Source organism: Schistocerca piceifrons, chromosome 6, assembly GCF_021461385.2.
Source record: "Schistocerca piceifrons isolate TAMUIC-IGC-003096 chromosome 6, iqSchPice1.1, whole genome shotgun sequence".
NCBI classification, from domain to species: Eukaryota; Metazoa; Arthropoda; class Insecta; order Orthoptera; family Acrididae; genus Schistocerca; species Schistocerca piceifrons.
Window position 1 is genome coordinate 579,788,333 of NC_060143.1, and position 288,358 is coordinate 580,076,690.

At 42.7% G+C, this 288,358-nt stretch overlaps 1 protein-coding gene across 3 annotated transcripts; it reads right to left on the minus strand.

Annotated features, from left to right (window-relative positions):
- Window positions 1-14,689: 14,689 nt before the first annotated feature.
- Window positions 14,690-132,187, minus strand: LOC124803094 (alpha,alpha-trehalose-phosphate synthase [UDP-forming]). Of its 3 annotated transcripts, none has more exons than XM_047264249.1 (15): window positions 132,111-132,187; window positions 131,325-131,452; window positions 131,079-131,235; window positions 130,868-130,993; window positions 130,453-130,593; window positions 120,564-120,681; window positions 105,315-105,508; window positions 100,338-100,460; window positions 78,572-78,788; window positions 70,962-71,118; window positions 58,380-58,574; window positions 58,106-58,295; window positions 45,141-45,278; window positions 36,395-36,688; window positions 14,690-18,714 (listed from the first exon to the last, which is right to left on the minus strand). In XM_047264249.1, the coding sequence occupies exons 2-15, from the start codon at window positions 131,426-131,428 to the stop codon at window positions 18,439-18,441; spliced, it is 2,430 nt and encodes an 809-aa protein (XP_047120205.1). In that variant the 5' UTR covers window positions 131,429-131,452; window positions 132,111-132,187; the 3' UTR covers window positions 14,690-18,438. The 3 variants fall into 3 exon arrangements, with proteins under 3 accessions (XP_047120205.1, XP_047120204.1, XP_047120203.1); XM_047264248.1 differs by lacking the exon at window positions 132,111-132,187 and adding an exon at window positions 131,563-131,965; XM_047264247.1 differs by lacking the exon at window positions 132,111-132,187 and having other exon boundaries at window positions 131,325-131,553.
- Window positions 132,188-288,358: the final 156,171 nt, after the last annotated feature.

A 288,358-nucleotide genomic window follows, 5' to 3' on the forward strand; every position in this document is an offset into this window, starting at 1 on the left:
CCCCCAACATTTTCATTGTAAAACATGTCATTGGTTCTAAATTTCGTTCTTGCAAGCTACTAGATGTTCTTTTGCATTTCAGATTCTACAAAATGGCAGAAAATATTAGTGCAGTGGTGCCAAATCAAGAAATTGGTAATATTGGCTGTAAAATGACAAATTGGTAGGATAGGTCATAAAATTAGTAAACTGGTAGGATGTCAAAAGTATAATCTTGCATACTCCACCAAGTTATTTTAGCATGCGACACACACTGCTAACTACCAGAGCCAACCATTATCGATGTTAAAACACATGCACAGATTACTGTTCTGATAACTCAGACACTGAACATGCAAACTGAGAGATTTCAATTACTGAGGGCAGTGGCTGGTAAGGTGATGAGGTGGCCATTCTACCACAATCCATCCATTCTATGTCTGAAACAGAACTCCATGCATTTGAATTCATTGCGTTGATGAATGTTCTTTCTGAGAGAAGTGTCCATATTTAGAAGGGTTAAGATGATGCTGATGCAGTCATATCCCCACCCCTACAATTGAACCCACTTCCGCATAGTCAAACGAATTGGAATGCCTTGTAACACTTCTGTATAATACTTATGATGGAGTCTGTGTAATCAATTTCCACAGCTGCTGTGTTAGTCTTCCAGAAGCAACCAGTTATAATTGTTATAGATTGCAAATACACTGTCCAGTCACATTAATTTGATCACCTGTTAAAAGCCAGACTGCTATAATATGTGAAAGAAGAGAGTCAGTGACATTCTGGAAGGTATGTGGGGCCATAACGACTCCAGTACCACCACCCACTGCACACAGTTTCTTTGTTGATGATCCAATGGCACCAACAGCCTGATCAAAGTTGCCTCGCAGATTCTCAATTGGTTTAAATCCAGGGAGTTTGGTGGACAAGGAAGTATGATAAACTCATAATTGTGCTCTTCAAGCTCATGTGAACATTGCAAGCTGTGTGACACATTGTATTTTCCTGCTGGTAGGTGAGGTGAGTGAGAGGGGGGGGGGGGGGGAGACTGTGTGCAAGGGTGGAAAGCTGAATACTTGTGTTGATCCATTGTGCCTCACCAAGGAAATGCCACAAAAACATTCCCATTCCCCTGACCTTTATGTTCCCTCTTCTGCCCTGGACACTTATGATGATTCTTAAGGGCTGTTTGCTTTCAGAAGTTTCAACCCAATTGAGCATAAAACATGATTCATCTGAAAAGGCCACCTGCTGCCACACAGTGGACATCCAGATGTGGTATAGGCATGCAAATTCCAGACTTCGTCACCCATGAACAGCAGTCAGTAAGCACGCATGAATCATGCATCTGCTGTGGGTGACCATACACAACAATATTTGATGAATGCTCATTTAGGATACACTGTCGGTAGCCCCTTGGTTCATCTGCACAGTCAGTTGCTAACAGTGGCATGTCTATTTGACCTTACACATCTGCGCAGCCAACATTCACCCTGTCATTTACGGCCTGTGGTGCACCTCATCTGCTTTGGTTCCAGTTTTGTATAATACCACTCTGCCATGCGTGGTATATTTTAACCATAGTGGAATGAAAACAGTTTACAAACTTAGCCATTTTCGAAATGCTTCCACTCTTGGTCTGAAAGTTAATGATCATACTCTTGTGAACATCAGATAAATCACTCCTTTTACATTTACAACAATGAATGCTCTGCTTTCTGCATCCTCCAGACATGCTTATATGCCCGCCAATGTTACTGTTGCTACCTGTTGTCTGTTGTCTGTGAGTGGTTATTGCAATTTGACATTGAACATCGGCAGTGATCACATTAAGGTGACTGGATAGCATAGTATTCTTGCTTACATGCAAGCATCAAACACTATTGCTCCATATATGATATTGTTGCAACAAAAAAGCAGCACATCAACACGTTATAGTGGCCCCATGCTATGGTACGTTTCTACATTAACTGATGGTTGAGAATATCTGTTTTGGCTTCAGTAGTTTCATAAAGTTGCCTGCATGCAACTTAACTCTCACTTGAGGGTGACATCTAATGTATGAAAGAGACACTTAGAGCTACTCTATTATAAATATATTACCTTTAACATCTCCCCTTAGAAAGATGTTTAGTGGTATAGAGTAGTAGTAGGCATACAAAACAGACTTACGTTTACTGAAATAATATGTCAAGATGTTTTATTACTGGTGTTAGGTTATTGGGAAGTACTTTATCATGCATCACCAACTTTATTTAAAAATTGGAGTCTATATTGCTTTTATAAGCAGAGGAATATACAGTATGGTGTAATTGCTCTATAAGTAATAAAGTGGGAATGGTGTGTCGTAGATAGTACAAAACACATGTCCATGACATCAGGTTGATTAGGTTTCTGCTTTATGTATTGCTTTACTGGGAAATGATTTAACACAGCTGTCACTTTAGTACATGGATGCAGCTAGTTTTTCTGTCAAGTAGGTATTTTAATGTGGAGAGTAATAGTATGTGCACAAAAAAGATTGGTATATTGCTTATATCAGGGATGGTAGAGTGTAGCAGATAGCAGAGAGTAATATAAATAAATAAATAAATTTGATGCACCATGGAGGAGTTATGCAAATTGGTCACAAACTGACATTCATACAGGAATCAAAGGGAACTGCAAAACGGTAAAGTTCGGTGGTTGATGCATGAATGTGTGATGCTGTAGTGCAGTTTCAGTGTGCAGGTGGCAAGGATAATAAACAGGAGACATGTCAATATCAGCCCATAAAGTCTTTGCAGATTTCATTCCATGTACTCGTTATGCAGTAATTATGTCTTGCAGACAGACACCTGAACAGTATACGCAAATGTCAGTATATGAGAGAGGACGTACTGTTGAGATCAAAGAAGCTGGTTTGAGTAATCGGTTAATCACTCAACATCTGAATGGGAGTGCTGCACAATTTGATGATATTGGCAGGTATTGGTGAACCCTGGCCGAACATAGTGTCAAGAAGGAAGTAGTCAACCTAGGGAGACAACAGAATGTGAGAACACAGCAATCAACAGAGAGGCGCTCATGGCACTGGATTCATCATTATCATCAACTGAACCTGCAACTGGTGCTTCAGTGAACACAAAGATTATCGATAAGTGGTTCACAGAAAAGGGACTGACCTCATGGTGCCGCTTTTGCCACCTACCATTGACCTCTGTACACCAACAAGCCCCTTTTTGGGTAGCGTCAGACACATTTGGCCTGGAGTCTCATCGACTGGAGTAGAGTTGTCTTCAGTGATCCCCAACGACCAGCGAAAATGTGTCTGGAGACTCGTTGGACATTCGTGGGATACCAACACGACTGTTGTCTACCATACAGTCCAACAACTGGGAGCGACGGTCAGGGGTGCCATTTCTTTTCATAGCAGGACTTCTTTGGCTGTCATCCACAGCATCATTTCAAAACAGTGGTATGTCAACGATATTCTACACCCTACTTTGTTGCTCTTCATCGTAAGCCGTCCTGACGTTACATTTCAGGAAGATAATGTCCACCCACACACTGCTCCTCTTTGTGATTGCCAACTCTACCTTGGCCAGCAGAATCACCGGGTCTCTCCCTAATTGAGAATGTTTGGAGCATTATGGGCATGGCTTTCCAATTAACTTGGGATTATGATGATCTAAAGTGCCAGTTGGACATAATTTGCCACAATGTCTCTCAGGAGAACATCTCTGTCAATCATTCAAAGCTGAATAACTGCTTGCATGAGGACCAGACACAGACTAACACATTTATTAACTTGCTTAATTTGTGAAGTTCTTTCTCTTGAATAAATTATCCAGTTTTTCTGAAACTGTAATCATCGGTTTGCCTGTACACGTACATCACCTCTATCAATTTCCATCAAATTTGAGTAATTCCTTCATGGTGCAACTCTTTTTTTTTATTTCCTCTTTTCCCCTTGGAATGTATATGTGACATAAAGTGCAACACCAGGGCAGTTTATTTGCATGGGGAAATTACTGCTTTCATTTCTTACCTTTTGTTCAACTTATTGTGGAGATCAGTCAGACTCCATTTCACAACCTGTGTGAAACTTTTTACAGATGACCTCACTAGAGACAGTAAAAATACTGTATCATTCCTAATTCACTGATTTCTGACTTACGTTTCTCGGTAGACCTTTAGACTAATTTGGAGAATGCTCTAGTGAATGGCCACACACACACACACACACACACACACACACACACACACACACACACTCTCTGATAATAATTCCCCACTGCCACTTGGTTGTGTATCTGATCAAAAGCTGTCATACATAACAACACTCATAGTATTACACTGATGGAGTGCACATTTTTTACATGCTTCCAGTGCTGATGTGAAGCTGCTGACATTTGTTGTGCACTGCTTTCTGATGCATGGTTTGTGTCTGGTGCTGATGCAGTGTCTGTGTGCTGGAGTCAGCTGGCCGAGTCAGAGTACAGGGCAGACTATTTGAGTCTCCCAACAGCCATTAAAGATACAAGTAAAGGTTAATGGAGAGATGTGATCATTCATCTATGCACTTGCAGTAGGTATAAGCAGGGTGGTATTTATAGTTAATTTTTTTTCCAATATGTCTGTTGGTGATACAGTATGGCTCACATGTAGTGGAATACAGCAGTTTTTTTCTCTGTAAAGACATTGTGTCACTCCCAACCGTGTATGAAGAAAACTGCTTGGGTATTCCCTCCAGGTTAAACTTACCAAGACGATATAACCAAACTGAAAGGATGGCAGTGATACCTCCTTAGCATTTCAAGGATACCCTGGTCTATCAACTGACAAAAACTGTCACATTTTGTGGTAAAAAATAAGCTCTATTTTTCTGTGATTTCCCTTATAATGTAAGCCTAAGCTTGTGGTTGCCAGTTGCATTACTGCAAGCCAATATGGTAATTTGTTCCTTACTTTTCTTGTACCCGGGTGCTGCAACTTCCATTTTTGAAACGCAGTTTCATTCAGAGCATCTTGTAATTTAAACCACACCCAACGCAATTGCACAACTATTCACTGGACATTCCCTCCTCATCAATTAACTTCAACAGATAGACTTTAAAGAAAGGCACAGCCTGTTTGCAGGCAAAAAAAGCCTCTCCACTTAAAGTAATCTGAGGAATGCCAAATTGTGTTTTCTACTGATCCTACCATCTATCAATGCAAATAAATTCTGAATCTTCTCCTTCTCCTTCGCTGCTGAAATTGCAATGTTTTTTCCTGCAATGTCGTGTTATTGTACATTTTTCCCTTGTCATCAAAGTGTAACTGTGCACTCTCAATGAGGAGATCATAAAAAACAGCAGAATGAGACAGTGTGGCCACATTCAACAAGGATGATATGTGGCAAAGTAATGGAATTTTTAGTGTACCTGCATGGCAGTAATACAATATAAATAAAAAATGATAATAATACAAGAAAAAGACACAAAGATGTCAATACCCAATCAATGTTTTCCTCATATGTGTAGGGCAAACACTGTAGTTACAAACTCAAGCTTAACACACAAAATAGTGTAACAAAATCAACTATATGCTACAAGATGTGGTACTGCCTCCTATACAACCATGTTTCGATTTCCTCATTAAGTAATTAAAACTATACACAGACTGATAATACTTTGCACTAGATACACCACTTCTTTTTCTTACTACCAACAAAATACCATTGCTTATAGAACTGAATCATAAATATCCTTATTTGATGGTATGTTTCTCCAGCTGCTTTAATATAACACTTGTGCAATGCCATTGGCACTGGTTTACATACGGCGTCTGAGATAGACCTCTTTTAATGTCCATCTGCAATTTCATATTTCAACATCTTAACAAGTTGGGGTCTGCAACACTACTTAGTCAGAGAGATAATACTTTCACTGCAACTGACTTGAAAACTCAGGTGTACATTTCTCAGGACATAGTGACACCTGCAAAAGTGTGAGTTCAGTTGAATATTTAATGTAAATGTGCCCAGAGGACAGTGCAAGATGTGTTTCCTCATAGCAATAGTTTCAGTCTTGCACCTAGCATGATATTTTTACTTAAAAAATCATCTATGACTATAGTTAATTACAGAAAATGTCTAATGATTTGCTGCTATTAGTGTTAATTAATATTTGATGGTATCCTTCAATTATGCCAATATTGGCCAGCATTTTTAGGTGAGACAGTGACATCACATTCATAATTTACCCAGAGGACTAACATTTTTGCAGAATTTACCAGCGAAAGCCCCTATCCCTCAAAGGCAAAGTCAGGAGAGATGCATTCACAGTGTATGTGGTGCGGTGTCCTTGCAGCATATGTGCAGTGTCATGGCATGGATGTGGTAATGTTGCAGCAAAGTTGCAGTGACATATTTGTAACTATGCATAACAGTCAGCCATTTGTGTATGGGAACTATGTACTTTGTAGGTATTTTGCGTGGAGGAGAGCTCACATCTCCCGGTTCTACCAAAACTGGACTGGCCAGAGTACACTCTGGTGCTAAGGCAATGGCAGTTACCCTCCCACACTTCAAACACCCAAAGACAGAAAAATTACTACATTCTCAATAATCATATGGTGGCTATCTTGCCTCAGGGGAGCATTAAGAGCACGCACATCAAATCAACTCTTTGGTAAGTAGTAACAGATTGTCTTTGTTTCTAGAGTACATTATAGTAGAGTCAGTGCCATTAATCATGTTAAAGGCAGTCGTGCAATTACTCAAAAGGAGGTGTGTTATCTTAATGTCAGGGAGCTAATTCTACAATATCAGCCTGCATTTTGGTCTCATCCATCATTTTCTGTGGTCAGTCACACTTCACGAGGATGACACGTGAACATGCAAGTCAATTTTGATGTACCTGCACTGCAGTAGTACATATCTAAAAAGGCTACAGGCATAAATTACCCCATTAATGTCTTCTTTATATGTGGAGGGCAAACACTGTACTTATAAATTGTAGCTTAATGCACAAAATAGTGTAATAAGATCAGCAATATGGTGCAAGACGTGATACTGCCTCGTATAGAAAAGTGTCTCCATTTCCTCACTAGATGATTAAAGCTATAGACAGACTGATAATAGTCTGCATTAGATACATCAGATCTTTTTCTTACGACCTACAAAATAACACTTCTTCTAGGACTCAATCATGATTTGGTAATATCTTTATTTGGCAGTATTTTGGCAAAAAAAGTTTCCCCTGCTGCTTTAATGCAACACTTGTGAAGTGGTGTAAGTGCTGATTTACACCCAACATCCGATTCGACAAGGAGATCCAACATTTGTCTGCAATTTCAAATCAACAAGTCATGACAAGCTGGAACTTGCAGAAGGACTTACGTCAGTGAGTCAGTACTTCCAGCTATCACCAACGGTGTATGTATTTGTTAGGACAGGCTGAGACTTGCAAAAATGCAAATTCAGGCCTTGTGCTACCTAATTGGCACGTGCATCATATTTTGCCAGACAAATACTTTACAAAATCATACTCCAACAATGGACACCAGCAGTTCAATCAGAATGTGGCAATCATTAATACACATCACTTGAATATTTAATGTAAATGTGTATCCACACTGCTCACATCTTTTTCTGCAAGAATGGATGCATTTAAACAGCAAACAAATACACATTCGCATAAAGTGTTGAATCTTTCTGGCTGGTACATCTGTATTTTGACTTATCCTACTGATATTACCGATTTCTGGATTTGGCATCCTATCAGTTTGCCCTTTTTACAGCCTGTTTCTGCATCTGGTGTCCTACCAATGAGCCAGTTGTGCAGCCAGTGCTACCAATTTCCTAATTTTGAGATTTGGTGCCACTTGAAAACATTTTCTGCCATTTTGTAGACATACTATGTTGTCATTATTTTATACTGTCAGACTATCTTATCTCCCCATTTTTAACTCATTTCTCACTACAGTGAATCATGAAATTCATGTAATTGGAATACACCCTTTACATACTCCTTCCACCTTTCAGCTTTCCCTTCTTTGCTTAGAACTGGTTTCCCAACTGAGCTCTTGGTATTCTAATGGCTGGTCTTCTTTTCTCCGAAGGCCTGTTTAATTTTCCTTTAGGCAGTATGTTACCTTTCCCCTAATGAAATATGCTTCTAAATCCTTACATCTGTCCTCTAGCCATTCTGCTTAGCCATTTTGCACTTCCTGTCAATCTGATTTTTTAAACATTTTTATTCCCTTTCGCCCGCTTCATTTGCATATTTCCATCTTTCACCAATTAAATTCAATATATCTTTTGTTATCCAAGGATTTCTACTATGTCTTGTCTTTTCACCTATTTGATCCTCGGTTGTCTTCACTATTTCATCCTTTAAAGCTACCCATTTGTCTTCAACTGTATTCCTTTCCCCTGTTCTAGTCAATCATTGCCTAAAGCTCTGTCTGAAACTATCAGCAACCTCTGGTTCTTTCAACTTATCCATGTCCCATCTCCTTAATTTCCTACCTTTTTTTCCAATTTCTTCAGTTTTAATCTACAATTCATGACCAATTAATTGTGGTCAGAGTTCACATCTGCACCTGGAAATGTTTTACATTTTAAAAGCTGGTTTCTAAATCTCTATCTTACCATTATATAAGCAGTGTGAAACCTTGTGATATCTCCATCTCTCTTCCACATATACAATCTTCTTTTATGATTCTTAAACCAAGTGTTATCAATGATTTAATTATGCTCTGGGCAAAACTCAGGCAGCTTCCTCTTTCATTTCTTCCCCCCCCCCCCCCCTCCCCAGTCCGTACTCACCTACTATTCTTCCTTCTCTCCCTCTTCCTACTATTGAATTCCAGTACCCTAGCACTATTAAGTTTTCATCTTCCTTAACTATTGAGTAATTTCTTATATCTTGTCATATATTTCTTCAATCTCATCATGATCATCATCACCATCATCACCTGTGGAGCTACTTGACATATAAACTTGTACTACTGTGGTGAGTGTGGGCTTCATGTCTATCTTGCATTCATTATGCTGTTCATAGTAACTTACCCGCATTTGTATTTTCTTATTCATTACTAAACCTACTCCTGCATTACCCATACTTGATTTTGTTTTGATAACCCGTTTTCACCAGACTAGAAAGCCTGTTCCTCCTGCCACAGAACTTCACTAATTCCTCCCATATCTAACTAACTTCAACAGATCCAATTCCTTTTTTAAATTTTCTAATCTATCTGCCCAATTAAGGGATGTAACATTCCACACTCTGATCCATACAACACTAGTTTTATTTCTCCTGATGACGATACCCTCCTGAGTAGTCCCCACCCAGAGAGCCAAATGGGGAACTATTTTATCTCCGGAATATTTTACCCAAGAGGACGTCATCATCATTTTACCATACAATAGAGCTGCATAAGTGTCTATAACTTATTAAAATTTCATTAAGATTGGACAAATATATTTCGAGCTATATACGAGGATTGTTTGAAAAGTTCTTGGAATCACCACAAAAGATCAGCGCTAGCGCAACAGGTTGTTCACATGATATTCCTTGGAGTGCTGCCTGTAACACATGTCACATCAGTGCTCTTGGAAGAGAGCTGTGGTGGTAACGTGGCTCTGTTTTGTTGTTCGCGCGTAGTGATTTGCGAAGATGGAAAAAAGTGAGATTCGAGAAGATTTATCTAAGTCTAAAGAAAGATATGGAAGCAAAGGATATTCATGCTGATTTCCAGAATACACTGGGGGACTCTGATCCTTCATATTTAACTGTTGCCAAGTGGACAAATGGATTTAAATTTGGACGGGAGAGCTTCGATGACAATCCACGCAGTGGTCAGCCAAGATGTGTCACTACTCTGGAAATCATTGCAAAACTGCACAAAATGGTCATGAAGTATCGCCGATTGAAAGTGCATGAAATTGCTCATGCGTGCCGCGACTCTTGATGTGTGGCTCTGCACACGTGTCGTCGCCATGGCAAAATTACACGAATTAAGGTATGAATCGTTGCCACACCTGCCTTATTCACCTGATATGGCTCTGTCAGACTTCCGTCTCTTCCCAAAACTGAAAATTTTTCTTGGTGGACAAAGATTCACTTCAAACAAAGAATTGATAACCAGAGTTGACAATGTGCCTCTCAACTAGAAATTTATGTCAGTACCACCAGGTGGTAGCACACTGCAGCAGACTTTTATCCCCATTCACTAAGAATAAAATGTGCTAAATGCAGATGATAGCACACTTCTCAGATATGCTAATTCACCCACTATACACTACAGTAAAATTTTATTGGATGTCAGTATATGTTAAAGTAGAACTGACAGTAAACCCATTTTGTGGGTTTCTGATTGAGCTGCAATATATTCAGTTATGAACTTTGTCATGCAGTAGTCCATTTGAGGAGCCAAGAATCAAAAGAGCCTAAAGCACATCACTGTCAATTGTGAGATTGTAGCATTTATTCAATCTATTGTGAAATCTGATGATCTTGTGGTGAGTCAGGTTTGTGTGTGCTGTTGGCCCACATTGTATGTATGAAAATTCACGAAAAGCTGCATCATAGTTTCTCCGATATTCACTTAAATGTGGGACCGATGGCTCTTATGGATCTCAGCGCCTCATTTGTTTTCTACTCAAGTGACCATGTTGGAAGACATAACTACTTGAATTTAATCATTTCCACAAATGGCACTTTGTGTTTGGAGTTGGTTGTTTACTTTGTGGGAATCAGCTTTTGTGTGTAATGTAAACATGAACTATGTTGAATTTATTTTAAATGCCAACAGAAAAGTAAAGCTGTGAGGATGGGTCGCGCGTTGTGCTTTGCTATCTCAGTCAGTAGAGCACTAGCTTGTGAAAGGTAAAGGTCCCGAGTCCGAGTCTCGGTCTGGCACACAGATTTAATCTGCCAGGAAGTTCCATATCAGCGCATACTCTGCTGCACAGTGAATACCTTTCTGGGAGCAGAGCAGTAAATTACCAGGGTAAGTTAGCCACCAGGAACTAGGGCCTCTGAGAACAGATCCTTTAATTGAGAGTGATGAAATCAAATAAGTGTGACTACAAGCGAACACTTAACTAGGATGTGTATAGTTAGCACCAGTTGATGTGTGGGTCCAGTGTAAGAATATCAGATTTTTAAGCCTGGAAGTAAATTTGTGAACAAATACATTCGTTAGGGATCTTGTACATTTGTCTTAAAAAAACAAAAAAAAGAGGACATGTGCGAAAACCCCCACTTGCACAAAAATATTAAAAATGGAGAGTTGCGAAAACTTACACATTATTTTGTTACTGCCCTAAACTGCAGTTAATTATGTACAAATCAACAAAATTCCCCAAAAAGAATTCTTCCTTTTGTCAGATGAGTTATGCCTCTTATTATTATTATTATTAAATTATATTACTAACATTGTTATTATTATTGGCAGTGGTGGTAGCTGTATAAATTTTCTGAAAGGCGTATCTGTTATGCAGCAGATGCTATTAATTTCACACTCCCAGATTTATCTAAGTCTAAAAATTTGTGAACACACAGATTGTATACTCAAAAGCCACCACTGGTAGCAACTCGTCACATAGTTGAGGTTTAGAGTTGTCAATAGGCACATAAATGATATAGAAAACATTGCTAGACTTTTACAAGAATCCTTCTATGGAACTAACGGAATACATATACAGGTTCATTGTTACAGTATCCCAACTGACTAAATTGTGTTGACAGTGCCGTTTGGCTGCGGTGAGGTATTGCACTGGGAGTAGAGGGCAAGGAGACAAAGGAAAAGGGAGAATGACAAAGGTAGTTGAGTAGCAGAGACAGCAAGCAGACTGGAAAGGAATGTGGCACCGGTGCAATCGGTCTGGTGCAGACAGAAGGAATCACATGTGGTGCACAGCGGGCTGGAGGACTAGACACAGATGGGAAGAGACAGGCTGTGGAGAGAGGGATGTTAGAGTAGAACAAGTGAAGTGGTAGGCATGGTGACATATTTGGTGGCTGTATGACAGAGACCAGGATGACAGCAGGATAGAAGGATGTGGCGTGAGGACAGTTCCCATATTTATACTTTGGTGTGGGGAGGGGGAGGGGGGGGGGGCGGCGGGGCGGGGCTCCTGATGGACTGGGTTATGAAGCAGCCACTGAAATCGAGCATTTTCTTCTCGGCAGTGTTTTCTGGCACCGTGTGGTCAACTCTGTTCCTCACCAGTTTGGCGGTGTCCACTCACTTAGGTGGACAGCTTGTTAAGAAGTCATGTCCATATAAAATTACATGCAGAAATTACAGGAGTGGTGTATATAAGATTGTCTTCAAAACACCAGTGAAAGCTATTATATTCCGTAAGATCCACCATTTGGGATCTACTGTGTAAAAACTAGCAGTAGGGTCTTACTTCTCTATTTTTTCAGAAAGTTTTATAAAATTTCAAGAGCTCTGACTCTACTGAAGATATAAAGAAAATACAGATTGATTTGCAAGTATCTGATCAAATCTAAAAATGAAAGTTATACACTTCACAGTTTTTTTGTAGAAAGGGGTAAAAGAATTTTGTTGGCAAACTACTGCAAAATACTCTGGATAAAAACCAGCACAACACATTAAAATATCAAATTTACCTCAATAATGCAGCCACTTGGAAATTTTCTTGATAATTTGACTGAAATAATTGTGAGGAACGGCAAGCCTTGCTGACTGAAGAGGCATAGAAGAAAGAGAAAATTTGGCTACGTTCCCCAGTATTGGCCAAGATGTGACACTATTTTGCCCAATAACAGAGTGAGAAGGTAGTGTAGTGCCCACCCGAGAAGATGAAAGGGGTAAGAGAACTTCTAAATGCCCCAATCCAGTGCAGTAGAGGGTTTCATTGCTCATATACACAGTTCACTGAACTTACATTTTGAGAGAAATGGGAGTTCAGGTTCCTGTCTGAATATCCAGATTAGGTTCTCTGTTCAAAATAGTTCAAATGGCTCTGAGCACTATGGGATTTAACATCTGAGGTCATCAGTCCTCTAGAACTTAGAACTACTTAAACCTAACTAACCTAAGAGAATCACACACATCCATGCCCGAGGCAGGATTCGAACCTGCAAGCGTAGTGGTCGCGTGGTTCCAGACTGAAGCACCTAGAACCGCTCAGCCGCACCGGCTGGCTTAGGTTCTCTGTTGTCTCCTCGAATAAGTTAAGACAAATGTCAGGATGGTCCACTTTCCTGCCCCGACCCCAGCTTGTACTCTGTCTCCAGTGACCTCCAGATATTCAATGCCAGACCTTCTTTTCCTTTTCAGTTTATTTAGTGACTGATGCTTATGTTGGGGTACAGAACCACTTAATCATTACAGCTCAGTCTGAGGACTTCGAAGAATTCAGCAAAACTCCATCACTGGTTTCACCTTTGTATAAATTTGCAGGTGGTTGGGGTGGGGAGAGGGAGGAATAGCAGGCTGAAGGAAAGGATGGTAAAGTGCTGTTTGTGGGAGCATACAGAGACGAGGTATGGAGACAGTAGGACAGCTAGGTGCAGTCCAAAGATCACATGGAAGGAGGGTGGATGAGTGGGTAGGGGTGAGTTGGGAGGGGGGGGGGGGGGGTGGAGGAGAGAATAGAGAAGCAAAAACGACTATGGGTGAATTGATCGAAGAGAAAGCTTTGTAGAGCTGGAGTGGGAACAGGGAAGGAGACGTGTGAGTGAATGGCATTGACTACCAGCAGGACCACCCAATTGCTGAGCATGCTACCCAACACAATGTTCTTCATTTCAATGACTGCTTCATGGTCTGTGCCATCTGGATCCTTCCTACTACTACAACCGGGTTTTCTGAACTGCACAAGTGGGAATGCTCCCTGCAATATATCCTACATTCCCATAACCCTCCTGGCCTCAGCGTTCATTAATCATTGTCCTTCACCCACCTATCCCCTTCCTGTTCCCACTCCAGAACTACACAGCTTTCTATTCCAGTCTTCTTACTTCTCTCCATTTCTGCTCCCCTGCCCCCCCACCTGACCACCCAACTACACCCAGCCACCCTATTCTCTCCATACCTCATCCCTGCATGCACCCACAAGCAGCACTTTACCGTCCCCAACCCCAGCCCTGCTAACACTCCTCCTACTTATCCCCACCACTCATACTGCTTCTCCAATCATGCGATGTTGCTCATAGCTCAACAGCCAGAGACAGTGGTCATTTGTGTGTGAGTTATGTTTGCATCAATGTTTGTGTGTATGTTGTCTCATTCAAAGGCCTTTTGGCCAATAACTTACTTTTTTAGCTGTCTTTTTGTTGTGCCTGTCTGCAACTCAATATCTCCACTATATGGTGACATAATATTGTCATTATTCCATACTGGATTTTCCATTGTTTGATTAGATACATTCAGACAGTTTTGGATTATCGTTACACACAGATAAAAATAAAAAATAACTGTTCATTATTAAATGGAAAGTACCTATTTATGAATATCAGAGTGCAAGTGAGAGAATTATCTTTTTTATAACTGTACTTTAAGAAAGACTGTGCCATTTCCAAACATTATAAGCTCAAACATAATAGCAAAACAGATCATCATTCATTTATTGATAGCAGGTATGCATTATTAAAAATTTTGATTTTCTTCTTTCCCTGACTATTTTACTAATGCCTGATTACAGAACTGGGGATTGATGGAAAGAAAATTCACATGCTCTTTGTTAAAAAAAATATCAATGTTATAGTATTTTTATTTGTTTTTCATCTTGTCCACTGACAGATACAAAAAACTGCACAGAGTATTTTCCTGAAATTTCCACGTCTCGTATATACTTGTGTTAACATTTAAATTAAACTACGACATTCACTTAACATTAGCGTCACATTTTCTTGATATGTATAACAGTCATAAAAATAAGTTCAACAAACACTTTTAGAAAGTACGTAAAGGGAATCTTTGTTTCAATACTGAGCTTACTTAACATATATAACTTTAATAAAATTACTTACACTAACAAGAGCTTTATCTTTAAATACAGTAAATGTGTACAAATTAAATCACCTTTTTTTTGTTTCTTTCCTTTCCACGAGTAATAGCACCATGGCTTGTGTTTGACCCCTGTCTGCAGGGGAATTACTTAAATGTTTATACTAGATTTCATGTCGTGTCACAGCCTTTATAAAAAGCCATACATGTGTGAAACAATGTTGCTAAGGAAAGCTGATCTGTATGGAGGGTCTTAACTTTGGGTTAATCAGTGATAGTTACAGCAGGACAATAACAAAATCAATTTTGGCTGTGGCAGAACAACTAATTAAATCACAAACATGGAAGAAAAAAAATACAGATTTTATCACAAAAATATCATTTTAACAACTCTCACTGAAATGTCTGAAACAATTTCTAACATTACCTTAAAGAAATTAACAACAAAAAGTTCATTTTGGAACTGCAACAACTCTCATGACTGTGCGTCAACTAAGTCACAATTACTTTATACAATGATAAACATCTAAAATATATCAACATTTCCTTAACACATAAAAATAGAATATATTGGATTTATAAAAAAGCCACTGGTGCCCTTGATTAGCTTCCAAACACACATTTCACAGTATCTGTATACTAAAAAAAAAAAAAGAGATTCACTTAGGCTTACACAAGACTGCCTTTCCAAACAGAAAAGCAGTTCCAAATAGGAACCTTGGAAACAGCACAAGACATTTGAAAGAACCAACACCAGAGGAAGACCAATTTTTTCCTCTCAAGAAACAGGAAATAGTGAGCTAATATTTATACTAAAGACTGCCATATAATGGATGAAACCAATACCATACGCATAAATGTTTCACAAACCTCCAGTCACAAAATGCTTGCCATTACTCATAATTCACAATGAATAGACACAATTTTAAATCACACTTCTTATGTTTTTGCATAATAAACTGGTGTAAGGCAAGTGTTTATTCTGATGAGCTTACTGTGGTCAGTAGATTGTAGCTTTTGATAGCAGTTTTAGACTAAGAATGTGAGATTTGCTGGGAAGTTAACATCATTATTCCCTACTCTTGCTGAATGTTCATCTCAAAGGTGAAATAAGACAGTTTCTGCAGTGATCAGAAATCCATAATAACAATTTATTCAATATCCTATTTATTTTTACTTCTGTGAGATGTTCTGGAATGTGCAAACATTTTGTTATAGGACGCAAACAAGATGTAGAATTCTGTGAGGCTATAAGAACTCCAAAAATGTGTATAATATTTTAAATTTAATATAATTTTCAAAACATGGAATATTCTCAATGATAATGAACAAAATAAGAAATGAGCAGTTGACTAAATGGCCACATTACTCTCAGCTGAGAATATTATGTAATTTTCAACTTGCAATTTATGACAGGCTGATACAATTGGATTCCTGTTTCAGACCATTTTGGTCTTCAACATAGTTCAACTTCACATCATTTATTAGATATAATACTCCCCACAGCTCCGTGAGGCAGAAACCTCAAGCTGTCGCAATTATCATGTGTAGGGTGACTGATGGAGTTCTGTGTAACACTGTCTGTTTGATGAAAGGCATTTTAATTCATAAATGGAATAGAAAAATTTCAGGCTGTGAGGAATGGAGGCTTGTGTAGGGTCTGTATTTATAGTTATGTGAGTGGTGGCAATTTAACTCTGCATTAATCATTAATCAGCTAAATGGTAGACACAACAGCAATTGGAAGAAATTATTGGATTTTAGGGTGAAACACCATAAAAGACGACAAGTATGATTAGATATTTTCTACTGTAAAATTCATCTGAATAAATATAACACATTGGCTCCACTTCTGTGTTTTCACCACTTACCACAGTGACACAGAAATGCAGGGTCCTCACTAAGTGAAACTGGTGACAGTCACTTTTGGCACACTTAAATACCACCCAATGTATATAAAAATATATACCTCTGTTCTATATAGATACCCAATGGACCACAGAATGTGAATATCACGAATTAAACAACTAAGCTTCTTTACTGGCCTCTGCTCACTATCTTTATCACATATAATATCTACTACAATAAAACTGTTTAGTTTCAAATTGGAAATGCGTATGCATTTTTATGCTTCAATGACTTTCTTATTGATAAGTTTCTCTGTTACTGATATTGAGATATTTATTAAAGCTTCAGATTTTAAAGCTGAAAGTTGATTTAAGGTTGTAATAAAAATAATTACATAGATCTTACTCCAACAATTATTTCTACTACAAAAAAGATAAACTTAACAACTCAATGTGTCCCATATTTTACAATGTATGTGACATCCCTTTCCATAATTACATTATACTTTTAACAACATACCACAGACAATATATCACACATGTGGCTGTTGAAATACAAAGACTAAAAAAGAAAAACACAAAAAATAGAATACAGAAACCATATTTTAAGATAGTTTCTCTGACTATTTACAAAGGTGTCAGCCCTTAATGCAAAGCACTGAACATTGGACAAATTAGTGGCTACATACTGACCCACATCTGCCCTAACATCACTCTGTCGTCTCCAATTTAAATATCTGAAAGAATCTTTCTACATGATATTGAAATTGAACTGCTGGCATCTTACAGGTATTTTCTCTCTAATGCAACAACAAAATTTCTGATTGCATGACACTGAGAAAGTGATGAAGAGCAGCACACAAAATACACATAGAAATGAAAACCTAATTTCCATACATGCAACATACAAGATTATGGGTATAAAGAGGAAGAAACAACAAAACAGTGACTGGAGTAGTTGTTGCAAAGGAAGACACTGTATAACATTAAATCTCTTGTTAAAAACATTCTTTTTCCAATATACATACAAAATCGGCCTAAAAACATATATCACTGAATTCAACAAATTACAGCTTTAATCTCATCTGTAAAATACAAAAGATAAATCTTTCCACAAAATAAAATGTAAACATTCAGGCAAAATCTCTACAAATCTGATTCCATTTAGTGTGCAACGTCAGGAACACAATAAAGAGGACAGAATCCAAGTACGAAAAGAACACTAAATAAGTATTCCATAAGAATAAAAGACACAGAAGGCATTCTCATGACATCTTTTGCTTTCCTTTTATACACACTGTTTGAAGAATTATGTATGAAAAATATTTTTGTAAACAATTAGCAAACCACTTGTATCATTTCTTACCAGATACTCTTACACGTTGTCACATATTTGTGCACCAAAATGCATAAAAACTTCCGTAGGTACAGTAGTAGACATTTGTTATCTTACAACATGTTACACTGGGAACAATCTCTCTATCCTCTAACTATGTCTTTCTCAATAAATCGTAATTAGAGACAAATAGACAAATATGGGAACATACACTACTGGTAACCCCATATTCAAACTCGAGAAAAAAAGTGACATACACAAGTGATGAACTTCCCAACATAGCAGACAGACAGGCAGAGATGGACTGACCACCTAATTAGAGACTGCTGGTGACTGAGGTTCTGGTGACACGGAATGTGGTGTATATGACATTTCACTTGTAACACTTAATCGAGATCCCTTACTTTTGGAAGGGCGCCTGTAGGGGCCACCATTTGCATCCTGTCGAGGCTCTCTCCCACTCAAGTGGCGCTCTAACCACTTGAGCATCGTGAGGACTGAATCGGTGTTTGGAAGTCGCCGTTCGGCAGCAGTCTTCACTATGTGGGATGACGTCACCCTGAAAGTAGCTGCCATTCCCTTTAGAGCCTGGAAAAGAAACAGCGCAAAAAATTAGTTATGTGGCACATAATGCTTCTTGTACTACTGTAGAGACAGACATATACTATTCGTTTTGCTGAGATGGAATTATTACCTTATAGATGCCAAACTGTTCATCACAAAAGAAACATGGTTATTTAAAACTTGACTACATTTCCAAATCCACTTTAAAATAAATAATGTGACTTTTTAATAACATAAGAATGTTTTATAAACCTTTTGAGTGCCATTTACTATTTCATAGCACTTTCTGCAAGCAGTATTCCAAATCTCTCAAAGCAACAAGAAGAGACATCTTAAATCCTCCAAAAGCTATCATAGTAACTATTTTTAATATTTATCAGTAAGTTCTGTCTTGAATCATCATTGTTGGTTTAACAAATATGATCAACATAACATGGAAGGACTGTTAAAGAAGGTACAAGCATATGGAATAAGTTCAGTGAGTGACTCGAAGTTTCCTTAAGTTATAGAAACCAGTATGTTGTCCTTGATGGTGAATGTACATCAGAGACAAGGGTATCGTCAGGAGTGCCTCAGGGAACAGTGATACACATAAATAATTTGGTGGACAGGCTGGCCAGCAATCTGCAGTTGTTTGCTGATGATGCTGTGGTGTATGATAAGGTGTTGAAGTTGAGTGACTGTAGGAAGAAACAAGCTGACTTCGACACAATTTCTAGTCGGTGTGATGAATGACACTAGCTCTAAATGTAGAAAAAAAGTAAGTTAATGAAGATGAGTAGGAAAAACAAACCTGTAGTGTTTGGATGCAGCATTAGCAGTATCCTGCTTGACAGAGCCACATCACTGAAATATCTGGGCATAATGATGCAAAGCGATATGAAATCAAATGAGCATGTGAGGTTGGTTGGTGTAAAAGAGGGGGAGAGGGACTAAACTGGTAGGTCATCGGTCCCTCATTCTGACTAAAATAATTCCACAAAGGTGGGATTAAAATAATACAGACATACAAAACACAGCTGGAAGAAAGGAGAAAAGTACAAGAATGACAGAAGGGCAACAAACACTAAAATGGACAAAATCGGATAAGAAAACAACAGATACACACAAGAAACATGTAGAAGAGATCAAAACAAGAGAGCAGACTATCATGGCTGACCATGAGAATAAAAAGGAGAAGCCAGCCACTCTGCAACACATTAAAACCTCCACCCTACATGCACTAGGACGGAGGACACAGAGGGACAAAGGACATACGCTAAAACTGAAATCAAATGAGAAAACCCACCCTCACAAATAAAAAGTAAAACTAAAGCTGCTGTTGAGGCATTGTCACCCAACACTGAAGGTAGGGTGCTGGATAAGTTAAAAGTCTGCTGCAGAGCAGATAAAAGTGGGCAGTGCAGCAAGAGATGGACGACCGTCATTTGTGAGCCACAGCGACACAGAGGTGGGTCCTCACGACGGAGGAGGTAACCCTGCATTAACCACGTATGGCCAATGTGGAGCTGGCAGAAGACAACTGATTCCCTGCGAGAGGACCACATGGAAGACTTCCACACATTCGTATTCTCCTTAATGACATGCAGTTTGTTGTGTGTACTGTTATGCCAAAGCTGAAAAACCCTGTGGCGTACGACAGAACGCAGGTCAGTTTCGGAGATACCTATCCCCAGAAGCAGTTTCCGTGTAGCATGTTTGGCCAGTCTGTCGGCAAGGTCATTGCCTGGGATTCCGAGGTGTCCTGGGGTTCACACAAACACCACTGAACGATGGGACCATTCCAGGGCATAGATGGACTCTTGAATGGACACTACCAATGGCTGGTGAGAGTGGCACAGGTCAACAGCTTACAGGCTGCTCAAGGAGTCAGTACACAGGAGAAATGACTCACCAGGGAATGAGCAGATGTGCTCAAGAGCACGAGATATAGCCGCCAGCTCTGCAGTGAAAACACTGCAGCCATCTGGCAAGGAGTGCTGTTCAATACATCCTCCATGAACACACCCAAAGCCTATATGACTATTAGCCATCGAGCCGTCAGTGCAAACCACCTCATGGCTCTGGTACATGTCAAGAATCGAGAGGAAGTGATAGTGGAGAGTCGCCAGGGTTAACAGAGTCCTTAGGGCCATGCAAAAGGTCCAGAAGAATCTGCTGCCTAGGTGTACACGATGGAGGTGTATGTGACTGGACGTCAAGGACAGGACAGGTGATAATGGGAAGGACTCCATTTCAGACAGAAGGGACTGGACGCGAACAGCAATCGTAAGGCCTGACCTGGGTCACCGATGCAGGACATGGAGGGACTCCGGCCTCCTCCAGGACACTGGTCACCGGACTCGTTCCAAAAGCTCCTGTCGTTAGCCGAACGCAACAGTGGCGCAATGGGTCGAGTAAACGCAATGCTGAGGGTGCAGCCGAACAGTAAACCAGACTCCCATAGTCAAGGCAGGATTGAACAAGGGCTCTGTAGAGCTGCAGCAGCGTAGAGCGATCTGCACCCCAGTTGGTGTTGCTCAGGCAGCGGAGGGCATTGAGGTGCTGCCAGCACTTCCGCTTAAGCTGACAAAGGTGAGGTAGCCAAGTCAATCGAGTGTTGAAAACCAGTCCTAAGAATTGACATGTCTCCATTATAGTGAGTGGATTATCATTACGATAAAGTTCTGGTTCTGGATGAACGGTGCGATTGTCGTGTCCTGACATGGTGGGAGAGGGAGAAAAGGGGTTACTGGTCAGTCCGCACTCCCAAGTGGTACAGAGCAGAAGGCAGAAGGACAATTCACAGTGACAGCATTTGATTGTTTTCTTCTATCTGAGCCAACACTGGTACAGGCATTTGCTAGAAATGCAGGTAGTGAGACTCGGTAGGGATCTCGTTGTGGAGGCTCTTGGACAAACAGGGTTTTGAATTAGGGAACTCATTGTGGAGACTCTTGGACAAACAGGGTTTTGAAATGGTTGTTTATTCCAGACAGGACTAACTAATACACTGGAGGCTAATTCTAGGGTTATAAAAAGCACGAATAACACTGTTACAAGAGAAACCAGAGCACCAGTCCCAGGAGTGGATGCTAACCACAGTAGCAAACACTAGCAGCATCTTCAGGCAACAACTTAGTTTCAAAACAAAACATACTGAATGTGAAACTGTTCACTTATGCACTACAAGTGAGAGAGCAGACTTACGCGGAGCTGGACCGAGGCTGGAGTTGACGGATGCGGATTCGGCGCCCAGATCGTCTTACTAAGAACTCTGCCAAAATGCAGAGACGCGTGTGGGCACTGTTTTTCCCACTTAAAGTCACCCAGCCAATCCTGCAGGTCTCTTGCAGGCGCCTGCCAATCATGGTTTAGTTAGGTCCCCTCTACTCCTCATAAGGCAGGGATGTTAATGCAATTGCACTAACTAAGTCCGTATTTGGTATCAACATTGTTCAGCTGAAAGCTAAACATAACTGCTCTGCCAAATAAGGCTTGCAACATTATTGTTATACGTCATTTAGCCCCGCCCCTCGGGCTCCCTGGAATAGGGACTGCTAGGTCAACAATTTTTGGTGTGTTCACTCACTTTCTAACCCTTGTGGGCCTACTGACATTGCTGTTCTCAGGGCTGGTATAAAGCTGGCTTTATACGCTAGTACGTGACTCTTGATTACAAAGTTCTACAGTGGCAACCTACCACAGCGTCTAGACGACATATGAAGCTACATATTAACTCCTTGAAGAGTAACTAAAACCCTGGAATAGCATCTGAGGGCGTCTGCATTTTCGCAAGGCTCTCCCCCTTACAGTTTACTTCATGTAACAATATCTCTCCTAGTTTCGTCTGCCCTCAGCATCGTCTCTGCTTCCGCGCCTTGGAGAGCCTGTCCTCCTTTCTCACAGCTTCAAGATAACACTACAGTAGCAAGGAATAATCAATATATTACACGATGCCGAGAGAAATGCATGACACACGACTTCGCAACTGAAAACTGGAAGTCGTGGGCTAGAGCCCATGACTGTACCTTGTGAATGGCTCTCTGTAGGCTCTGCTCAGCAACACCAGTACTGGAGGAGCGGTACAAAATGCAGAAATCATCTGCATACAGAGAAGCTGACACCGACAGACCTACAGCTGCTGCTAGACTGTTAATAGCCACTAAAAATAGAGAGACACTCAATATGGAGCCCTGCGGAATGCCATTCTCCTGTATATGGGGGAACTTGGACACGGAAAATACGGAGTGACAGGACATTTTGGATAAAAATTGGGAGTGGGCCCCGAAGACCCCACTCATACAATGTGGCAAGGATATGATGTCGCCAGGTCGTGTCATATGCTTTACGTAAGTCAAAAAAGATGGCAACCAGATGTTGACGTCTGGGAAAGGCTGTTTGGATGGCAGACTCAAGGGACACAAGGTTATCAGTGGTAGAGTGACCCTGGCAGAAGTCACCCTTACATGTAGCCAGTAGGCCACGTGACTCCAGGACCCAACCCAACCACTGACACACCATATGTTCCAGCAGCTTACAAAGAAAGATGAGGAGGCTGATGGGTCGGTAGCTATCCACACAAGCAGGTTTTGACCAGGTTTGAGCACCGGAATGATGGTGCTCTTCTGCCATTGCGATAGAAAGACTCCATCGCACCAGATCCAGTTGAAGATGATGAGGAGATGTCGCTTGTAGTCAGACGAGAGATGTTGAATCATCTGACTGTGGATCCAATCCAGCCCAGGAGCTGTGTCGGGGCAATATGCAAGGCCACTGAGGAGCTCCTACTCTGTAAATGGGGCGTTATAGGGTTCACTTGGCATGTAGTGAACAAGAGGACTTTCCTTTTCATCTGCCATTTGAGGGTGCAAGTGGCTGGGGGGTAGTTCTCCGACGCAGATGTTCAAGCATAGTGCATAGTGCTCAGCAAAGTGTTCGACAATCATGTTAGCGTTGGTAGATAACACACCATTGATGTTAATGCCAGGGACGCCTGCTGGGGTCTGGTACCCAAAAAGACATCTGATCTTTGTCCAGACTTGGGAAGGTGACGTATGACACCCAATGGTCGACATGTACCTCTCCTAACACTCCTGTTTTCGTCATTTTATAAGCTGGCAAATGCGGGCACAGAGCCGCTTAAAGGCTAATAAGTGCTCTAGGGAAGGGTGCTGCTTATGTCACTGTAGAGCTCACCAACGCTTTTTAATTGCCTCAGCAACTTCTGGCAACCACCAAGGGACTGTCTTTGCCAGAGCACCCTAAAAAACAAGGGATTGCATTTCCACCACAGAAATGATTGTTGTAGTGACCTGCTCAACGACAACATCAATGGCACCATGTGGGGGAGATTCAGAGGTGACAGCGGAGGTGAATGCTTCCCAGTCTGCCTTGTTTAAAGCCCATCTGGGTAGGCGTCCATGGGCATGATGCCAGGGGAGTGACAGGAAAATTGGGAAGTGGTCACTACCACACAGGTCATCATGTGCTCTCCAATGGATAGATGTGGGAAGGCCAGGACTGTAAACTGAGAGATCAATGGCCAAATATGTGCCATGTGCCACACTGAAATGTGTGGGGGCACCTGTATTTTAAGAGGCAGAGGTCGAGTTGTGACAGTAAATTTTCAACTTCCCTACCTCGGCCAGTAAGCATGACGCTACCCTACAAGGGGTTATGTGCATTAAAATCTCCCAAAAGTAAGAAAGGTTTAGGGAGTTGATCAATCAGTGTGGCCAATACGTTCAGAGGTACTGCACCATCAGGAGGAAGATTATCCTGACAGCCACCGCTTCAAGAGGTGTTTGAAGGGGCACCTGACACTCTATTTTAGTCACTACAGTTCCTGCAATATCCCTTGTAGCCACGGAGGGCTGGGGTCCGCATTGCCGGGAACCAGGTTTTCTGGAGGGTAATGCAGAAAGCAAGTGTAAAGCTTAACAGTTGCCATAGCTCAGCCAGGTGGTGTAAAAAAACCACCACAATTCCACTGTAGGATTACGTGATCGTGAGACTGGGAAGGCATGAAACACTCGATGAGGCATTCTACGTCTCAGGGTCACCTACTGCCACCAGATGAGTACCCGTGCGATTGACATCCATTGTGTCTGAGGGTCCAGCGAGATCTAGGTCCTCGGCGGACACCAGGATCTCCACTTCATCCTCAGACACAGAGCTGGTAGCTAGTGGTGGTGTGGGTCCCACCGCAGTGCCTTGGTTCTTGGGGGTCTTTTCCTTTTTAGGTTTCTCTTGCTGTTCCTTAGGTTTGTCCAGCTGGGAGAGCTTCACTGATTCAGTCTCAGAGACTGAGGAGGACTGCAAATCCCTACGACCAGCTTCCTGTGATTGCTTCTGCCACTGGCGGGTGTCAGCTTTGCCACTGGTAGGAACCTGGGAAGGGACTGACCCAAGGGATCCCTTCCTGGTGAGAGGAGCCAAAGAAGACTTATGCTTCTCTGGCTGTGTGGCTGCGAAGTGGGGACTGACGTCCCTGATGGGTGGCGGGGGCTTAGGTTGACGTCATATGCACTGGATGTAGCCTCTAATATTTTCTCTTAGCCTCAGTGTAGACTAGTTGGTCCAGAGTCTTGTATTCCACTATTTTTCTTTCTTTCTGGAGAATCCTGCTGTCTGCCAAGCAAGGCGAATGGTGTTCTCCATAACTGACATAGATGAGAGGTGGGGCACAGGGAGTATTGGGATGTGATGGATGTCCACAATCCCGACAGGTGGCACTGGAAGTACAGCGGGAAGACATATGGCCGAACTTCCAGCACTTAAAGCACTGCATCGGGGGAGGAATATATGGCTTTACGTCACAGCTGTAGACCATCACCCTGATCTTCTCGGGTAATGTGTCTCCCTTGTAGGCCAAGATCAAGGCATCAGTGGCAACCTGATTATCGCTCGAACCCCGGTGGTTGTGCCAGACGAAATGGACACGTTGCCACTCTAAATTGGTGTGCAGCTCATTGTCAGACTGCAAACAAAGGTCCCTGGACCATATTTAAGCTCTTATGAGGCGCGATGGAAACAGAAACATCCCCCAGCCTGTCACAGGCGAGTAGTGCTCGTGACTGGGCAGGGGATGCTGTTTTGATCAAGACCGACCCTGACCGCATTTTGGACAAGCCCTCCATCTCCCCAAACTTGTTCTCTAAATGCCCAACAAAAAACTGACAAGAAAGATTCCCCATCAACTTTTGTACATACGAGGACCAGGCTGAATAACCTTCGCTGCCATCCTTACCTGGCAATCCTCCCACAGTGTGGTCAGGGGAGGGGGTGGGGGACAATTTGGGGTCATATTTCTTAGCATTAAAGTTAGACCTTGGCCACTTAGAGACTGCTGGTGTCTGACCACCAGCAAAAGATGATGTACTATGCTTCATGGTGTGTCATCCACCCTGATGCCACATACTCCGACCAGGGGCCCTCCCCATGGGTGCCACCCAGCTGCAGCAAAGGCCACCTGGCAGGACTGCCATCGCTAGGAGTCCCAATGCTCCAGGGTGATGTGATGGGCATCTACTCCTTGGCATACGTGGGGAGTTAACAGTGCAGGCATCTGCAGAGCAATCCCTGTGTGGTCATGCATCTACAACCAAAAGGGTACATAGCGGCTTTTGTGGCGGTGTTCGTAGCGACAAGCAATTCGCTGTAGAAACGGCTTACGAAGTCACCGCCACACTTTTAATAGCGGGCCGACCGGTCCGCTGGAACAGTGAACAGAAAGATGAAAACCCAAACACTCTGATTAAGTAAAAGTCGGTACTTATCTTTATTAACGAAGATACAGAAACACAGTAGTGAACTCGGTGTCTACAGAAATCTGTCTAGTTCGAGTCGGAGCGGCTAGGTCAGCGTCGGCTGACGACAAACAACAACTCTGCTGCGATGAACACACAACTGACTAGCAAGTACACAATTCGGTGGCGAGTATACAACTGAGCGGCGAATACAGAACTGTCCTAGCGCTCGCGACTCCAGCGCTTAAGAAGCCAGAAGCCAGCGGTGGCGCGCGCGGACTTGCGGCAATTTGCTGTCTCGCTGGCGCTGCTTATGCGGGCGGCGTCCGGACTTTGATGCTGCCAACCTTTTGGCAGCGGGCTCGGGTGGCATTACTGGCTAGGATATAACAGCGGCCCCACCACAACAGACTGGTTACTGTGTTGGATATCAAAAGCACAGAAAGTGATACTGCCCAGAGGATGGAGGAAAATGCATCCAGGAGAACTAGCAGAATTGCAGATCCACATTGACGAAGGATGCGAGAGGTCTCAGTGCATGACAGACACTATGCACATTGTAAGGCACCTTTCCCATTTGGCTTGCTCTTGGGGAAAATTTTGAAAAATGGAGGTCAAACCCTACAGGAGACCATCACATAAAGGCCGAAATGTGTGAGACTCCTTTTAGTTGCCTCTTACGACAAGCAGGAACACCTCAGGCCTATTCTAACCCTGGGCCAGCAGGGGGGAACGAGCATGTGAGAATTGTGGTAGGAAAGATTAATGGTTGCCTTCGGTGTATTGGGGGAATTTTAGGAAAGTGTGGTTCGTGGTTCATCTGTAAAGGTGACCGCCTATAGGATGCTAGTGTGACCTATTCTTGACTACTACTTTAGTGTTTGGAATCTTTACCAGATCGGATTAAAGGAAGACATTATTGAAGAGATTCGCAGGCAGGGTCCTACATTTGTTATTGGTAGGTTCAAACAAAACACAAGTGTAACGGAGATGCTTTGGAACTCAAATAGGAATGCCTGGAGGGATTCTTTTTGAGGAACACTATTGAGAAAATTAAGAGAACCAGGATTTGAAGCTGACTGCAGAATGATTCCGTTGCCTCCAACATACATTGCGTGAAAGGACCACAAACATAAGATACGAGAAATTAGAAATCCTATGAAGGCATATAGACAGCTACTTTTGCGTCATTCTATTTGCAAGTGGAACAAGAACGAAAATAGCTAGTAGTGGTATGGCGCATGCGTAAGAGTATCGATATATGTGTAGATGTAGAAAGGATGATTTGTTGGCACCAAAAGCTCAGGCAGAACTCAAAAGTATTGAATATAATAGCTTTTATAAGTTTTAGGATGGCTTTTCTATCTCATGGGACCTCCAGCTCATGCGTGACATTTGTTTGAAGATAATGCTTATTAAGGTATTGTACTTCTACAAAGGGAGATGTAATTCACTTATCACTTCACTGAACTATCACAAGTTCTCAAATAACATGTATTAGTATGGACCTGAATGCATAGGAGGAGATGAATGTGTAACCGCTTCGGAACATTCTTGCTGATTTACACCTTTACTGATGAGAAGTCATGATTGTGACCTGACACCTCTTAGATCAAACTTGGCTGTCCAACGTATTCAAAATAAAGCGTAAGATTTTCGAATGTATTGTGAGCAAGATATTATAGAGGAGAACATAAAGGGTGGGTATGGGGAATTAGGTCACTTCTCCACCTTTTCTGAGGTGTATCCGCTCAAGCAATGTGTGCCACTTTTCCAATGCCACTTGACATTCAACAGCTGACTGTGAGAACGCATAAACACTGCCAGCAGATAACTGACCTGTTTTCTACAGTTTGCACACAACAGGTGATATGTGTGTAGGTAAGCTGCAACTAAGCCAAATTTTCAAGTGGCAGTTTACGTTGATTGCATCAGACTGCCAAATCTGACTGTGTAAGATTGGCAGTGCTCCTAAGAATCCCTCTTTTGATAGTAATTCATTTGTAATGAGCACTGCTACAATCTCAGGCTTGTGTCTCTTATATACTGTGTGGCAAAAAAGTCAAATGAATTACTTTTGATGTAAGCTTTACATTAAGCAAACAATCGAACACAGTATCACAGGATAACAATGCACACTTAATTTATTGTGTTTTGGAGTTTCAATTACATCAAATATGAGCGCATCAGGAAAAGAAAACAACTCCACCATGACATCACTGTTGACTGCAATAACCTCCTTTGTCAGGAATGGGTACAATGTAAACAAGGCACTAATAATACGTCACTGTATTCTTCAGAAAGAAAGAGGATAGTGAATTTTTAACAAAGTCATTTGGTCCTCGCTGAATGAACCGCTCCCTGAAACATTTCTAATATCCTCTCATGATCAGATTAATTTTTGCTCTGAATCTAACAAATGTGGTGCTGACGAATACAACACAAGTACAAGGGCTATCCCGGAAGCAGATTACGTTTTTGCATGCAATAACAATGGATGGGGCTAGCATGGGGTGGGGGGTACACTGTTGTACGAGCATTTGGCCGTTCAGTTGGCATCCGGCTGTGATAGTGTGAGGTTCATGCCTTTCAAAGTATTTCACAATAGAATTTTTAAATGTGTGCCACAACAGATATTCCTATGAGTTGTGAAGTGTGATCAGTAGTAAGGTTTTTGTTGGCAGAAAATCATAAACCAGTTGATATTTATGAGTAACTGTATGAAGTATACAGAGAGAATTTAATCACTGAAGGTGAAGTGTGCCAATGACACACCAGGTTTAAAAGTGGCCGAACTAATGTTCACAATGAAGAGTGAGGTGGATGGCCGAGTATTCTGACTGATGAAACAGTCAAAAATCAATGAGAAGATTCAAGAAGACTGCCGTTTCACTATGACAGAGCTCTTGTTTAGTTTTCCACAAATTTCCTGCACCAAACCATTGCAAAATAAGCACAAAGGAAAGTAGAGTTCAGAAATTTTGTTTTTGCATAATAACACTTGACCACACACGGAAAATCGCATTCGAGAAGTGTGAGGTGTTTCCTCATCCACTGTACAGTCCGGACTTTGCTGCCAGTGAGTACCATCTGTTTCCAACAATGAGGACACAGCTTGTTAAGACAGCACTTTGATGACGACACTCATCTGCAGAAATGTGTGACCATCTAGTTGAGGTCGTAGGTGGCAGAATTTTATTTCACTGGAATTTCAAAGCTTGTTCACCGCTTTGATAAGTACCTAAAACCTTAATTTGTGTGGAGACAATGCTGAAAAGTAGAACTTGTGTGTCGCTTTCAAAATCAATAGGACTTCATTTTTACCGATTTTTTTTTTAATACTACAATGTAATCTGTTTTTGTTTTTTGGGCAGCCCTCGTACATCAGCCACCTCAGAGAATGTCAAATCCTAATCTACAACTTACTGTTGGGCATATCACACTGTTACAGTAAGAGGTAGTGTACAGGGGTGTATGGAACTAAATAGACACTGATGTACCTTTCAGTACTGCATCCCGGACAGGCAGTCTCACTTTGCCAGTCATATTTACCTCTAGTGCAGTTATCAGGAGGCTGTGTTTCAGCATGTGAAATCTGCCTAGGTAAGTTTTTGACACAACCACACTTGGGGAACTTGAAACAAATACCTATAAAGAGAAACTAATTGTGGCGGAAGTTATCTATATTGTGGAGGCCCAGTGTCCTCAAAATAAGTGGTTGTACATTAGTAATTACATCAAAGATGGTGCTCATCAGAATTCACAGACACTGTGTAAACATCCGTGCACTGATACCAGTGGCACAAAGGCCATACAAAAAGACTTCACTCAGTTAAGAATTTATGTTTCATAAATGCCACAACACAGCTAATTTATATTGGGGAGATGCAAATAATACTTTCTGCCACATGGGACGTATCACAACTTGCCACTGCAGTTTGGAAACCTGGAAATAATTAGATATTCCCCAAGCCAGCAAATTCCACAAACTGCAAATTGTGACCAAAGGGTCATCAGAAATAACAATAGCACAACACTTGAGTGGTTAACAGCCCCGTCCAACCTACATTCGCACTCAGGAGTGCACACACCATAAGCTTTGTTCATCCACTACTTGCATCTAAGCAGTCTCTTACAAACACAGTCTTAAAGTTTGCTGCCTGTGCTACTTTCCTTGGACAACATTACTGGCACAGAATGTTCATTAGCAAAACTTATCCTGCAATCCTGATAGAGCAACAATGCTAAGTTTCGTCTCTCTAACAACGATAAATCACCCCCCCCCCCCCCCCCCTTGCTCCTCACTCTTGATAGCCGTGATGTCACACACTACAGTTTGCCAAACATTAACTTTGCTTGTAATTAATATCATTCTGTATGGTTTTCTAACATGGAGACAACTCTAAACTTCACTTTAATAAATACTGTGAATTCTTTACTGTTCACCACAGTAAAACGTAAGGTGGACCACTTTTCCCTTGAGTTAGGTCCACTGATGGACTTGTTCACAGATAGCGAAGTGAAGTGAGGTACACTCCCATCAACTACCTCTTAACTGCAACTTCGGCTTCTTTTTCAGGATCTCAGCACGTGCTCCTTCCCTTTCCAGTGCCCACTTGCTTTGCCCTTCATGCTAACTGCCACCCGGCCTGCCCCCCAGACGCACTATTTGGCCTCCTCGCACTCCGGCCACTCCTGACTAATTTCTGTTAGACTCACTGAATTAAAACTCGAATACCTCCCATATAGATACTGTGGTGTCACCGCCAGACACCACACTTGCTAGGTGGTAGTTTAAATCGGCCGCGGTCCATTTAGTACATGTCGGACCCGCGTGTCACCACTGTGTGATCGCAGACCTAGCGCCACCACAAGGCAGGTCTCGTGATACGAACAAGCACTCGCCCCAGTTGTACGGACGACCTAGCTAGCGACTAGATGTACGAAGCCTTTCTCTCTCATTAGCCGAGAGACAGAATAGCCTTCAGCTAAGTTAATGGCTACGAACTAGCAAGGCACCATTAGCCTTACAGTGATTGTAATTAAAGTCTCCTGCGTATCGTCAAGAGCGATGTACCACAATGATTGATTAAAGATAAGTATTAATCCAGCTACGTACTTTTCTTCATAGCATTAATTACGTAGCCTGTTCCAGTACTTCACGCCCGTCTGCGTTAGTCTAGCGTGCATTTTCAGCCATCTCGAACTACAAGGTGTTGGCCCAGCTGCCGACACATCAGATACTCCCATCATTACGTGGTTTCCAGCGTTCTGAGTGTAATAAATAACTGTACCAACTAACAAGTTTCCAACTAATAACTTTTCTTAATTATTATGGTTAACTGTTTAATTTGCTGATTATCAACTTGAGTGTGACGCATGCGGTGTTATGACAGCACACTTCCACATCTCACCTTCCACTCACAGAAATTGATTGACACAGCCAACATACAGCCCATACAGGTTGGGGGCTAAATGCATCTGAAAACCACTGAGTGAATACAAATTATGGGCTGGAGTATTTGCTTTTGAGCATTGCTTTCTACTGTGTTCCTTGTGGCTCTAGGCACCTACAGTGGTATATGACGGTCCTAGTTTGCGTTCACAGCATAGGTATTTCAGATGTAAGTGCTCTCTGCATTAGTGTCAGCTCACCACTATTTCAGCAATATTGACAGGAAAAAAAGAAGAAAGTACGTCTAAAATGTTGACATAAATGTGAATACATTCATTTATATCATCATCTACATCTAAATGTATACTCCACAGGCCACCAATACGGTGCATTGTGGAAGGTACTCTGTACAACTGTTAGTCATTCCTTTTCCTGTTCCACTCACAAATGGAGAAAGGGAAAAATGACTATTTATATGCTTTAGTATGAGCCCTCATTTCTCTATCTTATCTTCCATCCTTACACAAAACATATATCAGTACCTGTAGGATTGTTCTGCAGTCCATCACAAATGCTGAGTCTCTAAACTCTCACACTCACTTTCCCAGTGCAACAACATTAATAACCAAAATTGTTCGTTTTTAACAGCCTAACCCACAGAACTGACCTGGCACTTAATGTTAAGAGAAACAGAACTAATTTTACATCAGAATGGCTCAACAAGGATTTGATCTTACAAGGGGAAGGCCTCAGACACAGCCAACTGATTCGGCTCAAATTTGGCAGGTCGCTTGTGTACAACCTAAAACGAAGGACTCTAAGGTATTTTGGGTCAACACCTCTGTGTTTTTGAGAAAATCACCCCTAAAGGTTATGATGAGCAATCAACCCAAAATTGGAGGGATCGATAAATAATTGTAAATAGAGCATTTTTCATCATCGGGTATGGAGTCCGCAAACTTTTCCAGAAATCGAGGAAAGAAACTTTTACATCTGTCGCTTCTGAACTCACATGGTAAAAGCCTTTCGCCGACAGTGCCCATAGCGCAACAGCTAAGGTAACTGGCTGGGAATCGGAAAACCCGGGTCCGAATCTCGAAGAAACCTAGCGGATGTTCATATTTTCGTTTGTGTTTTTCCATATCTCAATTGATAGGGATAGGAGGGTTAATAAGATACGTAAATCAATAAGAAATGATAATAATAAGGTAGGCAAACTAATTTCCCAAACGCCGTGAGTTAGTAAAGTATTAAGCTTTTAAGCCTTGCCACATGAAAACAACTCAGAGTAAGAGTGCTGCGAATTCCTCACGAGTGATCACAGATAGCCAACTGTGCGACACTTGTTTACAGCAAGGCATGGGACAGAATTCACGTGGGGAGACTTATGTTGTCCCGGTTGCCTCTTCGTCATATCATAGTTGTGAACCTGGAAGAGCGAAGGTGTCCAGCATGAGCCTTATAGAAGTTAATCGGAAAGAGTTGTTTTCCATCATTAGGCTGCAGCGAACCTCACGGATACATGTAGTGATTTTTCCATCGTTAATGCGCCTTTTGAAATACGTTTTGCAAATGAATACAGTGTTCTTCCTTGAGTAACATACGATGATTACTGTATGTAGTTCGTAGTAATTAGATCGTTTGTTTATGCCGTTGTCACTAGTTATTGTTTGTTGTGTCATATCTTTCAGGTGCATAATCTGAATAATGGAGGATGTAAACCCTTCGACTAGTGCTGTAACATGTAATTGGGAGCCTGTCACAGACGATGGCAAGCGGGAAGTTACCGATGCCATGTTTTGGTTTGTAAAAGTGTTGCAAGAGAGATGTATTATCAATGCACTACCGGAAGCAGGCAGTTCTGTTTCTCGGCGTTCCAGATTGTAGGAGCGGCTATCGTCGAGCGATTTTTGGAGCTGACGAATGAAATGACTTTTGTTGATACTGAAGTACTATACCATGAAGATTAAGCAGAAGGTGATTGAGTGGAAGATATCCCGATTAACGAATCGCAAAATGGTGATAACACTTTGGAAATCTCCACGTCACTGGGAATAAGTGCTTCATCTGTTCCCGATGAGTATTACGAACCGGTTACTAAACGACTGAACTACGGCGCTATACCCCTTGAAGTAAAAGTAAAGGCGGTAGTGCTAGCCAGGAATCTTCCAAATTGGAACTTACAAACACTGCAAAAGAAAGGAGCAACACCAGCCCTGAAAAGGAAGGAGGACTTGAAATTGTGGGAAAGTGATATCGTTAAAGGAGGGACAAGATATGACAAATACCAGGCAATAAATAAGTGGACATACGACCAATTTGTCGAATCTCGTTGTCGTATCGAGTATGTAAGAACGAGAATACTTCAGGAGTGGGCTGCAGGTGCAGCGCTTCAATATACGGCCAACAAGGATTTTACATTTGCTGCATCATTATCTTGGGCAAGAAATTTCAAATCAGAGTATAAGATTTGTCATCGGCATGCCACTAAATATGTCTCTCATAAGGAGGTACAAAATATAGCAGATTTTCAGCACGCTAATGGCGTCACTTATGACTGGTTTTAATCGTGATTATGTGATCAACAATGATCAAATAGGATGCGAGTATCGAGTGAACATTCGACGCACGTTGTCGCATAAGGGAGAAAAACGAACCCTTGTCACAGTTGGTAGTAAAAACAAACTAACACATTCGTACACGGCGAAATATGCCATCACAGCCTCTGGAAAAGTGTTGTCTAAGGTTTTCCTGTGTCTACAAGAAACGAATGTTACATTTGGCCCTCGGGTTATAGAAGAGGTCAATCGTTTATCCGACTCGTTGAAAAATGTTTACGTTACCTGCTGACGAAAGCGATTTACAGAAGATATTTTGAGAATGTTTTAAAACCATACGTTTCTGATAACAAGTTTTGTCTAATATTGGTTTCCTGAAGTGGACAAATTAATACTAAAATATATGAGAGAATGTTTATAGATGGCGAGGGTCAGCCGACGTGCACAGTACAAGTAATACCGCCAAACTGCACACCTGTGTGCCAGCCGTGTGATGTTTATTTCTATCGCCAGGTTAAAAACTTTATTTCCAGGCCTCAGAATTACAGTGTGCTTTTGGAAACCCAGCAGGAATTGCACAAATGCAATAACTATTCACAATATAATTCATAACCAACTTTCAGCACAGATTTTTCAAGGTAATGATATCGTATGCGTGGTATGCATCAAAATTAATTCCCGAAAAAGACATATTTTTAAGTATAAACCAAGTTTGTTTTCTGCCGACTCTTCGGAAGGAACAGTGTAGCTGTTGAAAGATTGCATTCATTTGGATGTTCCTGGTGCCGTGAGTATATTTGTTTCAAATGTTTATATGACAAAAGTACCATCCATTTAGTTGTTCGAAGAAAAGTGAGGACACGTAACAGTGACTGGAAGATCCGTTGTAAAGTGACATGGAGTAACATTTTAGTTGTTGACTATCCCAAGAGGTTAGAGAAATTTATTTTCCTGCCTTATTATTATCATTATCATCATTCTTTATTGATTTACTTACCTTATTAACCCTCCTATTCCTATCAATTGAGATATGGAAAAATACAAATGAAAAGAAGAATATCCGCTAGGTTTCTTCAAGACTCGAACCTGGATTCTCCGATTCCCAGCCAGTTACTTTGGCCGTTGCGCTATCAGTGAAAAAGCTTTCACCATGTAGCTACAGAAGTGGCAGTAGTAAAAGTTTCTTACCTCGATTTCTGGGAAAGTATGCATTTTCGGACCCCTTACTTGATGATGAAAAATGCTCCATTTATAATTATCTATCGATACCGCGAATTTTGAGTCGATTGCTCGTCATAACCTTTAGGGGTAACTTCCTCAAAAACGCGGGAGTGTTGACGCAAACTATCTTACATTCCTTCATTTTAGGCTGTACACAAGCGACCTGCCAAATTTGAGCTGAATCGGTTGGCTGTGTCTGAGACCTTCCCCTTGTCAGTCCTGCTGATGTGAGTCTAGTGTTCTAAGCAAGACCAAGCTGAAGAAGTGCAATTGAGGACCGACAAACAGAGAGCAAGATACTTTACATTGCTCCATGATTAGTTTTGAAGGGTAGACTCAAAGTGATTAAGAATATTAACAAATGAAGCTGGTCCTGGGATTTTTTCTGTCACTTATCACTTCTTCCATCTCTGGCTATAATTTCTACACAAGAAAAAGGCCAAATTGCACAATAATTTGGAGTGTACCTAAACTGTACATCCTCATACAAATTGCTTGGAAAGTCAAGTCAAAGACTACACCAAGGCGAGGGTGTTCCACCTGGAATTGTTCTGTGCCTAGCAGATACCAACCTTTGCAATAAGGGTAGTTATTTTTAATGGTTCTTAAAAATGAGAAATTATTTCTTCATGATGTGTGTACTTTGACCTGGCAAGTGTAGAATGCACAACTTGCTATACAACAACAACAGATTTTCGATATGATGAAGCATTTGTGCCATTCCACACAAAAATACTCACCCTTTAGCCCCTTCTCTTAATTTGAGAAAAATCAATTGGCTCTAAATGGTAGGCACATACCTCCATGGCATCTTCATCAGTAACGTCATCACCAGCGTAAATTATACGGATTCGTTCACTCCAGTCAACTCCAAAGGCAGTTCGCAGAATATAAAGAGATGCTCGTCCTTTGTTCCACTGTACCGGAGGCTTTGCTTCGATTGCGCAGTGGGCAGATCCAGCTTTGAATCCTGCCTGCTCAATCAGAGTCTGAGCTTGCGCAACCATTTCAGACCGCAAGTGCATAGGTGTCTCACGATAGTGGAATGTTAACAGAGCCCCTTTATTTTCCACCCATGCTCCTTCTCTGCACACCTGTGAAGTAAAAAGGCACATACTCATACAAACTTTTTACCAAAACAAATACTTCTGTTATAAAGTTACTCAAAATAAAACTGCAAGCTGTTCTAAATAATAAATGAACTTAATTTAATTAACTCAAGTAATGAATAATCAAAATGAGTTACTTGTTCTCTACAAGAAAAGATAGATGTGTAACAGGGAAACGCATTTTAAATGAAGGCACAAGATGGCTGTCAATTTATCTGACAATTTGTAAAAATGGAGTATGATGAAATAAAAGTATAATAATAAGTATAGCGATACAAGTGGGAAAAGGAAGGTATCCAGAGGCAAAAATGGATTTCCAAAAAGTGAGGTATACGTAACAGGAAGCACAATGATGTTGAGACACAACTGAACATGCAAAACACAAATCTTGTGTTTTATCACTGGAACATTCATTTTCTTCCTCGAGCTCAATGATATGAATTGTTAAGCAACTAGATGTAAAGACATGCCTACAGTTTATTGGCTGTAGTAAACAGAGTAGTTTTTAAAAGAAAGTAAAAAAAGTAAAAACAGAAAGTAAATTAGAAAAAAGTGAATAATATTTAATTATTAAAATATATTTATATTACAAGGTGTAAAACTTTGCTTCCGCCATTTGCCGATAGGTGGCGACAACGGTAAGTAGCAGTCGAAAGAAACAGATCGCAGACTTCAGACAGTTAGCTTCAACCTCGGTCAATGTAACCTCATTCAAACATTAGTCGATTGTGTCTGCATCATAAAGTTGTTCTTGATTGAAAAAGTCAGTACAAGCCTAATTCTCGTCATTTGCAGGAGGTGTTACTGTTTGTTTCAATATGAAGAAAACAGTGGCTGAATGTAATCGAGTGCTCTCAAGTACGTATGGTAAGGACGCTATTAGTGAAAGAACGTGTTGTGAGTGGTTTCAACGCTTCAAGAATGGTGATTTTAATGTCATAGAACAGCACAGTGGTGGAAGAGAAAATGTTTTCAAAGATGCAGAATTGGAGACATTGCTGAGTGAAGACTCGCCTCAAACTCAAGAAGAATTGGCACGATTAGTGGGAGTGACACAGCAAGCCATTTCAAAATGTCTCAAGGTTATGGGCGTGATTCAGAAAGAAGGAACATGGGTCCCATGTGAACTGAAACCAAGAGATGTTAAATGGCATTTGTGTGTTTGTGAACAGTTGCTTCAGAGGTAAAAACAGAAGGGATTTCTGCATCGCATTGTGACTGGGGACGAAAAATGGGTTCATTATGATAACCCTAAATGCAAAAAATCATGGGGATGGGGATATCCTGGCCATGCTTCCACATCGATGGCCAAACCGAATATTCACGGCTCCAAGATCATGCTCTGCATTTTGTGGGACCAGTTTGGCATCGTGTAATATGAGGTGTTAAAAGCAAGTGAAACAATCACAGGTGCTCGTTATCAAACGCAATTAATGCATTTGAGCAGAGCATCAAAAGACAAACGGCAGCAATACAGTGAGAGGCACCATAAAGTGATTTTGCAGCACAACAGTGCTTGACCCCATGTTGCAAAAAGAGGTCAAAATGTACTTGGAAATGTTAAAATGGGAAGTCCTACCCCATCCGCTGTACTCTCCAGACATTGCTCCCTCTGACTATCACCTGTTTAGGTCAACGGCGCATGGCCTGGCTTACCAACAATTCCAATCTCATGAAGAAGTCACAAATTGGATCAATTCTTGGATCGCTTCAAAAGGTGAAAATTCGACGCAGGATTCGTACACTGCCTGAAAGATGGGAGAAAGTAGTGGCCAATGATAGAAAATACTTTGAATTATACTTGTGTTTCATTAAAGCCTCAAATGTTGGGGAAAAAAACAGCAGAAGCAAAGTTGTACACCTTGTATTAAAATTATTAAAATAATTCCTATATGTTTATCCTTACTTTTGTTGTACATTAATCCTTTATGTATTTAACATTAACTAACACTATCTGTACACGAGCTACTCATCCCAACAAGCCACCTTCCTAGATGTTGACCTCCACCTCAGAGATGGCTACATCAGTACCTCTGTCCATATCAAACCTACTAACCAGCAGCAATACCTCCACTTCAACAGCTACCACCCGTTTCATACCAAGAAGTCCCTTCCGTACAGCCTAGCTACCCGTGGTCATCGCATCTGCAGTGATGAACAGCCCCTCTCTAAATATACCGAGGGTCTCAGTGAAGCCTTCACTGACCGTAATTATCCTCCCATCCCTGTACAAAAACAGATCTCCCATGCCTTATCTTTCCAGTCTCCCACCACCTCCCAAAGTCCCACAGTCCGGCCACAGAGGAGCATTCCCCTCGTAACTCAGTACCATCCGGGACTGGAGCAACTGAATTACATTGTCTGCCAGGGTTTCGATTACCTCTCATCGTGCCCTGAAATGAGAAATGTCCTACCCACTATCTTTCCCACCCCTCCTACCGAGGTATTCCGCCATCCACAGAACCTGCACAATATACTCGTCCACCCTTATACAACCCCTGCTCCCAATCCCTTACCTCATGGCACATACCCCTGTAATAGACCTAGATGCAAGACCTGTCCCATACATTCTCCTACCACCACTTACTCCAGTACAGTCACTAACATCACCTGTCCCATCAAAGGCAGGGCTACCTGTGAAACCAGTCATCCGATTTACAAGCTAGGCTGCAACACTGTGCTGCATTCTATGTAGGTATGTACACCAACAAGCTGTCTGTCTGCATGAATGGCCACCAACAAACTGTGGCCAAAAAACAAGTGGACCACCCTGTTGCTGAACACGCTGCCAAACATAATACCCCTCATCTCAATGACTGCTGCACAGTCTGTGCCATATGGATCCTTCCCACCAACACCAGCTTTTCTGAATTCGCAGGTGGGAACTTTCCCTGCAATACATCCTACGTTCCCGTAACCCTCCAGGCCTCAACCTTCGTTAGTCACTGTCCTCACCAATCCAGCCCCCTCCCTGTTTCCATTCCAGCACTACACAGCCGTCATTTTGCCACCACACCCAGTCTTTTAATTTCTTTTATTTTTATTTCTCTCCTTTCCGCTACTTACTCCCTCCCCCCTTCGCACCTTCTCTGCCTATCGCGACTCAGCATCTCCACTATATGGTGAGTAGCAACTTCCCTTCTCTCATATTGTCACATTCCATCCTGGATTTTCCATTGTTTAATAGAAACTTTATGGGATACTTTTAAGGGTTATAGTGATGATGACGACAGAGTACAAAGGGTCATCAAGATTATTTGTGAAGAATTGCATTCCAACTAGGAACGTAGAACCAACCAACAGGCTTACAGTGAGATCAGTTACGGGAAAAGTAAACAGTGTGTAAATGAAGGACATGACATCAAGCAATCATCTGATGTAGCTCTAAGCAAAATTCAGACAAGTAAGAGAAATTGTGCAGAAAAAAAATGGTATAAACAACTTGGACTTTAGAGAGACTGAGGGTGATTTGCTGCATGAAGATGAGGAAAGCAGGAAGAAAAAAGTTTTAGGTTGCCAGTATATACGTATAAAAGTTGCAAATTATGAGGGAGTTTGCCTCTTAGATACAGGTAGTCCTGTCTGTGCCATTTCTGAAAAATTTAGAGACCAGATAAGACACAGTGCTAACTTTAAGAATATCCTGTTATTGGAATCAAAATTAAGGGAGGAACTGGCAGGCGCAGCAAAATTGTAAACAGGCAAGCCTTAATGTCTTTCACAATTAATGATGTACAGTATAACCAAGGATATTTTGTAGTACCTGACCTCAATGAAAATATTTTGTTCAGAATGAACTGGATACAAGGAATAAGTGTGGATTTTGACTGGAATAACAAAAAGTTAATGCTTACCATCCCAAAGACAGATGTAACACATGTGACTGAACTAATCATCCAAAATTGTGTAGAGAACAATTTTGCAAATTAGAAGAGTGGTTTGTGCAAATGAAAAGATTGATGTTAACGAGGAAGACAATGAAGAAGAATGCAGTGAAGACAAGTATGCTGAATTAGTGGCCACCAAACTAAAAGAAGCTGGAAGTCTAAATAACGAACAGACAGATCAATTAGGTAGTTTGCTGTGGGAATACAAAGATGTGTTTAGTGAGAAACCTGGGAAAGCGAAAAACAATGAATGTAGATTTAATCTAAAACCTCACAAACCAAATTTTGTCAAACTGTATGGAGTAAGTGTTAAACACCAAGAAAAAATGAGATGATGAAAATGCCCTCATGAGGACACACCTTTGTGTCAAGTGTGTGGCGAGCACTAGGTCTCCGAGCTATGTACCATTCTACTTTCTTCTTTTCGTTTTCGGATGCTACATCTTTTACTGATCTATAAACCTGTAGTTAAGTTATCTGTTACTGAAAATACTATCCATTCTCTGTAGTATAAGTTTTCTGTATATAATATGACTATTGAGTGACATTATTTGAGGAATAATTTGAAAATGTAAACTGTGTACTAAATTTGACTTTCCTATAATAGTGATTGACCAATTATTGTAGTTATACCCTGCAGAGCATGCATTTGATTTGTGGGTGGTTCTTTGAGAATTACAGGCATGGTAATTATTTTATGAATTTGCTAATGAGATGAACAAATGGACAACCGTAAATGTACATGTGTTACTAAATGGACAAATTGCACTGTGACAAAAGACATTTTGTAAAAAGTTTGTTATTACAAGATGGTGTGACAATCAACAGTCTGTGAATTTGTTTGATAGGATAAAGAGTTAAATGAGATCTGGTGAGTTCAAATATACTGAAATATTAATCAAAATGAATGGATACATATATAATTTAGTTTTGTTCTTTGACTTTAATCTGTACATAGCTAAATCTTTACACTTTAGAGATGCTTAATTTTGTTTGTAAATATGCTAATAGTATAGTGTAATATATGTGAATGCTTTTGATATATTCATACCTGATGTGACCTTAATTGTAACCTACACGAGTACCTTGAGTAATGAGTCCATCCCTGCTCCTACCTAGAGAACTGACATGGAAGTGAAAATTAAAAAACTGTGAAACTAATAGTGGACTGTGCTACTGCAGCATAGAGACTGCCAGAAAAAGAGGGGTTGCAGACAAACGATGGACAGTGCAAAAGAGCTGATGATTGTGAGCTGAAAGTTCCTTAAGATGTGCAATGTGAACCAGTGACTGGACTGACAGCTAAGAAAAGAAAACTTTATTGATTTTTTTCAAAGTCGTTTTTATGTATTTAGCAACCATTCATGCAAGTAATCCTTGTAAGAGTGGCTGAGGGCGAGGGGGGGGAGGGAGGGTGTATAACGATACAGCGTTCCCCAAAATTCTACTACATTTTCTCCAGATATGAAGATTTGTCACAATGGGAAATAGCGCACTCTATTGGTTTGTTTCTCATATTCACCACCAAACAGGAAATTTACTGAAGAGTTAGTAAAACAATCATCAAACTTCCCAGCATTTAGTCCTGGGGATTGCACAAGTTACACATCTGTAAAAATAAAGGCTATATTTAAACTTTCCTTAACAACTGAATGACAGAACTGCAACTGACTGAAAGGGTAGAAAAATTCAGTGGAACTATGAGGATCTATCTACCACTTGTCTAATTGATTGCAAGTGATGGGTCAGTGGTAGATTTGGGAGTCCCTATGGAGGGAAACAGGAACCAGGGAATAGTCTGGGTGTTACAGATATCCCCTAACCAAGAAGTTCAATGTGCTGAAACTGAGAAGTTGAGAGGGAGGCAACTACCAGAGACTTCAAAATTTTGTGTCACAAGCTAGTCTGTCACCTCCCAGAATAATGCAACAGGGTTAAGAACTGAAGGGCCCACAAATAGGTGCACACTACTCATTAGAGGCTGCTACCAGCATAGCTGACTCTATGGGATGCACACTAGGGTTTTCTTAGACTAGACTACTCTCCACCCAGATCAGATAATGGCAGCTGTATGATCTCCCTAATTATTTGTGCAAGATACATCAAATACACCTAAGCATACACTGAAATCACAGGCTTATGGGATATTGAGGTGGTATATTTGTCACTGTTGACAAGAAACTCAAAATTCAGTGAGATAGAAATTGAAGCTGCATGTGAGATGCTTTGTGCAAGACTTGGTATCAATGGTGGACATAAACTTGTAGTTAGATGTTTTTATCATCCTACAGACACACACCTCGATGCAGCAGAAAATTTAGAGATAACCTTAGTTCACTAGTAGGTATGTTCTCAAACATATCATCATCATTAGAGGAGATTTTAATCATCCAACAGTCAACTGAAATAACTAAAGTTTGTAAATGAGGGCATGGCAAGACAGTCTGTGAAACATTGTGTTATTTTAAAACTACCTATAAATGGTAGTTTTGGTAGAACTATAGTGGATCTAATGGCATTAAACAGACCTGTGAGGATGCATACATTGAAATTGGTACCAATGACCATGTGCAACAATAGTTATCAAAATACTTAAAAAAATAAAACAAGTAGAAACAAAATATGGAAAATCCAGGATGGAACATACCAACATAATGAAAAGAGTAGTTGCTACTAACCGTATAACGGAGAAGCTGAGTTGCAGATAGACACAACAAAAAGACTGCCACAAAATAAGGCATTTGCAGAAAAAAAAAAAAAAAAAAAAAAAAAAAAAAAAAAAAAAAAAAAAAACCCACACACACAGACAGACACTCTTCATCACTACCTTGGAGATGCTGCGCCCCATCGCTCATGTTTGTTGTCTTATGTAGGCATTGCCGACCACAGGGCCGTATTCTAGCTGTTTATATATCTCTGTCTTTGAATATGCATGCCTATGCCAGTTTCTTTGGTGCTTCAGTGCATTTTACAATTGTCTTGTGATTTTTCTGCATGGATTGTATTGTGTTGGAGCAGGTCAGAGTATTATAAATGTAAGTAAGAGTTCACATAGGCACACTAGAACTGAATGATAACTTTATAAATCAACTACAAGTCATTAAGTGCTGGAGCTATTCTTACTCAAAATGTCAGTAAATATTTGATTTACTGTGGTATCAGTTGAATAAACTGAAACAAGTTTCCACAACACTTTACCTTTGATTTCCTTGCACAAATTAATTTTCATGAATATGAATTGCAGAGGCATCCTGTAAGTGCTCATTTAGTGGGGAGAAAAATTGTACTGAAGAACAGTGCAATTACTTCAACTTCTTCTGTAACTTCCATCAAAACAGTTCTCATTTTTCCATACAAATACAAGTGCAATAATAGCAGACATACACTGAAATCAACTGACACAGAATGTCGACATAAAAAAAACTGAAAAGCAGTTGTCAAATGTACTGATAAGTTTTTTATGACTTTTTTTCCAAAACCAAGTGATTTTTTTTTCTCTACTGAATAATTAAAATACTAGAATTTGATAAATACTACTATGTTGAAACAGCAAGGTGCAATACCTGCTTGCTATAATCCTACTACTATATCAAATACTACTTATCCCCCCTTTTCTGCTCTTTTTTTACATACAAAATACATATACTATGCAACCATGCATATGATATCTGAATGATGTAGTATTCCGTGATGGCGGTCCTACACGTGTCTTAATATAGGTGATGTGCACAGAGCCATAGTCACTCTGCACCCAGCAGTAATCATCGTGCAGAGTTCAGTGTTAGTCAGCATTATATCAAGCGGGACTATGGTAAGTGACCATAGAGTAATGTTCAGGCAGGCAGTTTGTGTTTAGCATTTTGTCATGTATATTTCTATGTCAGCAGTCTGAACACAGATAGGATTGAATTATGTATACACAATCACTTATGTGGAATAGTTATTGTGTGCATATAAAGTACTATTGCCACTTGTTAAATGTCACTAGACTTCTCAAAGTCCTTGAGTATATGAATTTTTCCATACAACTGATCATCATCATGACAGACAATGATAATAAATATACACTAACTTCAAAAACTTTCTTCGGTGATGATGTGTAAAATTATTTAAAAATCACTTACAGCTCCTTGCAGTCAACAAATGGACTTTGAAAATTAGAACACTACCGAGGAACACAAATGACAGGTCAGACAACTTACAATGTGAATCACCAGCAGATGTGTCAGAATTTAGTATATCACACTCATGAGTGCACTAGTTCATATGAACTACTCCGAGAAATGAGCTGTTCACAGTGGTCTTTCTTTCATTGAACTGTAGTTCTTTTACCCATCAGTTCCAGTATCTATTGGGAGTTGGAATGCATATGAACAAATTTCCACTCCTTTTTTACGCAGTACGCTCCAATCCCGGGACCTAGGACTTCATAGTTCTGATTCTGATTCTACCTACCCTATGGTAAAGCTATTAATTATGTCAGAGTATATTAAATTATATGGAAGTAAGTAATACAAAAATCTTAATACTAAAGAGAAATAACACTTTACCTGCTCCTGAAGGGCTTTTAACAAATCAGTCACCTTGTCTTCAAATTCTATTGGCATTGGATGAACAAATTTGCTTCCATCAGGATGCAGAATTTCAAGACCATGGTTACCAGCATATGTTATGCCCTCAATGCCCACCTAAAAGACAAAAGCAAATACAGATTTACTGTCAATCTCACAATCATGAGCAGCCTTATAAAAACAAAAACTGCAATGAAAATTAATATGACCTTATAATTCTATCTACATTTATTCCCCAGTACCCTCTCTCTGAGAAAAAAGGCCGCACATAAGAATTCTCTGTGTGTATCTAAGTTGCTGCACCCAAACATACTATTGCAACAGACAGAAACAAAATTCACAGATTGTAACCCTTTAATGGGAGTGAGTGGTGGAAAACAGGGAGGGAGGGAGAATGTGAAACAATGGGGTAGTGGAGTGGCCCAGGGCTTTGCAATCATGATGTCCAAAAGTCTGGGTCTGTAACTCTGAGCTCCAAACAAGACGTGAACATACTTTACACATTTTGTGCCACCCTGTGCACAAAAGAACTGTGACACGTTTACATATGAAGTGGTACAGCAGAACCTCACTAATCCAACCTCAGATGGTCAGACTCCTCGCTCAGACCGACCATCCCATTTCCAGTGTCTGTTTAAACAGCCTTCACATAACTCCACTCAGTGGCACTGCTGACAGACCGAGGAACAGGTCACCACATATCAACAACTGGCAAGTGATGTCAGCATAGAAGCAGCGGTAGTGACAGAATCAAAGCTGCTCACTACAGTAGTTGCGCCCATTGCCAGTGAAGCCACATGAAGGCCGGAGCACAGAAGAGAAGCACTTCTCAGTTGTGTCATCAGAAGCGGCCCCCACATGCACAAGCCACTGCTACAGTCAGGTCTAGACTTGCTGAGGAACTGTCATCTGCATACCGGTCAGTAAGCTGTCAACCGCTGATTGTTGCGGTACTTTGATCAACTTTTTCCTAGCACAATCATAACTGAATTATGGCATCAACTAAATGTAAACATGTGACACCATCACTGAAAGTGCTTGAAAGATTAGATAAGGCAAATCTGTTCAAAACATTGTACATTAGGTTGGGACTGGCATAATAACTTTTAAGACTGGAGAAAAAATAGCCAAGCTCTTGAAAATAATACAGTGATGATTGATGATAAGAAAGAACAGAAAATATCCACGACTTTGAAGAACCCTAAAAGTGAAATTCTAGACAATGCCTGTGGATGGAGAAAAAAAGAAACTCCACTGTCTTGATCAATCATAAAAGAAAAGGCACTGATTTTGCAGGAAAAATTTAAGTGGGGACAATGAAAATCAGAAGTTTGCAACATGTGAAGGCCGGCTACATCGGTGGAAAAAACAACATGACATTCAAAATGTAATTTTTTCTGGCAAGAATCTGTCTGCTGTGAAAACAGCTACCAATGAATTTGTTTTGAAATTCAAAAACTCAGTTAAAGGGCTTAGCCGACCTTGATGAAGGGTATAACATTGTTGAGTCTTGCTTAAACTACAAAACGCTTCCTACAAGAACTCTCGCTGCACAAAATGAGTCTATAACAGCTACAAAATTTGCCAAAGGTAAAATAACTATCGCTCTCTGCAGTAACGTTAATGGAATGGTAGTCACAAAATGCCATTGTTTGTGATTGGAAAAGCAAAAGAACCAAGGGCTTTCAGAAACCTTGACATGGCATCACTGCCAGTATGATTTTGTAAGTAAAAGTCAACATGGATGGAATCCAGACTCTTTAAGGAATGGTTTTATGACTAGTTTGTCCCTACTATTACAAAACACATAAAAGGGAAATACTGCCTAAACACGCTATACTGATGCTTGACAATGTGAAATTTCATCCATCTGAAGATGAAACTGAAAAAGGTGAAATAGGGCTTTATCTCTTCCTAATAAAGTGACATGTCTAATCAAACCCATGGACCAAGGAGTTAGTGAGTTGCTGAAGAGGCGATATTGTAGAAAATACACTGGATCAATTTTAGAGAGGACAAAAGAAGGCAATAGCTTGTTTCAAGTGATGAAGTCAATAAATGTAAGAGATGAACTCTACACAATTGCCAATGCTTGGGAAGAAATGCCAGCAGAAATGCTTGAAAAACCTTAGCACAAACTGTGGCCAAAATTTAATGAAAATGAAGAGGAAACCTCAAAAGAATCAATGAAGATAAACGATGAAAGTCAAGATGAAGACACTCCAGTGATTTTTGATGGATTTGCAAGCTTTACAACTGAATGTTGAGCTCAATGATGTAAGTGAATGGATCAGTACAGCTGACAATGTCTGCACAATGGAAGAAGAATTAACCGATGACCAAACTACTGATGGTATAACTCGAACAGCCGATCAGAATCAGAACAATGATGAAGACAATGAACCTACAGCTTGAGTATCACATCCAGGTGGTAAAAATGCATTTGATGTAGCCCTTCAGTACACTGAACAAAGCTCAATGCCTACTCCAACACACATTTTGTGAAGGGAATGGCAGAACCTCACGGAAAAATCAGGTTGTTGTCTGCTAAGCAAAAGAAAGTTATACAATTTTTCGCCCTACATAAGAACAAAACATTTTTTACTGTGTGATTTCTCATGTTTTGAAAAATTAAGTGCAAACCTGTTGTATGTCAGTGGAGTACTGTAATAAGGTATGTAAGGTTGTTAAACTTTTACTCACTGTAACAATACCTTACTAGTGATACAGACATATTATACAGTACAGGCACTACTCCACAGTATACTTTCATGTAAGGTTTTTTGATGTGTCAACATTTTCATTTTGTTACTATTTTAATGCAGAACAAACTTTCAGACAGTATTTCCAGTTGAAAATTAGTTGTACTGTACTGTACTGTACTGTACTGTGATGATACAGATAAAAAAAAGTGTTATTCTGATACTCCATCCTTTTTTGCGTTCTGTCTATCCTCCAGGTCCTGTAGGAGATGAATTAGTGAGGTTCTGCTGTAATACAGATGTTGTTACAAATTAAATTAAAAACATAGTTATGAACAATATTAGCAACGAGAGCAAGTTAATGTAAAGGACACACATACATTTAGTGTTACATATCTCTTGTACAACTAGATGATAACTTCTGATATTAACATTGTTCAATAACTACCACAGTAATTTTAAAAAATGGCTAAACAGTATGACAGTTTCTGCGACTGCAACTGCCTGAACCTTTTATCAGACTCACAGCCTGAATTTGCATAATAATTAACCATGTCAGTCACTGTAGTGAGTAGGCTTACAAACTCAGCAGTGCTCATTTCTTTCACGTTGCTGGTTACAATGAACAGAAAAAAATGAACCTTACTTTGATATAACTATTTAGTAGAAAATAACATGCTGTACATTCTGCAAATGTGACTATGGCCTGCTAAGTAGCATACTGAGTGTGCCAGGGCAGGCTTCACTCTGATCTGCATCAATCACTCGTGTATGCTTCTTCTGGATGTGACGAAGGTGAGAGAGCATTTGCATGTCTCATTCCTTGTTCAACTTATTTGTGTTCTCTGATGTGAACTGTCACTCTCATGAAGCTATTGTATTGTTAAATATGCTGAGGACATAAAACTGAATGTGAATTACAGTAAGCAATACAAGTACAATTATTCAAAACTTTTTACCAACGTGGAATTCTGATACCGTTTCCAACATCTAGTTACTGAGAACACATTTCCTGCCAAAGAAAGGTGAAGCACACAGAAGATGTGATCAGAGGTCAAAGTCACTTCACACACATACACATCATTGGCAGATATGTAAATGATTATAGAGTTTCAATTCTCTGTTACAGGGAGAACAACCATCAGAGTGCATTAGTGCAATTAATGTTTAGTGTTGTTGCCGGGCCTCGTAGGATATATGAGGGGTTTGAACAGCATCAGATGTCAAGTGATCAATGCAGAGGACAAGGAGATATCAAGTCAGATGGCTTTATTGACACCTGATAGAGTTTGAAAGGGACATCACAATAGACCTCCATTTGGCCAGCTGGTCAAGTCACGCAATATCCAGATTGTGGAACATTAGGATGTGACAGTGGCCTGATGCTGGACTGCACAGGAACATGAGGGCAGGCACAGTTGAACATGTCTGACCACAAGAAAGGAAGATCACCGCACACAGCAGTCAGTGTCAACATGCACCACCAGTCAGTAACAATCGGAGTAAGAAACTACCATCCCACACAAAGGCGGCAGTTAACACAGCACATACGACAACATTTGGAGTAGTGCTGTGAACAGAAAGCACGGACTACTAACAAATTATGTCACATCATGTTCAGCACCTAGCAGCTGTTCTCCATTACTCTGCGAACCATCATCAGTGAGTACAGGGGCAACCTGGGGAGATGTCTCATCCTGAGAATGTTTTGAAGAGGTACAGCAGTGTTACTTTCAGCATGACAGTGTGGGTAACTTCAGGTCACCGTTGGCAGTGACTGTGCGCACAGCAGTATTTCACAGATATCCATATCCTCATATGTTATCCCTTATGTTACAATATCATGGTGCTTTTTTTCAACAGGACAATGCTTGTCCACACACAGAACATTTCTCTACAAACTGTCTACGTCATACCTTTTATCTGCACCCGATAAAACACCTGTGGGACCAGTCGGGGCGTCATCTCCGTACTAGTGCCAGTATCCAATGTATCGAGGGCCAGTCATCGGCAGTTACTGTGGGCCAGCTTGTCTCAGGATGTGGCATGAGAGCTTTGTGCCACCCTTCCCTTCACAATCAGTGCATGCATCCGTACGGAAGAGGATGCAATGTCACACCAGTAAGTGGGCTCATACTGCCAGGTTCCTTGTAAATTTGACTCTATTTTGCAGTCACTGAAACCCTCCCATCCTGTGAAGTTTCGTTTCACTTCCTCCTCCCATGCTGTATGCTTCACTACTTTTGTCAGACAGTGTAACAACGTATGATGGCATGCTGGAAAATTAATGCCTCTGAACTTTTTACACAAAAACTGTTACAGCATTTTAAATAAAACAAACGTTACTAACATTCCACATCTTTATTCTACATGTCTACACATTTATTTCTCAACATCGTTGAGTTTGCAACAAACACTTTTCTCCCAATGAGAGACCAGTTTGTTGTGTACTGTCACTGTGATGTTTGATTTTGTTTACGGAGCCATAACCTAAACTCCACTTACACCACTTCATGCCTATCAAAATGAGGTCCTCAAAGATGTTCTTCAGCTTTTGGAAACAGACGATCAGATGGGGTTAAGTCAGGACCGTACGGAGGATGATCGACGATAGTGAACTTGAGGTGTCAGAATGTTGCAGGTGCAGTCTGGTGGTATGGTGCTGAAAGAGAGTGTGCTGCATTTGTGGACAAACACTTTGATTTCAAAACTCTAATACAGCGCGCTGTTTCTCACACACATCCGTAGTTACATTACATACCACTGGGTGACACACTACAATTCAGATTTCCCTAGTGGCAGGGGGCTGCAAATATGTGAACATGAAGAATAAAGACGGAGAATGTTAATAATGTTTGCTTTATTTAAAAAGCTTTAAGAATTTTCAGGCAAAAAGAATTGAGGCATTACTTGTCAGCACACCCATGTATATACAGATAAGACCAATTCCAAATGAAATTAAAATCAAAAAGAGATGCAAAATCACTGTCTTGTGATTGTAGCAGATAAGATACACATAGAAAAAAAAATGTCAGTTTCACTCATGCTAGCCTTCTGATGTGGGGTCTCAATGGACCTTTCTGCCTTGCCACTGCAAGCTCCAATTATTTACAAAACTTTTCCTCTCTCTTTTTCCATATGAAAGAACACCACATACTGGATGCTAGTGTACCTGACACTTTCTTAATACAAACAATGTAGGAAAAGACAGATTGCTACTGTAAATCTGGTAACACGCTGCGGAATTTGAATCCCCGCCAGACGTCATGGATGCTGAAGACCCCCAAAGGTCTGGGGCTGGAATGCAACTACCACCTGGGATGCAAGCAGCAATCTGGAGGGGCTGGAGGAGGGGAAAAGGTGGTAGTGTGCAAATGAGGAGAGAAATGGATGGTGTCTGGTGGAGGGTGCAGGTACTAGATTGCCAACAGGCATAGTGTCAGGAGGTTGTGGGGCTGGGAGTTGGAGGAAAAAAAAGTAGCAAAAAGGAATGGAATGGGAAAGATGGGCAGATGCTTTGGCAGAGGGCTGCAAATAAACAGGGTGGGTGATGAGAATGGGGAGGAGATGACAGAACAGAGGGGGTGGAAACTTTTGGGTGGAGGGTGTGGGGACTGTAGGTTGAGGCCAGGATAATTACAGAAGTGGAGAATGTGTTATAAGGATTGTTGTGTTGGCAGAAGAGCCAACACCGTGTTACTAGAGGAGGCCGAAATGCACGCATTTTAGCTCACTCAGGCTGGCATGAGGAGGGAAGGACTATACTGACATGAGGTCTGGAACATGCCAAGGCATTAGAATTCAGAAAGCGGATGTAATTAGTTTGATACTTAACTTTAATCCATTAACGATGAACGTCGCTCTTGGCTGTACATGAGTCACAATATTATCTGTTCACATAGTACTTATAGTAACTGAATATGGTGCCTTGCTATGTCGTAACAAATGACATAGCTGAAGGCTATGCTAAACTGTCGTATCTGCAAATGAGAGCGTATGTAGTCAGTGAACTATTGCTAGCAAAGTCGGCTGTACAACTGGGACGAGTGCTAGGAAGTCTCTCTAGACCAGAACTGCCGTGTGGCGGTGCTCGGTCTGCAATCACTGATAGTGGCGACACATGGGTCCGACGTATACTAACGGACCGCGGCCAATTTAAAGGCTACCACCTAGCAAGTGTGGTGTCAGGCGGTGACACCACAAGGATAACACCCATCTGCGCAGTTCAGAAAACCTGGTGGTGGAGGGAAGGATTCAGATGGCTCAGGTAGCAAAGCAGCCATTGAAATAAAGTGAATTATGTTCAGCTGCATGTTGTGCCACAGGGTGGTTAATTTTGCTCTTGATCACAGTTTGACGGTGGCCATTCATCCTGGTGTACAGCTGGTTGGTAGTAATACTAATATAAAAAACTGTGCAATGATAACGGCAGAGCTGTTAAATGACATGGCTAGTTTCACAGCTGGCCCTGCCCCCGACGAGGTAATATAAACCTGTGACAAGACTGGAATAGTAAGTGCTGAGTGGGTGGGCAGGACAGGTTCTGCGTCTAAGTCTTCCACATGGATAAGATCCTCATGGCAGGAGCTGCGATTGGGACTGGCATAGGGATGGACTAGGATATTGTGGAGGATGGTGGGCAGTGGAACATCACTTTAGTATCTCGGGTAGGTGCCTACATTTCAGGACATGACGACAGGTAATCAAAGTCCTGGCAAAGGATATGGTTCAGTTGTTCCTGTCTGGGGTTGTATTTGGGTGTAGAAGGTGACACTCCTTTGCGGCTGGTTCTTGAGGTTGGTGCGAGGATTGGGGGTGTGAGGGGATCTGTTTGCAGATTACCTTTGGGGGATAGTGCCTGTCTGGAAGGCCTTGGTGACACCCTCAGGATACTGCGCAAGAGAGTTTTCGTCACAGCAGATATGCTGCCCCAGTTGGCCAAGTTGTATGGGAGGGATTTTTTGGAGTGAAAGGGATGACACCTGTCAAAATGCAGGTACTGTTGGTGGCTGGTCGGCTTAATATGGACAGAGGTGCAGATGGAGCCATCAGAGAGGGGGATGTCAACATCTAGTAAGGTGTCACTCTAGGTTGAAGAGGCCCACAGGAAGTGGATGGGAGACAAGGTGTTAAGGCTGCGAAGTAAAGAAGATAGGGTGTCTTGGTCCTGAGTCCAGATCATTAGGATATCATCAATGAACCTGAACCAGCCTAGGGGTTTAGGGTTTTGGGAGGCTAGGAAGGTCTCCTCTAGATGAATAATGAAATGGTTGGCATAGGAGGGTGCCATGCAGGTGCATATGGGTGTGCCACAGATCTATTTATATACCTTCCCTTCAAATGATAAGTGGTTCTGGGTTAGGATAAAGTTAGTAAGATGTATGTTAGTAAGATGTAAGAGATGAATGAGGTAGTGTGCTTGCAGTCTGAAGGATGTTGGGAAAGGTAGTGTTCAATAGCGATAAAACCACGTGCATGAGGGATGTTGGTCTATAGGACGGTGACGTCAACAGTGGCGAGTAGGAATCCAGGATGTAAAGAGGTGTGTGTGGTGGAGTGTCGGTGAAGGAATGGTCAGTGTCTTTGACGAGGGAGGCTAGATTATGGCCAACTGGTTGGAGGTGTTGGTTAATAAGGGCTGAAATTCTTTCAGTGGTGGCACAATAATCAGCCACAATGGGGCATCCAGGATTTTTGGGTTTCTGGATTTCGGGGACATGTAGAAGGTCAGTATGCAGGGTGTCATAGGGGCGAGGAGGGAAACTGATTCTGGTTGGTTTAGGGAGGTGGGGGGGGGGGCAGGGGGAAGGGACCAAACTGCTTGGTCATCGGTTCCAAACGAATCCAGGAGAGATGTTCTCGGAAAGGTCTAAGACTTTAAGCAGGGATTGGAGTTTGTGATGGATTTCTGGGATGATATCACTCTGGCAGGTTTTATAGATGAAAGAGTCAGATAATTGGTGGAGGCCTTCTGCCAGGTAGTCACTGAGGTTCATAATAACAGTAGTGGAATCTTTGTCTCCAGTGTTTCGAGGTTGTGTATGGCTTTTCTTTCTTCAACTGAAAGATTTATGTTCTGAGGAAGGGACCAGGGAGAAGTATGGTGAAACTAAGTGGGAGGTAAGGAATTCCTGGAGGGTGACCAGTGGGTGGATAGGTGGGAGGGAGGGAGGATCACAGTTGGATGGTGATGTAATTGGAAGGGGCAGGGTTCAGTGTTGGAATTAGGGCAGTTTGGTTGGAGGGGTTGGCAGCAAAGAAGCACTTTCATTGGAGGGATTAGGAGGAGGAGAGCAGCAGTCCAGCATTCTTATATTTGGGTGTAGGCCTAATGATGTGGCCTTTGGATAGGGCTGGAACACTTGTGGAGCTGAGGATTTTGGTGGAAAGGTTAACAACAGCATTAAGGGAATGTTTTGGCTCTGGATTTGGTAGAGAGTTGGTAGGGAGTTAGTGAGTTTTGAGGGTTGTGTCAAGCTGAAAAGGTCAGCTAGGCAGGGTTTCACTGCTATGAGGGTGGGTGAGGAGGAACACTATGGGTATGACAGGGGTTGGATAGGGGTGCCCCGAGGTGGCAGTAAGATGTTAGCAGGTTGGATAACTTATGGAGGTGTTGATGGAGGTGGTGTCTGGAATGCTCCTCCAGGTGCTGGTACTACTACTACTACTACTACTACTACTACTACTAAGTAGCAATCTGTCTTATCCTACATTGCAGATGTTTCAACCAGGAGTTTCCATTGTTTGACTTTCTTAATACGTGTTGTTTAGCAAAGTGATATTTTTTGTTTTTTATCCTTTTCTACATTTCCTTGTCCTCTTTGTTACATAGTCCACAGTAACATAATATTCCATGTTTTAAAGCTAAGTTCTTTTTATTCTGCTCCACGTGCTGTGTTACCTAGTTTCTATGTGTCTTTTATAAAGATATAATGTATGAAGTTTTCTGTGTTAATAGAGAGCTCTTGGGCCCTTCATACATTGAATTCCAGCAATGAAATGTTCAAGAACAGTTTATTATTTCTGCATTTGCATATCTGTAATGTATCTTGTGATACCAATGACTACATTTTCGGTATGTCCCAAAAAGAAATATTGTAACAGATAATCCATTGTGGTTTACCTCAGGCTTTAAGGAGCCTAAAATATAATTTTTATCCATTTTGTCAATCTCATTTGCTACATGCCTCATACAGATTTTTAGGATGTGAAAATTCCTGAAAGAATATATCACGCATAGAGGAACATCACAGTCTTTAAAACAATATCTTATTTATTTCTTAATATTTCCCCCCTTTTTCTCTTGTGAGTTAGCATATGTAGCATTGTCCAACCATGCTGAATGTCTTTCCTGTCAAATGGATTTGGGAAATAATCTGACAATAACTCAAGTAATTATGGTGTGTGGGAGGGATGAACTGGAACCTGGGGGACAAGATTTTCCCTGTATTTTACAACAAACTCCTTTGAAAGGGATAAGAGTCATTTTTTACTGATCTCACTGTTACACGACCACTTGTACAGTACATAACTATTACATTACTTTTACTGGCACCTCATTTTCAATGATACCATTACAAAAGCCAGAGGTACATGTAGCATGACCTGCAGAGTTGTCAGGTAAAATAGTGATTGAAATGGTGGAGAAATTTATGCAAACAACATCTACATTGAGAAACAGAGCCACAATCTGGTATACGAGAGTTAATTTGCAAAACTAAGATAACATAAACAGTGAATGAGTTAAATCGATATACTAGTGTGCAAAACATTAACCAAGCCAAGATAACAAAGAATAATTGCTCAAGGCATTACAAGAAGTGCTGGTGAGCAGCACATCAAAATTTTGTCACACATTAAAAAATCTTGAAAGTGCCTGCACCATAATCTCATCCACTTGTAGACTTCCCTTGCACCAATTTCTGGAAGTGTGATATTATTAGCTTCTATATGACTTACTTAACTCCTCCGGAACAGGCCATGAAGGCCCAACGGTACCAACCGGCCGCCGTGTCATCCTTAGCCCACAGGCATCACTGGATGCGGATATGGAGGGGCATGTGGTCAGCACACCACTCTCCCAGCTGTATGTCACTTTCCAAGACCAGAGCTGCTACTTCTCAATCAAGTAGCTCCTCAATTTTCCTCACAAGGGCTGACTGCACCCACTTGCCAACAGCGCTCGGCAGACCAGATGGTCACCCATCCAAGTGCTAGCACAGCCCGAAAGCACTTAACTTCGGTGGTCTGATGGGAACCGGTGTTACTACTGCGGCAAGGCCATTGCCATATGACTTACTTACCATTTGATAAATTAAATGCTGGGATTTCAGCCAAATAAACTCAGTTTCTTCCTCTTCTGATTTTTCAGCGTGATACCTTTTCATCATCTTCAGAGTGAGACAACAGACTGAAGCTACAGTACTTGTTCCATTGTTTTACACCACAGAAACACGAGTATCAGAGAAATTGATCAGCGGCAATGAGTATGCATGAACTGAGTCTGTGGCTACATGGTTGATTAATGCTGGGCATCAATATATATAATATTAACTGTATTGTAATGATGTCTTTGTGAGTTAGTTAAAGAAAGCACATAATTCCATGATTTGTGCACACTGAAACTGCAATCTCTGTTAATGACACTCTTCACAAAATAAATTTCAACTGCTTCTTTTGTCACCTAGTTGCAAAAAGATGAAGTTATGATAGAATTTTGATATTATCATGCTGCACAGTGTGATTAGTGTCGATGCAATATTTTCTGCCACAGATAAATTTTTGGGCTGTAAGACCTGCGTGTACCTAGGGTATTCCATGTGTCTTTCATGGAGTATTCCATGCAGCTTTCACGGAGTTGTCTACCTGATGAATGATACACCACACACTCGCAGCACATCTTGTTAAGTCTCAGCCTTGTAAAATGTCAAGTTGTCTTTGATGGAACCCCAAAATGCTGCTATCTTTGTGAGAGGGCAAAAAATCACTTTAACTTTATGCCTGGAGAAGATCTAACCTATTTTTGATGACAGTTTTCCCACATAAGTCAGGGAACCCACTAATTTAAATCTCTCTTGGTTTTCTTCCTGACTCCTTATGTCCATCTTTGTTAGTTGTAGCACTTAACAAACCTGTTGTGGACAACACCCATTTGCTTCAAAAATTCTCGTAGTGTAGAATCTCATCATACAGACTGTTTTCATCCGCAATGCTGTGTGCTTAGCAAACAAAAATTGTGAGGACACTTATCATCTGGGAATGGTGGTGGCAGCTATTTGCATGTAAATATAAGTCTGTATGAAGCAGTTTCCAATAATCTGTGAGACCCAACGTGCCATCATTTTCGCAACAAATCAAAATATTCAAAAATGAAAGGCAGAACTCTTCTTTGATTTATACTGCAAATTGAATTTAAATGATTTTAAAATACTTGAGATGTATTCTCAAAATCGAGCCACATTTCAAGACAGAGAGAAATTTAAATCCATGGCTTTCCTGCCACAGATGGGAAAGCTTTCGTCAAAAATAGGTTGGCTCCTCTTCAAGCACAAAGTGGTTTACCATCCATGGAAGACAGAAGCACTTTTGGGTTCTGGCAAAGATAACCTGATACACAGCAAAGCTGGAGTTTACATGATTCACTGCGAGTGTGGCCTTTCGCAAATAAGGAAAATGACTCCTATAGTACAAGAAAGATGCATGGAACACTGTAGGTACACCTGGATCTTACAGCCCAAGAGATCAGCTGTAACAGAACACTGCGTCAACACCAGTCATTATAAACAGTATGAAAAAGTCAAAATTCTAGCAATGACTTCATCTTATGGGATTCAGTGGTGAAAGAAAACGTTGAAATTAGTTCGATGAAGAATTTAATTATTAGAGAGAGTGGTTCCAACATGGACAAATCATGGAATACAGCACTATCTTTAACAAACTTGAAAAATATGTCCCTACAGTGCACCTAATAATCATATATTGACATCCTAGTATGGATTGAGCACGTATGCACACATTCAGTTAATGCATACTCTTTGCCATCGATCAAGGTCTCTAGTTTTTGTGTGTCTATGGAAACAATGGATTGAGTCCTGTAAGTTTGATCTGTTGCCTCACTCTGAAGATGGAAAAAAAGTATAAAGCCAAATTATTAGAAGAAGAAGAATAAACAGAGTTCATACGGCTGCACAGCTGAAATTTAGTTCAACAGTTATTGTGCCATGAAAACATGAAGATACTTACCATTTGTTTCACATTTACAACATTTCTTCCAGATATAATAGCAACATAAACATCAGGCATGTTTGATAATCGTTCCAAGACACTCTTGGTCTCTGGAGGCAGAATTGCCAAGTCTGGGTGAGGTGCAATAGGAGCCAGGGTTCCGTCATAATCCAGCAGCAGAGCCAGCTTGTGGTGGTTGCCTAGGTACCTGAGAGAGACCATGATCAGAAATGGATCCCAACATTTTAAACTAGCTCTTAATTACTTCACAATGAATACTCTGTGTTGTTACTTGGACAAATATTCATCAAAGTCATCCATAGTCACTGGCTGCATTGTTGTGGGTAAACCATCATCACCATCTTCCCTCAGTGAGCCCATGGCCTTGAAAAATGATTTCATCCAATAGTTTACATCATGAAGCTTTTCTCTCCGACGAAGGTAGTTCATTCGTAGTGTCCGTTCATCTTCAGGCATTGTTAATGCCCTGGCATAAAAATTCATTATCCACTTCAAGTAACACTTTTACACTCATTGCAACAACATTAACAATTAAAATAAAATACCAAGTAGAAATAAAACCAGACTGGATTAATATTAAAGAGATACACATGTTACATATGTAACTCAAAACTTAAAGTAAAATGCTGGTTAAGAACAAAAGCCATTATCTTTAAAAAGGAAGAGTCAGAGTCAGTGTCAGAGAGAGAGAGAGAGAGAGAGAGAGAGAGAGAGAGAGAGACTACACTGAATTATTAACATCCTCATTTTATAAATCAGTTCTTTTATAAGGAGACAGATTCAGAATACAGAATAGACAAATCAATAACAAATAAAAAGAAAGATCAATTTCTTTCAAGGGCAGAGGAGACCAATGAAAAAAGATGTAGTATAAATATACAAACATGAATGAAAAAGATAGAAGGATATGATATAAATCAGCACAAAATTTGAAATCTGCAAAAGTTATATGCCTATTGCAGTCATTGTTCTAGTCACCAAAAATTTTGTGTGACAGAAAGAACTCATTAGATTAAAAAGAACATTATGGGTCTGGAATGAATATTTCACTCTGCAGTGTAGTATCAGCTGATCTGAAACTTCCTGCAAGATTAAAACTGTGTGCCAGACTGGGACTTTAATAGAAGAGTTGGTAAGGTTCTGGATTTCTTCCCAAACTTCACTCAAGCTCCTCCATAAACCTTATGGGACTAGCAGTCCTGGAGGAGAGGGTATTTCAGAGAAATACTTTTGTCACAGCATTGGGGATTGTTTCCAGGGTGATGATTAGATTAGATTAGATTAGATTAGTTTTTCGTTCCATAGATCCGTGTTGAGGAGTTCCTCGTGGATGTGGAACATGTCAATTTCTTTTTTTTTTTAAGCTAAAATAACAATACTAATAGTATGAATATATATACAATACATCATTTGTTTCTATTAGAAAATTTGTCATGGAGTAGAAGGAGTTGGCCACTAATAAGTCTTTCAGCCTCCTTTTAAACTGATCTTTATTTGTAACTAAATTTTTTATGTTAGCTGGCAAATTACTGAAGATGAGTGTTCCTGAGTAGTGGACCCCTTTTTGAACTAAAGTAAGTGCTTTTAAGTCCTTGTGCAGATCATTTTTTTTCCTGGTATTGCATGTATGAACTGAGCTGTTTGTTGGAAAAATAGATATATTATTGAGGACAAATTTCATTAAGGAGTAAATATACTGAGAGGCAGTAGTTAGTATACCTAGTTCTTTCAAGAGGCTTCTACAGGACGTCTGTGAATTTACTCCACAAATAATACGTATTACACGCTTTTGGACTCTTGAAAACTTTTGTTTGACTTGAAGAGTTACCCCAAAATATTATACCATATGACATTATGGAATGAAAGTAGGCAAAGTATGCAAGCTTTTTCATTTTTATGTCGCCTATGTCTGCTAACACTCGAATTGCAAATACAGATTTGTTAAGGTGTTTCTGCAATTCTGTGGTGTGCTCCTCCCAACTGAATTTATTATCAAGTTGTAATCCCAGGAATTTAAGACTGTCAACCTCTTCTATCTGCTCTTCTTCATACTTTATGCATATTCTGGGTGGAAACCTCTTACTGAGTCTTTTCGATGTTTAACGTCAGTGAGTTGGCTTTGAACCATTTAATTAATATCCATGAAAATATCATTAGCAGATCTTTCTAGAACTACACTCGACATACTATTTATTGCAATACTAGTGTCATCTGCAAACAAAACGAACTCTGCTTCTGGCAGTGTAACTGATGAGAGATCATTAATGTACACAAGAAAAAGCAATGGCCCTAAGATGGATCCTTGTGGGACAGCACATGTAATTTCTTCCCATCCTGATGATGACTGATGACTTAATTCACTAGTCCCTTGCACTGACACCCTTTGTTTCCTGTTAGCAAGGAATGACTCGAACCATTTTGCAACACTGCCCGTGACACAATAGAATTGTAATTTATTTAAAAGGATGTTGCGGTTCACACAATCAAATGCCTTTGACAAATCACAGAAAATACCTGCTGCTTGTAACTTGATATTTAATGAATTAAGTGCATTTTCACTGTAGGTGTAAATAGCCTTCTCGATATGAGAACCATTCAGATATAGAAACTGTGTTCTTGATAATATGTTATTTGTGGTCAGATGGTTGAAAAGCTGCCTGTACATTACTTTTCTAAAATTTTTGAGAATGGTGGCAAAAGTGAAATCGGTCTGTAGTTTGATGGTATCTCTTTATCCCCTTTCTTGAATAGAGGCTTAACATCTGCATATTTTAGCCAGTCAGGAATGTCACAGTTATAATTTACTGGTTACACAAGTAACTTAGAATTGTACTAAACTCACAAGAACATGCCTTAATTATCTTTGTTGATATTTCATCGTAACCACTAGAATGCTTTGTTTTTAAAGATTTTATTATGGAAATTATTTCTTGTGGTGAAGTGAGTGACATATTCAGTACCTGAAGCTATTTGTGAAGGCTAGTTTCAGATATTCAAGGCATTATTTACTGATCCTGACAATCCCATTCTATCAGTAAGGGATATAAAGTACTTGTTAAATAGATTTGCCACACAATGCCCACCGGTTGCTAATGCTATTTGCTCCTGTTCCTTTCTGGTTCTACCAGTCTCATCTTTCACTATATCCCATATTGTTTTTATTTTGTTCCCTGGCATTGCTATCTTCTTCTCGTAGTGCATTTGTTTAGATGTCTGAATTGCTTTTTTTTAATATTTTACAGTACTCCTTATATTTAGCTGAATCATCAGCATTGGAGCTATTTTTGGTCGACAGATAAATTTTCCTTTTTGTCTTACAGGAAATCTTTATACCTTGTGTAATCCATGGTTTTATTTTAGACTTCTGTTTAATTTGAGTAACTTTTAGAGGAAAACAGTTTTCAAACATGGTACTAACATTGTTCATGAATGTGTTATATTTTTCATTCATGTCATGGGCACTTAACATTGTTCATGAATGTGTTATATTTTTCATTCGTGTCATGGGCACTATAAACATCTTTGCAGTTCATATCTTTGAGCATTTTTCTAAAACACTCAATTATTGGTTGATTGACTACTCTCCTGTACTCAGATTTAGCAGTCTTGATAATCTGCTTAGAATTTACATCTAAAACAAGGAGCTCCATGTCATGATCTGATAGTCCATTTATTACAGGTTTTATGATATGATTTTGTTCCTTTCATTTGTCTATAAAAATGTTATCAATGGCTGTCCTTGAGGATTTAGTGACCCTAGTTGGAAAGTTTACAGTGTGAGTTAGATTGAAAGACAACATTACTAACTGCAGTAAATGTTTACTGGAAGATTGCATTAGAAAATCTGTATTAAAGTCACCAGCAATCAAAATTTCTTTGTTTCTTCCTGTTAAATAACCCAAAAGAGCTTCTAGATGATTTATGATTAGATTATAATGTCCTGCAGGTGCTCGGTAAATAGTTACTATTATATAGGATCTGTTATGTAACTCTACTGCTGTTGCACATGCTTCTAGATGCTGCTCTAAACACAATTTATTAATGTCAATGTTCTTGAATTTATGGCAGTTTTTAATAAATGTGGCAACTCCTCCTCCATCCATATCTACTCTGCAGGAGTAGGAAGCTAGCTTAAATCCTGAAATGTCTAGCATATCTATACCAGTGGTCACTTGATGTTCAGAGAGGCAGATTATGTCAATTTGATTAGATGAATTCATTTCATCGATACAAATGAGTAGTTAATCAACTTTATTTCTGAGTCCTGGAATGTTCTGGTGTAATAAAGATAACTGATACTGCATACTAATGGGATTATAACTGCTTTGGCGAAGATGAACTGGCAGTTTCTGATTACTTTCTGTTAAACATTGTTTAAATGGAGGCTGTATGCTAAAATCTGACTCCTGTTCATCTGTTTTCTCATACTGTGTCTTCCAATCTCTCTTAAAACACGTTTTCTTTCCCCCTTCCCTATCCTAAAAAAGGCATCCCTCTGACACCTGTGATCACTGGTATTTTACCACTTGTGACAGTGTCCCCCCTTAAGTTTTCTGCAACCAACCCAGACAGTTTTCCCTTCCCTTTCTATTGAGGTGAAGGCCATGCCTTGTGTAGTCCCACCTATCGATAGCATCTACAGGAATCAAACCAAAGCAGCCACCCCAACTCCAAGTTCACCCTCCCGACGGAAGAGTTCAAATGAGGCCGATCATGGCGCCTCGACACAGAGACAAATCCCACACTCGTATGCTTCATTGCTTTCACTATTTTGTAGAATGTCCACTGTGAGGGTGAGTTATGAGTCAAGCCTGGATAGCAACCTGCTATATGACAGAAAGTTAAATTTCAGGGTTTTCATCCCACATCCTTCTTTATTTTTATGACCAACAGATTTTGTTATAATCTGCATTTCAAAATGTGCTGCAAGTCTTCTGAGAGGGGAGAATGCACAGTGTTGCAAAGTGCACTATGTGTATCAGGCACAGGAATGTGACTGACAGCCCAGAGGAGTACGCAAAGCTGATAGAAAGGCATGCTATGGCAAACCACTAGGGACAAAGATATGCATTCAGAAACTGGAAATCCTACTCTGATGGTATTCTCAAACAGCTAGGACAATGACATTTCAAATTAAAAAAAAAATTTAAAAAATATACAGTCAGATGTAGCAAGAACAAGAAGGTGACTTTAGTTCTAGGTGATCCCTCTTATAATACTGACATAAGTGAACCTAGCAGCCAGTGTAACACAGGAAAAAATGTCAGGAAGAACAGCTGCACTGCAGGTGTTGAAGAAAAGGGATCAAGTGAAGGCACCAAAGCTGAAGAATGATAAAAACTGGGATGCAAACAAGAATTAGCAGGTCTACAAAATTATCTTTGCTGCTTAAGTTTCTATGAAAGAAGGCTGCATAGTTGACTTTGGATACAATGACAGTTGGAGAAATTTTGATATAATGGAAGAGGATGAAGTGAATTTCATGTAAACCAGGATTTACTACATGTGAACTTGGACTTTACTACACTGCTGAGTGTTACTGGCTAACATGATAAAAAGTTTTTCTTCTCTTTCTAGGATACAAAAGAATATATTGATTTATCTGAGTTTCTTCAAAGTGAATGTTGAATAAACTCCTTCTGAAGTCATTAGGTTTAACTTCATTGTATTTTGATGTTACAGTATTGTTTAATTTTTCAACTAGTACTTGTGAACTGATATCAGTTGAACTATAGATGGATGTTAAGCTAATAGGAAATCTTTGTTAAAATTAAAATAATAATAATAATAATAAATTTTTTTAGGAAGTTTGGTATCACTATCCTTTCCAAATCCCTGACATAAAAAAGGACAGGTTTTCCAAGACAACAGACAAACAAAATGGCTAGCCATTGTCCTGAAAAACGTGCTAAATGCATTATGCAGTTGCATAACCCACTGCATGTTTGAAAAATATTTAAATAGCTGAGTACCAATCTTCATGTGATTATGGCAACTGTTAGTGCAACAGGAAGAAGACATGCTTTGTTGGTGCTGCACATTTTTGCAATTTTGACTGAGATAAACTCAGGCTGCAGTGCTCTTCTTTAGTACACCAGTGTAGAAACAGCTAAGGAAAAAATCATTGCAATTTGCATATTCATTCACAGGCAAGAGCCCACTTCGTAGTTTTCTTTTGTGCGAGACCCTGTCTGCAAGATTTGTGTGTCGATTTGAAATTCTAGATTCACATATTCGACTGTTCACAATTATCTGCATAATCTTTCATCAGTTGTATCAATATCTGTTTGTACTGTGACATGCCATGAAATATCAAACATTCATTAGTGCCATCAGGGTTGCCACAAGCTTCCCCAAGTAAAATTCCCTGATATTTCCCTGATTTACAGACAAGTTTTAGCATTTTTTAACTCAACTCATTAAAAGACAATTAGCACACTCAGTTTAAAGTTATTTGTTTGCTGTGCTGTAATACACTGCACCAGCCAAAATACAGCCCACTGTTAATGCTGTTCTTGAACACAGAATGAGTTGGCTGACATTTGTAAGTGGCTGGAAATTGCCCCGATTACTGCCAAAAGATTGGCAGCTGCTGCAAATCAGTGTGTTGGAAAAGCTCCCAGGAGTCATATCTGTGGTACTGGTACCAAATTTACTTCAAGTACTACCCTCTCCTGTGGATCCTGTCTCCTCTGAGGAAAGTAAGGAATCTGTCATTATTCATCCTCATCCACTTGCCTATGAGTGGCATTTCAGTGGTAAAGCTAGGCATCCTGTACAAGGTGGATGGGGGCCATGGAGGACTCAAGGTGTTATACTCATCCCCCAAACGACAAGTTTGTGGTGCTGTCTTTCATTGAAACTGAAATTGAGCCAGTGGGTCTCACTTCATCTGATTTGGGGAAACCTGTTTTATCCAGTGTCAAGAGGAGTCAAATGCAAAATCATTGGCAATTGAAATGTACAGTGAATGATAGTACCCCTCAGGGAAATGGCAGCAAGGGACACAACAGGACATCATGTACACTTAGTGTGTATGCCCGGGGGCTTTATTTTATTTGACATGTTGATGAGACTAGTCCAGCAGCCATTGGGGGAACAGGGTGCAGCCAACTGCAGATAGTGGTGCATATTGGATCAAATGACACCTGTCAGCTGGGCCCTGGGGTCATACTTGGATTATTCCAGCGATTAACAGAGAAAGTTGAGGAGACCAGCTTTGTGCACATAGTTTCAATGAAGCTCACAATCTACAGTATTGTTCCCAGAACCGATCACTGCCCTTTGGTTCTGAGTCGAGTGGAAGGACTGAACCTGAGATTTCAAAGGTTCTGTGACATGATAGCTACAACTTCCTGAACTTCTGACATAGGTTTGAAAACTGTGGCATTCCTTAAGTGGGTCAGGTGTGCAATACATGCCAGAGGCTGCTACCGAGGTGTTTTCGATCACTTCCAATCCAGATAAATGATATCTGTAGGAAACCCAAAAGTACCTATCTAAGATCAAAAGGAATGCCTTCTACAGGTGAAAGTATTGAAATTCTAGTGCTTAACTGCCGAAGTATTCATCAAAAAGCGCAAGAGTTCGAAGGGTTCATGAAAAGCAGTGAAGCTCACATAATGCTAGGTAGAGAAAGCTATTTAAAATGATAGCAGCGAGATGTTTTGGGAAAATTTTGACGTATATAAAAAGAATAGACTAATGGGAAATGGAGGTGGCGTATTTGTTGCAGTAGACAAGAAACTCATATTCATAAAGACAGAAATTGAAGATGCATGTGAGATTGTTTGGACAAGAATCAGTATCAGAGGTGGGCATAAAATGGCAATTTAATCGTACAATTGTCCAACAGACTTATCTCCTGATGTCATTGAAAACTTTAGAGAAAACTTCAGTTACCTTGCAAGTAAGTTTCTGAATCATACTGTAATCACTGGAGGAGACTTTAACCATCCAGCAATCAATTGGGAAAACTACACTATGCTACTGGTCGGCATGATAAGATTTCCTTTGAAGCATTACTAAATGCCTTCACTGAGAACTGTCTAGATCTTATAGTTCAAAATCCAATCATGATGGAAATATATTGGATTTAATGTCAACAAAGAGACTTGACTTCTTTGAGGGCGTCAACATCGAAACAGATATCAGTGACCATGATGTGGTTGCGGCAGCAGTGATTACCACAGCAAAAAGGACAACTAAAACAAGCAGAAGGATATATATGTTCAGTAAACTAGGTGACATCAGTAGTGTCATATCTCAATGAGGAATTTGAAACTTTTACACAGGGAGGAGCATGTAGAGGAACTATGGCTAAAATTTTGAAAGAGTAGTTGATCATCCACTGGACAGATATGTACCCAGTAGAATCCACAGTATACAGTCACTGTAGAAAAACTTCGAAAGAATAAGAGACTGCTGCATAATAGGTTTAGAACAAAGTGTAGAGCAGTAAATAGAGAGATGCTGAATGGAACGGGTTTGGCGGTCACGAAGTCTTCAATGACTACCATAGCAGGATATTATCAAATGATCTTCCACAAAACCCAAAGAAATTCTAATTGTATGCAAAGGCTGTTAGTGGCAACAAAGTTAATTGCCCAGTCCCTGGTGAATGAGACAGGAATTGAAATTGAGAGTAGCAAAGTAAAAGGTGAAATGCTCAAAACTGTTTCCAAATGTTACTTACACACACACACACACACACACACACACACACACACACACACATATGCCTACGCCCCTACGTGGTACTGCATAGATTAACAGTACCAATGTTATTTTTTGGCAGGTGGACTGGCTGTAGTGAGGGTAGTGTCGGGTGGGATAGGGCGGGTAGAGGGAGAGAAAGATGGGAGGCAGGGAGAGGGACTGGGGGTGGGTGACTAGCAGCTTGGGGAGAGACAGCCAGCTTGCAGGCTAGGGATGTAGGATTGGCACGACTATAGTGGCCACTGGGAAGAAGCACATGCTAGAGGCAACACGTTGACCTGAATTGGGAGGGTATGACAGGACGGAGGAAGGAGAGGACAAGTCCCATTTGCGTAGATGGAAGTTATCCTTCCTTGCAACACATCCTCCAATCTCACAATCATACTGGTATCAATCTCAGGTATGCCTCTGCCCACACACCCGAGCCCTTTTTTTCACTTCCTATTGTCCTGTCAGCCCCTTCTAATTCATGTCCACACGTCATCTTCAGCGTGTGCCACTTCCCACTGGCTGCTTCAATCATGCCAGCCCATATACTTGTCACCCTTCCCTCCCATAGTCTTAGCCTGCAAACCGGCTGCCTTCCTCCAAGCCACTGGCACCCACCCACCACAACCAACCCACCAGCCAAAAAATACCATTGACACTGTTAGTCTATCTGGCACCATGTAGTGGCATAGGCATGTGAATACATGTGTGTGTGTGTGTGTGTGTGTGTGTGTGTGTGTGTGTGTGTGTGTTGTGTGTGTGTATTTTTACTCTAGCTCGTTAAAGGAACTCTCCAAAAACTAGCAAGTTTTTTTCTTTTGTGTGTGCCTATCAGCTCAACGCTTCTGCTTTTCAGTGAGTGGTGTTCTTTAAAGTTTTTACATCATTTTCAAAATACTAACAGTATTCCATCCTGGATTTTCCACTGTTTGATATAAAAGTGTTAGGTTTATATGACAATGAAAGAACCCTCAAATGGACATATGATGCTGAAGAAGTGTATGTATATGTTTGTGGATTTAGGGTACTCAACGGCGCAGTATGAGTGCCATGAAGCCAATGAGATTGATATTAAAATTTTCTTAATATTAGAGGAATAAGTGTCTACTAGGATATGATGGTAGTGTTATCTTTAAGACACAACCAAAATTAAATTAGCTCATTTTAATATCGTTTCATTATGAGCAAATTACATTATCACAGGTTGTAGTTTACATTGTAAACTGGCATATGACATTTAAAAATGTGGCTGCCATAAGCCTGAAATGGGATATGTGAGGTTCCTTTAATGAGTATACCACATGTAAACAAAAAGACGAAAAAATGTTCTGTTTTGGGAACTAATTTTTGTAGACCTAAGCTACAGCATGTGTGAAGAAGACTTTTCAAAATAATACATTTCTTATGTTACATGATAAATACTGCTGCAAAGTACCAAAGTTTCTGTGGGCCAGATATTATATTACCTCACCACTCTAGAATAAAACATTGCATGTACAGATGTTAACTTTTACATGCCTCATGAGTGAATAACCTTCATTCACAATAGTGAATGAATTGAGATTGACTATAGTTTTGAATAGGGGAAAGCTATTTCTCATTTGTTTTATACCCTTATGAGAAAGCTAGCATTTTAAGAATCAGTGTGATGGAAGCTGAGTATATGAAAGAAAGTTAAATCTGTCAAATAGCATCTCTCCAATTTATATCGATGTAAAAATAATATATGGTCGGTCGGTCGGTCTCTCTCTCTCTCTCTCTCTCTCTCTCTCTCTCTCTCTCTCTCTCTCTCTCATCCTACGCCTTCAAAAAAAGTATTTCACAAACCTAATCAAGCAGTCATATTCATGTAAAAATATTCTGTTACAATCATTATTTTTAGCTGTATTAGGTATAGATGTCCTACTTATTGGTGATGTATTCAGGAAGTCTATTTCGATCTAATTTCAAATGGCTCTCGAGCATCATCAATGTAAATATTACATGAAGAGGCAGGCACTACATGATAAATTCATAAGTCTTGATGCCCCACAGTCTTTTTCTTGCTGGTGCAGGAATAAAGGGTTAAGCTGTGAGCATTCACTAATGAATCTATAAGACTGTGATACAGTGATGCATACAGTGCGATATATGGATGTTTGGGTCAGTTTGTGAAGTGTGTACAAATAATCTATTGGTAAGCAGACTACTCCCAATAAACAGGAAATCTGGTTTCAAGCCCCTGTCTTGCACAAAGTCTCACATGTCAGCAATAGACGGGACAATATTATGAAAAGCTTAGACTGTTACTCACCATATAGTGAACATGTTGAGTTGCAGACAAGCACAACTAAAAAGATTGCTAAACAAGTGAGCTTTCAATCAAAATTGTTTTTATCTTACACCATGGTGTGCTTGTCTGTGACTCCACATCTCCACTATATGGTGAGTAGCAATCTACCATTTTCATAATATAACAATATTATGAGATGGAGAGCTGCTATCCCCATATAGTGGAGATGCTGAGTCGCAGATAGAGACAACAAAAAGCCTGTCACAATTATAGCACTGTCACACGCACAAATGCAACTCACACAGATGACTACAGTGGCAGGCAACTGAAACCATACTGCAAGCAGCAGCACCAGTGCATGATGGGAGTGGTGACTGGGTGGGGGTGAAGAGGAGGCTGGAGCAGGGAGGGGAAGGGATAGTATGGTGGGGGTGGTGGACAACGAAGTGCTGCAGGTTAGACTGAGGGCAAGAGAGAGGTGGGGAGGGGGGGGAGGGGGGGGGAGTAGCAGAAAAGGAGTGAAATAAGAAGACTGGGTGTGGTGGTGGAATGAAAGATGAAAGCTGTGTAGTGCTGGAATGGGAACAAGGAAGGGGCTGAATGGGTGTTCAGCAACTAACAAAGGTTGAGGCCAGGAGGGTACTGCACGGAAACTTCCCACCTGCGCAAATTCAGAAAAGCTGGTGTTGGTGGGAAGGATCCATATGGCACAGGCAATAATATTGTCATTATTCCATCCTGAATTTCCCATTGTTCAATAGGTAGGACATCTACACGTAGCACAGCTGCTGCCAAGTTATTCGTACTCAGTGAATTTATTTTGATATAATTTAGAATGGTTGTCAATTGATATGAATGTAAACTCTACACGCTGAGGAGTGTGCAAAATGATAACTTCATAGGTCTCAATTCCCCACTGTCTCATTCTCATTGGTGCAGAGATACAACGTCAAGCTGTGAGCAGTCACTGATGAATCTAGTAGACAATGATATAGGGATGTCAACAGCATGACATACTAAAGACTGGGTTGGTCCATGAAGCATGCATGGGCAACCTAATGGTAAGGTGACTGCTATTGATAAGCAGGAAATCCAGCTTCGTGTCCCGGACCGGCACAAATTTTCACATGTCACCAATAGATAGGCTATCTGTACTTAATGCCGCTGATGTTAAGTCATTCCCATTCAGCAAATTTATTTTGACACAAATAAAAGAGTTGTTGGAGGGCTGCACTGATGTGTCAAGTTAGCATCCACTTTCGGCACTTTCTAGTTCTTTGAGAGATGGCTAGATGCACACTTCCACAAACTTTGTCATAACCAAATGTTTCATGAATTACATGAGGCACAGTTCCATTCCGAATTTTCACATCAGCAACAGTCTCCATATCGTGATCTGACAGCTGGCAAACGATACACCCACAGTTGAAACTGTCGCAGCAGAAATGACAACACAGAAATGTTCAAGCCAAAGTAAGACTTTAATGTATCACTATTTAGCACTGATATGTTGCAAAATATAAGACACTGCTTTCTGCAATGTTGTCCATTGTACAACAAATTTCTGAAGCAGGCTCACTTTTGGTGTGGGGGACATCTGGTTAACAACCCTTTGCTTTGAAACAATCCATCTGTTCCCTGCACTTGTGCAATTGGGAAAGTTCCATGTTGTTACTACCATACTGAACACAACTAGATACACTAAATCAAAAGTACAGTACTGTTTTACTCCTTATAACAATTTGTACAAGCACTTTCTACATAATGAATAATGTGTCTGCAACTGTCATTGAACTTGTTGTTATGTATAAACAAATAGAAAAAACAAACACCTAATATTTTAAAAGTAGTAGTACTGAACATCATGCTGCTCACCTGTGAATTATTTCAGCAGCCATGTGTACCTCATATGGATTACAGATCAGTGCCTCATGCATCATCTCACCTGCTCCAGCAAATGGTGAAACTATTAGAACTCCTGGAGGCTCATTAATCTGACAAGCAACAAACTCCTTGGCGACAAGGTTCATTCCTGGAATGAAATAATATTTAATTAGGTCACATTGGATGGAAATTTCAAAATGGCAGAAGCTCATTATACGTTAAACTTCTGCACTGTCACACAACCTCCCAGTTAATTGCATAACTTTTCTTCCAGTAGAATCCTTGAGTATCAAATAATAAAAGGTAAAAAATGCAAAGAATATCATAATATTGATACATAAATACGTACAACAATCATAAACCACGGAGAATATTAAAAGTTAATTTTGAGCACATCTGCAATTTGTCTAATACATTTGTTGGATTCACATCAGATTAGATTAACGGAGGGTACTGAGCCTATAAAAATGATATTATGGATGTTTACAGGCTTCTTTCACTGAAAAGAAAAAGTAACAGCAATGCTAAAATAAATGCAGGCAAACACAACTTCCTCACTCACCAGTGCAAAAAGAGTTTCTATGGCCACTGTTGGCTACAGACATTTTCCTACACCGTAACATGTTGATCCACTGGAGATTTAATTAGACTACATTATATAAGGGGCGTTCAAAAAGAAACAAGCCGGAGACATAATTACAGAAACCAGTACCTGTATTGACCCTGGGTGTTGAGACAATTGTCCCACTGTGGCTTAAGGTGGTGAATAGCTGTCTCATAAAATTCCCAGTGCTGTGATGTTAACCAGTTCTGCAGGTAGAGCTGGACATTGTCATCCACACGAGTGCATGAAAGGTTATACTGATGTTCTTCTTTGGCCAATACGGCCCCCTTCTGATTCACTTCCTGCAGCATGGGACAACAGTGAATGCCCAGCATTACTCACAAACCTTGACTACCCTTTGCCAAGCGATCAAATCAAAACGACCAGGAAGTCTCACCCATGAGGCCATTCTGCTTTACGAAATGCAAAGCGTCATACGGCCAGCACAGTCACAGCACTCCTGCAGGAATTCAAATGGCAGGTTATCAGCCACCCTCCATACAGTCCGGGCCTCTTTCCCTGTGATTGCGCCAGTTTTGGTCCCCTTAAAAAGGCCCTGAGGAGCAAGCGATTGTCCCAACAGATCTATAGTAGGGAGATCGTCCAGGATGTAGAATATGTTAATTGTTATTTGACAAGAGCTGCAACATCTGTCAGCAATACTCAGAAACCAGTAGCAACATATACACACTGACAATTTTAGCAGTAGTGGGAAACTTGCTACTTCACAAGTAGAGGACAAGAGAAAAATTCCTACAAAACAAATAAAGGTTTGTCCGTAAAGTGGTCAGAACAAATGGCTCAGCTTATATAATGATCTCTCTGATGGTGTTCACATACAGACTGGAATCAGTGATCATAATCAAGTTCTAGCAACAATAGGGAGCAAGGTATAAACACCTAGAAAAGTACACAACAAATTCCAGATGTTCAATAAAATGGAGAAGGATGAGGTTAGCCCATTTCTCAGAGAGGAGTTAGAATCATTTGGTTCAGGCTGTGAACATGCAGAGAAAGTATGGCTCTAGTTTGAACAGTTCTCCAAGCTCTAGAAAAACAAGTACATACAAGAATAATTGAAGATAGTGGAGAATGCCTTTGATATACAGACAATTTCAGAAGCTTGTTAAGGAACAAGTATCCACACTAGCCTACATACAAACAAAGAACAAATCTTTAGATTGCAGATGTTAAATGAAATGAATTGGCTACCAGCTTGAATAACTTCTGTAGCAAAATATATATAATCACAAGACCTATACCTCAACCTCAAGAGATTTTTATATATCTAAAACAAAGATGATGTGACTTACCAAACGAAAGCGCTGGCACATCGATAGACACACAAACATACACACAAAATTCAAGCTTTCGCAACAAACTGTTGCCTCATCAGGAAAGAGGGAAGGAGAGGGAAAGACGAAAGGATGTGGGTTTTAAGGGAGAGGGTAAGGAGTCATTCCATTCCCGGGAGCGGAAAGACTTACCTTAGGGGGAAAAAAAGGACGGGTATACACTCGCACACACACACACACACATATCCATCCACACATATACAGACACAAGCAGACATATTTAAAGACCAAATATGTCTTTAAATATGTCTGCCCGTGCCTGCACACGTGCGGATGGACATGCGTGCGTGTGCGAGTGCACACCCGTCCTTCCCCTCCCCCCAAGGCAAGTCCCGAACTCCGGAGATGGGAACTGGCTCTTCAATATACCCTCTCTTCCCGTTATCCACCAGGCCTCAATCTCCGCTAATTTCAAGTTGCCGCCACTCATACCTCACCTGTCATTCAACAACACCTTTGCCTCTGCACTTCCGCCTCGACTGACATCTCTGCCCAAACTCTTTGTCTTTAAATATGTCTGCTTGTGTCTGTGTGTGTGTGGATGGATATGTGTGTGTGTGTGTGTGCGAGTGTGTGCCTGTCCTTTTTTTCCCCCTAGGGTGGGTCTTTCTGCTCCCGGGATTGGGGTGGCTCCTTGCCCTCTCCCTTGGAACCCACATCCTTTCGTCTTTCCCTCTCCTTCCCTCTTTCCTGGTGGGGCGGCAGTATGTTGCGGGGGCTTGAATTTTGTGTGTGTGTTTGTGTGTCTATCGACGTGCCAGCGCTTTCGTTTGAGGGTCACATCATCTTTGTATATATATATATATATATATATATATATATATATATATATATATATATATATATATATATATATATATATATATATATATATATATATATATATATGAAGGAAACATTCCACGTGGGAAAAATTATATATAAATACAAAGATGAGGTGACTTACCGAACAAAAACGCTGGCAGGTCGATAGACACACAAACATACACACAAAATTCAAGCTTTCGCAACAAATTGTTGCCTCATCAGGAAAGAGGGAAGGAGAGGGGAAGACGAAAGGAAGTGGGTTTTAAAGGAGAGGGTAAGGAGTCATTCCAATCCCGGGAGCGGAAATATGTCTGCTTGTGTCTGTATGTGTGGATGGATATGTGCGTGTGTGCGAGTGTATACCTGTCCTTTTTTCCCCCTAAGGTAAGTCTTTCCGCTCCCGGGATTGGAATGACTCCTTACCCTCTCCTTTAAAACCCACTTCCTTTCGTCTTCCCCTTCCCTCTTTCCTGATGAGGCAACAATTTGTTGCGAAAGCTTGAATTTTGTGTGTATGTTTGTGTTTGTGTGTCTATCGACCTGCCAGCGTTTTTGTTCGGTAAGTCACCTCATCTTTGTATTTTTATATATATATATATATATATATATATATATATATATAAAAAAAGAAAGATGATGTGACTTACCATGCGGGTCGATGGAGGCACGAACGGACAGATACATGCACACAGGGTTCAAGCTTTCGCGGCGGGCTGTTGCCTCGTCGGGGGGGGAAGGGGGGGGATGTGGGTTTTGGGGGGGAGGGTGGGGAGTTGTTCCGGTCCCGGGAGCGGAGGGACTTGCCTTGGGGGTGGGGGGGGGGGGGGGGGGGGGTGCACTCGCACACGCATGCATGTCCATCCGCACGTGTGCAGGCACGGGCAGACATATTTAAAGACATATTTGGTCTTTAAATATGTCTGCTTGTGTCTGTATATGTGTGGATGGATATGTGTGTGTGTGTGTGTGCGAGTGTATACCCGTCCTTTTTTCCCCCTAAGGTAAGTCTTTCCGCTCCCGGGATTGGAATGACTCCTTACCCTCTCTCTTAAAACCCACATACTTTCGTCTTTCCCTCTCCTTCCCTCTTTCCTGATGAGGCAACAGTTTGTTGCGAAAGCTTGAGTTTTGTGTGTGTGTTTGTGTTTGTTTGTGTGTCTATCGACGTGCCAGCGCTTTCGTTTGGTAAGTCACATCATCTTTGTTTTTAGATATATTTTTCCCATGTGGAATGTTTCCCTCTATTAATTCAAGAGATTTTTAGTTTGTTTTAGGGCTGTCAGTGGCACGAAAATTGGTTCCAAGACACTCGGGTACGAAACAGGAGCTAAAATAAAAAATGGCAAAATAAAAGATGAAATGTTGAATTCTTTCTTCAAATGTATCTCAAGGATGTCTTCAGTGCCTTAAACTGGCAAAATGAAGGAGGGATATGAGTTTGTAGACCATATGTGAACTACATGACAACATAAACAATACTGTATGAATGCAAAAAATGGAATGAGTGAAGGTAACAACTCACTGTACACACTGATCAGCCGGAACATTATGATGACCAACCTACTATCAATACAAACCCATCCAGGCGATAGCAGTGTCACCTTGTGAAGAATGAATTTTGGTATGGGGAGGCACACTATATATGTGAGTTTGGCCAAGGGCACATTGTGATGGCCCCGAGGCTTGGCATGAGCACTTTGGAAACTGCACAACTTGTCGAGTGTTCCAGGAGTGCTGTGGTGAGTGTCTCCAACCCGTGGCGAAATCAAGGTGAAACTACATCCAGACATCAGAGGGTTGTCTAGCCACCCTTGACTGCAGAAGCTGGATGCCTTAGGCTGGATAGACTCGTAAAACAGGACAGGTGGTGAATTGTGTGGGAACTAACATCAGACTTTAATGCTGGGCAGAGTACAAGTGTGTCTGAACACACAGAGCACCAGACAATCCTAACGATGGGCCTTCACAGGTGACGACTTATGCATGTGCCAACGTTAACTCCACGACATCGATAACTACAACTGAAGTGGGCACGTGACCACTGGCAATGGACATTGGCACAGTGACAGAGCATTACAATGTCTGACAAATCCCAATACTTTCTTCATCATGCCAATGGGAGGGTGTGAGTCTGTCGTCTCCTTGACACCTGTACTGCGGGACGGAGACAAGCTGTCAGTGGCTCCCTTATACTATAGGGAACATCCACATGGGCATCCATGGGTATAGTGGAGATTGTGCAAAGCACCACGATGGTCAAGGAGTATTGTACACTGGTTGCAGATCATGTACATCCTTTCATGACTATCATGTTGCATTTTTCAAGATAATGCACCATGTCATAAGGTCAGGAGTGTGATGGAGTGGTTTGAGAAATGCAGTTCCTATTGATGTGCTGCTCCCCCCCCCCCCCCTCCCCCTCCCCAACTTGCCAAATCTGAACCCAGTCAAATACATTGGGGGCGTGACTGAACATGGCATCAGAATTCATTGTCCCCCTCCCTGTAATTTACGGGAATTAGTTGATTTGTGTGTGCAGATTTGGTGCCAGCTCCCTCCAGTGGCCTACCATGGCCTCACTGCTTTAATGCCATGATGTGTCACTACTGTTATCCATGCCAAAGTGTACGGACATACCAGCTATTAAGTAGGTGGTCATAATGTTCTGGCTAATCAGTGTAGTTGAGGCACAGGACAGTTGACAATCACATAAACAAGATTTGAAATGTTGCTAAATTTCAGGTCATGCCCATATATGGTGAGTTGTTACCTTCCCTCCTTTCATTATTTATATCTGAATTGCCTTAATTTCACTGTAACATGTATAGGAGCACATGCACTTACACTTTTTTATCTTCTAATACTCTTAGGACACACACACACACACACACACACACACACACACACACACACACACACACAGGAAAAGGAGTCATGAACAAACACTCAAAACTACACAATGGATATACCCAATACACACACAACTGACAAATTGGGAATGATGATAAATTGAAAGCTATAGCTGGAGGAATTGCTCATGACCAGTGGAATGACCATTGCAATATGGCAAATCAAACAAACCTAATGCCTGAGGAATCGAACACAGATATAATTCATTCACTGCACAAAAAAAGGGGGTTATAGGTCACATTTGAATAACATCCCTAGTTGTGAGAATAACTTTTATCCAAAGTTATTCACACAAGAATTCAGAAAAAGCTTGGCAATCATAAGACGAATATGAAACATCAAACAGCTTGAAACATAAAAACATATCAATGTAACTAAAATTACATTCAAGAACACTAAATCAAGAGTTTCATTTAAAGATGAATTGTTGGAACAATTTGCATTCTCAACTGGTCTTCGACAGGGGGATGGACCCCAACCTGTACGGTTTAATTCCATACTTCACCCAGTCCTGCGAGAATGAAATTCTGGTGAAACATCAAGATTGGTGCAACTAGAAACCTTTACTGCCTCGTATTTGCAGACATTCTTGCACTACTGGAAAATAGTTTGAAAGAGGCTACATTCAAAACTGAACAACTAGAAAACATAATGGTAAATGTGGGACTACAAATTACATGGGTTAGATAGATAGGCCACACAAAAATTATGTTATGCAGCTTTTAAATGTAAGAAGATACTTTTATTCACACAAGAAAAACATACACGACTGTTCATTATCAAAGTTATCAAATACTTAACTTATCAGGTTACAGCAACAATAACACTGAGGGCCAGGGAGGTTGTGTGCGCTTAGTGAAGGTTTCATGACACAAACACAAAGTACATCACTGCCAGTGTATACAGACCAGGTGATTGAATTTTCCTCCTCCTAGCATCAGTTTATCTCAGACTGCTGGAGCAACGAAACAAACTAAGCCTTGAAAAGACACAGCGATGGTAGGCAATGAAAATCCCATGACTCCATTTTGTTAAATTCTGCAGGTGAAACAAAAGTGGTTTCTTATAAAATAAAGTGATACAGAATGATGCTACATGTGTTAACCGTACAGTAGAAGCCTAGTTATTGACGGATTAGTGAAATCCGTCCACTTTCACATCTCTCTTTGATTATGGAATTACTGGTTACTGGAATTACGAGTTTTCACAGCTAGGTAGAGTTAAGAGGTTTTCATTGCCTACCATCGCACAGGTTATTCGTGTTTTGAAGAAGTCTTCTCAAGAACATGTATACAGTTATAGGCCTATATGGCTAGCATCAGTTTACTGTAAAATTAAGGAACACATTTTATGTTTGTACATAATGATCTTTCTGAAAGTTGAAACTCTGCTCCATAAAAATCAACACAGATTCAGAAACAGTGGTCTTGTGAAATTCAATTCCCCTGCTCGTCCAGCAGTTCCCAGGTGATACCATGTACTTTGACTGCCAGACAATGTTTGACACAGTTCCCACCATCAGTTACTGAATAAAATATGAGCTGGAGCAATGCCAGACCAACTTTACAATTAGAGAGACTTTATGGCCAATATGGAGATTAATTGTGTCAAAGTAGCTGAGACTGTGTCCCAAGGGAGTGTTGTAAGCCCATTATCATTCACAACAGGTACAACAAGCCTAGTAAACAACATCAGAAGTATTGTGAGGATGTTTGCAGATTATGCTGTCACATACATGAAAGACACAACACCAGAAAACTATATCTTGCCATTTAATGATACGAAAGCAATGGGTACGACTTCCAGAATGCGGACTGAGCATCATTCCCGATATGCATATCAAGTCAGTGAAATTAAAATATTCAGCTGCTTCTGGCAGTCTGATTTCATATGGGATCAACAAGGGAATTGAAAGTCAAACATACCATCTCGAAGAGGTGTAACAAGAGCGACAGCAGCATCTCGATAGAAGGCAGCCAGCTCATCTTGCCCCACTTGGCCATAAATGTATCGAATCGGAGACCAGTTGTAAGTTGTGAAACGACCATTTATGCGCCCCACCATTTGGTCCATCTCTTCTTTCAGATCTTGATATTCTTTCACATCTGTTCTTGATGGAACTGATATTTGAAGAAGCGTAACCTGTTGGCAGTAAAAACACTGAGGTATTATAATAACCCAATCTTAGTAATTAATAATTGCTCATTCATTAAGAAGTATACCACCATTACTATTTAAGCAGTACTCTCATCATTTTGGATCAGAACGAATTAAGATCAAAATACAACTGATCTGCAGTCACATAGAAAACAATTACAGAAACTCAGGTATAAAACTCTTATAGAACCTATTGTAAATTATTCATTTAAAATAAAGGCTGCAATAAGCAACGTGTGCTCTCCTGACAAATTAAATTATTGGTACTGAATGTGGAGCACCAGTCACAAATTGTGTTAAGATTATATTTGATATATGGTTTATTCCACAAACCATAACAGGAAGGTCCTTGAACAAGGAATGGCATTCACATCAAAGAGTCACCAAAAGAAAACAACCATGATCATCAAAAGAGATCGCATTACTGCAATGAAGATGTGCAAAACCTATAAATTTCAAAGTGGCAAATAATACACAAATCAATTGCTAAGGAATTCAGCAGGGAACAAGGAAATGGTCATAAACACCTTCTCGAGGCTCCTCTTAAACTGCACGTCATAAGTATAGAGGACACTTTCCACACCAAAATAAGTGACTGTAAGTGAGGATTTGACTATTAAAACAGTCATTTCCAAAAATAAACATTTTCTCCTCCAGAGAGATGAAATAACTTCTACATCTTGTTCAGACTTATATCTTTTATGTTGTTTTCCAGATATACTTGAAACATTTCTGCGACATCTTTCTAATGAACATTGTAGCCTAACAACACAAAACATTTTTGTAAAATGCAACACTCATTGGAGAAGATCATATTTGCCAGAAAATAATCCTGGAACAAGTAACACTACACAATAATAGCTATCTGGGTATTTATAACAATGAAAACAATCAATTATTGACAAAATTATTGGGCCGTCCTCAACAATCAGTCTTTCCTTCTCGCCCCGTACGGAAAGTCTCCCCTGACCCGCAGTTCTGGTTGACTTTCCCAAAATCTACCCCTTTTCCTAAACCTCCCTAGATCTTTTCCTTCACCCTTCTTCCTTCCCCTTCAACCCTTCTGCCTGAAGAAGAAGTCACTGACTCTGAAAGCTTGCCAATTACAACAGTCTTTTATATGTGTATTTTCCTGCTGCTTAGTGAGAAGACTTTTTCCCTATATACAGGATTCGGTGCAGGGACTTCCTTATTTGAAACGCTCAGCACACGGTGGCTGTTACTCGTTGTTGCATGGGTTTCAGTGCAATAAAAAATGTGAGACTTGATTTTTTTAAGGTTAGTTTAAGTGATCATGCAATGGAGAAGAGAGGAGCGCATGTTCGTCATTGTGGACTACTCTTTGAATGGATGTTCGGTCATCAGAACTAAGCGTGCAGTCAGGAAACAGTTCAACATTGCACCTGGACATTGTGTTCCTTATGAGAAATCAATTATTATGTGGGTAGACACCTTTATGGATACTGGAAGTGTGCAGAAAAAGAAACCAGGATCTTCAAGAACCACCAGAGCACCTGAAAACATCGAGAGGATGAGGATGTCAATTTTGAATTCCTCCAAGCGATCTGCACACAAACAAGCAGATGCCCTTGCAATTTATGAACACACGGTAAGACGAATTCTTCATGAAGAGTTGAAATTTCATCCTTATAAACTGTCAGTGGTACACATACTTCATCCATGTGATTCTGTTTCACAAAACAATGTGTATGAAGCCTTAATCGATGAGCTGCCTCATGATACCTTAATGTTCTTCGGTGATGAGGCACATTTTCATTTGTCTGGCTGAGTAAATAAACGAAATATGTGGTATTGGAGGGTATCGAACCCCCCCAAGAACTTCATGAGCAGCCCCTGCATACAGAACGTGTGACTGTTTGGTGTGCACTATCTAAAGTTGGCATTATTGGCCCAGGGTTTTTCAAAGAGAATGATAAGGCAGTGACAGTCACTTCTGAGTGTTATGTTCAGTTGATTGAGCAGTTTTTTCTTCCAGAAATTGACGAAATGGATGTGGGTGATGTCTAGTTCCAACAAGGTGGCACCACAGCTTGCATGGTACGAACATCGATGGCCATGTTGCGCGAACACTTCATCGAACATGTCATCTCTTTGAGGGGTGATCTCCAGTAGCCAGCATGCGCCCCAGATTTAGCGGTATGCGACTTTTTCTTATGGGACTATCTGAAATCCTTGGTTTATACCAATTACCCGCAGACCCTGGCTGGGCTACAGAACAATATTCGTGTTGCTATTGCCAGCGTGAACAACAGAGACTTATTGGAAAAAGTGGACTGAAACTTCCGATTTCGAGTCTCCAAATGCATTGAGCAGAACAGAGACCACCTTCAAGATATCATTTTCGGAACTTAATGGAACAAAACTTTAGATGTTACTCTTTGTAAAGAAAAAAAACTTAAATTGATGGCTCTAAGGCTTTCTAATTTATGATTTTTTTTCTTTTAATAAGGAAGTTCTCGTGCTGCACCCTGTACTTAGCTGGATATGAGAACATATTTTCTCATGACGACATCTTTGTATAAAACATTCTCAGTCTCCCTGCAGTATTTAATTTGAGTAAAAGCTTAAGCTTTCTATGATAATCATCATCGTCTTTTTGCAGGAGCAACTGATTGTCATAACTGCTACTGTGATGGCCTTATATGACCTGTGATTGGTCAAATAATGTGACTGTGATGTCATGCGGCCAGAGATCATAGAGAATATCTGTGCCCCCATGGCACCATCCCACTCACTGCAGTCATCAGAACTCAGTGAATTTCTCTGTAATCTTTCAATGCTGGGAGCCTGATTTCATGCACCATAAAGCTTATAGTCATTATCTCAGAGTTATCTTCACACATTCTTATCACAAAATCACCATGGAAAATGCATTGAACTTGTCAGTAGATCACTTTCCTCTTCAGACAATTAAGTTCTTCCATCACAGTATGATGTCTACTTACTTTTTATATGGTTGAAAAGTTTATGAAATGACTAACAAAATATTTTGTGATCTCACCAACAAGTGTCAAAAATCTTCAGCAGCTCCTTGATGTTACAAATAGCACACATCTAAACACCCAGTTCACTGTGAAAATGGTAACAGGAGGCAAGTTGCCATTTTTTTAACATAAATTGGGTGGGCAACTTGGCCAATACGCTTATCACATGCTGATGGTGACTGACTTACACATCAGAAAGCAATATCTTGTATCAGCTAGACCAGAAGTGAACAATTTTAGATATGTTGGTACACAGAGCTATAATCATTTCTAACAGGTTCCACTCTGATTCCATGGTAAAATGTCTGAAGCATTTGTTTGAAAAGAACATCTATAAGAATTAATACGTTAAGTTAGCATTGTCCCAGTCAAGAGACAATTTGCCCATCATCCTCCTTCCTTCCTGTGAAGCTACATCTAATAAAGAACATAGGGCCCATGGACACACATGCCATTAAGATCATTTTCTAACTACTCAAGAAGATAAAAGAGACAATGTACACAGTTAAGGACAGACTTTGGCTAAGGGTAAAGCCTCACAGTGGAATCAACTGTACCAGTTAATCAAAAAAATGGCTCTGAGCACTATGGGATTAACAGCTGTGGTCATCAGTCCCCTAGAACTTAGAACTACTTAAACCTAACTAACCTAAGGACATCACACACATCCATGCCCGAGGCAGGATTCGAACCTGCGACCGTAGCAGTCACACGGTTCCGGACTGCGCGCCTAGAACCGCAAGACCACCGCGGCCGGCAACAGTTAATCGATCAACAGTTTCCGAACTCTGTGGAGGAAACCAATGGTATATCACGAAGAGTGACATAGGAAAGTCAATGATTGCCGAGAACAGGCTTATGAATTAATAAAAAATTATATTTGATGAACTAAAAATCTTCCCCACACATCAACCTACTGGGACTCTCTCTTGAAGATAAATGGAAAATAGCTTTAACCAAGACAGGCAGAGATAATCTAAGTGGTACACGGAATAGGGCTTTATTTGTTGAGAGACTACAGAGAAATTCATCAAGTTATTTACATTCCAATGGAAGCCACTGTCATCACAAGCACTGGCACGGTGTCTGCCAGCATCATGTCATGACTAAACATTCAACAAACCCTACGCTAATTATTCATTACACAAAGCCATCACAGCAACAGTTTCTTTACATGAAAGTAATGGAGGTTAATATTGAAAGTTCAAGTTTTTACTCCAATTTGATGCTGTGAGAAGGCAGAGAATATTTTAAACAAAAATGTTTTGCATGCTGTGCTACATATCTATAGTGCTATCCTTAATTAACATCAGTTGTATTTATTCGATGTTCTCACATCTTATATTTAGCAAAATTATTTTCTTAGTAGACTCATGGAATGGCTTGTCTGGTACAATGAGACAAGTATCAATGAATAACACAACTGACCAATTTATGTCATGAAAGTTGTACCATCTAATCTGTAAGTGTAAGCTAAGCTGTCGATAGGAGTAATAGATTATTTAAAACATTCCTTGTAGGCTGGGAAGTACTATGAAACCAACGAAATAGTTCAGATTATTGTAGTAATATTTTAAAGGTGTTTCATGTGCTGGGCAAAAAGAAAGCAAAGAGCTAGAGATATGCCAAATGACATGCATTTGGCTGTCAAGAGGTCAATGTGTGAAGCCTTCAATGCCTGTCATGGCAGAATCTTATCAAAAAAACTTTTACAAAACCCTTAGAAAATATGGATGTATTTATTGGCTGTCAGCAGCACCAAAGTTGTACTTTGCATTTCTTTAAACAAAAGTTATGGGGAGTGAATGGAAGAAAGCACAGATCACATCCATCAACAAGAAGGGTATCAGATGAGATACACAAAATTAGCATTCAATTTCATTGACATCCATCTGTTTCAGAATCTTGCAACATATTCTGAACCCAAACGTCATAATGTGACTCCAACAGAATGACCTCCTCCACACTAACCAGCAAGGATTTCAAAAACACCAGTCATGTGAAACGCAACATAAGCCTTTCTCGTATGACATCCTGAAAGCCATGGATCAAGTTAATCAAGAGGATGCGGTATTTCATGACTTCTGAAAATCATTTTACTCAGACCCACAACAATGTTTATTAACAAAAGTATGATTCTATGGGGTATCAAATTACATTTGTGATTGGACTAAAGATTTCTTGGTTAGGAGGACACACACAGCATGTTATCTCATATGGAAATGTTGGCCTTCCATCATGTAGACCAGTCGCCTGGTGCAAGTCTTTTTAGGTGATGCCACTTCGGCGACTTGTGGGTCTATGGGAATGAGATGATGATGATGATGATGATGATGATGATGACAGATGGGGCAGTCGGATGGGGAGAGGGCAAATGTGTGTATATGGGTCACACCCTCCAGATCAGGATAGGATTCAGCAGAAGCAACTTGATGTTGCTGGTACCTTATGGCATCAGAAATTTGTTGTTGTTGTCAGTGGTTGTGGTGGTGGTGGTCTTCAGTCTGAGGACTGGTCTCCACGCTAGTCTGTTCTGTGCAACTTTCTTCATCTCTCCGTAGCTACTATGACCAACATCCATCTCAACCTGTTTACCATATTCAAGCCTTGCATTCCCTCTACAATTGTTACTGTTACATTTCCCTCTATTATCAAAGCGACAGTTACTTCATACCCTAGAATGTGTTCTCTCAACCAATCCCTTCTTTTAGAAATGCTTTTCTTGCTATTTGTTAGTCTGAATTTTATACCTTCTCTGCCTAGGACATGATCAGTTATTTTGTTTCTCAAATAAAAAAAGTAATTCACTATTTATAGTGTTTCATTTCCTAATCTAATTCCCTCAGCATTGCCTCACTTACCTGAGTTACATGCCATAATTTTTTTTTAACTTTTGTTGAAATTCACCTTTTCAAGATAATAACCATTTCGCTCAACTGCTCTTCCAAGTCTTTTACCGTATCTGACAGAATTACAATGGCACTGTCACATCTCTTAAGTTTTCATTTATTCTCCTTAAACTCTAAGTACCTTTCAAATTCAACTGTTTCCTTCACTGCTTAACAGATGTACACATTGACTAATATAACAACAAAAACAATCAATTATTGACAAAATCTATCCAATTAAATAACAGAGATACAGACTGAATAAATCAGGGAAAGGTTACAACTCTGTCCCACTCCCATCTCACCTAATGCTACTCTTCTATGTTCTTTGACACTTACAACTGTTGTCTTCTTTCATTATGAACTACATATAACCTTTCGCTCCCTGTAACTGATTCCTGCTACATTCGAAGTTTCAAAGAATGTATTTCCAGTCAACATTATCAAAAGTTCCTCTAAATCTAAATAATTTGTGTCAATATTTCGAAAACATAAGTTACTAAACTAATATTACGAAAAGGATAGTTGCCAGTCACAATATAGTGGCGATTCTGAGTCGCAGTAGGCACAACAAAAAAGACTGTCCGAAAGTAAGCTTTCAGCCAACAAGGTCTTCATCGGAAATATACAACATACGCACTCACGTAAATGCAACTCCGGTTGGCCTTAGGAGCCAGAGACTGTGGTCACGTATGCGTGAGTTGCTTTTGCATGAGTGTGTATGTTGTCTATTGCGGGCTGAAAGCTTACTTCTAGACAATCTTTTTGTTGTATGTGTCTGTGACTCAGCTTCTCTGCTTGCTGAGTAGCAACTATCCTTTTCATAATAATGTCACATTCCATCTTGGATTTTCCATTGTTTGCTAAATTATAGACTGATAAGGTTCACACTTGTCAGCATCTGCCTTCTTTCTCATTGGAATTATTACATTCTTCTTGTACTCTGAGGGTATTACACCAATCTCACATATCTTGCACACCAGGTGGAATAGTTTGTCATGGTTGGTTCTCCCAAGGATCTCAATAAGTCTGAGGGAGTGTTGGCTACTGTCACAGTCCTCTCACTGTCTCATTATCATCTACTTCCTCTTTTTCTTCTATACTGCTGTCTTGAAATTCGTTTTCCTTGTGTAGTCCTTCTATATATTCCTTCCACCTTTCAGCCTTTCCTTCTTTGTTTAATACTAGCTTTCCATCTCAGCCCTTAATACATACACAGGTGCTTCTCTTTTCTCCAAAGGTTTATTTAATTTTCCCATAAGTAGCATTTATCTTTCCACTAGTCATGCATGCTTTACTGTCTTTCATTTGTCCTCTAGCCTTTCCTGCTCAGCCATTTTGCTCTTTCTGTCAATGTCAGTAATGCAGATTATGACAGCTGATTTGAAAATTTTGTAATGCGGACTATGACAAGTTGATTTGAAAATTTTGTAGCAGATTAAGTTAAGCAACAAATTTTAGAAAGTTATACAGACAAAGACAAAAGTGGAAATTATTTAATTATGACAGTGATACAAACAGCAGAATATGTTGCAGGTGTGAAGAAAGCAAAAGAAAAGAAAACTTCACAAGAAACAAGGCAGTGTTAAATAGAGGACAAAAGCTTCATGTAAATGTTAACACAAACATGATATGCCCATTATTTGCAAATGCCTTTGAGAGGATGTGAGAAAACACAATGAAAATTTTGTAAGAATAAGCTATATGTTCTACATTCTGACCTACTAATGTGCACCGCATTACCTCAACAAATCCTGTATCGTTGAGAGATGATCCTTGAATGAATACATACAAATGTTGGTGTTGTGGTCTTCAGTCCAGAGACTGGTTTGATGCAGCTCTCTATGCTACTCTATCCTGTGCTAGGTTCTTCATCTCCAAGTAACTACTGCAACCAACATCCTTCTGAATTTGCTTACTGTATTCATCTGTTTCCCTCTCAATTTTTACTCTCCACGCCTCCCTCCAATACTAAATTGCTGATCCCTTGATGCCTCCGAATGTGTACTACCAACCAATCCCTTCTTTCAGACAGGTTGTGCCACACATTCCTCTTCTCCCCAATTCTATTCACTACCTCCTCAATAGTTATGTGATCTACCCATCTAATCTTCAGCATTCTCTGTAGCACCACATTTCAAAAGCTTCTATTCTCTTCTTGTCTAAACTATTTATTGTCCATGTTTCGCTTTCATACATTGCTACACTCCATACAAATACTTTTAGAAAGGAGTTCCTGACACTTAAACCTATATTTGATGTTAACAAATTTCTCTTCCTCAGAAACGCTTTCCTTGCCAGAGCCAATCTTCATTGTATACCCTCTCTACTTCGACCTTCATCAGAACTCATCTACTACTCCAAATGTCTCATTTCCTAATCTAATTCTCTAAGAATCACCTGATTTAATTTGACTAAATTCCATTATTCTCATTTTGCTTTTGTTGATGTTCATCTTATATCCTCCTTTCAAGACACTATTCACTCCATTCAACTGCTTTTACAGGTCATTTGCTGTCTCTGACAGAATTACAATTTCACTGGCACACCTCACAGTTTTTATTTCTTCCCCATGGATTTTAATTCCTACTCCAATTTTTTTCTTTTGTTTCCTTTACTGCTTGCTCAATACACAGATTGAATATCAGGGATAGGCTACAAGCCCGTCTCACTCCCTTCTCAACCACTGCTTCCCTTTCCATGTCCCTCGACTCTTAGAACTGCCATCTGATTTCTGTAGAAATTGTAGGTTTGCCTTTCCTTTATCTGTCTTCTAAGATAAGTCGTAGGGTGAGTATTGGCTCGCGTTTTCCAACATTTCTATGGAATCCAAACTGATCTTCCCCAAGGTCGGCTTCTACCAGTCTTTCCATTTGTCTGTAAATAATTCATGTTAGTATTTTGCAGCCATGATTTATTAAAGTGAAGTTTGGTAATTTTCACACCTGCAGACACCTGCGTTCTTTGGAATTGAAATTATTATATTCTTCTTGAAGTATGAGGGTATTTCACCAGTCTCATACACCTTGCTCACCAGATGGTAGAATTTTTTCATGGCTGGCTCTCCCAAGGCTATCAGTAGTTCTAACAGAATGTTATCTACTCCCAGGGCCTTTTTGACTTAGGTCTTTCAGTGCTCTGTCAAATACTTCACGCAGTATCACAACTCCCATTTCATCTTCATCTACATCTTCTTCCATTTATACTTTGTTTTACTTCTCCAAAAGTTCTCCTTCACAGTGATTAATTGTACACGAATAAATCAGGGAATGAATTGTGTCAAAGAATGATTTATCAGTTTGAAGAGGAGAAGCTGAATTATTTTTTTTGCAGGATGTAGTTACTTTGATTTTCAACCAAACTAACTGTCACAGCACTCTCTTACTGCACTTGATATGATGTTTCACAGCACTTGCTTTTGGTGATTACGCATTACCTTTTCCTAAAGATTTGACAGCCTCTCTGTTATTGGATAATATCATACTTATGTTATTACTATTTTTAAATGGAAGCCCATATTTGCACAATTCTAAATTTTTAGAATAAATCTAGTTTTGCCTATGTGTGTGGCAGTGCAGTTTTACGTCTTTCTTTATGTGTAGACTGTTAACAATCAGGACAGTTGTAGGCACTGGTGCAAATGATACATCTGGGCATAAATCTCTTTAAAAGTCGAATTTGGATACTGGGACAGATATGAGGGAGTCATCATGGAATGGTACGCTGCAGATTTGTAACACATAGTGATTCCATAAAACTTTTTGTAGAACATTATAAAATGTCTTTCTTCATTTGTAATTATCACCAGGTTCTGCCAAGTGACAGAGAATCCAGTTAGGGCTATTGGGGGTGCTATACCATTCCCAATGTACTCAGTGGCTAGGTGTGAAAGACTACACAAAAATGTCCTCGGCTGGTCTTAAGATTTTTTTCTGACACTTGACACTTAGTTTGAGCAAGTGAAAAAAATTAAATCCCACCAAAGTCATACTGCACACTCCTTATAACTGACTGGGTAATCCCTTTCATAAACAGAAGGCAGGCCACAACAGCTCTATGGTGTCCAAACCTATCTACTGCTTTATAATTGCTTTCTTATTTTTTCTGATTATCAGTTGATTTCAAGATGCCCAGTTGTATTCCTCAGACATTGTTCAAATAATTTATTGAAATGCTCTATAGAATGTCCCAATAACTGCAGGCAACTGATGTATATGTTTGCACCAGAATAAAGAATTATGCTTTGTACCAAAAAAAGATACGGTGAGTCCCCATATAAAAATAATTGTATATTTTGTATTGTGATTATTTACTCCACAGATCATTTGAGACTGCAAATAGTAAACAGTAAATAGCATCAAAAAGTTATGTATTGTTATGCAGCTGCAAGAATTCTATAGTCTTTTATGAAACTTCAGTAAGAAATTCCGTAACAAAACCCCAATTATGATCATAATGCTCAATTTTTGTGAATAAATGCCTGACTGACATAAGGTGCATTGCTCCAGAAGATTATCTCGTAAGGCAGCAGGTGGTGAAAGCATGCACAGAGTTCAATTTTATGTTGAAGTCAAGTCGATGAGACATAATTCTACATAAAAAGATGATTTCATAGTCTATCAAAGTGTAGATTCAAGTTTAATTTGTTCATCATCTATATACCATACAGGAACAGCGACAATCATTTCAGAAACCACAGCAATCCAAGTGGGGTGCCATGTACTACCATTTCTTAATTTCCCAAATAAAATTTTAATATCTACACAGCTGAAATCCCCAGTAAGGGAGATGTTAAAGGACAACTTTTCCTGTTTAACATGGTTGAAATCTTATTTGTAAAACCAAATGAGTGATTCTTTGTATGGAACCCATTTAACAAGTCAGACTGAAAAGTTTTTAACAAGTTATTGTCAGGAAAGTCGAAGAGTAATTTAATGTGGGTTAATTTTTCAAAAATCTTTGAAGAAATATAAATCAGAAGACTTGGAGAAATGCATGGAAAACACTGCTGTCTTACAATATATTTATTCACTACTGGTTTTAATCAAGAATTGTCTTCACGGTGGATAAATATTGTGACAACTTCAAATGTCAAACACGTTACTTAACCAGATAAGATGCCATAGCTGACTTGCAAACAGCAGAAAAAGATACTTCACACCATATTACCAGCTTAAGCAAACAGAAAACATTGAAAAATGAAACCAGGTGACAGCAGTAAGTGCACAGCACCCATTCTTAGGCACAACAACCAAATCTGAGCAATGGTCCTGTGCGCTTACTACTGTCAGATGGTTTCATTTTTCAATGTTAAATAGCATGTATGACATGTGAAGCTATCAAAATAATTTTCCACTGTGAAGATGATCAATGATTAAAATTGGTTGTGAACAAATATACTATAAGACAGCGCAGTGTTTACCATGCATTTATCAAAGTATACCTATGCTATTGACAGTCATCAGAAAAAAATTTTGATCATATTAGAAGAAACATCTTTTGATATTTGGATTCAATTAAAAAGCAGGCAGCAAAGATTAAAATAAACTACAATAAATACCAAAGGAAAACACCAACTAAAACACGAGAGCACAATTTGGAAAGTTAAGTGGTAAGATGGGCACACTCCAGACGAGAGACAATTTTCATGCTGTGACATTGCCTCATCAAAAAAAAATTATGGGTTTTCAATGATCCAATGATTGTTGAAACTAGTGTCTGTCAGTAACACAAGACTATTCTGTGCATATGTTTTCCATTGTTTATCCTTAGTTCATATGTCTTCTAATACACACAGTAAGAATCCATTGAAATTGAAGGCCAATAAATACCTTCTGTTTCATCTTGTCACTTTTCATATCTTTCAGCTTAGTAACAAAACAGTTTAGTTTTGCTTTTGCTCTTTCCTTTGACTTTATATTTTGTGTATATTGCAATTTTTCAATGTTATAATAACAAATGAAACTGCAGTAACTGATTTAAACAAATCTGATTTTAACCATCATTTCTCCCCACTTCAGTGCATACATTCACTCTCCTACCTTAACATGAATCTAGGATTACACTGGTGTACGAAATAAGCAGGAACTAAATTTCTAACCTACAATATGATGTCAGTAGTCCAGTTTTGACAGTTGTTTCTGTAATTCTGTTTTACACATTCTAATGGAATAACTATTCACAATTCTTTTGGCAATATTGTTCTTTTTTATATAAAATTACTTGAACAGGAAGTTTTATTGCTATAATTTGGCCTTTGTGGCCAGTATAACCACTGGATCAAAAATGACTGCCAATGGCAATTCCACTATAACGTCCTGTCCTTGATGGGAGCATTGCTAGGACACACATCGACTGGCTGTAGGTTTATAAGATCAGTATTTAAGTCCCCACAAAACATTATCAGTACCCTGTCAGACCATTTGTTAATGGTGAAAAATATCTGTTTGGTGGGCTGTGTACAGTTAGGGAGACTAGCCTTATGCTTGCCATCTCACAAGTATTGCACAATGTTCAAAGAACTGTTTGACATGAGAATGTCTCAGATATAGGGCTTGGGATTTGAGTTTTTTATTCTTTTACATTTCTTAACTAGTTCTATAACAAAATGTTCACTTCTAACTGCTCAACTTCTGCAGCTGAGAAAATATTTCCTGATAAACACATTAAACATTTCATTTACTTGTACTGATGGTAGATACATTTCACTGCAAGTGTTCACGAACTGTACTTATTTCCTATGATGCACTGTATTCAGATGTTCGACGTAATTTTCTTCCTAATACTTTATAACATGCAGTGGGAGATATTTTTTTAGGGCCTGCACAGTGAGCTCTTGAAATTTTGACTTCAACTACACGTACTTTCAATACCTACTATTTCTAACATTTTGTCTTTACAACGTCAAGAACAATAGTCGTTACTGCATGGTAACAGATAAATGGTTTAGTGTTATCTGATGGCAAAAGTAGCACAGTTTTAGTTTTTCAAAGCAACCAAAGCTGGATAATTTATACATCTACCTCCACAGTGAATGGTGGTGACTTTTGCTTGAATCACACCTGAGTGTGATCATGTCAACTTCCATGATACATCATTCAAGATCAGCAGTTACATGTTTTCCAGTGCTTGTCACACAAATTGAGGTGTGAAGTCAAGGGGGACTGCACTTAGATGATGGATGCCTGCTGCTACATCCTTCCTGTAGCAAGCTCTTCATCTCTGAGTAGCACTTACACTCCATGTTCTTAACTGACTGTGGGATATATTCCAATCTCCCTCCCATCTCCCACAAATTTTGCCTTCTATGGCTTGCTCTAGCACAGTGGAAACTTTTCTGTGTTGACTTGAAACATATCCGATCATTTTGCCCCATCTTCTGGTTAGTTTTTTCCATACATTCCTATTTCTGCCAACTCTGCAAAGGACTTATCTTTTCCTGTCTTGGCAGTCCACTTTGTTTTCAGTGTTCTTGTGCAACGGCACATTTAACACTTTGACTCTCATCTTTTCCCACAGTTCACTACTCACTTTCATACAATACATAGATTTTTAGAAATGTGTGTGTGTGTGTGTGTGTGTGTGTGTGTGTGTGTCACAAAGGAGCTTCTTGGGAATAAAGAAACGTGGTAAGACCACCGAAGAAGATCAGAAGGCATTGTCCTCTTATTAATGAATTTAGGATAAAAAAGAGGGGCATTGTAGATGAAGGGTTTTGTTATGACAGTTGTTACCGGAAAATAGAAAAATGAAACGTGTTTTATACCGACAAAACATGTTACATTGGGTGTGAAAATGGTCTACCTGGAAATGAAAAGCTGAAACCAGCAAGTCATTGTGGGATGTAGTAAAAGCAAAAAAAGTAGTACACATTTCATGGCTATTTACTTTTCACCCTTACAGGAGGAATTACAATAGTGTCAGAAAGTCAACTTTCTTTGCCACTTCAGTGACAAATGCAAGTGTATTATATAGGGAGACAGCAGCAAACACAATGCTAATAAAGGCCTTAATGGTAAAAATTATAAAACATACCGGGGCATGTGCAATGAACAAAAATTACTAGGGCATGTGCAATGAACAAAAATTACTACAGGAATATAGGTGCTGTGAAAGATTACCACAATCTCAATCCAGTAAGAGGAAACAATCAGTACCACAGACTGACAATTACAAGATAGAAAGACAACAGAAATAGGAAAGCGAGAGAGGCCTGGGGTGTATAGAAGATGCATGCTGGAGGATCTGCAACGAATTGACGCACAGTGCAGGGAATGGCAATTGAATCTCAATGTAGACAAGTGTAATGTGCTGCAAATACATAGAAAGAAAGATCCTTACCATTTAGCTACAATATAGCAGGTCAGCAACTGGAAGCAGTTAATTCCATAAATTATCTGGGAGTAGGCATTAGGAGTGATTTAAAATGGAATGACCATATAAAGTTGTCGTCGGTAAAGCAGATGCCAGACTGAGATTCATTGGAAGAATCCTAAGGAAATGCAATCCGAAAACAAAGGAAGTAGGTTACAGTACACTTGTTCGCCCACTGCTTGAATACTGCTCACCAGTGTGGGATCCGTACTAGATAGGGTTGATAGAAGAGAGAGAGAGGATCCGATGGTGAGCAGCGCACTTCGTTACAGGATCATTTAGTAATCGCGAAAGCATTATGGAGATGATAGATAAAGTCTAGTGGAAGACTTTGCAGGAGAGATGCTCAGTAGCTCGGTACGGGCTTTTGTTGAAGTTTCGAGAACATACCTTCACCGAGGAGTCAAGCAGTATATTGCTCGCTCCTACATATACCTCGCGAACCATGAGGATAAAATCAGAGAGATTAGAGCCCACACAGAGGCATACCGACAACCTTACTTTCCACGAACAATACGAGACTGGAATAGAAGGGAGAACCAATAGAAGTACTCAAAGTACCCTCCGCCACACAGCGTCAGGTGGCTTGCGGAGTATGGATGTAGATGTAGATTGTTAGAACTTATGGAATGTCTAACTGTGAACTGTGTGAAGAAGATACACACTGTGAAACTTCGAACAAATGGTTGTGCTCAAACTGCATGTCACAAACACATTAGCTGATACATATCTACATCCTTAACCTACCCGCCTACTCACTACCTGTTACCTTATATGCATGATCTTTTACTTCATTTTGTACATAATTTCTTTACTCCTCATAACAACTACCCTGTTTTCGTCCTTGCTATGAGATATTTAAGCTGAGACAGGCAAAGTCCTCATTGCACCTAGAGGTCACATTATCCATTGTGAAGCCATGTTTCGTCTGACAGCCTCCGCTTGCTTTCTTAGTACTTGTCTGTAGAGAATATGTATTATACAACAGTGGAATAAAATAAATTATCTTAAACTTTTCTCAAAAACTGTTTATGATCATTTGGCTAAGCACTGAATCATTCCTCTTTAAGTGAACAAGCAACATGTGACCCACAGCCATATTACAAACGTGTGCCTAAAGGGAATGGAACAAGTGGCCACTGACGTGTGAGGGAATGCTGTGGCTGGCAGTGGTCTCGTGGCAGGTGACATCAAATTTTGTATGAACAGTGAATCAACACAGCTGTAAACAAGTCCAGACTAAGCAGGAGAGTCATGAAACCGTGGACAGTCACTCCTAAGACTGTCAACACCGAAATATTGTATCAGACTGCTCAAAAATAAGATTGTGTACCCTGCCACTTAAACTACAGGGAAGAATATCTGACATTCAGTGCCACTGACACTATAGAGTGTGAACTGACACCAACAATTATTGATTGCTACTAGTCACTGAAACTAGATCATAACATCACTCCATAATCACTTGAATTGTTCACTTTCTAAATAAAATATTTTGAATCTGTACTGATGGCTATCTTGAGATGCTTTCCAGCATGAACAGTTCAGTTCCATACATAATGCTTCTATATTTAACATTCATATGAGACAAAATTGTTGGCTTTCCTGACTCAGGTTTCAACTAAATGCAATACATTTTCAGAAGCAATGACTTTCTCAAATAGCAAAGAAAAAAACCAAGGTCGGTTTATTACTCACTGAACTCAGATTCCTGCCGTGCATTTTCACAATACACCATTAAAAATAGTTTGCGTGCAATATGTCAACACTATTGTTTAAATGAAATGTCCATGGCCCTTTGAACAGTTTGTTACTGACAGTATTTTGGGATGCGAGTATTGGCTGATAGTCTATAGTAATTTCCTATGCCCCGTGTCCTTCCTTATCTAAGGTCTGCAGAAAGTTTTTATTCTCTTCAGCACCTGTGTGCATATCCTCTGTTTTTCCTGGTGGTGAAATTTTAGAAAATTTTTATCCAGTTAATGTTATAAATTAAAACTGTGTACCAGGCTGAGACTCAAACTCAGATAAATGTTGGACAAAATCTACATGTAGTTGTCTCATTACTCCATAATCTCACACCCATATTTTTAAACTTTTAATACATAGAGCATTACTGAAATGTGGAGATTTTTAATTACAAGATCTACTATAATTTTGAATTAATATGCCTTGTGAAGAAAATCATTTTAGTAGGCACACTGTATTAATTGGCCAACCATTATTATTTATCCAAAATGGCAGTGCAGGCTGAATGAACAATAAACCAAGTTTAACAAACAGGAGTCCTCAGTTGGAGGGATACAAACTGTAGATAAAGATACTGCCTAGTTTATCTACCTGAATGTGCCCTGGGAAGAGTGAGAGCACCCTATGTCCAGAAATAGGGCTGCAGGTTTCAATTTTTTGACACGTCAGCATTGTCGTGGAAAACAAACTGTTTCTTAAGTTGCAAAAGATCGACTCAACTCTAATAGATTTTGGGCATATTGTCAAGTGTGGGAAAATAAAGCTTAGAAAGGACTGTACAAGCAATAAAGCCCCAAGGAAGCTATATAAGCTCCCACCCACATTCTGGGACCAGGAGAAGGAAACTAGTCCAAGAGCTGACAGTCTATGGAACAACACTGTTTCTGCATTCATATTCCTAGCCAGATCATGCTTTCCACATCCACAATTTCTCGACAGTCCAATGGCTATGCTCGAGGGTCCTGAATCGCATATTTATGTGGGAGCTCTCTGGCCAAAGTTTACTTTTTATTTTTTATTTGACAGAGCTCTCACCTAATTCCATGAGACAAAACTCTGACGAGAGATTATACTGATGAATGAACAGGAAATATTTTCTTGAGAACTACTATGGTATAATCACTCCTTCTGATAACCTTTGTATCAGTAATTGACTGCCCATCGTTCACTATGATGGCCTCTAATTTGGATCTATATTTGAAAAGGCGAATTAGGGTAACTGCAGTAATATTACTTTAAGGGAAGATTAGTCAAAGCAAATAAATGAGAGTTTACGTAACATATCATATTCTATTACTTTACTCCACTCTTTGCATCACATCTTTTGGCATCTTTTAGTACCAGTAGAAGTGACTGTAGTTATGTTATTCCATTGGTGCGCTGTAAGTGAAGACGAGCCAGCTGAGAGCAGTGTCAACATGTAGTAATGGTCATATTGTTTCTTTTCAGCTTGTCATTGATGCAGCAGCAGTCTTAACATTGTTTACCATGCAACAATAATCTAGCGAGCACACTACTAAATCTCAATGAGAATCAATTTGTCAAGTGTTAAAATTAGTGTATTTAAAGAAAAATTGCAACTCTTCAAAAAGATCAGGTCTATTTGTTGTCATTCTATGACACGTTTCTGTCATGTTCTCCCCAACTATTTGTTCTAAATAGTTGGAGATGATACTGAGTACTAATTCGCGAGATGTCTTATCACATCCATCACTTACAGAACTGTAATTTTAGCAATTGTTTGACATTTTGAATCTCCTCCAATAACAATAGTGTGATTGGGAAACATTTGTACTAGTGAACTGGTTTTTTTTTTTTTTCGGAAGGTTTCGGTTAGATATAGGAATGGGTCTGGTGGTAGACAGAAAAATGCAATTACAAGTATACAACAACCTTCAGCACTGAGTCTTATCCAAACAATTTCACATACAGTTTCAATTTCAATCTCAGTTATTGTCTACTGCAACAAATACACCCCCTGCATTTCCCATTAGCCTATACTTTCATTATACACTTAGATTTACTCCAAAAACCTGACTACAGTCAATTAAAGGTTTTAGCCAACTTTCTGCGCCTAGAATCTGCTTTTTAGGGCTGCTTCAAACTCTGCACTAACCATATGAAGAAGAGTCCAGTAAAATCTACAGTTCTTTACTTTAGCAACCAGTCTGCATATTTAAATAAACAAAAAACTGAACTTTTGCATGGGTATGAACTTCCCCGTTGAACTTTTTAAGTGACGAAGACAACTAATTGTGGGGTACAAATTCCACAAAATGTAGCATATATATTATAATCATATTGCCATTCTTGATCACTTGTTTTTCTTTTATTTTTCTTGTATCCAAAAGCAAGCAATTTAGCATATCTGCATCATAATATGAAGGACAGCACAAACAACACTGTTGTGTAGTTTCTCTCAGTTGACAGGCCAAAGAATTTTAACACTTAAATATTTGTTTTTCTCAGTGAAGCATCTGGTGTTGTTAAAAGAAATCCCATCAAAAAGTGACAAATAAGAAATGCCACATGTGACTTCAACCAGCGACACATTTGTTGAATTTGCAGTTTCATTGCATAAAATAGTATGTTTCATAGCAGCATTTCACGACATTCATGTGATGGTTGAAGACATTTTCATTTTTGTGGTTTTCAATGTTTTATGATTAAAAAAATTGGCATATGATGGTGAATTTTCTTCATGAATTACTTTCAGTAACAATACTTTTCCAAGCTATGCCGCAGACACCAGTAAAAAGTGTTTCTTTCTTTGAATATATTCTACACCATGAGAATGTAATGAGCATAAGCACATGCACATTGAATACATTTTAATGAAAACAGGGATCAAAGTTTTAATTTCTTTTCTATAAAAACTTTAATTCCTCCTCCTCCCCCCCTTTTTCCCTTTCTCAAAGTATGTGTTTCATAATATGCACTTTCTGCATACTATTTCTGGAGATATTATTTTTAAAAGAAAATGTTTGTAACTTAATAGATCATGTTTTACAGAAACTTTTGTAGAGACCTACAATTTTCACTTTAAATGTTTAGAAAAGCATGCTATTATGAGAGTGAAAAAAATGACTATCTCTACACGACAGTAGACATGCTGGGGAAAGAAAAGTAACTTATTTATGAAGTAAATATCTGTGTGGTTTCAATGCAGTCCTTTTCAGTAACTTACAGATGTATAGGCTACTTGTGCGCACCAGAAAAATAAACTGTCTGCCAATTATTTATAATTTTTATTACACCTCAAACAAGTTTCGACACAGTTGTGTTAACCTCAGTGGGTGCTCTTTACCTAATTTTTTCCCCTAAAATATGTTTCTACAAGGAAACAATATTATGAGAAGGAAAGTTGATACTCACCATATAGCGGGGATGCTGAGTCGCAGATAGGCACAACAAAAAGACTTTCATGATTACAGCTTCGGCCATTGGCCTCCATCAACAATAGACACACACACACACACACACACACACACACACACACACACAAATGCAAGTAACGTGTGTGTGGAGGTGGGGAGGGGGGGGGGGGGGGTTGTTGACGAAGACCAATGGCCGAAAGCTTTAAATGTGAAAGTCTTTTTGTTGTGCCTACGTGTGACTTAGCTATATGGTGAGTAGCAACTTTCCTTCTCACAATATTGCTACATTCCATCCTGGATTTTCCATTGTTTGATTTCTACAAAGAAAAATGCAGGCACAGTGCCATTTTGGGAAACATATTTACATCATAAAAGAAGGGGCACTTACTCATGGCAACAGATGCACTGAAATATGTTCAAGGGTACACCTCTCACAAAATACCTCTTTATGTAAGCTAGCACATGCATGCCCACACACATAAGCGCGCGCGCGCGCGCGCACACACACACACACACACACACACACACACACACACACACACACAGAAATCAGTAGCAGTCTTCCCTGAGAATCAAATTCTCCAACTCCATCATTTAGAAAAGAAAACACATTTTAGGGGTTACAAACATGTTTTATTAAATCATTATCTTACTGCCTTGTTTTACATTCATTTCTTAGCATGAAAGGAAAGTGGAAAAGAAGATACACTAGATGAAAAAACATTAGAATGGCATGGCTAATTCATATCTCACTGTTTCCTACAGAAAATCATGCATTACAGAGAATCTGAGCACAGATCATCTATTGCATTTTGAAGAACTTAATACAGTATGAATGGTAATCAGAAAATCTGCATACACTGTAGGGCTTAAGAGTAAGGATACATATGAGAAATGAGAAGCTTGTAAAGAGTAAAATTGGGATACACATGAAGTGTGAAGCAGATTAGATGGAAGGGTCAGTACACAGATCCTTTCATGTTACCTGTGATGATGATGACTCTGTCGCAAGAATACTTATCATTATGCACTTCCCAGTGCTTTTGCATGCATTAGTACATAGGTGCAAAGGGCAAACAATGGAACTATATCACTTACACTCATGTGATATGAAAACTTCTTCAGTATTTTTCGGTGCTTACTTTTTTTATATTTGATATATGTATCTGATCTACTTCTTATTTTTAAAGTAATAAATGTAACAGATAGTGAGATTGCACTGTGAAAAACACAGCATTCAGCACCTATAGCTGAAATGTTGGATTGAAAACTTTTTAACAAAGGCATATGAGCACATCTGAGACTGCATTATTTTAATATGCCGATAGAGGTCTGTATATGCAATATAAAATCATTTTTATTTTGTTTATGGGCTCCAAACACACAGTCATGAAAATTTCTGATCATTCTAACACCTCTCTTCTCTTTGCATTTTATCAGTATCTGCTTGTTTATGAAGGCTGCTGCATATTGTCTTTTCCCTAGCTTTATCATTTTCATGAAGTTTGGCAACTTCTTTCAGCTGGCACTCTACCAAAAAAAATCAGTACCCTCACTAAGTAGTTTGTCAACCAATCTAGACTAGTGCAGTAAGCTGTAACTAACAGAAAAAAGACTTCAGAATGCTGCAGACAGATATACTTTCAAAACAATATGAACAGGTGCATCACAGATAATTATACCAAACCTAAACTCAAACAAAGTTGTCACCTTGTGTTCTGTATGACAATGCTTCCTAACACAGCAGATACGTTTGACCTCAGTTGTCTGTCTGAAACTGCGCCTTCCAAATCTTGTAACCATCACTTTACTCTCAAACTGGTTTTAACTATAGGAAGAGCTGCAAGGTAATAATGATAATGACATATTTGACACTGAAAGATGGTTACCGGTGCATGACAAAATATTTTAGTTTCTTAAAATTGCAATATTTGAAGGGGGAGTGGAAAGGGGGGGGGGGGCAGATATGCAGAAGAGGATGGGGTTCATTACAATGTAGCTTTCTATCTGAAAGAATGGTAGAAATTATCCAGTAACATTACTGGAACTAGGCCACAGCATTGACTTTCTGCACATTTCTCTTAAGTCAAGGAAATTTGTATGTGATATGATTATATGCATGCCATTCATAATTTGTCTTACCTTTTCAATATGTTCTGGATATTTTTCCAGTAGTAACTCAAATGCTTTCAGCCTGTGCACAAGGCCTTTTGTGTAATCAAGACGATCTACTCCCAAAACAAATTTCTGGTTTGTAGGTAATACCTAGAACACACAAAATCACCTGTAAAAATTTTAGTCACTTGGTACAACATTTCACTGCTACAACTGTTCATACGTATCAGCAATGCAATAATCCTTCAAATCAAGTGACAAATCAGAGCTTAGGAAAAACATTCTCTTCCATAAATTAAGGAATCTATGGAACTTACAAGAAAATCTTGTATTGTCATGGCACCAAATAGACTAAACTGCAGTGGAGAAACACAGGAAATATGTGGCAAACTTATGTTATACAAGTTTGATGCACAGTAGCAGGAGCCACAAAAAAGAACATGGGACAGCTAGCACATCTGGATGGAACTACTCATACACAAATCTGTGGTAGACAGAAGGCTGCCACATTCATCACAAAGTGGATCACGATTTCTACATCTCTTGTAGCATCAGTTCGAGGTTGCAGGGAATATCGTACAATGGAAAAGAGGGAGGGTGGGGGTCAGCAGTACAGGTAAAGTCGGAGTGTCCAAATATGTTCGCACAGCGCCCACTGTGCCCTGGAAGAGACCTTATGAAAACCTCTGGGTTTCAGATCTCCTCTGAGACCACATCGTCAACTCTACGAGATTACTCTATTCATCTGGCAACCCAGCAGGTACATTATTCTCAATGACTTCACACATCTTGGTGAAAGTCTTGTCCAGCCCACTAGGAAAGGAGCCAGGAAAAGAGGGACAGTTTTCTGACTGTGAATGAGTTACAGTTTAGCCTGGAGAGCTATTCCCAAATTCTATTAATCTGTCACACATTTCAAATTACAAGCCTGCCAATACTGAGCAAAGCGACCAATGTTATGGTGCCAGTGTTTCTGTCAGAGAAGCACAGTGTACATCACTTGTTTCCTAGGGCTACTGCAATTACTGGAGCCTATAAGGATGACAGCTAACAATGATATTGGATCTTATTTTCATCTGATGGACGATAATACCCAGTCATGAACAGATGCCCTGGTGGGCGACTACCTTCAATATGAATACTTCACTTGCTTAGAGTGGCCAGCTGGCTCCACAGACTTACATGTGACTGAACCTGAGGAAGGAAGGAAAACAGGTTCAGTGCTCTACTGACTGTGAGATGATAACGGAAGAAGCAGCAGCACACATAGTAGAAGGATGGAAAAGGAAACTAGTCGCATATTTTCTCAAGAAACAGCCTCAGTGTTGGCCCAGTGTAGTTTAGGGACAGCATGAAAAAACATAAATATGGATGGCCTGACTGATATCTGAATTACTGTTCTTTTGAATGCAAGTAAGATGTTTTATACACTATGACACATACACTCCTGGAAATGGAAAAATGAACACATTGACACCGGTGTGTCAGACCCACCATACTTGCTCCGGACACTGCGAGAGGGCTGTACAAGCAATGATCACACGCACGGCACAGCGGACACACCAGGAACCGCGGTGTTGGCCGTCGAATGGCGCTAGCTGCGCAGCATTTGTGCACCGCCACCGTCAGTGTCAGCCAGTTTGCCGTGGCATACGGAGCTCCATCGCAGTCTTTAACACTGGTAGCATGCCGCGACAGCATGGACGTGAACCGTATGTGCAGTTGACGGACTTTGAGCGAGGGCGTATAGTGGGCATGCGGGAGGCCGGGTGGACGTACCGCTGAATTGCTCAACACGTGGGGCGTGAGGTCTCCACAGTACATCGATGTTGTCGCCAGTGGTCGGCGGAAGGTGCACGTGCCCGTCGACCTGGGACCGGACCGCAGCGACGCACGGATGCACGCCAAGACCGTAGGATCCTACGCAGTGCCGTAGGGGACCGCACCGCCACTTCCCAGCAAATTAGGGACACTGTTACTCCTGGGGTATCGGCGAGGACCATTCGCAACCGTCTCCATGAAGCTGGGCTACGGTCCCGCACACCGTTAGGCTGTCTTCCGCTCACGCCCCAACATCGTGCAGCCCGCCTCCAGTGGTGTCGCGACAGGCGTGAATGGAGGGACGAATGGAGACGTGTCGTCTTCAGCGATGAGAGTCGCTTCTGCCTTGGTGCCAATGATGGTCGTATGCGTGTTTGGCGCCGTGCAGGTGAGCACCACAATCAGGACTGCATACGACCGAGGCACACAGGGCCAACACCCGGCATCATGGTCTGGGGAGCGATCTCCTACACTGGCCGTACACCACTGGTGATCATCGAGGGGACACTGAATAGTGCACGGTACATCCAAACCGTCATCGAACCCATCGTTCTACCATTCCTAGACCGGCAAGGGAACTTGCTGTTCCAACAGGACAATGCACGTCCGCATGTATCCCGTGCCACCCAACGTGCTCTAGAAGGTGTAAGTCAACTACCCTGGCCAGCAAGATCTCCGGATCTGTCCCCCATTGAGCATGTTTGGGACTGGATGAAGCGTCGTCTCACGCGGTCTGCACGTCCAGCACGAACGCTGGTCCAACTGAGGCGCCAGGTGGAAATGGCATGGCAAGCCGTTCCACAGGACTACATCCAGCATCTCTACGATCGTCTCCATGGGAGAATAGCAGCCTGCATTGCTGCGAAAGGTGGATATACACTGTACTAGTGCCGACATTGTGCATGCTCTGTTGCCTGTGTCTATGTGCCTGTGGTTCTGTCAGTGTGATCATGTGATGTATCTGACCCCAGGAATGTGTCAATAAAGTTTCCCCTTCCTGGGACAATGAATTCACGGTGTTCTTATTTCAATTTCCAGGAGTGTAGTTCAATGGATGAATTGGCATGGTCCACACTAGGCTAAAAGACTGCAGCTACCCCACCACCATTTCAACACCAGATGCCACTTGTCACAGAAAGGAAAACATTATCACTAGCTACACTGGATGGCTCAGTCCAAATTATGGGAAGCCAATTTGCACAACCTATACTGCCATACAATGATATCAACCCTGCAATAACATTCTGTATGCTGCTAGCAGAGGCTTGACCAAAGTAAGTGCCACGAACGTGACCTGAGGCTTGTTTCAGTATACCTAGTACTGGTGCAACTACTGGAACATATACAAGCACAATGCTTTTTGTTGTTTCAGAGATATCCAAGATCCCTTAAATTATAGACAGGAATGTATCTGACATGATTATTGTACTTATATAACAAAAACAGGGAAAAACCACCAATGCTGTAAGTGACACACTCAAATAAAGTAGACTGGTGATTAAACTAGTGGCACTGAAATGATCTGTAATTGTGCAAAATAAATATTGCTGAATTGCATCAGAAGCAGACTTCTTGGAATGACAATCACAGGATCTACTTTTTATCAAAAGGGAAATTCAGATGAGAATACTAATAAATTATGAGACAAAATTTACCTTCAGGAAGTGAAATGCATAGTACTACTGATAGACAAGTGTATGAGTAAAAGTTACAATACTGTCCAAGCTTCTGGAATGTTACTTGGTCTACCCTCACAACAGGTGGGTCCATCTTATCCTGGAGTCTGAGCAAGCTGCCCTTCCTTTTTAATCTTCCCTGATGAAGTAACTGACAGTTCCAAAGGCTACTATAGTATCATTACTTTAATGTGTACCAACCGGCAGTACTGCAGGACGTACTTTCTCTGTTATATTTCCCCTCATCATACACTCCTTTATTCTTGGAAACCAGAGGGAACGGAATGTGGTGAGAATACAGTCAATCCCAGCAGGTGGCTTGGAGGTAGAGGTCTATGATTCATTGGCTGACAAAAGAAACCAAGCACCACAATATTTCAAAGTCAGACCTTATCAGATGCACAGATCCATGGAAAGATTATATGCCCCTATTCATCTCTTTGTGTTGCTGGAGCAGAGAATTTAGATACTGCCAGTTTCTAGAGGGTGTTCTATTCACATTACACCCTCTGGAGTTGCCATATGATAACAGGAGGCAGTTACATAATGAACATCTTCCTATATCTTAAGCACTGTGGCATAATATTTCCAATAATTTCGCACTTTTTCCCAATATTGACATAATTCTCGGGCATGCAGATTTCTGCAGCCTATCTGATGATGACAGCACAGGTAGATGTCACTTTTAGTGACTTCCTGTTCTGTCGCACTTCAGCCACAACAGACATAGTCATAGCCGCAAACACACTGTGGCATAAGCTTCTGCCTTCTGAGACAGTAATGTTACATAGACCATCTATCTCATGATCTCATTACTGGAACAAATGTTACATTAGCGAGGCACCGTACCAAGCACTGTATTTATTTCAGAAATCACACCACAGCACACAACCACAAAAAAATGTCCCACAATAGAGTAACCATCTCCAGTGACAATGCCAGCCCCCCCCCCCCCCCCCTCCACCACCCCACCCACGATGCCTGCCCAGGACTGACATGGACCACAAACGGATATGATACAGGTACAATAAGAGCATGTACCACTACAACATCTCAGTGCAGCAGAACACCTGGTGATGGTACATTTGTCGATACTGAAATCTTGAGCCTCTTACACACTTGTGTGGGACGGAATAGCTGACACATTCTATCTCAACAACTGTATATTCTCTCCTACATTGGTGCTGGATAGAGATCAAACAACTGAAAGTTATGTCTTGTGTAAAAAAGAAAATACAACAAAATATGTTGCAAAACTTGAGTTATTCTATCATATTTGCATCTGTGTATACCACCTGACAATGTTATTTGCGACACGCAGAAATATTACTAGTAAATCAGTAAAACAGGCAACATATCAGATTGAAAATCCAGTCCTAAAGTGAAAAAAAGCTTGGATAAAGAAGGAAGTGAAAGATGGCACTGGAAGTACAAATAAATTTAATAACATTTCGGACTTTAACGTAATCTGTAATAACGCTGAATGATGTTGCACATCACAACTTACTTTAGGTGCAACTTCGGCCATCTTGACAAACCGGTCATATGGAATACCGATAGGCAAGGGCCTAACGAGCACTGTGCGGCCACCATGTTCAACAAGCAGTCCTTTTCTGTCTACACGGCAACCCAGTCTCCTTTGGCAGCAGTCGATGAAATTGAGACAGTAATCCTCAATGTGGAATCCCACCATGTCATTACCTAAGTATATAGTCAAGAAATTAAACAATGGAAAGTCCAGGTTGGAATGTCAACAATATTACTATAAAGATGATACAATGATACGCAGAAAGGCATAACGAAAACTATGTTACACACTGAGCTTTCGGTCAAAGCCTTCTTCAGAAAGTAATGCACACCACATTCACACAAGCAAGCACACTTCATGCAGAAGTGACTATTATGCGAGGTGTGCTTGCTTGTGTGTCATATTTACAGTGAGGAACAATTACAAAGATTGTAAATTAAATACAGCAACCAGCCACAAACAATATTGCTGTTATCAAGTTCTAATTCTTATGATCTGTTTTCCCATCAAATACCTAACATGAAATGTCCAGTTATAGCAAGTGTGATACTATACAAATATCTCCTACCATTACAGAAGTCTTACAGCTGCTACCATGTATTTCCTCTTTTGTTACAATTGTAAGCAATGGAACAAGTGGCACACAGAATTTACAGCTTATGTGCTGATTTTATTGCAAGGCAAATGTGCTATTTGCAAAACTTAACAATTTCAGAAGCCTAATGTGCATTTACAATCATTTCCATCAGATTAAAATTATAAGGAGCATCAGAAGATTTTACAAACCATAAAGAAAACCACAGATATATTAACTGGCTTTCTTTCTGGTCTGTAAATCTTCTGATACTTGAAAAAAAAGTAGTCACTGATAGTTATTTGTTGTAAATGTAGCCTGAGGGGGAATTTCAGTCCTTCCATTCTTTGTGACCCCTCCTTCTGTTACTACCAACGAGTTGTCACTGGTTGCCCAAAGGAGATAAATGATTGCAGATCTCATGATAATATCATTCATAATGTGATTGCAATATCAGTAGATTAAGAAAGAAACATCATCTTCCAAATAGATGTCTATCACTGTTGTTGTTTATGTGCAAGAAAACACTTTACTTCCAGAGCTTTCATTGACAACTTTACCACTGTGTTCCCATTTATTCAAGCATTTACATGTTTGCTGTTAGTACAACACATTTGTTATCTGCTTGTTATGCGATTAATATGGCTCAATTCTATGATAATCAAGATCAAGATCATACACACGCTGCATGATTTTTTTCACGACAGAAAGAATGTCAGAAAAACTGAAATCCTGGTAGCACTAAAGATTGCAACAGCAAGAGCGTGAGGTGGTGTACTACAAATAGTTCGGAAGAAGTGCATCTTCATGCTTTCGCGGCATAAAGACTGTTCCATAAAATTTTGGGTGTGCAGCCGCATAAATTATTCTTCTTATTCTTCTAATATTTCGGCTGAATACTGTACAGCCATCTTCAGAGTGAGCCAAGGTAACTAACGCTCCCGCAACTGTTCCGTCCTTTTAAACTTTAGAACTGAACCAATGCGTATGCAGCCAAAGATACACAAGGTGCCAGAGATGTTGACACACAGCAAAGAGGTGTAACATATGCATGGAAATTAAATCTATGGCTGCACAGTCAATCCACATGGTGATATCCATGTGTCACAGAGAGCTGCACCGCCACAATGTCTTTGTAATTAATTACACGAATTGCCGGATTCCATGATTTGTCCAAGATGAAGCCACTATCTCTATTACTTAAATCCGTTGCCAACTGAATTTCAATTGCTTCTTTCACTGATGAGTCCCTGAAAGATGAAGTCGAGGCCAAAATTTCGACATTATAGTACACAATAGAGAGCCCAGTGTCCATACAGTGCTCCACTACTGCAGATTTATTAGGTTGTAAGAGACAGGTGTACCTGCGGTGCTCTATGCATCTCTCCTGGACTGTATGTGTCTTGATTATCATAGAACTGACCCATATTAATCCCTTAACAAACACATAACAAACTGTTTTCAATTTCAGATGGTATTCAGCCAAAATATTAGAAGAAGAAGCTGAATTTATTGGCTGTATGCTTTGAATGATCATTCCTGCCATGTCCCTTAATACTGACCATTCCTCAAAGGACACCCTGTATACCAGTAAAAGGGATACAATTTCTAACTTTCAGGACTAGTAGTTATTTCCTCGAGGATGAAAAAGCAATATGCTGGGTTAGGTTAAAAGGCAGTATGACTCCAGGATGAGAGAGACCCATCTGTAGCAAAGGTGTGGGTAGACAAAGACAAAAAAAAAGGTCACAGGTGCAAGGGGGAGGGGGGAGGGGGGTGGGAGTTTTTTTTTTTTTTTTTGTGGTTTTAGGGTGCACAACTTCAATGGTCATTAGCGCCCAGACTACGTTAGGAATGCACTGCGAGGCACAAGTTTAAAACAGCAACTAAAAGGGAAAACACGATAAAAGATTGACAGGCATAGGAGTAAAAAAACAGCATAATCAAGTGTCCTTAGACAGGTTTGTCAAGTTGATAAAACAAAGAACGCGAGCAGCTGCTCCTGGGTCATCCGCTAAAATGGCACCGAGAGTATATGGCAGGTCAAGATCAAGACGCAGTGTAGTAAAATCCGGACAGGACGTTAAAATGTGGTGGACCGTCAGCAATTGCCTACATGGGCAGAACGGCGCCGGCGCAGCTGTCAGCAGATGGCGATGGCTAAACCGGCAGTGTCCAATCCGTAACCGGGCCAAAACTACCTCCTCCCACCGAGAAGGGCGTGAGGAGGACGTCCAAGCCGCGGGAAGAGGTTTCAAGGCCCGAAGCTTGTTGTCCGTAAGTGCAGCCCAATCGGCATGCCACAGCGATAAAATGCGCCGACAAATGACCCTGCTACAATCTGATGAAGGGACACAACAAGAAGCTGTCTGAGACTGGAGGACCGCAGCCTTGGCCGCAACATCTGCAGCTTTGTTCCCAGGGATACCGACATGGTCAGGAACCCACATAAAGCTAACCGGAGAACCGTCGTCCACCAGCTGCTGAAGAGAGCGTTGGATCCGGTGCACGAAAGGGTGAACCAGATACGGATCACTGAGGCTCTGGATGGCGCTCAGGGAATCCGAGCAGATGACATATGCAGAATGTGGGTGGCGGCAGATGTAAAGAACAGCCTGGTAGAGGGCAAAGAGCTCAGCTGTGAAGACTGAACAATGGCCACGGAGCCGGTATTTGAAACTTTGTGCTCCGACAATAAAAGAACACCTGACCCCGTCATTGGTCTTAGAGCCATCTGCATAAATGAAGGTCATATTAATGAGCTTCGAATGAAGTTCGACAACATGGGAGTGGTATACCGAACCGGGGGTAACCTCCTTTGGGAGCGAGATGAGGTCAAGGTGAACGCGAACCTGAGCCTGGAGCCAAGGTGGCGTGTGGCTCTTGCCCACTCTAAAGGTTGCAGGGAGTGAAAAGTCAAGGTGTTGAAGGAGGCGACGAAAGCGAACTCCAGGGGGTAGCAGGGCAGAGACATACAACCCGTATTGACGATCGAGAGAGTCGTCAAAAAAGGAACGATAAGACGGGTGGTCGGGCATTGACAGTAGCCGACAGGCATACCGACAAAGCAGTATATCGCGCCAGTAGGTCAGTGGCAATTCACCGGCTTCAGCATGAAGACTCTCGACGGGGCTAGTATAAAACGCTCCGATCGCAAGACGTAAACCCCGATGTTGTATGGAGTTGAGGCAGTGTAAGATGGACGGCGGTGCAAAGGAGTATACGAAGCTCCCATAATCCAGCTTTGAGCAGACGATCGACTGATATAGGCGAAGTAGGACAGTTCGATCTACTCCCCATGACATACCACTGAGAACACGGAGGACATTTAGAGAACGGGTACAACGGGCAGCCAAATAAGACACATGTGGAGACCAGCTAAGTTTCCTGTCAAAGTAAGACCTAAAAATTTTGTTGTCTCCACGAATGGGAGAGCAACGGGACCGAGTCGTAAGGACGGTGGGAGAAACTCTTTGTAGCGCCAGAAGTTAATACAGACCGTCTTCTCGGCAGGAAAACTGAAGCCACTGACGACACTCCAGGAGTAAAGATGGTCAAGAGAATGCTGAAGACAGCGCTCCAGGAAACATGTATGCTGCGCGCTGCAATAGATGGTAAAATCGTCCACGAAAAGGGAGCCTGATACATCAGCTGGGAGGCAATCCATTATTGGATTGATCGCTATGGCGAAGAGAGCGACGCTCAAAACTGAGCCCTGTGGCACCCCATTCTCTTGGCGAAAGGTGTGACAGAACCCACACGTACCCTGATCTGTCGATCCATTAAAAAGGAACGAATAAAAAGAGGGAGGCGACCGCGAAGGCCCCATGCATGCATGGTGCGGAGATTGCCCGCCCTCCAACAGGTGTCTTAAGCCTTCTCCAAATCAAAGAACACAGCCGCGGTCGGGTGCTTCCGCAAGAAGTTATTCATAATGAAGGTCGACAAGGTAACCAGATGGTCAACAGCAGAGCGGCGCCTACGAAATCCACATTGTACATTGGTAAGTAGGCGTCGAGACTCGAGCAGCCAGACCAATCGAGAGTTAACCATTCGCTCCATCACTTTACAGACACAGCTGGTAAGCGAGATGGGTCGATAACTGGAAGGCAAGTGCTTGTCCCTCCCCGGTTTAGGAATCGGGACAACAATAGACTCGCGCCAGCATGCGGGAACATGCCCCTCAGTCCAGATGCGATTGTAAGTACGAAGAAGAAAACCTTTACCCGCAGGAGAAAGGTTCTTCAGCATCTGAATATGAATAGAATCAGGCCCTGGAGCGGAGGACCGTGACCGGGCAAGTGCATTTTCGAGTTCCCGCATGGTGAATGGGGCATTATAACTTTCACGATTCGAGGAGTGGAAGTTAGGTGGCCTAGCCTCCACTGCCTGTTTGCGGGGAAGGAAGGCAGGGTGGTAATGAGCAGAGCTCGAAACCTCTGCGAAAAAGCGGCCGAAGGCATTGGAGACATCCTCAGGGGCCACAAGGACATCATTCGCGACCGTCAAGCCAGAAACTGGTGAGTGGACCTTAGTGCCAGATAGCCGGCACAGGCTACCCCAGACAACAGGAGGAGGAGTAAAACTGTTGAAGGTGCTTGTGAAAGCAGCCCAGCTGGCTTTCTTTAATAATATGACGGCACTGTGCACGTAATCGTTTACAAGTGATACAATTCGCCACTGTAGGGGTGGCGTTTAAAGGTGCGTAAAGCACGTCGACGAGCACGTAAAGCGTCTCTACATGCTGCGGTCCACCAGGGGACCGGTACGCGACATGCAGAAGAAGTAGTGTGAGGGATGGAATATTCAGCAGCAGTGAGAATGACTTCCGTGAGGTGTGCGACCTGACTATCGCAGCTTGTGAAGGTTTGATCCTGAAAGGTCGCCCTGGAAGAGAAGAGCCCCCAGTCTGCTGTGGAGATGTTCCAACTAGTTGAGCACGGAGAGGGGGTATGATGCAGGAGATGGATGACACACGGGAAGTGGTCGCTCGAATATGTATCAGAAAGGGCATACCACTCAAACCGGCGCACAAGTTGGGTAGTACATATAGAGAGGTCTAAATGGGAATAGGTGTGAGATGTGTCCGAAAGAAAAGTAGGGGCGCCAGTATTGAGGCAGACAAGATTGAGCTGGTTGAAAAGGTCTGCTAACAGGGAGCCCCTCGGGCAGGATGCTGGAGAGCCCCAAAGGGGATGGTGGGCATTGAAGTCTCCAGTTAATAAAAATGGTGCAGGTAGCTGAGCAATAATTTGCATCATGTCTGCCCTGGTAACGGCAGACGACGATGGAGTGTAAACGGTACAAATGGAAAATGTAAAAGTGGGGAGAGTAATTCGGACAGCAACTGCCTGCAGGCCGGTGTGCAATGTGATGGGATCGTAGTAAATATCATCCCGGACCAGCAACATAACCCCTCCATGAGCCGGATTACCTACCACAGGGGGTAGGTCAAAACGCACAGAGGTGTAGTGTGCCAAGGCAATGTGATCGCATGGGCGTAGCTTCGTTTCCTGGAGGGCTACGACGAGCGGACGGTGCAAGCGGAGCAGCAACTTCAAGTCTCCTCGGTTGGAGCGAATGCTGAAAATATTCCAGTGAATAAGTGCCATCGTGAGAACGAAGGCCGCTGAGGGCCTGGCTTCGAGCGAGCACTGCCGCCGCTATCAGTAGGCGGACAGTCATTGTCCATTGGTTCTATAGGTTCATCGGCCATCTCATTAAGATGGCCGGGAGGAGGAGCTTCCTCCGCCGGTGGACGGCCAGATGTTCGGCTACCAGCGGTGCGGCCAGGCGAAACGGATGACGGCCTGGGGCGGCAACCGCTGGGTGGCGCAGGAGAAGAAATGCGCCGTGGCGGAGAAGGAGAACTGTGCTTCCTATGAGCCTTCTTGGAAGGTCGTTTAGTGGAAGTACTGGTCGACGGCTGGGAGTTCGAGGTATGTAGGAAGTCTGCACGGGACGGTTCCTTCTTGAAGGCCCATGCATCTGACTTCTGGGTCTTCGTCTTGGCAGAAGCTGATGAAGGTGCTTGTGTCTGAGGGGTGACGGGAGGAAGAGGAGACGTCGACCACGCGATCTTAGCACTGGCCGAACGGACGACCGTGGTACTGAAGGTCAGATCGCATGTCTGCGTCGCCACTTCCCTGGTAGTCCGAGGAGAGGTGAGGACAGTGCTGTATTTTCCCACTGGGAGCAGTGTGGGCTTCCTACTAGCAAATAGCTTGCGAGCAGCCGAGGTGGACACTTTCTCTTTGACCCGAATTTCTTGGATACAGCGTTCTTCCTTATAGACAGGACAGTCGCGGGAGGATGCGGCATGGTCACCCTGACAGTTCACACAATGAGGAGACGGAGGTGGACAGTCACCCTCATGGGCATCCCTGCCACAAGTGACAGATTTAGCCGCACTGGAACAAGACTGGCGAGTGTGATTAAAACGCTGACACTGGTAGCAACGCGTAGGTGTCGGGACAGAAATAACCTCGTAGCCCGCTTTGATACGCGACGGCAGCTGAACACTATCAAAGGTCAAGAAAAGTGTCCGGGTCGGTACAAGGTCATTGTTGACCTTTTTCATGACCCTATGGACAGCCGTCATGCCCTGCTCAGCGAGGAAAGACTGAATCTCCTCGTCAGTCAATCCGTCGAGTGATCGAGTATATACCACACCACGAGACGAATTCAAAGTGTGGTGAGCCTCCACCCAGACAGGGAACGTGTACAGGAGTGTGGCCTGAAGCAGTTTTTGTGCCTGAAAGGCGCTCTCAGTTTCTAGTAACAAGGTACCATTATGCAACCTGGTACACGACTTGACAGATCCGGCTATGGCATCTATGCCCTTCTGGATAACGAAAGGGTTGACAGAGGAAAAATCCTTGCCATCCTCAGATCGAGAAACTAAGGGGAACTGTGGGGCAGGCGGTAGTACTTTTGTCACTGGTGGCTGGTCAAGTTTCCGTTTATGGGCAGAAGTCGAGAGAGAAGAAGACGAGAAATCCATCGCGGAGGAATCCCCCATGATTGCCAGCGTCTCCAATGGCGCACTCCTTCCTTGTAGGGACCCTCTCCGAGGGCACTCCCGCCTTAGGTGAATGTTTACACCTCAGGTCACACCTCCCGAGAAACAGACGGAGGGACCAATCGGCATGGTCAGAAGGTATCAGCTCAGGCAATCACCCCTCCCTGGGCCTGGCCTTTACCAGGGGGTACGTGCGTGCCTTACTTGTCTACCCAGGGCGGGGAATTACGCATTACCCCGTCACTGGCTACGCGTGCGAACGCGTGGGTCGGCCTTCAAGCGCGCACAGGGAGGAAGGAAGAAGAGGAAAAAGAAGAGAGAGAGAGGGAGAGAGAGGACAGACTGTCTGAAACGCTGAGGCGGAGACCAGAGGAGAAGGCAAGGAGGAGAAGGCAAGGAGGAGAAGGCATGAGGAGAAGGCAAGGGAAAGAGTAAGGAAGACAGTGAGATGGAGAAGAACAAAGTAAGGAACCAACCGAAGGAAGGAAGAAACGAGAAGAAGTGAAAAACCAAAATGACCGCAAATATAGGTCGTGGAACCATCCGTCTCCGGACGCAGGCGGTAACTACCCCTTTGAGGGGGAGGGACTCCTTTTAGTCGCCTCTTACGACAGGCAGGAATACCTCGGGCCTATTCTAATCCCCGGACCTGCAGGGGGAGGGGTGGGAGGGTGTTGCCTGTGTGGATGTGTTGGAGGATAAGTCATTATCTCTGGAGTTATCGGAAACCATTACCAGGTGGGAGGATCCAAATAGCTCAAGCAGTGCAACAGGCACTCTGTTCCCTTGAGCTGATCAACACTTAACTGTCCATGTAATTGAAACAGAAATTACTTTATAAACTTGCAGATACATTGTAACAGTATATTTAGCAACAGTTTGTGTAATACTTCTTGCAAATACATCACATCAAAAACAGAGAGGGTCAACAATAGAGCTATAACTAATATTTCACAACAGTAGAGTTTGATGGCAAAACCAATGACTATTCTTTACTATTTGCCCCAAGGAGTCCATCTTTTTTCCATGTATTTTCACCATAAAAACTTTTCTGCACACCAATTTTGTGATATTTCTTTATTCATTTTATTTTCTTGGGACAATATGATTTACAACCTCAAATGAAATGTAATGCAGTTAAATATGTAGTCAAATATATACTTTAAGCTGCAATCAGGTCATGAACACACCCTCTGCGGGTGATATGCCTTGCAGTTGGTGTGGGAAAGGCTGAAGGCAGCGAGCTGCATGCCACTCTGTTTTTTGTGGCCATGAAGAAAACTTCTCTTTTTTAGGACAGTAACCTACAAGTTCAATAAATATGTTCAGTGCAAGTGGAACTTATAATTCAACCTATCATGACAAATGTTCAAATACTAGAAAAATATTGAACAGCTATTATTTTAAAACTGTACTAGGTTATCAAATACTTCTTTCAAAGTCCTTTTCTATGGCTATCAAATGCTTAAGATTCACAATCCATCCAATTCAGCAATTGCAGGCAGAATTTATACTGACTGATGAATAGAGTGAAGCTATGAGTAAGATAGAAGATTAGTGATTCATGTTCCACTGATAATGAGGACATTAGAAGAGGAGCATAAGCTTTGTCTGAACAGAGGAACAGGGTATGTAACAGTCTGTGTCCTAACATTTGCTATAAGTGATTTAAGGTAACCGTGAAAATTTTAAATGCAGATGGCCAGACAGGTAACTGAACCACAGTTTTCCCAGATGTGAGTCCAGAGCCTTAGCACCTGGCCGCCTCAGTCAGTGAGAATAGGGGAAGCATACAATCTGCCACTTTCTCTCCTTCACACCACATCACATGGCTACAGTGGAATTATAAGTGAAAAAATAGTAATGTGACAGTGAAAATGCTTAGAAGCATCAAGTCAACATTGTGCTATTGTGGTTTAGGTAAACTGCACAACAGTCAATAACACAGCAGACGCCAAATGATAGTCTGTAACTAGGTATAAAGTACATTGGTTGAAGAACAATGGATATATTTAAACAACAAAAATACAAAAGAGACCACTGAGTATTAAAAATACTAGGTGAAAAGGATACAGATGCAATAGATGGTGTACAGGTGGATACAAAGGAAATCCTGAAAGTCTTGAGATGCATCACAGAACACAGTCTAACAATTGTTCCCAATTTCTGAAAAAAATAAGTATCTTACCCCAAAAAACCATGTAGTGAGAAATAACAATAACCCTTCAACATACAGTACATCCTGCTGATATACGCATGTACAGCACATGGAGCAGTAGCAACCTAATTGTCCTACCAAGCACTTTACTGCAGATGGACAGTGGGAATCCAATCATGAAGGTTATCAAATAGCATTGCTTTTGTTTCTCAGAGTGGGCTCTACAGTAGCTTCCATACCCAAGATACAGCTAATGGAAGGTGGTGGCATTGTCACACCACTTTGAGATCTTGGGAGTTCTACATCATCACTGCTATGTCCCCAGCAGGAAGTCTGCTAGGTTACATTATTGCATTCAGCTGAGGTCCCATGTGCTTTAAAATCATGTTCACAAATTGTCTATGAATGGGGTCTCTCAGTCTTACAGCCCTATGAGAATCACAGTTAACCCCACACTTTTTGCCTGTGCTCGTTACATACAGGAATACCTTCAAAAGCAAACAACTCAGTTCACAGAGGGGAGAGGGAATCTCAGGATCCCATCTCTCAACTCTAATTCCAGGAGCATGTTTGGGACCCACTGCCATATGGAGGATATATTTGCAAGAAAAATGGAACTGACTTCCTATGGAGTTCATAGACATCACACTAACAGCAACATTACTGCATTTCCTATATTGTCATTCAGGGCAACATTACTTATGCTGAACCTAACTAACACATCTACTTTCTGCATTTCAAACACATTATAAATCTGTATGCAACTTTTTGGTCTGGAATTGTTTCTCCACATTTTATTTGTACTGTGTCATGCTCCACATTTTTGGCAAGGTATATACAATTAACATATAATTTCTCAACTTACATTTCTCCCAGTTTTTCTTCAATTTATGGAAGATGAGTGATGAATCGTAGCAAAGCACTTTGCTTCAGAAAATTTAATTCTTTATGTTGTAAAATAATTATGTTACACACTGTACCTCAGGCACATCTAAGTCAGCAGTTTGACCCTTTGGCCTCCATGTCAGTTTTCACATCCATCTGATTGCTCAAATGAAACCTACTTCGTTTAAAGTTTGAAACTATGTGTCACTGATTTGGTTAATTATTCAAATATAAATAATAGTGTCATGTCAATGCCATACAAGTAAAAATTGTGTTCTTCAATGACAAATCTTGTGCCGAGTCAAAACTGTATCCAAACAGAGGATAGAAATCTGTCCAAGATACTAGAAATAGTAAACTTTATTCCACTCTGATTCTCGGTTCTGTAAATTAATAACAGCCCATTATATCTCCACACACATCTAAAAATATAATCTTTCTCAAAGCGTGTTTAACAAATAATGTAACTCCTTGATGACAACATAGTTATGGGAAAATAATGAGTAATGCTAAATTAGGAAAGTATTCCACCAGTAATTCTAACTGGTTCGTACAGTTTTATTAGTTATTCCATTTGAATAATTGAAAATAGTAAAACTTCAAAAACATAAAATAAGAGAGGGGTTATTTGTTTTAGAAAATTTAAGGTCTGCTTCATATCTCTTAATTAAATCATAGAGAAAAAATGCATCAGAAGACACTAATAATGTGATTACTTTTCAACAACCACACCACAAATTTCTTATTTCAAAGCAATCCCAACCATGACTTTTTCGTGACTTTTTGGTCAGCACTAGTAACTGCTGAATCTTCTACATGTGTGATTTGCTGAAATTCATCAACTATCATTAATTTTTCTCATAGAATGGCTGTCAATAAGAACAAAATGAGTGGCATAAAATGTGACAAAACTAGCTAGCAGGAATTAAACAGAATCATATCATCTTATGAATTAATATTAAGATGAAATTTTTTTTATGAGCATTTACAAATTACATTAATACATTTGCAAAAAGCATACCATGGAAACACGTCAAATGTCTGAAAAAAAGATGAAAACGTTGATAGGGGATAAGATGACAATGCCCCAGAAGGAAACTAGAAACAAAGCCACTTTTCCTTATTGAGGTGTCATACCCAGCACTGAGAAGACAGCACAATAAACAAAGCCACACGGAGTGTCACCATTTGGAATAAGTGTCAGTGTGGCCCCCGACTTGCAAACAATATACAGTTCTGTGACACAAAAATGTTTCAAGCAGCATCATTCATAAAAAGAGAAACATTACTTTTTATTGCTGTTAGTAATTAAAGTTTACATTTAGAATCTAAAATATTCTATAAAATATTGCAGTGACTGTGTTGTTCAGAAGTACGATGCTAAGTGAAAGTGACTTCCAATTAGTCTCCCCTGTACAGGATATGCATAATGGATGTATGAGTGGTGGCTGTAGACACATGGAAGTTTGGAGCTGGCCAAGAGTCATGTTTCGATAACCTAATGGTAAGGCAACCGCTTGTGATATGCATAAATCTAGTTTAGAGTCCTGGTTTTGCATAAATTTTCATTGTCGTCATTCCATTATACAGCTGATGGTTGTCCATATTCACAACTGCGAATCCATTTCCTGTAAAATATTCTAGGTTTGAGTTTTAGCAGGAAATTTTATGTTTCTCTGTTCTCACTGTTGTAATAAAAAATCTCTCTCTCACTATACGTGCATAAACTGCTGCACTTGCATTTGACAACACTATACTGCAGATTGAACGGCAAAATAATAGCACCTATTTTCAACCTCCAAAACTATAACAGGATTCTACATCAACATAAGTGGTCCCCCAAAATTTCTGAAAGCATTACCCAGAGTGCAATGTGATATTAGATATTAGCTAGTATCTCCCTCAATCATAATATAAGCACCATAGTAAATTTTAGAATGAAAATGAATTTAACTTGAATGTATTTATATTTACAGCGATAAAAAAGAGAAATTATATCCAGCTTTTGTTAGTGTTTTATTTAACCACAAAATAATGAGTCAGTGAAACAACTGGTATGTCTTATTTCCAACAAATCTTCTGCTCATGGGCTAAGAACTGTCTTCACAGTAGATGAGCAGTTAAATTGGGTGAGTTGACAATACATCCACATTTAACAATGACAAACAGAGCGAACACATTAATGAGATGACATCACTGACAGTCTCAACTGTTTCTTAATACTAAATGTTAGCAACAGAGTCTTGTAATAATTAGAGCTGCTATTTCTGCCCCCCCCCCCCCCCCTCCCCAACCAAACATTTAAGTGAATTTAACAGTTTGACCTCTATAGGAGGTATTTTTAATAGTAAAACAATATTTACCAGAAAAGAAGTCACTGAGACCAATTAAACTACAAGAACTTTAAATGGACTGAAGAAAAATAATTTTTTAGAGAACATACCATATTTACTCGAATCTAAGCCGCACTTTTTTTCCGGTTTTTGTAATCCAAAAAACCGCCTGCGGCTTAGAATCGAGTGCAAAGCAAGCGGGAGTTCTGAAAAATGTTTGTGGGTGCCGCCACAACTAACTTCTGCCGTCGAATATATGTAGCGCCACACAGGCATGCTTTGTAGGCACAAAGATAAATACTGGCACCAAAATCTCTGCGTCAGTAAATAAATTTAAAAAAAAAAAAGTGGAAGACGAGCCTTTTTCCTCCGCCCAGAGTTTCGACCACTGCGTTTTGGTACATTATCCAACGAAGTAAATACAAATTCTGTATTGTTGATCTTCGAATGTAGCAGCATTTCAATGTACTACGAAAATCCGACTGGCAAGACTGTTTGGGATGTTTGTCAATATGACCAACTCTACGTTCTGAATTTTTTCCTACCCTGTGAGAAGAGATGGTTGCTAATAGGAGCTTTTATGAATTGTGAATCACATGTAGTATTCTCTTCGCCATAAGATTAATACGAATATAAACATTTTGCCATGTATTGTTTCGTGTTTGCTACTGTCTCATTTAAATCCTGTCTGTCTAATAAACTACGAAACTAGAGTGAGACAACAGCAAACGCGGAAGAATATACATATCATGTCATGTTTATATTCGTATTATTCTTATGCCTGATAGTGATACAGTCAGAAATGAAGCACGGCAACTGACTAGATTTTTAAATCTAAGATGACTCTAATTTCTGTGCAGAATGTAATGAACTAAAGAGGCGCCTGCAAAGATTTTCAAATGGAGAAAAATTTTCGCTAAAATTTCGTTCAGAACATCATCTATCATACGCAGTCTATTATTTGGTTCTTGTTGATCATTATCAAAGAAAGAAGTAGTGTAAGTCACAACAAATGTTTCGCTAATAAGACGACTCCTCTCTATTTTTTATTTGTAAGCGGCAGTAGCGCGCACAAAAGCAAGCCACGCCGCGAGTGGCGACAGGCCGTAAACACGCACTATCAGAATGCGACAAACAATGCATGACACAGTACAGTAATGCATTTTCAGCTTAGAGTGACGTAAACACCTATAACAAAGAGAACGGCACTTATCAGATCAAAGAAAAATAAGCAATCAATTCAAACCAGACGAAGCACGTGAAAAAGGAAGGATATCCGTATAAATACGGACAGAGCGCGTGACGCGTAGCAATGGCTACCTGGTAAACCGTAACTCCTAAGCTTACGACTCGAACCACACTACTGCAGCTGTATCGTCATTCATTCGACCTAAATTGTGTCTCATATTACAACTAGGCGAACTTTGTTTCGATTTGGAGGTGCGACCTAAAACTTTTCTCTCCCCTTGAATTTCGAGTCTCAAATTTCAGGTGCGGCTTAGATTCGGGAAAAATTTTTTTCCTTGATTTCGAGTCTCATTTTTCAGGTGCGGCTTAGATTCGAGTAAATACGGTACCTCACCTGAGTGAATCACAAGCAAGAAGGAAGGAAGATAAATGATGCTATTAAAATTATGCTAAACAGAAACATGCAGCCAAGGGCAAAAAGAAAAGAAAAATATTTTTGAAGCAGTATAAAATACAGATGTTATGTTCCTGCACCAATAGACATCAACAAGCCTATGACCCAAGTCAGTCACCAGTTGGTGGTAAATAAGACCACTCACAGTCAGTACAATAGAGTTAGGTTTATGTTTGTAGATAATCTTTTACATCTGACATGCTGATGTGCGGTGACCTTCATGGTAGTGGAAAGTGTGAAGCAATTTGTAACAGTAATTGATAATAGGTTTAAAAAATTCAATGACAGGATAGCCCAATAAAAACCAGTCATCTAATAAAATGCTTTTTTAGCAATCTTGGTTGTGAAGTTTTCTACACTAACCATACGATGCACACTGCCCCCTGAGTGACCATGTCAGGAATATATAACATGTTTTATCACTTACGTATAGTCAGTTTCTTCAAAACACTATGTTTTCTTACATTGAAGAGAATATGACTGGACTCAACACACACAAATGAGTCAGGCAGAGATTAGTGATACAGTTGTGTATGATTATCAATAAAGTTGAAGCAAATCATTCTGCGTCAGTGTCTCTCATATAATTTCTCAGAAACAATTTGTTATACTTACCAAGTATACCTTGCAGAATTTCATCAGACCATGGACACAGTCGAAAAATGTCCCACGGGGGAAATGGTATGTGTAGGAAGAATCCAAGCTTCAACCTTAAATTTGATTCTTCTGCAATCTGAAATCAACATATCTAGATTGACAAAAGTGTAACAAGTGTCACACATGAAGGGATGGCATAAACGTAACAACAAATTCCACGATGCAAAAATGATTGTTAAATGAGGCAGTTAGCTAAAAGCAGTGAAACAGCGAAATAATTCATTATTCTCTAATGCAATAGTTCACTGAAACTTACAAGTTGTCAAAAGTACGATTCATGACCCATCATTCCTCTACTACACAGTCACGTGTGTGTTAACTTAGATTTCCCTCCCATAAAAAATTGATCAAAGTCTACTATGGATTCTATCTACATTAGATTTACAAATTTCTACAGCACATTATCCAATAAGTTTACACTTCATTCATTTGTCTCAATTTTACAATGATCCAAAATTCACATACTAACATTATCAGAAACAAATACCATGTTGGCATTTTTATTTAATGAAGCTTTAAGACAATTAAATAAAATTTTATGATTCCAGTTCTGAATTTATTGCTATCCATTCATATCGAAAGAAGAGTTCACTTGAGAAAACTGTAAACCACTACAAACAGAGAGTATGGCTCTTCAGCACTTACTTACACCCAGGAGGCAAAATGCTTGTACCTACAGAAACGTCTTTGTCTCCCCTCATTCCCATATCAGGTGGGTCCCCTCTCATCCTGGGGAATGAGTGACATGTCCTCTCCCCCCCCCCCCCCCCCCCCCAGTCCTAAAACTTCTCTCTATATTCTTCCTACCAAACAAACTAACAGCTCTGAAAAATTACAAATAGTTTTCTTTCTACTTTCAATGTGTAACAGCAACAATGAATATACTTTCTAATGCCAAATACTGGTTTCCTGTTATACTTCCATTCATTCACTCATTGTGTTTGTAGTCCCCCTCATCTTTGCTAACTTAATATCTACAACAACAAATACTGCTACTGGTCACGCAGCTAGCAGAAATCTTCAATACTATAATCAGATAATTTGTAGGAGTAGCTAATAAGGTATTTATTTATTTTCTTCTGAATTTGTTGGGATTCCCTGTCTCTTGCCTTATGTTTATGGGGTTCATTCAATACTTTTGAACCAGAATAAAGAATAATGGTAAGTAGACAATGTATACATTAAGTTATGGTTTTTTATTGTGATTATAGTTGTGTAATCACACTTAAACAAATTAATTTTTATTGCCAGCAACAAATAATGTTGAAAAGTGGAAGTGACAACCCTACCCTTTGAAGAAGCTTCTGGTCACTTTTGCTGAAAAGAAACTCCCCTCATTTTAACTATGTTGTTCTAGAAGATAATTCCATAAGGCAGCAGGACCTCAAAAATATGGAGAATATGCTAATGCCAATGCCTTTAAGATGCAGTGTTTATCTGGTGTATGATAAGCAATATCTACTTCTGGTACCACCCCGTTTCTTGTAGGTGTTTGAACTGAATGTGCGCAACTGCGGTAAAGGGAACCTGTGACAGAAAACATGTCAGCAACCTACTGAACTGCAAGTTTTGTCCAGAAGCCGATAGTCATGCCATCCTAAAACCTCAATTTACAAATCAGCACATATTTAGTGTGTGCAGAGGTACAAAGTATGGGACTACTTGTAAAAACAAGGTCCGCGAAGAGCTCAACAGACAAGGTTCAAAACTTTCCTTTGCCTATCCTGTCTTATAGTTTGAAGTGCTGTGTCATAACCAAGAAAAACTGAGATTCTTCTGCATGCCATCAAAAGGGCAAACATCATGTATAATGCACAAAAAATTATATTGTTCAAGTACAAAACAAGGACGTTTTGGAGTACTACTAGGTACAAAATGCCCAAAAATTGGCAAAGTAAATGGTATTGAACTTCCAGATGGCAGTAACAGTGAGAAAAATGATATGAAATTAAAATCATTGCCTACTAAATTCAATGACTTATTCCTAACAGTAGCTGAAAACATGACTTGAAATGGTCCACTGAAAGCAGATCTAATAAACTTATTTAGAAAGGCAATGCATGCTCCACCAGCAGCATTACTTTTGCCAGCTGATCTGTTATGATGGCCACACACATAACTGTATGCTCCACAGGCACACTTGCACAAGCATGCTCAAATTCCTCATGCCACCACACAACTCAAGTGTGCTTGTAGAAGCATTGAGGAAACACAATATGTAAAGTTAAGTGTTTAAAAAACAAGAATGTTAGTCCCATACTAACTATTTGCAGTATCTGTCTCACTGTATTGCTGCTTTTCTTCTCTTTTTCTCCACGTAATAGTGTATTCTCTGACTTGTCCTACATTACAGTTAAACATTTGTACAGAATGTAATTTAACAGTACCAAATAAAAAGTACATCAAATCAAATCAAACTGACGAATGCCTGCGCATGCCTCCCTATTCTTGGTACACATGCTCAATTGAGCACATGCATATACACACTCAAGCACGCTCGGGCAAGCACGCTTGTGCATGTGTATTTGTCGAGCAAGCAGTTACGTGTATGGGTGCCTTTCGAGAGAAGTTACTGGAAGGTAGTAGCGCTACTGGCTATGACAGAGTCTAAAAGGATTAAAGTCTTGTGCTGACTTGGTTGCGCCATCACTGAGTTACCTTTTAAGTCTGAAGTATATAGTAGCAACAAGAATAAAAAGAAGTGCATGTAAGAGACTAATCTCTTAATTATAGACAGACATGTTTCCTACACACATTATGACACTTTTTGAGAAGTTAGCTTACAATAAAATACTGAACCCGTCTTTTTGAGAATAACTTCTTTACGACAACTCAGTCTGATTTCCTCAAATACTTCTTTACTGAGAAGACAGTGTAGGATCTTGCAAACACAATTATATTAGAACTAAACAATACAAATCACCCAGCTGGCATTTTCTGTGATCTTGCCAAATACTTCTCATCGTGTAGATCATAAAATGATGGCTCGAAAAATAAAATAATATAGTGTTAAAGGTCTTCTCCTTGCATGGATGGAGACATATCTTAATAGCAGAAAACAGAGGTGAATGGTATGACAAGAATAATATTAAATTCAGAAGGAGCAACATTAAATGTGTCCTGCCCAACATTAAACTTGTCCTGCCCCTGTTCTTGATCTAAGTAAATTATTTCTTGAAAGTTTGGAGGACCTTCAAAAACAGTAATGTTTGCCAATTACTTTTGCTGATAAAAAGCCTAAACACATCCATAACACACACTGCCAGGAGAACAATGGAAAAAAATTACAACTGAATAAAAAGTACTCAGATTTCCAGCTGCTTCAAGTGATTAAAATCCCACAAGCTTTCAGCCAAGCACTCCTTGGCCATCGTCAAGTGGTATGACTGCCAGTGGACTGCTGGTACATTCCTTACATACTAAAGTTGCCAGATGTGATGTCACTGGTGCTTGCGGCATCACCATATATGGGCATACATTGACTCGGTCTTTGATGCGCCCGGTTCAACCACTGGATCCCACGCCAAGGTCAGTTGCAGGCTGCCGTCTCGACTAAAGGTGTTATCGGTGATTTTTATTTCCAATGGCTTCCTTAATTACACAATACCAGAAGTCATTCATGTGAGCCACGACAGAGGTTTCATCAAATTTGATCTGGTGACAGTTTCCTAAAGCATACTAAGCTAAAAGATTCCTCGATAATAGCATAGGCGATAAAACCTCTCATATTTCTTCCTGCTTTGTTCTATAGTGTCTACTGTTGGTCCGAAGTGAAACTGATCACATTCGCAACATATCTTGTATACCCCAGAATTTCAGAGAACTGGCACATCTTTAACTGGTCTCAGTAACTGCCCGATTTTTATCAGAAGGCTGAAGATCTATTTGATCTTGTGTCTTACCTTGCCCGACACAGAGCCACATGCAGCAAAAACAAGTTTCTTTTTCTACTCCTTGTCAGCAATCTTTTTGAGATTCTTGCTTGAAATCACTTAATTTATTTGATGAATGTTGTAGCCATAGTTCCTGAAGACCCCACATCAGTGGCTCACCTCATGGGACAGGTTATCAGCATCTGATATTCTCGCATGCTCCATCAACGCTTAGGACACAGTGCACTTCTGTGCTGGGTGATGATAGCTGATGTCGTGCAAGTGCAGATCAGTGTGACTAAGATTTCTATAGATGCTGTGCCCTAGGTAGCCATTCTGTTTACCGCAAATGAGCATGTTGATGATGGACAATCCACAGTCTTTTTCTACCTCCATGGCAAACTTGATATTATTGTTAATGCTATTAAGATGTTCAAAGAACCTTTCAAGCTCAAGTGATGAATGTGCTGTAAATGTATCAAAAGAAACAACTACGCTTTAATTGTTCAGTGTCTACGGCAATATCTTCTAAATTCTCCATAAAGAGGTTTGCGACAGCTGGAGCTAACAGGTTTCCTACCACAACACTATCCATCTGATCATAATACTGGCCAGTGAACAAAAAATAAGAAGATTTAAGAGTGTATCCAACTTAGAGACGTCACTTGCAAACAACTAATGTATTAGGTCCAAAGAGTCTTTCACATCAAAACTGACAATAATTTTATCCTCACTAATTTGAAAACTTAATTCAGCTGATTATATCAGCTGAGTTTTTAACATGATGGTCACAGTGTCCCACTGGCCAAGCATTTCATCAGATAGTGAACCAATGGGGGATAGAATGAGGCAGAATGGCATAACAACTTTAGGGATCTTAAGTAAAGTATAATCAACTGGTGCTCTATGTGTCTGAGGAATAACATTCTTAACCATATTGCCTTTCATCATAGAGTGCTTGGGCAGTGCTCAGCCTTGGCTATGGTGGGTGCTGGTAGCTTTGCTTTTGTGAGAATACTGTTCATTTCACGGCATATTTCAGGTGCTGTTTCACAGATAGGAACGTTCTGCGGTCTGGTGCCAAGTTAGGTCTTTTAATAAGTGCTGACATTACACCTGCGTCAATTTCACAGACAGGAATGTACCGTAGTCTGGTGCCAAGTTGGGTCTTTTCTTGAGTGGCGACATTACACTTGTGCCTATGTCTGTCACCATGTTGCACTGCGTTGTTGTTCAGAAAGCAGCTGAACTTCCCTTTCTGCTTCTTTGTAGTTAGTTTCTGTGATGATGATTCTTGGGAAACCATAGCTGTGTCAACCCAATTCCAGTCCAAGGCTATGAGCGTCTCTGATAGCTGCAGATGCAAGGTTCACTCTAACAGCTTCTGGGACTACGTAATTAAAGAAGTCATTGAAATAAAAATCAATGAGAGCACCCTTAATAGATACCGCAGCCTGCTGCTTAGTGTGGGATGGGATCCAGCAATTGCATGACTGAGGCAGGCACACTGAATGCAAGTCAATCCCATTTATGGCAATGTCATGTGAACCAGCGACACCACGGCCGGCAGTTAGTGTATATAAGGGTGTACCAGCAGCCCGCTGTCAGTCATACCACTTGACAAAAGCTCATGAAATTTTCATCACTTGCTACAGCTGGAAACCTTAGAACTTTTTATTCATTATTACTGCTGTGAAACTACACATTCTTTTGGGATTACTACTGGCTGACAGCCAACAACTTAACCGGGTTGAGGGGGTGTGGGGATTCTTACACTTAGATGTGCACATTAGGCAGGAAACTGAACATTCCAAAATATTCTGGGAAAAATAGCCACACCTACAGTTTTTGGAATACTTTGATTCAGGAAAGTAAATATTCTGCACAACTCTAATATCTGTACTAGACAGATCCTGACTTAGTCACTATACTGACAGCAGTTTGTGTCAAAGTTACATATATGCTTTTTGGATGTATCAGATATAGTATAGCCTATAGAAGGGGGAAAGGGGGAGCCGTGGCTTCCTTTTCCCTCCTAACACACACACACACACACACACACACACACACACACACACACACACACACACACTCACTCACTCACTCTCTCTCTCTCTCTCTCTCTCTCTCTCTCTCTGCAGAATTAGCAGCACTGATTAATTCTATCTATTACAGTGATTTAATTAATTAATAAGTGCTTTAGGCACATTAGACATATGAAGGCAAACCAAAAATACCCTTCCCAGTTTGCTGGAATAATCCCCCGCTAATGGTGGTGATAAAACAAACAATGTTTTGCCTGCTACTGCTGGAAGTTTTTTTTCAAGGTGTCATCACCCTGAAGAATTTTTCTAAAATATGCTTTATGTCCACGTATGAGCTCCATTGTTTTGATGAATTACCGCAACTTGGGTGATGTTTCAAGACACAAATGAAAAACAGAATAATGTTATGCAATGGAAAGCAAGATGATGTTATCTGCAGGAATAACCATTCCAGTATATACCGGGCAAACAAAAGAAAGCAAGTAATCCAAAATGTCAATAACAACCTGTTCTGGTAAACAGGAGCATTCTGTTCATAAGAATGCAGTTGAGCAGTAGCGGGGCCACACAAGTTGGTCAGTTGTATTTATTTTAGTCTCGAGTGGTAAATCAACCACTACCATAAATACAAAAGACAGTCATTCCCAACCTGGCAGTTAAGAAAAACAAAGCTTTATACAGGATGAATTTCAGCCAGACTTCACAGGCTGGCTGTTGTATTTCATCAAGGATGTTGCACCTTTTGTATTAGAACAATACACACTATGATATGTTCGATCATTTACCCTGACACCTGGCACTCTGCTAACAACTTCTGGCCTGAAAACAGCTGCCACTCGATGCCCTATTGTTTCACTGGTCATCAGCAACAAGAAATGTGAAAACACCTACAGTGAAGACCGCTGTTTAACAGAAATGGAAACTACAGACCCTACACAAAGTTTTGTCCAAACAAGATATTTCATCCAAATGTGGGTACTATAACAAGTCAGGACATGCCCAAAGCACAGATATTAAAGCGAATACATTATATGTTTCAGGAATAATTGTGTTGTTACTGCAGTTCATTTTTATTTAAATACTTTTGCACTACAAGTGATATAAAATATACACCGGCCATATACCGATCAACAGTTTAAATATTTATAAGCTAATGAGCGAATGAAAAAAATTTTTAAGGTGCTGTAAGTGTAGCTTCAGAGTACATGTATAGAAACCTAGCACTGCTCTTTGAAGGAGGAGATTTGCATACAATCTCCTATCGATAAAGAGGTCATAACACACGAGTTTGAGTTCTGATAGGAAAAGAATTGGGAAGGAAGTCAGCAGTATCTTCCTCCCTCCCCCCGCTTTCTCCATAGGAACCATTGGCCTTAGCTGGTTTTGGGAAATTACATCAAACCTAAATCTAGATCGCACTTAATAGAGCAAAATTTAATTACTTAAAGTAAGACATTTAATTGCTCTCAACTTGTATTCTTTTAGCAGCAGTGCTTTAAGTACCCATCATGGAGTACACACTTGTTAATAACTCAATGTCTGTCTGCTGCTCCTTTTGTGCACACACACCCATTCAGCTCTGAATACTGACACCATCAACCAGCAAGGCGACACTGACATTGGCGACGTCACTGCTCAAAGCGCAGTGGCTGTGTGCAAAACTTCAATACACCCAAAAAGTACCACAAAAATGAGAGTTAATTACATGTTTAATTTATATTGTTTTTGTGAAACACTATAGTGTTCTATTTACTTTTAGTAAAAAAGAAAGCATCAAATGGAAACAGCCTCTTAAATGAGCAACACACCACAATATAGGCTGCTGAGTACACATGTATATTATCCACTTTACTACAAAGTTTGCACTGCGAAGAAACTTTCACGGTACCGTCTTCGTCTCCTATCATTATTATTAGAAACATACCGCCAATCTTCTGCTTTTTCTAAAATCATTGTCATGTTCTGTTCAGCACTGCCAGATAATTTATGTAATACTATCTCATTAATAGCAGTCTATGATCTTAGTGGATGAATACCTCACTCCTTTCTTGTGATACATACGTTCAGTCATTTCTACTTCTAGTACTGTACTTGTCAATGTTGCTGTTTTTGAAGGAAAGAGTGTAAATATACCTCCACCAATAGTTGATAATCAAGTACTGCCTATAATTATTAATCGATTTTTTTTCTGTCAATAGTGAAGTAAGAGCTTATTTCTGCACTTTTATTTTCACACAGTAAATATTGTAAGAGAGTATAACATATTTTCCTGAAAGGAACAGTAAGGCAAACAGAAGTCTATTCATAGAGTAATAACAAACAAGGTCCTTATCATTTGTTTAGTCCTAAATACAGCCTTCGAGTGAAAATTTTTATATCCTTCAGGGGGGGGGGGGGGGGGGGGGATAAAAAAAATGAACAGTGAAAGTTTATTTTTTTAATACACTAGGTAGTTCATTTAAAATATATTTCAACTGTTACATACTTCCCTTGTTTTCTGTTAATTTCCTGTTTTTGATGTCAGTGCTCTAACGCTTGAATTGCCCGATTTACTTATGCACTTGTGTTCTTGTTACCTTTCTTCATCTTACTCTTATACATGTGTTTGGGTCTAGTGCAGCAGGGGATACAACCCGTCGGCTTTGGACAATGACGTCACAAGTCGCCAGATAGCAGTTTACCATTTTCGCTTTTGCTGTTATGTTTCAGTTTCGTTTTTTTACTGATTGCTTAATAAAGTGGATCTGTTTATTCTATCTCGTGAGATTTTTTTTTTTTTTAAAGCCAAAAAACACTTATCAGCCACTGAAGGGAGCTACAACACTAAGAAGAATCGCTTCTCGATTGGCGACTTGTGACGTCAATGTCCAAAGCCGACGGGTTGTATCCCCTGCTACACTAGTCCCATGTGTTTCATCTACAGATGACAAAGGCCCTCAAAGTCTGATACACAAATCAAATTCAGTTTTTGAACACACACAATTGGCTGTTTCTGGTAATTGCAGTCGACTTACAATTTTATTTTTGGCATGGAAAGTACTACTTTGGTATCTGTCATTGAAATAAAATATTTTTCCATTTGCATTTAAATTACGCTTTAATTCTGCAGCATTAAAAATCCCCAGCAACAAAGCAATCTTCTGTTGCATAAGCAGAAGAAACTACTATAAGCATTCAGAGCTTCCAAACTCCAAAGCATTTTCTTGCATTAGACAAAAGTATTTTTGTAAGATGCAGGGCTTGGATATTGAGCAATAATGCAAAAATATTTGACTAACATGCAGTAAAGAGTCTCAATTCAATCTGGAAAACTGATATTTCTATTTTAAGCCTTTTCAATGAAGCATACATTAATAGTGACTTTCTTGTCCCTACAAAGCTTTAAAAAAAAAAAAACTCAAGTATCAAGTAAAGACTAAAAACCTATTCTTAATTCAGGTAACCTATTGTTATGGCTACACAAAGTAGTGAAACATTAAAATTACATAAATGCAGTAATAGCCATACATGATCTTATGTCGAGTGCTTAGAGAGCATGAAGTGTAAGGTGTAGAATTGAACAGTAGGGGTGCTATTAAATGGAAAGAGCTATACAATGAAAGAAGTCTACTGCAGATGTGGCTTGAGTAAAGTACATACGTTCTGCATCAGTAAAGAATTATATCTCCTTAATATGTGGAAACCATTTGCCAAAGTAGATGAATACAATCACAGTACTCCTACAGTAACCTAAATATACAAAGCATAATAAGTATATTGATGTTCTCATACTACAGAGGTCGGGTAAAAGTTACAAACATTTACTAGATACTTACAGGCAGTTACATACATATGACAAAATACACCTCTTCTATGCCAGATGTAACACAAATTGTATGTATGTAAAGTAATACTTAAATGTAATAAGTGTGAGATCCTCAGCAACATTACCTGCCTGACCCAATTTGCTGCTAACATAAGATGATAATCATGTATCCAAACAAGAGGTGTTGCATTTGGCTGCTCCTCTAGTAAACTTTTTAAACCTTTTATTGTTTTCTCTGCAAATAGTTCATTCACACTGTAATAATTCTGTAAACAAATGCAGATGCGTAAGTGTTAAGGCAAATGGTCTTGACACAATATCAGTCTGGAAACCAGATACATAAACTCTTAGAACAGATGTAAATACAACAGTAAGAAAGTCAATGGCAATAACACAGTAGAATTATCACAATACCATTACATTTACAGTTATTGGAGATGATCCAACTGATGAAAGTAAATAAATAAAGCAGTCCACCATATCAGAATGAAACTGTCATCACTGTGACACAACAAAAATAAAATATTACTTTCGCATTACCTTCCAATGTTCAGCAAGGAACACAGCCCTGTCTGGCATCGAGTGAAAAAGAGGCCAGAAAGTCCCATTACAGCAACCATTATAATATGAGTCAAACTTGCCTGGTTCAACACACACAGGAACTACCTGAAAGTGGTATTGATCAATTTTAAAAGAGTTTACTTTCATGCAAAACGAATGAGTCAAAGAACAATACCTCCAAATAACTTACCTTTTTGGACAACAGGCCGGCAGTTGGAGTTTTATCATTTGGATTGGATTCTGGTATAGGCTCATCTGGATCTTCTAAATGAATACCTGGCCATCCAACCCACAAACCATGACCCTGGACCACTACTGGCGCTACTGCAGTAACCAAACCTCCTGCACTATTGCAATTTAAAAGCCAAAGTAAGTTAATTTTAATACTAACAAATATCAACTGCCGTGCCCATTTCATTAAAAAGAATTACAATACCTTGCTTTTCGTTCCAATGCACCGGTTTTCTCGTTCCTCTTCAGAACAAAGGGTAACCGGTTGGATACAACTATCATGCATTTCGAAGTTACCGGGTCACCCATCGTGTCGGAGAAACCATCGTCAACCTTAAACACAAAACAATTGAACGAAGCTGTCATTGCCAAGGACGAAAACAGTTTTCTAATGCAGACGCAGCACTCTTTCGTGTAGATGTAATATCGCCAATACCGCATACCATAATGAGTCCTGAGTGAAGGAATAAGAAAGTTTTCTTCGCCGGCTACAAAAAGTTCGACGCACTATCACGCAGACTGCAAATAGCTGCTTGATACGCCGTGACCCGGACTCTGCCTTTCTGAAGAGGTCACGTTCCTATCACACAAAAACCAGTGGAGATAATTTTACTAGCTGCTACCAGCAACCGCCTTCATTTATACAAGTTCTGCTCGCGCCGCACTGAAGGATAGGAAATTGTGGGCGGAGCTTCCTAGAGGTGTGAAGGCTATAAAGATTACAAATGAAATTTCCTGCAAGAAGTTATCAGACAGCTTTCTCCAGCAAAGGGAGCAGATTTGTTGCAGTATTTCAGCGCTCCCAACCAACTGTTGTTTTTGTTGTTGTTGTTGTCGTCGTCTTATTTTCGGAATTCGTTTCTCAACTGTTCTAGGCGTTTGATATCAAATCAATGACTTCTAACGCAATTAATTACATTTGATGCAATTTTTTACGAAATATTTTTTGTGAAAGCTTATATAATATTTATTTTTCTATATGGGCTCATACCAAAGAATAATTTTCAACTGGTGGTTTCCATTGACACTAGTAGTATCACACGTAATTTCACATTTCCAAACAGCGATCGACAGACCATAGAACTACACTCCATGCGCATGCTCCGAACACGTGAAGAATATCACGTGCTCCTTGCGTGTTCGTAATATTTACGTTGCGAGTTGGGTAATCCTGACGCTTGTTTTAAAACAGGAATGGCTAAGTGAGTGGCTGATTTGCGCTTCCTTGCGCCTTTTTTCCTCTCACTTTTTCCATGGGGATATAAAGGTCCTAAGTTCGTTGAGGAAGCACCATCGAAACGAATAAGTGGAGCTAGGATAAAGAGATGTAATACAAAAAAAAAAAAAAAAAAAAAATCCGTAAACGAATTTCGTGAAATTCTAGTCACATACTATTAGTCTCCTTGTTAAGGAGACTGAGGGTTGACTCATCAACGCTGATTTAATCGTAAGTAATTTCATCTCTGACTGATGAAAAGGTCGGAACAGTGAGCTCACTGGGTGGAAAGCAGTGCAAGAATCATTGAAAGAATGTTGTAGGCAAGTCAAAGATGCAGGTGGACGTACGGCAGACTATCGGACAGCATGTCACAAACAAACATTCGTTTCGTTAGAGAGTAAATAAACGTACTGGCACGTAATGTGGCGACAGCCAAAGCATTATGTTCCCAGTACAATGAATTGCGCATTTCTTCATATTTTATTCTGTCATTTGAAACTTCGGTTATATACGCACAAAACAGTAGTAGGCCCCTGTGAGTTATATTAGCGTACTTAGCTTGATTAGGGCGTATACCAAGTTTTTGAAGGCCTGAGTCTGCAGAATTTGAATTTATTTTAAGATCTGCTGGAACCTAGTGGCGGGCATTTATATGCACTTTAATGGAGCTCATTGACACGATGCACAGTGCGTTAGTTGAAATTACTCTTCAAAATTATAAGGTAAGATATACGGACAGATAATTTGTGAACTACTCTACGAAGGAAAAAGCCTGATATTCTCGCTCTGCTTTTATTGCCACTACACAATATTGTTAATACGTAATTTAGTATGTATTTTGATCAGAGATGTTTGCAATAACAGAGCATCGAGATCCAACAGGTGCGAATATCTTGTCAACACACAAGGACTGTCGTCGACGTAGCAACTAGTGTCATGAACGTACATTTTCCTGCTACGTATTAGGTTTCTGCATAGGAAGGTGCAGAATCTACTAAAATTCATCATCGATTCAAGGTCAATTAGCACTGATGCACCTTTTTCACAGCAACCATTTTATAAATAGCGTTCGAAGTTTGCTAATGGTGTGATGTCAGTACCCAATCTTCCCTCTCGGAATAAAATACATTGCACAGTGGCTCAAGAGAACGTTGTGTTCACTGAGAGAAAGCTGCCAAGCCACATATCTAACATTTGCAGCAATTGTTAACGTAAGTCATGGTACGCCGGACCATGTTGCACCGATTAACATGATTTCTGTGAGTACGTTCCTCCTTGTGATTTGATTCTTTAGCAGCTAAATGAAGGACAGTCGGTTACATGTATCCTTTCTGCAATCTTTCCTTATTTTTGTATATATTCCATTACTTCAAGTGCATCAAACATGTCTAAAGTTACTAAGACTGGCTAAAAATGTTACTTCAGATACTTGGGTACTAAAGTTGTTGAACATAAAGATACTGGTAAAAATAAAATAAAAATCACAAGGAAAGTATATCAGGACCAGTATGCCATGATTTTCCTTCACTGCATAAAAAGTAATACTGTAGGTGAAGAATGATTTTATTGATGAGAAAGTATGTACGACGAGTTTTTGAATTATTTCTGTCCGTCATCTCATGTTACGTGTACAACTGGTAACGAACGCTCTTCTCCTTGTGTTACCTTTACGCCGGCCAGAGTGGCAGAGCGGTTATAGGCGCTACAGTCTGGAACCGCGCGACCGCTACGGTCGCAGGTGCGAATCCTGCCTCGGGCATGGATGTGTGTGATGTCCTTAGGTTAGTTAGTTTTAAGTAATTCTAAGTTCTAGGGGATTGATGACCACTGCAGTTAAGTCCCATAGTGCTCAGAGCCATTTTTGTTTCCTTTACAGTTGGATTTCTGAAGATGGAAATAATTCTGAAACGTGTAGTGCATACTAAGCGTGTAGTGCATACTTTGTCATCAGTAATATCATTCTTCACTTGCTCTATGACTTTTTAAACGATCTATCCAGCTTAACTACAGATCTACTCACATTTACTGGAATGATCGCTAGCCTCTTAAGTGCTTAATGTCACACCTTTAATATTATCGTTCACGTTAGAGCAGAACAAATGAGCATAAAGAGGGAAAACTGATTCACGCAAAAAAGTGAACGTTTGGTGTGTAGTGATACACATAACATACCGGTAGTCCAATTTCATTAAGAATCTTTGAGCTGCTGCTGACTCTAGAGCTGAAACAACCACAGACTTATTAAATGCACTTGATGTTATCATTCTTTGCAAGAATCAGATGTTAACAGGGACAAAGGCTACATCCATTACCAGCAACCAGAAGTGAAGAGATCAAGCAGGGAGGGGCACCTTTCTTCAGTGACAAAGTCTGGAGAACACCCATCAGTTGACAGTTTTATAGCGATGCTGTTTAGAAACAAAAAGGGCTCCATTCGCAGTAGCACATGCTGTGATAGCCCCATGTCACAAGGGAGCCAATCCAGACCTCAAAAAATCTGCTTTTAGCCTACAGGTAAATAAAAACCAGGGAAGTTACTATCTCCACGTGTTCATCATCTGAATTTGAACTCATGAAGCTTTGGAGGGTCGGAATTACTTTAACTGCAGAGAGAGAGAGAGTATTTCGAAAAAAGAACTAATAACTGGAAATTAATACTCTGCTGTTATGAGTTTTTAATGAGCAATGTGTCTGAAGTATATGTTATACACTGCTTGTGGTTCTTAACAGAGTGTGACATTATTGTCGCATATCGCTTATTTTTCACGAGTAGCTGGTTGTTATTTTATTGAGAGCATTGGAAATGTGGCCTTGGGAGCAAGGCTTTGCTTTTTTCACACTGAGAACGTGCACACATGGTTCTGTCTCATGGTCCTGTTGTCGGCAGAAGATAGTCCGTGAATCTCATTAGCAGAGACGAGATTCCCTAGAGAGACGGACAGTTTTCTTGGAAGTCAGGCTGGAGCCCTCTTCGTATTTCTGTGGGCAGAGCCGGCATCTGGCTTAGCCGAGGGCAGGGGACACCGTGCCGCCACTGATCTCCTCAGGAAGTAATAGAACCCGACATTTTTGGCTTTCCTGCTTGAACATCAAAGGTCGAGATGCAGTGTCGCCACTGCGACATTGTGAGAAAGACCATTTCTTTCGCTACAAAATTTTTGCTCGAATTGAGTCTCCTCACACAATGCTTGACAAAAAGAGATCGGCCAGTCGAGGAGATACTGTCCTAGGCCAGTGCCAATCTTGTGTTTGTCATGTGCATTATGCATGACAAGAGCACCAAGTTCCCGCTGCATTTCCCTGTTCTTTCGTAAAAAAGCAGTATTCTAATCTATCACATTGGCAACAGCATTGAGTCGTCCCCTACCTGTAGAGTTCTCCGAGAATAGATAGGTGAAGTGGGAGAAGTAAGTTTCAGGTTACCATGCGATTTGTCTCCCAGCCGCGATTTGGTGCTGATTTTGGGGAAATTGAATTTTGCGATCTGTGATAGCATGATTCATGGTCTGAGCAGCTCGCTAATTACTTGTTCCAGCACGCAACTTGAGTTGCCCATTTGATTGTAATTTGTGATTTCGTCTCACTAACGTTGAATTCGCTATCTGTACAGATAAGGATAGCTTGTTGCGTTTTTTCGCGCAGCCTTCCATATAATTTGGTACCTGCTCACAGTGTTAACGTCATTTTGTGTGAATCCAGCCCAGAGTTTTATAAAACTTTGTGTTCTAGCAAATAAAAAATCTTTTATACTACGACTTCCTTTAAATTAAAAGATCCTTTAAATTGTCTACATCTACATATACACTCTTGGAAATTGAAATAAGAACACCGTGAATTCATTGTCCCAGGAAGGGGAAACTTTATTGACACATTCCTGGGGTCAGATACATCACATGATCACACTGACAGAACCACAGGCACATAGACACAGGCAACAGAGCATGCACAATGTCGGCACTAGTACAGTGTATATCCACCTTTCGCAGCAATGCAGGCTGCTATTCTCCCATGGAGACGATCGTAGAGATGCTGGATGTAGTCCTGTGGAACGGCTTGCCATGCCATTTCCACCTGGCGCCTCAGTTGGACCAGCGTTCGTGCTGGACGTGCAGACCGCGTGAGACGACGCTTCATCCAGTCCCAAACATGCTCAATGGAGGACAGATCCGGAGATCTTGCTGGCCAGGGTAGTTGACTTACACCTTCTAGAGCACGTTGGGTGGCACGGGATACATGCGGACGTGCATTGTCCTGTTGGAGCAGCAAGTTCCCTTGCCGGTCTAGGAATGGTAGAACGATGGGTTCGATGACGGTTTGGATGTACCGTGCACTATTCAGTGTCCCCTCGACGGTCACCAGTGGTGTACGGCCAGTGTAGGAGATCGCTCCCCACACCATGATGCCGGGTGTTGGCCCTGTGTGCCTCGGTCGTATGCAGTCCTGATTGTGGCGCTCACCTGCACGGCGCCAAACACGCATACGACCATCATTGGCACCAAGGCAGAAGCGACTCTCATCGCTGAAGACGACACGTCTCCATTCGTCCCTCCATTCACGCCTGTCGCGACACCACTGGAGGCGGGCTGCACGATGTTGGGGCGTGAGCGGAAGACGGCCTAACGGTGTGCGGGACCGTAGCCCAGCTTCATGGAGACGGTTGCGAATGGTCCTCGCCGATACCCCAGGAGCAACAGTGTCCCTAATTTGCTGGGAAGTGGCGGTGCGGTCCCCTACGGCACTGCGTAGGATCCTACGGTCTTGGCGTGCATCCGTGCGTCGCTGCGGTCCGGTCCCAGGTCGACAGGCACGTGCACCTTCCGCCGACCACTGGCGACAACATCGATGTACTATGGAGACCTCACGCCCCACGTGTTGAGCAATTCGGCGGTACGTCCACCCGGTCTCCCGCATGGCCACTATATGCCCTCGCTCAAAGTCCGTCAACTGCACATACGGTTCACGTCCACGCTGTCGCGGCATGCTACCAGTGTTAAAGACTGCGATGGAGCTCCGTATGCCACGACAAACTGGCTGACACTGACGGCGGCGGTGCACAAATGCTGCGCAGCTAGCGCCATTCGACGGCCAACACCGCGGTTCCTGGTGTGTCCGCTGTGCCGTGCGTGTGATCATTGCTTGTACAGCCCTCTCGCAGTGTCCGGAGAAAGTATGGTGGGTCTGACACACCGGTGTCAATGTGTTCTTTTTTCCATTTCCAGGAGTGTATACTCTCCGAGCCACTGTGCGGTGAGTGGTGGAGATTGCCCTGCACCACTACCAGTCGTTTCCTCTCTTGCTCCACTCGTAGAGAGATTGAGGGAAAACGACTATCTATACGACTCTGTACGAGCCCGTGTTGTGCGCGACTTCGTACACAATGGTGAGGATAGGTGGGCTACAGAGTTGTGCGGAAAATGTCGTAGAAGAGCTGGACGGGAGCAGAAATGATCAGCAAACAGGTTAACACGACAAACAGAAGATTCATTTAACTTCTATATCACCAAGCGAACGAAGACTCTTACAAATAAGGCGCAAGGACTATAGTCCAGCTCATACAATAGCAACTAGGCCGGGACTTGCTGTGCTAAGCACGAACAAAGGTATCATAGCGTAGTGGCTCGAAGCGCAAGTGGGGTGAGCAGCTGCCCTGTATTGTGGCAACAAGGGCGCTTTTAGTACAGAGATATGGCTCAGCTGACACGCACCATTGGGTCTGCCAGACAGTATGCGACCGCTATCAGACAGAAACTTGCCATTCCATTCCCAACGTTGATACGCCACGGGGTGGTATCGATATGTGACACTAGAGGCCTATTTTCTCGTATCTTATATTTGTGGTCTTTACACAAAATGTGTGCTGGGGATCGTTCTGCAGTCAGCTTCAAATGTCAGTTCTCTAAATTTTCTCAATAGTGTTTCTCAAAAAGAATGGCGCCTTCTCTCCAGAGAACCCCACTTGACTCCCTGAAGCATTTCATAACATTTGTGTATTTGTGGAACCTACAAATAAAAAATCTAGCAGCCAATCTCTGAATTGCTTTGATGTTTTCCTTTAATCCAACATTGTGCAGATGCCATCACTCAAGCAGTACTCACGAATAGGTCACACTAGCGTCCTACATCCGGCGTCCTCTGCAGATGAACCACATTTTCCTAAAATTCTCCAGTACACCGAAGTCGACCATTCATCTTCCCTACCACAACCCTGACAAGCTCGTCTTATTTCATATTGCTTTGCAACATTAGGCTCCTATATTTAAACGATGCGACTGTGTCTAGCAGCACACTATAAATGCTGCATACGAACATTATGGATTTGTTTTCTCGTGTGAAAAGGTTTCCGACGTGATTATGGGTGCACAACAAGAATTAACAGACTTTGAACGCGAAACGGTAGTAGGAGCTAGGTGCATGGGACATTCCTTTTCGGAAATCGTTAGGGAATCCAATATTCCGAGATCCACGGTGACATGAGCGTGCCGAGGCATTACCTCTCACCACGGACAACACAGTAGCCGACGATCTTCACTTAACGACCGCGAGCAGCGTCTTTTGCGTGGAGTTGTCAGTGCTAATAGACAAGCAACACAGAGAGAAATAAACGCTGAAATCAGTGTGGGACGTACGACGAACATATCCGTTAGGACAGTGTTGCGAAATTTGGCGCTAATGGGTTATGGCAGCAGACGACCGACATGAGGGCCTTTGCTAACAGCACGATGTCTCCTGCAGCATCTCTCCTGGGCTCGTGACCATGTCGGTTGGACCCTAGACGACTGAAAAACCGTGGCCTGGTCAGATGAGTCCCGATTTCATTTGGTAAGAGCCGATTGTAGGATTGATGTGTGGTACAGACCCGACGAAGCCATGGACCCAAGTTGTCAAAAAGGCACTGTCCAAGCTGTTGATGGCTCCGTAATGGTATCAGCTGTGTTTACATGGAGTGGACTGGGTCCTGTGGTCCAACTAAATCGATTATTGACCGAAAATTGACCGAAAATGGTATTGTTCGGCTACTTGGAGGACATCTGGAGCCATTAATGGACTTCATGTTTCCAAACAATGATGGAATTTTTATTGGTGACAATGCACCATGTCACCAGGCCACAACTGTTCGCGACTGGTTTGAAGAACATTCTGGACAGTTCGAGCGAATGATTTGGCATCCAGATCGCCTGACACAAATCCGATAGAACATTTATGGAGCCTAATCGAGAGACCAGCTCGCGCATTAATACCTGCACCGGCAAAACTTTCGCAATTGTGGACGGCTATAGACGCAGTATGGCTCAGTATTTCTGTGGGGGACTTCCAACGACTTGTTTTGTCCATGTCACGTCGAGTTGCAGCACTACGCCGGGCAAAAGGAGGTCCGACACGATATTAGGGAGTAACCCACGACTTTTGTCACTTCAGTTTAAAATGCGGACAGATAACGGCAACAAAAGCTTTACGTAGAAAGAGAAATACACTACCGGCCATTAAATTTGCTACACCACGAAGATGACGTGCTACAGACGCGAAATTTGACCGACAGGAAGAAGATGCTGTGTATGCAAATGATTAGCTTTTCAGACCATTCACACAAGGTTGGCGCCGTTGTCGACACCTACAACGTGCTGACGCGAGAAAAGTTTCCAAACGATTTCTCATACACCACTAGCAGTCGAGATGACAGGCATCTTATCCGCATGGCTGTAACGGATCGTGCAGCCAACTCTCGACCCCTGAGTCAACAGATGGGGACGTTTGCAAGGGAATAACCATCTGCACGAACAGTTCGACGACGTTTGCAGCAGCATGGACTTTCAGCTCGGAGATCATGGCTGCGGTTACCCTTGACGCTACATCACAGACAGGAGCACCTGAGATGGTGTACTCAACGACGAACCTGAGTGCACGAATGGCAAAACGTCATTTTTTCGGGTGAATCCAGATTCTGTTTACAGCATCATGTTGGTCGCATCCGTGTTTGGCGACATCGCGGTGAACGCACATTGGAAGCGTGTATTCGTCATCGCCATACTGGTGATGGTATGGGGTGCTATTGGTTACACGTCTCGGTCACCTCTTGTTCGCATTGACGGCACTTTGAACAGTGGACATTACATTTCAGATGTTTTACGACCCGTGGCTCTACCCTTTATTCGATCCCTGCAAAACCCTACATTCCAGCAGGATAATGCATGACCGCATGTTGCAGGTCCTGTACGGGCCTTTCTGGATACAGAAAATGTTCAACTGCTGCCCTGGCCAGCACATTCTCCAGATCTCTCACCAATTGAAAACGTCTGGCCAGTGGTGGCCGAGCAGCACGCTCATCACAATATGCCAGTCACTACTCTTGATGAACTGTGATGTCGTGTTGAAGCTGCATGGGCAGCTGTACCTATACACGTATTTCAAGCTCTGTTTGACTCCATGCCTAGGCTTATCAAGGCTGTTATTACGGCCAGAGGTGGTTGTTCTGGGTATTGATTTCTCAGGATCTATGCACCCAAACTGCGTGAAAATGTAATCACATGTCAGTTCTAGTATAATATATCTGTCCAATGAACACCCGTTGATCATCTGCATTTCTTCTTGGTGTAGCAATTTTTGTGGCCAGTAGTGTATGATAAGACCTAATGGAAATTTAACGTTAGAAAGTCTTCGCTTAACTTTATTGTCTGGATTGTAGCCTTGTTAAGGAGTGAAGCGTGGACAGACAGGAAGGGAACACAATGTTTTGAAATGTGCTGCTTGAGAAGAATGTGGGACATCAGTTGGTCAGATCAACAAATAAGGGTTGCAATACATTTGTGACACAGTTTGACTAAAAGAAACGATTGCTTGATAGTTCGCATCCTGAGGCGTCAAGGAATTGCCTGTTTGCTTGTGGAGGGACGTGTGTGAGTGTGAGTGTGTCTGTGGCGGGGATTAAAATTGTACAGGGAGACCAATGGAGGACTGCAAGGGGATGCTGCTCGAAGTGGTTGTGCTACATGAAGAGGCTTGCAGAGGGTATCGTACGCCTCTAGGCAAAAAACTGCACTAGAAATACAGAGCTCTTCACACCAAATTTCAACCTTTTTCTCCATTATTTGTATCAGATTCAATCATATTCAAGTTTGGCCCAGCCCCTTCCTCGCTCGATGCAGTTACTTTGGTGAAGAAGTTTACCAAAGAAGGAAAATGTGAAGCCGGTTGAAAGTCAATTCTTGTGGAATATTCTCTACGTTTTTGGTTGCAACCGTACGCTGAGAACCAGTGTAACTGTCTGATAGGAAAATTTCTCTGCTCGCTGCTTCAACATAATGCATTCTTAGTCCCCTAAGTATCTCTCCAGAAGGTCTGATATACCGATCAGCTTCCTTAATGGCGACTATCGGAGACTTGTCTACAGGGTGGTTATAATTAAACTTATGCTACTTTGGAGCGCCCCTGTGAAAAACGAATGATCGTAGAACAATGAAACTTTGTGGAAATTTTCTTAAGGACATGTGGAAGAGAAATAACGAATAACGTGTTGAAAGGAACAGGCTTAATTTCCACATGAGATAGTAATATTTGTTAATTTCGTACAATGTTTACCTTCCAGGCTAGACATGTTGCTCAACGTGACGGCCATCTGTATCCACGACAGCCTGGAACTGCACTAGAGGGTGTTCGCGGCACTTTTCTAACGGTGGACCGTGGAATGTTCAGCCGTTGTGGCACAGATCGTGACTGATTGAAGATCGCACTCTGCGTCAAACTTTCTCGGCCATGGCAACAGTAACTTCTTCAATAGCTTTTGGCGCAACTGGCCGTTGAACTCTCTCAGGAGCGATTCCCAAATCGCCATTTAATTCGAACTTGAGAATCATGTGCTTCAACTGCGATGCGGAAAGAAGACCTCTCCGTATTTCTTTAATGCGACACTACTAGCGAAGAGCTGCACCACTATCGCTGCTGCTGTTTTGATAAAACAGTTTTACGACTAAAGCCCCGCCCATCTTGTCCAGACCCATGATGACTGTCTGCAAATGTGATGCTCACTGATGCTTGTGGTTCAACCCTACGTCGCCGTACCAGCACCGGCTCCTAACGGCAAATCATGATACTAACACTATTAACAACGGAAATTCTTCAGCGCACAGTGCGAACGTCATTCCTATAAAGTTGGGTACGTATACGGAAAATAGATTTTCGTCCACTCTGGCTCCAGTAATGAACGTTTAATTATAAACACCATGTACCTTTCAGAGGCTAAAAGCTGCTGGATGTTGTCAACAGCAAATAATAACTCTATCCGAGTCATCCGGTATCTGAATTACTTGATTCTTCTTCCTATTAGAAGCTAAGGATAAAGTCTGATCATAGTGGGGAAAAAGAGGGAGGGAGGAAGAAAGAGAGAGAGAGAATGAATGCCCTCTCGTGGAAAAGAAATAAATTACGCGATCGAACATTTTGAGGCTTGGAGCCAGCACGTGTATCGAGTTTTCTCAACAGCTCTCTCATCTGAAAACAAAGAATAAAGAGTTTTTTCTTTTCCCTCATGGTGACTACTGTATGGTTTGCTGATAAGATGACTTCATCAATAGGGAAGTCATCAAACCAAAAATTTAATTTACAGCTCTTGTGCGTAAAACCTTGCATTATTTTCTACAGGAAAGGGTTATTCGTAATCCACATATATAACTGATATTAATCCCTGTCGAGCTTAGTCCTTGAAGCATCTTTTCCGTTCGCGTAGGCTTTCGCATTCCTCAGATGAATTTCTCTTTTCACAATCACCTGTTTATCAAGTGCGTCATCACAGGTTGACCTAGTGTCAAACTGGGGATATCTGTATGATATACTGAATGTGTTAAGCACGTGCCAGGAAAATTTATGAGACGTGTTGATATAATACTCTCTCAGCAAATGTTAGAGTAATTTTTTCGCACTAACGGCTTCAGGCTGATAATGCATTATATTTCATACCGACTGCAGCGGAATGAGTGGTAGCAAATCCTTGGCTTAAATAAGGAAAGCTCTTTGAGCGCTCAAGAAATTACATTCGGCTTGTTATTGTGTTTATTTCTGGTATCGTTTGGAGAAGTGTTGTTTGCTGTAGTGTACCGAGGTGACGTCGAGTAATTGCACGGTAGCTCTTGAAAGTGTCTGGAAACAGGTACCTCGATTGGTGTATCGGCGGAAGTAAATCTGTGTAAAGAGAGATGAGCAAAGAAGTGCAGTCTGACACAAGACTTGCGTTATACGAGCGTCATTGAGTAAGGAAACATGCGAACATATAGAGTGAAGGAAAAGCCTAATACAGGAAATTTAAACTTTTGTGCTGGTTGACAACCTTGTGTGTTAGTTATACAGGATGAGTCAGGAGGAAAGGTAAAGGGTTTGACGGGTATAGTATAAGTGATTCTGAACAAAAACCTTCATATGGACATATGCCCTATTGCGAATGGTTTCCGAGATAGGACGTATGTAATAATACTTTGTTACTGTTTTCTGTGTTATTCAAACATCGTTATTGTTCACAACCCACGACGGTAGTGTAGAGGAAGCTGAGACGAACTGTTTGATACGGGACACTTGTGTTCCATCAGGTCGGGAAACTACTTGAAATTGGGCTACAAAGAGTACCTAAGATAACAGCGCATGAGCGTCGCGCCAGGTTTTCAGCATCCCCTCGCTGTCTTTGGGCAAACTGCAACTCCTAGAGAAACGTGACTTGGTCTTTTTTTTTTAACTGAATGTAATTTTGTTTTCGCTGTAAGGTGCGGGTTTAGAGTGATTCAAAAAAATCGTAGAAAAGTGATACTACATGTGTTCTATGTCGGGAACCATTTGGAACATTGCATTTGCTCATATGGAGTTCTTTATTCAGAATCACTAATGCTGTCACCCCTCAATGCATGTACCTTTCCTCCTGACGCATCCTGTATTTTCGATTTATATTTACATAAACATAACGTCTAAGGCCTAAGTTACGATGATGTGAGCGCTGAAATAAGTACTTGTACACTTACATCTATACTCGGTGAGTCACTTTGCGGTGCATGGCAGAGGGTAGTTTGTGTGTCGCTGCCATCGCCCCCTTTCTGTATTTGAGTACGCATGCCTGTACCAGTCTCTTTGGCGCTTCAGTGTAGAAAATAATAGTGGTTTATCACACTTCCCTGAGCCACTCCAGACGCTACCCGTGTCTTCGATGAACATTTACCGTCGAGGAGAACACTTCACACTTGTCTTCAAACAAATTATTTCGCATTTGAGATCTGTAGAAATCTCACTAGATATTATCACACATTTATGGCTACAAACAGCCCTCCATCACCAACGTTCAAACTGTCTTTACTATATACATTCCAATCGAAATTTAGAATTTCATGCTACTGGCATCTGCTCTCAGACACCTTTCTGTCCCTAATATTTATGTGGATATTGTTACCGTTTATAAGCGAGATTAGTTCCTGGACCTTTCCATAGACATTCCTCCAGTTAACTAATTTAACATTTTCTTTCTCCCATCTGCTATGAGTTTCGATGATCACCAACCTATGACCCGATCTTTATTCTTGAAAAGTGCCCCACCGTCAGAAATATTCTCTCGGGTGAAAAAAAAAAAAAACAATACGGAAGTATATGCATGAACCGTGCAAGCTTTTACTCTTGGGTGGAAAAGTTTAAGAGTGGCCTATCCAGCGTAACCGACGAGCAACGCTCCAGGTGTCCGGTAGCAGTTTCGACCTCGGCGTTGTCATTTCATAGTGATTCACTTGACCGAGAACAAACTGCTCAAAAATGTCGAGATAGTAAAATTTATTCCATCATTCAAAACAGATGAACTACCGTAAAACTTGCGCAACAATGGGTTCTCAGAGAACATACCTTCCACCAGTAAGTGGAAAGGGTGTACCGGCGGAAATCAATCTGTGTAAAAAGAGATGTTGAGTAAAGGGGTGCAATCTAACATTAGGCTTGAATTACACGAGCGCCATTCAATAACGAAACATGCAAACATATAGAGCGAAGGAAAAGCCTATCCGGCTGAGATGGCAGAGCGGTTCTAGTCGCTTCAGTCTGGAACCGCGCGACTGCTACGGTCGCAGGTTCTAATCCTGCCTCGGGCATGGATGTGTGTGATGTCCTTAGGTTGGTTAGGTTTAAGTAGTTCTAAGTTCTAGCCATTTGGAAAAGCCTACTACAGGAAATTTAAACTTTTGTAAGTGTTAGTTGACAACCTTGTTGACAACCTACTGAAATAAAGTACTTCTACATTTACATCTATACTCGGCGATCCATCTTGCGGTGCATAGCTGACGGTACTTTGTGTGGCGCTACCATCGCCCCCGTTCTTCTCCCAGTCGCGAATGGTTTGCGGGAAGAATGACTGCCGGTAAACCTCCGGGTGGTCTGGAATGTCTGTAATTTTATCTTCATGGCCATTTCGCGAGATGTACGTAGGAGGAAGCAATACGAGTACATTTGTTGACTCCTCTAGGGATATACGCTCTAGCAACTTCAGCAATGAACCACACGGTGATGTAGAACGCAAATGGCTCTGAGCACTATGGGTCTTAACATCTGAGGTCATCAGTCCCGTAGAACTTAAAACTACTTAAACCTATCTAACCTAAGGACATCACACACATCCATGCCCGAGGCAGGATTCGAACCTGCGACGGTAGCGGTCGCGCGGTTCCAGACTGAAGCGCTTAGAACCGCTCGGCCAAAACGACCGGATGATGTAGAATGCCTCTCTTTTAGTGTCTGTCACTGTAGTTACTTGATCACCTCTATGTGACTATCATACTTACTAAATTAACCTGTAACGAAACGCGCTGCCCTACCTTCTCTGGTTGTTCTATCAGTCTCCTGCGATAAGGATCCCGTACTGACGAGCAATATTCAAGCACTGGTCGAATGAGTGTGTTGTGAGCTGCTTTCTTTGTTGATGGACTACATTTCCTGAGATTTATTCCAAAGAATTCCAGTCTAGCATCTGCCTTGCTCGCTTAATTTTATATGATCGTTCGAGTTCAGATCGTCCCGTTTGTATACTCCTATGTATTTTGTGGAAGTAACTGCTTCCGATAATTGTTCTGCAATTGTGTAATCATACAATAAAGATTGTCCTTTTCATGTATTCGCAATACGTTACATTTGTTTACGTTGACTGTCAACTGCCGCTTCCTACACCAAGTGTCGATTCCCCGCATGTCTGCTTGCTTTTAGCTGCGTTTTTCTAGAGTCACGACTTCTCTGTCTACAGCAGCATCATTCGCGAAATGCCTAATGGAGCTTCCACCTTTATCTACTGGGCCATTTATACACTCGTCAAAACAGTTAGGGGATCAGTTGAGATATCGAGGCTGTGAAGTATTGTCAACGGCAGAATGAAATAAAATGGTTCGACGTCTTTCTGTCGGTTCTACGGAATGGATACAACAACATTACGGTCACCGAGATAGTGCTAATAACGGAAAGTTGCTGCAGAGTGGGTTAGTGTTGACTTGTGTTTCAAATGGTTCAAATGGCTCTGAGCACTATGGGACTTAACAGCTGTGGTCATCAGTCCCCTAGAACTTAGAACTACTTAAACCTAACTAACCTAAGGACATCACACACATCCATGCCCGAGGCAGGATTCGAACCTGCGACCGTAGCAGTCGCGCGGCTCCGGACTGCGCGCCTAGAACCGCGAGACCACCGCGGCCGGCACTTGTGTTTACTCTGCCAAACGAATTACACAAGTACAGGGTGGCACACGAAATGTGTTACCATTTTGTTTTTTAATATAAACTTTATTGTCAATACAGTCTGAAAGGAAGATATACTACAACGAAGAGCCGTCCATGGAGATTTGTTCTAACTCAGCACATGCTCAATATGTCCACCATTTCGCTTTCTAACTTTCTGCAAACGAACACTGAAGTTAGTGATCACCCTACGCCACATGTCTTCCATAATTTCACTACAAGCTTGAAGAATAAGTCTTCTGAGCTCCATTAAACCACGTGGACGTTTCGGGAAAATTTTTTCCTTTAGGTACCACCAAAGAAAAAAGTCACATGGATTGAGATCTAAACTATTGGGGGGCCAATTTTGTCCGTCATTGAAGCGACCTGGAAACCTGAGTGAAATGATCCGCGTGTCGAAATGCTCGTGTAAAAACTCCAACACAGTGTTTACAGTATGTGACCTTGCTCCATCTTGCATGAACCACTGCTTGTTAAAGGGCAAGGCAGTAGCAAGAAGCTGTGGAATTTAATGGAGCTCAGAAGGCTTATTCTTCAAGCTTTCAGTGAAATTACGAAAGACATGTGCCGTAGAGTAATCACTAACTTCAGTGTTCGTTTAAAGGAAGTTAGGAAACGAAATGGTGGATACATTGAGCCTGTGCTGAGTTAGAACAAATCTCCATGGACGGCTCTTCATTGTAGTGTATGTTCCTTTCAGATTGTATTGACAATAAAGTTTATATTCAAAAACAAAATGGTAACACATTTTGTGCGCCACCCTGTAGTTGGATTCAAATAGTGTAGTGAACAGGTAGTGTAATGCAACAACAACGTGACTTACCCGAAGCTATGGCATGGAGAGCCATAGGACGGTTGGAGGCGGGACGGACGCAGAGGGAGGTGATTGCAGCTACTGGAGTGTCCCAAAGTGTAATTTCCAGAGCCTGGACGCGATTTCAGACAACAGGAACCGTTAAAAGAAGGCGAGGCCAAGGTCGTCCTCGGATAACATCAGCAAGAGATGAGCGCCATCTCCGGTCAACAGCCCGCCGAGACCCGAGGCTGAACGCAACTCAGCTGCAACGCACCCTCCAGGCGGCAACAGGGCGCGCCATATCAACACAAACAGTACGACGTCGCCTTGGGGAATGTGGCCTCTACGCACGGAGGCCTACGGCGTGTGTCCCATTAAAAACACGACACTGTTTGGCCAGCAGAAACTCGGCGGAGGAACATCAGGGTTGGAGTCGTAATGAATGGCGCCGGGTGCTGTTCACAGATGAGTCAAGATTTTGTGTCCGGCCGGACAATCGTCGTTCCCTCATCTGGAGAGAACGTGGAACTCGGGACAACGCTGCTTATGTGCAGGAAACATCACCATATCATGGTGGTGGACTAATGGTGTGGGCAGGAGTCAGTATTGGCGGACTGACGTTCAGAATGGCGCTTTGACTGCTCAGAGATGTAGAGACGAGATCCTTCGACCTGTTGTCGTGCCCTACGTTGGTGCCATAAGAGATGGGTTCCTTCTGGTGGACGATAACGCTCGTCCCTACAGAGCCGCACTGGTGGACAAGTTCGCCGGACTGAAACCCGATTGAGCATGTCTGGGATGCACTTGGCAGACGCATTGCAGCCAGACTAGCACCTCCCACAACGTTTGCAGAGCTGGATATTGCACTCGTGGAAGAATGGCCAAATACCCCTCAAGGGCTGATTGATAACCTCATACTGTCCATGCCACGCAGGTGTGCAACTGTACTGGTCGTCCGAAGTGATCACACACCATATTAGACGGCAACGAGAAAGACTGTTTCACTATTATGGTAGCCCATGGTGCCTCGCTCTATGTAAACGCCATGTAAACATCAAGTAAAGAGTTGAGACAGCAAAATATCGTACTATATCACACACAAATTACAATTGTAACTGATATCTGAATAAAATACGTTACCATATGTCTATTGTGTACGATATCTCACCTGACCCCCTAAAGGTTTTGAGCAGTGTACATGCTGTGAAATGTAACGTCCTGTGACGCTCCCCAGCGGCATGCCCGAAGTTATTCAAACGTCTGAAGACCCCTCTCCTTTCCAGAGCATATTGTACAATGCTCTTGAACTCCGCCCACCGACACTCAACGCTGTTAGCACTGGAGACGAAATTTTCGTGCTGACCGCTGTTTATCGTCGCTCTTGGTCAGAAGAAAGATCTTTCTGCCTTTCTCTTTATACCACCTTACAGCCGTATTCAGTGAAACTGTAACGGTCTTATGATCACTATTCCCTGTTCTGTGTTAGTTGGGTTTGAAACTTCGGGTCTGTTTGTTACCATCATGTCTAAGATGTTATCTTCACAATTCGGTTCTCTGATTAACTGCTCTAGATAATTTTCGGATAAGACGCTCAAAAGCATTTCACACGATTCCCTGTCTCTATTACCCGTCCCAATCACTTGCGTTTCCCAGTCTATAACTGGTAAGCTAAAATATTCGCGTAAAACTGTAACGTGACCAAGAAATTTACGTGAAATATTCTCCAACTTCCCGTCAGCTTCTCCACCACTACTACTGCTGAGGCAGTCAGTCTACAAAAGTTTCTAATGGCCATGTTTGGTCCACATTTTCATATACATCGACATACGTTCTCCGCAAGACACCGTACGGTACGTGGAGTAGCCTGTACCATTGCTTGTCATTTCCTTTCCTGTTCCACTCGCAGATAGGGCGAAGGAAAAACGACTGTACACCTCTGTATGAACCCTAATCTCATCGTTGTGGTCTTTACGTGAAATGTATATTGCCGTGCAGCAGAATCCCTCTGCAGTGACACTGGACTCGCATTCGGGAGGACGACGGTTCAATCCCGCGTCCGGCCATCCTGATTTAGGTTTTCCGTGATTTCCCTAAATCGCTCCAGGCAAATGCCGGGATGGTTCCTTTCAAAGGGCATGGCCGACTTCCTTCCCCGTCCTTCCCTAATCCGATGAGACCGATGACCTCGCTGTCTGGTCTCCTTCCCCGAAACAACCAACCAACCAACCCTCTGCAGTCAGCTTCAAATGGCAGTTAGCGAAATTTTCTCAATAGCGTTCCTTCAAAAGAATGTCGCCTTCCCTCGAGGGATTCCCAATTGAGATCTCGAAGCATTTCCGTAATACTTGCGTGTTGCCCGAACCTACCGGCAACAAATCTAGCAGCCCGCCTCTGAATTGCTGAATCAAACATGTTACAGACTCCAGAGACTCAAGCAGTACTCAAGAATATGTCACACTAGCTTCCTTTATGCGGTCTCTTTTACAGATGAACCATACTTTCCTAGAATTCTCCCAAGAAACCGAAGTCGGCCATTCGCCTTTCCCACCAAAGTTCTTACATGATCGTTACATTTCAAATCGCTTCGCAACGTTACACCCAGACATTTAAACGACGTGACTGTGTCAAGCAGAACACTACTAATGCTCTATCCGTAAACTGCATGTTTGTTTTTCTTACACATCCACATTAACTTACATTTTTCTGCATTTAGAGTTAAATGCCATTCCAAAACGAATTTTCACTTTGCAGCGGAATGTGAGCTGATATGATACTTCCTGGTAGATTAAAACCGTGTGCCGGACCGAGACTAGAAATCGGTCCAGTGTTCGAGCCCCGATCTGGCACACTGTTTTAATGTTTACCACACCAACCAGAAGTTTTGTCGTAATTCATCTTGCATGCTCCTACAGCCACTCAGCTTCGAAACCTTACCATACACCACAGCATCATCATCAAACAACCGCGGATTTCTGCCCACTCTGTCCGCCAGATCATCCATGTATATGTGGTCTTATCACATTACCCTGTGGCACTCCTGACGATACCGTCACTTAAAAGATTTAAACGCGTTTCGATAGTTAATAAGCAAACCATTTGTGGAAAAGAGTACGCGAAGTCACTAGTAATTTCAGCTAACACTCACGTGGTATACGTCAACAGAGCCAATCTTTTGAAATTTAATGATTTTTTAAACTCTTAATTATGTAAGAATAACAAGTCTTTTGTGAGAATATTGACTGAAACTGTTTTTTTATGTTATAATCATTCACAGTAACAACAACACAAACCATATTTCCAACAAAGGAAAATAACCTATTATGAACTCATTTTCCACCCTGACGCGTCCTGACTCCGAAGCTAAAATCGCACAATTTGTTTAAAATAACAAATTATAGGTGTAAATAAACCACACGGAACCGAACGGGAGGGGCATACCGAAATCCAAAACTTCTATGTAAAGTTGTCGAAAAATAGGCAGGAGGACCGATCGGTATCAGGTCTCAGAAGCTTACTGAACAGGAACTTCGGATAAAAGACAGAAATTAACGTCACTACCGAGGGTAACCTATTGCACCGATCGGTATGAATGATACAGAATTAGGCCCCTGGGCACTGTCACCGACTCGGACTGTCTTGATGAAACGTGTCTCTCCAAAAGGGCACCACAGTTCCAGGTAAAACACTGTAGCGTGGTGGTACAGCTTGGAAAATAATACCTTAATAATCCGAGCAGCCTCGTCACTTTCTTTCCGAGGTACTAGCAATTAGAACGCCGGCACGTTCGATACTCGCTGTTGTGAATAAAATTCTAACTGCGGCGCACTCGAGAAGTAATCTTCACAAACCGAAACTTAGCAGTTAGAGGTTTCGCACTTGTTTACAGAGTCCTCGTGAATGGATGAGCATAAATTACTGTCCGTTTGTCTCGTCCTTAACTCTATTTTATTATTCTCGCCATCGCTATGCGAATAGCAGAACAGCTACCTTCTTTCAATGTAGCTACCAGTACTGTTGCTTATCTTCCAAAGACTCACAACTAATTCCACTAAGCATTTCTGCCCCGTTATAGTTCAGTCTCTTCTGACCTGTTATGACCCTAGCAGAGCTTCTTTGAAACTTCTCGATGTCTTCCGTCATTCGCACCTAAGAAAGACTCCACACGTTGGAATAATGAACTAGAATTACTCGTACTAGAGTCTTGTATAGGTTTCTTCTAAAGATGGTCCGCACTTCGCCAGAACCGTTTCAACAGAGCGAGGTCTTCTAGTCACCTTTCGTACAACTGATTTTACTTGTATGTTCCATTTCATAAATGTTAGTAGGTTTTTAACGATGGGGCGGAGTCCAGAAATTTTCCATTAATGTTGCAGTCGGGCACTACCGCCTTCCTGCTCTTGGCTATGAGCATTACGTCGCATTAATTTACATTTAAAGAGAGCTGCCATTCATTACACCAGCATAAATACCGTTCACGTAGTTCCGAACTTCTTCTTCTGGATCATCCGGTGGCGATACCCTCAGTAAATATGAACTAGGTAAGGGATCAATTCCACGGCTTATGTAGTGCAAAATTCAGTGGGAATTCCGTCTTAGCTTGGTGCCTTGTTTGCATTAATTAATCTTAAGGGAATTCTTTTTTAGTGTGGGTGTGTTTATTTCATTATATGTCATTTACAAAAATGGTTCAAATGGCTCTGAGCACTATGGGACTCAACTGCTGTGGTCATCAGTCCCCTAGAACTTAGAACTATTTAAACCTAACTAACCTAAGGACATCACACACACCCATGCCCGAGGCAGGATTCGAACCTGCGACCGTAGCAGCAACGCGGCTCCGGACTGGAGCGCCTAGAACCGCACGGCCACCGCGGCCGGCTGTCATTTACATTTATGTCTTGAGACGTCACTGCCAGGTAGGAAAACCACTTAATGTAGTATCCAATACAGGATCCATATGCCACTGGCAATACACTTTTCAATTACAGTATCCGATATTCATGTCTGCGGTCACATATGTCGGTGTGTACGATACTTACAACTACATGAGTACTCGATACATCATACTTTTATTGTGTTTACCGGCATTATGAGTCCATGGTTCTTACTTTCACTCATATAAAAATGTGCTTAAGATCATCTAAAGTAAATTAATGACATGTACACTGCGAAGTACATCACTGATTTCTTGTATCGACTTACGTAAATGTAGGTATCAAACACCGAACATATATGTTTCACTGTGGCTTATGTATTAATTACAAATTCAGTTAAGTTGTTTAACGCACTTTTTAGGCTAAAATTAGTAAATCTGTGTCCAGCAAGATTCTTAGAAGGAGCTATTTGTATTCAGAACTCTGATGGGAATAAAGCTGCGGAGATCATTCTCAGAACGCAGCTACGGTATGGCCATAGCTGTCTTAGTCAACGAAAAATTTAGTAAAGTGGCCGTCACGAAATTAGATACCCCAAGGTCACACCACGCTCTCTGCAGCCCGCCGGCACTAAGAGTGGTGATTCGACCGCCATTTTGCTTTGATGCCCCATCTACACTGTCAACAGACTTATAGGTCCGTGTGTTCATGTATCGTTTCAGTCTTTTGTGGAACGGAGAACTAACGTGTGTTTGCTAGTGAGTGAAATGCAGAAGCAAGGGCCTGTGTGTAGTCCTGCTCCGTTCGGTGTGCGTAAAGGCCGAAAAGACATTCGAAAACAATCTGAAATTGTCGAACCGAATGTACTTAAGATTTCTTACTGATCCGGCCAACAGTGAAGTATCCAGGAATAATATGGATATTGAGCAAGTTCGTAAAATGACAAGTATTTCGTGTGGTGTTTTCGAATCTGCTGTATTCTGTATTAACAGTGCAGTAACATCGCCAGAATTTCTAGATGTGAGCATTTGTTTTGGTTCTGCAAGAAAGAGATATACAGGGAAATTACTGAATGTGACGACTTTGGCTAACAGGTAGCGCTTAGAACTGCACGTCGATACTACGACAAATGAGAGTATTCGATGGCTAGAAAAATACGGTGTGTCCACCATGAAAATATTAATTATTCTGGCTCGGAGACCTCTGTCCTTTGTCTTCTCCGCACACTTAGTTTTTGAAGCAGAATTTACAACGATGGACAAAAAATTGCAATGAGATGGGAAGACACTGCAAGAACGAAGATTTTTTGTACATTGCACTTACTGCATGCGGAGGACAGAAGTCTTGTAGTATACACTACGTGCTCAAAAGTATCGGGACACCTCCAAAAACATGTTTTTCATATTAGGTGCATTGTGCTGCCACCTACTGTCAGGTACTCCATATCAGCGACCACACTAGTCATTAAACATCGTGAGAGAGTAGAATCGGGCGCTCCGCGAAACTCACGGACTTCGAACGTGGTCAGGTGCTTGGGTGTCACTTGTGTTATTCGTCTGTACCCGACATTTCCACTCCTAAACATCCCTAGGTCACCTGTTTCCGATGCGATAGTGAAGTGGAAACGTGAAGGGACACATACAGCACAAAAGCGTACAGGCCGACCTCGTCTGTTGACTGACAAGAGACCACTGTCAGTTGAAGAGGATCGTAATGTGTAATAAGCAGACATCTATGCAGACCATCACACAGGAATTCAAAATTGCTTCAGGATCCACTGCATGTACTACGACAGACGGGAGTTGACAGAAGTTGGATTTCATGGTCGAGCGGCTGCTCATAAGCCACACATCACGCCGGTAAATGCCAAATGACGCCGCGCTTCGTCACAGGAGCGTAAACATTGGACGACTGAACAGTGGGAAAACGCTATGTGGAGTGACGAGCCACGGAATACAATGTGGCGATCCGATGGCAAGTGTGGCTATGGCGAATGCCCGGTGGACGTCATCTGCCAGAGTGTGTAGTGCCAACAGTAAAATTCGGAGGGGGTGGTGTTATGCTGTGGTCGTGTTTTTCATAGAGGGGGCTTGCACCCCTTGTTGTTTTGCGTGGCACTATCACAGCGCAGGCCTATACTGATGTTTTAAGCACCTTCTTTCTTCTCACTGTTGAAGAGCAATTCGGGGATGGCAATTGCATCTTTCGACGCGATCGAGCACCTGTTCATATTGCACAGCCTGTGGCGAAGTAGTTCCACGACAATAACGTCCCTTTAATGGACTGGCCTGCACAGAGTCCTGACCTGAATGGTATAGAACACCTTTGGGATGTTTTGGAACGCCGACTTCGTGCCAGGCCTCACCGACCGACATCGATACCTCTCCTCAGTGCAGCACTCCGTGAAGAATGGGCTGCCATTCTCCAAGAAACCTTCCAGCACCTGATTGAACGGATGCCTGCTAGAGTTGAAGCTGTCATCAAGGCTAAGGGTGGGCCAACACCATATTGAATCCCAGCAGTACCGATGGGGGTGCCACGAACTGTAAGAAATTTTGAGACAAGTCTCCGGATACTTTTTATCACACAGCGTATTTCAATAAAACTTGGGATTCACAAAGCCATATGCAAAAATATATTTTGGTCAACTTTAACGGAAATATCGGCCTGAAAGTACGTACAGTTACTACTGTATAGCGTATTTCGGCGTTCTGGATGATGGGTGTATTGATGCAGGAAGAGCTGCAAACAAAAAACTTTCTGGAGGTGGGGAGTACTGTTGATAGTATTAAGGTGAGCCGTCTGAACTAAAATCATGGTGGCGCACAGAGTCTCTCGTAAATAAAAAGCGTTCGTACGTGTCACGACACTTTAACGAAGTCTCAGGTGTTACCAAATTTAATTTCATAGTTTTCGTAACAACTTTCTCGCTGGAATGTCTACCAGATCCAACAGAACGCAAATTCATTAGCGACGACATTTTCGTTGCACTGACGGAAGGGTTTCGCACCTCCTACGGTATTTGTTTTTTGTCTCAGAATACTTTTATGTTTTTACGACAAAGTATGTATGACATGCATCCATAAACTTTGAAAATGTTCGTCTATGTAATACGGAAATCGTTAATGGGCTGCGTGTCATTTTTTTTTCAGTTAGACTTGAAAAACCAGGATTAGTGCAGCTACCAACAACCTGAAAAGCAGGTTAAGTGCTACCACCATTTCTAGCAGTGTATACAAGGCCCAAAAGGCAGCGTAAGCGGTATGCGAAAGGGTCCACTGGTGAGGCTAAGGCGGGCTAAGTACCAGGAAGCTTTGTTATTGTTGGCAGAGTGTAACAGAAATTTTGCCCGGACTGAAAAACATAAGAGGCTGGAAGAACATGAGAGAGTCAAGTAGCTAAGAACCTCGTAAAAGTTATTGACAATGCGACACTTAATCCGTCTGCAGTTACTGCTCTCTAGCCTGAGGACTTTTTTATTTGAAAAAAGCAGCCGATGTACGTATGAACACGACGAAAATAAATATTTCCAAACGTAGTTGGATTCAAGTGAAAAAAGTTCACCTGGTGTCGTCAAGTCGAGAACAATGTTTAACGAACTTAAGACTGCAGCGGCTACAAGAGTTCCAAGAAAGAGGCTACCACTAACATAATAAAGAATTTTGTTTTAGTCTCACAACAATGCAAAAACAACTTCTCAGCTGAAAATAAAATGGATCAGCAACAGAGGCTGTCGTGTTTGAAGGTAGCTAATAGAACGTTTTTCGAACAGTCAATGAATTAAAATTGCTTTGTGCTCAAAAAATGGTTCAAATGGCTCTGAGCTCTATGGGACTTAACATCTGAGGCCATCAGTCCACTAGAACTTAGAAATACTTAAACCTAACTAACCTAAGGACAGCATACACATCCATACCCGAGGCAGGATTCGAACCTGCGACCGTAGCGGTCGCCCGGTTCCGGACTGAAGCACCTAGAACCGCTCGGCCACAGCTGCCGGCTGCTTTGTGCTCTATCAAGTTAAAAGAAGGATCAAAAATAATTTAATCACAGGATAGTGTATCTTAAATTGTACCTGTGAATTTTTTATTATTAAAAAAAATGATAAATGCTTGAGATTTCTTTCATTGGCACTTACCTCTTTTTGCCGATAACTGTATGGCATTTAGCTTGTACCGCATTTTTCGGAATAAAATATTTATTTTTATTGATAAAAGGAGGAGAACGTAGAAAAAAATTAGCAATAGTTGTGTGACTCTTACTGTAGGCAATAAATATAATATAAAGTTGAGTTTTTTTAATTAAAATAGTTTTGTCAAAGAAAAACTAAATAACTCGGAATAATTTTTTTGACACTTAGCCTGTTGTTGATTTCCACTCAACATATTTTTTTCAGTCCAAATATGTCTGTGTTTCTGTTTTTTCTGCAGCAAAAAATATTTTTCTTCAAAATTTCCTGTAATGGTAATTATTATTTATTTCGTAGCATTTGGTAAGAATTTTACTTTCGGGAAGTACTCCATCATAACGTAGGCTAAAATTTGAGATGTCTTAAAGTATTCCTTCTGACCCTGTTCGACCTAATTTTGTATATTGGATCTTTTCTTGACTCGCCGTGGATGCGTTTCTAATACCCTTCCGAAACCCGACGAAGACTGTACGAGCCCCGTGCGTATCGTAGTGCCGACGTTTAAGTAGCTGCATAGGAGAGACCTTGAGGGGAACGATGAACTGGAGCCGTGTCTGGCTTCTCGAATCAGCCATTTCTTATTCGCTCTATGTATCGCTTCGCATTGAAATGGCCAACGATACTACTTAGAGACAAAATATTCTCACACAACTCTATTATTGGGAATTCCGGTGCAGTGTCTCTTGAGGTAGAGTCCTGACTGCAAATGTCTTTGCTATCGCCATTAATAGCGTACAGTCCAGGAGAAGTGTTCCTTATTGCGGACGATTTCACTATATTTAGCTTCTCTTCAAACGCTGTAGCAGCAACACGTCAATTACAACAAACACAAGGAAGTTTGAAAGAGTGGACTGCCCACACAAGTTGCAAATTCTAGGCAGGAAATACACTATGCTTGGATTTACACCACTCGTGACACATACTCAGTGCCCTTGCCTTGTTAATGAGGATCGTCATTCTGAGACTGAAAGAGTCTGATGGACGTTAACTGATGTAGTTACCACTCCAAAGCAATTGAACAACAATGTGTCTTGAGGCACTCACTTTCTAGAGGTATCTTAGCCACAAGTCCTAGGGTGTAAAAGGAGAGTATCTGCTGAAGTTTTATAAGGCTCTTCTGTGTCAGAAGCGTGTATTAGCAAGATGTGTATATGTGTGAATATAATAGATGTTATTCGTAACGAGGGAATGAAGGCGGCCACAGATGCCTGTAGGACCAGTCCTGTACACAACCTCAATGCTGGAGACGTTTGAGCCCCTCTACCTATCTGGTGGCAAAGTCTTGTGCTGGAACTGGAATGTGGATGCTTTGTTGACCTGCAGTCATCAATTTTTCAATTCATTGAGCGCTGGAATTTACATAAGGAGACCCAGTGGCGCTCAGTAAGGACTAGATTTCAGTTCACCTACATTTGTAGTGCGGTCAGCCAGCTTGGGTGATGGAGAAACCAGGCTTCACTAAGAATCTACTGACAAGGGAACCTCCCCATCGCACCCCCCTCAGATTTAGTTATAAGTTGGCACAGTGGATAGGCCTTGAAAAACTGAACACAGATCAATTGAGAAAACAGGAAGAAATTGTGTCGGACTGTGAAAAAATAAGCAAAATATACAAACTGAGTAGTTCATGGCAAGATATGCAACATCAAGGACGCTGGTAACTCGGGAGCGCTGTGGTCTCGTGGTGACGTGAGCAGCTGCGGTACGAAATGTCCTTGGTTCAAATCTTTCATCGAGTGAAAAATTTAATTTTTTATTTTCAGTTTATGTGACAAACTCTTATGTTTTCATCACTTTTTTGGGAGTGATTATCACATCCACAAGAAAACCTAAATCGGGCAAGGTAGAAGAATCTTTTTACCCATTCGCCAAGTGTACAAGCTAGGTAGGTCGACAACGTGTCATGTGACGCACATGCCGTCACCAGTGTCGTATAGAATATATCAGATCTGTTTTCCTGTGGAGGAATCGGTTGACCTATGACCTTGCGATCAAATGTTTTCGGTTCCCATTGGAGAGGCACGTCCTTTCGTCTACTAATCGCACGGTTTTGCGATGCGGTCGCAAAACACAGACACTAAACTTATTACAGTGAACAGAGACGTCAATGAACGAACGGACAGATAATAACTATGCAAAAATAAAGAAAGTAAAATTTTCACTCCAGGGAAGACTTGAACCAAGGACCTCTCGTTCTACAGCTGCTCACGCTACCACGGGACCACGGCGCTCCTAATCCAATATTGTCCATGATGTTGCCTATGCGGCCCATGGACTACTCAGTTTATATATTTTGCTTATTTTTTTCATAGTTTCACACAACTTCTTCCTGTTTTCTCGATTAATCTGTGTTCAGTTTTTCACGGCCTATGCACTGTGCGAACTTATAACTAAATGTGAGGGGGGTGCGATGGGGAGGTTCCCTTGTGAGAATCTAAGAATCTACTGGCAGCAGGCCATATTCCTACAACAATATCTTACAAAACCTTGTGTGAGCATTGTATTTATACGCCATTTACACTGATCTATCTACCTTGAGTGGTCAGAGTTTTGCCCCAATCATGTCCTCGAGATCACTCTTTGAATGAATCCAGTACACATGATGAGACGCTACTTGAGAGTAACTGAGCAGATGAGACGTACTCGCCTTGTGGAGTTCCTCACCATTTCCTGTTCCCAGAGTACAGCGAAAGCCATCCAGTTCGCGTGTCCAGAGGAAGACTTGTCCAGCCCAACCAGAGCACTGTCTACAACAGCTGGGGAAGGTGGCGACATGCTGCGGGGTACTGGGGCACGTGCCAGTGTGTGGCAGCCACACTGTAGATCTAGCAGGCTTCCTGCAGTTGCGCAGTGCAAAGTCACTCTCCCTCCCTTCACACGTCATTGTCAGGCAGTTGAAACACAGACCCATGCGTCACTCGAAGGCCAGACTGGCAGCCAGCGAGTCGAGTTGACCCTCGTTTCCGGACTGGACGCTGCCCCCTGACACATGGTTTATTCCTGCAGTGTGTGATGCACGTCCCGTGCAGATGCACGCGGGCACGCCACGTATGCTGACTAATTTGGCTGGAGGTGTGTCCTCTATTTTATGTGATGACTCGCCAAGTGTTGAAGACTACAAATTCACTGATGGATACAAATGCCAAAGGGTTGGAGTCTATTGGCAGCTCGAATGCATGACATATAATGGTATCCCTTAGGGAAGTAGTAACAAGGGATAGGAAGGACCACCTCGTGCATTTTATATGTATCCTTGGGGGTCTCATTAAACATCTTGAAAAGGCTATTCTGGTACCTACTGTGAGAACAGTGTCATTGATGAACTATTGTACTGACTGTCCGAGAATGTTGATACGACCTGCCTCATTCCATAATTTTAACGAAGCTCGTAATCTGGAGTATTGTCCAAAGATATGGTTATGTTTCCTGGTTCTGAGTCGAATGGAAGGCTCGAACCGGAGACTTCGAAGATTCTGCGACAAGCTAGGCTTCGACTTCCTGGTGTTGCACAGTAGTAGTGAGAACTATTGAAATCCTAGTGATCGGCTGCCGAAGCACCCGCAACAGAGAATTAAAGTGCTTCCAAAAAGCAGTTTAGGTCACGTAATACTGGCTAAAAAAAGCTACCAGGAATCAAGAGCAGTGAAATTTTTTGAGCAATTCTGGGTGTATATCGAAAGAATTATCTGATGGGAAATGGAAGTGATGTATTCATCGTAGAAGACAAGACACTCAAATCCCCCAAGATAGAAAATAAAGCTTCATGTGAGATTGTTTGGACCTCAGTACTAAGTTCAGACATAAATTTATAATTGTACCTTTCTATCGACTACCAGACTCACTCCAAAATACATCCGATGACATATAAAGAAAATCTTAAATGCTAGTACATATGTTACTCATTCATACTGTCATTCTCAACAATCGATAATTACAGTTCTATAAGTGGCCAACGTGACAAGTATCGTGAAAAACAACACAAATGCCTTCTCTTAAAACTACCTAGAACAATTGTTTAGGAAGACCATTCTAGATGGAAGTAGACCTGATGGGGTACCCAGATGTGGTTGTAGCAACATTGTATACCAAAGCACGAGTACAAAGTAAACAAATAGAGCAGTCAACTAAGGTAGATAAAGATGCAGCAGTGCCGTAGCTCAGTGGTAAAGTAAGCTAGATGTAGTTCCGCATTCTGGCGCTAGACGGACTCGACCGACCGCCGTGTCATCCTCTGGGAGTGACGTCATCAGATGCGGTATTTGGGGGGGGGGGGGGCATGTACTCAACACAGTCCTCTCCCGGTTGTTGTCGAGTTTTTTGACCATGGAACCACTGCCAGTTGGTCCAGTAGCCTGTCAGTTGACTTCACGAGGCTGAGTGCACCCTTTACCAGTCCTCCTACCAAGGAGAAATCACTGCAGTACCAGGAATCGAACCCGGGTCAGCTACGGAGGTAGATTCATATCTCAAAAGAGTAAGTTGAAACATTTAGTTCTGGATAGGAGCATGTAGAGCAGTTGTGGCTCAGGTTTAAAAGAATGTTTGACTGCGCACCAGATGCATACGTACCCAATAGAACAGTTCGTAATGGAAGGGACACCCCCGTCCCACCGCCCCCCCCCCCCCCCCCCCCCCTCACCAATTGCCGTAGTTAAACAGTACTCTCTCACGAAATACAAAGAAACTGGGATTATACCTAAAAGCTATTAGTGGGACTAAAGTTCGCGCCGTTACACTTATGGACGATACAGGAACTGACATTGAGATTAGCAAAAGTCAAGAATAAATGCTTAACGCCGTTTTCTCGTGTTCCTTTACACAGGTTAACACTCGCACCACTGCAGTGGTGGATGATATAGATATTCCGTCAATGAACTTCAGACATAGCCGAAATCGCTACAAACGAGAAAAGCTTCAGCGACCGTTTGCATCTGCGACTGAGTTAGCCTCTCCTTTAACCATAGTAATCCGTAATCCATAGAACAAGAAACAGTCCAATAGTTTGGAGAAAGCACATATCACATCCGTCTACAAGAAGGGCTGAAGTGATTCAAAAAAACTTCCGTCCAGTATCTTCGACACCTATCTATTATAAAATCTTTAAACAGATCCTGAGCTCAAACGTAATGACCTAACTTGAATAGAATGATTTCCTCGACACCAGTCACCTTGAATTGCTAAAAAATTGATCGTGCGAAGCCCAACTTACACCTTTCTCGCATGACATCCTGAAAGTCAAGCTTAAGGGCAATCAGATAGATGCATCGTCAATAACACACACACACACACACACACACACACACACAGATAGACACACAAGTTAACGCGCCACGTCTGGGACTGGGAGATACTTCAGTCTTGGACCGAATGGGTTCAGTGGGTTAATGATGAGCATCGGTGTGTGGGTCAGCTTGGATGTGGTTTTTAGGTGGTTTCTCACATTTCACTTGGTGAACACCCGAATGTCGCCTCAGTTGCACGACTCGGAAATAATTAGAAAACTTTCACCGACTTTCACACGAATAACACTGCATGCAGGCAGTTGAGATACAGATATTCTATACTGGGGGGGGGGGGGGGGATGGGGCGATGATAGGAAGGGCATCCGACTACTGCTTAAATTATCGGTGCCAAATGCGTTACTAACCGTGCCAACGCTGCGCCGATGCTGGACAAAGGCACAAGAGAAAGAAGAGGATTCTCAAGGGCATACACTATCTGAGAGTCCTCGAACGACTAGGTCCTGAGAGGACACGCATGGCTGGCCGGTGTGACCGAGCGGTTCTAGGCCCTTCAGTCTGGAACCGCGCGACCGCTACGGTAGCAGGTTCGAATCCTGACTCGGGCATGGATGTGTGTGATGTACTTAGGTTAGTTAGGTTTAAGTAGTTCTAAGTTCTAGGGGGCTGATGACCTTAGAAGTTAAGTCCCATAGTGCTCAGAGCCATTTGAACCAAGCCAAGTCTCGAGAGCAACCGTTAAATTTCTGACCTGTCGACGTCGGCGTCTGTGTCCTGTCTTCGAGGTTTCCGTGCCATTATCTTTCAACGAGATAACACAGGAACCTATGTTGAGGTGCCTCCACTGAGAAGAAGTTCGAGTGTTGTCCTGGCCAGCACGTCCACATCTCTCAGCCCCTGAAGACGTCCGGCTGAGAGAGCAACGCGGTACCGCTGGTCGGTCACTCCTGTTGATCGGCTCTGATACAGACTACAGGCAACGTGTAATGACGTACCCGCTTTTGTCATTCTAGCCAAAGTCGGCTCGAGGCAAACTGGCTTAGGGCAGTTGTTGCTACCGAAGGTCGCAGCTGTCTGTAGTGAATTTCACACCATCTGTTCCCCCGAAGTCATTAGCAAATTTAATAACGTCTTCTACCTGTTATATTGTATTCGCACAGTAAGTAAAATTTCGTGATTTACTATCTTGCCTGGTGTTGTAGTTTACTGACCAGCCGTGTGTTTGGATGTCAGAGAGGAACTGCCTAGACACTCTAGATAAGATGAATAAATAAATAAGGTAGTGACGATATGTAACATTTGTTCGCATTTGCCATGTTATTGACAAAGAGTACCAGTGAGCACATTTTTCAACGATGAAGTTTGTTTCAGTCATACAAATTGCTAGATTAATCATTATCAATAGTCCACAATCATTTTTTAGCCGATTAATTCATGTAACCTTAGTCATAGCACGGTCTGAGATACGCATACCTAAGAACTGTTTATTGGCTACTGACATATATTGCACTGACTTGCGGACTTGTACTTAACTCCGTTTTCAACAAGTTAGAAAGCTGAGCCCACAAACGCCTCCCATTCACTGCTAATTCATAGCGAGAGATTTATGTTGACTTGTGTGGCCTATTAAATGGCCACTGGAATCTTTTGAGAAAAAATTAAATTATTTCTTACGTTTTTCCTGGCTCTCGTGTTGTCTATCGTATTTTCGGCGCCCACATTTAAATTGCAGTGTTCCCTCACACTTCTAGTGGTTACGATTTGAGGCAGGTTTTGTGTGGCTATCAGCCTGAGTTTGAAATCGTATTTAAGAGCTTTGGATATTGATGTTGATTTGAAAAAGAATGCAGATGACATCTTGGGTTGTCGGGTGTTCTGCCGTATGTCAGCGTCGTACTTGCACGATATTTCGGTCACGTAGCTCGTAACCTTCATCAGGTGCGACCTGAGACTGCTCCTCTAGTGGACCTGGTCCAGTATTTATGCCTATGGCCTTCCCCCTCCACCAACGGCTGCAGGCGCTTCCTCTGTGATCCGCGCCCATTCCCTGCGACCTGCTGGAGCGTTGCTGCTCCGTTTTCCGTCCGCTGCGGTTCTAGGTGTTCCCTCTGCGGTCCGCGCCCACCAAACCCGCTCCTGGAGGTTTCATCTACGGTCTGGGGTACCAAGCGTTCCCCCTGCGGTCCGCGCCCGCTCACCACGACCTCTTGGAGCGTTGCCGCTCCGTTTTTCGTCCGCTGCGGCTCTGGATGTTCCCTCTGCGGTCCGTACCCACCAGTCCCACTTCTGGGTGTTCCATCTTCGGTCTGGTGCGCCTGGCAGTCTGTCAGGGGCTCGTTTTCCATCTCCATGTCTCTGGTTCTTCTGTTTGTGTAGTGTTGCAGCTGGCCCCGTTGCCCCTTTAACAATTCCAGAGCCGGATCCCAGGCTCTGCTTGGATGGTACCCTGTGTCACGGTTCATAAGATCGTCAGCCATTTTAATTTCTATCGATTCTCTTATAACACTGTCCCAAAATCTGGGTGTTTGTGTTAGAATCTTGGTATCCTCATACTTCATGGCATGATCTAGTTCTAGACAGTGTTCAGCAATGGCTGACTTAGTCACCTGTCTTAATCTAGTGTGCCTCTGATGTTCTTTGCACCTGATCTCCACAGTTCTTGTCGTCTGGCCAATGTAGGACATGCCACATTGACAAGGTATATTGTAAATCCCTGGTTTTCGTAACCCTAGGTCGTCTTTGACACTCCCCAGCAGTCCCCCGATCTTGTTGGATGGACAGAAAACACACTTGATATTGTGTTTACGGAGAACCCTACTGATTCTGGCAGAAATAGAGCCAGCATAGGGCAGATCTGCCACCTTCTTTGCTTCATCTTGCCAATCTGCAAAGTTTGACCGCATGAGTAAGAAAGCACAGCAGATGGAAGAGACACACACTGTGACGAATCTGAGTGGCATACAGTTTGATGATATAACCTTAAAGGTACTCAGCATGGGTCTCAACTTTGCTACGACCCCTAGAAACGTACCCATTTCAGGTTTCGTCAGTGCAGTAGAGCAAGTTGCAGCCACACTTCCACCTAATGTGGCAGAGGAAGTCCGCTGAGAGACCTGCAGGGCCCTCACCAAGGCCAGGCCGCCGAAATCGAACATCACAACCGAGGAGCGGCTTGCACTCAAGAAACTCCGGGAAGACAACAGCGTTGTGGTACTGCCAGCAGACAAAGGGAACTCCACTGTCATCTTGCAGCGGGTGGATTATGATGAGAAAGTACGCCAACTTCTGGAGGACCCTGCATACAGAATTCTGGAGTGTGACCCCACGGACAAGGTGGCCAAGAAGACTAGTGCTCTCTTGAAGGAAACAGGGATGCCCGATAAGATCATCAGACAACTATGGGAAAAAGCGCCAGTGCCACCTAGACTGTATGGTCTGCCTAAAATACACAAGGAGGGCGTGCCCCTACGTCCAACTGTCAGTAATATTGGGGCACCTACGTACACAACAGCCAAGTACTTGAAAGGTCTCCTGTCTCCATATGTGGGGAAATGTATTCACCACATCCGCAACTCAGAAGATTTCCTGCAACGCCTGAACCAACTGCACATCACAGATTCGGACATCATGGTTAGTTTTGATGTGGTATCGCTGTTCACCAGGGTCCCACTGAAGGACTCACTAGAACTGATTGCAGAGAAATTTGACGGTAGTCTGTTGGACCTGTTCAGTCATACACTGACATCCATGTATTTCCTGTACAGAAACCAATATTACGAGCAAACTGAAGGTGTAGCTATGGGCAGCCCACTGTCCCCTGTGGTTGCCAACATGTTTGGAGAGTTTTGAGGAGAGGGCATTGGAGACAGCCACATTTAAACCCACACACTTCTTTAGGTATGTGGATGACACCTTCGTGATCTGGCCACATGGGATGGACAGGCTCAATGAGTTTCTTGAACATCTTAACTCATGCCACCCTAATATCGAGTTCACCATGGAACTGGAGAAGAATGGCCAGCTGCCATTTCTGGATGTACTAGTCCAGAGGAAAGCAGATGGATCAATTGGCCACAGTGTGTACCAAAAACCAACACACACTGATTTATATCTGCAGGACAGCAGCTGTCACCACCCTGCACAGAAAAATGGGGTTCTGAAGACTTTGGTCCACAGAGCACGGGCCCTGTCAGACCAAGAGAATCTACCTATAGAGATAGAACGTCTCAAAACAGTTTTCTCCAAGAATGGATACACAGACAGACAAATTGAGAGGGCACTCCAACCAGCCACTATACCACAGGTTCCTGAAGAAGACCAAGATGAAGCAAAGAAGGTGGCATATCTGCCCTATGCTGACTCTATTTCTGCCAGAATCAGTAGGGTCCTCCGTAAACACAATATCAAGTGTGTTTTCTGTCCATCCAACATGATCGGGGGACTGCTGGGGAGTGTCAAAGACGACCTGGGGTTACGAAAACCAGGGATTTACAATATACCTTGTCAATGTGGCATGTCCTACATTGGCCAGACGACAAGAACTGTGGAGATCAGGTGCAAAGAACATCAGAGGCACACTAGATTAAGACAGGTGACTAAGTCAGCCATTGCTGAACACTGTCTAGAACTAGATCATGCCATGAAGTATGAGGATACCAAGATTCTAACACAAACACCCAGATTTTGGGACAGTGTTATAAGAGAATCGATAGAAATTAAAATGGCTGAAGATCTTATGAACCGTGACACAGGGTACCATCTAAGCAGAGCCTGGGATCCGGCTCTGGAATTGGTAAAGGAGCAACGGGGCCAGCTGCAACACTACACAAACAGAAGAACCAGAGACATGGAGATGGAAAACGAGCCCCTGACGGACTGCCAGGCGCACCAGACCGAAGATGGAACACCCAGAAGTGGGACTGGTGGGTACGGACCGCAGAGGGAACATCCAGAGCCGCAGCGGACGAAAAACGGAGCGGCAACGCTCCAAGAGGTCGTGGTGAGCGGGCGCGGACCGCAGGGGGAACGCTTGGTACCCCAGACCGTAGATGAAACCTCCAGGAGCGGGTTTGGTGGGCGCGGACCGCAGAGGGAACACCTAGAACCGCAGCGGACGGAAAACGGAGCAGCAACGCTCCAGCAGGTCGCAGGGAATGGGCGCGGACCACAGAGGAAGCGCCTGCAGCCGTTGGTGGAGGGGGAAGGCCATAGGCATAAATACTGGACCAGGTCCACTCGAGGAGCAGTCTCAGGTCGCACCTGATGAAGGTTACGAGCTACGTGACCGAAATATCGTGCAAGTACGACCCTGATATCCGGCAGAACACCCGACAACCCAAGATGTCATTAGATCGCCGGGAAAGCCTGAAGAGTTACAAGAATGCAGATGCATTAAATCTGTGATCGCAATGCCATTCGTTTTAATTATGCTTTTGATAATTGCGTATTTTCTTTAACCACTCATATGTGCTATGCTATCTTGCATCTGTGTTAATGGCTTGTGCATTGCGGTAATTGTACTTTGTGGTTATAAAATTGTAAGACTAACGGGTGTTTGTTTGAAATGCAAAGTTTTATATTGATAATATGAAAACTACTCTTTTTTTCTTGCCTCTTCTTGTCCTAAGTGACCTGGTCTCAGGTTACATAGAGAATGCTTCATATACAAATAAAGCACGGCGACCAACCGCAGTTTGAGACTGTGTTAACACGATACCGTGCCTCAGTCTGTAGGCTCGCTTTGTTGTTCGTCTGTCTGACTGTTAAGAAACATTTTTCTCGGGAACGGATAGACGCATCACATTTAAATTTGTGTTACGTAGTCTATGGTACCTTGGAAGCTGAAAAATCTTGTTTCTAAGTCACTTCAGTCAAAAGGTACGGACATTTATGTCACATTGGAAAATCGAGCCGGCCGGTGTGGCCTTGCGGTTCTAGGCGCTTCAGTCTGGAACCGCGTGACCGCTACGGTCGCAGGTTCGAATCCTGCCTCGGGCATGGATGTGTGTGATGTCCTTAGGTTAGTTAGGTTTAAGTAGTTCTAAGTTATAGGGGACTGATGACCACAGATGTTAAGTCCCATAGTGCTCAGAGCCATTTGAACCATTTTTTGGAAAATCGAAAACTCACCCATCAAAACCTATAGGGTACTTCCCGTTGACCTAGAATCATAAAAATTCGCAAGAAGTAAGTATTCACAATACACAAGTAAAGGAAGAAATCCCAAAATTGTTGATTTGTAATTATATAACACGAAAAAATATTTTTGTTTCATTTTTCATCCATCTGTCTATTTGTCTGTTCGTGTTTTCCCACCCCATTTTCTCTTGTATAGATTGGTGTATTAAGATGAAATTTGTGTCTATTGTCCCTTGGTGGTGTCCAAATTTTAAGTTTTTAAGTTAATTCAATGAAAAGATTCGGACATCTACGTTACATATTTAGAAGCACACAAACTTACTCATCAAAACTTTTAGGGTATTTCCCGTTGAGCTGGAATCATGGAATTCTACAAGAAGCAAGATTCTACATTACACGTAAAGGAAAAAAAAATTCTAAATTGTTATTTGTGATTATACAACACGAACAAATATTTTTTGTCGTTTTTTATCCGTCTGTCTGTTTGTCTCTCCGTCTGTTGAGACCCCTTTTTCTCGTGAACAAGTTGGCGTGTCAAATTCAAATTTATGTCACTTACTAAGGTCTGTGGCCTCTTGGTGGCGTAAAAAATTTTAAGCTTCTAAGTCAATGTAGTCAAAAGATTTGGCCGTTTGTGTAACATACTTTGACACTTGCATTTTCACTCACCAAAGCCTATAGTGTACGTCCCGTTAACGTGAAATCGTGAAATTTGGCAAGAAGCAAGGTTTCGCAGTACAAGTAACGTGAAGAAAATCTGAAATTTGTTAAATTATATCACATAAAAGTATCTCTTTGCCATTAGATCATTCATTGCATACATTATCCGTAAAAAGCATAGTAGACGAACTTTACTGCATGCAGACATAAAAATGTAAGTGTTAGTCATGTTTTAGTAAGTGAATAAAAAATATTTTACTGAAACCTCTGTATATAATATTAAGTTTGCACGGAACTCTCGCTGCACAAGCCCTATTCGCACTTGCCCATTTTTAAATTAATTAATTAATGTTTTATAATAAAGCATGTTCATCCTTGCGGTGATTGGAGAAGAACATATACGGGTATTTCAGCTCCGTTTCCCCGACAGGAGTTGGCTCTTCGTCTTGAGGTCGTGCCCGTGAAACAAGGCCGTAATTTCCGTATGAAGAACTCCGGTCACAGCCAGTACGAACGGGATACCAGAGAACACACAGGAGTATCTGTGTCGGTAACGCCGATGTGCTGCAGGAACTTACTGCTTTTTCTGCCCTCAATCACTTTACGTTCTTCTCTCAAAGCTTGAGCGGAACTCAGAAAACCCGTTTGTACGACGCAGGTTTAGTAATTAGTACGCGATTATCTTACAAACAGTAGAAATGGCTAAACAGCTAGATTCCTTCTTCTTCTTCCTAGGTTTCAGACAGGCATACAGAAGTACTACACCGTCTAGCAACCACCACGATACTATCATATGGGAACATCGTAGCACATGTTCAACTGGCTCGACGAATTCTTTTTAGTGGTGCATAGTAAGTTACATTGGACGGCAAGTAACATGAGGGCGTTATAATGTTTTCAGTGTACAAAAAAGTTTATCAGAAAGGATCAGCAGCACTGTGAGATTGTTCGCTGTCGCTCCTGCGGTACACAGGAAAGTATAGTCGTTGTGCGACCGTAAGAAGACGCAGGAAGACTTGCACAACGTTTACGCTTGTTGTGATGAATGGTGCCGCTCTTTAAACGTGATTGATTAAATGCAAGATAACGCCTGTAACGAAGAAAACCAGGCAAGTGTGGGCAGGATTCACATTCTGAGGGTTCCGTACGAACTTAATTCTGTACGTAAATAATACATCTGTAGGTACATATTGAGTTTTCGAGTATTCGAGTATGTGACATAATTGCCAAATTTTGATTGCATTCACTTAGAACCTCAAATCGGCAGCAATTGAGAGATTTATATAAAATGAATTAACAAACGACGGAGCGGATCCTCCTTGGTACACAAAACGGTTTAGAACACTGTTGCAGAAACAACGAAACAAAAATACCAAATTTAAACAGACGCAAAGTCCTGAAGGTAGGTGATCTTTCACAGAAGCTCGAAATTTAGCGCGGACTTCAATGCCAGATGCTTATAACAGTTTCCACAACGAAACTATGTCTCGAAACCTGGCAGAAAATCCAAAGAGATTCTGGTCGTATGTGAAGTATGTTAGCGGCAAGAAACAATCAGTGTCTTCCCTGCACGATAGCAATGGAGATACTATCGAAGACACTGTTGCCAAAGCAGAATTACTAAACACAGCCTTCCGAAATGCCTTCACAAAAGAAGTCGAAGTAAATATTCCAGAATTCGAATCGAGAATAGCTGCCAACATGAGTAACGTAGAAGCAAATATCCTCGGAGTAGTGAAGCAACTTAAATCATTTAATAAAAGCAAGTCTTCTGGTCCAGACTGTATACCAGTTAGGTTCCGTTCAGAGTATGCTGATCCATTAGCTCCATGTTTAACAATCATACACAACCGTTCGCTCGACGAAAGATCCGTACCCAAAGACTGGAAAGCTGCACAGGACGCACCAATATTCAAGAAAAGTAATAGGAGTAATTCATTAAATTACAGGCCCATATCGTTAACGTCGGCATGCAGCAGGATTTTGGAACATATATTGTGTTCGAACATTGTGAATTACCTCGAAGAAAACGGTCTATTGACACACAGTCAACATGGATGTAGAAAACATCCTTCCTGTTTAACACAACTAGGTCTTTATTCACATGAAGTGCTGAATGCTATTGGCAGGGGATTTCAGATCGATTCCGTATTTCTGGATTTCCTGACGGCTTTTGACACTGTACCACACAAGCGGCTCGTAGTGAAATTGTTGCTTATGGAATGCCGTCTCAGTTATGTGAGTGGATTTGTGATTTCCTGTCAGATAGGTCACAGTTCGTAGTTATAGACGGAAAGCTAACGAGTAAAACAGAAGTAATTTTTGGCGATCCCCAAGGTAGTGTTATACGCCTTTTGCTGTTGCTTACCTATATAAACGATTTGGGAGACAGTCTGAGCAGCCGTCTTCGGTTGTCTGCAGATGACACTGTCGTTTATCGACTAATAAAGTCATCAGAAGATCAAAACAAACTGCAAAACGATTTAGAAGAGATATCTGAATGGTGTGAAAAGTAGCAGTTGACCCTACATAACGAAAAGTATGAGGTCATCCACATGAGTGCTAAAAGGAACTCGTTATACTTCGGTTACACGATAAGTCAGTCTAATCTAAAAGCCGTAAATTCAACTAAATACCTAGGTATCACAACTTAAATTGGGAGGAACACACAGAAAATGTTGTGGGGAAGGCTAACCAAACACTGCGTTTTATTGGCAGGACACTTAGAAAATGTAACAGACCTACTAAGGAGACTGCCTACACTACGCTTGTCCGTCCTCTTTTAGAATACTGCTGCGAGGTGTGGGATCCTTACCAGATAGAACTGACGGAGTACATCGAAAAAGGTAAAAAAAAAGGCAGCTCATTTTGTATTATCGCGAAATATGGGAGAGAGTGTCACAGAAATGATACAGGATTTGGGATGGACATCATTAAAAGAAAGGCGTTTTTGGTTACGACGGAATCTTCTTACGAAATTCCAATCACCAACTTTCTCCTCCGAATGCGAAAATACACTCCTGGAAATGGAAAAAAGAACACATTGACACCGGTGTGTCAGACCCACCATACTTGCTCCGGACACTGCGAGAGGGCTGTACAAGCAATGATCACACGCACGGCACAGCGGACACACCAGGAACCGCGGTGTTGGCCGTCGAATGGCGCTAGCTGCGCAGCATTTGTGCACCGCCGCCGTCAGTGTCAGCCAGTTTGCCGTGGCATACGGAGCTCCATCGCAGTCTTTAACACTGGTAGCATGCCGCGACAGCGTGGACGTGAACCGTATGTGCAGTTGACGGACTTTGAGCGAGGGCGTATAGTGGGCATGCGGGAGGCCGGGTGGACGTACCGCCGAATTGCTCAACACGTGGGGCGTGAGGTCTCCACAGTACATCGATGTCGTCGCCAGCGGTCGGCGGAAGGTGCACGTGCCCGTCGACCTGGGACCGGACCGCAGCGACGCACGGATGCACGCCAAGACCGTAGGATCCTACGCAGTGCCGTAGGGGACCGCACCGCCACTTCCCAGCAAATTAGGGACACTGTTGCTCCTGGGGTATCGGCGAGGACCATTCGCAACCGTCTCCATGAAGCTGGGCTACGGTCCCGCACACCGTTAGGCCGTCTTCCGCTCACGCCCCAACATCGTGCAGCCCGCCTCCAGTGGTGTCGCGACAGGCGTGAATGGAGGGACGAATGGAGACGTGTCGTCTTCAGCGATGAGAGTCGCTTCTGCCTTGGTGCCAATGATGGTCGTATGCGTGTTTGGCGCCGTGCAGGTAAGCGCCACAATCAGGACTGCATACGACCGAGGCACACAGGGCCAACACCCGGCATCATGGTGTGGGGAGCGATCTCCTACACTGGCCGTACACCACTGGTGGTCGTCGAGGGGACACTGAATAGTGCACGGTACATCCAAACCGTCATCGAACCCATCGTTCTACCATTCCTAGACCGGCAAGGGAACTTGCTGTTCCAACAGGACAATGCACGTCCGCATGTATCCCGTGCCACCCAACGTGCTCTAGAAGATGTAAGTCAACTACCCTGGCCAGCAAGATCTCCGGATCTGTCCTCCATTGAGCATGTTTGGGACTGGATGAAGCGTCGTCTCACGCGGTCTGCACGTCCAGCACGAACGCTGGTCCAACTGAGGCGCCAGGTGGAAATGGCATGGCAAGCCGTTCCACAGGACTACATCCAGCATCTCTACGATCGTCTCCATGGGAGAATAGCAGCCTGCATTGCTGCGAAAGGTGGATATACACTGTACTAGTGCCGACATTGTGCATGCTCTGTTGCCTGTGTCTATGTGCCTGTGGTTCTGTCAGTGTGATCATGTGATGTATCTGACCCTAGGAATGTGTCAATAAAGTTTCCCCTTCCTGGGACAATGAATTCACGGTGTTCTTATTTCAATTTCCAGGAGTGTATTTTGCTGACACCGACCTACATAGGGAGGAACGATCACCACGATAAAATGAGGGAAATCAAAGCTCGTACGGAAAGATATAGGTGTTCATTCTTTCCCCGAGCTATACGAGATTGGAATAATAAAGAATTGTGAAGGTGGTTCGATGAACCCTGTGCCAGGCACTTAAATGTGATTTGCAGAGTATCCATGTAGATGTAGATGTATATGTAAATGTTTCAGGCCAACAGAGAATCGTAGACGTTAATATTTAACACAAATTTCAACTTGATGTCTCCATCTGTTCCTGAGAAAAAGGTGTCTTAACAGACGCACAGCAAGTGATCCTCTAAGAGTTCCGTTTTTGCCGGTTGGGGCAGTGAACCATAAAAAATAACGTAATTGTATCATTTTAGAAGATTAATGGCGACTATCGTTTAATTATTTACGGTGCAAGTGTAAATACCGATATGATTCTGGCTGAACACGCTAAGTCTGTAAGAGAGAAGGCCAATGGGAACCCGAGTTCCATCTGTCTGATCCAATGAAAAATGCGCTCCGCGGGAAACAATAGTGTACGATGTGGTGGTTATTAACGCAGGCCCTCCCAGTGAGGTAGCGTAAGGCCGCAGCGTTGAACGGAGATTGTGCTGAAAAACAGGGTTTTGTAGCCAGAAGAGTGAGAAGTCATGTAGTCTATTGGAATATAGAATAAAACCTTCCTGCTTTCAGAAAAAAAGTGTTGCATTACTTGTTGCACGTCCCCAGTAATATAAATGGTAGGAAAAATAAAATGACAGTTTTTATAAAACGGGTGATGCTGTTTTTTAAGCGAAAACCTGTTGCGTTGACGGAACAGCGTTTGAAAAAGACTAAAATTTAGTGGCCTCTATCAGTACCTTGCATAGGGATCGTTTGCAGGACTCTATGCCGGTAAGAAAAATGGCACCGCCACCGCATCCCTAAGTGCCGTATCCGCAGGAGAGTCGTTAGATCTTTTATATGCCTGAAAGTCGCTTCTTGTTCTTTACCGAAAGATGCTTAGCCGTAATATCATGAAAGAAGACAGAGCCAAGTTATTCTCCGCGAGGAAATCAAAACAAATAACTCCGGAAAATAGACAAATCTATAACCACGCAAGGCGAGCGAGTACAATATTCGTTCTCTATTTTGAATTTTTTAGTAACGGATCGTCAAAATTTGGTCCCTGTGTGCAATGAAAACACCGCCACAGTAAGAACAAACACAACAGGCTATACAGGGTGGTCCATTGATCGTGACCGGACCAATTACCCCACGAAATAAGCGTCAAACGAAAAAACTACGATGAACCAAACTCGTCTAGCTTGAAGGGGGAAACCAGATGGCGCTATGGTTGGCCCGTTAGATGGCGCTGCAATAGGTCAAACGCATATCAACTGTGTTTTTTAAAATAGGAACCCCCATTTTTTATTACATATTCATGTAGTACGTAAAGAAATATGAATGTTTTAGTTGGACCACTTTTTTCGCTTTGTGGTAGATGGCACTGTAATAGTCACAAACATATGGCTCACAATTTTAGACGAACAGCTGTAACAGGTAGGTTTTTAAAATTAAAATACAGAACGTAGGTACGTTTGAACATTTTATTTCGGTTGTTCGTATGTGATACATGTACCTTTGTGAGCTTATCATTTCTGAGAACGCATATTGTTACAGCGTGATTACCTGTAAATACCACATTAATCCAATAAATGCTCAAAATGATGTCCGTCAACCTCAATGCATTTGGCAGTACGTGTAACGACATTCCTCTCAACAACGAGTAGTTCGCCTTCCGTAATGTTCGCACACGCATTGATAATGCGCTGACGCATGTTGTTAGGCGTTGTCGGTGGACACAATAGCAAATATCCTTCAACTTTCCCCACAGAATGAAATCCGGGGACGTCAGATCCGGTGAACATGCGGGCCATGGTATGGTGCTTCGACAACCAATCCACCTGTCATGAAATATGCTATTCAATACCGCTTCAACCGCACGGGAGCTATGTGCCGGACATCCATAATGTTGGGAGTACATCGCCATACTGTCATGCAGTGAAACATCTTGTAGTAACATCGGTAGAACATTACGTAGGAAATCAGCATACATTGCACCATTTAGATTGCCATCGATAGAACGGCGGCCAATTATCCTTCCTCCGATAATGCCCCACCATACATTAATCCGTCAAGTTCGCTGATGTTCCACTTGTCGCAGCCATCGTGGATTTTCCGTTGCCCAATAGTGCATATTATGCCGGTTTACGTTACCGCTGTTGGTGAATGAAGCTTCGTCGCTAAATAGAACGCGTGCAAAAAATCTGTCATCGTCCCGTAATTTCTCTTGTACCCAGTGTCAGAACTGTACAAGACGTACAAACTCGTCGCAGTGCAATTCCTGGTGCATAGAAATATGATACGGGTGAAATCGATGTTGATGTGGCATTCTCAACACCGACGTTTTTGAGATTCCCGATTCTCGCGCAATTTGTCTGCTACTGATGTGCGGATTGGCCGTGACAGCAGCTAAAACACCTACTTGGGCATCATCATTTGTTGCAGGTCGTGGTTGACGTTTCACATGTGGCTGACCACCTCCTGTTTCCTTAAATAACGTAACTACCCGGAGAACGGTAGGGACACTTGGATGACGTCGTCCAAGCAGCATACGTAGCACACGCCCGTTGGGCATTTTGATCACAATAGCCATACATCAACACGATATCGACCTTTTCCGCAATTGGTAAACGGTCCATTTTAACACGGGTAACGTATCACGAAGCAAATACCGTCCGCACTGGCGGAATGTTACGTGATACCACGTACTTATACGTTTGTGACTATTACAGCGCCATCTATCACAAAGCGAAAAAACTGGTCCAATTAAAACATTCATATTTATTTACGTACTACACGAATATGTAATAAAAAATGGAGGTTCCTATTTTAAAAAACGCAGTTGGTATCCGTTTGACCTATGGCAGCGCCATCTAGCGGGCCAACCATAGCGCCATCTGGTTTCCCCCTTCAAGCTAGACGAGTTTCGTTCTTTGTAGTTTTTTCGTTTGATGCTTATTTCGTGAGATATTTGGCCCGGTCACGATCAATGGACCACCCTGTATTTCCCATTTCTGGGTCGCGTAAACAGCGAAAAGTCGTAGGGTGGTAAAAGATTTTGAAATCTAAGTCAAAACTGAGAGTACCATATATTTATTTGCTCTTAATGATTGATATAATTCACGTAAAATTAACAGAGAGCAAACTTCTCGAAAAACTCAAATGAGATTAGCAAATGACGCTAGTACTGTGGGGAAGCAGTGAAACAGGAGTTCATCAAATGTAACTAGTTACGCAACACAATTTGCGTGGCACAGTAAGAGTCGGCTCAGCATACGGATCGTGCTGCCGCAATTGCATACTTATATTTCTTCAAAATAAGCTAGCGGGTGTGAATCAGCATTAGGGAGAAGAATCCCCGAATGTTAGTTCAAAACCCTCAGCTGACAATTTAAAATAAAAAGAAAAAACTTCTCCATGCGGGGCTTGACTCAATGCTGTTGCCAATGTGACGAACGAGAATAGCGCCTATTTTAAGAAGAATGACGCGAATATAGTTGAAACTTGTCACTCTTGGTATACAAAAGACACATTTACAAAGCGGCGGTTGGTTTGTACCGGCCTGGAGCTGTCTCTCCCCTGTCGGTCGGTCTCTTCGCGGCAGGCACGGTGGCGAGGACGACTCGTTCGGTTGGATGCACCAAAATTTTGAAGCGAAATGGCATCCAGTCCTTTCGATGCACGTTCAGAAAAGGCGAAAAAGTCATGCTCTGTTATGCCCTGGCGATGGGAGTGGTAGCACAGAGCCGTCTGCCCTGAGTGAGGACTGCCAACAAAAGTACAGAGCAGGCCGAGGTCCAACTTCCGTGAAAACTGTCCGAATCCCCGCGGGTGTTGACCCCACCTGATGAGAATTACTGCCTGCCTTCTGCCAAAAACCAGGAACTGGGTACAACATCTGAAGAGCACTTTCTCAGTGAGAAAAATGCACGTCTTTCCTCCCAGGCACACAAGTCCAGTTCTCTCATTTAAATAACTCAAAAGATAGTGGCAAAAAATGGAAGAATATCGCACAGCGATATGTGCCACAAGTGTTGACCACTGCAACCCATTAGGTAAGCTGCGGCTGAAATGGTAGCCGTGCGCCTGTTCTGAATTTTCGTCTGCTGAAGTGGTAACTCGTAATTCGGATTCCATGTCCTAAAAACGTATAGCCCGATCATGAACACGATGTAATATAACTCTGCCATATTCTCGATTCGTTTCCTAAATTACAACTTTCTTTCGTTATTACTGAAATAGATTTCGTGACGTTTTCTATAGGATATTTCGTCAACATTGTGAAGTGAAACGCACTCATGTTACAAGTTATCATCACATCTTGCACAGCATTATGTACTTGCAAAAACGAGTGTTTTTTTAGAGAAATGTTTATGGTTTCACTGAAACTCGCCCTTTCTTCACATGATAGCTTGCGAACCATGGATGAAGGGTATCAGACGGATGGCATATTCCTTGACTTCCGGAGAGCGTTTGACTCGGTGCCCAACTGCAGACTCCTAACTAAGGTACGAGCATATGGGATTGGTTCCCAAGTATGTGAGTGGCTCGAAGACTTCTTAAGTAATAGAACCCAGTACGTTGTCCTCGATGGTGAGTGTTCATCGGAGGTGACGGTATCATCTGGAGTGCCCCAGGGGAGTGTGGTGGGTCCGCTGTTGTTTTCTATCTACATAAATGATCTTTTGGATAGGATGGATAGCAATGTGGGGCTGTTTGCTGATGATGCTGTGGTGTACAGGAAGGTGTCGTCGTTGAGTGACTGTACGAGGATACAAGATGACTTGGACAGGATTCGTGATTGCTGTAAAGAATGGCAACTAACTCTAAATATACATAAACGTAAATTAATGCAGATGAATAGGAAAAAGAATCTCGTAATGTTTGAATACTCCATTAGTAGTGTAGCGCTTGACACAGTCATGTCGATTAAATATCTGGGTGTAACATTGCAGAGCGATATGAAGTGGGACAAGCATGTAAGGGCAGTGTTGGGGAAGGCGGATAGTCGTCTTCGGTTCGTTGGTAGAATTTTGGAAAGATGTGGTTCGTCTGGGAAGGAGACCGCTTATAAAACACTAATACGACCTATTCTTGAGTACTGCTCGAACGTTTGGGATCCCTATCAGGTCGGATTGAGGGAGGACATAGAAGCAATTCAGAGGTGGGCTGCTAGATTTGTTACTGGTAGGTTTGATCATCACGCGAGTGTTACGGAAATGCTTCGGGAACTCGCGTGGGAGTCTCTAGAGGAAAGGAGGCGTTCTTTTCGTGACTCGCTACTGAGGAAATTTAGAGAACAGCATTTGAGGCTGACTGCAGTACAGTTTTACTGTCGTCAACTTACATTTCGCGGGAAGACCACAAAGATAAGATAAGAGAGATTAGGGCTCGTACAGAGGAATATAGGCAGTCACTTTTCCCTCGTTCTGTTTGGGAGTGGAACAGGGAGAGAAGATGCTAGTTGTGGTACGAGGTACCCTCCACCACGCACCGTATGGTGGATTGCGGAGTATGTATGTAGATGTGGATGAAGTTATACAAAACATTAATTGTTATACAAAACATTAATTATGATCAATCTGATACACAAACAGCTGTCAGATCATGATGTGAAGAATTACAAGAACAGCCTTGGTGTCGCTTTCTGTCAGCCTTTGGCTATTTCGTAAACGATTGAGAATGTAAACGAATCAGGAGTGACTAAGAGGTAAGGGAGATGCCAGTAGGACGGAAGCGGGGTTTGTGTGTCCAAGGCGCCACGCATTCGAGGCAATTTAGGGACATTTCGACCACGCAAACCATTATTATCAATAGCTTCTAATGCAAAAATGGTAGAATCATAATACTGGCATTGTTCTTTTACTTTTAACAGCAAACTAATCGTCAAGGCGAATATCGGCATCAGCATCGACTTTCATCCGGCAGGGTGTGTGTTGTCATTAGCGTAGTTTAGTTTAAATCATATTAAGTAGTGTATAAGCCTAGAGACCGATGAGTTCAGCAGTTTGGTCTCACAGGGACTTTTTCCATCCACAGAGTCCATATTACTGCAGACATCCACGGATGTACACTGCTGAAAAAGAAAATGCAGCAGCCTCAAGGGTTGTGGTCAGTGGCACCGCAGGTTGTGACGTGTGCAGACCGAGGACCTGCAGCGTTACTGACTCACTTGTCACTGACCAGGCGGCACTCGAGATGCCTCTCTGTGCGCTATCTATTTTGACTCTGCAGGCAGTAATTTAACTCTACAGGCAGTAACTGTGCTGAGTTTAGAGGTGAACAGAGTTTTCAACATTTATTCAAGGGTACAGCCAAACCCCACTGACTCAGAACCCCCTCCTGTTGAACAGTTTGAGCCATACGAACGAAACGGGGTGGCATTGTGGGCTAGAGGGACGTATCGACGGACTACTGGACTTGTTGGAGCACAATGTATCGGTGGTGTGTCGCTGCCTTCATTGTGGTCTGTCGAACATCACGCCTGTAGACCAGGTTCTGGACGTTCTAACAACCCTACCACAACAAAGGTCAAAATTTAATAATGATTGTGGTGTTGCTCACGGTGCTAAATACTGCATTTTCGGGCAACAACATAGTTATTATGTGGCAGGTGTTATTAGAGCACAGTTAATAAAGTCATTTAATGTAATAATGAATAAACTAGGCACTCATCTTTTCGTGTTTCCCACGCTGGTCTCGTTGTAAAATCATGGCTCAATCGTCGAAAATCTAGGTGGCGATGATTCCAAGCTCGGATGCAAAGAGGCCTAGGTTTTATTCTGCTATATTCAAAAGTTTTGTAGATGCGCTTCACAAACCATTCTTGAAGATTACACTTTTGCAGGACAATGGTGTTGTAAAAAAATAGTCAGCACTCCGAATTTAAGTTACACTTCCTTTTTATTGCTTTTGTTGCAATATCACGTAACACACAAAACATCACTTCACAATACAAAACATACTTGAAAACGTCCTCCTCACTGTTGAAGTTCACATTTTATAAGCTGACTACAATATGCGTCTTTCCCACATGACGTCCAAGACTTGACTTTTTCAAAGTCCGACTCTCTAACTAACTAATAATAGCTTACGCGCCCAAAAATCAGAGTTACAAGTACGACAAAGATCATAGTGACAAAAGAAAGAATACACATAAGAATAATACCATTGCAACACAAACATATCGATGTATCAAAGTATCTCTACATTAATGAAATCAAATCTGAATGTTGTCTCAGAAATATGTCAACTACTTTACAGAAAAACAGTAGAATATTGCTGGTATCGAGAGGTTCAGGTGAGCTGCCGTAATGGTTACGTAATTCAAGTACCATTACAACGTCCGCGTGATACAACGCGCGTGAAGATCGACGCATTGTGGGAGCAGCGGTGGCCAACCGAACGTCTCTCAGGGGCGAAATCCGGACACGTGTTGCGCCTACCGTGTCAGCACGGTCCTGAGAACCGTCTGCTTGCCTCAAGATTAACACCACGTGCGCCTGGATGTAATAAATGAAGAAAAGGAAAGATGATTGGAGATATACTTAGGAAGGAGGAGGCGCTTAAAAAAGTTTTGGAAGGCTGTGTGGAAGGAAGGAGGAGGCGAGGGATAAAGAGATTTCAGATCCTGGATGATGCGATGGACGACAGCACGTACTGTAACATTAAGAACGAAGCAATGGATCGCAGGAATTGGACACGCAAAGGACCTACTAATACAGCACACAACTGATGGTGCTGATGCTTGGCCAGGCTACCGCTGGCACCACACACAGCCGAACGAGGCTACTCTGGCGTCCTGAGACAGTCGACTGATGAAAGTGCGTTGTGTCCGTATGCGAGTGAGATGCGTGTTCCTGTGTGGTGCATTCGTCCACAACCTACGGGCCCCGTCCCAGCCTTCATGGTGCCGGACGCCATTAGTTACAACTCGCAGTCACATTTGACTTTTCTCCAAAATATAATAGCCAGTGGCCGCCACATTGCACTTTGTTATCCGAGCGCTGCTGATAGGAAGCCGTCCGATAGTGAACATACGGACTTGTATGCAAGGATTAGATTCTAATTACTACAACATATTACCTAAAACGCAGAGAAAGTAATGATAAAGAATAAAAATGGTCAAAGTTGTTATAGGTTTACGGACACATAGACCAGCCTATACTTCCACCACAACTGTCAGCTACCTTTCCATTTGTGGACAATATTTCAAAAACATAATGCACCTTTGACCATCCAGAAATAAAGAAATTGATCTACAGTTTTCATAAGTGCTTCATTAAGCCTCATAAAAGAAAAAAAACCTAGTACGGGACATAGATCGGTATGAACCATCCTCAAAATTATAAATGTAATCAAAGATACTATGATGTTGTACCACACACGTAGCTCCAAATTTAGCCGAGTATAATACCTTCAGTTTCATCCATCTTAGACCTAAATCTTCGTTTCAAAAAATCCATTGCAGGCGGAATTAAGATCATCTTTTCTTCATTTATCGAGACAATATCTCTCACTTCTCGCCAAACTTCATTCCTTGTTTCCAGATATCCTTTGTACCCGACTCACTGCCTGAACCGCAACAGATTGCAGTTTGAGCAATATACGACTGACAGTTCTTTTACATAGTTGTACGGACATTAACAATTACAAATGCGCCTTCGTCTATATATACCGACGGTTAATGTATGTATTTCTTAGTTTCACACTGTCATCGGCATCAACGCTGTTTAACAAATTGTGTATCTCAAATCTTCGATGAACAGTGGTCAAAATAACCCAGAAACAGAGAAACCATGCACATGATTTTAGAAATCGTAATATAGTGGCAGATATATAAACGTGAACAAGAAGCTAATCAGTGGTCTGTTTTGAAATGAAGTGGCTCTAAGCACTATGGGAATTAACATCTGAGGTCATCAGTCCCCTAGGCTTAGAACTAATTAAACCTAACTAACTAAAGACATCACACACATCCATACCCGAGGCAGGATTCGAAACTGCGACCGTAGCAGCCGCGTGGTTCCGGACTGAAGCGCCTAGAGGTCTGTTTTGAGAGTTAATCGAGTAACGTACATGATATACTTGAAAACACCGATCGCTTTGCAAATAAATGGTTTTGGTGGATTTTGCACAACCTAATTTTAACACAGTTTTCCGCACACAATTATAAATCGCAACAGGTTCGCCAACAGTTGCGCAAGAAAATCGGCACAAATGGAGCTATTTGGCGTATATTGATGCAACACCCCACTGAGAGCCAGCAGAGAGCTGTAAATCTTTTGGTTTATAAATGGTCAAAGCAACTACGGCATCAAAGTGTGCCCGGTTTACGGTGTACCATTCAGCACCTTTACTATCTTTCGCATGCGTTAATACACAGCTGCGTTACCGCAAGGTGGGGGGGGGGGGGGGGGTTTCACAGTGTATTGATGCGACTGTTTAGGCCTCCTTTAGTGTGACGTGTGTATGGTTACTTGCTCCGAATTTGTTATCATATACTCCCACAATGATGAACTACCTTGTCACTGAAATGGCCTTATCATTGAGGATGTTACATTTCTTTTCCGCATCAACGCGGATTTCTAGTGGTGAACATAGGATGAGAGAGGTTAGAATGTGTACAGAGGCAGTAGTTGTGGTCTTGAGTCCGAAAACAGGTTTCATGTAGCTCTCAATGCTATTTTATCCTGTGCAAGCCCCTTCGTCTCCGAGTAACTACTGCAACCTACAACTTTCTGAATCTGCCTACTGTATTCATATCTTGATCTCCCTCTACAATTTTTACCACTCATACCACCCTCCAGTTCTAAATTGGTGATCTCTTGACGTCTCATAATATGTGCTACCAACCGATTCCTTCTTCTAATCAGATTGTACCACATATTTCTCTGCTCCCCAATTCTATTCAGTACCTCCTCATTAGTTACATGATCTACCCATCTAATGTGCAGCATTCTTCTGTAGCACCACACTTTGAAAATTTCTATTCTCATCTTTTTTAAACAGTTTATCATCCATGTCTCGCTTCCATAAATGGCTACATCCATACAAATATTTCATAAAGGACTTCCTGACATTTACATCCATACTCTATGTTAACAAATTTCTCTTCATCAGAAATGCTCTTCTAATCATTGCCAATCTACATTTTATATCCTCTCTATTTCGTTAATCATTAGTTATTTTGCTGTCAAAATAGCAGAACTCATCTACTACTTTAAGTGTCTCGTTTCCTCAACATCACCTATGTTCACCTTATATCCTCCTTTCAAGACCCTGGTCTTTCCACTCAACTGTTCTCCCAATCGTTTGCTGTCTCTGAGAGAATTACAGTGCCATCAGCAAACCTCAAGGTTTTTATTTCTTCTCCCTGGGCTTTAATTCCTACTCCAAATTTTTCTTTAGTTTCCTTTACTGCTTGCTCAATGTACAGATTGAATAAGATCGGGGATAGACTACAACTCTGTCTCACTCCCTTCCCAACTACTGCCTCCCTTTCATGCCTCTCGACTCTGCCATCTGGTTTCTGTACAGGATGAAATAGCCTTTCGCTCTCTGTATTTTACCCCTGCTACCTTTACAATTTCAAAGTGACTGTTCCTGTCAACACTGTCAAAAACTTTCTCCAAATCTGCAAATGCTATAAAAGTAGGTTTTCGTTTCCTCAATTGTAGTGTCAGTATTGCTTGGCGTCTTCCTACATTCCTGTGGAATCCAAGCTGATATTCCCCGAGGTCGGATTTTGGCAGTTTTTCCATGATTCTGTAATGAATTCGTGTCATCATTTCGCAACCTGATTTATGAAACTAATGGTTCAGTAATATTCACACCTGTCAGCAACTGCTTTTTCTGGAATTGGAGTTATTACATTATTTTTGACGTGTAAGGTATTTGGCTTGTTTCATACATCTTTCCCACCAGACGGAAGAGTTTTGTCATGGCTGGCTCTCCCAAGGCTATCAATAGTTCTAACGGAATGCCCTTTACCTCCGACTTAGATCTTTCAGAGCTTTGTCAAATTCTTCTCGCAGTATAATATCTCCCATCTTATGTTCATCTACGTCCTCTTCCATTTCTTTAATACTGCCGCCATGTAGATCTCCTGTATATAGACTCCTTCCAACTTTCAGCTTTCTTTGCTTTGGACAGGTTTTCCATCTGCTATCTTGATATTCATACAAGTAGTTCTCCTTTCCCCAAAGACCTCTTTAATTTTCCTGTAGATTGTATCTATCCCCACACTAGTGAAATGTGCTTCTAAATCCTTGCAGGTGTCCTATAAGCGTACTTGCTTAGACATTTCCACGTCTGTCAATCTCATTTTTTAGACTTTTGTATTCCCTTTCGCCTTCTTCATTTACTGCATTTTATATTTTCTCCTTTCGTCAGTGAAATTCAGTATCTCTTGTGTTACCCAATGATTTCTACTAGGCCTCGTCTTTTTACCTAGTGTGGAAGAGGAAGTCGTTTCTTCATCGCTCCGCGCTCGAATGGAACAGGAGAGGAAACGCCTGTTCTTGGTAAGACGTATCATATGTAAGTAGGCTGTTTAGGTTTTTATATTGGTGACGCCACGTAGCACTCTGCATGAAAATCACTGGCTGTGCTGTGTGCAGTCTGTAGCTGGTTTGCATTGTTGTTTGGTGTTGTAGTGTTGGGTTGTTGGCTGTTAATAGCGCGTATCATTGCGCAGTTGGAGGTGAGCCGCCAGCAGTGGTGGATGTGGGGAGAGAGATGGCGGAGTTTTGAGAGCGGATGATTTGGACGTGTGTCCATTAGAAAGAGTAAATTTGTATTATTGGATATCATGAACTGATACATATATATGATATCTTTTGAACATTATTAAGGTAAATACATTGTGTGTTCTTTATCAAAATCTTTCATTTGCTGACTATGCCTATCAGTAGTTAGTGACTTCAGTAGTTAGAATCTTTTATTTAGCTGGCAGTATTGGCTCTCGCTGTATTGCAGTAGTTTGAGTAACGAAGATTTTTGTGAGGTAAGTGATTCATGAAAGGTGTAGGTTATTGTTGGTCGGGGCCATTCTTTTGTAGGGATTACTGAAAGTCAGATTGCGTTGCGCTAAAAATATTGTGTGTCACTTTAGTGAATGTCTGAGTACGTTCAGTTTTGCTCAGCTGTTTGGAAAGGAAATGATGTAAGAGGTTTATCAGCACAGTAATTCATTAAGTTTTCTAAGGGGACGTTTCACATAAAGGGTCCAGTGGTTAGCGGGATATAACGTTGCCAGAAACGAGGAGGAGGGAAACAACACGAATCGAGCAGTTGCGAGTGTTGCACGTGAAGACGCAGACTTGCGTCCCAGACTCACCGTAACACAGGAGCCGGCGGTCACGGTCACGTTGGAGGAGTAGGGAGAGGTGTTCCAGCCCAGCCGCGGGGTTTGGGGAGGTGGGGGGGGGGGGGGAGCCTTGTTTGTGACAGCAGCGGCAGCGCCGGAGATAAGGAAGGCAGCGCGAGGTGGCGCGTGTGACCTGGGACGGTCGCAGCGGCGCGTTAGCACGGCGGCGCGATGCGACACGTCGTTAGCACAGGGCCCGCCAAGGGCGGCGCGTGGGCGGCAGTCAGTGGCTCACGTGCGCCGCCGTGTTGCTCTCCACATACACCGGCTCTCGCAGGAGCGACACTAAATACTTCACGCCGTGATAGTGTGGACTTTCTCGAATAAAACATTCCAGTGAATTTTATCCATAGTGGATGCTGCTGAACTGCGTGACTGATCTTTTATAGGGTGTAGAAACATTTCCGATACCAGTCACAATAAAAGATTATTCATTCGTCGCACTACCGGTTTTGGGCTTGTGCGCATCCTCATGTGTTTATACATTTATGTATAAGTTAATATTGCTGGAGATCTCTGTTTAAGTACAAAGAAAATTACAAATGTTGATGGTGTTAGGACAGCAACCAGCCACAAATTTACTTTCAGTTCCTTTATTCAAAGGAAACCGTTACCGGTTTCGAATCGTTGTGATTCATCATCAGACAGTTTACACGCTTTCTTTATGACCTTTGGTGTGTTTTTACAGATTAATTGTCCTAAAATATAAATAAAACATAATTATAAACACGCCACACACAGATGGTTGCGTTACAGATTTTCGTTGCATGTGACTTACGTGAAACGTCGGTTTCGAGTGTTTGTTTTCATAGCATTCGTCCAACAGATGTAAATGCATTCCCACTGCATCCTCGTTGTTGCACACGTAAATAGTTCTCACTGTACACTTTAGATTTGCCGCTGAGATCATTTCAACCACGCGCCACACGTTTTGATACATACAAAGAGCTTACAAACATATGAGTGTCACAGATGCTATGTGGTGCGTGGTTGAAATGATCTCAGCGACAAATCTAAAGTGTACTGTGAGAACTATTTACGTGTGCAACAACGAGGATGCAGTGGGAATGCATTTACATCTGTTGGACGGAAGTTATCAAAACAAACACTCGAAACCGACGTTTCACGTAAGTCACATGCAACGAAAATCTGTAACGCAACCATCTGTGTGTGGCGTGTTTATAATTATGTTTTATTTATATTTTAGGACAATTAATCTGCAAAAACACACCAAATGTCATAAAGAAAGCGTGTAAACCGTCTGATGATGAATCACAACGATTCGAACCCGGTAACGGTTTCCTTTGAATAAAGGAACTGAAAGTAAATTTGTGGCTGGTTGCTGTCCTAACACCATCAACATTTGTCTTCAAACAACAGCCACGGTCTCCATCATGTGATCATATGACAAAATTGCACAAAGAAAATTACTTGTTCGTGCTAAACAGATACCTTAAGTGGAAACAATTGTAAGCGGCAAGGCAGCATTTGTCGAAAATATATCTGTACCTAGATAAATATGAAGCGTCCTTATTATAATTGTCCTGTGGTGACAGTTTTTCATTCAGTTGCACATTTGCTACCGTTTTCACGTCCATGTTTCAGTGTTTTTTAAAATTTAGCTTCATATTTCGCTACTGTGTCGTGCACTCGTGATATGCACTGTGTTTACGTACAAAATGTAGGCTGGGGATTTTCTCTGTCTGGGAACTGGGTGTTTGTATTGTTCTCATCGTTTCATCATCATCATTTATGACAGTGACTAGATCAGACTGCGTAAAAAAAATTGGACTGTGTAAAAATTGTGACTTTGTATGGGCGCTGATGACTGCCCAGTTGAGCGCCCCTCAAACAAGTATCATCATCATCATTATCGTCATAAAACGTGTAGAATATGGTCAGAGAACTTCGACACGGGAGGTGTAACGTCTTTGCACCTATTACGTCTAAGTTATTTGGCCGTATCGTACATGTTTGTATGTAAACACAATGTATATCACGAGTGCATGACTACAGTAGTGAAATATGCAGCTAAATTCTAAACAACTGAAACATCGACTTGAAAATGATATCAAATCTGCAACTAAGCGAAAAACTGTCACCGCAGCACAATTATAATAAGGATGCTTTATCCTTATGCAAGTACAAATATATTTTCGACAAATGCTGCCTTACCACTTACAATTGTTTCCACTTGTATCTGTTTAGTCACCAGCAAATAATTTTCTTTGCATTTAAATAGTGATCTCCAGCAATATAAACACGTACATGAATGTATAAACACCTCAGGATGGACACAAGCCCGAAACCGGTCGTGTGACGAATAAATAATTTTTTATTGTGACCGATAGCGGAAATTTTTCTACACCCCATTTCACACTACTTGCACTTCTAATTCGCTACAGAGGTACAGCTGGTTACGAACAAACGATTTCATTTCACGTTTCGGTGCTCCAGTTGTTACGGGTTTATTTTATTCGCTCTCATGTTTGTTTTGAGGTTCAAGGTGTGAAGTTCTGGTTGAGTTTAGATAACTGAATATTTCAACTGTGATGGTGATTTGTTACCCAGTCTTACTGTGTAGTTCAGTAGTTTTCAACCTGGGGGTAATTATCCCCTGAGGGGTAAAATGAAATTTTCTGAAGGGAAAAAACTAAACTGTTCGATTCTGTTTCAGTCAAGAAATTAAATTATTTTCAAAAGATCACTACTATTATCACAATTTTGTAAGGCTCTAACATTGATTATATGTTATAATTATTTTTTCTCAGTTAGTAGCATTAATGCGATAGAGGTTACAGGTTCCTCACATTGTCCGCCCACTACACACATATATTGTGCCTTGTCTAGAACATCGCTGATGATAACAGTGAGACTCGTATATAACAAATTCTATATATCTCAAGAAAATGTCTTCTGCAGGTTGTAGGTAGTACCTGCGGTTGTCCAGAAAATGCTTCGTTACTTCAGTGAGACAGGGTTGTTGCCTCTCCCCGTTGTTATTCAACCTGTATATTGAGCAAGCAGTGAAGGAAAGAAAAGAAAAATTTGGAGTAGGTACTAAAATCCATGGAGAAGAAATAAAAACTTTGAGGTTTGCCGATGACATTGTAATTCTGTCAGACACAGCAAAGCATTTGGAAGGGCAGTTGAATGGAATGGACAGTGTCTTCAAAAGGAGGGCAAACATCAACAAAAGCATAACGGGTATAATAGAATGTAGTCCAATCAAATCAGATGATGCTGAGGGAATTAGATTAGGAAATAAGACATACGGCCTAGTAGATGAGTTCTGCTATTTGGGAAGCAAAGTAACAGAGTATGGTTGAAGTAGGAAGGATATAAAATGTAGACTGGCAATGGCAAGAAAAGCGTTTCTGAAGAAGAGAAATTTGTAAACATCGAGTATAGATTGAAATGACAGGAAGTCCTTTTTGAAAGCATTTGTATGGAGTGTAGCCATATATGGAAGTGAAACACGGACCATAAACGGTTTAGACAAGACGAGACTAGAAGCTTTTGAAATGTGGTGCTACAGAAGAATGCTTAAGATTAGATGTGTAGATCCTTTAACTATTGAGAAGGTAATCAATAGGAGAGAAGAGAAATTTGCGGTTCAACCTGACTAGAAGAAGGGGTCGGTCGGTAGGACACATTCTGAAGCATCAAGGGATCGCCAATTTAGTACATGAGGGAGCGTGGTGCGGTAAAAATTATAGAGGGGGACCAAGAGATAAGTACAGTAAGCAGATTCAGAGGGATATATGTTGCAGTACTTACTCCGAGATGAAGAGGTTTGTACAGAAGAGAGTAACATGGAGAGCTCCTATCATACTTTCGGTGTTATTCTTAGTGGCAACAGTTAGTGACTCACCCTGTATAACCAAATCAAAAATATTCTAAGTCATCAGGAATATATCTATGAAGTACAAGGCAATAAAAGAAAGGGAAAAAATTATATCTCGTTATTAGTCATGGCATCACAAACGGCAGAGAAATATCTCGAAGGCGGTTCGAGAATTCCGCAGCAGTCATGCAGATGCACTAGATGTAGATTCACAAATGCTGCATACGGCTATATGTTGTTTGTGTACTGGTTTTTCAATGGAAACACTGCTGCTGCTAGTGGGCAATGAGACAGACGATTTCCTAGCCGCAGAGTTTCAGATTCAGGAGTAATTATTCGGAGTTTCACTAACCTGCAATGCCCGACATTCAAATGTCATCTGGACGTGCAAAGGATGAGAGTGAGGGTGCAGAAGGAGACATCATTCAGTTGGTAGACCGTATTTCTTCAACAAGCACACACAAAATTTCTACAGGTACCAGTGTTCCACATACGAGAATTTGTTAGACATTACATATGCACTGCCTATATGCTTATCATTTGCAGCAGACTCAACACCACGGAGGAGCAGATGAAGGTGCATGGTAGGATTTTTGCCGTTCGCTAATTGCGCAGTCGCCCGGTAATGGCATTAACACTGTCCGCTGACGAAGCCAGTTTCACTCGCGCAGGTGTCAGCAGTATTTGTGACCTACGTCGGTGGTCCGACGGAAACCAACACGTCTTTGTGTGGAACATTTTCAAGAACGTATCTCTGCAAATGTGTGTTGTGTTACGACAGGCAATCAGTTGATCGGGCCTTTTGTATTACTTCCTCACCGCACAGAGCCCGGTCACCTAGACTTTCTTGAAAACGAACTTCCAGCGTTACCGGAACATCTACATCTACATGGATACTCTGCAAATCACATTTAAGTGCCTGGCAGAGGGTTCATCGAACCACCTTCACAATTGTTTATTGTTCCAATCTCGTATATCGCGCGGGAAGATTGAACACCTATATCTTTCCGTACGAGCTCTGATTTCCTTTGTTTTATAGTGGTGATCCTCCCTATGTAGGTCGGTGTCAACAAAATATTTTCGCATTGGGAGGAGAAAGTTGGTGATTGGAATTCCGCGAGAAGATTTCGTCGCAACGAAAAACGCCTTTCTTTTAATGATGTCAAGCCCAAATCCTGTATCATTTCTGTAACACTCTCTCCCATATTTCACAATAATACAAAACGTGCTGCCCTTCTTTGAACTTTTTCGATGTACTCCGTCAGTCCTATCTGGTAAGGATCCCACACCGCGCAGCAGTATTCTAAAAGAGGACGGACAAGCGTAGCGTGGGCAGTCTCCTTAGTAGGTCTGTTACTTTTTCTAAGTGTCCTGCCAATAAAACGCAGTCTTTGGTTAGCCTACCCCACAACATTTTCTATGTGTTCCTTCCAATTTAAGTTGTTCGTAATTGTAATACCTAGGCATTTAGTTGAATTTACGGCTTTTAGATTAGACTGATTTATCGTGTAACCGAAGTATAACGAGTTCCTTTTAGCACTCATGTGGATGACCTCATACTTTTCGTTATGTAGGGTCAACTGCTACTTTTCACACAATTCAGATATCTCTTCTAAATCGTTTTGCAATTTGTTTTGATCTTCTGATGACTTTATTAGTCGATAAACGACAGCGTCATATGCAGACAACCGTAGACGACTGCCCAGATTGTCTCCCAAATCGTTTATATAGATAAGGAACAGAGAAGGGCATATAACACTACCTTCGGGAACGCCAGAAATCACTTCTGTTGTATTCCATGACTTTCCGTTAATTACTACGAACGGTGACCTCTCTGACAGGAAATCACAAATCCAGTCACATAACTGAGACGATATTCCATAAGCAAGTAAAGAGGTTCATTTGCCAACAGAATGCGAACTTTCTTCAACAATGACAGGACCGCAGCAAATTCAACTCATCGGTTCACATATCATCTGAACCAAATATTTTCCGGAAGTGGTTTCGGACAAATGGTTATGTTTCTTCCCTACCAAGGTCTCAAGGACTTTAGATTTTTGTCTCTGGGACAGACTGATAAGCGAAGTTTACGAAGAAAAAGTGGCCGTAACTGATGAACTGATTCTTTGGATTACCAATAATTTTCTCTCATTAGACAACACAAACACGACCTCAGGAGAGATATTCATGGTGTTGCCAAGAGTGCATCGAAGTCGGAGACGAAATTTACGCAATTCAACTTTCAACTTAATCATTTGCCTTTGTTTGACATCTTCTTTGACTTTGTGTTGCTTTCTAAGAACTGCATACATGTGTCCAATCAACATTGGAGTGTTTTACTCGCATTAGACTGCATAACGCCCCCTAGAATATTTGCTGTTCCTTCTGAAACGGTCCATATTCTCGGCGAGCCCCTGCACAGCGCGTGGGAGAGGTCGCGATACGCCATTGACGTTGGCGTCCTTCTGCCCTACCCGTCTGCACAACGAGCGACGGATAAAATTAACGCGTACGTCCTCCATAGTCCTTATGTAAAAAGTACGATACATTCAAATTTTATTTTTCTCCCGCTCGGCGAATAAACGATACCTATTTTAGCATGTATATGTGTTTCCAGTGCTTCTGTTGCATTCGTTTCACGATGTTCCAAAAGGCGGGAGCATCTGCTTAAAAAGTGCTGTTTGTCTCAGTGTCAGAAATAGAGAAATAAGATAGTTTATGTTTGCTTTTAGTAATTTTGGTGTAGAATGTGTTTAGAATAAGCTATAATACGCTATTTGTGTCCACAAAGTCGAAGTAGTCTCATACTCTGGGAACGAGCGGAGGGGTGCAGATTCGGGAACACTGCAGCGACGTGTTGGGCAGGGAGCCAGTGCGTGTGGTTTGTCATTCTATTCCTTAGGCCTGTTACGAAGTGTCAAGTGCGTATCTGTGTGATGTGGACGACTGATGAGTGTTTGTACACTGTAGTGTTGTGTTTGTGTTGTTACGAATGATGGAACAGCACCAATGGGGCTGCCAAGCTTAACGCCCATGTCCGACGGAAGGATACATGTATAAAGAAACTGGTATTGGCATGCGTGTTCAAACACAAACACAATGTAAACAGACAGAATACGGCGCTGCGGTCGGCAACGCCTATACAGGGTGTTACAAACAGGTACGTCCAAACTTTCGGGAAACATTCCTCACACACAAAGAAAGAAAATACGTTATGTGGACATGTGTCCGGAAACGCTTACTTTCCATGTTAGAGCTCATTTTATTACTTCCCCTCAAATCACATTAATCATGGAATGGAAACACACAGCAACAGAACGTACCAGCGTGACTTCAATTTGTTACAGTAAATGTTCAAAATGTCCTCCGTTAGCGAGGATACATGCATCCATCCCCCGTCGCATGGAATCCCTGATGCCCTGAAGCAGCCCTGGAGAATGGCGTATTGTATCAGAGCCGTCCACAGTACGAGCACGAAGAGTCTCTACATTTGGTACCGGGGTTGCGCAGACAAGAGCTTTCAAATGCCCCCATAAATGGAAGTCAAGAGGGTGGAGGTCAGGAGAGCGTGGAGGCCATGAAATTGGTCCGCCTCTATCAATCCATCGGTCACCGAATCTGTTGTTGAGAAGCGTACAAACACTTCGACTGAAATGTGCAGGAGCTCCATCGTGCATGAACCACATGTTGTGTCGTACTTGTAAAGGCACATGTTCTAGCAGCACAGGTAGAGAATCCCGTATCAAATCATGATAACGTGCTCCATTGAGCGTAGGTGGAAGAACCTAGGGCCCAATCAAGACATCACCAACAATGCCTGCCCAAACGTTCACAGAAAATCTGTGTTGATGACGTGATTGCACAATTGCGTGCGGATTCTCGTCAGCCCACACATGCTGAATGTGAAAATTTACAATTTGATCACGTTGGAATGAAGCCTCATCCGTAAAGAGAACATTTGCACTGAAATGAGGATTGACACATTGTTAGATGAACCATTCGTAGAAGTGTACCCGTGGAGGCCAATCAGCTGCTGACAGTGCCTGCACACGCTGTACATGGTACGGAAACAACTGCTTCTCCCGTAGCACTCTCCATACAGTGACGTGGTCAACGTTACCTAGTACAGCAGCAACTTCACTGACGCTGACATTAGGGTTATCGTCAACTGCACGAAGAATTGCCTCGTCCATTGCAGGTGTCCTCGTCGTTCTAGGTCTTCCCCAGTCGCGAGTCATAGGCTAGAATGTTACGTGCTCCCTAAGACGCCAATCAATTGCTTCGAACGTCTTCCTGTCGGGACACCTTCGTTCTGGAAATCCGTCTCGATACAAACGTACCGCGCCACGGCTATTGCCCCGTGCTAATCCATACATCAAATGGGCATCTGCCAACTCCGCATTTGTAAACATTGCACTGACTGCAAAACGACGTTCGTGATGAACACTAACCTGTTGATGCTACATACTGATGTGCTTGACGCTAGCTAGTACTGTAGAGCAATGAGTCGCATGTCAACACAAGCACCGAAGTCAACATTACCTTCCTTCAATTGGGCCAACTGGCGGTGAATCGAGGAAGTACAGTACATACTGACGAAACTAAAATGAGCTCTAACATGGAAAGTAAGCGTTTCCGGACACATGTCCACATAACATCTTTTCTTTCTTTGTGTGTGAGGAATGTTTCCTGAAAGTTTGACCGTACCCTTTTGTAACACCCTGTATAAGACAATAAATGTCTGACGCAGTTGTTAGATCGGTTACCGCTGATACAGTGGCAGGTTACCAAGATGTGAGTTTGAACGTGATGTTAAGTTGGTGTACGACCGACGGGACACAGCATCTCCGAGATAGCGAACGACCATTTCACCAGTGTATGACGAAACTCAGGAAACCGGTAAAACATCAAATGTCCGACATCGCTGCGGCCAGAAAAAGATCTTGCAAGAATGTGACCAGCGACAACTGAAGAGAATCGTTCAACGTGACAGAAGTGCAACCCTTCCGCAAATTGCTGGGCCATCAACAAGTGGCAGCGCGCGAACCACTGAACGACGCATCATCGATAAGGGCTTTCAGAGCCGAAGGCCCACTCGTGTACCCTTGATGACTGCACGATACAAAGCTTTACGCCTCGCCTGATCCTGTCAACACCGAAATTGGACTGTTGATGGCTCGAAACATGGTGCCTGGTCTGACGAGTCTTGTTTCAAATTTTATCGAGTGAATGGATGTGTACTGGTATGGAGATAACCTCACGAATCCATGGACCCTGCGTGTCAGCAGGGGACTGTTCAAGCTGCTGGAGGCTCTGTAATGCTGTGGGGCGTGTGCATTTTGAGTGATATGGGACATCTGATACGTCTAGATACGACTCTGACAGGTGACACGTACGCAAGCATCCTGTCTGATCACCTGCATCCATTCATGTGCATTGTGCATTCCGATGGACTTGGGTAATTCCAGCAGGACAATGCGACACCTCACATGCCCATAATTGCTACAGAGTGGCTCCAGAAACATTTTTCTGAGGTTAAACACTTCCGCTGGTCAATAAACTCCCCAGACGTCAACATTATTGAGCATATCTGGGATGGCTTGCAACGTGCTGTTCCGAAGAGATCTCCACTCCTTAGTACTCTTACAAATTTGTGGACAGCCCTGCAGAATTCATGGCGCCAGTTCCCTCCAGTACTACTTCAGACATTAGTCGAGACCATGCCACGTCATGTTGCGGCACTTCTGTGTGCTCGCGGGGGCCCCACATGATATTAGGGAGGTGTACCAGTTTCTTTGGTTGTATCACTGGGACTACATTCGGCAACGACTCTTACTTTCACAGTGCAATGTAATGGCACTGCTTTCAGAATTTTTAGGCGTATAGTATTTAGTATTCCAACTATTTCACGTATTTCAGTTATTTTCTAATATAAACAGTATTCACTCTGAACATGTTCTAAAATTTTCTCGATTCACTTCAATTTTTTGAATTTAATATTTTAATCTTGTTTTTTCTCAGAGCAATAAATCGGTCACCAACATCAACTTTTCATTTCTGAAGCATAAGCTGAGGACTGACGAGGACGTGCCCTGTATGCACTCAGTCTACCTTATCTTAGCTCTAACGATCAGTAACAGAGACACGAGAGGCTGCCAAAAGAATCGCCACGCATCTGCCTCCAGTACAAGTCCCCTAAATTTAACCGAGGTTTCACAACAACTACGACGCTCTTCTTCTAAATGCCCCCACTTGAGTTCCGCGCGCACCCGTGTTACACTGTCGTATCGGTTATACCGACCTCTTACGGTCTTAAGTGCGCATCTCTAATCTCGTCTGATGTCAGCCGTCAGGCCTGCTTGATAAGGAGCGGAAACGCAGGAGCGCTACTCCAGAACTGCTCCCACTGGTGACTTGTGCCCGACGTCCTTTGCAGACGTACCGCACTTGCACAACAACCCGACAAATTCATCCGGTGCTTCCAGTCTCCGTCTCTAACGCTGATAGAAGGCTGATGTGTCCGAGCGGTTCTAGGCGCTTTAGTCAGGAACCGCGTTGCTGCTACGGTCGCAGGTTCGAATCCTGCCTCTGGCATGGATGTGTGTGATGTCCTTAGGTTAGTTAGGTGTAAATAGTTCTAAGTCTAGGGGACTGGTGACCTCAGATGTTACGTCCCATAGTGGTTAGAGCCATTTGAATCTAACGCTGATATGACGTGCCCGCCCCATTTCATACCCCTTACCAGTCTTGCCTAAATATCGCACGTGCTCGCGCTAGCCTTGTGATCTTGTACTTTTCGAACGAACAGTGTTTCTCTCAGTTTTAAGCATTGTCTTGCATTTATACGCATTCAAAGAGCATTGCCGTTCATTACACCAAGTTGACATTTCGTCTAAGTCAATCGGCAGTTACTTACCATCGGCCTACAACGATATTTTACAGTAGACAATAGCATCGTCATCGAACAGTCTGATGGGGCTGCAGTCACTGCGTGATGAGTCATTGTTGTATGCTGACAACATCTGAAATTCAGTTGAATCACTTATCCCTAAAAGGACACAACTCCTCAAGAACATAACGTGTTAGTTTCGGTTTCTTCAGACGCAGAGTCATCAATTGGAATTGAAATGGGAGACCATTATGGTCTTGTTGCTTGCAAAGAGCAGATTTAAATCTGCAATTGTTTCTAACATCGTACAATTGCGGGACGTGTCACGTTTTAGATATAAACTTGTGGCAGGCGAGGAATTTCGCTGAAGATTCACTATTCCACTTATAAAATTTAAGATGGGCAGCTCAGAGTTTGAAGTTTTAAATAATGATACAAAAAATACACATTGCATGAAAACAGATGGAGGCAGGTTTTATTGTTGTCGTGACTGACAAAGTAAGAAAGATCCCAATGAAATGTGCGCCTTGCTGTACCGTTCCACTAAGAACTTTGCCCCAAAAAGAGAACTCCACTTGTTCAACGACGCATGCAAAGGCCAAAACCACGATCATACGTTATAAGAATTTTATTGTTGTTAACAGACAGCGCCAGATTTGACAAAATGTACAACTATTTCCCCATTGAAGAGAACTCTTATGTACCATTGACCGCGACTTAGATGTCGTGAAGATGAAGTTACGAATGTGTGACTGAGTACTTCTTTCAGATCAGTCGCTTACCACAGAACAGAGCCACCTCGGTCGCACTGAATTTTGTGCAGCAAAAACAAACGAAATGTTGAATTTTAAAACATGGTGGATCCCTTCAAACGAAAAGGCAGTCATCTCAGCTGAACCAATGGGAAGAGGCACTATAAAACAGGACAACTCCCCACTAGTTCCTGTACTACGTGTACAGCTCAGAAAAGAAAAGTGGTCGGTAATCTCTTTATTTGAGGACCCGATGTTCAGGACATATTTTCTCAACAAGAACATTGGCCTATCTGAAAGAGAAGCATATCACTGGAAAGTTCTCATAAACAAGAAGAGAAAAGATGATGTTAAGTAACTACTGAAGTATATTCCAGCCAGTATCAAGTCTTTATAAGCAGCTGAAGACATAGCCTAAAACAAAAATGGATGAAGATAACTGAAAATTGATTAGAAGTAATCATTTTTGGAACATGTTTTGTGTTCATTTTTGTATAGACTTTACCGAGCGCGGTGGCGCAGTGGTTAGCACACTGGACTCGCATTCGGGAGGACGACGGTTCAATTCCGTCTCCGGCCATCCTGATTTAGGTTTTCCGTGATTTCCCTAAATCGTTTCAGGCAAATGCCGGGATGGTTCCCTTGAAAGGGCACGGCCGATTTCCTTCCCCATCCTTCCCTAACCCGAGCTTGCGCTCCGTCTCTAATGACCTCGTTGTCGACGGGACGTTAAACACCACTAACCTAACCTAACCCCTTGTATAGACTTTGTACAGTTTTGTGACCAAGTGGCCAATCGTAACGTATAACACCTGTTGTATTTATTTATTTTTTTTCACTTAGGGCGGTTTTGAGAACACATAGAGTTATAAAGATGATATTAAAGACATTCAGTGGTTTAGGTTCAAAAGCATTTAAAAACAATACGTTATTTGCTTACCATTTCAAAGTACTTCATATCATGATTATATATGGTGATTTTTCAGTATAATAGTGCGCTTCAGACACAGATGCATACTTTACACTGCATTTATTCCACTCCGAATACCGTCATCGCGTAACTTAAATAAGCGCCTTAAAACGGGATAAATTCACGTGATATAAATCACCTTATTAGTTACAAATATTTTTGAAACTGGGTAATATTAGCTTTGCGAATTCCAAAAAATGAATCGTTTCACGTAGCAGAATGAAATTTGCCATTAAATTGTTAAAAAAAGTTGTGGTGTGTTTTTAGAAACAAAGGATTTAATTTCGCTTCCTTGGACACTCCAGGTGCTATTCTCGATTATGTACAACATTATCCATTCGCTGTAGCGTTCTGTGTTCTGCCAGACGGAAATTCGTCGAGCAAGTCTGGTGTCCGTGAAGAGACTCCATGTGATGGTGATGACAGGGTTTAGCAAGCTCGATAACACTGCCTTCAGCGACCGTACCAAAATGCCTAGTGACGACTGGGTTCAAACAGACGCTATTTTTCAACTTTTCACTACAACAGATATAAAAGGTTATCGTTAAACAATTAGGAGCGCATGTGGAGCTGCAAAGTGGCGCATGTGGAAACGCTCATGTCTTTCCACATGTGCAAAAGTTGTGAACCTACTGCGGTGAGACGCAGTAATAAATACAACCGTCGCCCATTCCGGTCCGTTATGTTGCTTAGTGAAGAGAGACTGGAAAATAAATGTCCCAAAGTTACTGAGAATAACACACAAGTTGGATACAATGGAAACGACCCCGAATAAAATAAAAAATTCCTCTTCATTCTTCCGACTCGTACACAAAGAATACGTCGCGAAGAAGCTAAGTGTGTCTGCTGTATCCTCCACAACGCTACTGGAACTGTAGTATCTCGGTATTTCGTCTTTCCTACGTTATCAACAGTCGAGGTCGAAGATGAAAGGGAGATGTATAAAAATAGGTATGTTTGTTATAGGAAGTGTCCGCGACTTTATTTGTACAAAGAAGTCTAGTTTCATTCTGCAGATTGCTTTTATTTATTTCCCAACTAACTGTGCCCGGCGATGTTTTGCTGTGGTACAGTATGCTTAAATGGAAACGAAAGAAAAGAGAAAGCACAAGATTCCAATATGTATGGGAACTGGATATTCGTCCTAATCCCTGTCTCTGTACTGTCTCTGTTCATCTCCCCCTGCCCCTTTCTTCGTTTATCTCCTCCTCCTTCCCCTCTTTCTGTCCATCACCTTCTCCTCCCTCTCTGCCCATCTTCGTATTTATATATTGTGTGTATAAAAGAAATAAATACATTAAAGAATTACGTACCTAAAAACAGCCGGCCGCTGTGGCCGAGCGGTTCTAGGCTCCTCAGTCCGGAACCGCGCTGCTGATACGGTTGCAGGTTCGAATCCTGCCTTGGACATGGATGTATGTGATGTCCTTAGGTTAGTTAGGTTTAAATAGTTCTAAGTCTAGCGGACTGATGACCTCAGATGTTATGTCCCATAGTGCTCAGAGCCATTTGAGCCATTTGAACCTAAAAACACGCCCGCATTACAATTCAACGTTCTGTCAAAATTTCAAAGCAATAGGTCAAGAATTTTCGGAGGTTAGTGATTTTGAACATATCAAGATTTACATTCTCATAACGTTTCCTTTTTTTTCAGATATATATTACATATGTGCGAGATGGGTTCCAGTAGGTATATAAAAACAAGCGAATTTTCGAATGAAACGTTGTGTCAAAATTTCAAAGCAACCTCGATGAACTTACGCAGATTTGAGATTTAGAAAAGAGACGAAGATCTACGTTTGTACTTATATAGAATCTGTAAATGTTTCTAATCGCAAGTCTGCGAAAGTTTTTGACTGAATGCTGTGAAATTTTATGACAACGTTCCATCGGAATAGGAGTGTGTTTTTACATACCTATTTTGTGATGTACGTAATGCATAATTTCTATAAAGTTAATTTATAGAAACGATGTTACGAAAAATCTCAAAGGTTACATATATATTATATATCATATATTAAGCAATAGGTATTTAAAGACTCGTCTGTATTAGAATGCAACGTTGTGTCTATGTTTCAAAGCAATCGGTCAAGAGCGGAGATACACGATTTTTATTAATGTAGATCACCGATTGTGATCTGTTAGACAAAATTAAATGGCAGTTGACTCGAGACCTATGTTTACAAAGCTTCAGAATTTTTAGAACTATACAGAGTAACCTGTCGATACAGCACTGCAAGTTCACAGTCATAAGTGAAAATTTACTAGCCTGCTAAGACTACACGTTGCAGTTTTCAAGAAATGTAATTCTTGAAACGCTGAAAAGTGCCCTCTCTGTACATAAAGTCGATAGACATACCAAAAAATGTTCCTAAGTATAACGGTTAAACAACGATGTTGAATGTAATTTAAAATAATAACATTTGGAGAATTCTAAAAGCATTTTTAATAAACATTTTTAAAATTATTAGAAAGTTGTGTATGGTCTTCTTTCCGTCTGATGCTCGCATACCCGCCCTCCATATTCTCCTCTGCCGTGTCCAGGACTTCGCCGTCGCCACAACGCTGAGGGCCGCCGCTTGGTGGAGCCTCCCTAAGGAACGCTAAAAATAGTTTTAAAAATTTCGTAAAATTCCTGCACATCAGTCACTTTGCTCATTAAGCAGTTTTTTTTTATTTTTCCGTTTGGTGGGCGTAAATTTCCAGTTCGTCAAGCAGATTTAGGCAAAAACTTTACGAAGCTCTGTGCAGTTCCCCCATGTGTTCGCTTATTGATCTAACCTCACGTTTACTGTCTTTTACATGTCCGATGACAATGACCACAATGTTCTTTGTATTGAATCTCAAAAATTTTCCCATCTGCCTTCTATAGCGTTTATCGCAGTCCGCACACTTGATCTTGTATATACCAGAGTTATTCTATATGTTTTGCTATTTCGTGGCTGGTTGCGCCTAAACCTATGAGCCATTTGCCCTTCATTCCGAAATGCCACGGTTTCGTTTTTTGGAAAGAATTTAGCATTTCTCTTCGGCACAAACCCTTTATATGTCAAAGTGACTAATTTTTCCGTAACTTAAATCTTCTTGCTCTTATCAGTTATACCGAAAAATTTGTTTTGATTTTGGTAAACACACGCGTGACATCTTTCGTCCTGTATCCATTAATTGTAGGTACCTGTTTAATAATACCTCATTCTCTCTGTAATTCATCTTCCTTCAGTGGCAATTAAGAGCACTGTTAAACATTGCGTAAGAGTACGCTGTTTTATGCTATGCTGCGTGACGTTTGGTCGTTCACATAATGCTATTCTTTCTATAGACACTGAAAGCCTGCGTTCCTCCCTTCACTCTTGTAGCCAAATCTAGAAAGTTGATTGCATTGTTCTCCTCCATTTCGAATGTGAATCGCATTTTTGGATGCTGCTTGTTTAATTCTACATCTACATCCATACTCCGCAAACCACCTGACGGTGTGTGGCGCAGGGTACTTTGAGTACTTCTATCGGTTCTCCCTTCTATTCCAGTCTCGTATTGTTCGTGGAAAGAAGGATTGTCGGTATGCCTCTGTGTGGGCTCTAATCTCTCTGATTTTATCCTCATGGTCTCTTCGCGAGATATACGTAGGAGGGAGCAATATGCTGCCTGACTCTTCGGTGAAGGTATGTTCTCGAAACTTCAACAAAAGCCCGTACCGAGCTACTGAGCGTCTCTCCTGCAGAGTCTTCCACTGGAGTTTATCTATCGTCTCCGTAACGCTTTCGCGATTACTAAATGATCCTGTAACGAAGCGCGCTGCTCTCCGTTGGATCCTCTCTGTCTCTTCTACCAATGCTATCTGGTACGGATTCCACACTGCTGAGCAGTATTCAACCAACGGGCGAACAAGCGTACTGTAACGTACTTTCTTTGTTTTCGGATTGCATTTCCTTAGGATTCTTCCAATGAATCTCAGTCTGGCATCTGCTTTACCGACGATCAACTTTATATGATCATTCCATTTTAAATCACTCCTAATGCGGACTCCCAGATGATTTATGGAATTAAATGCTTCCAGTTGCTGACCTGCTATATTGTAGCTAAATGATAAGGGATCTTTCTTTCTATGTATTCGCAGCACATGACACTTGTCTAAATTGAGATTCAATTGCCATTCCCTGCACCATGCGTCAATTTGCTGCAGATCCTCCTGCATTTCAGTACAATTTTCCATTGTTACAACCTCTCGATATACCACAGCACCATCCGCAAAAAGCCTCAGTGAACTTCCGGTGTTATCCACAAGGTGATTTATATGCATTGTGAATAGCAACGGTCCTACGACACTATCCTGCGGCACACCTGAAATCACTCTTACTTCGGAAGACTTCTCTCCATTGAGAATGACATTCTGCGTTCTGTTATCTAGGAACTCTTCAATCCAATCACGCAGTTGGTCTGATAGTCCATATGCTCTTATTTTGTTCCATAAACGACTGTAGGGAACTGTATCGAACGCCTTGCGGAAGTCAAGAAACACGGCATCTACCTGGGAACCCGTGTCTATGGCCCTCTGAGTCTCGTGGACGAATAGCGCGAGCTGGGTTTCACACGACCGTCTTTTTCTAAACCCATGTTGATTCCTACAGAGTAGATTTCTAGTCTCCAGAAAAGTCATTATACTCGAACATAATACGTGTTCCAAAATTCTACAACTGATCGACGTTAGTTTTAGTTATTTCTCCTGCTTATTTTTTCCTTCCTTTGGAAACATATGTCTTGAATCAATTGTCATTTAATTTTGACAAAGAGATCTGAAGAATAGGAGCTGGCCCAAAATCTGTTATCTAAAAATGAAGAAAATCGGTCTACAAACGGACGGTTTTGTACAAAGAGAGATGGCCGATGACAGGGTACAGACCGGGCGCCCTGTCGGAGGTTTCGGAGAGGGTTTACTCAGGGTAGCTGTTGAAAGGACGAGCAGAGCCCAGTCTGGGTGGTTCCTTCCACATCACACCTACAGCTGGTGGAGGGGGTGGCGGGAGCCACAGAGGGTCATTAATACCTTAAGGCGGTTCTCTTCAACGTCTCCGACACATTCGACTGTGTGTGACATGACTAGCTGCCGCATCCACTACTTCTGCTGGGGATGTCGCTCAGATGGTCGTCTTATACACTTGTTCTTCATTAAAAGGGCGTTCCATCTGTATGTCGGGGACGGCATGTCATCACGACGCCATAGCACAGCCAGAGAGCCACAGGGGTCTGCCTTATGCCTTCTAGTGTATAGCTTTCACACTGTTGACGTTTCGAACGCTGCTCTGTTTTGAAACTCTAGCCTGCTACAGTGCGGGCTGTAAGAGAGATGCAACGTACTCGGCACGTGGGCCACCAAATGCGGACTGGTCGTTAATTCCGGCAAGAGCCAGGCGTTAATCGTCAGCAGCACGAAAGCTGGCTGCTGACTTGCAACCGTCCACATGCCATTGTCCAGGGCTGGAAGGTACCAGGCTGTGGCACTAGACCACCACCGCCGATGGAGCTGTGATGTCCGTGGAATGAGGAGTAAGCTGGTACGGCTATTCCACATCCTTTGGTCCATACTCAACTTACAGTGGAGGCTCCCTCCGAACCCCAAGAACACTCGGCTGGTCCGCCCAGTGCTCGGGTGCGCAGGCATTGTGTGGGGCAGCACAGCCTGTTCCACGTCTGCCCACTCCAGATGATGCAAAGCATCAGAATCCCTCTAAATGCGAACATTTTAGGTTAGGCTTTACCGTGACTGTTACTGACATTAAATGATACAAGAAGTTTACTGTTACCAGTAAAAGTTTATTTATCTCCACGACCCGTTTCAAAGGTTTAAACCTCCATCATCAGGTGGATTTACATTTGTTAGTATGACATGTTTGTGTCTGTGTGTTGTGTTAAGATTTTTTGGAGGAACTTACGGCACTGTCTAGTGGAGAATCAAAACACTATTTCACACCACGATTTTGGATTTGTTTTGACACATAACTAAGCTTGTGTCTAACGGTAAAAATAAAATAAGTAAAATAGAGTACCTCCAGTGGTCACAGGTTCCTTTCATTGTCGTAACACATCAGATGTATACTGTCATATTTTGTAAACAGATATGGCGTCTGGAAACTATTAAGTGCAAGGATCATATGGCAGAAGAGAAACATTATCACAAAGTGCAAAGAATATACATCATAACAACATTGTTACAGGATAAATTTTTAAAGGATTTTGGAGATCTTTGTTTCGAGTTATTGAATACTTGCGTTGGAACAGAAATTTCATGTGGCATATAAATCAGATTTTGTCAAGTTAATATGGCTTAAGTTTCATACTCGGTTATTTGATTAGGTGACATGTTACAAACTTTAAGTACAATAATTATGTTGGCTACAGTGGTAAAATTGTACACAAATAACAATTTTGTTTGAGATTCGCTTCCTCTCGCTCTTCCTCCAGCCTTTCATATCTATCTGGGAATCTCAAACCACAATTGTTATTTGTGTACAATTTTACCACTGTAGCCAACATAATTATTGTACTTAAAGTTTGTAACATGTCACGTGATCATATAACCGAGTATGAAGTTTAAGCCATATTAACTTGACAAAATCGGATTTATATGCCACATGAAATTTCTATTCCAACGCAAGTATTCAATTACTCAAAACAAAGATCTCCAAAATCCTTTAAAAATTTATTCTGTAAGAATGTTGTTATGATGTGTATTCTTTGTACTTTGTGATAATGTTTCTGTTCTGCTATATGATACTTGTACCTAATAGTTCCCGGACGCGATATATGTTTACAAAATATGACAGTATACATGTGACAATGAAAGGAACCTGTGACACCTGCAGGCGCTCTACTTTAAAATTGTATCTAACGGTAAAAACAAAATAAGTAGTTTTGTCTCGAAACAAACCCAAAATCGTGTTGTGCAATAGTGTTTTGTTTCTCCACTAGACAATGCCATAAGTTCGTCCAAAAAATCTTAACACAACACACACACACACACACACACAAACATGTCATACTAACAAATGTAAATCCACCTGATGATGGAGGTTTAAACCTTTGAAACGGGTCGTGGAGATAAATAAACAGCGAGCGGTCTAAGGCGCTGCAGTCGTGGACTGTGTGGCTGGTCCCGGCGGAGGTTCGAGTCCTCCCTCGGGCATGGGTGTGTGTGTGTTTGCCCTTAGGATAATTTAAGTTAAGTAGCGTGTAAGCTTAGCGACTGATGGCCTTAGCAGTTAAGTCCCGTAACGTTTCACACAGATGTGAACACATTTTTGAACATAAATAAACAGTGACTGGTAATAGTAAACTTGTTGCAGCATTTAATATCAGAACCCCCTATTCGCAGTGCACCTGACACGTCAGCTTCCGACTAGAGAACTTCACGAACACGCTGATGGTGCCGTAATACTACGCTGCTCCAATTGACTGCTCACTTATTATACAGCGAACTGCAACGTTCGACCGACAGACTGATCCGTGACTTACACTTTCTTAAGACTGAGAGGCGAATGGGCCTCTCGTGGGAGTCAGCACGGCCTGCAGCTCATCATCGTGAAAAACAAGTGCTCATGCACCAGGTGCTGCACAAACGGAGTGAAGACGGGAAGGGATGAACACTACAATAGAGAGGTGCGCCACACAGCTACTTCAACTGTGGGTTTCATCTGTGCTCAGAGTCTTGAGAAGATTGAGAAAACTGACAGCGGGATATAGTTCCGTTCTGCTCTCTGCTTGTTCCAGCGCGAATTTCTAAAGAACACTGTGTAACAAAAGTGAGGCACCAGTTTTTCGAAATCTCTTGTTTCCCATTGCGACGTAGAATGTTGAAATCTGCTGCCTTCAACCTTCCTCTGTAATGCTGCATCAGCGTGCCGCCCTGTGACGTCACCTTCGGGCCCAGTGACGCTTCCAACAGCAAGGTGTCGACAGATTCAAAGAAAAAGGGCCAGAGCTCACAACTTCGTGTATCGTATAAAGTGGCTTAATGGTGTCCCACTGGCACCGAAATTCGCCACAATTCTGCCCAACGCCACCGTGGATGTCACACCGCTGGAATGCGGCCACAGCCCCTCTCATCCACACACATCAAAAAATGTTTTCCATCACCCCGGTTCCCAGAATTCCTGAAGACAGACGTTGACTGTGGATATTGTGTCACAGACACACTTCCTTTGACTGTTCAGAGATATCACTAAACCCGCCCAAAGATGTAAACAACCATGCATGAGCAGCGTCTATTAGACACAGCCGATCAGTTGCAGTCATTCCATCATGAAGGAGGTATACGGCTCGTGTTGTTTGTAGATAGACCATGCCTAGACGGTCAATACCGAGGTTCGATCGCGTCCGCATTGTTACTTTGTGCCAGGAAGGGCTCTCAACCAGGGAAGAGTCCAGGTGTCCCGGAGTGAACCAAAGCGATGTTGTTCGGACATGGAGGAAATACAGAGACGAACTGTCGATGACATGCCTCGCTCAGACCTCCGAAGGACCACTACTGCACTGGATGACTGCTACCTATGGATTATGGCTCGGAGGAACCCTAACAGCAACGCCACCATGTTGAATAATGCTTTTCGTGCAGCCACAGGACGTCGTGATACGACTCAAACTGTGCGCATTAGGCTGCATGATGCGCAACTTCACTACCGACGTCCATGGCGAGATCCATCTTTGCAACCACGGTACCATGCAGCGCGGTACAGATGGGTCCAACGACATGTCGAATGGACCGCTCAGTATTGGCATCACGTACTAACAAATCTCTCATCTATCCTATCTTCTTTTTATATTCTTCTCAAAAAACAAAAAATTTTATTTATATTTCAACGTTAAATTATTTTTATTTTGAAAAGTATCGTTCTTTGTAAATTTTGAAAATAAAACAAAAGGAAAGAAAACTGTAAAAAGATGAAAAACGAAAATTGTAAGATGTATGACCTCTTTCAAACATCAGGTAACAGGTCTATAATTTGGCATTAAATAAATAAAAAATCACGTTCTCTTCACCGATGAGTGTCGCATATGCCTTCAACCAGACAATAGTCAGAGACGTGTTTGGTGGCAACCTGGTCAGGCTAAACGCCTTAGACACACTGTCAAGCGAGTGCAGCAAGGTGGAGGTTCCCTACTTTTTTGGGGTGGCATTATGTGGGGCCGACGCACGCCGCTGATGGTCATGGAAGGCGCCGTTACGGCTGTACGATACATGGATGCCATCCTCTGACCCGTAGTGCAACCACATCGGCAGCATATTGGTGAGGCATTGCTCTTCATGGACGACAATTCGCGCCCCCATCGTGCACATCTTGTGAATGACTTCCTTCAGGATAACGACATCGTTCGACTAGAGCGGCCAGCATGTTCTCCATAGATGAACCCTATCGAACATGCCTGGGATAGACTGAAAAGGGCTTTTTATGGACGACGTGACGCATCAACCACTTTCAGGGATCTACGCCGAACCGCCGTTCGGGAGTGGGACAATCTGGACCGACAGTGGCTTGATGAACTTGTGGATAGTATGGCACGACTTGTGGATAGTATGCATCAATCCAAGAGGACGCGCTACTGGGTATTAGAGGCACCGGAGTGTACAGCAATCTGGACCACCACCTTCGAATGTCTCGCTGTATGGTGGTACAACATGCAATGTGTGGTTTTCATAAGCAATAAAACGGGCGGAAATGATGTTTATGTTGATCCCAATTCCAATTTTCTGCACAGGTTCCGGAACTCTCGGAACCAAAGTGGTGTAAAACATTTGTTGGTGTGAAACTTCCTGGCAGATTAAAACCGTGTGCCGGACCGAGACTCCAACTCGGGACCTTTGCCTTTCGCGGGAAAGTGCTCTACCAACTGAGCTACCCAAGCACGACTCACGCCCCGTCCTCACAGCTTTACTTCTGCCGGACCGAGAAAGTTTGGAAGGCAGGAGTCGTGGAATGTTAGAAGCTTGAACGTGGTAGGGAAACTAGAAAATCTGGAAAGGGAAATGCAAAGGCTCAATCTAGATATAGTAGGGGTCAGTGAAGTGAAGTGGAAGGAAGACAAGGATTTCTTGTCAGATGAGTATCGGGTAATATCAACAGCAGCGGAAAATGGTATAACAGGTGTAGGATTCGTTATGAATAGGAAGGTAGGGCAGAGGGTGTGTTACTGTGAACAGTTCAGTGACCGGGTTATTCTAATCAGAATCGACAGCAGACGAACACCGATAACGATAGTTCGGGTATACATGCCGACGTCGCAAGCTGAAGATGAACAGATAGAGAAAGTGTATGAGGATATTGAAAGGATAATGCAGTATGTAAAGGGGGACGAAAATCTAATAGTCATGGGCGACTGGAATGCAGTTGTAGGGGAAGGAGTAGAAGAAAAGGTTACAGGAGAATATGGGCTTGGCACAAGGAGTGAAAGAGGAGAAAGACTAATTGAGTTCTGTAACAAGTTTCAGCTAGTAATAGCGAATACCCTGTTCAAGAATCACAAGAGGAGGAGGTATACTTGGAAAAGGCCGGGAGATACGGGAAGATTTCAAATAGATTACATCATGGTCAGACAGAGATTCCGAAATCAGACACTGGATTGTAAGGCGTACCCAGGAGCAGATATAGACTCAGATCACAATATAGTCGTGATGAAGAGTAGGCTCAAGTTCAAGACATTAGTCAGGAAGAATCAATACGCAAAGAAGTGGGATACGGAAGTACTAAGGAATGACGAGATACGTTTGAAGTTCTCTAACGCTATAGATACAGCAATAAGGAATAGCACAGTAGGCAGTACAGTTGAAGAGGAATGGACATCTCTAAAAAGGGCCATCACAGAAGTTGGGAAGGAAAACATAGGTACATAGAAGGTAGCTGCAAAGAAACCATGGGTAACAGAATAAATACTTCAGTTGATTGATGAAAGGAGGAAGTACAAACATGTTCCGGGAAAATCAGGAATATAGAAATACAAGTCGCTGAGGAATGAAATAAATAGGAAGTGCAGGGAAGCTAAGACGAAATGGCTGCAGGAAAAATGTGAAGACATTGAAAAAGATATGATTGTCGGAAGGACAGACTCAGCATACAGGAAAGTCAAAACAATCTTTTGTGACATTAAAAGCAACGGTGGTAACATTAAGAGTGCAACGGGAATTCCACTGTTAAATGCAGAGGAGAGAGCAGGTAGGTGGAAAGAATACATTGAAAGCCTCTATGAGGGTAAAGATTTGTCTGATGTGAGAGAAGAAGAAACAGGAGTCGATTTAGAAGAGATAGGGGATCCAGTATTAGAATCGGAATTTAAAAGAGCTTTGGAGGACTTATGGTCAAATAAGGCAGAAGGGATAGATAACATTCCATCAGAATTTCTAAAATCATTGGGGGATGTGACAACAAAACGACTATTCACGTTGGTGTGTAGAATATATGAGTCTGGCGATATACCATCTGACTTTCGGAAAAGCATCATCCACACAATTCCGAAGACGGCAAGAGCTGACAAGTGCGAGAATTATCGCACAATCATCTTAACAGCTCATGCATCGAAGCTGCTTACAAGAATAATATACAGAAGAATGGAACAGAAAATTGAGAATGCGCTAGGTGACGATCAGTTTGGCTTTAGGAAAAGTAAAGGGACGGGAGAGGCAATTCGGACGTTACGGCTAATAATGGAAGCAAGGCTAAAGAAAAATCAAGACACTTTCATAGGATTTGTCGACCTGGAAAAAGCGTTAGACAATATAAAATGGTGCAAGCTGTTCGAGATTCTGAAAAAAGTAGGGGTAAGCTATAGGGAGAGACTGGTCATATACAATATGTACAACAACCAAGAGGGAATAATAAGAGTGGACGATCAAGAACGAAGTGCTCGTATTAAGAAGGGTTTAAGACAAGGCTGTAGCCTTTCGCCCCTACTCTTCAATCTGTACATCGAGGAAGCAATGACGGAAATAAAAGAAAGGTTCAGGAGTGGAATTAAGATACAAGGTGAAAGGATATCAATGATACGATTCGCTGATGACATTGCTATCCTGAGTGAAAGTGAAGAAAAATTAAATGATCTGCTGAACGGAATGAACAGTCTAATGAGTACGCAGTATGGTTGAGAGTAAATCGGAGAAAGACGAAGGTAATGAGAAGTAGTAGAAATGAGAACAGCGAGAAACTTAACATCAGGATTGATGGTCACGAAGTCAATGAAGTTAAGGAATTCTGCTACCTAGGCAGTAAAATAACCAATGACGGACGGACGGAGCAAAGAGGCCATCAAAAGCAGACTCGCTATGGCAAAAAAGGCATTTCTGGCCAATAGAAGTCTACTAATATCAAATACTGGCCTTAATTTGAGGAAGAAATTTCTGAGGATGTCCGTCTGGAGTACAGCATTGTATGGTAGTGAAACATGGACTGTGGGAAAACCGGAACAGAAGAGAATCGAAGCATTTGAGATGTGGTGCTATAGACGAATGTTGAAAATTAGGTGGACTGATAAGGTAAGGAATGAGGAGGTTCTACGCAGAATCGGAGAGAAAAGGAATATGTGGAAAACACTGATAAGGAGAAGGGACAGGATGATAGGACATCTGCTAAGACATGAGGGAATGACTTCCATGGTACTAGAGGGAGCTGTAGAGGGCAAAAACTGTAGAGGAAGACGGAGATTGGAATACGTCAAGCAAATAATTGAGGACGTAGGTTGCAAGTGCTACTCTGAGATGAAGAGGTTAGCACAGGAAAGGAATTCGTGGCGGGCCGGATCAAACCAGTCAGTAGACTGATGACATAAAAAAAGGTCTATCTCATGCTGGCGCCTAGTAATCAACGACTGTCTGGTGCAGGTTCATTTTGGAAGTTCTCAACAAAGGTTTGCAGTTGGCACTGAAGGTGTCACCGAGCTAGGGATCTTAGAAAGGCCCTTTCCCCTGTTCTTCGCGCATCCGTTAAGCTCCCCCCCCCCCCTCCCCACAGATACACACACTTTTTTGCGCCATAGGAGGGAGCGAAACAACAGTGCTAGAGAAATCAAGAACCAATTTGCTGCTTCGGATCACATTCGAATTTGTATATTGTATACTAAATCGGGGACATTGAAACGGGGGAGAGGCTTCGTCCCACCCCCACTGCAGCCATCAGTGGTTCACAAGCCCACAACAGGCCACAGCAGTCCACCCACCCCACCGCCACCCCACACCCAACCCAGGGTTATTGCGCGGTTCGGCCCCCAGTGGACTCCCCAGCCGGGAACGTCTCATACCAGACGAGTGTAGCCGCAAATGTTTGCATGGTAGAGTAATTATGGTGAACGCATACGTGGAGATAGTGTTTGCGCAGCAACCGCCGAAATAGTGTAACTGAGGCGGAATAAGGGGAACCAGCCCGCACTGGCCGACGTAGATGCAAAACCGCCCTAAAAACATCCACAGGCTGACCGGCACACCGGACCTCGACACCAATTCGTGCCGGGGACCGGGACGCCTTCCTGCTTGGGGAAGCAGCGTGCTAGACCGCGCGGCTAGCCGGGCCAGCCACATTCATACTTCGTTGAATAATTTTGAGCAGTCCCTAGTGGATCCACACTGTATACCACAGCAAAAACTGCGATCAGACCATAGGTCAAAGAGGTGTAATTACATTCGATGGCGTTGCAGACCCATGAGTCCTTAGAGAAGGTTAAATCGTCCCAGGGTGTACGCAGTGTTAAAGATTGTCAAGAACGTCGTCATTTCGCTCGGCGCACTGCCAGCCGTTGTCTTCAACCGCGTAATGTGTGGGAATCAACAACTCAGAGGAACCGGTGGTTTCATTGACGCCCTTCATGGCACCCCCAGAGGTCTTCTGGTCTCGATACTGAGCGGCTGTGTACCTGACACGTTCTCCCAGGCCACACATAAGAAGCGCGAATTTATCGGTGGGCATTCGCGAATCTGACCTCCGTTGCAGAGTCGGCGGAAGAAGGGCTGAAATGTGGGTAAGATGGGGCGTGACGGCCTTCATGTCGTTTGACATGTCCACGGTGGAGTTGGACAGAATTTTAGTCAATTTTATTGCCAATGTGACGTCATTAACCGGTCTCACATGAACATCTGAGCTCTGGCCATTTTCTTGGCGTATGCTGACACTTTCCTGTCGGAGAAGTCGCCGAGCTGGAGGGCGACGTCAGAGGGCGCCACACCCTTGCGCCGTCATCGAGGAAGACTGTAGGCAGCTTTGAGCTAAATTTCAAATTTATGCCTCGTAACAGGAGACAATCACGGGGTTCGGATAAAGTGGCCCTGTAATTGAGTATGCAGAGTAGTTCGCCACGATCGCAAGTGTCCTTCTGTACATAAAGAGGAGATGAGAGTTTAATTAATGGAGCCGAATATCGTGGAACACCCACCGAGACAGATTTCTTTCACATCTACCTCATAATATACTTCCTTCTTCGAATTCGGATTTGTCACAAGATGTTGCCACCTGCGGCCGCATCTGCTACCAAGATTCACACCCAGAACAGTGGGATAAGCGTGAGTTGTGGAAAAATGGGGCATCCACCAGCACTCGTAAATCTGAAGCTGCAAGGAGACCTCCATCCAGATATTCTGCACGCCTGTATCCGCCTCGCGTCTCTCCTCCTTCGCCGTGCTGACAACTGCATTTCTCCCGCGTTCCATCCCCTCTGAACAGAAGCACTCCCAACTCGGCAGTATTCCTCCCACGACGCTGCAGGATGAACACACGTGGGAGTAATTTCACAGCGGTGAAATCAGGGCAAATAGTAAGAGGTTTCAGAAGCTACGACGTGGTTGTGGGTTAAGAAAGTGACCCAAGGAAGCGTAGATTAATTTCTTTTATATCCGTCATTGCTCACATTAACATAAATCAAAGAAATTATCCTAGAAAGAGAGGTGATGCCAGGGTGAAGGTAGAGATGAAACAAGGTTCAACTACACATCGAGCGCCTTGTTTTAGGTTCCTTTGACGCTCCTAACTAGTTTAACGCAAACGGCGCGGAGGATCCTCTGTGAAGGACGACATTACTTCCTGCCTCATCGCTCCCCTGTCGAAGCTTCAGTCCTGTGACCAGTGGCACCTTTGTCGCCTAGACGTTAAACGCTAACCTTCCGCGGATCCTACGTCTATACCTGTCCTATCACTCTGAAGTGCGGTACAGGGGGTACCTTACTTTGTACTTGCCTATATAAATCCGCACCGTGCTGGCCCAAGATCTCGTGGTCTGCCTGCAGTAAACAAAATCTCACGTCAGCGATAAGGACGCGCTTCTGTCACGTAAGCTCCCCAGTCACCTCCACAGAATAGGCGATAGGGTCTCCCAAACTAACATGTACAACTCGACATCACACTGAGGTTTCTCTCACCTTCATGGCTTTCTTGTGAACCGGCTGAGTCACCAACATGCGTAATGGATGTGAAGGGAATATACGGAGATATTCTGTGTTCCTAGCGTCAGCGACTGTCCCGGAACCCAGTACCAGCACCACGCTGCCGACATAACGACTTCCGGGTCAACATAAAATTTATTTTCAGTAGTTCGCATAGTTATTGACAGAACTTAAAAATTTCATATGCTCTCGTGATTATCTCGTCAAGAAGTTCAGCCCTAATCCAGAAGATAAACACAGTGAGACAGGTATTTCAGTTAGAGACTATGCTACGTGCTTGTCCCGATGCAGCGTAACTGATGGCGCGCAGCTGCCCTGACGTCATTCTCCCATTATTTGAGAATGGAGCACTCAGCGAGTACCAACAAACTTTACACGAAATTTCAAACCTTTTCTAGACTGTTCCTCCTTTACATGCTCTACGTCAAATATTTAACATATAAACTCATTTGCGCATTAATCACACGTTTGAAACACTTTTTTTACGCGGACGTATGATCCTTTTCAGAATCGGGGTTTACTAATATAACAGTAAAACATTCGTTCAGTTGCTTAATGATTAGTGAACAACTATAGTAATTGCTATTACAATCACATTCCCAAACGCTGAGGGGCGATCAGTAAGCAACGCATCACATTTTTTTTCTGGAAGCAGGTTGGTTTTGTTCAGAATACCAACAAACCATACTATTTCACCTCTGTTGGCTATAAAACCCTCTCTTTCAACATAATCTCCGTCCAATGGGCCGGCCTTACGCCACCTTACTGTGAGAGCCTGTATGCCCGCAAGGTACCACCCTACTGGTCGACGTCGGACCGCTTCGACAATCTCCCAATCATCCACTGCTACTTCCCGCGGTGCGCATCCCTGATTGGGCCAAACAGATGGAAGGTGCGAGATCCGCTCTGCAGGGCTGGTGGGAAGAACAGTCCAATGAAGTTTTGCGAGCTCCCCTCCCGTGCGCAGACTTGTGTGAGGCCATGTGTTGTCATGGAGAAGGAGAAGCTCGTTCGCTGTTTCGTGGCAAGGAACACGCTGAAGTCGTTTCTTCAGTTTCCCGAGGGAAGCACAGCACACTTCTGAGTTGATCGTTGCACCACGAGGGAGGACATCAAACAGAATAATCCCTTCAGAGTACTAGAAAACCGTCGCCATGACTTTATCGGCTGCGGGAGCGGCTCTGAGCTTTTTCTCCCGAGGAGAGGTAGTGTGGCGCCACTCCATGAATTGCCGGGTTGTTTCCACAGTCACATTGATGGACGCACGTTTCATCACCTGTGACGATATTTGACAAAAAAACTGTCATGGTCAGCCTCGTAACGCGCAAATTCCGCACAGATGGTCGTTTATTGCTCTTTATGGTCTTCTGTTAGGCAGCGAGCAACCCAGCCGGCATACACGTTTGAGTCGCCCAGCTGACGGTCGAGTGTGTCAGTACTACCAACATAGACGTCCAGCTGAGCAGAGAGGAGTTTGATTGTGATACGTCGATCACCTCGAATGAGAGTGTCCGCACGTTCCAACGCTGCACCTGTGTGAGGCGGGCCGGGCGCGGCAGATCGGTCAGAGCTGCGTGACCTTGTTGCCATAATGACAGACGCCGCGCCCAACGACTCGCCGTGCTTTTGTTCACTGCCGGGTTTCCGCAGACATTCCGCAAGCGCCTGTGGATATCTGCGCTGCCCTGATTATCCGCCAAAAGAAAGCAACGGCAGGCTCTTTGCAGGCTCGGGCTTGCAACTCCGTTACAGACGCCATTTTGAAGACTAACGGCCGGCCGGAGTGGCCGAGCGGTTCTAGGCGCTACAGTCAGGAACCGTGAGACCACTAAGGTCGCAGGTTCGAATCCTGCCTCGGGCATGGATGTGTGTGATGTCCTTAGGTTAGTTAGGTTTAAGTAGTTCTAAGTTCTAGGGGACTGATGACCTCAGAAGTTAAGTGCCATAGTGCTCAGAGCCATTTGAACCATTTTTTGAAAACTAAGTGCAGCGTCACCACTTATCGGAATTTCATAAAACTATAGGGGCTGAAGCGGGAATATTCCACTTTGTCTCACAACAAACTCCGTATTTTTTCGACCGAAATTGGTCCACAAAAGCATAGTGTTGTATTACTTACTAAATAGCCCTCGCAAAACCAACGCCTTATGTTTGTTACATGTGTGTTACAGAAATATTATCACTTCGACTAGGAAGGTATACAGCGTCATTGGTAACAGTACAGGGGCTGAATTCGGCAAGTAATGTTGCAGACAACTGCTGTTCCTTACGCCAACGCCACACGTTGCAACTTCCACGATAAGTGAAGGCCATCTCACGTGAAGAACGACTTGCCACCTGTTTACTAAGTGCCGCGCTCGACTGTTGATTAGCAGGCAGTAAGGATGGCTGTATACCTCACAACAGACGCCGAAGCTGACACTGCGTGCCAGTTGTCGCTTTTCATTTATTATAATGTTGTTCTACCAAGAACCGACGGAAGATTCTGTTAATATGATAAAATGATAATGCTCTCTTTGCTCCCTTGTCGCTGCACCACCGGTAGTCAAAAGGCACTTTGGGTTACGATACAGTCGAACGCTGGCCGCGCTTTCGGTGAGGCCTGATAAATGAATGAGTAAATAAGAAAGGCCACAGTCGATTTCCTTCCTCATCCTTCTCCGGTCGAAGCTTACACCCTGTTTCTAATGATCCCCTCGTAGACGGGACTTCAAATCTTAACCTCGCTTCCCTTTGTCTGGGATAAGCACAGAACTGTCCCAGAACATGATACCATACGTCAGGGTGAGGTGAAAACAGTGGAAACTGAACGGAGACCAGCATTTGGTCTCTCCATAAGATCACAGAGGCGAAACTTTCTACAAGGAATTTCTTCTACGTTCAGTCCGAAGACTATCAAACGTTCCCCTTCGCTGTTGATTTGTAATAGAACTTAGTTTTAACGAGACTAGCGTTTCAGAAGCAGCAAACGTCGTCTTTTAGTGCAGTTGGACGACAACATGTCACCTGTAAGACATGATCCGATGCCACATACCACCACATTTCTTGAACCGTTTACTTAACATTCCGACTCCTTTCACGATTACGATGCTGTGATTGGTGGCAGATTGTTGATGCGGATCAAGAAGCCTGTTGCACCCGAAAGAGAACCTACGGCATTTACCACTCCCCAGTCACGCCACACTTATTCGCTCTTTCACACTGGAGAGCAAAACTCTTAGGATGCCCTTTGTTAGAAGATGGCGGGAGCTGAGCTGCATGTACAGTACGTGGAGTGGCGTTGCCACCCCTGCTGCGGGTTGCCATTTCTAATCCCATCACCACAAGATATTTGTTGCTTAGTATTCAACGTTTCTAGAAGACTTTCTAAATTTATTATGTTCGTTATACACTGAAGCGCCAAAGAAACTGGTATAGGCAGGCGTATTCAAATACAGAGACGTAAACAGGAAGAATACGGCGCTGTGGGCGGAAAAGCCTATATACGACAGCAAGTCTCTGACACAATTGTTAGATCGGTTGCTGCTGCTACAATGGGAAGTTAGGAAGATTTATGTGAATTTGAACGTGGTGTTATAGCCGGCGCACGAGCGGTGGACACAACATCTCCGAAGTAGCGATGAAGTCGCCATTTTCCGGTACGATCATTTCACGAGTGTACCGCGAATGTCAGGAATCCGGTAAAACATCGATTCTCCGACATCGCTGGGGCTGTAAAAAGATCCTGCAAGAACGGGACCAACGACGACTGAAGAGAATCAATCGTTCATCGTGACAGAAGTGCAACCCTACCGCAAATTGCTGCAAATGTCAATGCTGGGCCATCAACAAGTGTCAACGTGCGACCCATTCGACGAAAGATCATCAATATGTGCTTCCGGAGCCGCAGAACCATTTGTATACCTTTGATGACTGCACGACACAAAGCTTTACGCCTCTCCTGTGCCCGTCAACACCGACGTTGGACTGTTGATGACTCGAAACATGTTGCCTGATCGGACGAGTCTCGTTTCACATTGTATAGAGCACATGGACGTGCACGGGTGTGGAGACAAACCCATGAATCCACGGACCCTGCATGTCAGCAGGGGACTGTTCAAGCTGGTGGAGGCTCTGTGATGTCGTGGGGCGTTTGCAGTTCGAGTGATATGGGACCTCTGATACGTGTAGACACGATTCTGACAGGTGACACGTACGTAAGGAACCTGACCACCTACATCCGTTCATGTCCATTGTGCATTCCGATGGACATGGCCAATTTCAGCAGGACAATGCGACATCCCACACGTCCAGAATAGCTAAATAGTGGCTCCAGGAACACTCTTCTGAGTTTAAACACTTCCGCTGGCCACCAAACTCCCCAGATATAAACATTATTGATCATATCTGGGATGCTTTGCAACGTGCTGTTCAGAAGAGATCTTCACCCGCTAGTACTCTTACATATTTATGGACAGCCCTGCAGGACTCATGGTGTCAATTGCCTCCAGCACTACTTCAGGCATTAGTTGAGTCCATGCCACGCCATGTTGCGGGGGCCGTACATGATATTAGCCAGCTGTACCTGTTTCTTTGCTGTTTCAGTTTATGTGCATATTATGGAATATTCGATGTCTGTATTTACAGCAGGACTTATTAACTCCAGGCCTCTCCATCCAGGAGGCAGTACTGTTATGTCTGGACGCTGTTATCCATGACATACATGCTCTCAGCGCTAAGAAAGAGACCATTGGGCGGTAGGACATTTGAAATTTTTTACATTTACGCTACGTGAAGTTCACAACTACTGAAATAAAATAAATGACTACCCGAAGCATTTCGATGGAACTCTGAAAATTTCTCGAGGAAATCGATTGTTAAGGTTTCCGACCATCTTTAATTCACTGAATCTAGAATAATTTGTCGAAGGGCCGCTAAGGTTGTTACCAGGCAGCTGGGGTGGTCCAGGTCGAATCCCGGATGGTTCCATTTTTTTAAACAAAAGATGCTTGTTCTATGAACATTTCTGGGAAGCGGTAGATATATAAAGATGAAAAAAATCATCAGTGCTCGAGACTCAGATTCTTGTTTCGGTCACTATTTTTTTCGTCTTTTTTCCTTCAATTAGATTACCTTAGACATATATGGAATTATCATTGTATGAACAGTGCATGTGAGCTGAGGGGAGATGCGATCTTGGAATGCCTCTATACGTAAGGAGTTAACAGTATTAGTTTTTCACATGTGTTTGCAAACTTTGCGGTGCGCGCTATACTGTTGGTTGGTTGCTGACGGTTGCCTTTATGACGCGGTGACTTATGTCAGCAGCTGTTTCAAATCTGTTCGTTAGGTGCTAACAGTGATAACAGCTTTTTCAGCGCAGCCAACCTAGTCAACCATAGTTAGCGGATGACAAGAAGTCGTGTATTTCTCATACAAATGATAATTACATACGTTAGAACATATTTGATGAATTTTATATTTAAATGACGTAGGTACTGAAATAGAACAAAAAAATGACCGAAACGAGACTCGAACCAGCGATCCAGCGATTGATAGTCTCCAGTGGTACCGATTTCTGTTGTAACCTTTATGTATTTTAGGCTTCCCGGAAATGCTCGTGGGGCAACCAGCTTTGTTTAAAATCGGACAGGAATCGAATCCGAGCTGCTGCGGGCAGGCGAGCGTTCTACCATAGAGCCTCACGGGTGGTCAAAAGACCGTCCAGAATTTATTGACTTACTGGCACTAAGAGAACCTCAGGTGATTCACAAAAGTAATTACGTTTTTCCAGTACCATGAGTATAAAAAAATATTACAAAATTCAGGCTGCCGTGTGGTCTTCTCGAAAGCGTTGCACTCCTACTTCATTGACGACCCTGCTTTCGGATTTGGAGTTGATAGTGGTTACGACGCGAAAATGTGAAATGACCTGTAGCTTATCTCATGCTCCATAATGCTCCAACTTCCGCAAAAATATATAATTCCCACCCATTCAAATGCGTTTGTTAAAATCAAAGAAGATACTTGATTCTCTCAACCTATCGTTTAAGGCTGTATGTGGCTCACACGCAAGGATAAATTGCACAATCCGTAGCTGTTTCGCCACTGATGCCAGTCTCTTAGCTACATCTGAAATGAAAACTTGTTTACCTCTATGCATTGACGGTGACGACGATAGTCTGATATTTTCTGTCCGTATTCTCGTAACGTAAACTGCGATTAACGAGAGATGTAAGTACAATAGAACATTCGCAATTTGTGCTTCATATTTTTAAATACGAAATTGTTCTACGGAACAATGACCAAAAAAGCCACTAATACATAGAACGGCTGCATCTGAACTACTGCTGTTCTAGATTCGCCCAATGTAATATTCGCAAGATTAATTTCTGTGTGTGCCCCGCAACTCTGCACTGCAGTTGCTCGAAATTCTCGCACTGCACGGAGTCTTACATCCCAACGGCTTCTAAGTGGTCCTTTGTTTTGTGCTGCTTCGTGGCGCTCGTCACCCCTCGCTATCTAGTAGTCGCAACAGAGTGCAGAGGTTATCAGCAGTACTGTAATGCGATACTAGGAAATGTATTCTCTGTTTAGACGTCATGCATTTCTGTATATTTAAAGGGAGTGTCGCATGTGGAAATATCATATAAATCTTTCTAATAGATTTGATTGTGGATTTTCCGCGAAACATTGTAATTATAACCCAACAAGACAAATTGTAGGTGGATATTAGAAAAAAGCATTAAAGGTATATCCTCAGTAGCGTCAAAGGATTCTCGGACACTTGGCAGCAGATGGTCGATCGCGGTAATCAGCATCTTAATGGCAACATACACTACTGGCCATTAAAATTGCTACACCAAGAAGAAATGCATATGACAAACGGGTATTCATTGGACAAATATATTATACTACAACTGACATGTGATTACATTTTCATGCAATTTGGGTGCATAGATCCTGAGAGATCAGTACCCAGAACAACCACCTCTGGCCGTAATAACGTTAGCCTTGGTACGCCTGGCCATTGAGTCAAACAGAGCTTGGAAGGCGTGCACAGGTACAGCTGCCATGCAGCTTCAACACGATACCACAGTTCATCAAGAGTAGTGACTGGCGTATTGTGACGAGCCAGTTGCTCGGCCACCATTGACCAGAAGTTTTCAATTGGTGAGAGATCTGGAGACTGTGCTAGCCAGGGCAGCTGTCGAACATTTTCTGTATCCAGAAAGGCCCGTACAGGACCTGCTACATACGGTCGTGCATTATCCTGCTGGAATGTAAGGTTTCGCAGGGATCGAATGGAGGGTAGAGCCACGGGTCGTAACACATATGAAATATAACGTCCACTGTTCAAAGTGCCGTCAATGCGAACAAGAGGTGACCGAGACGTGTAACCAATGGCACCCCATACCATCACCCCGGGTGATACGCCAGTATGGCGATGACGTATACACGCTTCCAATGGGTGTTCACCGCGATGTCGCCAAACACGGATGCGAGCATCACGATACTGTAAATAGAATCTGGATTCATCCGAAAAAAATGACGTTTTGCCATTCGTGCACCCAGGTTCGTCGTTGAGTACACGATCGCAGGCGCTCCTGTCAGTGATGCAGCGTCAAGGATTACCGCAGCCATGGCCTCCGTGCTGCTGCAAACGTCGTCGAACTGTTCGTGCAGATGGTTTTTGTCTTGCAAACGTCCCCATCTGTTGACTCAGAGATCGAGACGTGACTGCACGATCCGTTAGAGCCATGCGCATAAGATGCCTGTCATCTCGATTGCTAGTGATACGAGGCCGTTGGTATCCAGCACGGCGTTCCGCATTACCCTCCTGAACCCACCGATTCCATATTCTGCTAACAGTCATTGGATCTCGACCGACGCGAGCAGCAATGTCGCGATACGATAAATCACAATCGCGATAGGCTACAATCCGACCTTTAGCAAAGTCGGAAACGTGATGGTACGCATTTCTCCTCCTTACACGAGGCATCACAACAACGTTTCACCAGGCAACGCCGGTCAACTGCTGTTTGTGTATGAGAAATCGGTTGGAAACGTTCCTCATGTCGGCACGTTGTAGGTGTCGCCACCGACGCCAACCTTGTGTGAATGCTCTGAAAAGCTAATCATTTGCGTATCACAGCATCTTTTTCCTGTCGGTTAAATTTCGCGTTGTAGCACGTCATCTTCGTGGTGTAGCAACTTTAATGGCTAGTAGTTTATTATTCACTGGCCTGTTACTGTATTGGAGCAATAGGAAAACAAAAAGCGTAACTACGAAAACGAGCAGTCTCCAATAAATGTAGGTGGTGTGTAGAAGATTGCTTACAGGGAGTGGGACTCACGTTATACTGGTAAAAACGAGGGACTCCACCGAATAGAGGGGAAGTGCTCAAAACTGACTCTGCCTCCACGGGAAGTGAGGTACTGCTATCATACATTTCGGAAAGCGTCACAAAATGGACGGACAGTTACGAGGCTAGAAATACCAGAAACCCATTCGGGAGGACGACGGTTCAGTCCCTCGTCCGGCCATCCTGATTTACGTTTTCCGTGATTTCCCTAAATCGCTCCAGGCAAATGCCGGGATGGTTCCGTTGAAAGGGCACGGACGACTTCCTTCCCTAATCAGATGAGACCGATGACCTCGCTGTTTGGTCTCTTCCCCCAAACAACCCAAACCGAACCAGAAACCCCAAAACACCAGAGAGGCCGTTATCAGTCGGATTACTCACGGTTCCCGGTCAGAACTTAAGCGTAACGCGATTGGTTCCCCACCCTCAGATTTTGTTAAGTAATAATATAACTTCATGGTTATATGTTTTGTAAAAAATGTCCATCAAACCTGAAATACCCAGAGTAATTTTATGTTCGTATATTGGGTTCCATAGGGTTCATTCCTACCAAAGTACACTGGCAGACAAAAATGTGAAGGTTCGAGAACAGAAGGAGGAAACGAATGGAAACATAGCGGTCTGGGAGGCTGTGAGAAGTTATTTCAGCGACTAAAGAATCGAGTCTGTTTACAAAGAACTTGGCAGTATGAGCCCTGTTGTCAGTACGACGCTGCACGCTCTCTGGCCTTCATGCGTCCACTGATACGGTTGGGAAGCCTGTCGTAAGGCCGCTGTACCCTCACCTGTCGCAGGCTGGTCCACCACTTCAGTAACTGGTCCTGCATATCACCGATACTTGCACTAGGACTGTGATGGCACAAAGATTACCCCACACGTGTTGTATGGGTGACAAATCTGGGGATCTTGCTGGGTACGGCAGTACCACGCAGGCTGTTCATAGTGCCGTGTGTGAACGAGCATTGAACTGTTGAAAGATGTCGCCACGGTGCTGCCGCACGAGAGACACACGAGTAAGCAGGACGACCGTGACGTCAGAGTTCCCTCAGTCACCACCTGCCGACACCCCACTCATACCCGTTGGCTCCGTCCCAACGCTCTGACGCCAGGAGTAACTCCATTGCCGTGCAGGGTAGCCGCCCGGTCTCGGGCGCCTTACCACGGTTCGCGTGCCTCCCTCCGTCGGAGGTTCGGGTCCTCCCTCGGGCACGAGTGTGTGTATGTTGTCCTTAGCGTAAATAAGTTTAAGTTAGATTCAGTAGAGTGTAAGCCTACAGAACGATCACTCACGAATCCAAACTGCATCTGGATCCACTGCAAGTACATACTATGACAGGTAGACGGGAGGTGAGAAAACTGGGATTTCATGGTCGAGCAGCTGCTCATAAGTCACTCATCACGCCGATAAATGCCAAACGACGCCTCGCTTGGTATAAGAAGTGTAAAAATTGGACGATTGAATATTGGAAAAAGATTTGTGGAGTGACGAATCACGGTACACAATGTGGCGATCTGATGCCAGGGTGTGGGTACGGAGAATGCCAAGTGAATGTCATCTGTCAGCGTGTCTAGTGCCGATAGTAAAATTCGGAGGCAGTGGTGTTAAGGTGCGGTCGAGTTTTTCATGGAGGGGGCTTGCACCACTTGTTGTTTTGCGTGGGACTATCATAGCACAGACCTACATTTATGTTTTAAGCACCTTCTTGGGAGAGCAATTTGGGAATGGCGGTTGCATCTTTCAAAACGATCGAGCACCTACGGTCGCAGGTTCGAATCCTGCCTCGGGCATGGATGTATGTGATGTCCTTAGGTTACTTAGGTTTAAGTAGTTCTAAGTTATAGGGGACTGATGACCTCAGAAGTTAAGTCCCATAGTGCTCAGAGCCATTCGAACCATTTGATCGAGCACCTGTTCATAATACACGGCCTGTGGCGGAGTGGTTACACGACAATGACATTCCTGTAATGGACTAGCCTGCACAGAGTCCTGACGTGAATCGTATAGAACACCTTTGGTATGTTTTGGAACGCCCACCTCGTGCCAGGCCTCACCGACCGACATCAATAACTCTCCTTAGTGTAGCACACCGTGAAGAATGGGCGACCATTCCCCAAGAAATCTTCCAGTGCCTGACTGAACGTATGTCTGCGATAGTAGCAGCTGTCATCAAGGCTAAGGGTGAGCCAAAACCTTACTGAATTCCAGCATTACTGATGGAGGGCGCCACGAACTTGTAAGTCATTTTCAGCCAGGTGTCCAGATACTTTTGATCACATAGTGTATCTGGATAGCAGACGCAGATGAGAAAGGTTTAGGACACGATTGGGGTACGTAATACGGTGATCCTCTTCCTTGTGGTGGTCAGAACCTTGACAGCGAGTTTACCTATACGGCAAACATGTGTCCACCATCATATCAGAACGGACATCAGATATGAATACAACGCGCTTCGACCAGCTGGCCAAATGGAGATCCTCAGTGAGGTCCCTTTTCAAAGTTTCTCAGATGTTGATAACGCTGCCTCAGACAAATGCGCGGCATCTCCGCGTTTTCACGGTAACACTCGGCGTCTGATACTGTTCACGCCCCTTACATGTTCTACCAGACCTAATAAAAACACTAAACACAAACATCACTAGTTCAGTCTGCTGACCGTTCTATGTGTCACATAGAATTGCATCTGTATTTATTTACATACCAACATAGTGGGCACGTGTAGGAAGTTATATTTACATCCAACCACATTTTCTAAGCGCTTCGCTTTTTTTGTCAGGCGATATATTTCTGGTGAATGAAGCGCATTGAGGTTGCATTTCACATTGGTTGCCGTACATACGTTTAGTTAGTTTAACACATAAGCGACAAATACGAAGTATTTTAACGGAGGAGTAACAATTGCGAATCTTATGCCAACTCTGTTCGATGTGCCTACATTTATAACAACGTCTATACCTTGAAAACTATAGTGACATGAATGGCGGAGGGTGCTTCACACTATTCCAAGCATTAAATGTCTCCGTGTGAGCTATAATTAATCTAATGTTGTGATTGCTGTCGCCACGTTATAGATACGTAGGTATCGGTACTACATTCATAAATTCCTCATGAAACTTTTCAAACAGGCTATCGTAGGAAACAAGGCGTTTCGCTTGAAGTGTCTGCCGGTACAGATTTTACATAATTTCCTTGACACACGTCTATGGGTCAATCAAGCCTGTGACCTGCAGACAACCTTGCAGGTGGGGCAACCGCAGATATGAGTTTTCATCTTGGGTACTAATAACAGCTCCAGGTGTATTTAGTGCTTTATTACTGGATCACTACTGGTTTCGTGGCACTAAAAGCCACATCTTTAGGTGTGTGTGTGTATTGTGTATTGAATTGGGGACCTAGAAACGACGGAGAGTCTTCGTCCCACTATAGCTCTCAGTGGTTCACAACAGGCCATAGCAGTCCACCCAACCCACCGCCGCCCCCACACCGAACCCAGGGTTCGGCCCCCAGCTGATCCCCCCCCCCCCCCCAGCCTCCCCCGCAGAACATTTCATACCAGACGAGTGTAATCCCAAATGTTTGTGTGGTAGTGTTATTACTGTGTACACGTATGTGGAGACAGTGTTTGCGTAGTAGTCGCCGACATAGTGTAACTGGGACGGAATGAGGGGACCAGCCGGCATTTGCCGAGGTAGAGGTAAAAACGCCTTAAAAACCACCCACGGGCTGGCCGGCACGCCAGACCTCGACGAGCACGCCTTCCCGCTCGGGAAGCAGCGGCTAGTCGGGCGGGCCACATCGTTAGGCGAACATATTAAAACATTAGAGCCGAAAATCTCGGAATCTTACTACATTCGTTGCCCGTCAAAAGAAACACCGCTAGAAGACGGTATGTCATTTTGCAGTTCTTAATCTATTTTTCAGCCTTAATGTTTTAATCATATGTTCACCTGAAGATATAGCGCCAGGAAACCAGTAGTGATCCAGTAATAAAGGACTAAATACAGCAGAGGCGGTTATCAATACCCAAGAGGAGGCCTGTGACCGTTCATGTTACCCTTCTCTGTGTACATCCAACATTCCCTGTTAATACTATTTGGCATGGGTCCAACTAATTTTAGCTATGCACGAGGTTGGGTAGCACAAGTGTTACGCAAGCAGTCTCCTTTATAGATTGCTTACATTTTCCCAGTATCCTACCGAACCACAGTCTGCCACCTTGTGGTAGATTCTTTTATGTGTTTGTCTATTTTTTGTCTGTCTGTTGTCGATGTATTATGCTCGCAGTAAAAGGTCGTAACGACGTGATAAAATTGTCTCTGATAGTGCTGTTAAAAGAATTACTGTTTGTTGCGCGTATGAAGAGTCTCGGGAGAGACGGCTGGATATTTTTAGCAACTATTCATACATGAGATTGCAGGTTCGAGTGCTGTTGTCCACGTCTCTTCCCGTACACGTCGCATTCAATCTGAAACAAGTCTGCTATTTCAATACTTCCAAAAATACTAATAAAGGTCGTGACGCTCACCTTTGTTCTCATGAAATAATAACGGTTTATTGTGTCTTTTGTACAGTTCTCCACAGAACATCAAAAGAAGCGAACAGAAAACTCTAGTTACCCATAGTTACGAGTAAACCACAGAGAGAGTAATATTCCGCGTCAACGATATTAATATCATACAGTCTCTCACATAACGTCTTTGCCACTTAGCTATCTCACAGTCGATTCAGTACATTACGTATTTATTAAACTACAACCTGCCACTGAACCTATGTGAACGTTCCACTGCACATCTTCACAAATCTGTGCACGCTGGTGATTGTATTCTGCACATCTTCACAAATCTCTGCACACTGGTGATTGTATCAGATTACTGATTTCTCTACTGGTAGAATACTAATTATGTCAGTCTCTTAGATTACTGATTTCTCTACTTGTAGAATACTAATTATGTCAGTCTTTTTTCGGGCAATAGGTCACTACAGATAATTTCATCACCTGCAAAAAGCATGAGGTTTACTTTTAACAGTATACAGCAGGTCGTTAACATTCGACAGGGCGTGTACTTTTCATTTTCTGAGATTAGTTGGTACTTAAATTACATACGACAGCATCAATTTCCCATATACTGTAGTACTCATCTAAAGTACTCTAAATGTATTTGTGATTAACGTTCAATTTTTTTGGTGGTTCTTGGTTCCTGAAAGGCCAGATTATTTTTAAAACTAATGCTGAATTTCTGATATCGTTCGTACACCAAAGGGCATTAATAATACCATTGCCACAGCATATAATAGAAATCCAGAAGGAAGGTCATCTGCAATGGACGGCGCTAGATCTAAAATTACCCAACATAGCAATTGCTGAAGCACAGTTTGTCTTACAGCGATCACGGGAAATCGCTTCTGGAAGTGCATGAGAATTCTGTTATGACTAAAAGCTCCATATCAAGGGGAGTGGGGGGAGGGGGGGAAAGAGGCTGCAAGTGCCACTACTCCACTCCCATGTCCCCTCCCCTCCCCCCACTCCCCTGCCCACCTCCCCCTCTCCCCTCCCCATCCACCACATGTCTTGCAGATGTCTTCTGCAATGGAAGTCCACTTTACAGTGAAAGAGCTGCCTAGATCATTATATATTTTCTTATAACGGCAGGGGAGCAGTCCGAACTAGTGGATCAGAAGGCTTTAATCGATACCAGTACAGACAGAGAGGGATTGGGAAGGCGGGGCGGTTTGGGAGGGGCTATCAGAACCAAAGTCCGGTGTCCGGCTGGCTGGAACCCGTTAGGACCGGTAGAGGTCAGGCGGGATGCGACGCGCCGCTTGTTTCGTGACAACTGCCTTAGACAACAACAAGCCGCCGGAAAACAACTTCCATCGCTCGAGTCACGAAACATTCGAGGCTGTTCACCCGTGCGCTAAAGGTCACGGCAGCCACGCCAGTTAAGGCATCGGGCCGACCGAGGTTTCCTAAAACGTTTGCGATTTGACATTCGGTCTTCGAACCTTAGGACATTACCTCCTCTTGGTTGCCTCCTATCTGTCTCATCGCCCTTCGCAACTCACAAATATAGCTCCTTCTATTCCATGCGTTCAATGGAGTGCCCAGACAACTGTCCCACTCACCCCAATGGAGCCCTCTACACAGATGACATGCCAAAGCCATTACTCTGTCCTCTCCGCCCTCCAGTGCATTTCCCCAGTAAAGTGTCGACACTTCCTTTCTGTCTTGGTCTCCGTCCATCCCAAACGTCGCTTCAACTCGACCTCTAACCATCCACTACACCTTAACAATTTCGCGTGTTGCTGTAGCTTCCGGTACCTAACGATCAACACGTTGTAGAATTTTGGAACACGTATTATGTTCGAGTATAATGACTTTTCTGGAGACTAGAAATCTACTCTGTAGGAATCAGCATGGGTTTAGAAAAAGACGATCATGTGAAACCCAGCTCGCGCTATTCGTCCACGAGGCTCAGAGGGCCATAGACACGGATTCCCAAGTAGATGCCGTGTTTCTTGACTTTCGCAACGCCTTCGATACAGTTCCCCACAGTCGTTTAATGAACAAAGTAAGAACATATGGACTATCAGATCAATTGTGTGACTTGATTCAAGAGTTCCTAGATAACAGAACGCACCATGTCATTCTCAATTGAGAGAAGTTTTCCGAAGTAAGAGTGATTTAAGGTGTGCCACAGGGGAGTGTCGTAGGACCGTTGCTACTCACAATATACACAAATGACCTTGTGGATAACATCGGAAGTTCACTGAGACTTTTTGCGGATGATGCTGTGGTATATCGAGAGGTTGTAACAAAGGAAAATTGTACTGAAATGCAGGAGGATCTGCAACGAATTGACGCAGCGTGCAAGGAATGGCAATTCAATCTCAATGTAGACAAGTGTAATCTGCTGCAAATACATACAAAGAAAGATCCCTTATCATTTAGCTACAATATAGCAGGTCAGCAACTGGAAGCAGTTAATTCCATAAATTATCAGGGAGTACGCATTAGGAGTGATTTAAAATGGAATGATCATATAAAGTTGATCGTCGGTAAAACAGATGCCAGACTGAGCTTCATTGGAAGAGTCCTAAGGAAATGCAATCCGAAAACAAAGAAAGTAGGTTACAGTACACTCGTTCGCCCACTGCTAGAATATTGCTCACCAGTGTGGTATCCGAAACAGATAGGGTTGATAGAAGAGATAGAGAAGACCCAACGGAGAGCAGCGCGCTTCGTTACAGGATCATTTGGTAATCGCGAAAGCGTTACGGATATGATAGGTAAACTCCAGTGGAAGACTTTGCAGGAGAGACGCTCAGTAGCTCGGTACGGGCTTTTGTTGAAGTTTCGAGAACATACCTTCATTGAGGAGTCAAGCAGTATATTGCTCCCTCCTACGTATATCTCGTGAAGAGACCATGAGGATAAAATCAGAGAGATTAGAGACCACACAGAGGCATACCGACAATCTTTCTTTCCACGAACAATACGAGACTGGAATAGAAGGGAAAACCGATAGAGGTACTCAAAGTATCCTCCGCTACACACCGTCAGGTTGCTTTCGGTGTATGGATGTAATCAAGGGGCGCCTACCAGACCCCGCGATTCATAGCAGTCTAATCCAACTACGATCCCTCTAACTTTCGACCGCGTACTCATTTCTAAACTCCCAGGTGCCCGGCAGAAAACCCACTGTACGCCAACGATAAGGTGTACATCCATGATCCATACTCTCAAAAGCATATTTCATCTGTCACTGTCTTTAACAATGTTTCCAGGAGTTCCGCCCTTCCCTGAATGTATCCTTTCGTGGAATTCCTTCAACCACATGCCCTCTAGCTGGCGTTTCACGTCTACCTATGTTGTGCCTCTCGTATCTTTCCCATACCTCCCCAGGTTAGACGAGCGCTTCCGGAAATCCCCACAGCTACGAAATCTAGAGCAGTCTCACTGGCGACTTTCGGTAAACAGTGTGTCGAGACCTCCCATCTAGAAATGGCACCTTTTCTTCTGTCTCCAGCACAAAATCGCATTCGCCACTAAAAATCGTGGCTTAGAAAAATCAGCGGTTGCTGAGCACAGCCCCGCGAAGAAACATATAATCGTGTCTGGTGAAACTAAAATGCTACCCTACGATCAACCTACATAAACTCTGTCATCAAAGAGGTCGCAGAGGCCAGAATCTGCAACGAAATTTAACCAGGTCGTGGGCTGCAGTGTTAAAAGGGCACCGCGCCTGCTTGTCAACACACATTCGTGCAAATTCGTGGTGTATGCGGAGCTTGGTGAATATGAAATCGATGGATGTGGGAACTCCAGATGTCTGAGCGTCTGGAAAAAATAGCATTTTTTGCGCGGGTCTTGCGCAGCATGAACCATTTACGGTACTGTAGACTCCAGGCGGCGGTCGGCGCTGCAGAAGAAATACGGACGGTAATCCGAAGGTCGTGCGGTCGAGTCACTATGTGCAAACTATTTTTCTGTTTCTTTTATTTTCAATTTTTACGTTACTTACATGGCAGACAAAACAAAATAATGCTCAGCATATTGTTTTTATCAACATTTGCTTAAAAGACTTGAAAAGGAAAGGTAAAAGAAAGTGTTAGAGTGCAAAAAAAAAAAAAAAACCCTGGATCGGATTTGTAGCGCGTACACGAGAACTTGGTATATGAAATTAGGTACTCTTCTTATTTTACAGTTTTCTCGGTATCTTGCCCGCATTATGTAATGATGATGATGTTTGGTTTGCGGGGGACTCAACTGCGCGGTTAGCAGCGTCCGTACAAATTCCCAACCTTTCCTCAGTCCAATCTCGCCACTGTGAAGAAAGATGATGACAGCACAAACACCCAGTCACCTCGAGCCGGGTGAAAATCCCAGAACCCGCCGGGAATCGAACCCGGGACCCCGTGCTCAGAAAGCGAGAACGCGACCGCGAGGCCACGAGCTGCGGACGCCCGCATTATAAACGCCGCACTTTTAAAATTACACGGTTGTTTAAAAGTTTCTACACCCAAGCAATATTCTTACTGTGTTCTCAGTATATTATTGAAATATTACCGGATAGGAGCTAGCAAACCAATGATATCCGTAGCTGCTGCTAGCGTTGTCCCCGAAGGCTTTTTTTACCAGCACCGGGAACCTATTGTTCTCGTGCAGCTGCTGACAGTTGCTCGAAGGTCGAAATGAAATTAACGGAATAGGAAGTCCTGCTGCGTCAAACAATGCCTAGGCTCACAGACACCACAATTGGCTCGTGGTCCGCTCGATCTGCGACAAACAAGCTACTTTCTGTACACGCTTGGCCATGTGGAGTTCACTCTCCTGTCGCTTATACCATAAATTTGGAAAAGATCGTTCGTGACGAGTGAGTTTGGTCTCCTTGTTAGTGATTCATATTAGCAGGCTGTCGAAGTTTTGAGAGACTACAGAGATGGTTCAAATGGCTCTGAACACTATGGGACTTAACATCTGAGGTAATCAGTCCCGTAGACTTAGAACTACTTAACCCTAACTAACCTAAGGACATCACACACATCCACGCTCGAGGCAGGATTCGAACCTGCGACCGTAGCAGCAGCGCGGTTCCGGACTGAAGCGCCTAGAACCGCTCAGTCACAGCGGCCGGCGTGACTACAGAGAAATTAGCTGCATTAGTTAAGCGTGAGAACTGCCACTAGCGTAGGGAACATCAAGACTTCGTGACGTGAGTAATTCATGATAAAAAAAGGTGCTGGTTGTCGTCGAAAGGTCGAGATTTTATTCTTATTTGACGAATAAAACAACCGAGAATATATTATACATCCAATTTGCTTGTTTGAGCTCGATAATTACATAGGACATTTTTGCCATATTTTAAGAATGCTGGAAATCGTGTATAACAACATTCTGGTAAAACAGGCTCCTACGTAACTCAAGATGGGGATAATTACTTAACTTATTTAAAAAAAAATAATGAAGTTGCATGATGGTCCTAAAGCGCAATAAAATCTAATAAACATGTTATGAGCTCTTTTCAAGACAAGTTAAACACAAAAACCTGGCAGTGAGCGAGTAACTACTCATTTCGTAGCTAAGATATAATAAGTGGAAATGTGGTCTCGACTATATTTGGCGTTATTTACAGCTCTCTAGTATAATTGCATGACAATGAGAATGTAAATACCATTGCGACACAGACCGATTGTTGCAGTTTCTCAGTTCTCATTTAAGCTGGCTGTCTCCTTTTATATATATTGTACCTGTTGTAACCCTGCAGTATGCAATAGAGATATCTATGTTGTATACAGAATCGTACAAATAATGCTAATTATTTGAGACCTTTTTTTTGCAAGGGCGATGTTATCATACGAGGGTAATCCCAAAAGTAAGGTCTCGTACTTTATTATAAGTACATAGACCTGTTTATTTCTACAATAGATTACATCAGTTTACAACTTGAACATTTAGCTATTTTTCGACATAATCACCCTTTCTGTCGATGCATTTTTGTTGACGCTGTGGCGGTTTTTGTATGCCCATGTCATACCAGTTCGCCGCCATGCTGTTCAGAAAGTTATGAAACTCTTCTTTCACCTCGTCGTCGGAGCTGAATCGCTGGGACCACAATTAACGCTGACAGGTTCTGTGAGACCCTGAAAAAACTCAAAACGGGCAATTCAGAACCGGAGAAGAGGAATGTTGAGCAAGGGCGTACACGTTCTCCATGACAACGCTCGCCCACTCATCGTTCGGCAAACCGTTGCTCTCCTGCAACAGTTTCAGTGGAACACAATAACCCACCGACCCCTATAGTGCTGACTTGGCGCCCAGTGACTATCACCTGTTCCCTAGGTAAAAGAACATTTGGCCGGAAAGCGATTCAGCTGCGACGACGAGGTGAAAGAAGAGGTTCATAACTTTCTGGACAGCGTGGCGGCGAGCTGGTATGACATGGCCCCATACAAAAACCGCCACAGCGTCTACAAAAATGCATCGACAGAAATGGTCATTATGTCGAAAAATAGCTAAATGTTCAAGCTGAAAACTGATGTAAACCATTGTAGAAATAAACAGGTCTATGTACTTATAAAAAAAAATAGGAGACCTTACTTTTAGGATTACCCTCGTGTTAAACGTACATTTAATTTCAGCGACAATCTCACAGGAAAGGTTCTGTGTCTTGTTTAATAGCATTTTGACCAGAAATTTGAGATATGGTTTTTATCGTATTTATTTTCGGTAATTTTTGTGTTTGGCTCTGAGCATTATGCGACTTAACTTCTGAGGTCATTAGTCGCCTAGAACTTAGAACTAATTAAACCTAACTAACCTAAGGACATCACACACATCCATGCCCGAGGCAGGATTCGAAGCTGCGACCGTAGCGGTCGCTCGGCTCCAGACTGTAGCGCCTAGAACTGCACGGCCACTCCGGCCGGCTTTTTCGTATGTGTGTGTGTGTGTGTGTGTGTGTGTGTGTGTGTGTGTGTGTGTGTATTGTTCATTTTAACTGAAGGCATTGAAATTTACCGAAAGCTACACATCGGATTATTGCAGATTACGGTTCTACGACAAGATATGAAGCATTTTCGTCGTTTCGTCACAGATGACGTTGTAATCGGAGGAATAGAAATCGGTACACAATCGTAATTTACGACATGCTACTCAATGACTCTTGAATATCCAGCGGCACGTGGGACCCACCTTCATGCTGCGAGGATAGGACAGGCCAGTATTTCATAGCTTCGAATTGGAAACCCCATTCACAACGTTGTTTTCCTCCGACATATCGAACAGGGGACTACTCGACACACCACTTTGGCCGTGGCTCGAGGCGAACGCTACTCTACTTCGCCAATTACAGTAAGTGTTCAAACTTCAATGCACTTAGTGATCCGCTTTTCAAATGACCGTACACAGCATAGAAGCATATCTGCGGGGATGTCAGTACAGGCGTTTCTGATGCGGTCGACCATGCCTTCACGGCCTGTTGACATTTGCTGGTACATCGTATCTTTTAAATATTCCCACAGAAAGAAATCCGGCGACCTAGCGGACAAATTAATAGGGCCACCTCTACTGATCCATCGACCACTGTAAACACGGTCTAATACTTTCCGTGCTTCAATTGCGAAATGCACTGAGCAGCTGTCACGCTGAAACCACATACGTTGTCGAACGTCCAGTGCGACGTCACGCAGTAGCACCGGTAGTTCCTGTTTCAAAATAGTTCGATATTCGCGTCCATTCAACGTGCCGCCGGTTAACGCTACCATGGCTTGTGAATGCACACTCGTCGGAAAATAATACCTCGGCAAACAACGTGGGGGTCGTTAGCACCTGTTAACGAGCCCATTCACAAAACACTACCCGTTTATGGAAATAGGCTCCATGAAGTATTTGATGGAATGGCACGTGGCATGGACGATACTTATGACGATGCAGTATTATGACACTGCTACCTACGGACATACCGCAGTCTCGGTGTAATTGCCGGGTGCTTATCCGCGGGTTGTGGTGCACTGCCTCTAGTACAGCTATTTCATTAGCTTCTCCTGTAATACGTTTGCCTCGTTTCCTTTTGTCGGTCTGTACGCTGCCATCAGACATAAAGGCGTTCACAACCTTGTAAAAGAACGAACGAGAGCGAGCTTTCTTCGGAAAACGCTCAGCATACGAGAAAACAGCAGCCTCAACATTTTTCTTACACTCTCCATAAATCAGGATGATTTCAGTTTCATTCTTCTGTGGTTGCAACATTCATCATCCACTTCCACGTCAGTTCTTCAAATGACCGGTAGGCGTGCAAGCCATAAACACTGCACAAGTATTGTACAGTTTGGAGGCGCTATCTGTTCTATATCTGCACGACCGAGCGAGGTGGCGCAATGGTTAGACACTGGACTCGCATTCGGGAGGACGACGGTTCAATCCCGCGTCCGGCCATCCTGATTTAGGTTTTCCGTGATTTCCCTAAATCGCTCCAGGCAAATGCCGGGATGGTTCCTCTGAAAGGGCACGGCCGACTTCCTTCCCCATCCTCCCCTAATTCGATGAGACCGATGACCACGCTGTCTGGTCTCTTTCCCCAACCAACCAACCAACATCTGCACGACATGTGGGCTCCGGTCGCAGCAAACTGCCTGTTATGATACGACATAGTTCGCTACATGGCCACTGTGGAGCGTCGCGTAATCACTTCTTCGGTATGTCGGAGGAATACAACGTTGAGAATGGGCTTTCCGATTAGAAGTTATGAAATACTCGTCTGTCCTACCCTCGCAGCGAAGAGGCAGGGTCACACGTGCCATTGAGTAACATGTCATAAATTACGATTGTGTACCTATTTCTAATCCTCCGATTACAGAGCCATCTGTGGCGAAACGAAGAAAATGCTTCAGACAAAATAAATGCAGATTTTGACGTAGAATCGTAATCTGCAATAAAAAAAACGGTGGTTTTCATTGACGATTTCAAAGCTGAACCCCCCACCCACGCACAAGGGGTGACGGATTCCTTAGATGTCCCCCTTCGAGACAAATAAATTTGCATTATAACTTTTTTTTATCGGATGTTTAGTTTTCGAGATATTTCACTGTCTTCAGTTAAATGGAACACCCTGTATATACAGGGTGTCCCATTTATCTTGACCATCATACATAACTGTTTGTCCAGATGCCAATTACAAAATGTTTCACAGCATGATTGCTTCGTTGTAGCTTTGATTTTTTACAAAGATATGAACAGCGGCATGACTTTTTTAAATGGTGCCCTGTATTTTTTATTCGGTAATTCATTTCCTCTCCTAAAGACCTATTCAAAAATGGATCACAGTTTACCATTCACTGAAACACAACGATATTAATTACATAACACAACATTGACGTTGACGCTCCCAGCGCTTAGAGCAGGTACTTGGGGTAATGGAACACATCCACGTGCTGATGTTGACAGAGGACAAATGTAAACACAGGTAGGACGCACAGCCGTCATTCCGTCAACCATCGTCAGCTGAAGAGTTGTGTGAGTAGAATTTAAGCCAACGAAGAGAAGGTAGAAATGCTACTCATCTCTGGAGAATGTAAGTTAGCAGAACAGTAATTTCAATACTGTTTTCTTATGTACGAGTACATTTAGTATAGTAGTTTAGTTCTTTTAAATACTGTTGTGTAGAATAGGCATACATTAAAGGCTGTCCTTCCTACAAACTGCATCGACGTAACGTTTCTTTTATTTTTGTTGTTGAAGGCAGGCGATATGCTACGCAGGCAGCGGAACTGTACAGGGAGCGATATCCTGACAAGAACCCACCTTCCCGACGTTTGTTTTCTCGTCTTGTTGTGACGCCTCAGGAAACGGGAAGCTTCAACCCTCGAAATCGCAACCGTCGTAGCACTCGCACGGACGAAGCTGACGAAGTTACTGTTCTCGCTTCCGTTGCTACGAACCCACATGTGAGCTCACACAGGTTGAACACGAGATTGGCATTCCTAAAACTAGTGTACGTCATGTTCTTAAAGATCGCCAGTTCCATCCTTACCATGTACACCTACATCAAGAATTGCGTGGGAATGATTTCCAGAATCATTAACAGTTCTGTCATGGGCACAGCAGCAAATCGTCGCAATCTCGAACTTATTCTCCAATCTTCTATTTACCGATGAATGTTTCTTCTCGAACAAAGGACAAGTAAATACAAGGAACATGCATTATTGGTCTAGCGACAACCCACGATGGCTTAGACAGGTGGAACATCAGCGTCAATGGAGAGTTAACGTCTGGTGTGGGATGCTTGGTACTACAATTATTGGCCCTTATTTCAAAAATGGTAGTCTAAGCGGCACATCGTATGCCAACTTCCTCAGACGAATTCTTCCTCCTTTTCTGGGTGAAGTGCCGCTAAGAACCAGAATGCTTATGTGGTATCAACATGATGGATGTCCAGCACATAATGCCTTGCGTGCACGTCGTGTTCTGAACCAAAGGTATCCTGCCAGATGAATTGGTCGAGGAGAAACTTACTTGGCCTGCTAGGTCTCCTGATTTAAATGGTTCAAATGGCTCTAAGCACTATGGGACTTAACATCTGAGGTCATTAGTGCCCTAGACTTTTGTTGTGTGCTTTCTATTTCGTGGGGTCTAGGCATCCTCCACTAAAGACCTCACAGGCTCTGCTCCAAACCAACTTTAAAATAAATGACCGATGGAAAGAGGAATGGGAGAGCAGACCAGCAGTAAACTGCCACAGTATGCCATGCATCTTTAGTAAACCAAAAGGATTTGACTGCCCTCGCAAAGTTTGGTCAACTCTTAATCGCATCAGAACCAACTGTGGGAGATGCGCCGACTCCTTACACAGATGGGGTAAACTTCCTTCGGCCGCTTGCGACTGTGGCGCTGAGAGACAGACGGTCAAACACATCGTTCAGGAATGCCCACTAAGGGCATACGAGGGTGACCCACGGGATTTCCTAATGGCGACCCAAGAGGCAATCGACTATCTATTATCTAAGCTGGACGTCTGCTTGTGGTTGCTCTTCTGTGAGTGTAAATTTACAATTGGCGGTGTTCTTATATACAAACTGCTATTTATTGCTCTGTTTATACATATGCGATTTTTCTTAAATCACATAGTCTATGTGATTGCCGTAAGCTTAGTGACAACAGTGCATCCCAATTTAAGTTATACAATATAGCACTGAAGATGGTCACTCAGTGACAGAAAATCGATTTTGCAATAGTAAAAAAATATACGACCAATGCTGTCTCTTTTTTCAAGTATACATGTTGGAAGTACATCGCCATTCTGTCATGCAGTGAAACATCTTGTAGTAACATCGGTAGTACATTATGTAGGAAATCAGCATACATTGCACCATTTAGATTGCTATCGATAAAATGGGGGCCAATGATCCTTCCTTCCATAATGCCGCACCATACATTAACCCGCCAAGGTCACTGATGTTCCACTTGTCGCAGCCATCGTGGATTTTCCGTTGCGAAATAGTGCATGTTATGCTGGCTTACGTTACCGCTGTTGCTGAATGACGCTTCGTCGCTAAATAGAACGCATGCAAAAAATCTGTCATCGTCCCGTAATTTCTCTTGTGCAATCGACGTTGATGTAGCATTCTGAACACCGACGTTTTTGAGATTCCCGATTCTCACGCAATTTGTCTGCTACTGATGTGCGGATTAGCCGCGAAAGCAATTGAAAAACCTACTTGGGCATCATCATTTGTTGCAGGTCGTGGTTGACGTTTCAGATGTGGCTGAACACTTGCTGTTTCCTTAAATATCGTAACTATCCGGCGAAAGGTCCGGACACTTCGATGATGTCGTCCAGGATACCGAGCAGCATACATAGCACACGCCCGTTGGGCATTTTGATCACAATAGCCATACATCAACACGATATCGACCTTTTCCGCAATTGGTAAACGGTTCATTTTAACACGGGTAACGTATCACGAAGCAAATACCGTCCGCACTGGCGGAATGTTACGTGATACCACGTAGTTATACGTTTGTGACTATTACAGCGCCATCTATTACAAAGCGAAAAAAGTGGTCCAACTAAAACATTCATATTTCTTTACGTACTACACGAATATGTAATAGAAATGGGGGTTCCTATTTTTAAAAAACGCAGTTGATATCCGTTTGACCTGTGGCAGCGCCATCTAGCAGGTCAACCATAGCGCCATCTGGTTTCCCCCTTCAAGCTATACAAGTTTCGTTCTTTGTGGGTTTTTCGTTTGTTGCTTATTTCGTGAGATATTTGGTCCGGTCACTATCAATGGACCACCGTGTATATTGATCTGCCGGAAGACCGGCCTACTCTCGATACAACCCTGTCCAGGCGATAGTAAAGTCACTTGGCGATGTATGACTGCTAGTCAGACAGATGCACGGTGCAAGCAGTATCAGAGAACGTGCTGTGGGTGAATAGAATGGAGAAGGCGCTCGATCTACCAGAGTTTGACTGAGAGCTGACTGTGATGGCTCGCACGCTCGGCACGAGCATATCGGAAACTGCACGGCTTGTCGGGTGTTGGAGGAGAGCTGTGGTGAGTCTCTTCAACATGTGGCGAAATCGAGGTGAAACCACGTCCAGACGTCGTAGGATTGCGCGGCCACCCATCGTTACACAAGTTGGACGTCGTCGGCTGCGCAGGCTGGCAAAACAGGAGAGACGGCGAACGTTGGCGGATCTTACATCAGACTCCAATGCTGGGAGGGGTACAAGTGTGTCTTAACAAACAGTGCACCGATTCATCCTACATCTACATCTACATCTACATTTATACTCCGCAAGCCACCCTACGGTGTGTGGCGGAGGGCACTTTACGTGCCACTGCCATTACCTCCCTTTCTTGTTCCAGTCGCGCATGGTTCGCGGGAAGAACTACTGCCGGAAAGCCTCCGTGTGCGCTCGAATCTCTCTAGTTTTACATTCGTGATCTCCTCGGGCGGTATAAGTAGGCGGAAGCACCCTCATCCAGAAACGCGCCCTCTCGAAAAGTGGACAGCAAGCTACACCGCGATGCAGAGCACCTCTCTTGCAGAGTCTGCCACTTGAGTTTGTTAAACATCTCCGTAACGCTATCACGCTTACCGAATAACCCTGTGACGCAACGCGCCGCTCTTCTTTGGATCTTCTCTATCTCCTCCGTCAACCCGATCTGGTACGGATCCCACACTGATGAGCAATATTCAAGTATAGGTCGAACGAGTGTTTTGTATGCCACCTCCTTTGTTGATGGACTACATTTTCTATGGACTCTCCCAATGAATCTCAACCTGTCACCCGCCTTACCAACAATTAATTTTATATGATCATTCGACTTCAAATCATTCCGTACGCATACTCCCAGATATTTTTCAGAAGTAACTGCTGCCCGTGCTTGTTCCGCTATCATGTAATCATACAATAAAGGATCCTTCTTTCTATGTATTCGCAATACATTACATTTGTCTATGTTAAGGGTCAGTTGCCACTCCCTGCACCAAGTGCCTATCCGCTGCAGATCTTCCTGCATTTCGCTACAATTTTCTAACGCTGCAACTTCTCTGTATACTACAGCATCATCCGCGAAAAGCCGCATGGAACTTCCGACACTATCTATTAGGTCATATATATACATTGTGACCCAACGATGGGTCCCTGCAGCCGACGACCCATGCACGTGTCACATCAGCAACTACGATTGAAATGCACACGCGACCATCGACACTGGACCTACGTGCAACGACAGAGTGTTGTATAGCCTGTTGAATCCCCATACCTTCTTCATTATGCCGCTGGAAGGGCGCGAAGTCTTCGTCTTCCAGGGCAACAGCTCCTTGACACCTGTATGTGGGACGGAGACAAGCTGGCGGATACTCCATTATGCTCTGAGAAACATTCAAATGGGCATCCATCGGTGCAGTGGAGTTCGTGCTGAACACCATGACAGCCAAGAAGTATCGGCTACAGATATAACATTCCTGTTGCACAATATCTACTGAGCACTGGTTATTTTCCCGTGACAGGCAGTATTTTGAAAAACAGTACAAGTAGCCATTCAGTCGTGAAAATATTTTTTTATATCAGGAAACACAAAAATTTCCGAAAATAAATACAACAAAAACCATATCCCAAATTTGTGGTCAAAATGCTATTAAATAAGACGCACAACCTTTCTCGTGAGAGTGTCGCTGAAATTAAATGTACGTTCAGTATGACAATATCGCTCTTCCAAAAAAAGGTCTCGAATAATTAGTATTATGTATCGCACACTGGGGCAGACAATGTGCACCCTTCGTGACGATCATATATCCCAAAAGCAGTGGCATTTTTCAACAAGATAATGTGCCATGTCAGAAGGCTAGGAGTGTGATAGAGTGGTTCGAGGAACAGAGTGGTGAGTTCCAATTGATGTGCTGGCCTCCAGACTTGTCAGATCCGAACCCGACTGGACACATCTGGAATGTGATTGTAGTGGAGTCGGAGCTCATGCTTCCTCCCCCCCCCCCCCCCCACCCTTCTTCCCGGAATTTAAGGAAATTACGTGACTTGTGTGTGCAGATGTTGTGCTAACTCCCTATAGCGACCTACCAAGACCTCATTGTTTCCATGCCACGACGCGCCGCCACTGTTATCCGTGCCAATGTGGGCATACTAGCAACTAGGTAGGTGTACATAATGTTCTGGCTGATCAGTGTATATATACGACAGCTTGCTGTAAAAAGATGCCTCTCAATTTCTTACGCGAAAAATCTTAAAGCTTTTTAAACAAAACTAACTTTGTTCCCCACACCTACATATTTATTTCTCAACATAGTCAACCTAGTGACGAACATATTTGTCCTAACTGCAGACCAGTTTATTGATTCCATCACTGTGCGATATTTGACTTTGTTGACACAGCCACAACTCATATCTCCTAGCACCGCTTCACCACTAACAAAATGAGGTCCTCCGAATGGTTCTTTACGTTTCCGGAAACAGTTGAAAACCGGTTGGGGCCAAGTAGGGACTCCAGGTAGGACGATCCATGACAGTGGACCGAAGGCGTCTGGTATATCCATACATCCGACGCCTTGTTTGTTAGACGAGTCTAGTGAGAGTCGTTTACTACGTCTCGCATTTTGAAAAGTTTTTACAATGACAATTTGCATTGTTGCTTGGTACGGTGTTGTTACATTTGCATATGGTGTGCTTGTGTGATCCTTGACTCCATTCTGATTTGCTAGTCACTCAGAGTATGACAGCCGAAGCAACAGGTCGTAAGTGAACGATGGGACATGCCAGTACAGAGAAAGCTGGCACACTAATGGTGTATGGAAACTGTAGGAAGAATGCAGTTTGTTCTTCTACTGTCTATGCGGCAAGATATCCCAATACAAGCCAACCATCTGGGCAATTATTTATCAAGCTGTTCAACCATGGAAGTGGTAGTGTAACACACGGACAACGCGACAGAAGGAAACAAGTGATGACAGAATAGGGGGAAATTAATGTTATTGTTGCTGTTGCAGTTGATCCTCACTTTAGCTTCCTCACAATCGCACGAGGAAGTGGCATGGTTCACGCGAGTGTCCTGCGCATTCTCCTTAGACATATGTTCCATCCCTGTCACATATTTCTCCATCAAGAGCTGCATGGAAACAATTATGAGAATCTTGTGAAGTTCTGTACATGGGGACTGCGTTAGGAAACTCCAGATGTATCATGTATCTTGTTCAGTGATGAAGCAACATTTATCAATTACGGACAGGTAAACCGCCAAAACATGCACTTTTGGTCTGCTGGAGATCCCCGTTGGCTTAGTCAGGTGGAACATCACTGTCTATGGATTGTAAACGTGTGGTATGAGATGGTGAACCATCAGCTCATAGGCCCGTTTTTCGTAGACGAGACACTGAACGCGCACAAATATCGCAACTTCGTAACAGACCATCATCCACGGATGCTAGAAGACGTTTCTCTACAGACTAGGAGGAACCTGTGGTACCAACATGATGGGTGCTCAGCCCACAGTGCATGAAGTACCAGATGATGCTTTCACGTACTCTTTCCAAATCGCCGGACTGGACGTAGAGGACCTGTACCTTAGCCAAATCGTTCCCAGATTTGACGCATGTAGGCGTTTCTCTGTGGGGAAAGCTGAAAGACGCTGTCCAGAAGGACATACGAACTAGACCCAGTGATATGCAATGACGTATTACTGCAGTCTGTTCAAATTCTCCTCTGAAATGCTAGCACGTGAGCAGCAGTGCCTCCACGCCAGACTGGAAGCGTGTATCACTGCTGCCGGTGGTCATTTTGAACACAAACTGGAATGGTCAATTATCTTGTTACTGGTTAGAATCCACGTAATTAGTTATGCACTTGTACTGTTCTTTAGTCTGTGCTACAATAGCTTTTGTACAAGTGTTGGTGTAGGGACTTTACAAAATACGATAACTCGTAAACGAGTCGTAGTAGAATCCCGCAACAAACATTCCTGCATTTTAATTTACGCTACTTTTTGTTTGTTGATGTCAAAAGGCATTGTTCCATTTAGAAAGTGTATGTTTGCACAGGAAATACACTTCGTAATTCAGAAGGGGCTGCCAGATTTGTTGCCCGTAACAGCACGTAAGTGTTACGAAGATGCTTCGGGGACTCAGATGGGAATACCTGGAGGGAAGGCAACGTTTCCGAGAAACATTATTGAGAAAATGTAGAGAACCGGCATCTGAAGCTGATTGACGAACGATTCTACTGCCGCCAACATACACATCGCGTAAGGACCACGAAGATAACATTCGAGAAATTATGGCTCATACAGAGGCACGTAGATAGTCGTTTATCCATTGTTCTATTTGCGAGTGGAACAGGAAAGAAAATAACTAGTAGTGGTATAGAGTACGCTCCACCACGCACCGTCCGGGGCTTGCGGAGTATCTGTGTACATGTAGATGTAGATAACATCGGCGATAGACTGCAACCGCTACTTTCCCCTCGACTCATAACTGTTGTCTGGTTTCTGTAAAAGTTGTACGTAGCCTTTCGCTCCCTGTATTTTACCCCCGCTAGCTTCAGAATTTCAGAATATTCGAGTCAACATTATCAAAAACTTTCTCTAAGTCCAGAAATGCTAAAAACGCAGGTTTCCATTTGTTTAATTTATCTTCTAAGGTAAGTCGGAGGGTCAGTACTGTCTCGTATTCCCATACTTTTCTGCAGAAACCAAACTGATCTTCCCCGAAGTCGGCTTGTATCAGTTTTTCCATTCTTCTGTAAGGAATTCGTGTTAGTATTTTGCAACCATGACTTACTAAACTGATAGTTGGGTAATATTCACATCTGACAGCGCTATGGGACTTAACATCTATGGTCATGAGTCCCCTAGGCTACTTAAACCTAACTGCATCACACAACACCTAGTCATCACGAGGCAGAGAAAATCCCTGACCCCGCCGGGAATCGAACCCGGGAACCTGGGCGCGGGTCGCGAGAACGCTAGCGCACGACCACGAGCTGCGGACAGCACCTGCTTTCTTCGGAATTGTAATTATTACATTCTTCTTGAAGTTTGAGGGTATTTCACCTGTCTCATACATCTTACACACCAAATGGATCAGTTTTATCATGGCGAGCCCTCACAAGGTTATCAGTCCTGCTAACGGAATTTCGTATACCGTGGGCCCTTATTTCGATTGAGGTCCTTCAGTGCTCTGTCAAATTCTTTTCGCAGCATCATATCTCTAATGTCATCTTCATCTACGTCCTCCTCCATTTCTATAATGTTATTTCTAATATTACCCTCGAGTTCAAATCCATTATAAGGACCGTCTACATACTCCTTCCGCCGTCAGCGTTCCCTTCTTTGCGTAGGGCTATTTTTCTGTCAGAGCTCTTGATATTCATAGAGGTAATTCTCTTTTCTCAAAGGCATCTTTCATTTTGTTGTAAGCGGCATCTATCTTTCGCCTCGTGAAATATGCTTCTAAATCCTTGCATTTGTCCTATAAGCATACCTGCACTTCCTCGTCACTGTCATTTTTTGATGTTTGTATTCCGTTTCTCCTGCCCCATTTGCTGCATTTTTGTATCTTTTAATTTCATCAGTTAAATTCAATATCTCCTTTGTTAACCAAGGGTATCTACTACGCTCCTCTCAAAGCTACCCATTCGTCCTCTACCGCAGTCCTTTCCCATGTCCCAGTCAGTTGTTACCTGATGCTCGCTCTGAAAGTCTTTCTGTTCTTGTGTGAGGGCCTGCCAACGTGGACTGACGACAGTACCTGCTACCGACAACGAATCCGACATGGTGCGCGAGTCCACAAGTGGAACCCACGAACCACTTGCAAGGAGCCGAGTTAGGCGAGTCAGAAAAGGAAGGACCCTCCACCAAGGAAACGACTGAGAGGAGCAGCATCTCAGCCGCTGTTCACAGGCTTGCGTAGCCACAATCCTCACACCTGTGTTCACAGTCGTGGTACTGAGTGAACCACTAATGACAGCGAGTGCTCACTTTGCTTCTGTATTGCGCAGGTTATGACTTACTCGAATTTGTAACAGTTCTATTAGCCATTATTCTAGTTCTTAAATTAACTGCATGAAATACGTCGTTCGTAAATTTTCGAAAGAATGCTTTCCAAATGGTATATTTCTCTAAGTCGCGCCGCGCGGAATGGCCGCGCGGTTTGAGGCGCCATGTCACTGATTGCGCGGCCTCTCCCGCCGGAGGTTCGAGTCCTCCCTCGGGCATGGGTGTGTGTGTTTTTCTTAGCATAAGTTAGTTTATGTAGTGTGTAAGTCTAGGGATCGATGACCTCAGCAGTTTGGTCCCTTACGAATTAACACACATTTCAACATTTCATTTTTCTCAATCGTTGTTTCTTCTACGTCTGCATCTACATACACACACCGAAAGCCACCGTACGGTGCACGACGGAGGATACATTGTACCACTGCTAGTCAGCTCCTTTCATTGTCATCAGACGTATCTACAATCGTCAGGCAATAACTGTGGGCCTTTGATTGCTCTGGGAGAATCAAGGTAGAAGACATGAAATATATGTTCACTTTACTGTATTAATGAATGAAAGGTTTACTTGACTTTCACGCACTTCTTTGCTACGGGGTAACTTGATAATTTATAACTGCATTGACTACGAAGGGATCACTTGATGCACTAAGTAGCGAACTGTTCTCTTGAGGTATAATGTTCGACATTTACAACAGTAAAAGTTCATCCGAATCTGTAACAACGCGTTGTTGCTGCACTACTATTCTGACTCCTTCAGATTAGGTCACGAATTGGCGCTGAACTCATGCGTTCTCGATACCATCTTAAGCTCAGCGCTGCTATGCTAAGGGGGAAGCGTGGTTTTCTGGAGTGCCTACCGTTGGTTGTTGCGGACTGCAGCGAGTCCTGACTGAAGTCCGTGACATGAATTCGCGTTGCCGACACTGGTGTGGAATGGCGATCTCTGGACAACATCGCACCTACACCTTTCGAGTTCCACTAGCAAGTAGAGCGAGGGGAAGGCGACTGTCCATCTGTCTGCATATGAGCCCTTATATTTCGCATCTTAACTTCGTGGTCCTTACACTAAATTTACGATGGCGGCATTGGAATCGTTCTGTAGTCGGCCTCTAATGCCGGTTCTCCAAATTCCCGAATAGTGGCTCGCGAGAAACGCCTCGTCTTCCCTCCAGGGATTCGCATTTGAGTCCATGAAGTATCTCCACAACACTTGAGCGCTGATCGAACCTACCGGCAACAAATCTAGCGGCACGCCTCTGACTCGCTTCGATGTCTTTCTTCAAGCCGATCTCGTGGCGATCCCAAACATGTGAACAGTAGCAACTTGAGGATGAAACTTTTCGCGTCTGCCTGCAAAAAGAGGGTCCGCCTTCACCGAAACACAATTTTTCTTTTTCTTTTTGTTCCCAAGACATGTTCCGCTGAAGTTTCAGCATCATCAGTGAGTTTTTTGTTATATAAAACAGGGAAAATACTTTTTACTGCTTACACGAAAATAAATTTCAGTTTTTAACACACTATTTATATCTATGAAAAACAGAAATTTTTTGTGCATACACGTTGTTAGAAATGCTGTGGATTTCCTACATTTTGTGTAATTTAATGCAGTTGTTTTGTTACACAGTTTTTCATTTGCAGTCGTGTAGAATTTAATGTGGAACAGTTATTTGGATTGGATTGAGGGAAGAGACCAAACTACGAGGTCATCGGTCTCATCGGATTAGGGAAGGACGGGCAAGGAAGCCGGCCGTGCCCTTTCAAAGGAACCATCCCGGCATCTGCCTGGAGCGATTTAGGGAAATCACGGAAAACCTAAATCAGAATTGGCAGACGCGGGATTGAACCGTCGTCCTGCCGAATGCGAGTCCAGTGTGCTAACCACTGCGCCACCTCGCTCAGTAACAGTTATTTATTTCGAAAATTTACGACTGAGCATGTTATGGTTGTGCCTATCAATAACTAATTCTATGCGGAATAGTGTGCGTATGTGTTTTTGCAGTATGTTTCACTTACTTTTGCTGGTATCTCCATTATCTTCACTGTGAACACCTGCAATAAGATAACGGGGACACCAGCAAAAGCAAATGAACATATTGCAAAACACACACAAACACACAATCTTCTACATAGTGTAAGTTGATGGTGGGCATTACCATAACATGCCCAGTCGTAAATTCTCGAGGTGAATAGCTGTTTTACGTTAACTCTCATATGATTGCACGTGACAAACTGTGAAACAAAACAGCTACATTAAAACCAAGAAATCCGTGGTAAGTGGTAACAAGGTGTATACGTACACAAAATTTGTTTTTCAAATATATAAATACTTTGTTACAAATTCAAATTTATAAGTGTTCAAGTAGGAAAAACATTTTTCCTGTTTTATTGAAGAGAACAAAGAACCCACTGACGATGCTGAAACTTCAGCGAAACGTGTGTGGGGCATAAAAGGAAATATTGTGTTTTGGTCAAGGCGTACTCTCTCCAAAAACAAATCTATTGGAACAGTACCCAAGATTGCGTCGCGCTAGCGTTCTATACACCGTTTCCTTTATAGATGAGCTACACTTTCCCAAAGATTCACCGAATAGAACGAAGTCGACCTTTCGCCTTCGCTACTACCAACCACGGATGTTACGTTCAAATGTCTTACTAAATAGAGATGTGAACGAGTCATTAGTAGGTAGTTTAAGACGTTTTGTGTGTTTGATTTCTGTTAATATTACAAACGTAGATGTTGCAGTCCGTGAAATATGTGAATGACCTAAGGTAATATTTAGAGGGGTTAGGAAAGGGGGGGGGGGACAGAGAAATATGCCTCCCTTCTCCTGGAAGCGAAAACCTGGCTATCCGCGCTTGAGCCTAAGCACTGCGCTAAAAGACACACACAGCGGTCTCCGCATTCGTCGTCTCTTGACGGTAAAAGTCACGAATATTTTGGAAGGCAGGATAATTCTAAAGTGGTGCATCTTTAATATAGTGAACACTATTGGCTCTGAACGTAACCATTAAGTTATAGAGCAGAGTCTAGAAGCAGTTGATGTGACGTCATCTCGAATGGCAGTAACTAGTATGCTGTTTGCTGTTACAGCAAGTAAACACAGAAACACACAAAACAAAATTTCATAAAAGCCAAGAAATCCGAGGTAAGTGGTAACAAGCTGTATACGTGTACAAAATATTGTCTGTTGTTCAAATATGTAAATACTTTGTTAAAAATTCAAATTTATATGTCTGCAAGTAGTAAAAACATTTTCCCTGTTTTATAGAATAGAACAAAGAACCCACTGATGATGCTGGAACTTCAGCGAAAGGTGTCTGTGGCATGAAAAGACATAGTATAAAGACTAACTGCTGTATCTAGTGTAGTGTGTATTTCTCTCTTGGCGCAGTGAAGCAACCCCTGACGCTTGAGACTGCGCTTCAGGACCGCCCACGTGTGTCTTGGAGGTGTGGTAGAATTGGCCCCAGCTACTGATGCCAGCAGGTTCGCACTCAACGAAGCGGCCGGTGGCGGCTGACCGTAGCTGACACCACACTCGGGGGCCAAACAGCGGCTGAGCGGCTCGCAGACGCAGCGGAGGCTGGTGAATGCATTCGGAATCCCGGGCCGAAGGGGCGCCTCACACGGTCAATATTTACTGTGCAATACTGAGTATTGGCCAGTAATATTGACCGTCTGAGAGCTGTATCGACGGTTTCCGCAATATTATTGAAGGTGGCCGCAGAGCTTTAAAAATACAGTCTCGTTCAATATATTGCGCAGTGCACTGATCATCCAGAACATTATAACCATCGAGGACTCACTGCTTCCATGCCACGACGCGTCCTGCTGTTAACCGCGCCAATGGTGGGCACACTCTCTATTACAGGGGTCTCCAAACTACGGCCCGCGGGCCGAAACCGGCCCGCGAGGGCCAGCAAACCGGCCCGCGTTAGCTGGCCGGACATCCCCGGTATCCGGCCCGCCAAATATTTGAGGTGGTACCTATACTGCCAACAATTGAGTTTCGAGGCCTATCGTGACTAATACACCGCGACATTGGCTCTGCTACTCTCTACAAGACTACATAACTAAACTTATTGTTGCGCCGCTTGAAATAACAATGCGTTGACATACTATACCTCTCTTGCGTCTTACAGTAATAGTGTTGCTAACAATGATGTTGAGAGTTCGTTAACTTTGCAGGACACTTTCGTGAAGAATGTGCAGTTACATACTTTTTTGTCGGTGAAATTCGCCAGAATAAAATATTCCAGAATTTCGGTCAGGTACGTCCACCAATCAAAATTATGTAATTAAATAAAAATCGTAGTTCGTTTCAGTGCTAGCTCTTCCCACAACCTTAGATTTTTGCGATTTCATCTTTCCTTTAGCCTTACATTACGGTGATCATGGAGAGCTAGGGTGCTTTAATCCCACTGAAATGAAATGTCGTGTGACGAGGGCCTCCCGTAGGGTGGACCGCTCGCCTGGTGCAAGTCTTTCGATTTGACGCCACTTCGGCGACTTGCGTGTCGATGAGGATGAAATGATGATGATTAGGACAACACAACACCCAGTCCATGAGCAGAGAAAATCTCCGACCCAGCAGGGGATCGAATCCGGGGCTTTAGGTTTAATCCCACTAAGTACATGACTTCGTGGAGGAGTCAATGTGGCCCGCGGACTAAAACGTTTGGAGACCCGTGCTCTATTAGATAAGTGGTCATAATGTTCTGGCTGATCAGTGTACATTGTGCAATATATTGTGCCGTGTAACGGGAAGTTTTGCGCAGAAGACGACAGTTCCTGCTCAGACCGACAGACATTATCTCCCAATGATTTTGCACAAAAAAATTGAATAAAGTAAATGAAAAAAGATCGGGTACTGTGCTGGTGGAAGTACTGTACATTAAATTACCATGCGGTACTTCGAGAACTATCCTCCTGATTGTTCAGGAAGCGCCACATACTGCGTTGTCCACAATAGCAGAGGAAACTGAAGGTAATTGTGTCATGACAGTAAGCAGAAATGTTTATTTTACTCGTAGCAGTCTTTAGGATTGGCAAGTAAGATTGAGTCAGCCGTCCAGTGAGTGTACATGATTTTTGTTTCTTGCAACAGTCGTCACACCACGGACATAAGATCATGTAAGCTTTCGATCAGTAATACGCAAATAATTGTTTTATTTCGTTTGCTACAGTTGTTACAGTATGGGGAGGCGCAGAAAACAGCGCAAATGCGCAGTTCACTTGTTTAATTTGTAATTAGTCGCTGTTGTGGTTCAAATGGCTCTGAGCACTATGGGACTCAACTGCTGAGGTTATTAGTCCCCTAGAACTTAGAACTAGTTAAACCTAACTAACCTAAGGACATCACAAACATCCATGCCCGAGGCAGGATTCGATACTGCGACCGTAGCGGTCTTGCGGTTCCAGACTGCAGCGCCTTTAACCGCACGGCCACTTCGGCCGGCTAGTCGCTGTTGTGGTTTGCGAATCTATGCTGCAGTGAATGGGCCACTGCTCCATTGAAATGTTAACTGGGAGCTTTTCAGATTTATTTCATCCGCTCTACAAAATTTCCGCTTGTGTTTTGCAAGACAAAGAACTCAATCCCAGTACGTACGAACTGCACGTTGTCGAGTGCCAACACGTTCACTACGAAGGCAGAATCGTAGCCGACGTGTCCCGGCGGTCGATACCGAGCAACGATATTCTGTTGTTCACGGCCTCGCACATTCGTGCTATGTATTTGTACAAGATTATTGTCCAACAAATACAGGGCGTGTGGGTCCCCCTCAAGCGACACGTAAGCCGGCACGGTACTTTGCCTGAGTTGGGAAACCTCTGCACACGCACCAGCCGTAAAAGCATCCTACGCAGTTTCGAAACTAATGTTCGATACGAATCACGTGCAAAGCGGAAATCTGGAAAACCACTTCGTCATCACTTTGTGCCAGTTCGTGTAACATTCTCGCTTTGCTTTATTCGCTTTCCCATACTTGTTTCCAGTTGGTGATACATTCTTTTCTATAATAATTTAATTATTTTAATAAGAGGTACACCAGAATACGTTGAGAAACAGTTTGAACCTCTTAGACAATCAACGTTATACAGATGCTCACAAAAGTATATTGCTGATATGAAGAGAACAGAGGAAAATAAAACACAAAATGCGATGACGTAGCTTTAAAGAGAAATCGAGACTTTCAAACAAATGATATTTGGGCGTAATAGAGTATGCTGAATGAAACATTATAATTCGAAAAGTCTTAGAGACGTTGTAAGAAAGTATGATGAAAATGTGATAAGAGAAACTGTGGAAAACAGCAAGTATATGTACGATGCCAAACAGAAACTTACGTTGAACGGACACCACGTATTAACTTATGTGATGACAGACCGCACAGTAACTAACGAGAGAAAGAGAGAGAGAGAGAGAGAGAGAGAGAGAATGTTGTACGTGCGTTCGAAGACATCTTTAAATATCTGTATGGTCATGGAGATAAGGCAAATGCAAATAGTATATGATGAAAACCACGGTACCTAGGAAGTGATTGAATCTGAGTTGTACCAACATGATGTAATTCAAGGTATGACGAAAGAAAAATACACCGGAATGATGATACTTTAGTGGAATAGATTAAAGATGGAGGCAAAGTTACAAAAAAATAACATGCAAAGTTATTCGCAGAACATCGGCGGAGAAATAGTGCAATTGTTGTGCCTCAGAATAAAAGAGATGGCCAAAGACATAAGAACCTATACAACCGTCAGCCACATCTCCGCCATGTCCATGATGTCCACTAGAATTGTCACCGACTACACTGATAGCTTTAGCAAACCAATGTAGCGCGCCGGATCTAGATCTGAATGCAGGGCGCTTGGCTATTTGCAAGTCGCCAACCAAACTGCAGATCGGGACGGTGATTGTGAATTACGACTTCCCGTGTGGCCACGCAAGCTTTCGACTGGGTTTCAACGAAATGAACACCGAAAGCCTTTGAGAAACAAAGCATAGATTGCATCCATGTTACTACAATAATTAATATGTAGGGTGGTCAAAAATTCATTGTCCGAGCCGACAGTTATTATGATGGGGACAGGCAACAGATATTTCATTAAGCAATCAGGTGTCAGAAATGCATAGAGAATAAGTATGGGATGTCGAAAAGGTCACTGTGTGATTCAGAATAAAATAAAATTAAATGTGAATCAATTATTTACCCTTATGATCAGTTTTACAATTAGTATTCAAAATTTCCACAATTACTTTGCGAGGTGCCATGGTGACGAAGTTTGCGTAAGACTTCAACTGATCTGCATGCGAACTGGTCATTCAGTCAACCCCGCTTTTTAACCACCACCTTACCTTACGCACAATGGAGAAATTAACGCTAAATGCATTAATAAAATAACCCTTTAGATGACTAGTAAAGAGGATTGCACACGTGCTATAATTTAACAAAGTTACTAATCAACCTCTGTGCTCAAAAGTTGAAAAACATGCAGAAAATCAATATTGTCATATTACTAGTAAATCAAATTAAGTATCACAAATAGATTTATTTTATCTAATAAACATGTGAATATGCGATTCACTGAATAATGCTTTAATAGAACAAGAGCACAAAATAATGATGTTGAGAATAAGTAGTTTCCAGGATTTTTAAAGGGGCGCTTATTCTGAAATACTGAACATGGTGATCTACACTCCTGGAAATGGAAAAAAGAACACATTGACACCGGTGTGTCAGACCCACCATACTTGCTCCGGACACTGCGAGAGGGCTGTACAAGCAATGATCACACGCACGGCACAGCGGACACACCAGGAACCGCGGTGTTGGCCGTCGAATGGCGCTAGCTGCGCAGCATTTGTGCACCGCCGCCGTCAGTGTCAGCCAGTTTGCCGTGGCGTACGGAGCTCCATCGCAGTCTTTAACACTGGTAGCATGCCGCGACAGCGTGGACGTGAACCGTATGTGCAGTTGACGGACTTTGAGCGAGGGCGTATAGTGGGCATGCGGGAGGCCGGGTGGACGTACCGCTGAATTGCTCAACACGTGGGGCGTGAGGTCTCCACAGTACATCGATGTTGTCGCCAGTGGTCGGCGGAAAGTGCACGTGCCCGTCGACCTGGGACCGGACCGCAGCGACGCACGGATGCACGCCAAGACCGTAGGATCCTACGCAGTGCCGTAGGGGACCGCACCGCCACTTCCCAGCAAATTAGGGACACTGTTGCTCCTGGGGTATCGGCGAGGACCATTCGCAACCGTCTCCATGAAGCTGGGCTACGGTCCCGCACACCGTTAGGCCGTCTTCTGCTCACGCCCCAACATCGTGCAGCCCGCCTCCAGTGGTGTCGCGACAGGCGTGAATGGAGGGACGAATGGAGACGTGTCGTCTTCAGCGATGAGAGTCGCTTCTGCCTTGGTGCCAATGATGGTCGTATGCGTGTTTGGCGCCGTGCAGGTGAGCGCCACAATCAGGACTGCATACGACCGAGGCACACAGGGTCAACACCCGGCATCATGGTGTGGGGAGCGATCTCCTACACTGGCCGTACACCACTGGTGGTCGTCGAGGGGACACTGAATAGTGCACGGTACATCCAAACCGTCATCGAACCCATCGTTCTACCATTCCTAGACCGGCAAGGGAACTTGCTGTTCCAACAGGACAATGCACGTCCGCATGTATCCCGTGCCACCCAACGTGCTCTAGAAGGTGTAAGTCAACTACCCTGGCCAGCAAGATCTCCGGATCTGTCCCCCATTGAGCATGTTTGGGACTGGATGAAGCGTCGTCTCACGCGGTCTGCACGTCCAGCACGAACGCTGGTCCAACTGAGGCGCCAGGTGGAAATGGCATGGCAAGCCGTTCCACAGGACTACATCCAGCATCTCTACGATCGTCTCCATGGGAGAATAGCAGCCTGCATTGCTGCGAAAGGTGGATATACACTGTACTAGTGCCGACATTGTGCATGCTCTGTTGCCTGTGTCTATGTGCCTGTGGTTCTGTCAGTGTGATCATGTGATGTATCTGACCCCAGGAATGTGTCAATAAAGTTTCCCCTTCCTGGGACAATGAATTCACGGTGTTCTTATTTCAATTTCCAGGAGTGTATTATGAATGGGTCAGTAACAGAGATGATAAGCATGACTGTGTGACAGAACGCCAAACGGAAATAAGAACTCTGTGAAAAATCCACATGGAAATTTGGAAAGTTGTGATAAGTTCCTTTGGGACCCAACTGCTGCGGTCATCGGTCCCCTAGGCTTACACACTACTTAATCTAACTTAAACTAACTTACGCTAAGGACAAGACACACACCCATGCCCGAGGGAGGACTCGAACCTCTGACGGGGTGAGTCGCGCGAACCGTGGCAGGACGTCTTAGACCTCGGGGCTACCCCGAAGGACTAAATCCACATGCAAAATCGTGGGTACTGTAGCGCCAAAACAAGAGCGGATGCTGCAGAGAGTGTTAGAGTAGAATTGCGAGCCCCTTTAATGCCAATACTACAAATACTTTACCACCAAGATCTCAGGCAGTGTGCGGACAGGAAACAATAGTCGGATGGTGCAGCTGCCGACCTCTGCACTAACTCTGATGATCAATGACCGCAGATAAAACACGATTACATAAATTCCAGAAATAATCTAAACTTCTGTCTGGATAAGTGAAACAGTCTTTCTCCTAAGTCTGCACAAGAGTATCTTCAGGAGGAGACATTATCACAACACCTGTTCTCCCTGGCGCTCCAGAGGAGACTGCATATCTCGTGCACAGTGCACCGACACCGAAAACTAGTGCTTCGCGACACCCACCATGCTTGAATGTTTCCAGCCATATGAGACCCCGGCAAAATACGCCGTTCATCTGTGTTGAGTGCACTCCGCAAAGTCCCACCAAGCTCGATAACAATATCTCTTGTACCCATCGTTGTCGCCGCCGCCAATTGTCAGTAGGGCCCTCTGATGTCATATTGCGTCTTCTTGAGCTGACCAATCAACTCCCTGCATTTCGTAGGACCCACGAGAGCAGCCGTGAAAACCGCCGCCAAAAACGAACGAAATGTTCTGTGTCGCGTGGCTTCAGACCTCACATTCCGAGAACCACTGAAAACATTGCTGACACCTGGCCTCGGCCAAGCAAAGCCCAGACGGCAAACGTCAATAAAACGTTTAACACTGCCTCCATAAATTCGATCTCGCTGTCGCTTAGGGCGGTATTACACTATCAAATTTCTTTGGCAAAGATTTGATCAAATATGTGATCAAATATCCGTCAAATATATTTGAAAAAGATCTTTGACGTAGCGCTAGAAGGGGTATTACACTGTCATCATATTTTTCGTCAAAGATGGCTGACAACAACAACTTGTTATTAACCGCAGCAGTTGCATGTACCACAATTGCACTGTGTGCACATGCGGAGGAGAAGCGAGGGAAAAAAAGGAAACGTACCTGGGTGAAGCCGTGGGTTTTACGACGACACGATAAAAGCATTCAACAGAACTTGTTACGTGGGCTTATAGTGGAGGACGTCAAGTCGTACATCTATTACTTAAGAATGGATGAGCATACATTTCTGTATGTGCTCAATGAAGTGTATACTCATATCACAAAGCACAATATTCACTTAAGAACTGCTACAGCTGCAGAAGACAGGCTCACTGTAACACTCCGATTCCTTGCTATAGGAGAGGGTTGGGTTAGGTTAGGCTATGTTAGGTTAGGTCAGGTCAGGTCAGGTCAGGTCAGGTCAGGTCAGGTCTCCAATCTTCTTAATCTGTTTTTGTATTCAGTGTGCCTCACATTGTAAAGCGCCTCATCAGCTTCATACGTCTCTATTAATTTTGTAGTTGTCGGCAAACACCAATTATATTTACTGGCAAAGTTTATAAAAACACTACAGATGACAGAATGCTGCAGCGATGCTAGCGCTCTATGTGGTAACTAACAGAAGACAAGCGACTTGCCGGCCGTTGTGGCCGAGCGCTTCTAGGCGCTACAGTCTGGAACCGCGCGACCGCTATGGTCGCAGGTTCGAATCCTGCCTCGGGCATGGACATGTGTGATGTCCTTAGGTTAGTTAGGTTTAAGTAGTTCTAAATTCTAGGGGACTGATGACCTTAGCAGTTAAGTCCCATAATGCTCAGAGCCATTTGAACCATTTGAACAAGCTACTTCTTTGATCAAATCTACAGCGACGCCCTAGATTTGTTCAAATATTGGACGACATTTGACAAAGTTCCCTATTACACAATCAAATATCTTTGACAAAGATATTGGACAAAGAAATTTGACAGTGAAATACCGGCCTTAATGCCTAATACAGTAGCTAAGAGCCGTAGCATTTCGGCTCTCCTGAGGTTGTTGCCCCACTCTCCCACGTATTCGCATAAAAGCCAGCCCAGCCCGACCTCTCGCTTTTCTGGCACACTCGATGCAGGGTGCACTCGTCCAGCCCCAGCTCTGCCACACAAGGACAGAAGAGCAAGGAATGTACCAACACCAGTTGAAATACCAAGAATAAAAGCTGGAGTCCTCATTACCAGTTTCATTTACAGGAATGACGTTTTTAGCCTGGCGCAACTGAGGCGCATTAATAAAATGATATCAAGTCAAAAAAACGAAAAAAAGAGAAAAATGAGAGGAGACATGCCACAAGTGGCTTGTAACCTCTCAAATTTCACTGCAGAGCCAGTATCAAAGTAGCAGGGTGCCCCATATTCGATGGAAAATGTTTGTGTTGTCCTGTTTACGTGTGGACACAAACTCGAAATGCAAGGGGTAATCGACTGATCTCAAGCCTTGTACTCAGGCAGAATGAAAAGCGTGACCACTTGTTCATGCAACACGTTCCGTATTGAATTATGATGAACATCAAACTCAGTGACAGTTGCCGGCCGGCTGAAGTGGCCGAACGGTTCTAGGCGCTACAGTCTGGAACAGCGCCACTGTTACGGTCGCAGGTTCGAATCCTGCTTCGGGCATTGATGTGTGTGATGTTCTTAGGTTAGTTAGGTTTAAATAGCTCTAAGTTCTAGGGGACTGATGACCTCAGAAGTTAAGTCGCACAGTGCTCAGAGCCATTTTGAACAGTTGCTGATATACTTGGCTGGGGCCTGTTCTCAAAATGCAATAGCACATCTTCTTCATCCGTGCTCTGCGTGCGAACGGTACGTTTACGGTGCAGCCGCGCTGCTGGAACCTCGCTGCTCACTGCTCGCACATCACACCCCGCTGCTCGCAGGCGGTCGTGTTGCTCTCACGCTTCAGCCTCGCTGCTGGCAGCTGGCTCCTCGCCGGCCAACGACATCTCGCTTTTCCAACCTACACCTGTACCCTGCAGCTGGCCACACCACTAGTTGAGTGGATTACTTGCAACGTGTGAAACGAAACCGATATTGCGAACACCGTCTGATGACAGTAATAGTGGTTTGTTCACGCCAAAAATGTTGTCACTGACAAGGAGGTATGGATACGCCCTTGGAATATAGGTCAATGTTGTCACTGACAAGTGTTATGTCCTAGCCAGTAATGCCACCCGAGCCCGCTGCCAAAGGGTTGGCAGCATCAAAGTTCGGACGCCGTCCGCATAAGCAGCGCCAGCGAGAGAGGAAATCGCCGCAAGTCTGCGCGCGCCACCGCTGGCTTCTGGCTTCTTAAGCGCTGGAGTCGCGAGCGCTAGGACAGTTCTGTATTCGCCGCTCAGTTGTATACTCGCCACCGAATTGTGTACTTGCTAGACAGTTGTGTGTTCATCGCAGCAGAGTTGTTGTTTGTCGTCAGCCGACGCTGACCTAGCCGCTCCGACTCGAACTAGACAGATCTCTGTAGACACCGAGTTCACTACTGTGTTACTGTATCTTCATTAATAAAAGATAAGTACCGACTTTTATTTAATATGAGTGTTTGGGCTTTCATCTTTCTGTTCACTGTTCCAGCGGACCGGTCGGCCCGCTATTAAAAGTGTGGCGGTGACTTCGTAAGCCATTTCTACAGCCAAGTGTTTGTCGTTACGAACACCGCCACAAAAACAAGGAGGTATGGATACCCCCTTGGAATGTAGGTCATCCATACAGTTTATTTAAACAGTCTGAAACCAAAATAGCTTAAGATATGAAGATTCAAGCAAGTCACTGACAAGGAGGTATGGATACTGTGGTGTGCGTACTGTAAGACCTTCAGTACACACACCATCAGATTATTTGACTTGTCGCTCTAACGAAGTAGGTGAGTGCCAGCAATATGTCTCGTGGTCTTATCGTGGCGTGTTTATCTTCTGCCGTTAGGTCAGATAATAGAAATGCCACTTGCACGCTTAGAGTAGCAGATTGACGGTGACCAACTTTAAACAGACTTGATTAATTTTCACATACATTTATTAAAATAATAACACGCATAAAAATTACTTAACTTGGTTCTTGATGCTATTTACAATTGACAATCTGAAGTTCCTTTGGTATTGGTACGTTAATCTTATTCTCACATATATCTGTGATACTTGACAAAAGTGTCTATACATTTATCTTCATGGCTATGTACAGGAATATCGTAATCTTATTAGGCGCAGACTGAAACTTTATAGATTGGTACAGACAAATGTAGAACTCGTACAGACTGGTGCAGACTAATGCAGACTGACTAATCGGAGGTCTGTACACTCGTTATAATACCTCGCGCGTTCATATATCACTGCGCGAGTGTGATCCATGAGGAGAAAAGGTTCTACGTTAGCAGCAATCTCATTGGCTGCGTTACATATTAACACGAGGAAAGGCGGAAGCAGAATTTGGTCCATCTCTATGGCAGCGCCATCTCGTAGTGCGGAGACGGACGAGAGCTGCGCCTGCGCTGTTGTGCTTAGCGGGACGCGCTCCAGTGGGAAAATTGTGTGTGTGCTGACTATGCGGAACTATGTACACAACAGATACGCCCTTGGAATGTACGACATCCATACAGTTTATTGAAACAGTCTGCAACCAAAATAGTTTACGATATGAAGATTCAAGCAAAAATTATTAGTGTTCTTTGTGTTGATGAGCAATTCATAGGTCGGCTACTCACTCTGAGGTAGCATTTCATCAGTTTTTGTTCTCATCTCATTTATACAGCACATCTGTCACTTCTAGATTTTCATACTGGTACTATCACGGGGACCTGGGTGCGATTGCTGGCCGAGTTGGGGATAACTGTGTGAAACTAGATTGTGAAAACGTTGTGACCTTGTATGGGTGCTGATGACTGCGCAGTTGAGCGCCCCCAAACCAAACATAGTCATCATCATCACATCGTTCTGATACCGTGCTGGTGTAAGATGTCGCGAGCACACCAAGTGCCAAAGAGGTTGTGAGCAGATCAATTGTACGCACCGCAGCAAGTGAGCCTATCAGGAGAGAGGCCAAAGACAAATTTGCAAGAAACGCGCCGCCGACGCCCTCTCGGCCGTTAGTATTTAGATCGCCGCCGCAGAACGGAGCGACCAATCAGTCATCCAGTGAGTCAACGAGTCGAGTGATCAGCTGCAGCCCAGTGGGAGCCGCTGTCAGAGTCAGCTCAGCCTCTAGCTCAGAGTCAGACAGTACCTAGCGACCAGAGTAGTGTACATAGCGGACTTGTAGCTCACCAGCAGTGACGCTAACCTGGGCTATTACAGGGGGCATGTACCACAACACCTAGACTATCTTAAGTTTAGTACCTCTGTGTTTATGTTAATAAAGAACCCTGTTAATACATACATAGAGTTGTGTTATACAAAGACCCGACCATCCTCTGCTTCTCATGGTACAAGCGTACAGTGACAACGAGGCGCACAAAAGATACGCTAGCAGAAAAAGAGAACGATAAATCAGGTGAAACGGAGGAATAATTAACAAAAATTATTACACTGAATATTATCCATTGTGAAACAGATACGATGATCTGTGTGCTTCTGGTCACACATAGTTTTATGTCCAAAGATGGTTGAAATAAGTTGCTGTTTAAAAATCATTACTTTCTGTTCTCGCAACATTAGTGTCTGCGAATGGTGGTTTCATTTGTAGGATACTGGGAAGTTACACATAGATTGTCTCTTGATACACTGCTTATAAAGATTAAAGTGCCAGTATTGAGTGAGGAATCTAGGAATACTGGGTGAAAAGTATTTAAACCGACAAACTCTTGGAGGTTGTAGGGGACATCAAAACAAATATTTTTCCCTAATGTCATTTTTTCCTGTGGGGATTATTGAAGCCGTTGGAGGCCGTATTACGCTCTTCAGTTGTTTGAGGCCGTATTACGATCTTCAGTTGTTAGAGGGTGTAATATGCTGTTCAGTTGTAAACAACTGCTGTCCTACAGTGTAGTAGCGCATTGTCTCTGTTTAGTAATGGAGCGATACACCTGGAGTGAGTACACTGATATGTTTGGTGCGTACTACGTAGCGCACCACAACCAACGAGCTGCACAGCGGGTTTATCAACAACAATATCCTAATCGCCGTATCCCGCACCATACGACCTTTGCTGCTGTGTACCAACGTCTGCGTGAGACCGGGTCATTTAGCAGATTACCTGGACAGGGACGCCGTCGCACGGTAAGAACGCTGCAATTTGAGAACGCAGTCTTTCAGCATGTGGAGCGGGATCCTCAATCAGCACTCGTGCAATTGCACGTAACATGGGGACGAATCAGATGAATGTAAGAACAGTCCTTCGAAAGCAGTTCTTGCGTCAATTTCACTTAGAGCGTGCCCACAACCTGGAACCAGTTGATTATGCACCCAGAGCACAGTTTTCTCAGTGGTACCTGGGACAGTGTGAAATGCATCCTACATTTCCATCCTCTGTGTTATTTACCGATGAAGCAACGTTCGGGCGTGATGGAGTCTTCAACATGGACAGTTCTCATGTTTGGAGTGAGGGTAACCCACTTGCCACAGTTACTAGCGCTCATCAAGTGCGGTTCTTCGTTAATGTGTGGGTCGGTGTTGTTGGGGACTGTTTAATTGGACCGCATCTGCTACGTAGGCCATTAAATGGAAGGCAGTATTACAATTTTCTCGCCAGAGCGTTGTCAGAATTGCTGGAAGACGTCCCGCTCCCTACAAGACAACGCATGTGGTTACAACATGACGGGGCGCCGGCACATTTCAGTCGTCGTGTGCGTCGATTTCTGGACCGACGGTTCCTTGTTTACGCAACTCCTGTTGCATCAGAAGGGGATCTGGTTGCCCGGATAGTAGCAGCAACAGGAACAATTCAGGATACCCCTGGGGTGTTTTGCCCGTGTCAGACAGAACATGATCTGACGGAGTAACCTTTGCTTACGTGTCAATGGAGCCATTTTTGAAAATCTCCTCTAATTGAAATTGGGTTGTGTTAATGTGTTGTCTCTTGGTCATAAAAAATGGAAAAGTGTTTGTCGGTTTAATTAATTTGCCGCCAGAGAAATCTTCCTCTATCGGTTTAAATACTCCTCATAGGAAAAAATGACATCAGGGAAAAATATTTGTTTTGATGTCCCCTACAACCTCCCAGAGTTTGTCGGATTAAATACTTTTCACCGTGTATAATACAGCTCTTGCAGTGATCCCGAAGATAATCTAATTATACCTTCGACATTGCCATTAAAGAAATCATTTTTCCCACACTCGATACCTTAATATTAAGGCCAGAAAGAAGCAGTATGGATGTAAATGGGTAGGTGTGTTTATGCTGCCACCTCTCTGTTTACTGCTCGCCGGCACGGCCCGGCGATGACGAATCGAGCCCGCTACGTCTTACCTGTTCATTTGGATTGCTCGCCACAATCCTCACCAGGCGACCATATCTAGGTGGTTCGTGTTTCGTGCCGCGACCATTGCTGCGTCTCCTGAAATTTGAGGCGTAACTGGCTGCTTCGAGGCCATCCTAGCGGTGCCGCTTTTCACTCTGCCAGCACTATGTGAACAGCTGCAGGGTAATTTCTCCCATCAGCCACGCTGCAGCGTGAATGAAACGCGACTCTGGCGAGTTGCGAGGTACGATGTACCAGCAGCGAGCAGCAAGTTACCCGCAGTGCAGCAACGGCATAAACGCACCCGAGATTCAGTGGGATCGTTTCATCATCGCAGCGATCAGCGAGGTGGCAGTGTGAATGCGTCCCCATCATGTGTACCATCAGTGAGCCAGTATTGCCCATTCGAATGTGGATTGCAGTAAATATGTGGCACAGTAAAACGTTCGCTCAGCGCCTAGACCGTTGCCTCCAGCCGCACTGTAAACGAAGTGTATGTCTCTTAGTTCTGCTAGTGCTCCATGTTATGCACTGCGACGATCAAGGGGGCAATTCAGCGCTACATACTGTGAACATCACGACATCACAACACTAGCTACGTCAAATCAACTCTGGTATAACTTTCTTTGGACGACTTGCTTTTTGACACAGTATTTTTTATTAGAGAAAATTTCTTTTAAATTTTTTCAGCCCAATATTGGTCTCTCTAATATTATCTGCCAGTTTGGGTACTAAATTTTTGAACAACCTGTATAGATGAGTGACACAGCTGCCATTAGACTCTATCAATTAAGTAGTCAACTATAAGAACTGAAATAAAATTCATGGACTGTGCGGCTGATGCCGGCGTAGGTTCGAGTCCTCCCTCGGGCATGGGTGTGTGTGTTTGTCCTTAGGATAATTTAGGTTAAGTAGTGTGTAAGCTTAGGGACTGATGACCTTAGCAGTTAAGTCCCATAAGATTTCACACACATTTGAACTTTTTTTTTAATAAAATTCCGGGAGAGAGACTTGGTATGACAGGCCGGTGTGGCCGAGCGGTTCTAGGCGCTTCAGTCTGGAACCGAGCGATCGTTACGGTCGCACGTTCGAATCCTGCCTCGGACATGGATGTGTGGATGTCTTTACGATAGTTAGGTTTAAGTAGTTCTAAGTTCTACGGGACTGATGACCTCAGATGTTAAGTCCCATAGTGCTCAGAGCCATTTGAACCATTTCTTAGACTTGGTATAGTTTTCTTTTCAGTTCCTTGAAATAGTTTTCAGTTCCTTCAACTGGCAAAAAGATGAAAGAACAGGTGGTGATGTATTGCAAATGACACCACCAGCGCTTTGCGGGTACCACTGTACCGTGAGCCTTTATTGCAAACTTGGAAGACGAATGAAAGATATAACAGAGACGGTTTGGAATTAGGCCCGAAAATCATTTATAAAGGGGCTAGAATGATATACAATCAAAACGTTGAGAAAAAATAGTACAAATTAACAATGTAGATTCTGAATCAATTGACGTGTTTTTGTAGTTAGGGTACCTAAAGACGACGACTGGAAGGTGAGTGAAAAAATAAATAAAGAGGACAATAAGAATGCCACACAGGGCTTTCGAAAATCCAAATAGGGTTTTTTAAAACTATGCTTGCGATGCCTTGAAAAACAAAGTAAAAATTAGAGTGAATTACAGTTTCTGGTTAACAAATGCTCTCTAAATCCCTTTCTAAACATTCTTCCAGTTTCACCAATACAGAATTTAAGGCAGACATTGCATTCCAATTTCTAAACCTCAGAGGAGGCATACCAATCTTCACTAGGCCGCTCATGACGGACGTAAGAGAGATTACTGCACAATAAGTATAAGACAAAGCGTAGGGCTGTAGATAGAGAGATGCTGAGTGAAACGCATTTGGCACTCAAGAGAAGAATGCGTACTGCCTTCAATGACTACCGTAGCAAAATATTGTCAAACGAAATTTCACAAAACCCAAAGAAATTGTGGTCGTTTGTGAAGGCTATTAATGGCACCAAATTTAGTGTCCAGTCCCTAGTCAATGAGACAAGAACTGAAATTGAGGTTAGCAAAGCAAAAGCGCAAATACTTAACTCCGTTTCCAAATGTCCCTTTACAAAGGAAAACCCATGAGAATTATCCCAATTTAGTCCTCGTACTACTGAAAAGGTGAATGAAATAAGTGTTAGTGTCAGTGGTGTTGCGTAACAGCTGAAATCATTAAAATTGAACAAAGTTTCAGGGCCCGATGGAATCCCTATTAGATTCTGTACTGAATTTGCTGCTGAGCTGGACCCTCTTCTAACAATACTCTATCGCAGATCCCTTGGGCAAAATACCGTGGCCAGTTCTTGAAAAAGAAGCACACGTCATACCAGCGTTCGGCAACGCCTATATAAGACAACAAGTGGCTGGCACAGTTGTTAGGTCGGTTACTGCTGCTACAATGGCAGGTTCTCAAGATTTAAGACAGTTCGAACGAGGTGTTATAGTCGGTGCACGAGCGATGGGACACAGCTCCCGCGAGGTAGCGACAAAGTGGGGATTTTCTCGTACCTTCATTTAACGAGTGTACCGTGAAGATCCTGTAACAAGGGGACCAACGTCGACTGAAGAGAATCGTTCAACGTGACAGAAGTTCAACTCTTTCACAAACTGTTGCAGATTTCAGTGCTGGGCCATAAGCAAGTGTCAACGTGCGAACGGTTGAACGAAACGATCGATATGGGCTTTCGGAGCCAAAGGCCCACTCGTGTAACCTTGATGACTCCACTACACAAAGTTTTACGCCTTGCCTGAGCCCGTTAACACCGACACTGAACTGTTGCTGATTGGAAACATGTTACATGGTTGGACGAGTCTCGTTTCAAATTGCATCGAGCAGATGGACGTGTACGGGTATGGAGACAAGCTCAGGAATCCACGGACCTTGCTTGTCAACATGGGTCTGTTCAAGCTGCTGGATATGACTCTTGACAGGTCACACATCGGTAACCATCCTGTTTGATCACCTGCACCCATTCATGTCCGTTGTGCGCTCTGACAGACTTGGACAACTCCAGGAGGACAATGCGACACCCCACATGTCCAGAACTCCAGAATGAGATTTTCACTCTGCAGCGGAATGTGCGGGGATATGAAACTTCCTGGCAGATTAAAACTGTGTGCCGGTCCGAGACTCGAACTCGGGATCTTTGCGTTTCGCGGGCAAGTGCTCTACCAACCCCAAGCACGACTCACGACCCGTCCTCACAGCTTCAATTATACCAGTACCTGGTCTCCTACCTTGCAAACTTTACAGAAGCTCTTCTGCAAACATTGCGGAACTAGCACTCCTGGAAGAAAGGATATTGCGGAGACATGGCTTAGCCACAGCCTGGGGAATGTTTCCAGAATGAGATTTTCAGTCCCGAGTTCGAGTCTCGGTCAGGCACACTGTTTTAATCTGCCAGGAAGTATCATGTCCAGAATTCCTACAGAGTGGCCCCAGGAACACTCTTATGAGTTTAAACACTCCCGCTTGCTCATATCTGGGATGCCTTGCAACGTGACGTTCAGAAGAGATCTCCATCCCTTAGTACTCTTACGGATTTATGGACAGCTTTGCGGGACTCATGGTGTCAAATTCCTCCAGCAGTACTTCAGACATTAGTCGAGTCCATTGCACGTCGTGTTGCGCACTTCTCTGTGCTCGCGGAGACCTTACACGATATTAGGCAGGTGTACGAGTTTCTTTGGCTCTTCAGCGTCCATCACCACTGCACTATTGTGAGATGTCAGAACTATGGATTTACCACTTCCCCGTTGTGTTACCATTACACGTAAAAAAATAATGGAGAGTAATTTCTGTTTCCTACAACAGTTGATCCCGTGACAAACAGAAACTGATTGTTGTGGCAGTTTTAGTACACCTGGTGCAGCGTACTACCACAAGATGTCAGCCTTAGACAGCGGTGGTGAGATGTATTCCCAAAAGCTTTGGGATACCCCTAAATTGATGGTAACTATGCTCCCTATGGACCGGAAATGACAGATCAATTTTGTGGTAAGTATACTTCCCAAGATCGTTCCATAAACTACTTCGGTGGTCACCATTCTTCTCAAGAACCATAAAAACACCGTTGCTTGGTGGGATACATAGTTCCCACAGTCCTGAAGACTAAATTTCACAATAAACAAAATCTACAGCTGGTGTAACAGACTGCCACTAGATGCCAGGAGCGTTCAGAAATGGTAACGCATATTCCTTTAAACGTTGTAAAGAAATACATTTAGTGGGAAGTATATCTCCCTCTGCCCGTTGAGAAATGTAAAATTGTACACTGTACAGAACGAAAAAGCGAAGTATCCTATGACTATAAGATCAGTGAGTTACTGAAGGAATCGATCAACTCATACAAATACCTGGGTGTAACACTTTGTAAGGATGTGAAAGGGAATGATCACATAGGTTCGCCGCGCGGGATTAGCCGAGCGCAGGCGCTGCAGTCGTGGACTGTGCGGCTGGTCCCGGCGAAGATTCGACTCCTCCCTCGGGCATGGGTGTGTGTCTTTGTCCTTAGGATAATTTAGGTGAAGTAGTGTGTAAGCTTAGGGACTGATGACCTTAGCAGTTAAGTCACATAAGATTTCACACACATTTGAGCATTTTGAACATAGGTTCAGTCTTGGGTAAAGTGGTAGACTTCCGATTCTTGGTAGAATGTTGGGGATGAACAATCAGTCTATGTCTTTCCTTCTTGCAAGCATTAAGTATGCTAGGCGGTCACATAACTGCTTTGAGCACCACCTATGTGCGTCCTCTGCAGACATTGTATGCAGGCCTCGCTCCGTTGCTTGCCTGTGCGCCCACGTGACGCTCCTGTCGTGAAGTTACGGCTGTAGTACTGTGTATTACTAATTTTATCAGTGTGGCCCTTCCATTGCACCATTCTGGCCTGCTAATTCGTTTTCATCAAGGTATATCTCGTATTTACCATTCTGTCCAGCGGTTACACGATGTTACGTCAGCTGTTCTTGACCGGGTCTCTTGCGAGGTCGTCTGATTCGACGCGTGCTCCAGCCTAGCACGGAGCCGTTTTATGATGTTTAACGGGTTGCAAATGGAAAATCTTAAGATCAGTAACAGTTCCTTATTCACTTTTGAAATCGTGCAAGCTAGGGCCATACCCAATTTTTTTCTTATTTTATTATCCCTTTAGATAATCTGAAGGTTGCCCTCATGAAGGCAAAGCGTATTATTAATAAAAAAATTGCAACGAAGACTATTTTTAATTCAAAAGTTATGGAATCCATGTAGTTCTTATATAAAATTTCACTGGAGGGACAGTTTCGCTGTTTGCTGTATGCACATGTCTGGTTGCGTGCATAGGAGCATATAAAAAAATACAGATATAGTTTTAGGGGGACAGGGAGGGCGGACGCAATTTTGGCAGTTCTGGCAGCGGCGGAGGATCACTTGGGCAGAGCTCCCGAGAGCAGTTCCAGCGGTGTTTGGTTCCCTGCTACCAGCAGCCGCAGCAGATTATAACTTCGTCTGGCTCAGTGGCCATGTGCTAGTCCTGTTGGACGCCACTTCGGTACCTGGCTAACCCGCCCTACATTGTAACGTGGAATGCGAACCACGCGTCTTTTCTGGCCAATCTTCACATCACTGAGAGGCTAATACTAAATTAAAGGCAGACTAAAATATTCCGTGGTGCGACCGGGATTCGATCCTGAAACCTTTCTCGATGGATGACATTTTTTTTGGCGCTTCCACTCCATCCCTTCTAGCCCGCCGTTTCGCTCTTTAAATAACGCCTTCACGGTGAACTTACCTTCTACATATTCCAGCAAATACAAATGCGGTGTGAATACTTTTCCAGTCAATGTCAGGAGTAATAAAGAAAGTGGATACTTTTGCGTGAAGCAAATAAAATGTAACGTATCCCCAAAAAATTATGATTTGTCTTGTTACACTTACAACTTAGTTCTTCAGACCGAATAAATTAAAATCTTTTGCTCTTCCATTTAGATAGATAACACATTCTAAAACAGAAACAATTTAAAAGGAAAGAAATTGTAAATTGACGTCGTCTTGACGAATTGAGTTATATACCCCTGTATTTTTTTTAGAAACTTAGTGCAGTTGATTAAAGCATTTGAAGAATGGAAATAATAAATAATGACTGAGCATTTTAGGGAATGCATAAATCTCAGTACCACTTTTAGCGTTTTTAGGGTGTCAATTTAAGATACCTTTTCCAGTTGGGTGAGCTTTCTGTATGTATTAAAGGAGAAACCATCATATTTTAGAAATTATTTGAAATTAGATTTCTTTAGAAAATTAGGAATTCTCGGTATTTCTGTTTATTCTTGTTGTATGTGACTGCGTATGTACATACATATGTCATTAAAAGTATCCCGACACCCCCATAAACACACGTTTTTCAAAAAAATGGCTCTGAGCAGTATGGGACTTAACTTCTGAGGTCATCACTCCCCTAGAACTTAGAAGTACTTAAACCTAACGACATCACATACATCCATGCCCCAGGCAGGATTCGAACCTGCGACCGGAGAGGTCGTGCGGTTCCAGACTGACGCGCCTAGAACCGCTCGGCCACCCCGGCCGACCACGTTTTTCATATTACGTGCATTGTGCTGCCACCTACTGTCACGTACTCCGTATCACCCACCTCAGTAGTCATTAGACATCGTGAGAGAGCAGAATGGCGCGCTCCGCGGTTCTCACGGACTTCGAATGTGGTCAGGTGATTGGGTGTCACTAGTGTCATACGTCTGTATGCGAGAGTTCCACACTACTAAACATCCCTAGGTTCATTGTTTCCGAGGTGATAGTGAAGTGGAAACGTGAAGGGACACGTACAGCACAAAAGCGCACAGGCCGACCTCGTCTGTTGATTGAGAGAGATCGCCGACATTTGAAGAGGATCGTAATGTGTAATAGGCAGACATCTGTCCAGACCGTGACACACGAATTCCAAACTGCACCAGGATCTACTGCCAGTACTATGACAGTTAACGAGAGGTGAGAAACTTTGATTTCATGGTTGAGTGGCTGCTCATATGCCATACATCACGAAGGTAAATACCATACTAGGCCTCGCTTGGTGTAAGGAGCGTAAACGTTGGACGACTGAACAGTGGAAAAAACGTCGTGTGGAGTGACGAGTCACGGTACACAATGCAGCGATGCAACGGCAGGGTGTGGTTATGGCGGATGTCCGCTGAACGTCATCTGTCAGCACGTGTAGTGCCAACAGTAAAATTCGGAGGCGGTGATGTTATGGTGCGGCCGTGTTTTTCATGGAGTACCCCTTATTGTTTTGCATAGCACTATCACAGCACAGGCCTACACTGATGTTTTGAGCACCTTCTTGCTTCCCACTGTTGAAGAGCAATTCGGGAATGGCGATTTCATCTTTCAACACGATCGAGCAACCTGTTCATAGTGCACGGCCTGTTGCGGAGTGGTCACACGACGATAACGTCGCTATAATGGACTGGCCTGCGCAGAGTCCTGACCTGAATCCTATAGAATACCTTTGGGATGTTTTGGAACGCCGACTTCGTGCCAGGCCTCAGCGACCGACATCGATACCTCTTCTCAGTACAGCACTCCATGAAGAATGGCCTGCCATTCTCCAAGAAACATTCCAGCACCTGACTGAACGTATGCCTGCCAGACTGGAAGCTGTCATCAAGGCTTAAGGTGGGCCAACACCATATTTAATTCCAGCATTACCGATGGAGGGCGCCACGAACTTGTAAGTAATTTTCAGCCAGGTGCCCGGATAGTTTTCATCACTTAGTGTATATGGCTTATATTTTTTACCTACTTTCATGTTTGTTAGTATTTTCGATACTTTTTTCCTCAGATTGTCCTGGAAACCTTTGCGTGTTGTTTGGTAAAGTTTGGCATTTTTTTACAAGTATTTCTACATCGACTATATCACTATGCGTCACACCATTATTACTTCTCATTGCGCAGTCGAATTCAGGCTTCATTCAGTCGGTCCGTAGGTAACCTAAGGGGATAGAATTTTCTGCTCTCCAGCCGCTTTGGTGAAATTCTTTGAAACAAACACACAGACTGGGCCGATTTCATTGTCCTTCTTTTCCGTTTCATGTTTTTTGTTATTCGAAACGGCTTTTTTGGAATTCTCTTCTCATCCTCTTCGCCGCTTACCTTGTCTGGTTTGAACAAGTTACTGTTCTTGGTTTGTACTTCCGCAATGAATGACTGTCGACCGAGCGAGGTGGAGCAGTGGTTAGTACGCAGGACTCGCATTCGGGAGGACGACGGTTCAAACCCGCGTCCGGCCATCCTGATTTATGTTTTCCGGGACTTCCCTAAATCGCTTCAGGCAAATCTCCGGATAGTTTCTTTGACAGGGCATGGCCGACTTCCTTCCACATGCTTCCCTAATCCGATGAGACCGATGACCTCGCTGTTTGGTCTCCTCCTCCCAGATCAACAAACGAAAGACTGTCGCATGTAAAGCAGTGGTTTTGTTATTGCGCCCATTTTCGACGGATTATTTTTCTAGCATAATGCTTTTATCGGTCATAGATTAGCAGTCACATTGGTCGTCTGCGTATTCAGAATAGTTATTTTCACTGTCTGCCAATTGTTCTTTGCTTTGGAACCGTGCGACCGCTACGGTCGCAGGTTCGAATCCTGCCTCGGGCATGGATGTGTGTGATGTCCTTAAGTTAGTTAGTTTTAAGTAGTTCTAAGTTCTATGGGACTGATGACGTCAGAAGTTAAGTCCCATAGTGCTCAGAGCCATTTGAACCATTTTTCTTTGCTCTGAAGAGCACTTGTTCTGATATGACATTCTCTTTCACTTCCACGACACATTCTGGTGTTCCTGATCATGTGTGTTATCAGTGACGCAGATGTCATACTTGTCGATTGATTTACTGTCAGCTTTTATCTCTTAAACGCAGAGGCCCATCCGCATACCGTGACCCCCTCGTCCCCCTCGCTGCCCGGCGACAATTTCTGTAACTCTTCATACGAACGTCTCGCACTTCCACACGTCCGGATAGAGGGGTCAGCCAGTATTCATGATTGACTGTTTCCTGTAGGCAGTTGTATAAGGCGTTTCTACATATCGTCTGAAATGCATGTGGAGCGTCAGCGATGTTGGGTTTCATACTCAACATATGGCCTGTGCCCCCCATACGCTCACGTAACAAGCTCAGCTTTCAGTCGTCTTGGAATGGGTAAATACAGAAGGTGTACAGCTTTGAAGGAAATATTATTCCATTCTTCCATTACGCCGATGGAGGTCGTTTAGCGATCACGCATCCCTCTCTCCAAAGTGGACCACAAAAGCTCAAGAATAATGTGATCTGGTGATCGTGGTCGCCAGGGGAAATACGACAAATCAACCTCGTGCTCATAAAACCAATCTTGGACGATGCGAGCTGTCCGAACAGGGTCCGTCTCGCAGCACCCACCACTTGGGGAACGAACACTGTACCACGGGATGGACGTGACCAGGCGAAATTGTCACATAATCCTTGGCACAACGTGACCTTGCAGAGCAACCACGGGGCTCAAAGGAATGCCACAATATGGCCGCCAAAAGCATCACCGAACCCCCGCCATATTTCTCTCTTGTGTCGTAAACTCGGCCAGAAGATGGAAGCAATGTCAGACAAGACTCAAGAAACAAGACTTCCATTGCTCCACAGTCCAGACTTTATGGCTTAAGCACCGCGTTTTCCTGTTACGGGCACTTGCAGCACTGATGAGCGGCTCTGGAGTTTCACCTCGCTCTGCAATCCCCTGCTTATGGAGCTTTGTGTTGGCGCTGACAGGTTCCACCAGTACGACGTTCAGTTTAGCAGTAACTCCTGCAACTGACAACCTCTTTACTTCTTGCCAAAGTCCTCTTCAATGCCTGTCTGTCACGATCACTCAACGGACACTTTCGTCCGCGTAGTGACTTAGCGGGTGATGTTCTTCCGCTTTCCTTACCAGGTGCAGAAGTATGAAACCGGAAAATTGGTTGCAATAATTACACGTCTGTTGTCTGAAACTAATAAACAACATTTTTGACCCGAGGTAGAAATTGCTGTTTTGAAGAGGGCGCCGCAGCGCGTAGTGTGAAGCAGTCGCCCTCCGTTTCTGGCGGTGGCGCCGCTGCGGCAATCGCAGCTTTGGTGTCTCCTCTGGTGGGAAAGGGGAAAAGTTTGCTGTTCACGTCGATTTAAGGGGCGCTATGAGCTCCCCAGTCAAGGTGTCTGGGTCAGTTTCTCGTCCCCAGCTTGCTAGTCTGTCTCTCGTCCGAATTTGTGAGACAGTGTCTGTCTGTCGTCCGAAGTGCTAGTATGTCTATCGTTCGGAGCAATCTTCAAAGTCGGATAAATGAGAGTCTTTCCACTCCGCCAGTAAGAGAACTCAGCGAGTGGTCGCCCGGTCGGGGCTTACTCCCTGTATCTGAGTCCACGCTTTAGGCCGCCAGTCTGCTCGAGTTTGCTCAGGCAATGGTCATTGGGGATTGGATCGATCGGATGTTCGGTCGCGCACTCAGACACAAGATGACTTGTCCGTCTTGAGCATCGGCGCATGTGAGGTCGCCACGTGAGTCCAGTGGGCCGCGCCATATAGCGATGGATAGTGGCTTCGCGGTCGACACGAGAGCAACAGGAGTCAACCCACGACATCGGTCTGGCCCGTGCGGGCTGCGACGCCGTGAGACGGGAGATCGGCGCGCCTTCCTGCGTCCGTTGAAGCGGCTGGCAGCGGACGGTTCGGGAGAGCGATTTGGTGGTGCTGCGCCAGGTGTTCTCCAGAAATCGCAGTTTGTTAGAAGTTAAGTGATTGGTGATATGTTGTTTCATTTACTTGTTAAATTCTACTTGTTTTCTTGGTGAGGTCACCAGCCGCTTGTTTTGGGGTCGTCCCACCATTCTTCTCCGTTTGCCCACCCGCGAGAAGGTGGTTATTTATGAACTGTGTGGTCCGTTTTTTTCCCTTGTGGAGTAGGGGCGGGTTAGAGCAACCTGCGGTTCGAGTTGTTCGGTAATCTCCCTATCAATCTGCCGTACGTTAGTAGCTGCCTCTGTCATGTTTGTCGGATTCGGTGTGTTAACGAATTTATTGCTTGGAGTGTAACGGCCTAATTCCTGAAATATGTTTTGATCTTGCCTATCATCTTGAGAGGCGGTATCTGTGTACTGTAGAGCATGTTAACTCGTTTGGCCAACCTTGTATAATTTTATATAAGATTGCATTTCATGGGCTTTTATTTAAATGGTCATTTTAGTATATAAAGTTGCGACCCTTCCACCGTGACTTTTCTTAGAAGTTCAAATCAAGTTGCACATCGGTGGCAAAGTTGATATTTTAATTTTAGTGTTTGTACCATTTCCATCCCTCCTACGGGGTGCATAGTTTGTGTGCTTGTGTGGATTGTTAAAACTTTTACTTTAAAGTAATCTGGTGTCTTGCAGATTTGCACCAGTGTAGTGTTTCAGAGGTTGTTGGGAGCGGTCGTAAATACGGCCGTGTCAAAAGGGAGCGGCAAGGTTCTCAGCCCGAAAGCTCATACAGTCAAAAATTTGTTTCTTTCTGCCTCTGAATAAATTGTAACTTGATATTTGGAGGGTGCTTTCTGATTATAATTTTATCTGTTTCTTTTAAAAAATGCTTTAGGCACCATTAAAGTGAATAAATTACCATTTGTTAAAAGGGAATTTGCTTATGATTTCATCAGTTACTCCCTGGCAACTACTTCCACGCTCACATAGTGTGATTAAATGTGTTAATGTTCTTGATGAATCGCTAGTAAGTAGTATAAATTTTTAAGCAATATTCTTTGAACATAAATCACGGTTCAATTTTATTCAAAATAATCTCCATTGCTATTAATACATTTCTCACACCTCTCCGGCAGGCAGAATGCCACGCGAAAAAAACAGTTCTTCTTCTGAAGCGAACCAGTCAGCGAGCCATTTTCGTACGTTTTCGTACGAACTGAAGCGTTGTTCAGTGACAGCGTGTCCCAGTGATGCAAATAGATGATAGTCGGACGGAACCAATTCTGGAGAATAAGCCGCATGCCCTAGTGTTTCCCAACTGAACGCCTCGATCGTATCCCTTACCCGTTTTGCTGTGTGTGATGGGGCGTTATCATGGAGCAGTATGACTGTGTTGCCGTTTTCTATATTCCGGTCGTTTTTCACGTAATGCTCTATTTAAATTGATCATTTGGTGTTGGTAACGATCAGTGTTAACGGTTTCACCAGGTTTTAGCGGCTCATAATACGTGACACCCTTCTGATCCCACCAAACACAGAGCATTGTTTTCTTTCCAAAGCGATTTGGTCTTCCAGTGCATGTCGATGGATTGCCTAGATTCACCCACGATTTACGACGCTTAGGATTCTCAAAATGTACCCATTTTTCATCAACTGTCACTATTGGATGGAGAAACGACTTTCTTTTGTATCTAGCGAGCAGCATTTCACAAGTGGTCTTTCGATTTCTTTGCTGTCTTTCATTCAATTCATGCGGAACCCATTTTCCCACTTTCTGCACGTTTCCCATAGTTTTCAATCGAAGAGAAACGGCTTACTGCGTTACATTTAATTGTTCCGCCAGATCCTGTTGAGTTTGAGTATCACCTTCATCCGATAAGGCCTGCAATTCGATGCCTTTGAACTTTTTCGGTGGTTTCCCTCACTCGTCGTTTCCCACGTCAAAATCACCACTTTTGAATTTTTCGAACCACTCGAAACACTGTGTTTTCCCAAGAGCACGTTCGCCGAAAGCTTCGACAAGTATTCGATGCGATTCTGCAGTTGTTTTCTTCAAATGGCAACAGTAAAACAAATGCTGTCCGCAAATCGTAGTTCGTAGGCACAAAACTCGGCATGTTTACGGGTTAGAAACAGATACCGACGTGTGGAACCTGGCTTACTGTGCGTTGACGTTCGTCATCAGCCGTTACAGGCAGAATATGGCGATGCAAACGCGGTCTCGCGGACCCTACACTGACGGCCGGCACCATCTACAGCGAAATTCCGGTTTAATACTTCTACACCTGGCATATGCGGCATAAATATTCGGTACAGTACTCTTGAAACACCAATGATCTTCGGTTGGCTTGGTTACCGAAGCACCCACCATACGACCAGCAACGATTTTCCTACGCTCGGATTCACTTAGCTCCGACATAATACACTCACAAGTTCATAGAACACTGTTCTGACCACGGCGGACACTTGCAACGTATGAGGACACTGCAAAGGTTCCGTTCGTGTTGAAGTACAACAGCGCCACCTACGCGCTTGGCTAGCGTCTGCATTTTTGTTCACGTGTAGATTTCTCGCGCTGTTTCCAAATTTTTGTCCAACTCCTGTATGTGCTTTAATCGTACTTAAGCTATTCAGTGGCCGCTGGCCTTGCCACGTGAGAAGTTTTCAGACCATATTTGTTCTCCGATAGTGCAGAGTGTCCCGTATACGCTAAGCACTTCTCAGATCTTTTCGAGCGACACTTCGAACCGTAAATTACAGACTCTCACAGATAACGAGCTAATACCTGCGTATGTTGTGGATACTGTAGTGACAGAATCTTCATTGTGCTTAAATTTTACGCAACCAACAGTGTTCCTGACAATTCGCTTACAAACGCTGTTACTCATGCATTTAGCATACAATAAGATGACAGAAGTCATGGGGTAACGATATGCACTAACACAGGTGGCGGTAGTGTCGCGTACATAAGGTGTGAAAGGGCAGTGCGTTGACGAATCTGTCATGTGTACTCAGGTGATTCGTGTGAAAAGGTTTCCGACGTGATTATGGCTGCACGGCGGGAATTAAGGAACTTTGACGCGGAATGGTAGTTGGAGGTAATGTAGTATTCCGAAATCCACAGTGTCAAGAGTACGCCGGGAATACCAATTTCAGGCTTTACCTCTCACCACGGACACCTCAGTGGTCAACAGTCTTCATTTAACGACCGAGAGCAGCGCCGTTTGCGTAGAGTTTGTAAGTCGTCCATGATAAATTTGTTGCTAGCGCACTCGAGCAGATGTAATTTCTATGGATTGATCACGCGCTGCCTGCGATATGTAAGCTATAAGAGAATCTCAGACCAGAGAGCAGTGTTGTCTGCAGTAGGAACTGTGTACCAATAGGAGTAAGTAGTTGCTAGCAGTCTGGTGTATCGAGTTGGCAGGGCCGGTCGTGGAGAGCGATGGCGGAGCCTGAGCGATGTAGTATAAGGTAAAAGCAGCCTCGAGCATATGTAGTATTGTTATATCAAGTCCCATGTAAATGATTTTAAAAAAATCTCTTAATAATAATCTTTCTCATAAAAAGTAACTCTTGACAATCATTCATCTCAGTTTAAAGAATTTACTAATTTCTCCAATCCATGGTCATCCCGATTATTGTAAAGAAAAATCAGTTGTTTCTTTTTATACATGACAAATCTATTGGCCAGCATTGCACTGGGCTGTGCCACAAAAATGTCTTATAAGAGCAAATATATACGCGTTATCCAGCGACTTCATTGAGGTAAGATTTTTCGATTTATTCAGAACGAATTTTCAGGGCCATGACGCAGCACTGCTGACGTCCAAAATTTACCAGTTTAAATTCACAGTCAATTATTCAAAGGTTATAAGTGAGTCGCATTTTTATTAGGAGATAAGTCACATTGTATTATTGGTAGGTTACGGAATTTATCTGTTGGGAGGTTACAAGTTGTTAGTTCTGACAGGCAAACTAGTTGCGCGAAATAACAGCGAAATCACGATACGACGAACGTATCTGTCAGGACAGTGGCACGAAATTTGACGTTAATGGGCTATGGCAGCAGACGACCGACGCTAGTGCCTTTGCTAACAGCACGACATCACTGGAATCGTGACCGTATCGGTAGGTCCCTACACGTCTTGCCAGAGGAGTCTTGACTTCAGTTGGTAAAAGCTGATGGTAGGTTTCGAGTGTGGCACAGATCACACGATGCCATGGACTCAAATTGTCAACAAGGCTGGTCGTGGCTCCATAATGGTGTGGGCTGTGTTTACCTGAAACGAACCGATCATTGTTTGGAAATGGTTATGTTTGGCTAGTTGGTGACCATTTACTGCCAAACAACGATGCAATTTTTATGTATGACAATGCGCCGTGTTACCTGGTCACAACTGTTAGTGATTGGTTTGTAGAACATTCTGGACAATTCGAGCGAATGATTTGGCCACCCAGATCGCTCGATAAGAATCCCGTCAGACATTTATGGGACATAATCGAGAGGTCAGTTCGTGCACAACATCGCGCACGGGTAACAGTTTTGCATTTATGGACGGTTATGGAGGTAGCATGGCTCAACATTTCACCAGAAAACTTGCAACTACTTGTTAAGTCCATGCCACGTTGCTGCACTTCGCCGAGCAAAAGGAGGGGAGACGCGATATTAGGAGGCTTCCCATGACTGTTCTCACCTCAGTGCAAACTCGCATTACAGGTCCTCAATACAGCAACCTCACTATGCAGGGTGGTTATACACTACTGGCCATTAAAATTGCTACACCAGGAAGAACTGCAGATGATAAACGGGTACTCATTGGACAAATATATTTTACTAGAAGTGACATGTCTTTACATTTTCAACCAATTTGGGTGCATAGATCCTGAGAAATCAGTACCCAGAACAACCACCTCTGGCCGTAAGAACGGCCCTGATGCGCCTGGGCATTGAGTCAAACAGAGCTTGGACGGCGTGTACAGGTACAGCTGCCCATGCAGTTTCAACACGATACCACAGTTCATTGAGAGTAGTGATCCGTGTATTGTGACGAGCCAGTTGCTCGGCCACCATTGACCAGACGTTTTCAATTGGTGGGAGATCTGGAGAATGTGCTGGCCAGGGCAGCATTCGAACATTCTCTTATCCAGAAAGGCCCGTATAGGACCTGCAACATGCAGTCGTGCATTATCCTGCTGAAATGTAGGGTTTCGCAGGTATCGAATGAAGGGTAGAGCCACGAGTCGTAACACATATGAAATGTAACGTCCACTGTTCAAAGTGCCGTCAATGCGAACAACAGGTGATCGAGACGTGTAACCAATGGCACCCCATACCATCACGCCGGGTGATACGCCAGTATGGCGTTGAAGAAACACGCTTCCAATGTGCGTTCACCGCGATGTCGCCAAACACAGATGAGACCATCTTGATGCTGCAAACAGATCCTGGATTCATCCGAAAAAATTAGGTTTTGCCGTTCGAGCACCCAGGTTCGTCGTTGAGTACACCATCGCAGGCGCTCCTGTCTGTGACGCAGCGTCAAGGGTAACCGCAGCCATGGTCTCCGAGCCGATAGTCCATGCTGCTGAAACGTCGTCGAACTGTACGAGCAGATGGTTGTTGTATTGCAAACGTCCCCATCTGTTGACTCAGGGATCGAGACGTGGCTGCACGATCCGTTACAGCTATGCGGATAAGATGCCTGTCATCTCGACTGCTAGTGATACGAGGCCGTTACGACCCAGCACGGCGTTCCGTATTACCCTCCTGAACCCACCGATTCCATATTCTGCTAACACTCATTGGATCTCGACCGACGCGAGCAGCAATGTCGCGATACGATAAACCGCAATCGCGATAGGTTACTTTATCAAAGTCGGAAACGTGATGGTACGCATTTCTTCTCCTTACGCGAGGCATCACAACAACGTTTCACCAGGCAACGCCGATCAACTGCTGTTAGTGTATGAGATATCGGTCGGAAACTTTCCTCATGTCAGCACGTTGTAGGTGTCACCACCGGCGCCAACGTTGTGTGAATGCTCTGAAAAGCTAATCATTTGCATATCACATCATCTTCTTCCTGTCAGTTAAATTTCGCATCTGCAGCACGTCGTCTTCGTGGCGTAGCAATTTTAATGGCCAGTAGTGTAATTAAATTTTCCCTATTTAACACACTGTAACGCAAAAACTAACTATCTTATGGGTGCCGAACATGGTACCATTAATGTGCAGCGTATGGGGTGAATGATTTCCACGCGTCACAGCGCCACCGTCCAGTTACAACTACGGCCATCAGGTGCCGTGATCAGTCATCGTGTTCGCACACCTGACCAGTCGCAGCGCACGTCTTAACGTGTCGACATGAACTTGGACAACAGGAGCAGGGTATTATTGATGAAGCTCTATTATCAAAACAACAGTAATGCTGCAGCTGCACTTGGAGAGTATCCCCGGCTGAAAGGATTACGGATTGGTCCTCTTTCTCCACTTTCTGTGCGGAGCATCATGAATAAGTTCGAGTCGACTGGAGAACTGGGTGTCGCTCTGGGAAGACACCGACGAGCGTTTGCACCACACGTGGTAGATGAAATCGCTGTTGCTATGGCAGACAATACTGTGCGCAATTCCCGATCGACTGACAGTGCGCTTGCTGTGTCACGACAGTTGAAGATCCCGTGGTCCACTGCACGGAAGGTGCTTCAAATCATTCTCAAATAGTACCGTACAGCAGCTTACACCACAGGACGCACAACAACGTGTTGACTTTGCTCTCTACTTTCCCGCAAGGATTGAAATTCACGAGGGCTGGCCCTGCACCATGCTATGGACAGACGAAGCTCAAAAATTCAAATGGCTCTAAGCACTATGGTACTTAATATCTGCGGTCATCAGTCCCCTAGACTTAGAACCTAACTGACCTAAAGCCGTCGGCACACGGACCGTGCTGTCGAACGTTAACGTTGAGCGTGCCAAGTTCAACGTGCTGCTGAACGCTCAGGAACGATGAGACTTGTACATACGGTACGTGGCCCCCAACGTGGTATACGCGATCGCAACGCACTCCAGCGGCAGTTGAGGGATGTTTCTAGTCCGTAAATCACATTGTTTACTCAACGGGTGCGCGTAATTCCCACGTTAGCTCTATTAAAACGCACATTTCTTCCATCGTCCACGAAAAGGAAAGTACCATGTCCAATCAGTAAGGACACAGGCTTATAAAAGTTCCGTTACAGACAGTGCGTTACAAATTTGGAATACTTCTCCGCGTAAGATAAACGTTATTTCATGATTCCCACATTTTAGAAAAACTCCAAGGTCAGTCTTACTTGATCACTGTTCCTACCCAGTAACAGAATCTTTGCAACATGTGAATTACGAAGCGTAAAAGAAGAAGGAGTAAAATATCTTTAAACAAGTAGCGCAAGCTGTCCTTTAGATTAAGCCAATCGAACAGTCACCCCCCAAAAAAAGGTGAACTTGTATTTACATAACATCAAATATTATAGTCTACACTTGTATTAAACTAATAATAAAGTATCGGAACCTAATAAAAACGTGAATGTTAAGAAAAAAAAATTGGTTGTGTCAGGACGCAAACCACCGCCCCAACAAATAAATCTCTTTACAGAACACTCACGCTCTTCATTACGCTAAACCAACATCTCACGTGTTGGTACTAATCATAGTATCTTACCGCGTACTAAAAACACTAATCGTAGATATGTTACTAACTGAAATTTAATTATAACAAATTGTACCAAGAACAATGCGTTTTTTTGGATGGATCTTCAGTGTGTCGCTGCCTTCAAATAGCCTACTCTCTTTATACCCAAGTTACAATTATTCTTTTGCCGCGAATATGATGCTTCTCATTATTTTATTGGAACGAATCACACAGTTAACAACGGGTTTTGCAGTGATTCTCAATTTGCTGGTGCTCGAAACGGCATATATACGTATAGACTTTAAATGCATGCCAATATGGCGCCTCACAACTCTGTACTGAAGGGAGACGGCGTGCTTGTGAGGTAGGTGGCGTTGGGCCATCTCATTGGTCAACGCTCAGACGCACGCTCAGAATATCTGACATGACAGATATTCCTTTGCACGTTCGAAAAGACTCCCGAGCGTGCTATTCCATGCTGTGACGTCAGAAACTCGGCACGCTCAACGCTCAACGTTCGGATGCACGGTCCGTGTGCCGACAGCTTAAGAACATCACTCACACCCGTGCCCGAGGCAGGATTGGAACCTGCGACCGTAGCAGCAGTGTGGTTCCAGACTGAAGCGCTTAGAACCGCTCGGCCACAGCGGCCGGCAGACGAAGCTCATTTTTGTCTGATGGGTGAGGTGAACACACAGAATTGCCGACTTTCACTGTGCATCAAGTTCCTCTGTGTGGTGAACGTGTCAGCGTATGGTGTGGCTTCACGGCTACGTTCATCATAGGCCCATTCTTTTTTGAACAGGATGGCGCTCAAGGACCAAAAATGTGCAGTGTAACTCGGCACCGTTACTGCTATATGCTTCGCCAGTATCTGAAACCCACCCTACAGTAGAGAGATATCCATTGAACTCAACAGTTTTCACGCTAGATGGGGTCCCACCTCTCATCGCTCGTGAAGTTCAACTGCTTCTCCGAAACAAATTTGGAAACGATCGAATAATCGGCCGACCGTTTAAAAATTCTTGACTGGCACGATCACCTGACCTCCCCTCTCGTGATTTCTGGTTGTGGGGCTCCCTGAAGGACAACATTCACATACGTGCTGACCTGAAGCGCAGCATATCAAGAGAGGTAGCCTGCATACATACGGACGCGCTTGGTTCTGTTGTGCAGAATGCAATCCTCCGCTTTCAGACACTTTTGGACACTGATGGGCACCGTATTGAGCCCCTTTTGTAGCAGCAATAGTACCGGTATGTAATGGTATGGTGTACGGTTGTTGTTGTTGTTGTTGTGGTCTTCAGTCCTGAGACTGGTTTGATGCAGCTCTCCATGCTACTCTTTGCTGTGCAAGCCTCTTGACCTCCCAGTACCTACTGCAGCCTACATCCTTCTGAATCTGCTTAGAGTATTCATCACTTGGTCTCCCTCTACGATTTTTATCCTCCACGCTGCCCTCCAGTACTAAATTGGTGATCCCTTGATGCCTCAGAACATGTCCTACCAACCGATCCCTTCTTCTAGTCAAGTTGTGCCACAAACTCCGCTTCTCCCCAATTCTATTCAATACCTCCTCATTAGTTATAGCCATCTAATCTTCAGCATTATTCTGTAGCACCACATTTCGAAAGCTTCTATTCTCTTCTTGTCCAAACTATTTATCGTCCATGTTTCACTTCCATACATGGCTACACTCCATTCAAATACACTCCTGGAAATGGAAAAAAGAACACATTGACACCGGTGTGTCAGACCCACCATACTTGCTCCGGACACTGCGAGAGGGCTGTACAAGCAATGATCACACGCACGGCACAGCGGACACACCAGGAACCGCGGTGTTGGCCGTCGAATGGCGCTAGCTGCGCAGCATTTGTGCACCGCCGCCGTCAGTGTCAGCCAGTTTGCCGTGGAATACGGAGCTCCATCGCAGTCTTTAACACTGGTAGCATGCCGCGACAGCGTGGACGTGAACCGTATGTGCAGTTGACGGACTTTGAGCGAGGGCGTATAGTGGGCATGCGGGAGGCCGGGTGGACGTACCGCCAAATTGCTCAACACGTGGGGCGTGAGGTCTCCACAGTACATCGATGTTGTCGCCAGTGGTCGGCGGAAGGTGCACGTGCCTGTCGACCTGGGACCGGACCGCAGCGACGCACGGATGCACGCCAAGACCGTAGGATCCTACGCAGTGCCGTAGGGGACCGCACCGCCACTTCCCAGCAAATTAGGGACTCTGTTGCTCCTGGGGTATCGGCGAGGACCATTCGCAACCGTCTCCATGAAGCTGGGCTACGGTCCCGCACACCGTTAGGCCGTCTTCCGCTCACACCCCAACATCGTGCAGCCCGCCTCCAGCGGTGTCGCGACAGGCGTGAATGGAGGGACGAATGGAGACGTGTCGTCTTCAGCGATGAGAGTCGCTCCTGCCTTGGTGCCAATGATGGTCGTATGCGTGTTTGGCGCCGTGCAGGTGAGCGCCACAATCAGGACTGCATACGACCGAGGCACACAGGGCCAACACCCGGCATCATGGTGTGGGGAGCGATCTCCTACACTGGCCGTACACCACTGGTGATCGTCGAGGGGACACTGAATAGTGCACGGTACATCCAAACCGTCATCGAACCCATCGTTCTACCATTCCTAGACCGGCAAGGGAACTTGCTGTTCCAACAGGACAATGCACGTCCGCATGTATCCCGTGCCACCCAACGTGCTCTAGAAGGTGTAAGTCAACTACCCTGGCCAGCAAGATCTCCGGATCTGTCCCCCATTGAGCATGTTTGGGACTGGATGAAGCGTCGTCTCACGCGGTCTGCACGTTCAGCACGAACGCTGGTCCAACTGAGGCGCCAGGTGGAAATGGCATGGCAAGCCGTTCCACAGGACTACATCCAGCATCTCTACGATCGTCTCCATGGGAGAATAGCAGCCTGCATTGCTGCGAAAGGTGGATATACACTGTACTAGTGCCGACATTGTGCATGCTCTGTTGCCTGTGTCTATGTGCCTGTGGTTCTGTCAGTGTGATCATGTGATGTATCTGACCCCAGGAATGTGTCAATAAAGTTTCCCCTTCCTGGGACAATGAATTCACGGTGTTCTTATTTCAATTTTTAGGAGTGTTCTTTCAGAAACGACTTCCTGACACTTAAATCTATGCTCCATGTTAACAAATTTCTCTTCTTCAGAAACGCTTCCCTTGCCATTACCAGTCTACATTTTATATCCTCTCTACTTCGACCATCATCAGTTATTTTGCTCTCCAAATAGCAAAACTCGTTTACTACTTTAAGTGTCTCATTTCCTAATTTAATTCCCGCAGCATCACCCGATTTAATTCGACTACATTCCATTGTCCTCGTTTTGCTTTTGTTGATGTTCATCTTATATCCTCCTTTCAAGACACTATCCATTCTGTTCAACTGTTCTTCCAAGTCCTTTGCTGTTTCTGACAGAATTACAATGTCATCGGCGAACCTCAAAGTTTTTACTTCTTCTCCATGGATTTTAATACCTACTCTGAACTTTTCTTTTGTTTCCTTTATTGCTTGCTCAATATACAGATTGAATAACATCGGGGAGAGGCTACAACCCTGTCTCACTCCCTTCCCAACCGCTGCTTCCCTTTCGTGTCCCTCGACTCTTATAACTGCCATCTGGTTTCTGTACAAATTGTAAATAGCCTTTCGCTCCCTGTATTTTACCCCTGTGACCTTCAGAATTTGAAAGAGAGTATTCAAGTCAACATTGTCAAAAGCTTTCTCTAAGTCTACAAATGCTAGAAACGTAGGTTTCCCTTTTCTTAATCTTTCTTCTAAGATATATCGTGGGGTCAGTATTGCCTCACGTGTTCCAACATTTCTACGGAATCCAAACTGATCTTCCGCGAGTGTTTCAATTGAATTGATTCTGCATTATTTCCCTTTCCAATGTCCTTGACATTAATGCTACCAAGTTGGGTAGTTTCTGTGTTACAATGTGTTAAATAGGGAAAGTTTAGTTATAGCCACCTGGTGTTACCAATTTACAGCGTTGTTAATCGGAATACTTAGCAGCCTTTCATCGAGCAACTTGAAGTCACTAATCAGCGCTCTGTATGAAAATCACTGACTGTGCTGCGTGCAGTCTGTGGCTGGTTTGCATTGTTGGAATTTGCTATTGTAGTGTTGGGCAGTTGGCTGTAACAGCGCGTAGCGTTGCGCAGTTGGAGGTGAGCCGCCAGCAGTGGTGGATGTGGGGGAGATGGCGGAATTTTGAGAGCGGACGATCTGGACGTGTGTCCATCAGAGACAGTAAATTTGTAAGACTGGATGTGATGAACTGATATATATATATAATGACTTTTGAACACTATTAAGGCAAATACGTTGTTTGTTCTTTATCAAAATCTTTCATTTGCTAACTATGCCCATCAGTAGTTAGTGACTTCAGTAGTTAGAATCTTTCATTTAGCTGGCAGTATTGGCGCTCACTGTATTCCAGTAGTTGGAGTAATGAAGATTTTTGTGAGGTAAGTGATTCATGAAAGGTATAGCTTATTGTTAGTCAGGGCCATTCTTTTGTAGGAATTATTGAAAGTCAGATTGCGTTGCGCTAAAAATATTGTGTGTCAGTTTAGTGATGATCAGAATAAGTAAAGAGAGAAATGTCTGAGTACGTTCAGTTTTGCTCAGCTGTTTGAAAATCAAATAACGTAAGGGGTTTACCAGCACAGTAATTCAATAATTTTTCTAAAGGGACGTTTCAATCTCTCTTCCTGTGATTTCTGGTTGAGGGGCTCCCTGAAGGACAACATTCACATACGTGCTGACCTGAAGCGGAGCATATCAAGAGAGGCAATGTGCATACATACGGACGCGCTTGCTTCTGCTGTGGAGATTGCAGTCCTGCGCTTTCAGACTCTTTTGGACACTGAGGGGCGTCACATTGAGCCCCTTTTGTAGCAGCAATAGTACCGGTGTGTAATGGTATAGTGTATGGTAGCAGCACATTAAAAGTGTTTCATTTGAATTGATTCTGCATTATTTCCCATTCCAATGTCCTTGACATCAATGCTACCAAGTTGGATAGTTTCTGTGTTACAATGTACTAAATAGGGAAAGTTTAGTTATAGCCACCGGGTGTAACCAATTTACAGCGTTGTTAATAGAATACTTATCAGCCTTTCATCAAGCAACTGGAATGGGGGTAGGGGTGGGAGTTGGGGGTGGATAGACTTTTCAAAGTTGTTTTCAGTACTAAATTTGAAAGTTTCACTCCTGGAGAAAGACACTTTGCAGCCAGACGCGTTCCGGAGCGCCAGGCGCGGCCAGCCGCAGCAGCGGAAGCTGATGCAGAGGCGGCGGCGGCCGGACTCGACTCTGGACTCACCTCGACGTCGGCGGCGCGGATGGGCGGCAGGGCGCCGTAGAAGCGGTTCTCTCTGTGGCTCCACCTGCAGCTGCAGCCGCAGTCGCCGCAGCCGGCTGCGTCCCGCACGACCAAGCCGACAGACATCTCCGGGCTGCGGGCCGCGCCTCCGGCCGCCCCTTATGTAGCAGCCTCGCGGCCAGCCAAGGCCGCGGCGTTAATTGTTGGCCACACAGCGCGATTAGAACCTCGCCGGCCACTCGCCGTGGGCGTGCGCCCCTGTTTACTTCCGACGCTCATTGATACACTTCACCGCGGGCGGCAGTTTTCAGCGTTCTCACTCTGCTCTCGGCGAATTAAAAAAGCGCTCCTCACACGGGACGTGTTTCTGTTCGCGAAACCAGCCAGACGGTCTGTCCGCTGTGGCTGCTGCACGCTCCGCAGCGGCCGGCCTACATGTCACCACAGAACAACAAGGAAAGAGAAGCGCAACTCCCGTGTTAAAAGAGGGAAACACAGGCCGATAACAGCGCCTCTAGTGGTATGGAGATGAACTAAAAAAAGGATAAACATTGCAAGGTTGAATCCCTCCTACCTCATGTTCGCTGTTTTTTTTTCTTTTAATTTTCTTCTCTCAGTTCTCTGGGCGTGCTAAGTAATTATTTTGGCTAGCATCATAATAAAATAACTGAAACACGGCTACAGCACATTGCAGTACAACAGTGACGAACCTGTTATTCAGAAATATTTGTAGTCCAATTTAGCTGCAACAATTTTATTTAGCTTCAGCTATTTAAGCTACAAACTTGTTTCCTGTGGTGTGCGTACTGTAAGACCTTCCACCATCAGATTATTAGACTTATCGCTCTAACGAAGTAGGCGAGTGTCAGCAACATGTCTCGTGGTCTTATCGTGGCGTGTTTATCTTGTGCCTTTAGGTCAGACGATAGAAATGCCACTTGCACGCTTAGAGTAGCAGATCGATGGTGACCAACTTTAAACAGAACTTGACTAATTTTCACATACATTTATGAAAATAATAAAAAGCATAGACATTACGTAACTTGATTCTGGATGCTGTTTACGATTGACAATCTCAAGTTCCTTTGGTCTTGGTACATTAATCTTATTGTCACATATCTCTGATACTTGACAAAGTGTCTATTCATTTATCTTCATGGCTATGTACAGGAATATATTAGGCGCAGACTGAAACTTGACTATAGGCTGGTACAGACAGGTGCAGATAAGTGCAGACTAATGCAGACTGACTAATTGGAGGTCTGTACACTCATTATAATACCTCACGCGTTCAGGTATCACTGCACGAGTTTGATCTGCGAGGAGAAAAGGTTCTACGTTAGCTGCAGTCTCATTGGCTGCGTTTCATATTAATACGCAGATCGGCGGAAGTAGAATTTGGTCTGTCTCTAAGGCAGCGCCATCTCGTAGTGCGGAGACAGACGAGCGCTGCGCCTGAGCTGTTGTGCTTAGCGGGGCGTTCTGTAGTGGGAAAGTTGTGTACGCGCTGACTATGCGGAACTATGTACAGAACATTTGCACTTACTGTCAGTTTCAAGTATTGCATCTAGTTTTTATGATGCACAAAACGTCCTGGAGCTTTTATATATTGATAGAAATCAGTATAAGTGCGTCAGTTTAGAACTCTATTTTGACGTTTGCGTCCGACTGTCACTGCTCCAATGATGTTTTCTTGTGCGTCAACTGTCAGGCGCTACCGTCAAGAATAGACTTCCAAACTGACACATATTGATTTCTATCAACATATAAAAGCTCCAGGACGTTTTGTGCGTCACAAAAACTAGACGCAACACTTGAAACTGACAGTAAGTCGAAACAAGCTTCTAGTCTAAATAACTGTCACAAGCTAAATAAAAATTGTTGCAGCTAATTCCTAAATAATTTCATACTTTGACATCTTATAAAATACAGGGTCAATGGAGAAAAAAACTATAATTAAGAGAATAAACGGCAGTTAAAGAGGTTCAATTAAGAAATCTTTATCACAGTATTAATTAATGAAGAATTCTAAAATCGTTACAACTACATTTCAGGACTGTAATTTCTGAATAATTGCCCAGGAAACTTGCACTACTGACCATTAATTTCTTAAAATGTTCCTACGTCTTACGATTGTAAATCCAAAAACACAAAAAACACAAAAAAGAAGACATAAATATTAAGTACCAAAAATAGGAAAGATGGATAAAAACAGTGAAATGAAAACAAAACTTACTTTTTATTTCTCAAGCAGACAATAAAAATTTCACTATGAACAACAGTTTCACCTGATTCACTAGTCATATTAGAAATTTCACATGGAACACCTGCCACATGTTTCGGGAACACATCCCTGTTTAGCCTATGCCTACTTTCATTCGTAGAATTTTCCTCGAAAAAATGATCTTCACAAACAACGTAAGTAGCACAATTCACATCAGGTGACAGTTCACACTTATCCATTTCAGAAGCATTTCTTGAAGTTGTTTTGGAAACCTGTAGAAATGCTTGTTGCTAACTTTCTCCGTTGAACCGACGTAATATCCAGCTGGGGAGAATTTACAGGAGTATTTCAACGTCAATTTGTTATGTTGAATATTCTGAAAAAACATAAAATTCTTCATTAAATAAAACTACTACTGACGTACCAAA

Excerpts from the sequence above, each read along its gene's own strand:
- LOC124803094 (XM_047264247.1), bottom strand. The coding sequence starts at position 131,485 with ATGACAGCTTCGTTCAATTGTTTTGTGTTTAAGGTTGACGATGGTTTC. Across the intron at positions 130,994-131,078 it reads CCGGCCTGTTGTCCAAAAAG|GTAGTTCCTGTGTGTGTTGA; the intron begins GTAAGTTATTTG and ends TACCACTTTCAG. Across the intron at positions 105,509-120,563 it reads AATTCTGCAAGGTATACTTG|GTAATGACATGGTGGGATTC; the intron begins GTAAGTATAACA and ends CTATATACTTAG.